General features: G+C 38.5%; 4 protein-coding genes across 11 annotated transcripts; 2 read left to right on the forward strand and 2 right to left on the reverse strand.

Moving 5' to 3' along the window:
• Nucleotides 1-14481: 14481 nt before the first annotated feature.
• On the forward strand, nt 14482-30652 carry entpd3 (ectonucleoside triphosphate diphosphohydrolase 3). Its single transcript, XM_041989024.1, has 10 exons — nt 14482-14643; nt 21406-21543; nt 22910-23027; nt 23246-23405; nt 24293-24452; nt 24558-24785; nt 25431-25694; nt 25768-25878; nt 27063-27200; nt 27929-30652. Exons 2-10 carry the CDS (start codon nt 21409-21411, stop codon nt 28115-28117), a joined length of 1503 nt encoding a protein of 500 aa, XP_041844958.1. The 5' UTR covers nt 14482-14643; nt 21406-21408; the 3' UTR covers nt 28118-30652.
• Nucleotides 30653-31329: 677 nt separating this feature from the next.
• Nucleotides 31330-207196, reverse strand: LOC121641929 (RNA-binding motif, single-stranded-interacting protein 3-like). 6 transcript variants are annotated; one of them, XM_041988322.1, is made up of 15 exons: nt 207180-207196; nt 173387-173707; nt 127530-127708; nt 115886-115944; nt 106507-106598; nt 70822-70979; nt 69878-69957; nt 54349-54455; nt 51310-51353; nt 43225-43321; nt 40985-41035; nt 35251-35367; nt 34772-34858; nt 34407-34531; nt 31330-33273 (listed from the first exon to the last, which is right to left on the reverse strand). In XM_041988322.1, the coding sequence occupies exons 2-15, from the start codon at nt 173459-173461 to the stop codon at nt 33270-33272; spliced, it is 1275 nt and encodes a 424-aa protein (XP_041844256.1). In that variant the 5' UTR covers nt 173462-173707; nt 207180-207196; the 3' UTR covers nt 31330-33269. The 6 variants fall into 6 exon arrangements, with proteins under 6 accessions (XP_041844256.1, XP_041844255.1, XP_041844253.1 ...); XM_041988321.1 differs by lacking the exon at nt 207180-207196 and adding an exon at nt 174412-174643; XM_041988319.1 differs by lacking the exon at nt 207180-207196 and adding an exon at nt 174412-174643 and having other exon boundaries at nt 173387-174321.
• Nucleotides 207197-242540: 35344 nt separating this feature from the next.
• azi2 (5-azacytidine induced 2) lies at nt 242541-253751 on the forward strand. 3 transcript variants are annotated; one of them, XM_041987508.1, is made up of 8 exons: nt 242541-242819; nt 244113-244363; nt 244611-244727; nt 245604-245709; nt 246470-246603; nt 246949-247013; nt 248552-248676; nt 251143-253751. In XM_041987508.1, the coding sequence occupies exons 2-8, from the start codon at nt 244148-244150 to the stop codon at nt 251583-251585; spliced, it is 1206 nt and encodes a 401-aa protein (XP_041843442.1). In that variant the 5' UTR covers nt 242541-242819; nt 244113-244147; the 3' UTR covers nt 251586-253751. The 3 variants fall into 3 exon arrangements, with proteins under 3 accessions (XP_041843442.1, XP_041843443.1, XP_041843444.1); XM_041987509.1 differs by having other exon boundaries at nt 244131-244363; XM_041987510.1 differs by having other exon boundaries at nt 242543-242819; nt 245604-245703.
• A 1060-nt stretch (nt 253752-254811) lies between these two features.
• Nucleotides 254812-260589, reverse strand: cmc1 (C-x(9)-C motif containing 1). The gene is made up of 4 exons (XM_041987512.1): nt 260448-260589; nt 259996-260088; nt 255774-255864; nt 254812-255561 (listed from the first exon to the last, which is right to left on the reverse strand). The coding sequence occupies exons 1-4, from the start codon at nt 260464-260466 to the stop codon at nt 255441-255443; spliced, it is 324 nt and encodes a 107-aa protein (XP_041843446.1). The 5' UTR covers nt 260467-260589; the 3' UTR covers nt 254812-255440.
• Between the last annotated feature and the right edge of the window lie 27769 nt (nt 260590-288358).

The following is a 288358-nucleotide window of genomic DNA, read 5'->3' on the forward strand; positions in this document are numbered from 1 at the left end:
ATGAACACAGATTATGCTGGGTTCAGCCTCATGTCGATGATCTGGAGACATACAAAAATGGCTTTTCTCTTGGAGATTTTGGAAACCTAAAGTCAATGATATGCCAGAAAATCAGAATGATCTCATTAAACTTGTATGTTTTTAGAAACGCTGTGTCCACCATTAAAAACAGCCCTACAATAAATAGAAAAGATTATGCTAGGCAAATAATAACAATAAAAATTAAAACAATGCTTATTAATAAAATGGTCTTTTTGTATTTTTTTCTCATTTCATCTTCAGCCTATCAGGGTTTAATTGTGAACTCATGGTTTGCAGAGGGAGTGAAATTCTTTTTTTTTTTTCTAGAAATATCAGTTTGCATGTACGAAAAAGCTTTTGTACACTGTGTTTACATCTTATATGCATTTGAAATCTGCTTTGAAAAATGATTATTTGAACTCATAAGTTTTCATTCAAGTCACATTGATAGAATCCAGTTTACTTCAAGTTGGCATTGCTTAGTCCACTCTAGGCAGCATTGTTGAGGTTATTTACTAAATACTTGCCCAAGAACTTTTTTACTCAGGAGGCATGACATGGAAAAACACTACAATAGCAGGCATCAGAACATAACTGAATCTGAAGTCACAACTACACTTGAGACCTCGGAGATCACATTACACGACCAGAGTTTAATGCCTTGCGTTAAACTGCACACTAATTGCAATTTTTCAATAATACTGATAATTGTGTTTGGATGGGTTTCCTTTTTGATAATTCAATTCCAGAGCAGTGAGTGTTTAATAGTTTTTATCGCAACTTGCCTGATGATGTCAGGGGGAGAATCTTCTGCATGCCACTGATGCTTAAAATAAAGACAATTCCCCACAGCAGCAACTACAGAGAGACAGCCATGTTGAATCAGATGGGGGTGAGAGGATCATAGCTCAAAGTGAAATGGAGGGGGTTGGATTTAAAGTGCACCAGCCCACACATTAGAAACCCACACATTAGAGGCTTAAGGGGTAATTTTCTGTCAATTTGACACAGCAAAATGCTCCCATTATGTACTGTGCATGTCCATATACTGTATGTACTGTATGTATTTGTCAAGATTGTTTTCCATTAATGCACGAACCTTATGACTCAAATGTTGAAACTGGTAAGAAAAAAAACATCATCTTCAAGCTTGTGTGACTGAAGGTGTTTTTCATCGCTAATATGGCTAAAAAACAAACAAACAAACAAAAAAACAAACAAAAAGTAAACAAGAAAAACTTTGGTAGATTTTGGTAGGGATAAAAGTTGTTATTGAGTCCACTGGAAGTGTTTTGTCACACTTATGCTGGATGTTTATGTGTAACATCTTTTAATTGAGTGGCTAGGACATCTGAACAAGCAGAAGTTTACAATGCAAAATATTTTATTTAGCGATTAAAAATAAGGTTTACATTTTTTTTTATAACTAAACTGACTACAGGATTAATTTACTAAATTATTTCTGTGATTGTACGATTTGAAGATATCTCTTAGTATATTTGTTTGACATTAATTTTGTTCAGACCAGAAATGTACTTTAATTACAAAATACAAAAAATCCACCACTTATATTTGGCAACTTAATGAACCCTTGAGGGAAAATATGCTTATAAACAGAACTGCAAACACAGGGATAAGTCATTCAGTTCAGTGTGCTATATTATGTCTTTGATTAAAATGAATTTAATAATAGAGACCAAGTTACATCTTTGAGAACTACAACACCTGTCTCAGCTTCAGTCTGCCCATCCTCCTGCCCCTCTTCTTTCCTCAGCATGTCTTCCTGACATCTCTGACCTACATTTATTCTGTCACCTGACAAAATATCTCACTGAGTCAAACTAAGGAAGCAAGTTTTGTTTTTTTTAAATTAGTGGCTATTATCCTAATTATAAATAACTCTAAAGCACTTGGAAAATAATTTCTCTTACTGGTATTTCCTTTTATGTAAAACAGTCAGCAAAAAAAAAAAAAAAAAAAAAGAAGAAAAAAAAGAGAGAATATAGAAAAAGAGAAATAGCTTTTAACGGTATATAAAAACAAACAAACAAGAAAGCCATTTACAGTGTCAGAGAAGAGAGGAAGAGAGAAAGAGAGGGAGGGTAACAAAAGGGATGCATTTCGAAGAAATCTTGACAACTATCTGGGAAACCATATGTCTCTCTGTGGAATTAAAATCTGTTGTATTATTTTTATAGCCACAACACGAGCACAACAATTTCTGCTCATATGTAAAATAATTGAATGATCAAGATATCTTGAAATGAGAAACTCAGACATTTCTACAATTAGTGAGAACATTTGTAGGAAGCATACATCCAAAAATTCTTAAATTATTGGTTGTCTGGATATAACCTTAGTAGTGACAAAACACTTCAGTCTGGATATAAAATGTGGGTTAAAATTCAACAGTTTCTGTTGTACTATAAGATGATTTGTATTGTTAAAAGCCGTGTCGACATTAAGTTAGTTAAAAAAAGTGTCTACAAACCTGATGAGAGTAGCTCAACTTTAGATGAAACTATGTACATCCCATGATACAGTGGTTTGTCAAACCATCAGATCAGTCATTTAAATGAATCTGTGTACTCTTATATTTGCCTTCATGTTAAAATAAAAAAAGAACTGAAATTGTGAGCTCATTAAAGAAAGTATGCAAGTGCAGAACTTGATCCTGGAGAAAATAAAACATGCAAGAAAATGGGGATGATTTTATTTTCATATAACATGAGCTAAAATAGATGCAACAATTACTAACAAAAAGGAGAGAGAGAGAAAAAAATATAATAATAATAAGAAAACAAGACATCAGACTCTTTCTGAACACCGATCAGCCCATCTAGTTCTTTCTGTGTTGTATTGTACAGTAAATGTACTGAAACCAGATGAGGTGTTGTAGTTTGTACAGTGTTTTTCAGGATTCACTTATTCTCATCTCAGCAGCTGGTTGGAATTTCTCCTGATTAATTCATTCAAATACTAATATATATATAAAATATCCTGGTCATCATCAAAAGATTAAAAATTATAAACATGGAAAAGATAGATTTCATGAAAAGAAGCTATTAGAAATGTAAATAAATACAAGAAAACCACATCACTAAGTTGATTGTGTGTCTGTAGTTTTCAGAACATGGTTTCGATAGAAGTACAAATATTACAGGAAAATAAGAAACCTAAACACTAATTTGTGTGTAAAATGAGTTAATGTTATTTTGGTCTTATTTAGAGTGTCAGTCCTTCAACTGATAATTTTCTGTCATAATCTCAAGATCGCTAATTACTGCATTATGTTGACACAACAGAACTTGCTTTCATGTGATAAGTTACTATTTTTATAAGATAACTGCATACTGTAACTGGCTATAAGCTTTGTCATCAAGGTGAGCTTAAAAATGAGTGGTTAGCACCTAATTAATTGGTATCTGGTCAGAATCTATAACAAGCTGTGGCAAACGTGTTTTTCTGCTTGCCTTCTGGCAATGGTTTGCTTGAAGCTTTAAAACAAGACCTCTTTGTTTTAGAATATTTTTTTTCTTTTTTTTTTAAATAATGACACAGTTATCTCAAGATAACAAGATAGTTATTCTTAATCTAGAAATAATGTGACCAAAAAAAGTAAAAAAAAAAAAAAAAAAAAAAAAAAAAAAGAGAGATGATGTTACTATGTGCTAACTTCACTTGCCTGTATTGTAGTGGAGTGATCAGAGCCAGCAGCTGTTCTGGGTAACCCCGTCGAGCCAGCTGAAGCAGGAGGTTGCCAGGTTACACCCATGGCATTAGTATACTTTGGGAGCAGTATTTACCAATCATACATGCTAAAAGCTACTTTTATTAAATAACAGGAAGTTTAAAAGAACACAAGACAGTTTGGTTACTTGTATAGAAATTGCTTCTGAACTCCTATTATATCAATAGGAGAAAGTAAGGACAGGGTTTATTTTTTTTTAATTTTTTTTTTATGCATCCCTCCTGCTGTCAAGTTTCAAGAAGAAAATTGCTTGTGTCATCTTATGGCATATGGCCCTCCTGGCAACTATCATCTGTTGTCTGTTAGTGTTGCAGGGCATCAGTCGATTTTTCCCTCATAAATTCTCTCGAAGTACCACAGTAACAAGGCCAAGTAAATTATATGTAATCTGTAGACAGCAGGCTTCTATTTCCTCTCTTGGCGAAAATCTAATTTTTAAGGTGCTGCTTTCCAGTTCATTCCAAGAAGTAGGTTTCAGGTCTCACGTTAGGCATCTAAAAATGCTCTGTATAATGTTCATTTACTGCCTGCTGAATTACATATGTAATTCACTTTGACATCACTGTGTTGCTTTTAGATAGTCGAAAGACCAGAAGTCCACCCATGCAGATATATTATGTATTAAATACTTATAGAATCACAAAATGATTACAGTGATACAAAGACATGTGGCAACTTTAAAAGTGAAGAGAAGGCAACTAAAGAGAAATTCAAGACTATGATGTGATGACAGCATTTTCATTTTAATGCCAAATATTGTCATTCAAAGAACTGAAATATTGCTTTACATCTCTTAAAGTGGAACTACACCAGTGGTTACCATGATTTTCTGTAGGTTCCCTTTTCATCAACAAAAAGACTCGGCCAAGCAACGGCTTAGCCCCCCCAAGGATGTAATGAAATTGATTATACGAAAAAATAATTATTAGGGCTGGCATATGATTAAAAATTTTATTCAGATTAATCACAGCTTTCAATTTGATCATGATTAATCACAGCTTACAAATTAATCATGATTAATCACCATTTGCGACAATGCCTGAAATTCACCTGTTTTTACTGTATTGTATTAACAGAATGAGCCGATGCTTACAAATGTTAACTGACCTTCCCTTGGGTAAACATCAGCTGTCTGTTGGTTAGTAAATGCAGCATGTACTTCTATATACGTTGCTCTAAATCATCTCTACCATGTTCTGGATCATAATTCATATTTCATCATCTCACCAACCGTCTCCATGATGAAAATTTCTATCATAAAACCACCAGATGTGTCAAGTGAAGTTAAACAGCCAACATTGATTGATACAAGTCCTACAGCAGCATCACACAAAGTAAACAACTGTTAATAAAATAGATCATTGGCTGCTTTACAAGTTTTTTTTCTCTTTTTTTTACATCAGATGATAATTTTAGTTGTAATAATCAGTTCAATATTTCATAAAAGTTTTACCTAAAAAAGGTCTCATTTGTGTCCCCCTTTTCCTGGTCAGTGTTCCTGTCTGGTCCCCCATCAAAGCTTTTCTAGACCCTGCCCTGCATCGATGAAGTACAAACCCAGTCTACCACTAACTACTGTGCAAGAGAAGGGTCCTGCCAAAAATAACACTTAGGGGTAAATATGTGACTATGTGAACCATGAACCCCTAGTTTCCTCCTTCTCAGCTGAATGATTAACAAATGCAACAAAAGAGAAAAGACGATCAGCTGATCACCGACAGCTGTCATGATTCATGGAAAAACTTGAGAGGAGAGAGAAGAAGCAGCTATGCTGCACAAACAGAGATAACCAGTAAGCCACTAAAACAGATATGTTTGTGCAAAATGCAGGATAAGTTTTAAAAAGAAAAAAATGTGGTAAAAGTGCAGGCGTTGTTCATCTTTTTTCTCTACATCCTACCGTCAAAACAGAGAAATGATAGATGCATGGTGTCAAGCCCGGCTTGTGAGGGCTTGACAAGAAGGAAGAGGGACAACAAAGGATGCCAATAAAAGTATAATTTATTTAAAGAAAGTGCCCAAATTAAATAAACGGAGATTAACAGTGTATCCTATGTGTATAATCTGTAGCATTAGTAGTGTATGAGAGTGTTGGTTGTAGGAAGGTGTTGTGTGTGAAAGTGAAAGTGGATAAACTAATGAGTGCACAAATAAAGGGAAAGGAGTGCTGCAGGTGAGCAGGCTGGCACGAGCAGAGAGCACGCAGGTGTCAAAGGCCTGGTATTTAATCCCAAGCGGGCCACGCCCCTGCCAGGTAGCGCGGGAGGACTGGAGCAGCAGACTGGCCACCTGAGAAGAGGAGGACAGAGGCGTAGAGAGGAGGAGGCAGAGCAGGAGACAGAGCTGGAAGCAAAAGTTAAAGCCCCCAGAGATGGACAAAATACAGCCTGCTCTGGGGTTGTCACAATGGGGTTTGTCATGCTGCGCATGCGTTAATTGCATTAAGTTCTTAGATACACCTTACAGTGCCCCTCGACACATCACCAATGATGTAACCTGGGATCAAAGGGGGTTTCGGGTCTTTCAACAACTAGACCCCCTCCACCAGGCGACCCAACAAGGGTTGATCAGGCCCCAGCTTGTGTACAGGTAGCGCTACCCTACTTGCCACACCTATTCCCCTCTTGATCCACAACCACCTTGACGCCACTTCTGCTGCATCAGTGGCCAACTTGATGCCCCTTCGTTGACTGGCTTCTGTGATGCCCAGCATCTTGTAGGCCCTGCAGAGGATTTGGCCCACAAATCCTTGGCATCCCACTTCGATTGGTTGGCATCATGACCGCCAACCATTGTTCCGGCATTCTTCCGCTAGTTCTGAGTACTTTGTCCTCTGTATCTAATGGGCCTTCTCCATCCGGTCCTCCCACAGCACAGTGAGCTCCGACAGAATTGCCTGCTTGGTTGCTGCTGAAGTGAGGACAATGTCTGGCCTTGATGTTGTCTTGGCGACCGCTTCTGGGAGCTTCAGCTGCTTGCCCAGGTCAGCTTTCAGCTCCCGTTGCCAACAGGCCAGGGAAGGTATTTCAGGCAGCCGCTGCAGGCTTCTCCCCCAGCTCTGACAAAAGTGATGGTGTTCATAACTGGCCAAGGCTCTTGCTGTGGCTGATCCCACTGCAGATAGCATCCGCTAATACCTTCAAGACCTGGTCGTGTCTCCAGTGGTAGTGCCCTTCACCCAGGGCTCTCGGACAGCAGCTGAGGATGTGCTCCGAGGTTCCTCTTTTCTGGCAGAGGGGGCAAGCTTGTGCCAAAGGATCCAAGGGAAGATACCATGCTGGTAAATCCAGGCTTTGAACTTGCCAGAGAGGCCAGACTTGTCCACTGCAGCTAGCCAGGTCTCCAGCGCTTGGCTTGTTGCTTGTGTGGAGGCTACGTCCCTCAGGCGAAAAAAAAGTGTGGACGAAAACCACACTTCTCCCTCTCAATCCGAGGTTCAAATATGTGATGGACCTTCCACTCCAGGACCCCTGAATAGACCTTGCCAGGTATGCTGAGGAGTGTGATCCCCCTGTAGGTGGAGCACACCCTTTTTGAAGAGGGTGACTACCACCCCAGTCTGCCAGTCCAGAGGCACTCTCTCCTTTTCCCACACGATGCTGCAGAGCTGTGTTAACCAAGACAGTTCTACAGCATTCAGAGGTCCTGTGCAACCATTTGGTAGATCACACTTTGAGTCACAATTTCTTATTGAATGATGCCCTGGGCTCAACTCAACATGAATGAACCATCTCTGCCACTTGGTTTAGTTGTGCTATGCTCAAAAAATCCACTAGATGGCACTGCATCTTTGAGCAGGACCCTGTTTCAGTATTGATTCATACTGGAAGTGAGACAGTCAACATTTACTCTTCACATGCAGACAGATTTTGGTAGAATTTCTGAAGGTAAGAATATTTCTTTGACATAATGTCTCGTTAGAGGTGTCAGTGAACAGATTTAGGTAATTTAATGCTACATCTTTGTTCTACCAAACGGTTGCATTGTCACTTTATGGTAAAGGTAGAGAAGCTAACTAATGCTTACTGTTTAAGTTCCAATGAAGTAGAAATAACTTCTGATCAATATTTGTTTGAAAAATTACTCATGTAATAACATTTAATTAAATGCATGTATAAATTATTTCATAATTGTATACTTTTTTACTTTCTAAAAACACATCATGACTAAACTGTATCTTGTAGCAATAAAGCAAGAGATCCCAAGAGTCTTTTCAAAAACACTATGATTCACTGTTACTAACTTAATTAATGTTATCCTGTTACATATTTGATTAAACATATTTCATGGATATAAAGCTTTTACCAATTCTGAGGCATTTTATGTGAGCTATGTATGTTAAAGATGAAGAACAAATTGGTCAAATAAAGATTCTGGTGTTCTTACTAATTTTAAAATTACAACAGTATAGACAATGTTTGTGTATGTTTGTGTATTACGACATCACTAGCACTTAGTATAGTAATATTATATGATTTTTAACACAGATTCATATTTTTTATTATTTTTTCTTTTTTATATATGAGAGATCGATGCAAAAGACCCTACACTTTTCAGGCCCTTGTGCCAGAAAATCCTCACAACTCATATGCAGGTCTTAGTGATGATGATGGCTCTAGGTGATCCAGATTATCTGCCCATACCAGGAGAAGAGAGTGAGGACACTTTGTTTTTTCGGATGAGGAAGACATTGCCTCAACAAGTTCATCCTTTAAAATGCCATCTAAAAAGAATGGGGAAATAGTGTGGAAAAAAAAACCCTTCAAAATGTTTTTTGGCAGAGCCACAGGACACACCTTAACCCGTATCACCCCCAGGTGAAAAAAAAAAAGGCCGAAGAAGATTGTGGCTGCATGAATACATTGAGGCATTTCAGGTTCCAGACTCTTTAACCTTTTCAGTATTTAAAAATGCTCTTTTCTGATGAGATAGTTAGACATATTGCTGAGCAATCTTTACTCTGCCCTGGAGTTAGGTGATCCAATCAGGAACAGCCCTAAAGAGATTGCAAAATTACTGGCAATGCTACTCTTCATGGGTGTTTTTAGCTTCCCAGCCATTGTCACGGTTCAATAGGACTGCCAATTGTATGCCAAGAGGGAGATTCAAGCTGATATGGTGGTTCATTCTATGATAATCAACTGTGTAGAATAAAAAGAATAAAAAGTAAAAAAGAATCACGGCATACTACATTGGTGCGTCTGATTGGTCTGCAGAAACTGGCACCCTCCCACCAATAAAAAGATTGGTGTTTGTCAGTTTTCACCTTCACTAATTGTCGATCGATTAAAAATATCAGTAGTCAAGTTTTATTTTCAACATGAGAGCTAATTAACTAATCAACACGAGAGTGGAGATGGAACATCAGAGAGACAGAGGAACGTGGTGCTGGTAGCCTACTAATGGACTAAAAGGAATAAAATAGGAATAAAAAGGAAAGGGGGAGCAGAAAGACAACTTATGTATAAAAAAAAAGTCGCTTGAAGAGGAGATGGGAAATGCCTCCAAATCCTCCACCAGCAGTAGTGTCCAGTCACCCACGACGTCACGCAAGTTACCCGCAAACTTTTATCTGAAAATAACATGATGATCACTGGTTGATATTCTCCATGAGCCCTTTTATGTAGTTGTAATAATCAGCTGGAAGGCTACTACCTCCTGTCTAAACTTCATTCTATTGTAAATGTTGCACTGGTTTGTTGTTTTGTTATTAAACCTCACATCAGCCCAAACACAGAACTACAAATAAACATTTCATTAGTCCAGGTTAAATGCTGATGAGGGAACTTTTGATTTAATTTGTTTATCATTGTGTTTATCTGGTTTTACAGTAAATTATATGATTGCAACTTTTTTATCATTGCTGTTTGATCACTGAGGTTTATGTTCACAAATCCATATGAAATATGTGTTTGTATGTGTGTGTGTGTGTGTGTGTGTGTGTGTGTGTGTGTGTGTGTGTGTGTGTGTGTGTGTGTGTGTGTGTGTGTGTGCTGCAAATCTGGATATAATACAGGTGCTTCAGAGGGAGGACACTCCACTAGTAGTAAAGAGGAACCGGCAGGAGGTACAGAGCAACAGCAGGACCATTAATGAGTCAAGAATGAGTGATGAATGTGTAAGATTTACAGGAACCTAAACCTAAACAATTAAACATGAACAGAACACAAATATTTGGTGGAACCATTGATAAGGTTGGACAGTGTCTTATCATTTTAAGGTGAGTCAACTTTTTCATTTTCTATTAAATTTATAAAAGCAATCTGCATAGAAAAAAATTAACAGAAAAATAAAACAGTTATGTTGTTTAGCTCATCAGTACAGGAATCCTGTTGTGCTGAACATTTTGATGAGTGGGGGAGTGAAAAGCACTGAACTGGTGGCTTTTAGTTTCGTTTTCATGGCTGTTAAATATAAATTTGAGTTGAAATAGAATAATGGGCAATTTCTTACACATATGTGGATGCAGGGATTTGTGGTTGTGCACTCATAGGTGTGAACATATGTGTGCAGTTAATGAGTAGGGGTAAGTGAATGTCTCCCGGTCTGACTTTTTGTCCCAGCCTGGCCCTGTAACAGCCACAACTTTTAGTTGTATTCTGTGACAACTATTTCACCAGCATCGAGTTGGCGAACCTGCATGAGAACCTTGGCCTCAGGTGCACTGGCACAGTCCAAAAAACCACATGGGTGGAGCAACCTTAAAGACTGACAAAGAGCTGATGAAAGAAGGCTGTGGAGCCTTTGGCTACAGGTGTGCTGAAGAGCTGATCGTGATAAAATTGTTTGACAGCAAATGTGTGAACCCTCTTAGTAATGCCTGTGGGACTGTACCTCTTTCTTCTGCCAAACTGTGGAGCAAAGAAGCTAGCACAATGATTGCCATCCCATGCCCATCAGTCATCCCTGTCTACAATATGCATATGGGAGGGATTGATCTCTCTGACATGCTGGTGCACATGTATAAGTCAGAGGTCAAATCAAGGTGATGGTAACCTTCCCCTGTTTGGATACATTCTTGACCTGACCATCTGAAATGCCTGGCTAATTTACAAGAGGGACTGCAGCCTTCTCAAAGAAACACTGATGCCGCTCAAAAGGTTCTGCCTGGCAGCTGCACACACTTTGGCACAAGTCAACAAGATGCAACTTCTATCCGAAGGGAGTGTTGAGATGGAAATGCAGAAATGTAATATTTTCCTGTATTTGAATGCAAAGCAGTAATGCTTCACAGCATACCATCAGAAATAGAATGCATCTAATGGCCAACAACATAGATGACCAAACAAGAAGTGCTGTGGCACCACCAAAGAACTGTTGTGCTGTTGCACCATTCTATTCTATTCTATTCTATTCTATTCTATTCTATTCTATTCTATTCTACAGCCATTTGGCAGACGCTTTTCTCCAAAGCGACTTACATCTGAGAATAAGAACAATTAAAGCCGCAAGCGGCATCCATCGGGTCCGAGCCTCCTGGCCCCCGCCACCCGTCTCATACACCTTTTGCTAGCATGTTAGCTAACGTGCTAACATGCTATGTAACATGGTAAAATGTCTAGCTGAGAATCTGAAATTTTGATATACCTAGTTAGCATTTTTTCTAGCATGCTAATATGCTAGCTAACAGGCTATGTTGCCATGGCAGCAGGTGTTGTAATGTGTTAAGGACCCAACAAGTATGTATAATGTCAACTTTGGTTCAGAGCCCATGTATTTCTATGCAGATATGAGCAAACCATGTTTCATGGCGAGAAAGCTTTTTTCCGTCGGTTGCCACGGTAACATGCTTTGTCCTATTAGAAAGATTTGAATAGCGTTTGGTCCCCAACTTCTCAGGAAGCTTCCCACCAACTTTGGAGTCACTCGCACGAATCCCCTCAAACTAGTTTGTTCAAATACGATGCGTATAAAATGAAAAAAATGGGGAAAAAAATGGACATAAACTCCAAGATGGCGGGCACTCTGTTGCCATGGCAACAGGTGTTTGATTAACTTTTTTGCTCGACTTGGGGTGTTACATGTGTGTGCTGAATTTCATCTTCATATGTCGAAGTAGACTTTCGAGACCCCATTCATTTCGGGATTTTTTTTGTGTCTAGGTGGCGCTGTTGAGCCATTTTTTTAATTGAAGTTTATGCAGACCTTAGAATATCGATATTTTCGCAATTTGTTCTGAAAATCCAGGTTTGGTTTGAATGGGGGTTAATGGGATAAAAAGCAGATTTTCTGACACGTGGAGCAACGTAGCTCAAATTCTGTATGTCCCAGCTCTTTCATACTCAAGGTTAATTTGTGTATTTACAGGGAAAATTGTGGGCAAGTGACACACTTGTTTGAGAAATTTTAAAAATGTTCTCTTTTGGGCCAGATTTAGACTTCAAAGGTATTTTGGCCAGTTTCCGTAATTTTCCTAATACAGAAACTGTAACTGTGTCAAACCCGTAAAAGATATAAAGATAGTCTTTCAGTCAGTTAAAATTGTATCTTTTGTGACACGTTTAAACTTTGAATGATGTCTCTAGGTAAAAGTAGGCCTGAGTGGTAAGTTTCCAAAGTAAGCTAAGATTTTGGCTCATTTCGGCCAAACCCCATTGATTCCTATGGGACAAAAAGTCGCAGTTTTTTGCGAATTATGTAAACACCATAAGACTTTTGTACAGCAGAAAGCATAGCAAACTATTGCAGACTGAGACACACGTTTTGATATAACTTTAGTGGGGATAGAGTTGAAGCTGCGGGTGGAATTAGATGATGAAAGTCATGACAAAGCAATAGTAATATGGGTGCCTTAATGCTTTCAGCACTGGTACCTATAATAAGAGAGACAGGAAATGCAGACAGAGTGAAGGTGATAACATGCACTAAACTGGTAAACTAAAACAAAGTGATAATCATATGTGTGACTTAATGCTTTCAGCACTGGCACCCATAATGAGAGAGGCAGGAAATGCAGACAAAGTGAAGGCGGTAACATGCACTAAACTGGTAAACTAAGACTTTAAGGACTCTTAGCTTCCATTTGTGGAGCAAAACAAGTTGGGGTACCTTTCCAAGACATATTCTTGTCTTTGCACCAAATTTTAATGTTTTGAAGTTTTCTGTCTGTGTCAAGACACAAAAAGACACAAACAAAAGACATAAAAAGGTTGGTTCTTACAGTATTTTACACAATATTGCAGAACTATAAGAAACAAATTGTTGCTAGTCAAAAGCAAAAAGCATAGCAAAGTGACTACTATAATGAAATAATACATGGGAAAATTAATGAATGAATGTGTGCAGCTTTTTTTTACTCATTCATTTAAGTTTAACTGCACCCCCTACTTTTTGTGTAACTCCACCCACTGCCAAATTTCGAAAAACGCCAGAAACTGCAACGGTTAGGGAACGAGATGTGGGGTGATCAGGGAGCAGAGAGCTGGTCGGGAGTACACAGGCAAAAATGATTGAATGACAGACAGCAGCTCAGCGGCCACTAGCAAAATGAAAAGCAAGATTTATAAAGCACCTACGCCACAGAGCGGTCTTTGAGGTGGAACACTTTTCTTCTCCAGAATCTCCTCAGCTACACATGAACTAGGTGGTCTTGAACCGTATATGTTTCAGCCGTTTCAGCACTGTTACGCTGACCTGTCAGTAGCTCCAGCAGCTCTGGAAAGCTGTGGAGACTCACGGCAGGTTGTGTCAGCTGCAGGAAGTACTGCTGTAAGTTTCCACTGCTACGATTTGAGCTGCTGTCTGTCACCAAATGAGGATCAGCAGGTAAAGAATAAAGTCCGATGTTACTTTAGCACCCCTCAAAATCCAAAATCCATCCCATTGCAGGAATATTTAATTAGAAACTTATAGAATAGAAGTCTGAAACTAGAAAATCTACATTATATAAGTTCACATCCATTCACATGTGTTGGCGGGCGTGGTTTTCTATGCCTGCAAGACAAGAACCCGTCTATCTGGAGCTTAATTTCATCAACAATATGGGTGGTTTTAAATCACAGTTAAGTAATTCTGTGTTGTTTACAGCTCAAAAAACACATTTTAGAGCCCACATCCCCTTTAAGTGATATCACAAGCAGACAGGCAAATGCAAGCTCTTCTCATGTTTCAAGAAAAGTACACACACAAAAATGCTTCAGGCAATTAAAAGCATGCTTTCAGCACTTTTCTATTTGCCTCAAAAGCTTAACAAACATAGTAGAGTTTAGTATAGTGCAATATTTTTGTTGCAGCTTGCCAGCTTTTTGTCTGCTATAATAATGACTCATGGGATCCACTGTATGAACTTGAAACATGAAAGGGGGATATTGCAAGTATTAACATGTCCTTCATTGCTGGTACAGTGTCAGAGTCTTTGCTTTTTTCCCTTCATTTGTAATTTAATTCAGGTCTATTGAGAGCTGACTTCGTGATAACCCATGCAGCAGATACTCAAACACACACTGCACTTTATCTTATTGATTGCATCAATTAACTCCCCCACTGCTCCACTTCAGCTTCTTCTCCTTGTTTCATTCATACTCACAAATACTTGTATTGTACTTAATCAGCAGACACAGACAGTGGATGAGGGACAGCCTTGCATTATTCTCTGGCTGTGCTGTTGCATTGGTGTTTGGGGGAGTGGTGAAAACTGTAGTGTGTACACACAGCTCCTCCCATGTCTCCTCTCACCCTCATTCCCACTTAGCATACACTGTTGGTGTTGCTGTTGGCCAGTCACTCTTGCGATCAACATCCTCCCTGAGCCTCTGGCTCCCTCCCTTTGCTGCTCCCTTGTTTCTTGTTCTGTTTTCTTCATCCTTCTTTCAGAGCTATTTTATTCCAACTTTCAACACTCCCAACAGTGATCTACAAACCAGCTCTTCAAGGTAAGATGCAAATTAACTTCACCACATGCATTTCTTTGCTTAAGCAAGCTTTTTACCAACCTAAAAATGAATATGCTTAAAAAAGTTTGATAAATACTGTCCCCCCCCCCCCTACATTTCAGTACTCTGTCTACTGTCTGATCTACCAAACTCCAAAGTCTGTCATACTCCACCTTCTACCTTGACAAGAACCAGTTTCTACAAGCAGAAGCGGCATGCACAAAAATGCACGAGTTATTTGAGCCCCAATTTGACATTTCTTTCTTCACAGAGATACAAGTGTTTTCACTCGACTGCTTATAAGCAAACTATATTTTAAAACTTGTTTCTTCTGGTTGATCCAGAACCAGTTAGATTTTGTTGGACCATATATTTTGTTAATAGTTTTTATTTTGTGATTGATATTAGTGTTTTTAGTAATTCATACATGTCTTTAAGAATTCAGCCCCAATTAACAAATCCTTCCATTGTGAATACATGAAAAGATCATGTTCGATTCTTCTTTTTCCAAATGAACTGCATAATTTCAAACAGTTAGTAAACTTAACAAAGAGTAAAGATGATTATGGATTAGCAGAAACTTTGCAGACCTTGTTAGTTTTATGGACTTATTATTATTTCTATGCACATTTCTGACATCAGATACTCTTAACTTAATTGCTTATTGGATTTAAGCATTTTTTGGTGATTTAGTTGTGTAGTGGTAGAGGATGTTGCAGTTGTAGGACAGGTGCCAGCAAGGTGAATGAGAAGTATTGGTGTTTGCTGCTTTAGTTATGAGTTGGACCTTTTCAGGTTGACACAATATTTTGATTTAGGTTCAAATTAATAATTGTTTTATTTCTCATGTGCAGGCTACAGTCAATGCAATCGGATTTTATTGCAAAAAGAACCAATCAAGTCAATATTCACAATGACAAAAACCAAAATAAACAATAAATGCAAAATATGAAAAAAAGCTAAATACTTTCAGAGTATTTAGAAAGCATATAAGCATGAAGATGAATATATTTGTTGATATACATGTGCAGGGTCCAGAGTCTGACACAGCCTGATGGTGAAGTATTTGAATCTTTTGATACGTGCAATCAGACTCCTGTACCATCTGCCAGATAGCAGCAGGGAGGAAAGTCTGGGTCCTGGGTGCTTGGTGGCTGTGGTCTAATGTGCAATGACAAGAAACTTCAACCCGGTGTGTTGCAGTTGGAAAACATCTAATACCTGCAAGATAGTGGGCCTTGAGGACCAGGGTTAGGGATCGCAGCTTTAAGCCATGTTAAAGGTTCTTGCACTATTCCAGATTAACTGAATTTTTGCACAAGATACACTCACTGCCAGGCCAAAAATAAGTCACCAGCAAAAAAAAAAACAAAACAAAAAAAAAAAACAAAACAAAACAAACAAACAAGCAAAAAAAAGAAAATAAATAAAAAAAAATAATAATAATAATAAAAAAAAAATAATAAACACACTAATAACCTGGGGTCCGCCTTTAGCTTGATTATGACAGCATTTGCTGTGGCATCATTACAAAAGGCTTCTGCAATTTAACAATTTTTTTCCATCCATTAATTTTTCTCAAAGACCTTGTATTGATGGTGAGACAGTTTGACCACTAGGCAAAGCTTTTTACTGCAAATCTCGAAGATTCTTAACGGGTTAAAGTCTGGACTCTGTGGTGGCCAGTCTATGTGTGAAAATGATGTCTCATGCTCCCTGAACCACTCTCTCACTATTTGAGACCAGTGAATCCTAGCATTGTTATCTTGGAATATAGTCTTGCCATCAGGGAAGAAAAAAAATCCATTGATGGAATAACCTGGTCATTCAGTAATCAGCTGGCCTCATTCTTTGGACACATAATGTTGCTGAACCTAGACCTGACCGACTGCAGCAACCCTAGATCATAGACTGCCCCCACAGGCCTTAGATTAGGCACTAGGCATGATGGCTGCCTCAATTGATTTGCTTCTCTTCTTACCCTGATGCTTCCATCAATCTGGAACAGGATAAATCTGGATTCATTAGACTAAATGACCTTCTTCTATTCCTCCAGAGTTCAGTCTTTATGCTTCCTAGCACATTGAAGCCTTTTTCTCTGGCTAGCCTCACTAATTAGTGGTTTTCTTGAGGCTACACAGCTGTTCAGTCCCAATCCCTTGAGTTCCCTTTACACTGTGTGTGTGAAAATGCTCGTACTTTCACTATCAAACAGTTTTCTGTAATCTTCTTGGATGTCTCTCTGTTTGATGCATGTCATGCATGCATGCATGATTTGACCCTTCACAGACTAACATCTTTTCCACAACCACCAGATGTGTCTTTCCACATGGTTGTTTAAGAAAGAGAAGCTACTCATTGCATTGGTTGGAGTTAAATAACTTGTTGCGACTAAAAGATGATCACCCTGCAGGAATTATCCAATAAGAGGCTTGTACCTATTTGCTTGGTTAAATCCAGATGGCATCTTTCTTTTTTGGCCAGGCAGTGTACGACTTTGCACAATTCTACTGCACAGCACTAACTTGACATATCACATTTGATATCATGTGATACATTAGAATTGCAAGAAATTTAACTAATTAACGTTTTACTGGACCCAGCACTTTTAAAAAGAAACATTTTAAGTAAATTAAATTGGTTGAGAGCACTGCAAAAAGTGTCTATTTCAAAGATTTTACAGCACACAGCAGCCCACTAAGACACCTCCTTGTCTGTTTGTTTCCTTAGGAGAAAAATGTGTGGGTTTTTTTCTTAAATCAGTTTTAATAGTTACTGAAAAAAATCATTTATCTTGCAACAGACACCAAATAGAATCCATCAAAAACCATGTTTTTTAATTCAAATGGAACAAAGTCTTGAATGAAGAAAATCCAGCATAATTTTAAAACCTGAAATTTTCAGTTTTTACACAGATCAAAGTCAGAATCTCTTAGAAAGGATAAGTATTACTATTTTTTTTTCTTTTTCATGTCCCAGTGTTGTCATGACACCTTGAAAAATAGCCCTGACTCATGTTTTTACAGACATTCCTGTGGTAACTTTAAATACCGTCCTTTAAAAGCATAACAAACATTGTTACAGCAGTGTTGTGTTAGTCTGCTGATAATAGTGTGGTATGATTTTTATGGTAAAAGAAAAAAACAACAAACTTAAACGTCAGAAAACTAAAGTGAGAGGTTTGACAGTCTGATAAGATTACTTTAACAAGTCTAAGGCAGCAGCTACCTGCACATGGCTGTAATTATTGTCATGCAGTCACAGAAAAATAACATGAAATCATTATGCTGTTTTGCACTCAGTTTCATGACTTAATTGTCAAAAATACTGTTCTTGTAGTTGTCAAAGCAACAATTTTATATTTCAACAGAGATTTCAATCTTTTACTATTTTGAAATTATATAAAAGATAAAGGGATAAATTTTGGGTGCAATTTATAGGTAATTTCTAACACTTTTTTTGTGTGTGTACAACAGCAAGTAAATATTTTGTTCCTTCGTGCAGCTAGCTTTTCCTCTCTTTTTTCCCCCTCATTCTTCCTCTTAACAAGCTTCTTGAGCTGTCCTGCATGCACTGTCCCTTTGAAGTCAGTCCCCACATCTGCAGGTTAGGGGGTTGTGAGGGCCATGACAAAACCTTCGACCTTTGTGCCTTTTGATTTAACTCCACTTTTGATGGGCATGTTTAGGAGAGTTATCCTCATGTAAAAGTTGAGTTTTTTGTGTTAATCTTGTTTTCTTTACATGTTCAACACTCCTCAAGTCACTGACATGAGCCCACAGCATGATCAAGCTATTCCTGTGCTTAACAGCTGGATTTTGCATTGAGGAATCTGCTATAAAGGTCATATTGGTGCTCATGATGCTGCACAGCAGAATAGTGCATCAGTGCTCCAGAGTATACAAGCAAACATCTCTAAAACTTTTTTCTGTCTTCCAGACCTCAGTTTGTCTTCCAATTTAACTGTAAAGAAAATTGATATTTCATAATTGCATCTCTTCTAAAATGATAAAGCAACTATCCGAACACCCTTTGCTATATTCTCCCAGCTCTCTCCTGCTTTAAAATTGCATTAATTTTCAGAGTGCAAGGCAGCTGCTTACTGCAGAGATCTAAGTGGCTCCTAGCCTCTCAGCTTTCTTAGTTGATTGTTAAAACATGATTTAAAAGGTCTGAGATCTTGGCAAAAGTCAACCGAGCAATCGACTGACCTCAGGTTCTCTTTTCTTTTTTGAAAATCTTGCATTTTTTTTTTTTCTTTTTGCATTTTGGAGATCAGTTCATTCTGCACAAACATAATAAACCTTTCTGAGATTATCTGAGTTTTGTGACATGGTGCATTATCTTACAGAAAGTAGCCATCAGAAGATGGGTACACTGTTATAAGGAGATTGACATGATTAGCAACAATACTTAGGTAGGCAATGGCATTTTAATAATGCTGAGTTGGGCCTAAAGGGGGGGCAAGAAAATATCTATCACACCATTACACCACCATCTGCAGCCTTAATCACTGACAGAAGGGATGATAGATCCATGCTTTCAGGTTTTTAACCTCAAATTTTGACCCTACCCTCTGAATGTCGCAGCTGAAATCAAGACTCATCACACCTGGCAATGTGTTTCTAATTGTGCTTTGGCTGTAATGGCTGTGGTTTATTGGATATTTTTCGAACTTTGTCTGTAAACTTTATTAATGGCTGTGTTTGAAAATCCCAGCACATCAGCAGTTTATGAAATACTAGCCTGCCTGGCACCAGCAACCATGTCATATCCAAAGTGACTTAAATCCCCTTCCTTCCTCATTCTTATGCTCAATTTGAACTTCAAAAAGTTATCTCGACCATGTCTACATGTGATTGTATATGTTCACTATTTTTAAGCTGATGGGATAATAAGATGTATAGTCAATAAGCCTTTCTGCATCTGGCTGCTCTGTCTGAGCAAGATTAAATAACTTTAGCACTGAAACGATTTTGATGTTCAAAGATGTTCAAACCAAAATATCACTCTAGTACTTCTGAGAGGGAGTCTCTTGTTTTTGCAACAATTCCCCAAAATGATTTCTTGCAAATATATGAAAAATTTATCAGGAAAGTTGCTGACCACATTTCCAGTTTAGTTTTGTTTTCCACAACAGATTTAGTTTGTATTTAACGCGAGATATGTATTGCTGATAACACATAAGATGTCACACTGCTATAAACTTGTGAAAATTTTACAAAAATAAAGAGGTCTGGCTTCAGCTGGAAGGTGCATTTTATAAGTTTTATGCCTGGACAGGAGGCCAGTCCATCATGCAAAGAGCCAAGCTGTTTGCACATGAGACAGCCCCTGTATTGCTGCACAAAACATCATTTATACGCATGGATAAGGAGAATTACGTCATTTGGCCAAGTTTGAAGTACTGAATGTGAGGGCAGCTCTGACAAAGGAATCATATCTTCCACAATGTCCTCATGGTACAGGTACTCTTGAGTGACTGTGCAAAAATAATAAAGAAAGAAAGAAAGAAAGAAAGAGAGAAAGAAAGAGAGAAAGAAAGAAAGAAAGAAAGAAAGAAAGAAAGAAAGAAAGAAAGAAACACAAAACAATGTACAGATTCAAGGACAGAGTGCAAATGTATCAGATATTATCAATGTCATGTCATGTCACCACAGAATAGCATCCCTAACATAATCCTAACACAAATGATTTCAACTTAAAAAGACATATTATCTGCTCCTCTGGTCCTGTAGGGTGATTCCACACACAGCTAAACCACACATAAACATTTGACATCATCTGCTTCATGGATCTGGGAGAAAACACTGCCTTCTGTCACGTATGTCACGTATAAACAGCTTTAATCAGACGAATTTCAAACATATCATACACATCAGAAGTCAATTCTCTTCTGTTGTCAGCATTTTGGCTTTAAATACCACAGAGAAACACAGAACATGTGTGGCAGGTTATCCTGCTCAGCAAGGCTTTGTGCTGTACTGGAACAAGATGGATAATATGTTTTGGATGTTGTAATCTTACTCTGAATCTAGCAGCCTACAGTCCTTCCATAAGGTTCAAACTGGGTCAGCCATTCAGTGTTGTGTTGAGTTTGTGAATTGTTCCCTACTGAGGTTATGATGGCATGAAATTGTATTTTAAATTCATGTTGCAATTCAATTAAGAGATTACTAAGGATTTTTGGTGAACACAAAAAAAAAAAAACATTCCCACAGTGTCTTAAAAGACATTTAAATTCTCCACTCGCACCCTTAAAGGAGTTTAATCTACAACGAGATGTGAAACATAAAATTAGACTAAACCCAACAACACATCCAAATTCACAAAAAACATTAAGAAACTTGACTCAGTCATGGCCTTGGTAAGTGTTGTGTGAGCCAGAAGTGGACCAGATGTCAATTTCCAGCCGGGCTTGCGTTATGGCTTGTGTCCTGTGGGCCACATGTGATCCAGATGTGAGTTGCAGGCCTGGACGTAGATTATTTATTTGTGGGCTACATGTGGTGGTCATGTTTTCGCAGTTACGTTCGCATTTATTCAACGCCACAACCCAAGGCTAAATTTGGGCACAAACATTTTTTGCTATCTGGGATGAAAAGCAAAAAATGTTTAAAAATAGTGTAAATAATGGTAATAATTACTGTTCATAGTCACTTTTCAGACCTATCCAAAAGTCATCACTTTAAGAGCTAAGAGGCATTTGATGAAAGTCAAGCTACTAATTTTCTTTTTATTAATTTATTGTCTTGCCAACAGAAAATGACTTCCAAGAAGAGAGTGGGCTACAAATGTCGCATAGCAGGAGTGCTGCTTCTCCTGTTGTCCAGTATTGCTGCCCTTGTTGCTGTTGCTGTCATCCAGGACATCTGGAAGTACAAGGAGTACAACTTGGAGGTGGACATAAACACACATAAATCCAGCTCGTATGCAAGTTTTAGTTGTAGATTTGGTTTAGATTTTTTGGAGTAGTGCAAATATTCCTAAAGCGTTTTAAGCCTTACAGAGTTAAATACTCTGCCAGAAGCAAGAACCTTTTTCATGTTCTTGAGGCTACAAGAACAAAATGACTTCATTTTTTTAACTCGCTGCCCTGGGGCCTAATTTAACAAGCTGATGTAGTATGCCAAATATAGTCAACTTTTGGGATTAATGAAAAACAAACTTGACGGGAAAATGTTCCTACCTCCACACAACTCTGATCCAGGCATACGCACATAATCTGGAAAAACTGGAAATGGCAACGCCGACAGTACAGACTAAAATCAAGGAAATTATGTGAAATGTGAGACATTTGTGCACAATCCAATATTACCTTTCACACCACGTGTTATATATTAAAGCTGTTTGCACACTTGGGGAAAAAAAATCAGGATTTTCAAGAAAAAGGGAGATGATATTAATAAGAACCTCAACCACTAAAATATGTTCTGTCATTGTGAAACAAAACTTCCATGTTATAAATACCTCCAGCTAAAAAGGTGGACAGTCTGCTGCCAGCATGTACTGGTCAGTGTAAAATGTAAGCTTTGGTCATTCCAGCAGCGGGGATGCAGACTGGAGCGTCTAGAAGTGATGCAACACTAACGAAACACACACGAGGTGCTTGGCTCGCTTCTCTTTTCACTATACACCTCCTCACTCGGTGCAGTCATTGCGTCGTGAACGCGCTCAGAAGGCGCATTTGGACGCACGTTTCTGGCTAAAACGGCTTTCGAGAAAAACAAACCATTGACTAAAATGGCCGCGAATAGCAGCGCAGCCGCAACGTGCCGCCCTCGCACTTGGTATAATTCCGCCTTTAGAGATGATTCTGATTTATAAACGGAAACAGGCGTAGGACGTGGGTTTCGCAGGCTTTTATAAACCTGAAATTCTTTGTGTGCCGCATTTCTCTTTTACCCTACCTACGCCACCTGTAGTTTGCTTTGCTACGCACAGTTTGACAAATGAGGCCCCTGGTTTGGGAATTCTTGTAACTTGTCTACACATCAGCTGAGCAAGACTTTCTTCTCGTGGGGCTCCGAGAAGTATTGTGTGATTGGTCGGAGATTTGAGGTGGGCGTGGTTTACGTGGTAATTGAGGTTAAACGGAAAGTTCCTCGTGCAACTGGACGAAAAATATTTTTTTTCATGTTCTTGTGGCCTCAAGAACAAAGTTCTGGCTTCTCGCCGAATATTTAACCTTAGCTTTTGTCAGATACACAACCAGATAGATGTAACAAAAATGGGTTTTGTGATGTGAATTATTTTTTTGTTTCAGTATGGCATAGTGATAGATTCAGGTTCGTCTCGTTCCAATGTGTACCTGTATGAATGGCCCGGGGAGAAGGAGAATGACACAGGAGTGGTGACTGAAAAAATGAACTGTAAAGTTTCTGGTAAGTCACGTTCTTCATAAAATAGAAAACAAACAAATAAACAATTTCATGAAAAGCTAGTGGAGCTACTGGAATGCTAATGAAAAATGAAAACATATGCTAAAACATTTTTAAAATCAGCAGTGCACCATAAACCTCTATTTAACTGATCAAGATGAGAATATTAAAAACACGTATTTAGGTAAGAATGTCATTTTAGCCAAGCTTTGCTCCTACAGGTGTTGCCATCTCAGAGATGAAAGTTGACCCACAGAAAGATGCAGAGACATGGAAAGGATTCAAAATCTGCATGGATCTCATCACCAGCGCCATTCCCGCTGAAAAGCAACACTCAACAACGCTCTTTCTGGGAGCGACGGCTGGCATGCGACTGCTTCAGTAAGAAAGAAAACTTAACTCTAACAATTTTGAGTTTCGAGTTGGAGTTTCGTAATTTGTAGTGACAGCAAACCAAAGTTTTGTGTTTCATTTTCAATAGTTTCACCTCACAAAAAATAGAAAGTGAATAATAGAATACATATTTAATTGATATTTTTAATACAATTAATTAGTTGTGCAAAGCCATTAATTGTAAATTGATCTTATTAAGGCCTATCAAAAATCTTAGATATATTAAGATGCATAAAGAAACAGTGGCAGTTGATATCCTGCTTGTGCTGTATTGACTGTGTAACTGAAGCAAACAGAAACACCATAAAGGAGTTGGGCCTCTGAGGGTCAGGGGACATGGGCAACTGTGCACTTTTCCTGGTTGGTAATCCAGCCTTGGATTTTTACTAAATCCTACTGAGTCACCAGGAAGTCCAAGTTATAAAAACAAGTTTAGACAGCTGGCTGGGGCAAAACTCATGAGCTCATTTGATAGAACAGCAATGCTGAAAAGTCCAAATGTTGGGTAGTAGCTGGTACATGGGGATTGTTGAGCTTAAGGGTTGTAACATTACACATTTAGCTTTCGAACTACTTGTGCTAATTAAGGGGAACAGAGGAATACCTAGTTTAATTTTATTTAAAGTACATCTGTATCTGCATAAAAACCAGTGTCATGTCTCAGATGAATATAAAGCTAGAAGATTGTTACTTCAAGTCAGCTTGGATCGGATATGGATTGAAAAGCAACAATTGAATTTGTGAGCAATATTTCAGCCATATTGCTTGTTTTAGCCTCATATACAGACATAAATGGTATCAGTTTTTTTTTAATCTCTTATTTGTCAGTTTCCAGTATTCTGTCTAACCCTAATCATTTTCTCTGCTTTGTGAAGCGAGAAAGATGAACAAAGGTCCAATGAAGTCATGGAAAGTCTCAGAAAATACCTGAGTTCACTGCCCTTCAACTTCCAGAATGCTTCCATCATCACTGGTCAAGAAGAAGGGCTGTATGGGTGGATCACAGTCAACTACTTGATGGGAAATTTCCTGGAAGTAAGAGACTTGATTTATGAACACACACTTGTCCAGGTTAATACATAGAATCAGCAAAACTATACATGTTTTATTTTAAATGACTCTTCCCTGTCATATTTGCAGAAAAACCTTTGGAACGCTTATGTGCGCCCACAGGGGGCAAAAACAGTGGGTTCCATGGATCTTGGCGGAGCCTCAACACAGATTGCCTTTGCTATCCAGGAACAACGTAACGGGTCTGACTACATGCATGTCAAATTATATGGGTACCCCTACAATGTCTACACACACAGTTTCCTCTGCTATGGCAAGAATGAAGCTGAGAAGAGGGTTCTGGACAAAGTGATCCAGGTAAACAATTTTCTTTGTTTTGATTTGTTTTCCATCTGTGTGCAGAGATAAAGACTTATCTTGGACAATTATGTCTCATTTATGTCTTGAATGCAAAAATCATACAGAAGAAGACTGGAAAAAAAAATAAATAAAAGAACCAATTGGGACCAGAGCAGATGAGATAACTGGCAAGCCAAACGGACTCCTGGAGAATGGAAAAATACTAAACAAAAGAACAAATTGACAAACTGAAACAACTAAGTTCATAACCATAGAGCTTCCTGAACATCCTCATGAAAAGAATCACGGTGCATTCAAAGCAAAATCCATTAATGGCCGTTAAGAATTGATTAGTGAATGCTGCTGTCCTTAACAGGCAAAAAGAGACCAGTCAAGAATGCATTATGTCATTAAGAATATTGATTGAACCATGAATGTCATCACACTAGCCTGCATGAAATGCATTATTTCTGGTAACTCACAGCTACGGTCTTGAGACTAATGGTAATACCAGAGGGAGAAATAAGCTTTGCTGTTAGACTGCAGTGTGTGTAAAGTTGCTGCCGGTTCTTGAAATAAAATGTTAACTTTAACATTTACAGGACAGTAATGATACAGTTAATTTTTTTTGTTTTCTGACATGTTTTTCCTTAAATGTTCCAGGAATCATCTAGCAAGTCTTACATAATAAACCCCTGCTTTCCAGAGGGTTTCAATACTTCTGTGAAAGCTTCGACCGTTTACGACACAGAGTGCACAAAGAAACCAAAAAACTACAATCCAGATCAAAAGTTCTTCATGGTTGGAGGCGCAAACTCAGAAAACTGTGGAAGATTAGTGAAGTCCATATTTGATTTCAAAACCTGCTCCTCATCCCAGTGCTCCTTCGACGGGGTCGAGCAGCCACCAGTCACTGGAGAATTCATGGTAACACACTTTGCAGATGTAACAGGTCCACACAAACAGGTGAAGATGAAAATAAACTAAATGTGTGTTTCAGGCATATGCTGGATTCTACTACACTGCCAGAGCTCTGCTGCTCAACGGCACATCAGATCTTGATCAGTTCAATGCCTCAGTAGGGAACTTCTGCCACACACACTGGACGTTGGTAAGTCCTCAAAACTAATACAAAGTTACAATAATAAGAAATAAAGAGTCATGACAAAAATCCTGTTATTATGCAAAACACATCACACAGACTATATTGATGTAAGCCTATATTTTATAAACTTGTGATGCTGCCATTCCTTCTCATAACTCCTAAATAACACTGAACATTCACTACACTGAAGATACCAAATGATAAAAGCTTTTGGGTGTCCTTTCATTCCATATGTCCTGCAAACCCTATGGTCTTATTGTTTGAATTTTTTATTTCAGAATTTTCCACACATTCTGTTTTGTGTAGGTCATCACTCGTGCCTCTTTCCTCTGCAGCTGTAGACTTTTAATGTGTGCAGAATGAGGTTTAAATGTCCTATTAAAAATTAGGAAAAAGTTGGGATGGACATGCCTGGAATTTTGTTGCCTTGAAGTCAGCATATATTTCTCAAAAATCTTAATACAGGTTTCTGCAGGGTAAATGATTCTGTAATGTAAATAAGTTTGTGAAAGGACACTGGTTTAACAATATATCATCAGAGAGCCTGGTCTTTGGACTGTCCTTTCTTGCTGTTAACAGTCTGGAGGGTCCTTCTCATCTTTTGTCCAGAAGAAAAAAAAGACAAGATCTTGAATAATCACTATTTTGACCATAGTACATGTTGCCTTGTCTCTTTGAGGAACAGAGTCCTCAAAGATACTGTTTTTTTCAGTACCAAATCATGATAAAATCCCTTGTTGACATCAACTGTTTGAATTTTTTTTTAAATCTCATTAGTAGCACTAAAACAAAAAGAAAAACAAAATAAAACAAACAAACAAATAAAAACTTAGCTTTGTTTATACTGTAGATTCTAAATTCATTTTCCATACTGTTGCTGATTTGGGATTGCACATTTAACTGAACCTAAGACATGCATTAAACATACATTTATTAACTGCAGTTTATAAGGAAGAAAAGTCTGAAACAATACCTTTTTAAAGGACATTTGTTCTTTAGACACACACCAGTGGGTCCTTCAGTGGTCAGTCTCATTTCAGTTGGGCCTCAAACATGTTACTTGAGGAAGGTGTCTTTGTTTTTTTTCAATCATGTTTTTTTTTTATCCTTTTGAGTTTTTTTAAATGAAATTGCATGATTATTGTGGTGTATTAAAGTTAAATTCTGAACTTTGTTTCTCTTCATTTAAGCTGAAAAAACAAAAGGACTGGATCTCTGAAAAATACCTGAAGACTTTCTGTTACGCAGCTCACTATGTCCTCACACTCCTGGCGGATGGATACAAGTTTGATGAAGACACCTGGAAAAGCATTTACTTTGAAAAAGAGGTTAGTGGAAGAGAAAAAAAAACAGCTCTGCCATGGAGATCAGCTTCTCCTTTGCCTGCAGATGACAACAAAGTTGCTGCACAACAGACAGATAATGCTCAGCTTATAGCTGTTGCAGAATACAACCAACTGTGTCTGGAAAAGGAACTTTTTTTTATTGAGCTGTCATGACTGTAGCTACTCTTTGCAGAGACAGACAGATATTTACCAGCTTTCATAGCATACATAAGGCCACCCACTGAGGCCAAAGATAGATGAAGATACAAATCATCATCTGTCATAAAAGGCACGCAATGTACAGTAGATTCCCACAAGGGAACTCTCTCACCAGAGGGGATTCCTGGTCTGTGACACACAGTTAACAGTTATGAGTCATAAAGAAAGATAAGTCGGCAGTTTCCAAATTACATGAATGTTGGCCTTCAAGCACAAGACAAGACTAGTTCTCAACAGCTTCAGTGCTTTCAGTTTTGAACAAGGACTTTCTGTACTGCTTAAAGCCTTCAGGGTGTGAGGGAGTGTTTAAGTTGGTCGGTCCTCATGGAGGAAGTTCCAAAACTGACACACTTGGATTTATTTACAAGGATCTCCTTTTATTGCCATGACTCATACTTTGCCTTCAAACTATCACTGTGCAACTTCATGAGAGAGCTGTTTGATTTGTGACACTTCTCTGGACACGCTAAGTAACTTACTGATGTGCATAAATTCTTTTCTATCCTCTTCAGGTTAAGACAACAAGCATCGGCTGGAGTTTGGGCTACATGCTGAGCATGTCCAATATGATCCCGTCTGATGTGAAAGAAATCTTTCCAATGACAAACCCTGTCTTTGCTGGCCTGATCTTTTTATTTTCAGCGTTAGTCATTGTAACTTTTGTCATAGTTTTTATATTCCTGGTTCGTACTTGCTACTGAGAATGTAAATCACTAAGAGAATCCCTGAAAGCCTTGTGGGGCAGCTGCAATGATCTAGTTTGCTACAGTTGCATGTGCCGAGGTGTGTGTAGTGAAAGTTATCCATCAAAATGTTTTATTTTTCAGTTCGAGTCACTGAATCAGGATTCATAGTGTGTGTGCCTGAAATTTAGGATTGTAGCTGAAGTTGAACTCTCAACTTTTCAAGATGAAGTAACTGATCACCCTTCAGTAGCATGCAATGTCACTAATTTAAAGTTATTGGGAAGTGAAGGTGTGAATCAAGCATATTTTCCTTCCATTTCAAAAGCTCTATCATGTATTGTGGTAGTGTCTTTCAGTCTTTGAACAACATTCACATGTAAGCTGGTAAAGAGCAGCAAGAAGTGAGATGGGCAGGAAACACCAAATTATTTCAGTACTGAGTAACTATAAACCTTTCATATCATCCAGCTCAACTTTCAAAGAAATGTAATTAGAACATAGTTCATCTGTCCAGCAGATTTAGTTTGCTAAGCTGATGGGAGCAGGACTCAGACGCCAAACGAAGCAACCCGATATTACAGTATGTCTTTAATGCAAGCCGTAATGTTTTTAAACATTATCCAAGTAGTTTTAAATCAGAGCAAAATAAAACGGAATGAATCTGAAAATGATATTTCAAAGTGAAGTTACTTTATAACAGCAGTATTTGGGCCGAGAGTGGAACTGGTTTACTTGGCTTAATGGTGGTGTGTGTAGCTCTGACCTTCCAACCTCCATGTTGCCTGTTAATGAGACGCAACAGTGGTGTTGTGACTATTTTTGCAGTGACACAGTTTTCCTCTGTGTGACTATTCTGGTCTAGCACAGTGTGAAAGAAAAGAGAAAATTGAATTTTTGAACATGCATCAATCATTTTTTTCATGTATATTTTAACTTTTTTGGTAAAAACAGCTTACAAGGACAGTTCACGCTGCACCTCAGGGAATCTTTCAAAGATTTAAGTAACAATATAATTGAATTTATTAGACTTTTGACTCAGCAAAGGCCTTATGAGCATGATGAATGATGAATGAAAGGACACCCTGAGATGTCCATGTACTTTTTCTTGTTGCACACTGTATAATCTCAAGATTTTCTTCATCTCAAAATGAGATTCTATATGCTTAAAACGTGGGTGTTCAAATGAAACTTTAAGCCAGAGCATGAACTATTTACTCACTTGTTGGTTGTGTTTGCTCCTCTAGAATATGTGTAAGTGCACTGAATACAGCTACTTTATGTACAACAGAACGGCCACATTTGGTGTAATGTAGTGTTTTAAACTGTGGATTCGTTCACTGAAAACATACTTTAGGTGCCTAACAAAGTACTAGTCTTTTGAATGAAAATATACCCGATAGAAAATGCACTGAATGTGCAATGTGCCATTCTTTGATTGTGATTTTGCAACTAAGTTGGTGCATGTTATGAAAATACCATTAGGTACATTCTGTTCTACTTAGATTTGACCACAGGATGGCATTTCTATTCTCAAACTGTAGGATCAGGCTCTAAAATAATACATGAATCCATTTTTAATCATCAAAAACAAATGTTTAACAGTCTTCTTTTTTTGTTCTGTCTTGTTTTTTTCCCACAAGATTTGACCACTTTTAGTCAAACTAAACAAAAACTAACAAACCAGGTAAGACAAGCTGTGAATAGAGGTAATGGGAGTTCATTCTTTTAATGATGCTCCCATCCCGACATTCATCGTGGTGTGATGTATCTTTACATTCTTTATAGTGATCCTGTAGTAATAGTTTTTTTTTTTTTTTATGGTTTATTTCAGGTAAAGGTATATTTCTATAGAAGTATATGTTTATAATAACTATATGTTGTTCCATTACTGAAGATTTTAATTTGTTTGGATTACTTATGCACAACTGATTAATCCTTTTTATTCTAGTGACACATTATCCAGAATGTTTTAAGGGAAATCTCCAGTAGAAACAGTGTTATTGTTGTAATATGAAGATGTGTAGCCTTAGATGAAAGACTTACTTTCATCCCCACACACTGGTTTATGTTAATAGATTTCTTCTTTCCCCTACTGATTCCATTTGATCAGTTTTAGAACTGAGCCTTATTGATACAGTAAAAAAAATTATTAACCAACAGGGAACTGGAAAGAAAATAATACTGCCACAGTTGTGTGTAAAACACATGTTATAGTCCATTCAAACTATGTTAATAAAAGTGTTTTTTTTTTTTAAATAAAATTTCTTCATGAGATGATAATGAAAAGGAGGGGACAACAACAACAACAACAAAAAAAACATTCCACTAAACCACAAAAGAAGGAGATTGGCTCATGGAGCTAACCAACATATTTTTGTTAAACATTTAACATTTTGAAAATATCAAGTTTTACTTGCTAATATTCAAGGAATGTCATGACACTGGAGAAGGTTTTGCATGATTTCATTTGATGCACTGCCATGACTGTTTTGGCAATGCTTTGATGATTATGTCTTCATCAGTACATAATAAACAACTCTACTAACTGCATTGTTTTGTGGCTTTCTGATAGAGTTCGCTGAGGTACGCTCAAGCTTGACACTTCATCAATCTTCTCACAAAAATCTTATCAGGTAGAAGAAGCAAGATCAAAGTGCAAGTATCCTTGTTTATGCCCTTTTGTTGTGTCTTTATCAGCTGCAGGTCAACTTTAAATGGTTACTACCTGAATCCATACACACATAAACAGCCTTTTAAACCTTTGCTTTACACAGAAGACAATGGCGACATCTAGTGGTAATAAATGGCAACTGCAGGACGTAGGCCAAGTATTAAGAGTTTGATATTTTTCTTTTTTTATTGAAAGTTTGTTTAAAAAGAAAACAAAGAAAACAAACAGAAGGACACATCTGAAACTACATCAATATCCACTGGTTCTACAGACACTCTCAAAATCACAACTTGAAAGACATGGGAGGCGTGTGATCGAGCAAATAAAAAAATAGCATCATCAAAGTTATTTCTGTTGCATCTTCTTTTACACACCTGTACAAAACAAGATCTCATAAATATTACTTTTGTTCCTGCATTCTTCTGTCTCTCTATTTCTTTTCTCTTCCGTCGATAATTTATTTTCCACAAGAGGTTTGTATCTGCTTCATTTTGGTTGAACCACTTTTTCTTCATCTGTTTCAGCGTTTCCATCTGTTTCCTTTCATTCTTGGGCCGTGGCCTTAGAGCCAGTGTGAGCCAAAGTCCACATATTGCTCACTTTTTTTTTTTTCTTTAGTTTTTTTTTGCTTTTGTTCCCATCTGAAGTTGCAACCCAAGTCTTCACTCTAGCTTCAAATGGTTCATTACTGTCATTCTTGAGGCGCAACTCTTTCATAGACACCTAATACAAGACAGCCCCAGTCCCCAATACTGAAAACTATTTAGCAGCTCCAACATTATTAAATCTAAAATAAAATAAAATAAAATTTTTTTCGTCTTTTTGGGAATATAAATAGGCAAAAATGATTTCGTTAAACAAAAACACCCTTTACTCCTTCAGAGATCTTTTGCACTCAGTATTTTCATGGGCTGACATTTGGCAGGTCGGTGGCATGAAACTATTTCTTTTGAGTATAAACATAAAATTATAGTAATCTAATTTGAGATATTTTTGGGAAGCATTACATCTGAAAAGTCAGGCTGAGGCAAATATGGATAGAAGTAAGTTTAAGAAGCACTTACCAACACTCCACACGTGAGTGGATCTCTTCTTAGATGTTACACATCAAAGCATCGTAACATTTGATTGCATGAAAAACAAATGGTCTCTTCTAGGTGAGACAGTTGTGTTAAAGACCTACTGCACGTTTTCATTCATCAATAGATTTATCTAACATTTCAACAGCATGACAAGTAGGAAAACATTTTAGTTTCAAAGGTGAAAAAAAAGAAAAATGCAACGCAAGGAAGAGCTCTTCACTTCATAGTTTCTTCATCTTTGGTATAAAATATGCCACCTGCAGGCTTCGTTTGTCCAACAGTTAAGATTCAAGAAACTGTCAACAGTTTTACTAAAACTATTGCTTTTTGCACATTTAAAAAAAAAATCCTAGCTTTTTTTTTTATTTTATTTTTGACAAAGTCAGAAATTCTCCCTTTTCTTCTTTATTTATGCAGTGAAACAAGCAAAGCACGCAAAGTAAAAATCTTTTGGAAAAACTGCAATCAAAAACCAAAAACAAAACAAAAATGATGTATAAAATGTGGTGGAGACACACAGCTTTTAACCCACAAATAAATCAAACTGCATTTTCCAGGAAGCAGTGGCTTGATCCTTCCCCACAAGTCACATTAAAGATTTTTTCATCTAATCAACCGACACCACCTGCACTGCACCACATAATTCAAAATCATCTTCTTACAAATACATACTATGTGTTGAAATCCTGTACAGATAGCTTTGTAGATTTCATCTCTGAGGCCCTCAGAAAACCCAAGAACATCTTAAATCATTCAACCATATAGTCTTCTTTTTTTGTCTAAAGAACCCAACACTTTGGAACTTTTTTTCCCCAAAGTTTGAGAAAATTAAGGCCATAAAGATTTACGAAAACACTGATATTCTAGAAAACTACTCAAATAAAAAGAATGAAAATAATGTAGCTTGATATCAAAGGAAGACAGCCCAATATCTCCTAGACTTAGCTTCCTTCTTCTTTTCTCTTTTTTAATAAAAAAAGTCTGAAAATCTACCTGCACATTCAAATGTCCTTTTTTTTTCTGTACAGTTGGTTGAGTTTTGATTTCAGTCTCATCCTTTGTGTTTCCTTTGGAGGCAAAATCCAGTCTCAAGGTGAAAAATGATCAAATCATGGTTGAGGACTGCAATTGATTTCATCCACCTCTAGTTCAGCAAACTATTTTTTTTTATTTGTCTTTTTCTGGGTCCAACCAGGAATGAAGGATAATTGATTTTTTTCCTCATTTAGTCTTTTATTTGTGGCCTGTGCACAGTGGAAGCATTCTCCTCTCTGTGTTGTCCATTTCACTTCTGTAGTTTCTTTTTTTTTTTTTTTTTTTTTGTCGTCCTCTAATTTCGATCCTCACTGTGTCCCCAGCGCTTCATCGTGCAGTCCTTCTAAAGGCAATGCAGCAATGAGTCCTGCCAATCTCGTTATCTGAAGGAGACAGAAAAGTCAGTGAAAACAAAAAGGAATGACCACATTCAGAAACTGCACAGAAACCGTGCAGCGTGTGAGCTTCTAAAGCAGGCAAAGTAAATTCACTGTGCACCCACAATGCGTAAAGGAAACCATCAGAAGGCCATCTAGGACATAGAAAAACAAGATAAAAACCAAAAAACAAGAAAAGTAAGAAGGGAAAGTATGATTATTATAACCAAACATCCGTGATTTCTTGCACCTTAAACCATTTGACATGGTTTAAAATATGCAATTATTACCAGAAATATTTAGAATGGCCCAGTTTTTTTTTATTTTGGTTTTCTTGCACCGCAATAGACTTAAAGCAAGTAAAGATTTTAACTTCTATTTTTTTTTCTTTTCATCATTTGAGATAGCTTGCTAGCCTTAACTGCATCCTGCTTCAGTCGGTGTGCCTGCAGTTTTATCTTTCAAAGGAGAAAGGCAGCTAGTTTCAGATCAGGTCATTTACTTAAGTATAGCAAACTCATCCATTTCTATCATGTGAGACTAAGCTGACTCTACTTTTGTACTTTTGAACACGTATCACTTATTGATAAGTCTTAAATTAGATAAGCAGATTAGCTGCTACGAAAATCCAAGCCTAAAAAGATTTGGAGAAGGTCATCCATCTATTCATTATGTCCCTGTGTAACTACCTTTATCATAGCTTGGATCAGTTGGCTCTTCATCTCCTGCAGTTTCAAGATTCATGCGTTGTCTTTAGATTTTTTTTTATTGACACTCTAATGATTCATTCAAGCTTGGTTTTTGTTAAACAACGTCACAGTGTAATATCTCATAAGTTGTTGTTTAACTCAGGTAGGTATTTACTTCATTTTAAGATAGTAAGGAACAGGTAAATTTTTATTACTACAGAAAGATCTGCAAAACTGAATTTATTTGTAATAGTTGGATTATTTGGATACAGTCTAACTATTTAGATTTGGATACCCTCAAATTAAAGACTCTGTACTTACTACAATAGTCATAACAAAACAGCTTAAACTACAGAAATAGTTGTCAGTGTTTAAATATATGTGGACCTACACTAGAATGTTAAAAAAAGATAAGAAAAAGAAAACATACTTTTTCTTTATGATACTCACTTAGTCTGCTGGTAGGAGTAGGCTGTAGCATGATCTCCTGTACTCTCCACTGGTAAAGGCTGCTGCCCGCTGGCATCCTGTGAGGAGGGGGCAGTTGTCTGTGGAGATGGATCTGTCACCACACCCTGACCACAAACACAGTGGAAGAAAGAAAGTCTGCTGTGAAATTTTATATTCAAAGGGTAAACTGGCTAAATTCAACCTTGAAAACTGAGATAAAGTGAAGTATTGATACTGTTACTCCACACTGAGCTAAAATACAGTTTACAAAGGCCAAAAACTAACATTATATTGTTAACTGCTTTGGGGAGACTCAATTTAATTCATGCTGTTAATTTTAGTCACCAAACAACTTTTGTCCTTACATCCACTGTGATGGCAGAGGCAGGCACTGCAGTGTACTGGGGAATGTAGGTTCCTTGCATAGGAGCAGCCGCTGCAGCAGACATGTACTGCAGAGACAATGAGCAAAGACAAGGATATAATCCTGGCACAAGCAATATGTCCTTGAAAGTCTTTGGATGAAAAATACTTCCTACTAGAAGTGCAACGTCACCACTTCATCAGCCACCTTGGTTTTTAAATTTTGAAAAACAAATGTGAAACGTTCAACTGGACATCACTTGTCTGCCTGTGGAATCTACAAAGTGTTTTAAAACATGAAGACTGTGTTTGACACTTTACATTGTTTGGCAAAATGAAGGCCATTTTCTCACCCTACTATGTGGACACAAGCTTTTGGAATGTCACAGAAATTTCTTTTGGGTAACTTAATCAAATACAGTACAAGGAAAAAGATGAACATATATTCAGGCAGCTGGAAGATTATTAAGGAGAGACTTACGGCGCCTGTGGGGCCCAGAGAGAGGTGGTTCATCTGCTGGGTGAGAGGAGCCATTACACTGGAGGGGTGAAGAGACAAACTGGGCTCAATGGATGCGGCTGGGGTGATCACAGCACCCTAAAACAGGAGCGGAGAAAACACAACCAGTCACATTCCTTCTATTAAAGCAGTTTTGTAACAACAACAAACATCAGTTGAATAAAAAGAAGAAAGAAAAAATGGCTAATAATATCAAAATGTTAAAGAAGATGCTAACTATCATGGGAGGTATGATATAACCTGTACATACTCACCCTGTCAGACCATATACTGTACATATTATTACTTATTGTATGAGTGTGTGATTTTTTTTTTTATTTCACCTGTGTGCTTCCACTTACTGCATCTTTACTGCTGCAACAAAGCAATATCCTCAATGAGGGACTAATAAAGGTTTCTTATTCTATTTCTAAACATAGGAGGGAAGACTGAAGTGGAAGAAATTTTGCAAGTAAACCCTGAGCTGAAGGTAAAGGGAACAAGAGGAATCCAAACAGGGCTGTGGTTGACATTTGGAGAATAAAATTTTGCTTTTTTGCTGAGATTTGAAATGAGAAAACTGGTTTCAGCTGCATGTTTTAAATATGAAAAACAACAGCAATGGGTAGTTTAACCTAGCTTAATAAAAAGACTTTCAACAAACAAAAAGAAAATCCAACTAGCTTTTGTTTTTAGAGGTAACAAACTTAAACACAAACTCAATAATATCTAATGAGTTTATGAAAATGTGGAATATTTTTGTCTTTTTTTCCAACTTGTGGTTTTTTTTTAGCTAGTTTCTTTGCTAAACTAACAAGGCTAATCCAGCTTCTAGGTAAATATGACAACTACAAACAGTTTAACTTTTGGACTTGGAAATGAAAGCTGGCTCACCTGGCAGGGTTGAAACAATGCTTGTGAACAGAGCAGCAATGTTTTTCCAGTAAAACTATGTGAAGGGCTTTGATGCTTTGAGCTGTACTTCAACAGCTCTGTGAACATTTAATAGGAGAATCCTTACAGTGTGTGTTGACATGCCTGACAAAATCCCCGCAGAGGTTCATTTGTGATAGCTGTTTAACTACACTTCCCATGAGCACAGACAGCATCAGTGGAAATGTGCCAACACTGCTCCACGGAGCAGTCAACGCCTCCTCTGATGCATGTTGAGGCTTGGTTTTAGAAGTAAATGTTTCAAAGTTTGGCATTCGCACAGTCACAGCACTATGGCGTGACAGCTGCTCTAACAAACCACACAAATACACACCTCTGACAGTTTTGACTGGACTACCTTTATAAAAGCATTTACAGTTTTTCAGTATAGCCCAAGGGTGAGGATCTGTTAGTAAGGATCCTTATGTCTGTCAACTTTACATGCAGACACACAGACAATACAAAGACTGTTAGAGCTGCTAACAATGGTGCAATGCAATACACAGCAACATGGCTACTGAAAATGCTCTGCAGTCCCTGTCCTTAGCTTCTCAAAGAAACGACACATACAAACACACACACAAAAGAAAACTAACAGATCCATCAACAGATGTACCCACAAAACCCTTCAAAGCTTTGGCTCAGTCAGGTAAATTTACCAGCCGGAGAAAAGCTGAAATCTGAGCTTTTCGTCCATCTTTACAACGCATTTTCTCTTTTAATAACTTCTCATCCTCTCTTTCTTCATTCAGTGTCACAGCAGGTGTCCACACAGGCAGAAGGCAGCAGAAAGAAAAAGGAAGCCTATAATGACTAACCACCTGCTATGATTTAAAGCTCTACATGTGTTTAACTGGATATCTGCATGTGTCTGAATGTGGATATTATGCATTAGCTAGAGTTTGATGAGTGTAATTATACATGGTAAGGCATGTGTATTTCTTAATGTTTCACTTGCATCAGATGTTGTTCCTGAAGGAAAAAAAAAAAAAATAAATAAAAAATCTGTTTAACTAATTTCACTCATTTGCCCCTCTTGCACACCACCCTGTCTTTCTTAGTAATTTTTCTTTTAAAGAACTGAAGCAGAGTGACTTGCCCTATTCAAAGGTTATCTGCTTAATGCTGCAGGCACTGTGCAGCATCAAATAAGCAGTGTTAGGCACAATAATATCTATTTATTGAGAAAACCACTAGCTGCAGCTTTTCTGCAGATTTCCCTGCGTGTGAACATGCAAACGACCTGCATTATGTGTCCCCTCTCAAATGGTTTTCATTGAAGTGCAGATGTTTGCATTATTCTTTTCAAATGTCCTTTTCTACATTGAAAACACATCTTCTCTGTCTGTCTTTTCAACACACTAAAGCACAGGGGATTTTTGCAGACCTATATAAAGCAAAAAATTGCCTGGCTGCAGTGTGTACATGCACCTGCAGGCATCCATGGCTGACGGCTCTGTCCACACATGAGCTCAGAAAACAGAGAGACAAAGACATTATTGTGCATCATTTGAAGGCTTAGGTATGAACTGAACTGCGCTTTCTTTGACATATTCATCATACACACCCTTTTGTCCACTTAAAAGGTTTAACATGGCAATTCAACTCAGGAAGAGCTGAAATCCTAATTCTTTGGATGTCTTATTACAGCCCTTCAATAAGCTGTCTTTTTTGTCTTTCTTTCTATGCATGGTTAGGGTAATACATTCATTTCCTGTAAGGGGATTTGTGAGTAATTATGCACAAAGACATCCTCTTACTAATTAAGATGTAAAGACAGGCAGTTCAAGTAATCTGGGCATTCAACCAAGGCTCAGAAACACATCATCCTTAAGGCTCTCTTTAAGTGTATGTAGGTGTGTGTAATGTCTGTGTCTCTAACTTAATCTTAGAGAGTGTGTCTTTAAGCTTATATCTAAGCCATTAAAAATGGACAATACTCTTTTTTCTTTTTGCCATTGATACATTCTACAAGCTTCCAGTTTTGGGCCCACAAGTGTGTAAAAATCTTATAAAAACTAAATGAGGGAGTGTTTATCAGGTGTCAAAGATGATCACAAGTGTGTCAACCTAAATGTGTCAAGAAGCACACATCATCAATCAAAGTTAGTGATTATTAACTGCAGCGCAGCAGTGAGGAAGCCTCAGCTGCCATAGGAACTGAATTAAGCTGCTGTGTTTTTCTCAGTCTCCCTCCCCGATGCAGCTTTAATTTGCCAAGCTCCTCTGTATCCAGGAAATACAATGACTAGCCTTCGCCTTTGTTGTCTAACAGAGATTTTGACTATGCATAGACAAGGCTGGGGAGCAAACCACACAGCCCAGGCATGCTTTTGCAGCAGTTGTTTCCTTCTCTTTGTTCTCGATTTATTCTTTGTAATCCCTTCTTTCCTCTGCTGTCCCTGCGCCTGATTCTCTCCTCCGTCCTCCCTCTGTCAAATCCACAGAATTTTTTATTTGTTTGTTTTCTCTTCCTATCTTTCCCTGTCTTCTCTCGAGTCTTAGGCTGTCATATCAAGCTGCTTGCCAAATAATTAGATGGGACATTTATTTGAAAACACATTTACAGATGGGTATTATCCATTCTCATGGACTTAATTTTAATCAGACATGACAACTGAATGTGTTTAGGATTTGCCAGATAGACACAAAGAGGAAGGCAGATAGGAAGAGAGGACAGAAGTCAACATGTTTGACTACTGTGTAAAACAGTATTAGTCAGACTTCCTCTGTATATAACTGATACACCAGATCTGTGCTGCTTCTCTCGTCAACAACAGCTACAGCTGACAGTTTCAGTAAAGTCTAACTGACGTACTCAGGTATAAACTGTCAATAACAGGAAAACAACAAAAAATATGATAAAAGAAATATCTCCACGATAGCATGACAAGCCTGTCAAACTGTAAATTTCTTCATTGCAAAAACACTGAGGAGGACAGTGTAATTATGGGATATCACAGAAGTCCAGATACATTTTGAAACTGCCTTTAGCCAGTCGCTTTGGACACGATCACTTGTCTTACACTTATCTTTAACTCTTTTACTTCTTTACTAACAGAATGGGACTCTTTCGGAGCTGATGTGTACTTAAAGTCTTTGGGTGTTAAACTCAAGCATGACCAATAGAAGTGTGAACTAGTGGTGATTATGTCATCGCTTGGGGAGTCATTCAACCTAGTTAGTTCACTGGTTCAGTTCCACCAGAGACTCTCTCTGAACTTGTTAATAATTTCCCTCTTGTCTGTTTAGTCTTTTAATGTTTTTTTTCCAGCTGATTCTGCCAGAGTTTGCATGTTTCTCCAAGTCCAAAATCATGCGTGCTAGGCTAATTGGTGTTTCTAAATTCTTCCTAGAAGTGAATGTGAGTATGAGTGGTTGTTTGTCTGCTTGTGTTGGCCCTGTGATGGACTGGTGACCTGTCCAGGGTGTACCTTGCCTCTCATCAGAAAGCAGCTGGGATAAGCACCAGCTCTCACAACCCTGCATTAAAATAAGCAGGTATAGACAATGGATGTACAATGGATTCTATCAGTTTCTACTCACTCATTTAAGCAAGACAATACTGTGACATACTCCTTTTTCTAATTAAATGTCCTTTGATTTCTAATTCTGTCCTTTGATTGAATGAAAGCACAGACATTTTATAAGGTGTGTTGATGTAGTAACATAATGCCAGGCTTTGCACTGTGCTCAGAGTAAAGCCTGTGTGGGCTCAATCGCTTGTAACTCAGCTTATCACAACAGTTATGTTGTTAAACACCATGAGAACAGAAGAAAGAACTGGTAGGTGAGTGTAGGTGTACAGTCTTTATTGACTGTACACCTACTCTTAAAGTCAATATATGTGACTGTACATGTGAATATACAGAAAGTGCGGGTGTGTTTGGACACATCTTTTTGTTTCATAGTAATAAACAAATGTTTGTGTGAGAAGAAAGTATGAGTTTTGTGTGTCTGTGTAATTTTGTATAAACAGTTAGAGCTAAAAAAAAAAAAAGTACAACTTCTTTAAACTAACACACAAGTGATTAGTGAGGCTCTCCAGCCAAGCATAAACCTTTGTACTTTGCATTAGAGTTTCTTATAAATGCAGTATATAGTCTAGGGCATTGATATTTTCAGCTATAAATTCACTTAAAAAACAGAGTATGTATTAAAACTGCATTTTTTTTGTATGTACAGTACCAGTCAAAGGTTTTGACACATGGGTATATGTCCAAATTTTTGACTGGTAGTGTACATGCAGTTTCATTTCAGTCCAGCAGAGAGCAATCTTCTCTAATAGATTTCAGTCTGAGCCATGTCAGCTGCTTTAAAGAAGTGATTTAGACTCTGAGTCAGCAGTGAACGAGCTACAGATTTGTCAGTGACTTTTTGTCATTAGTAGTAATTTCATTCCTGAATCACTGGAGAATAATTTGAGGAAAATTTAAACAACAGCTTAATAAAGTTGTTACAGAAAGCATTAAAGACCAATTTAGTCTATGCAAAATTAAACATTTGATTCTTTTCTTTTATGCAATAAGTTCTGCTTTTGGAGTTAAAATCAGCCATGAAGCTGCTGAAAGAAGAAGAAGAAGAAAAAAAACACATTTTCTTTTATAAGTTTTGAAATCATTAGGCTAATGAGTACATGAGACTGAGATGGGTACATGCTTGTGCTCAGGAAAGATATTTTAAAAACATCAGTGTAAGGGACTGAAGGATTAGAAAATGACTCCACTGGGACATGCAAAGACATGACGCAAAAGACGAAAGAAAGGCGTCTTCAAAGACTTACTGTAGGTTGCATAACATACTGTTGATGAGGCATCCAAGAGGTACTCTGGACCTATGTAGAAATAAGAGAAGAGAAGAGAAGAGAAGAGAAGAGAAGAGAAGAGAAGAGAAGAGAAGAGAAGCCGGAGGAGATGACGACAATGAGATCAGATATGATGAAGGAAATAGAAAGAGGAAGGATGGAGAGTAGGACAAAATGAAGGACACAAAAAATAAAGTAATTAATAAAGGAGAGGATAAGCATGAGTAGAAGGATACAGTAGGGAGGTCAGGAAGAGATGAGGCGAAAAGATCAAAAAGAAGATTGTTATAAGCGGGTACAAAATTGAGGAAGAGAAAACACAAAGAGGCACAATTGCAATAAAGAATGACAGGAAGAGAGTGAAAATGAGAAAACCAAAGAAGAGAAGAAAGAAAATGAATAATTAGCTCAAGTCTTTACTAGCTCTTTTCAGAGCCTCAGTCCCTGCGGCAGTGTGTCTTAAAGTACATCGAAGCAGCAATGGAGGGTCCACTATACCACACGTTATGTTGTAATTATGAGAGGTTACAAAGAGCACAGAGAGCAAAACAGTGGAACAGTTACCGCTTCACAGTGAGGGTTACATCATCAAAGCTTGTCTTGGCCACATATCGCTACTTTCATCTTGTCCCACATCCCAAAACCCACCCCCAATGTAGGAAACAAGTCCCCGAAGGACACTTTGCAACATGTAGGATATCATACAGTGTGTATAGATATATAACATATTCAGGTGTATATGTGTAGGCTTGCTTACCTACCTACAGTGTTTCTATCTATGGAGACTTAAACTGATGCAAGGTAGTAGATTTCTGCTTGTGTTTTCTTCAAAAAGCAGGATATGACTGTGAATTTTGCACTGCTGAAGGTGTGTCTTTGCATTTGTGTCTCTCATTTACAGGACCCTCTCGTGTTATTCAGAGTCGGTGGGAAAAGTTTGGGGTCTGTTTTAAAATCTGTGTTTGTCAAACTAAGGATCAAGAACTGACTTAAGCTTTCAAAGAGCCACAGCTCCACATCCATCCAGTGTTAACATGACTTTGTTTGGTTTCTGTGTATGGAGGAAAGAGACACATGGGTAGAGAGCGATTAAAGGAGCATTTGTGCCTATGAATGAAAGATCAATGGAGGAGTGTGGCAGCGCAAGCCTGTGTTATCACTGCTTAACAAAAAACAAAACAGTAATGAATGGAAGGAGTCAATAACCAAACTTCTGTGTTTAAGGCTTTGTTGGTGGAAGAGTTACCTCTGTCTGCTTGTTCAATGTCTCCTGGGAATACTTTAAGGCAATAGCAAAAATAATTTATTTCAACTCAATTTCGATGTGCAGGCAATTTAAAAGTGTCATTCAATATTTCAAAAGTCCTGATCCCATGTAAGATTATTGCTGGTTCAGTCACTCAGTGTAATTTAGCTTTCACTTCTTCTAGTTTTCTGTTTTACTGCATTAATGAACTCTTTATTACCTGCATTTGTATGGATACAAGCATACCAGTTTTAGAGCTTAGAATTCAGGTGAAACACAGAGAAATCTGGTCATTTTTGTAGTTATGTACACATGGTAAATTCTAGTTTAGTGATTTCTAAACGTGGGCATCTGCAATGTTAATAAACAAAAATTGGTCCTTGTCATGTGACCACCGGTGGCTGAAGTGTCCCTGGCCGTTTTGATACCAACCGCCACCGGTAGTTCTGCTCTTATTGTGGAATTTGTGTGGACTCTGGCATGACAACATGCATTTGAAAGCGCAAAATCTCTGCTGGTGCATGATCAGGTTCTCGCTGCACCAGATCTGACCTTTAGCTGCACTGTTCTATTGGACTTTAGCTGTTGACCTGACTTGCTATACCATACATGTTGGAAAACCTTTGATAACCCATTCAGTTCTGGACTTGTATGGGTCAGCATTTCTCTAGTCTAAATGACAAAGAATAACTCTTTCATTAGAAAAAACTCATTTTGGTGAATCATATAGTGTAGAATCACAGCCACTAACATACAGCAGTGGGAGTTTGGACCTCTGTAAAGTTGTGTGCAGACACCAAGGCTAAGCTAGCTGCTACACTTGTTAAACAACAATGTCTTATTTGCAGTCGTTTAACCATCAGCTGACACAGCTGGGCTGAGTAACAGTGTAATGAGTAATTGATTACTGTTTTCCTTGACATGTCCTTAAGGCTTAGTCAAATCCATCATGCTCCTGAGAGAATCCACCCACCTGATATGTGGAGACAGGAGAGGCAGCGATGAAGGGTGTGATTGATGTCTGAGCAATCATCCGATTGGTGGAGATGCTGTACGGCGAAGAGTAGAACCTATAATGCAAACACAAAAGCATTTTGATCATCTATATGAAACAAGCTTAGGAAAGTGAGGCACATCTGAACAAAGAGTGTGCTAAAAGAGGATTTTGTATGGAAAAACTTTATTGTCGGTGTCATACCACAGTTTTTGCTCTCCATATGTTGCCACATGCAAAGGTGAAAATAAGCTCCTGTTTGTTTCTGACTGCACAGAGCACTTCTAGTCAACGTGGACAAAACAGATCACATATCATCAAAGCTGTCATGGAAACAATGAATATTGCAGCTTCACTCTGTGCTAAACCATCAAAGATGTCTTCAGATGGAACTTGACACTGCATTTGCGTTTGCATCATTTTACAAAGAACTCTGCTTTGATGCTATGCATGATAATGAATTATCACCTTAATGTGTGAGTGGGTGAAATATTTCAATTCTGCCCTTTACATTCCCACCTACGCATATAGAGAAGGCTGCATTTGTGACATCTGCATTTCATACTATTTACTTCTCTGCCTAAACCTCTGTTTGCCCTTGTGATTTTGCTCCATCTCTTTTTTTTTTTCCTTTTCACCCCCTCAACCCTGCAGCGGTAGAATGCTGTGGCTCGCAGAGCTTTATTTATCATTGTGTACCTAGAGAGGACATGTTTCATCCGCCAGGCCGTGTTGCTGTGCCCGATCGATCCCAAAGTGTCTGTTTACTGAATAATGGAGCAAGGGAGGGAAGGCAAAGAGAGGAAAGGGGGGGCAGAGGGAGAAAGAGAAGCCCTTCTCTATCTCTAACACAGCCATGATTGTATAAAGAGCTACTTGCTACAAATCAAGTCTTTCGTAATTAGGGGAGAGATTAACTTACTTTTAATTTTCTTTTAGAAAAAAAAAGTTATCAAAATAATACTGACATGTATAATTTGTTTCTTGTTTTAATTCTTTAAGATATGATTGAGATGCAATGCAATACGCAGTCTATGGAGATAATAGCTGGGTTCTGCAATCTCCAGCAACAAGAGGACACATCTCAATTCAAGGGTAAAATGGCTCTCTGAGGAATCAGTGTTGTGTTATTTCACTGTTTCACATATTTGTCCAGTCAGAACCAGCCTTGCACCTCAGCTGCAAAACCTCAGATTTAGTCAAAGTATTGCAGGCCGGGCTGTCTGATTTCCAGCTGCCTGGAATAAGTTTGACTGTCTCACTCAGACAGTTAAGTTTCCTTTTGGATTGTTTTGCTCTGATGGTTGTACTATGTGTTGTATTAATACAAAACCATAGAGTATGTTTTTAAGGTATTGCCAAGTATGACTGAATTTAATCATGTAGACTACAGATAAATCGAGAAATGTTTGGACATTGACACAACTTTTGTTTAGCACAGAACATATTCCTTTGACGTTATACCGAATATTTCCATTGAGCAAACTATGTGCATGGTCATAAAGCATAATGTTTGATGTGATGTTCATTTGTCCTCGGCATGATTTGAGCATCTATTGATGATCAGAATTAGTCTGATAAGCCAACTCATAGACGACCACTGACATCTGGAACTAGTTTGGAAAAGACATCCTGACTGATCAGAAACTGGATGTCCATTGGCTGCCAGATTTAGTTAAGAAAAGACCAATCCATAATCTCAATGACCAGAGATGACCAAGAGAAAATGAGAAGTTACACTGAAAGAAAGGAAACATGACAAGTGAGGCATCAAAACTTGTGCAATGGCTAAATAAATGGAGATAAGATGGATTTATTAACTTAGGCTGTCACACATTCCTTATTTCATGTGCCTTGCTCAATGTATATTTGTATTTTGTATCTCCCAAGGCCATCTTAGACGGTGACTTATTATTGCTTTATATCTGAAATAATTCTGGAGGTTTTGCTGTCGTGCTGCGTCTTTATTATTTCAGTCCTTTGGATTTCTTTTCACAGGAATAAAGTGTCTAAGTAACAAAAAGTCAACAAGCATGGGACCAGCATGCTGAGCTGCAGAGAGCAGCAAGTCTGAGGAAGAATGAAGAAAAAGCTTGTTCAGGAAAAGTACATCTATCAGAATTCAATAAGTTTTGAGAGTGGATAAAAAAATTGGAGACAGAAAAGAAATTTATGGAAAGCTAAAACAATGTTTCAGATGAGGAGGATGGATGCAGAAAGGGTAAAATGAAGGCTGACTTGGTGAAGGCAAGCGACCAAAAGCTTAACGGAAAGAGAACATTGACAAAGAAAGGTTGAAGAACTTGAAAAGGAAAGAGGAGAAGTTTGAACAGGGAAACAATTTGGAAGAGGAAAAGAAGATCAGGGAAGATGAAAAGAAAAAAAGACAAAAAAAAAAACAAAAAAAAAAAACAAAGAGACAACAAGGACAGGTGTGGCTAAAATTCCTAAAAGGACTAAAATGGGGGAACAAATCAAGAAAGTAAAAGTAAGAAAAACAGAATTTCAGAGAAGAAAGATAATACTGCTTAAAGGAGAAAAGATCTGTAGCAGGAAAATCTGCAGCTGGAGGAGAACACTAGCCTAGAAAGAATGTTCAGTAGCAAATGAGAAACCTGTCACAAAGCCAGCACTGCTTATTATACATCACTGATATAGGTCAACATGAACAACTAAGTGTCATAGCTCGTTCGAGATATTCCTTTAACTCTCAGCTATGATGACTTTATGAGTGTCTTCACAAATAAAAATAGTTTTTATTTGAAAAAAAAAAAAAAAAGACATCCACAACATCCTTCCCCCTACTGATGATATCTCAAGTGCATCATCCCTATAAACATTTGCAGAACCTGATTTTCGTTTGGATCGTTTCTCTCCTGTTGAGTTCTCTGAGCTAACCAAAAAAAATCTACCGCATCTAAACCATCAGCCTGCATTTACTTTGCAATTAATTCTATGAATTGTCTCATATGAACAGTTATTATAAAATGGAATAATCTGTATTGTTTAATGGATTTTTTAAAAATTGGATTATAATTGGACTACAATGAATTGGACTGTATCTTTGAAAATGTCTTGAGACGACTTTGTTGTGAATTGACACCGGAACTGAATTAAATATTGTATGAGAGACTTGGAATTCAAAGAGGGTGTAATTTGATTTTCACATGACTCTATAAAGACAATTCCATTAGCCCCAAGGGAAAAAAAAATTATACATACACACACACACACACACACACACATATATATACACATGGATACACACATTATATACACACACACACACATACATACATACATATATATAGACACACACATACAGTGAGGAAAATAAGTATTAAACCTGAGAAAATCAATGTTAATATTTGGTACAGTACCCTTGTTTGCAATTACAGAGCTCAAACGTTTCCTGTAGTTTTTCCACCAGGGTTGCACACACTGCAGGAGGGATTTTGGCCCACTCCTCCACACAGATCTTCTTTAGATCAGTCAGGTTTCTGGGCTGTCGCTGAGAAACACTGAGTTTGAACTCCCTCCAAAGATTTTCTATTGGGGTTAGGTCATGAGACTGGCTAGGCCACTCTAAAACCTATGATATGCTTCATGTTGGAAGACCCAGCCACGACCCATCTTCAGTGCTCTAACTGAGGGAAGGAGTTTGTTCCCCAAAATCTCGCAATACATGGCCCCGGTCATCCTCTCCTTAATACAGTGCAGTCGCCCTGTCCCATGTGCAGAAAAACACCCCAAAGCATGATGCTACCACCCCCATGCTTCACAGTAGGAATGGTGTTCTTGGGATGGTACTTATCATTCTTCTTCCTCCAAACACAGTGAGTGGAATTAAGACCAAAAAGTTCTATTTTGGTCTCATCTGACCACATGACTTTCTCCCATGACTCCTCTGGATCATCCAAATGGTCATTGGCAAACTTAAGACGGGCCTTGACATGTGTTGGTTAAGCAGCGGAACCTTCCGTGCCATGCATGATTTGAAACCATGACGTCTTAGTGTTTTACCAACAGTAACCTTGGAAACGGTGGTCCCAGCTCTTTTCAGGTCATTGACCAGCTCCTCCCGTGTAGTTCTGGGCCGATTCCTCACCTTTCTTAGGATCATTGAGACCCCATGAGGAGAGATCTTGCATGGAGCCCCAGTCCGAGGGAGATTGACAGTCCTGTTTAGCTTCTTCCATTTTCTAATGATTGCTCCGACAGTGGATCTTTTTTCACCAAGCTGCTTAGCAATTGCCCCGTAATATATGTATATAAAATGCTATAAAGCAAAACCAGTTATTAAACAGGATTCTTGGAACTCAGACAAAACTGTACCAGTATGACAAAAAAATACAATTTATGATCCAAAGCAATGAACATCATAAGTAAAACACATGGAGGAAGTGTGATGGAATGGGCAAGCAGAGCTTTCAATGACCCTATTTCACTTATTGATTATGTGACCAAAGACAAAGGTAATTATCCTATTGTCTGCTCACACAACCAAATAGCAAAGTTGATTACACTTTACAGTAGAGGTGGAGAATCACCTATGACATGTTGAGGATGTAAATAAATGTCTTCCAAAGGTTAAGAAATTAAATATTCTACAGTAGCTGACTCGGTCACCTGGTCCCAACCTGACTTTTATTTGAAGAAGATAATATTAAATAAAAATGAAAGATGGCCCCTTTTTTAATCATGTATTTAGGTTTCAGAAATTCAATGTGTAAAATATTTATATATATATATATATATATATATATATATATATATATATATATATATATATATATATATATATATATATATATATATATATATATATACATACATACATACATACATACATACACATACATAAGTATGTATGTATGAATAAAGTAAGTATGAAAGTATGAATTTCTTACTATGGGTACTGTGAAAAGATTGAAGGTGGGGAAAAACACACATGGACCTAGAGTAAAACTTAAATGTGCTTGTACTGACTATAAAAAAACAAAACTAAAAAAAACAACCTTTACTGATAATGTAGTGGTATAGATCCATCTTTTTGGCAATGAAGTTAATATATGACTTACATTAGAGATACTGTATTACTGTCATTGATGAATACAAATAAGGGAAAGCAGCAGGGTGATTCAATACGGTTGTCTGATTGTGTTTATTGTATTTTTCATTAGACTGATGTGTATTGAGAGAGAGAAGTAGTAGGCAGAGGGCAGATCCAAGGTTATTGATGGAGGCTATTAGCCCTGAGCAGCAAACTGTCAATGGGGACTCCAGCACAGCCGTTTAAACAATGCACTAAACATGTAATTGCAAAGAGAACATTACTACAGGATTGAATTTAACCTCTGCTGTGATCTAGGTGCTCTGTCAGGACTTTGCCCTAAAAAATTGTTGAATGATTTAGTGCTGACCTTAGAGAAAAAAGCATGAGTTTGCAAAGGACAGCAGAGGTGTCTCAGTAAATTTTAGAAAAATGAAGAAAGAAGGACACAATCAATGCTTTATCTTAATAAAAGAAAGGACATGATTCAAGCCACAGCAGCTTGGCCAGTAAGAACATATGTTTGCAATAATATTATGGCATTAGACCCTACAAACCAGCTGTACTAAAGTTCAGAGAGACTAGCAAGTCTGTAATTGATTCGTACCCTTCTCCTCTCCTTGGGCTGACTTTAGTTTTGCCTTTGCACTCCTCTTGACCCCGTTCAGCCCTCCATTTTTATTCAAATCCCTACCCTCCTTGCTTTTTGCCTCTCTAATTAGCTACATTAGCATTTCACAGTCATTTAGCTCTCTGCCGGAAGGAGCTTGGATGACCTCGGAAGAGAGGTCGGAAAGGGCTTAAACACCACAAGCGCACAGATGCTAGTGTGTAAGCATACATTTATGCATGTGCAAACATACACACAAAAAAGACACCAGTGATGACCGAAACTAAGTGGCTGCTGAGAAACAGAACGCAAGAATGAGCAGAAGGCAGGGATAAATTTAAACAGTGAAAAAAATGTCAAAAAATAGTTGACGCCAAGCAAGGAAAAGAAGCCTGATTTTTATTTTAAGATGAAGAATGTAAAGGAAAGCAAAACAGAGATCCAACTGTGATAATTGGAGAAAGTAGGGATGAAAAAGGCTCGAGGACTGAACTGACTAGAGGAGGAAAAGAGGAACACAGTGCTGTAGGGAATCATCTCCTGGGATCGCATCACCAGAAGCATTCCTGACAGACAGGACCAATCTCCAATTTCCTCCTGAAACAGCCAGTCCCACTGCTCTCTGCATTAAGCTGGGGAGCACCACAGAGAGCCATGGCTGATGAAAGTCTTACAGTGGCACTGCAACATCACCCATCTTCTTTGTCTGTAATTAAAACCAACATGTCTGACAGCTTGTATGCATAGGTGCATAAATAAATGATCCATCTGCATCAGTTGGAGAAAGACAAAGTAAATGTGTATGAGTGTTAACAACTACTGTGTTCTTTGTCAGTTTGATTGCATTTTCAGTACAGTGAGTATGGCCTCATTTGGATTCAAGTGCTTCTGCAACAATTTACTACCCTGTTGATGGTTGGCTGATGAATGTTTTCAATGAAGGCTTATAATGAAGTATAACTTTGTGCCTGTTTATAGAATAGTACTGGTACCCCACCAAAGACTGGGCACCAAAAGACAAAACATGTACAAACTGAATTTCCAGAGAACTTTTGGATTTTTTAAAATGCAGAAAGAAATTTTCATTGATTTGAACTTTAGCAGACACAAGTACAAAGGAAATGATTTTTCAGCAACTTTCAAAAAAAGTCTTTCTATTTAGAAAGTCAAAACAAATCTAGCCATCAAAGCTATGAAAATACTTGAAAAAAGTGGTGAGTGTGACAAAGAGAAAAACATTTTCATTAAAAATAGAAAAAAGAAAATGCTCTGGTGGATTATTCACTGTGCAGAATAATTAGTGATATGTGAGGGTGTCACGACTGAGTATAAAAGAAACATGACAGTACTAATAGTTTAGGACTTTTTGTTTCAAATGCAGTTGAAGAATTCATTCAGTTAAAGTCAGTTAAAAAAACAAATTTGAAATCAGCCATTATTTAAAATCTGCCCCTGGTAGTGGATACTGTCATTGACCCGCCCCCACGGCTCACTGAGCCTGCCCTCTAAATTCACAGAGTGGGGGCCAACAAAAGCCAGATCCTCTCCCAGAGAGGGGTGTGAACGGGCACCACTCACGAACATTTAAAGGTTCAGACACTGAAACAGCCCGTTCTCATTAGAGCTCACTAGAACCACATTTCTAATGGCTGAAATTAAGGACCAAGGCTGAATTTGAGGTAATACACTTTGAAAGCAATGTTGTTGGACCACTGACACCCATATGAAATTGTTGAAAAAATGTATAATATGGGACTTTTAAATAAACAAATATAATCCTCTATTATTGTATATTTTTTACTAATGTATATAACAAATACATAACAAAACAATCAAGACAAAAGTTACATGAGAACAACACTAAGAAATAACATCAAATTACAGTGAGGAAATTAAATTAAAGCATTTCCCTATGGCCTAGTCTTTTTTTCCCCATCTTGTTTTAATTTAGCTGTTGTAGAGTCAAAGGGTCGCAAACCACCAAGCTGGGAAGCATCAGTTAAGAAGCCACAAGTGATTAGGGGTAAGTAAAAACAAACAAAAACCCTTGAAAAATACATATAAAATGATTTTTTTCTCTGGATTTCTTTTCACTAGACTGTTCGCTACTCATTCATTGATTCATATGTTGAGTTGCTGTTTTTGTGATCAATGCAAAAATGCATGAAGGATTAGGAAGTATAAAATCATACGGTGATGGCAGGAACTGCCTATTCACCAAGAATGGATACAGATTCTGAAAGACATGCCTTCAATCACCAAATGTTTAAGATAAAGAGAGGGCAATGTCTTTCTAATTTAACTGTATCTAATTCTAGCTTTGTTTATATTTTATAAACTTAGTTGATCAATGGTATTTAAATGAGTGCTAAAGAAATAACACATTAAATTCTCCACCTACCCATTCTGCATCGCTGTGGGATCATACGTTAGTGCCATACCACTCTGTTTAGAAGAAAGAAAGAGAGAAACAGACATTGAAATATAAGTAGCTGAAAATAATATTTAATTAATTTGTGTGTTTTTTTTAAAATTATTTTTATTGTTTTATTTTTACATGTTAATTAATAAAATCTAATTTAGTCATAGGTGGATTATAAAAACTATGGGCAACAACATGTAAAATGCCCCGCACTCATTTTATGGAGTACAAAGACACAAAACAACCACAAATAATTGAGACACAATTTGTACCCATTTATATTTCTGCAAATTTCTTTTTGCACTTTTTGAGTCTTTATTGTGATTTACACAACTCTTCTATTTACCTTGGTTCATAGACCTTTCTGATCATGCCCACTGTTTACAGTATTTCAGTATAGTACACCAGGGTCCCCTGGTAGAGTAAACCTTGTAGACCTTTGATTAATTCAGAATCACCAATAAACCTAACATGCATATTTTGAACTGTGGGGGGAGCTGAAATACTGAAATCCACACTGGCAGATGGCGAACATGCAAACTCCACACTGAGAATCAACTTCTTGCTGTGAAACCACTATGCAAGCTACCAGATCTCAAATTAATACCTGGTAATCTAAAAATAAATGTAGTAAAATTGTAATGTTTACATGCATTTGATTTAAATAGAAAGTAAACTGCAATAAGCATTTGAAGGGCAAGACAACCAAACTTAAACTTAATTTGTTGTATTCACAGTTATACAGTTGGTGAATACATGAAAGAGCAGAAACAAGACAAAGTGGAGAGAAATAAAGGATTTTAAAGTTTGTATATAGCAATCAATTATTCATTTAGATATCGCCAAAAGTCCAAAAACTACTTAACCAAATTAGATTAAAATGAGCCCAAACTTAATTTAACTGAATAAGTTCCTCAAAAAACTAACTAACTAAATAATAATAATAATTAATAATTAATAATCTATTTAATATGTATACTGTTTTCTGTTTGTGATTCATTACTATCTCAAATGTAAGATGGCTTGCTCATGAAACAGTAAGTGGACATAACATTGGAGGTTTTCAGTGTCAATATTCAGGACACGGAGTTAAATTATTATTACTCCAGTCAGTGTACATCAAATGGATAAGGTATGGCTACACAACTCCCTTCTCTTCCCTTCTCTTAGTATGCTCTGAGACAGACTCATCTCTGCTATTTAAATATGAGACTGTGTGTCATTTTTTTTTAAAAGTTTGATTAAGATCTTTAAGCATCTGACCACTTCTTGGCAATTTTGCAACAAACTTATAAAAACAACAGTGTCTTAGTGCTCTCATCTTTAATTTTCTCCACATCTCTCTCTTCCTCTCTGTGTTTTTACTCCTCACTTCCACAGTCTTCATTTATAAGTTGCTCCGTACTCCACACAGGGCGTTACTCTTCGAACTAGTGCATGGTTTGACAGGATGCCCTGATGCTGAACTCTACTGCATAGTTGGGCTTTTCCTCAAACACTCCTTCCAAAAAAGGGGGTGACTGACTGAAGAAGCAATACACCGTTAACAACATTAAATGTTAGGAATTAATGTAACCCTTGTGGATTCACTTATATTTCAGCTCTAAACAACTGACAGAAAGCACGAAAAACTACATTAACCATGCCTAAGAATTCTACATTTTAACATTCCTCAGCTGCTGTACAGCTGCAAGGGTACCCTATGTGTGGCTCTCTGCACAAATGCATGTGTGAGGGACTGTGTGTGTGATATGTGCTCATGTCAATTTCCCAAGGCCAGACTCATTTAGGAGTGAGGGACTCTGGGAGATTAGGATCGGCTGACTGAGTGTGAGGGCGCAGTGAAGCACCACAAACCAGCTCCACGGCCAGATGTCTCTATTAGTCAGCCTGGACTCTGAGACCTGGCTCGGACAAAATGTGTAAACCTCTGACAAGATGTTTCAGAGCCAAGTGAGGCTCGTCAGGACTTGGATCACTGACAAATGTGTGGGGAATCTCAGTGAAATCACCGATCATTTATTTCACATTAAAAACCATAGCAAATGTTGACAACAGGACATTGACTAAGAAGAGCTAACACCAAGAGATCTGCTGTAAAGTGAAGGAAGTCCTGGAATGAAGCGTCACTGTTTTCTCTCATAAATAAAAACTAAAGCTGCAATCTGTGCCTGCTTCAGGCAGACACCCACGAAGGTCAAACACAAACACGGCACGTCTTGTTGTTGTTGTGGTGGCTCTTGTTGCAGCACAGTCACAGTCTGGTGCCATTTCATTCGCCACCCTGCTCTTTCCCAACCTCCATGTAATGTGAGCATTAGGAAAACTGCTCTCCATGTGTGGGTGTTGACATTATTATTCACTTTCCTTTGTTCTGTAAATTGAAGCTTTGGTATCGACACTAAAAATCTGAACTCAATCATTGCGCAACAGTCGGTCTAGTTTCAATCTTCTTTGCAAGGTTTTATTTCTGCTGAAGATGACAGTCTGGAGGTGGAAGCTTCAACAAAGATAAAAAACAACTTGGCGTTGATGTCTATTGAAACCTTATATTTCAGTTGTATATATGTCAGCTTTCATTGTCAGCAGCATCTCTAATTTGACTTGGAGCATTTGAATGAATGCTGATAATAGCCCTGGAGGGAGGCTGTCTCACTGTTCTGATTATAAACTCTTTTTTGCTAAATTCTTTTAGTACAAAAGAGTTTAGTTTACTACAGAATGGTTACTGATTTGTTAACATTACTGTTATTTTTAGGCTCCAAAGCTAACCACAACATGGTGTAAAAAAAGGTTTGTGAATATATTGTTGTCCTTCTGCAGCTCATTTAGAATAACAGAATTTATTTGGTTTATTTAACTCTACAATTTTCTCCTCAGTGAACCTTATTTGCTCATTCAGATGAAGAAAACGGGAGAAAGACTTATGGATTACAACTGAATAAACCTCTGTGACCAACGAAGGGAATCTTTTCTGGCAAGCTCTTTTTAAAGATTTGATAAACTTCTAAGCCTTACCTCTCCTTCTCGTGTCCATGGTCGACCATTCTGAGGATATTTGACCTGGGTCTGCCTTTTCTTCTGGCCTCCATCAGCAAACTTGCACAGTAAAGGCTCTGCAGGAGCTACAGAGTGAGTCATTCAGAAAGGGAGGGAGGCAAGGACAAGCAAATAGGTGGATTAATCATCTTAATAGCAAGCAACAAAAAATAGGTATGCATGCTACAAAGATTAGATTAAGGGAAAAAATATTACATAAATAGGCTGGACCTTCAAAATGCATTTAGTTCTTAGATTTATCGCCTCCAGCTTTATCAAAACATCTAAACAACAGCATTATCGCACCATCTCTACAACTCCAACAACCACGCTTTCTCAAAAGCAGCTTTGACGTAGAAACAAAGCCACAGGCTAATCATCAAAGCATTGTGAGCATGGTTCAAATAACAAAGAAAACAGGCATACTCAGTACGCTAAAAAACTCAACAGAATTTGACCTCGGGGCGATAGATGCCGATTGTAATCACTCCAAAGAAAATACAGCCCTTTTCTGGAGCACAGAAAGCAGAGGCTTGATTACAATTAGGATTAACTGAGTGTGACCTCTCATAAAAAAGTTTGCCAAACTCTAACTTCAAGCAAAAGAGGGAAGTAGCCCGACATGGGCCTTATTATCCTGAAGAGAAAAGGCTAAATTGTATATTGATTTCATCTATTTAAGGACATATTTTTGGAAAGTGTTAGAAAAATAGTCAGTGTGACTAATGGCTTCCATTTTGGAAAATACTTTAGGGAAAGCGTGACTCAGCAAACACTACAAAAAGTATAATTCTAACAGGACACTGGTGAGACTTTCATAGCTTGAAGTCTATAGTCAACCGTGGTCAAATCATATAACCCTTCCCACTCCATCTGTGGTAATAATGCTTTCAAAAGCTTATCTGCCTTTTCAAAAAGACAGTGTCACAAATAAATGTATAATGAAGCAAGTGGGACACATACACACAAACGATTCTTTATTGATGTTTTTCCTATGTGCTGAATTGATTGCCCCGATATTTTACTGTTCTTTTACAACACATCTACTCATTTACTGTATTTACAGTTTATTACTGAGTATTGGATGACAGTATATGTGAGGATAAAAGTAGGCTTTTTGTAATTTCAATGTATTGCGCCACACAAAAAATGGCAAAGTGCAACAACAAAAAACAACCAACAAAAAAGCGCTCCAATTATCTTACCTACTTTAAATAAAAAGTGTTTCTCCATAGGTGTTCACCACAATATAAGAATACATTTCTCAGCTGTGTGAGCTTGAATCTTGAAGATTGGGATGAAAGTAGCTTGTAATGCCCGGGGCTCAGAGGGGTACTCCAAAGGTAAGCAGAAGTAGAGACACAGTGCCATGTGATTACATTGCATTTAGGAACACTGCACTTTGTCCCTAAAGTGTTTAACTAGTTTCTTTTTTTAATCTGAATAACAGGTCACACTGTTAGTCTCTGTCATCATCATTTGCCTTTGCCATTCATCTTTAACAATCACTCCCTTTTCAGCCCTGCATCTTTTGAATCCAGGAATGCTCTGTGCATTCACATATACATGTGCATGCCCGTATTGCCACAAAATTCCCTGCCTCAGGAAACACAAAACATTATTTATATATCACACTTCTTTTTGAAGACTGAACTTACATTCAAAATTCTAACATTTTTTATCCAAATGTTTTTTGGACCTATGGAGCCACTAGGAAGAAAAAAAAAAATCAGTTACCAAGTGTCAGTCTTAAGCATTCTTACTCATGTTCACCCCATCAAAGTAATGGAAAAGTTTAGACAAATTATTTTCATAATAATAGTATGTTTTAAACTCAATTTCCATAGGCAAGGACAGGTGGAATGAAAGAGTTGTTCTTTATTTTTTTCCAGCCAGAATCTAATTAAATTTATTCTCCTCCCTATTGACACACACAAGAGCATGCTTACACCATCTCTCTGACTTACAAAGACAGTTAAACTTTTCATTGTTCAAATGTTCACACTTTATTTTATCAGTGCAGTTACACTGTACAGCTGCAAAGCTTGTTTGACCAGTTCGTGGTTCTATGTCAGTTGGTCAGATGTTACCCAAGATGGGGGTCTAATCCACAAAATTAGTTTATGAAACATTAAAGAACCACAGTTTCTTTAAAGAACTGGTGAGGTTCTGGAGTATCAGAAAAAGTCCCAGTGCCATTTTAATATGGTCCAGCCATGGACAAAGGCCAACACAGTCTTTTATAATACATCACAGTGGCACAAAATGGGATGAAATTCTGAACCAGTCAGTCAGTTAACAGCTCAGTAAAAGTGAAAACACAAATCGTTTTAATTGGTTCATTTGATAGAAAAATACACAAAAATCCATATTTAGCTGCAGAAAATAATGAAGATACTATCAAATAAATTAAATACCCTTTACAGGGTGAATATTATATTCTCAAGCATCAAAAGACAATGGATGAAAAGAGAAAAATAGTAAAGTCTGACCCCCCCTTACACACACACACACACACACACACACACACACACACACACACACACACACACACACACACACACACACACACACACACACACACACACTTTTTCACCTATGTGAATGTAACATCATGATTTTTTCATATGTCAGCAGTTCCTGCATGATAAAGGCATTGAGGCATTGATGCTATGGACTGGTGCTTGATTGGGTTCACCAGATTGGGTTCACCAGACCTGAACCCAATCAAGCACCTCTGGGACATCCATCCACGTTCCATTCACAACCACCACGTCGCACCATAGACTGTCCAGGGGTTGACTGATACCTGTAATCCAGGTTTGGGAGGAGATCCCTGAGGAGAACGTCTCTTATCTAATTAGGAACATGCCCAGACATGTACACAGACACATGGAGGCCACACACATCAGTGAAACTCATTTTGAATTGTTTTGAGGAATTTACACAGAAGTTGGGTCTGTCTGGGATCTGATCTTTTCACTTTTATTTTGTGTATGTTTCCAAACCTCCAGGCGTTAATGATTTTAATTTCTATTGTTCATTCTTATGTTATTTAGTTCTCAAAACATACCACTATGTAATGAATAAAAGATTTTCAACTGGAATATTTAGTTCATGAAGATCTAAGATCTGTTTATGTGTTCTCTTTATTTTTTTGAGCAGTATACATGATAAAATGTTTAAACTTCTGGATTATAATTAGAATGAACCTACAGTGACAGATAATTCAAAATGTAAAAGATTTATAGATTCAGATTGCTGTAAGATAAATTTGAGATGAACACAGCCAGATATACCCTGTATACCCACATGTATGTGTTGGTATGCAGTATATCCACACATAAATTAAATGGGAAACGTTCTTGTTAGTTTTTAAATGTGAGCTTGAAAATGGTCTCGGACATTAAACTCTAGCCAAGTGCTACAGGCCAGAGTTTACATGCGCAAACACGCCCACACAGACACGTATATCAACAGTGCTAGAATGTGTCGGATGCATTGGTGCGTTTCCAGCTGTCTCACAAAGAGACAGGAGTTTATACTCTTCAGTCAGGAAGGGTTTCATTTATCTAAATGAAATTCATTCTTTCTGTAATGTTTGCCACATTATTGTCTGACCTGTAGCATGTACAGTCAAAATACCTAAGATATGAGAATTAAATATTTTAAATGAAACAACTTTTTTGTTAGCATGTAGGTTGTGCACATTTATGATTTCATTGCTGTTTGTGAATTTCTCCATTTTACTGAAGAGGGATAAAGCCAATGATCAGTCTCTCCAGAACTGTATGTGCCAGCAATTCAGCTCAAAAGCAGACTGAAGAATAAAGAAGTCTCCAACAACAGCAAAGTTTCATCAAAGGAATGTGCTGGAATCTTTTGCAGATGTTTCCAAAGCGAGTTGCAACAACCAGGCAAAGATTGCATGAATTTGACCTGCAAGGAGGGTGTAGGAGGAAATAGCATTTGCTGCAAAAGCACATCAGAGCAAAACCACAGCATGACAGTCAACACAGAAAAAGGCATCACATTGGACATATGTAGACAAAAGGTGTTTTCTTCAGGAAAGAACCTGGTGTTGTGGAAGAAATGGTTTGGGTTGCTTTGCTGCCTCGGAAATAAGACAGGTCGTTATCATTGGGTACATTTCAATAAGATATCAAAAAGTGCTTGACGGCAATCTACTTAATGTTAAAGTTAATGTAAAAATGTTACTTTTAGGAAAAGTTCATGGACAATAAATGAATGTTATGGAATAACCAAGTCTAAGCACTATTTTAAAAAGGTACTGAAATGTCAGAGTTTTGAAATGGGCAGCATATTCAACAAAACATCTCAAACATCTTTAAACTTTGCTTCAAAGTGGGGTCACAAATTTCACCACTCTAATGTCAGAAACTTGAGAAAAATCTGGACAAACAAAACAACAATAGAAGTTCTTTAATGATGCAGGTACTGTTGCAAAAATATCTCATATCTGCTCAGTGAAATGTATATATATAAAAAAAAGCTCACTAAATATGTTGTCTGTTGAGAGATTTGTATTCCTCGTACATTCCTCCTGGCCTGCAGAAATGTCCCCCCCCGTGCAAATGAAGCACTAACAGTCAAGATCTGCCATTGGATATGAATCAACCAGTATTGGTTATTACTAAAAACTTCAAACATTATAAAATGCACCAGTTTAAAAAAAAAAGTTGTTTTTACTGAGACATTCCTGTCCTGTTGTCAATTAATTAAGGGTGAAGCATCAAAAACAGTACAAAAAAACCCCACACAGTACAAGTACTCTAGTGTGTAGTGTTACATCACAAATTCAAAAGGATGGGGACTTTAGGCAACTTTATTCACATCTCAACAAAAAAGAAAAAAAGAGACAAAAATACCACTTAATTCAGTTTATTTGAATTAAAACTTCCCTGAAAAGTCATAAAAGCGCGCATTGTTTCCACACAGTGATAGGTCAGTAATAATAAGAGTGTATAATAAGACCACCTGGAAAAAGCGGCTAATATCGGTGCATCAAACATTTTCAGCCTACTTTCACAACTATGTTGCTTTTTTTGTAGAAAGACATTTTCAATAGTCACTTTGACCTCTGCTAGTCTCACTCTTCAGGCTTTGTAACACAAAGCATTTGTGATTAATTTGGGTGCAGCAGTGTCTGCTCTGTTACATTTATCACTACTTATATCCATGTCAAGTTAATTAAAACTGTTCAGAACAAATATTGTTGCACAAGCAAAAGGTTTATAATCCTGTCCAAATAAGAAAAAATAATTGCTAATCACAGAAATGAAGCAGCGAGTATAAACACAGTGTTACACACAGTGTCATGAAAAAAGGATCTACTGAGTTATTTATGCATGTAAATATCATAACATACTTTAAGTATAAAATTAGAAAAGCTTAAGATACACAGTAAGCTATATCTTGTGTGTATATTCATTGTTAAGGCATTTCTTGTTTTACTGTTAACATTTTTTAGCAGTTTCCCACTCTAGATTTTCAGTACTGATCTAAAATCATTATCGCCTGTGGGATAACAACAGCAACCTCAGCCCTTACATTAGACCATTATTAGTAGACCTACTATGCTGCATTAGCTTTCAAATAGCAACTATAGCTAGCTAACTATCCCACATGGAACCGTGCAAGAAATGTTGCACTTCAGGAGCAAACAGACCAGACAGAAAGAGAAGGAAAATAGTTGTTGCTGCTGTGGGCGCTGTGTTTAGTTCACCTGACCAAAAAATAAAGCGAAGGTTCAGTCATGCCTCCCTGACCACTTTCCCATCTACTTCAAGTCAAAGGCAAATCAAATTTATTCATGAGTACATAAGCATATATATGGCCCACCATTAAGCTGGTCAGAAAAAATTTGGCCCAAGACCAAATCTTGTCGCGGACCCCTGTATTGTTGTATCTGGGAAGATGTATGTGTGAATTTAGTCATACACAACTTCCCCAGGCCTGTTATGATGCCATGCTATATAGATGGGTGAGGGCTCAAAGTACCCCTCGTACAAGTGACGTCCTATCAAAAAAATTCTTGAACTGTGAGCACTAGAAGGGTTGGAGGAATGCCTGGATGTAATTTATTTTACCCTAAAACATACTTTTAACAACACATGAGAACTGTGTTTTGGTCTGAGAATCCATGTTTGTTTTGAATGGGGGTTAATGGGAGAAAAGAAATCTTTCTGACACTCCGAGCAATATGGTTAAAAAATAGTCTAAGGTTCAGTTGAAGCCGACTTAAATTGCTCCTTTTGATATGTAATTTGTGTATGTACAAGGAACTCTGGGTATTAAACATGCTTGTTTGAGAAATTCTCTGAATAATTCTTGTGGGCTGGAGGGATTTTCAGCAATTTTCTTTATAAAACGTAACCGTTGATTGTGTCAAATCTGTAAAAGATGTACAGATTTCTTTTTACTCATTTACAACTTTATCTTTTGTGACCTGTTTAACATTTGAATCAAGTGTCTGGGTGAAAGTAAGCCTGAGCTAAAAGTTTCCAAAGTGTGCTGGGTTTTGGCTCATTTTGGCCAAATCCCATTCATTCCTGTGGGACCAAAGTCAGTTTTTTACAAATTACATCACTGTAAGACTTTTGTACAACAAAAGTGATAACACACTATTCCCAAGTGGTAGTAATGTGTGTACCAAATATATTGTGAGGGGTGTATTTGAAATGCAACACCTCCACAGCAACACACCAGCAGAGCCAGCAGCCAATCAAAGAAATTTAAGGAACAGCTACTGAGAGAAACTAAGTTTGGGGAGTTACTCTAGTCAGTGGATTAATTTTGGTTAAAGCTGCATTGGTAGATTTCAGAACCTCTACCAACATGTACTGATGAACTGATACACAGACTAGGTTTCTTGGTCCTCCTGATAGCATGTTCACATTGCACAAATGCAAGCCAAATGAATCCTTGCAGGACATACCTATCATGAGAAAATAGGTTTTACACTTTAACAATCTTGGTTACTTAGTCCACAGGTAACAAAACTTTTTAAATCTGCAGTGTGGTTTGGGATTCCACTTGCAAGCAGTTCACTTTTGTTCAAATAAACTTTACTTTATTTGCCCTGTGTGTTTTGTTTGGACTGACCGATCTCAGTCAGTGTTCGCACCCCCAGTGTTGGATACAGGCCCAGTGTCTCAAAGTAGAGGTAACTGTTTTTTAACTCTGAGACCCAATTTAATTATTTGATGATTAGTATTTGTACTTTACTCAGACTTGAAGCTTAATCATTGTTTAGCTAAAGCTATGACGCACCCACACACTGTCAATAATGTACCATATATGAAATGTGTAATATTACTACTACATGGACTAAGTGTTACTAAAGAGAGGAGGGCATTGTCGAGACCTGCATGATAAGCTCAGTTAATGAAATAAAAAGACAAAAGCATTGTACTAAATAAATCAGTGTGCCTTCACATTGGGGGCAATTTGCAGTTTTAGTGTTTTCTTTTCATTATCTGGGTAGAAAGAACATATTATGAACTTATATCAGTACAACAAAAAGGTAACAAAAAAGTGTTATATATTGTAAATCACAATGTGTACTATGAGATTGATCATTGCATGCCTGAATGGCTACAGGTAAATGCAATCGTCAGTCTGTGACATTTTATGTTTAAATGACATAACATGTTTATTGGTAGCAGGGTGGGTGGCTGGTACTGTGAAGAGATCACATGCTGTTACCGGTTACTGGAGCAGTGGGATAAGAAAACTCCAGCAGAGCAAGCAAACATTTTTATTTTAGGTCTGATGAAAGAGACACAGGAGAAGAAAAAAGAGGGAAAGAAATATGGGGGAGAATGAAACCTTTTTCTCTGGTTGCGGCTGGTTACACTGTAAATAACTGCTGTGAATTCAGGATGGATTTGCAGCAGTAGGTTTTCGTTATAACAGTATTAGGTTACAGTTAAATTTCAAAATCATTACATGCAAATGGCAAATGGACTTGTACTTATATAGTCAGCTTGACCACTCAAAGCACTTTATACTGCATGTCATATTCACCCATTCACACACACACTCATACTCCGATAGACACAGTGGGAGGCAATGCAGGGTCTTGCCCAAGAACACTTAGGCATGCAGTCAGGGGCAGTCTGGAATCAATCCACTGACCTTCTGGTTGGAAGACAACTGCTTTTCCTCTCGAGCTACAGCTGCCCTCGAGCCGCCCATACGCAAACAATAAATTGTGTTCACAAATAACAGTTTATAACTGTAACTTATCAGCGTAAAATCCCACATTCCTTTACTGGCAGCGTGGGCCACATTTACGGATGGTCGGCAATTACTGGAAACCCCAGTTCAGCATTAAAAGCTGAAAGACTTAATGAATCAATGGCATGCTTCAATGTTTTTAAACTGAAGAGTGAAGTCTTTGAGACTCCGGGAGGAGTTTATCAAAGTAAATCTCAAAGTGTATTTTAAATATTTTACTTTAACAAGTAATCATGTTGGTAATTTTAAATGCTCCTGATTATCATCAGGACTGCTTGATTGCAACTTCATGCTAATTTGTGTTGCTCCTATTGAACAGGTAGACAAGTGTAGTGAAACTGATTATGACCACATAAATTAATATATATTAACTGGTAATTTGCCCTTAAGGAAATTTGGGGTTAAAACCAGAAATTACATGTTGTTCAAACATGATTCTTCAAAAAGGTACTACCAATAACTTGAAAAATGAAAAGATAATATTATAGAGAGCTCAGTAATTATTTAATAATAATTAATTATATTAATGAATTGGAAATGTGGTTATTATATGACAGTAATGATAGTAAATTGTTATATTTAATATATTACCCTAAAATAAGGATCTAATTTTGTATTTTTTTCATCTGTAGGGGCAAAAAAAAAAAAAAAAAAAAAAAAAAAAAAAAAAAAAAAACACAACCAAACAAAAAAAACCTAACAAACAAAACAAATAAACATGTAATGCCTTTTTTAAATAAACAGTAACATGTAATTACATTTCATAAGGTACTGTAATGCAAAATACAATATTATGCTATCAAATTATTCTAGTAAATATACTGTAAAATTATTCTAGTAAATGCTTTGTAAAATAACAGTAAAAGATGTGTTTCTCTGAGTCTGATATTTTGCTTGCATTTTATAATTAATTGTGTGTATGGCTGTGTATATACAGTAAATATTGGCTTCGGTGCTTTAAAGCAATCACCAATCTGTGGCTGTTAAAGACAGGACTAACATACAATATACAGTGTAATTTAAGATAAAATCCAATCCATTAGCAAACAACTTGGGGAATCATTCAGCTAAAGAAATAGGATCCAATCTGCAAAAGTGACTAAATGGGGAATCAGGGAACTGGGCTGTATGGAATTCAATCCACTTTCCCTATTTTAGACATCAAGCATCAAAGAGCCCTAAGTCTTAGGAGATAACATGCACTCAAGATAGACATTTGTTCAAGCATTACTCATGAAAAAAAAAAAACAAAACAAAACAAAAAAACCAATAATAACTATTTGTTCCCAAAATTAAAAGAAAATTTCATGTTCAAAAATATGTGATCATGTATTACTGAACACACACAGTTGGGAAGCTTGAGTTACTTATGACCATTAACAGGATGAACCAAGTGGGGCTACTTGGTTCACGACATTTTTACAACAATGAAAATGTAATGCATATATTCACTCCAACAACAGTATGGACTAGAGGCTGAGCTGGAAAACTTGATCAGATTTTAATAGTATTTACACTTGAGATTTCTCAGAAAGCTGAGATGCTTCCAGTTGGTTGACATTGACAAATCACTTTCCAAAGTGTCCCCTGAGTCCAGCTGCAGGGTCAGGAAGCTCACTGAACCACATTTTCTCACAACAGACCAAAACACTAAAATATCGTAGCCTTGTGTGAAGTCGACCAACGGTATGATTTTTATCTATTTAAGCATTTAATACCCAAAATAAAATGTTCAAGACTTAATATCACTTTGGTTTTGCTGACACCTTCAAATTTCACCTCTAAGCTAATATAAAACTTGATAGGGAGGTGTTGATAAATAATTAAAGGCCATTTTCTCACTGCATTGCCATTATCAGGGAAATTAAAATAAAAATTACTTCCAAATTAAGCAAGTATTGAACCACTTTTGATGTCAATAGGGACATAATGCCTCATGATCATACCAGATGTAAGGTACCATACATTTTTAAAATCCTCTTTGTTTTTGTTTAAATTAGTGAGAATAATGGGGCACTTTGAAATCTGGACATAGCAGGAAGGAGAAAGGGGAAAGAAAACAGCTTAAAAAAAAAGGAGAGGATGGAAAAAGAAAGAGTTGTATTTAGGAATGAAGATATGTCATGGGACAAGAAAAGAAAAAGGAAGAGAAATTAAAATATAAGAGATTCTATGTGGGGAGACGGACGGAAAAAAAAACAAAAAAAACAACAAACCATAAAATAAAGAGAACAATAATAAGAGAAAAACTAATGAGTTTCAATGAAACGTCAAACCCTCCTGACTGGGAGACGAATCAAGTTCTCCTTCCCTCATGCTAGTTTATAAAATCAAAGGAAATTAAGAATCATTACACTATCATCATGATTAACAGATTTATTTTAACATGCTTTGACATTAAGTTCATGGAGAAATTGTGCAGCATATGTGCTCTTTATGTTTGTATAGAAACGGTTTCCCACTGGCACTGACTTTTACGCTCGCAGTATGAAGGCAGAATGGCAAATACTGAGGAAAGTTCTACAGCACAGTGCAAATACGTAACCCTTGATTCCCCGATTTCTATTGAAAACTGAAATGTCAAATTTGCAGATCAGCTCTGCTTGTTAAAAGCATTGACACATTTGAAGCTATAGAGGTGTTTCTAACATGTATTTTTCTCTGGAGATTGGAAACTGCAAAGCCTTTCAGATTTCCAGATCTTTACTCTCTGCATGTCCCGGACATGTTGACAGGATAACTGCAATCAAAATAATTTGGATTTGCAGAAGCTAATCAATTAAATTTCTGTCTGAATTAAATGTTAATAAAAAGTCTGAACCAGATACTCTATCCCTATTAATAAAACCACTTGGAGCACTTGTGTTAACGGCAGATACACTGTAAAATTGAACTAGTTGGCTTAACTTAAAAACTATACGTAAACTTGTTGCCCCCCCACCAAAAAAAAAGGTTTTATTTATTTGAGTGATTGAGTACAATTAACTAAAATGGTTGTAGTTTGTCAAACTTTTGCGAACTTGATCAATTTGATTTTGCTGTAAGTATATGAGGTTTTGGAAGAGACTTGTTTTGATCAATTTCACACAAATTAGAAGAGATGCTTCACAAAATGTTGGTTTCATTTTCAACACACAGTGATTTCAAGCCCACCTTACTTAAAGTGAATGATGTTCTTGCTTTGCAGCAGGAACTTGGTATGGGCGGGTTTCAGCTCAAACTGTTGTCAGACCACAGATGTCTTTGTGACATTGCAGCAGCTGCCTGGATAACTGGTTTTAAATAAGAGGATGAAGAGGAACTGGAGAGCAGAACATGTTGTCTATACACTAAAACTATGGTGAAATGTGGATTATTGCTGATATGTGGTCAGTATGGAGACCAGAACATGTTATCCTGTCTGCGATGGTGAATTTACCTTCCTCTATTAATTTAAATAGATTATCAAGTTTAGTTCCCTATGATTCAGAAATCTTTTTTTCATTCTCTTGAACATTGATTAAATAACAGTTAAATTAATTTAAAATTTCTCACTATTTTACACTGATTTGCCATAAGAATTTAGGTCGAACACCATATTTACTTTCTTCTGTTCGTGTTTCTTTATTTTTCACCTTTTCTTATCTTGTAAATATTCATATTTTAAATCATGTGGTCGTAGTTTAGTTAATAAGACGATTTCCTAAAAGTTGGGAAACTGTAGTCATGCTACTGGCCTGTTACCAATTAACATAATTACTTGTCCAATGCTCATCCAGTTGATTTAGATTTTTTCAATTATTTTTACCAGTCTGTTTTTGTCTCTATTCCAATTTGCCAACGTGTTGCTGCCATCAAATAATAATAAAGAAAAATTAATATTTTTCCAAAAAATGGTTAAATATCTCAGTGTTGGGATATTCTGTGTATTTTCTATTTGGAATAAAATATTGGTTTATGAGATTTGCATTTCGGTTTTACATTTTACAAAGTGTGCCAACTTTTTTTGTAATTGGGGCTGCAGAAGAATTAGCACAATGTGTGTGTGTGTGTGTGTGTGTGTGTGTGTGTGTGTGTGTGTGTGTGTGTGTGTGTGTGTGTGTGTGTGTGTATTTAGAAGATCGGTGCAGAAAGTGCAGGATTTTATTGACTTGTATCAGTTCACAACCACACATAACCATAGAAGAAGAAGAAAAAAAAAAACAAACATTAAAGAGATTAAGTGAATACCGCTGGCAAAGACAAGCATTGCGTCTCTTTTAATGTGGATGTTCACTCTGACGAGGCTGTGTTCTGATCTGCAAATAGTCAGACCAACAAATCGTAATCGTAAAAAAAGTTATGTATCAATAACATCAACATATGTTTGTACTTGTCTCCAGACTTGCTTTGACTTCATAGAGTTTAGACATATCGTACAGGCAGAGCTTGCCACTGCGAACATGGTACCAGAACTGACAGCCTGCTACAGAGAGAGCAGTCAACAAGCTCAACAAACTCAGCACGCACTTCACAACTGAGAAGCAGACTCCACACTAGACACTAGCTGTTGCTTTCCAGAGGGGCAATAAACCTCAGCAGACAACGCAAGGGCTAAATGGATAAGAGAAAAGTTTCTCCATTTCATCAAAAAACAAACAAATGAAACAACAACAAACAAAAACAATAAACCACAGTTTGATCTGGATAATGTTGGGGTTTACAGCCTTTTGGAAAACATCAAACCAAGACAGGCTTTATTTTTACACCAAGAAAATGTAAAGACAGTTGTAGCCTAATTAGCAAAACAACTGTCATTACAGTTAAAATGTTAAAAGTTTTAAAAGATGACAAAGCTATATTTATTTTGTAATGTGATTATTTAAAAAGGTTAAATAGAATTTCACTGTAGAGTTGGGTGCAACACATTCTTTCATGCATGCATCATCCCTCTCTTCACACTCCATACTTCCCTCACATAGAATGGCTCACTGAATAACAGTTGGATAAAAAATATTCATGTTGTTCTGCTCCTCTGCTTCTTCGCTTCATTTTTTTTCCTTTCTTAACACAAGATTGACTATACACAGACATGCACATGTGTTAATTTAGTTTAATGGCTTTCTCTTCTTATGTACATGCTTGGATGCAGCTCAGTCAACAGGAATTAGTCTTTTATTCTACTTTTTTGTATGAAGCATACATATTGGAGTGCAGTAGTGTAAGTTTGCTGTTCTGTAATATTATATTCTAAAAAAGCTTTGACTTAAAGCAAAATTCTGAGATTTTCATTCAATGTGACAGCATTACATAGACTTTTTTCCTTACTGCCTGCTCTAAATGACTTCCTGTGTCCCTGATGCATAGTTAATCTTCTCTTTACAGTAACATATTTTCAGGCTGCATGTGGTTACAAATGGACTCAGTGAATGACAAAATTTAAGTTACCGAAACAGTAACTAATCCCTGATTTCCACCGGGTGCATGTGTGGCACGTTACAGCTGTACCACGGTTTTGATCTGAACTCCGTGGCGTGGCAATCTACACAGCGCCTGTGAGTGCAGTCCACCTAGCAGGATCCGTGAGATCACGAAATCACAGGAGAGTTGGAGAATCTTGTGATTCTCCACTTCCAGGATAAATGTCTCATCGTCCATGATCATTAACTAAAATAGCTGCGAATAGCAGCGGAGGCCGCAACGTTGCCATAACATGCCACGCACGCACCCGGTGGAAATCAGGGGTAAGAATTAGCTTTAAGACTTTTAACCTGAATTGAATAAAAGTTTTGGCCAGTCCCTGGATAAGGCTGTCAGCTGCAGTGAGGTCAGGACTCCCACTGATTCCATGAAGAGTTTTTATTCACTTAACAAAATGATGTGATGTTTGTATATATCAGACAGTTTTTAAATGTTATGACGTATAAATATTGCTACAGTAATTCACAAGTACCTCTACTGATGCACATCTGTGTTATGGTGTTGCACATCTGTTCTTCCTTCAACCCTATTACCATCCATTTACCAAACCCTTCTCTTCTTTCTTTGAGCCAGTGTGTTACAAAAGCAACACGTTTTTGTTGTTTACTTGCAGGACAATCAGAGACAGATTGTTTGCTTTAGGGGACGTCTGCCTGTGTATGGGCATGTGCCTCGTATATGAGTCTGCCTCAATCTGCATCATGTGCAGAGAAAGACTTAATCACACAGATCTTCCTACTAAATCATCTTAAGGAGCCCTGAAGAGTGGGAGGGAAGGATAGAACGAGAGAGTGCAGAGATGATGAGGTATTATTAATGGTACTTGTGCTGCTTTGGCCTCAGACAGATGTACCAACAAAAGATGAAGATAAGCAACAGAAAACACACAACTAAAAAAAAAAAAAGAGACTGCTGCAAAAGTAAATGTCCATATAAAAGTAATAAAAGGACATGGCTGGGAGATGTGTTTTTTGAAAAAAAAAAAAAAAAAAAAAAAAAAAAAACAACTGTAGTGTGTGAGGGAGAGGCAGGCACCCCTAAGCAAGTGCTCAGTTTCATGTTACACACATTCAAACTTGTGCATACACCCTGATGCCATTTATTTGTGTTTCATTGTTTTTGGTGATGTACTGATCTGGAAAAGATGGATCCTATTTAGTTGGTTAATACATTCTCTCTTTCTTTCGCTCTCTCTCTCTCTCTCTCTCTCACTCTCTGAGGTGATTTTGAAGATCAGCACGATCATGGAGGCCTGCCCATGAATGTTGCTGAGAAGGGACTGGTGTGCTTAATTAGTTTGGCTAGCACCAACCAAGTGGCCTGAGGAGAGGGGGGAAATTGGGGAAGAAGTAGTTAGTTTGTTGCTTTTTTTTTTTTTTTGTATTGGTTGTTTTAATGGTTTAAGTAAATGATTAAGGTGTGATGTAATTTAGTATTTTTTGTGTAGTGTTTAGAGCTAGTTTATATTAAATGTTTTTAAGTGTCACAGTTTTAAATACTCTCCTGTGTTGGGAACTGAATGGTTGTGGCCATAGACTACATATACTTGGTGAGGAATGTGGATCCTAAGAGAAACAAATCCAAGCCAAGACGTAATGAGTAAAAACCAGACCTCTGCCAATATTGGAGTCACGTGCTTCTTTCTTTTTTTTCTTTGGTTGTGCACCTCAGTGGACGTTGCCATTCTACATTACATAGTGATTTACAGTTGCATAGCATTTTGTTTTAGTATGGACTAAAGACTGATTTCTCCACCACATTCATTAAACAGCAAATCCTTACAAAAATGAAATCTCTTGACACCTACCCGTCATGCCTGGAGGGGTTTTCAAAAATTTCCCATTGAAATTTTGAATCACTACATCGCACTTCTCTGTTGACTCCATCCTGTGGCAAAGAAAAAGAAAAGCTGGACTTTAGAAAAATAATCTCTTCATGGTAGAATTAAATAAGCACAGAAGGTTTTATGGCTCTTTGTGTGTGTGTAAAAATCTATGCTTTGTCTGCAGATGTGAACACTGACCGAAGTGTCCTATATTTCCGTCAGTTTTCTCCATATAAGAGCATCAGTGCTTGGCCTTCAACGTATGCCTGTGAAAAATGCCTTGAGTGGGCTTGTGCATGTCTTTGTGTTTGTGTGTCTGTGTTTTCTATGGGGTTTCCTCTCCTTTGTCCCAGTTTAAAAGCTCCATTCAGTCTGATCTGTTGCGTGTCAAGTCCTCTTTGTCTGCCCCTATTCAGTTCTGCTCACCCAATCACAGCTCAATGACTAATTGCCTGCTTGGCAAGCAAAAGCCAGTGTGTCACTGTGTACGTGTGCATGCCTGTATGTGTGCAGAGAAAAACGGTTAGTGAGGGGAGATGTGTGTGTGTGTGTGTTTGGAATGTGAGCATGTCTCTGACTGGGTTTCAAATTTTTCCTCATATAGTCAGTGACCCAGAATGTATCACTGACTGCATTCTAATCACTGGCACACTCTACGATGTAACTGAGAAGACCACACACACTCGCACTGAGGGTGAGGAGGCCAAGGGTGCAGTTATGTGGAGTTGCATCATTGAAACTAAAAGTCCTTGGGTTGTAAACGGCAGTGCGTAATATTAGTATGATATTGCTTACAGCATTTATCTGCAATAGGCGAATGCTTATCTTAGACAAGTGTGAAAACTAGTTGGATGCAGCACTGCATGAAAAGCATGAGGTGGAAGGTAGATAATCTTGTAACTCTCTGGGTGGAATTGTGCGTATACCTGGCAAAGCCGACTCCTCTACTCAGGCCATTGGCGTCCCTCAGTATCCGTGTGGAAATGACATGACCAAAGGGCTTTAGCATGTTCTCCAGCTCCTGCTCATCCATTGACACTGGCAGGTTGGATATGTAAAGGTTTGTGGGGTCCTGTTCCTGTTGCTGTGGAAAAATGAAGATGAGGGAGTGGTTACCATCAGCTTCAATAGCAGCTGTAAAGCAGAAGCTGAAAACGTAATCATTTCAGCAGGAGTTAAACTCTAACTTAAAATAAGGGGTGCTAGGGGGCTGTAATAAATGCTGGTTCTCCTCAAGGAAAAATGGAAAAAAAAAAAGATATGTAGAAACAATTAATTCTACTTATTAATGATAATTATCTTTAATGATTAAAGTACATAAAACATTAATATCTCATGTAAAATGAACTGATGATGGCTTAAGGATCAAGACTTTACACTGTTGTTCTATATATAAAATAGTACAATAGTATTTCCAAGCTTAAAGTTAGCTTGGCAGCTGTAAATGCGTTGAAGATTGTGCTATTTTTTTCTTCTTCCAATATTTCAGTGTAAACTTTCTGAACAGAACAAGAGGCAAATGCTTGAACATTTCTTTGAAAAAGCATTACACTTGCTACATGCTCAGAAACCCCATCCTTTTCATGTTTCTAAATAAGTACAACTCCCTTTAAATGAACCTCTGCAGGAGACCAAAGTGTGCTTGTAGTGCTTGCAAACTGGATGCAGGTAATGGCTTGATGGAGGGTAATCTATTTTACAGGACCTGCGACAGAGGAAGAAGTACAATACCTGCATGTTTTATAAAGCTCAGTGACACCAATTCAAGCTATTACTTCATAATTTTGCAAAAGCCATTCAGATACACAGCCCCCTAGAAGGCTTCTATTGCTGTAAATAGTTCTATGATGTTTCATAATAGTTCATGGCTGTGTTGACTATTTTTTCCTGCCTGTATACTAATGATGCCTAGATATTTATGAGAAGCTTGGCATTTAATAACTTTGCAAATCTTGATGGTAGCTTGAATGCATGACTGCGGCTTGTATGAGACTTTTTGAAAATGCCACACACTTGAATTTGTAAATGGTAAATTCTATCATCAGTGCCCAGAAACCCAACATTTTATCCAGCAGCTCCTGTTTACTGTTCATACATTTGGTCCCACTGCTGAAAACGTACAAATGTATATACATCCTGTTGTAAGCTGTATACATAAGATGCTAAATTTGATTATAGTAGTAGGGCAAACAATAAGTGTGTATCTGTGTACGTGTGTGTGTGTGTGTTTAACTCTTTCCAGATGAATACTTGTCTCTGTAATGTAAAGCTGCCCCGTGGGACTCATTTTGAACGTAAATACTTCATTTATCCACAGTTGATTTCTTTTCCTTCCACCAGAACTGTTTAAAGAGAGGAAGATTAAGTCCTGGATCAAAGTGACCAAAGTTGTCTTTATAATATGCAACTCAAAATAGAAAGAAGGGTTCAACTGAAGAATGCTGAAATATCTTACTTTTCCCAATGGATTCTGAATATCTCCCTGCACCAGTAAGAATCTTTTTCTTTGTCAGTGTCCAGACAACTACGCCAGCATAGTTGTCTTTCCACAAGAGGCAACTGGCCCGTGGATATTATCTTTAACACTTGTGTGCGTGTTTGTGTGTGCTCACATTTATGAAGGCGGTAACAGATAAAAGCAGAAACACCAAAGCCAAATAACGTAACAGCTGTGGAATCTGTCATTGGTCTTAAATTTATCTCCATGAAAGAGCTTTGTCATTGGTACACTTGCTTCATACCTGGGTAAAGTAAGTTTCACCACTTGTCAGAGAGACCTCATTGAAATGTTTTGGAGGGTTTGGAATAAACGTTTAATCTGAGTCAGGTATCAGATGGACAATAAAAGTGCTTTTGCTGACTGTATTTGTTCATTTTGTTCAAACAAAACATATTTCTTAATATTTGCTCAGTGATTAGCATGAAAAAATGAAACATCCCAAAGTGCCATTGCTTCTTTTCTGCAGCTCAGCATAAAAAAAAAAATAAAAAAAAATCTGAGAAAAACTAAGTAAAACTGACAGTGGCTTACTTGTTTTGACAGTTTGAGATTGCAAATAGTCAAAATCAAAATCAGCTACAAAAAGAGCTTCTAGTAACATCTTTTAGGGAATTGTCAAAAATCCACAGGGCTGTGGATTCTTTCCCTTCGTAATCGTAATGGGAGCATATTAGGAAAGGACAATGTCAAGCATGAACAGAAAAAAATGGCTCACTATAATATAAGCAAAACCTGCTTCAGATTTCATTTAGTTACATGAAAAATAGATTTAAAAAACTGAACCTATCCCTAAATTACTGTGAGCGGTGCTATTTTGTCAACACACTTCTTACTCGTCAAGAATTCTCTTATTATCAGAGCCTACAGACATGTGTCTGACAATACAGTCGGCTTCCTACTTCGCTCAAACAATTGTTCCATGGGACTCATATTTATGCCTTGTGACAAGCCGCAGCACAGTGCTCCAGAAATAATGGGCAACAACACTGCGTTAAATCCTTAGCTGACACACTGTGAATTTATATATAACAGCGAGAAAGCTATTACAATAGAAAGACGATGTAAATACAAATGAGAAGATTCCGTGAAATAGTCTAAAGCTAATAAGGCTAAAGTAAGAATAGGTACTGCTGCACACCCAATTTACAGGAATTCACCTGAAATCCCGAGTGTATCTCAAACACATCAACTTGCCATGTCCCACAGTTGAAAGTATTTTAGCTGCAAATTAGCTCCAGACTGAATGCTGCGCATTACACTCTCACTGTGGCAAGAGTGATAAAATCCTGATCCCTTTGTTACAAAATAACGAAATGGTGAAACTGGAGATTTCCCATCCCTGTGGTCTGTGTGGTTAAAAGCTAATTTCATCCAAAAACAATGTACTTTGAACAAAATCTCACAGTGATTTGTTCAATTTCAGCAAAAGAGGTTCAGCTGTTTCCCCACATACAGTAACATTTTCTCGACTGTTCTACTGTAACAAGGGGAACTGATGTAAATTTGTACAAATAAGGGGATGCCATAACCTTTCTATTGCCTTTCCAGATGCTGACAGCAATGGATGCCAGTACTGTGTATTTTTCTGCCTAAAAATCCTTAATTTTCACCATTATTCAAGATGATGAGTAGAAAAACACCAGAGGCATAGTGAGGAATTGTTGAAATCCCTTCGCATATTACCCAACCATCTTTAGACACAGTTCAATATAAAACTAATTTATCTGCAGTACACATGGGATGTGAACTTTAGTGCTCTAGAGTGTCCAGATGTGAATGAACTCTGCTTGACTTTGCTTAAAGTTACTGTTTGCTCGAAGTTACCTCACAGTGATATCTCACTCTGCATGTTGCAAATGACTCAGCTGTCTGTCTTTCTCTGCCCCTTTGTCACTCTGTGCCTCTCTTCCTAACATCTGTCATGAGGTGGAAACAGCTTCACACCAACTGTGCCCGCCTGCCAGCCAGTCAGCTTGTGTTTTCAGCCCCATTAAACCACACTGCTGCATCATTACAGCAGGTCTGTGCCTCTTATCCTGTATACTTCCTGGTTACTCTGCAATGCAACAACACCTGCTGAAGATACAGAGGGTAAAGTGAGGGCAAAGCATTGGTTAATACCAGTGGAATATGCCAGCTTTGTCTGTAAACTAGCATGCATGGTTATGGGACAGTACTTGAATGTCACAGTTCTTTGCATTCAGTTCACATCTCAAATAGAAACGCTTCACATCAAAAATGGTCCATTGCAGCATCTCACTGTTCTGACAGGAATGAACAGGTATTCAAAATGGATGGAAAAACGTAGAAAAGTAATGTAAATACACTAATAGTGAAATACTTTGAAGAGAATCTCAGAGCACTTTAATAAAGATGCAGGATATGATTAAGAAAAGCAGTTCTTTTATGTTTCCAACTTAATAAAAGCCTGCTCATTTCCTCCTTTAATACATCTTCGCTTACCTATCCTTTGGCCTCCATTTGCCCACCTCTTTTATACATTCTCTTTCCCCAATCTTATATTCACCCATCTCCTCCATCCTTTCCTCTTTTCCCTACTTGTCATTCATGCCTTGTCTCTGTAAGATTAAAACCTAATCTCCTTTAATGGCAGCATTGCTGTCTAAAACACTTCCTGAATGCTTAGTTAATATTTAAAGAGTGGAACTTTTCCTTTCCTACTTTCTCATTTTCTTCCTAACCTTCATATCTCCTTCCTCTTCTCCTTCCTGCACATCTTCATACTACCCTCATCTTTATTTTCCTTTATTTCCATTCATCACTCAGAGTTACCTCTTTCTCTCTCTGTCTTTCATCCTTCCTGTATCTTTTTCTTCCTCCTCAAGCTAAGATCTAATCTTTCATAATGATTGTCTGGGTGTCTAAACGCTCTCTAACGGCTTAATCAATACTTAATGAACATATCATAAATACTTTATGAACCCTAAACCTTGAAATCCCCAGGGTTTCATTAACCATGGAGATATATGCTTTATCCCCATCTTCACAATGACTGGAGGGCTGAGGAAATCAACACTAGATACTGATTACCTTATCATTCTATCTTTGGTCAGTTCATATTATCGAGGAGGTAGTGGTGTTAGGCTGCTGCTACTGATTCATATTGTACATGTGTGTCCAGCCCTGTCATGACAAATTGTGAAACAGGCAACAAAGGGAAATCCCTTCACTTGCAATGAACTGATATTAGGCACATTTTTTGTGACATCGAGCAAGGCACCACGCTTATGTCTTTAAAAGCCTGCTGATTGAAAAAAATATTTTTCTAGCTTACCAATCAGTCAAACCAATCAGTTTTTATTTAAAAAAGTTTAAAATCAACATGAAACATGTTTGATACACTTCACAATTAAATGGAAACAGAAGTAAACATACACAAGGAAAAACATAAAACAATAAAAAACAACAAGCAACAGCAATGGTTAGAGTCCAGTAGAACAATCAAAACATCCCAGTTCCTCCCTGAGTTTTAAGGCTCTCTTGAATACACCAAGTGCGTCTGCCCCCCACACTAAGCTGGAAGACGATTCCGTAGGAAAGGAGCCTGATGGCAAAAGGATCTATCTCCCATTTTGCTTCTAAAGACTTGCAACCACTAATAGCCTGGGTTCTGGGAGTGCAGTGCTCTGGAGGGGCAATAACGTACTATGAGCTCTTTAAGATAAGCTGGTGCCTGACCATTAAGGGCTTTATAGGTTAGGGGGGGGAGTTTTAAACTCTGTTCTAAATTTTACAGGAAGCCAGTGCTGGAAAACCAATACAGGAGGTATATGGTCTCTTTTCCTGGTTCCTGTTAATACATGCGCAGCATTATTTTGAATCAGCTGGAAAATCTTTAGGGACTTGTTGAGGCAGCCTAATAAGGAATTGCAATTCTCCAGTCTGGAAGAAACAAAAGCATGGACCAGCTTTTCTGCATCATTTTGGCAGAAGATGTGTCTGATGTTTACAATGTTTCATAAATGAAAGAAGGCAGTCCTAGAGATTTGTTTATTATGGGAGTTGAAGGACAGATCCTGATCGAAGAGGTCGCCCAGGTTCCTTACTTTGGTGCTGTGGGCCAGGGCAATGTCATCCAGGGCAGCTATATTATTAGATAATCTCTGAGGAGATAGTCTCTGAGGTGTTTAGAGCCAAACATGATGACTTCAGTTTTGTGTGTGTTTAATTAAAGAAAGCTGCAGATCATCCAGATATTTAAGTCATTAAGACATGCTTAAAGGCTAACCAACTGATTCGTTTCATCTTGTTTCATTGACAAAAACAGTGTCATCAGCATAAAAATGAAAGTTGATGAGTGTTTCCCAGTCACATTGCCTAACGGTAGCCTATGCAAAGTGAAAAGATTTGGTCCAAGCACACAACCTTGTGGGACCCCATATCTAACTTTTTTAATGTAAAGAGCTTTCCCGATTAACATGTAAAAACTTAAATCTATTGGATAAATAGGATTTATACGAACTTAATGTGGTTCCTTTAATTCCAATTAAATGTTCTAATTTCTGTCACAGAATCTGGTGGTCGACAGTGTCAAAGGCAGCACTAAAGTCTAACAAGACTTGGACAGAGGCTATGTCCACACGGCACCAAAGTTGATTCAGGTGTGAAAATGGTAGCGAAAACGAGGAGAAAGACTACAAAACATACTACAAGGCTGTGTTCATCACACTAACATCATATCCTACAGTTGTGGGATTACGCTGTCCTCACAATACCACAGACGATAAAGGTTTCAAACCTATCCACCTTGGTACCTGGTACCTGGTTTCAGATATGTTCGGATTTATGGAGGCTAATCCCTGGTTTTGTGGGGATGAAAGGGTGGATTGCTAAAATACTTTTGTGGTTTTACTGCAGTTCAGTATCGTGGGGACTGCCCCAGAGAGGAGACCTTTGTGTGACACCATTAAGAGGTCATTTGTAACTTTCACCAGTGCTGTTTCTGTGCTATGATGCACTCTAAACACTGATCTATGTACTCGATGTGAAACAATCCATTTTTCATAACATTGTGTGGAACTACAAACAGAAAACCCGTCACCTCACTCAGCTTTTCCAGGTGCGCAGGGAAACCTACAGTAGCCACAAAGAAATCAAAAGATCTGCCCAAGAATCAGTGTTTAGTTAGTCTTTTCTGAGCTACTGTACTATTACAGCAGCTCAATATGGCAAAAGTTTTACAAAAGGAGATTTGTGATGTTTAGGAGTGTGTTTATAGGAATTTTTGGCCATTCCTCCAGAAGGACATTTGTGGAAAGGGCCTTTCCCAAACTCTTTCCCAAAATGTTGGGAGCATGGAATTGTCCAAAATCTCTAGGTATGCTGAAGCATTCAGAGTTCTTTTCACTGGAACTAAAGGGCCAAGCCTGGGTCCTGAAAAGCAACCCCAAACCATAATCATACCACCACCAAATTATACTTGGCACAATGCAGTCAGACAAGTACGATGCCCAGACTCCATCAGATTGGCAGATGGTAAAGTACAATCCATCACTCCAGATAACATGTAATGAAACAGAAGCGAGGAAATTTTACAACTGGACTCATTGCACAGGTGGCATCCTATCACAGTACCACGCTGGAATGCACTGAGCTCCTGAGAGCGACCTATTCCTTCACAAATGTTTGTAGAAACAGTCTGCATGCCTCAGTGCATTTTTATACATGTGTGGCCATGCAAGTGATTGAAACATCTGATTTCAACTATTTGGAAGGGTGAGTCAATACTTTTTGTCAACAAATTGTGTATATTTAATTACTCTAAACAAGATGCTAGAAGTTGAGCAACTGGCTCAAATGTCTAAACCTAACAAAAAGTGAAAGTGAAAAGAAAGATAGTAGGAACAAAACTAAAATCTAAAACTTTTGAAATGCACAGAGTTGGACAGTTGTCAATTTCTTGGATTCTGTTTGTGCATAAATCTACTGCCACACCCTCCAGCCTCTTTAAACTTTGATTTCCTCTTATAAAAAAAGAAAACACTCTGTTAGAGTGAGATGTGAGGCTGCACTCCACTCCAAGAGGTGTTTTTTTTTTTTTGCGTCCATTTACATGAATAAAAGATCAACTGAGTGTCCAAAGATATGAAATTTGTGACAGCCTCATGAAGCTGCTGAGACTGCTTTTAGTACAGACAGAATATGAAGTAGATGACTTTCCAGAATGCCATTTTAATTACCTGTACAGGAAGTGGATGTTCTCAAAGTCATAAACATTTCATCACCATCACTCAACATTGTACTAATCTGTTTATTATTATTATTATTATTATTATTATTATTATTATTATTATTATTATTATTATTATTATTATTATTACTACTACACTGGAACTATAGCGTATTTTCTCCATGCGTAAGTAGGGAAACCCAGACTGCCCCCTCCCCGGCCACATTTACCAGCTCATCCGGGGGGATCCCGAGGCGTTCCCAGCAGCCCCGAGATGTAGTCTGTCCAGGGTGTCCTGGGTCTTCCCCGGGGCCTCTTTCCAGTGGGACATGCCCGGAACACCTCACCAGGGAGGCGTCCAAGAGGCATCCTGACCAGATGCCCGAGCCCCCTCATCTGGCTCCTCTCAATGCAGAGGAGCGGTGATTCTACTCCGAGCCCCTCCCGGATCACCGAGCTTCTCACCCTATCTCCAAGAGACAGCCCGGCCACGCCGCAGAGAAAACTCATTTCGGCTGCTTGTATTCACGATCTTGTTCTTTCTGTCACTACCCACAGCTCGTGACCATAGGTGAGGGAAGGAACATAGATCGGTAAATCGAGAACCTTGCCTTTTGGCTCAGTTCCCTCTTCACCACGACAGACCGATGCAAAGTCCACATCACTGCAGACGCCGTACAGATCCGGAAGCCTTGGCCAAGCTCTGACACCGGTCATACAAGGGGGTCCGGCACTCCATACTCCTGGAGTACCCCCCACAGGAGTCCCCACGGTCGAACGCCTTCTGCAAGTCCACAAAGCACATGTAGACTGGTCCAGCGAACTCCCATGCGCCCTCCAAGACCCCGAAGAGAGTGTAGAGCTGGTCCACTGTTCAACGACTGGGATGAAAACCACACTGCTCCTCCTCAATCCAAGGTTCAACTATCCGATGGACCCTCCTCTCCAGCACCCCTGAATAGACCTTACCAGGGAGGCTGAGGAGTGTGATCCCCCTGTAGTTGGAGCACACCCTCCGGTCCCCCTTTTTGAAGAGGGGGACCACCACCCCAGTCTGCCAGTCAAGGGGAACTGTCCCCGATGTCCAGGTGATGCTGCAGAGGTGTGTCATTTTCTCCATGTGTTTGTGTGTTTGTTATCTCCAGATTTTAGGATGCAAAAACTCTGTGCAGTCATTAGCTATCGTGGCTTCTCCTACCACTGCTATTCAGATGACACTCAGCTTTTCCTTTCCTTCCCACCTGACGACACAACCGTCTTAATGCAAATGTCAGCAAGCCTTGCTGATATCTCCGCATGTATGAAGGATCGCCACCTTCAGCTAAATCTGTCCAAGACCGAGCTCACTGTCTGTCCAGCCAATCCTTCCTTACCACCAAAGATAAACGTGCAGCCTGACTAGCAAGCTTGTGCCTACGTCTCCTACCAGGAAATTTTAATGGTTAATTTGATTTCAAGACCTGGTGTGAATTTTCGTTTCACCTTAAGAATTCAAACACAGCATCTTCACACAATACAAGGTTCATTTGAAGCCATAAGAGTAATTTCTACATAATCTTGACTAAATAGACGGTTGCATATGCTGTTTAGACCACAAAAAAAAAAAAAAAAAAAAAAAAAAAAAAAAAAAACCACCCCAGGAAATATGTTTATTTAACTTTAACAGTGCTTTCTTCAGTCTTCTCACGCAATTGCATTTTCAACATGTTTTCTTCCTTTCTCATCTTTCACTCACACTGTCTCTAATGTGCATTAAAAGGCAGTAATTCATCAGAGTCTGAACAGAGAGCAATGCTTGCTGCATATCAGTCTGCATGCTGCTTGTCTTCCAGTCGTCCAGAGCTGGAATCAATCACCCAATCTTGAGATGCCAAAAACATCCACAAGGGTCAGCCATAGAAAAGTGAGAGTGAAAGACATGCACATTGAGAAAGAAAGAAAGGGTAGAGGAGGACATGCCAATAAAGAGAGAAGGTCTGGTTAAATTCAGAAAACATTTCCTTGACTGAATACAGTTCAAAAGGGTCTCAAAAGTTGAGCAATTCAGCCTCCCTTGAGTGTAATTTGGAATGAAAAAGTAAGTGTTGTGAAATGTTATTTAGTGTTAGTGCTGATAGATGCACAGAACAAACAACACACCCTGGCCTGATCTTCATGTTACATGTCATGGTGTTGATGTAGTTGTTTATTCTTCAAAGAGGCCACACAAATGTAACAAGCTAAGCAGCAGTGGTGTCATTTCCCATGACCATGTGGTTGCTGTTTCATCTTAATAGCTTCATAATGAATCTCTTTCTATTTTAGACTATGATATGGAATTCAGACTGACTGAAAAACTGTGACAACTATTTTGTAAAGTTCCTTTATATTCCAGTTTTGGCCAGATAGAAGAAAATCAGACATTTTAACTATTAGAGACAAGTAATCAAAAAGTACATTTTGGAAACTATAGGATTCAAAATATATATAAAAATATGCCTTTGTTAGATGACAGTTTATTTTTTTTAAAAAAAAGTCTCAGTCAGCTAAAAGTCTCATGTCACACAAAGCAAAAAAAAAAAAGAAAAAAAAAAAGGCCTCAACAGAGAACCTTTTGCTCAATGTCTGAAAGCTTGTGGGATCTTGATTATGTAACTTGATTGCACAGCATGCAGAAATCTAGCCAAAAGAGCCAAATATTTGTTTGCAAAAAACCAGACAAACCAAATAGTTAAAAATGGTCTGTCCCAAGATATCTATTAGATTCCAACTCTGAGAAAGGGGGAAGGCAGTAAAATCCCTAAAGGTCTGAATATCTCTGAACTATCTTTTTAACAAAATCATATACACGCAAGCTTTTCTGCATGATGATGCATGAGGATTAAACTGTTAAAGACCCAATTCAAGGCAATATTTAAGCCATACAGCCATGCATAGACAAGCCAATCACAAACACGCCTTCAAAAAAGGATGTAGTGTCTTAAAACATCCGTTTATCCAGCACTGTAATCCTCACCCAAGTTCTCTTTCGTTTCTTTCAATTCTCCTCTGTAGTCCTGAATGCTGTAATCAAAGCTAATGGGACTCAGCTGTTGGCCAGTCTAATTACCTGGAATGCAGACAGATGATCTTTAAAGACAGGCCTCCATACACAGACAGTTGTTTTGATCATCTCAGGGAACATTACACTTGCTTGGACACATTTCCTTGAGACTTATCAAAGCACATATTGGAACCACTACATATCTGCACCAAACCCAACATTACACAAAGTTATTTTATGATCTAAAAATTTACTTTATGGCCTTGCTTTTTGTGCCCAAATACGAGGCAGACCCCCCCACAATGCCTGTGTCAAAGTACACACACACACACACACACACACACATTATAGCTTTTCTGTTCATTCACCTGCAGCACAAAAAGTGTGAGGAAGCACGAGTCTGTTGTTTCTTTGGGTTAACACAATAAACTATATGTATTTGTAAAAGGAAAATAAAGCTTAGATATATTTAATGTACCTTCTCAAGCTCAGAAAGTCGAGTTTAAGAAGCAAAGCAGAGCAGGTTTTAAAATTTATGCTAATTTTCACCAGTCTTTTTTTTTTTTTTTTTTTTTTTTTTTTAAAAATCAGCCTGCTTCAATCCATTTTTCCCCCCATACTGCCCATATTTTCCCTGTCACTTCCGGTCAACTTGTGTGCTTTTAATAAAATTTTAAAGGAGATGGACAAAGATTAACTTTCTTAAGAAGGTTAAAGAAATCATTAAAACATTTGGAACACAAGGTGAAAAAAAGAAATTCACATTTAAATGAAAAAAAAAAAAAAAAAAAAAAAAAAAAAATTTTATTTTCAAGTGATAGTATATTATTAATGGCAAGGGAATACAAAAATAAAGGATTCACATAAAGTTCCCCAAAATCCCCATATAATGCAATATGCAGTAGGAGGATCAACAACTTGTACCTTTTTAGAGTACAGATGGGACAGAGGGAAGTGCTGCCCGGAATATAAAACATTCAACAACACAGACTGCTGGTTTTACAAGATAATAACAGAGCCAACCATTCACAGATCCGATCTGTAGATGTTAAAGAATAATAGAAAAAAATGTTTAGACTTGAAGGTTCATGAAAAAGGTTTTTGAAACAAATCTTTTGTAAGTCTGATAAATGTGTCTCTATGTCATTCGAGGCCACATCAGTCTGATGTCACAGAGTCTGCCTGAGGAGACAGACAGCTTCAGGGGAATGTGGTACTAAATGATTTATGGGATCTGGAGCCAACGAGGGGAGTTGTCTGTGACACTGCAGGTACACACCCTGTTAACGCCTTTGAAGGAGAGCTGTGTGTGTGTGTGTGTGTGTGTGTGTGTGTGTGTGTGTGTGTGTGTGTGTGTGTGTGTGTACAGGCCTGTGGATGTCAGTCAGCATTTTAAGCTGCACCATCGCTGTGAGGAGTGTTTTATTCCAGTTCAGAAAGGCTCATTGATAATGGCAGCTACACTAATACATGGTTTACAAGTGTTCTTTTTTTTAAAAAAAGTACAATAAAAACACACTCTTAGAGGTGTCATGTTGTCTGATGGGGATCACTGCTGGAGTCATGGAGGAGGAAGCGATGGATAAACAGGAATTAGTGTGATGAGGAAAAAAGGAAATTATGAAGAGAACATTTGATTTTTCAACAGCAGTAAACATGCAGCATTATGTAGGTTAAACCAAACGTCATGCAATAGGGATTCCATACACACACACACACACACACACACACACACTTTTTCATGCTGTAATATGGTGAGTTATAGAATTGACACATTTTCATGTCTTGTATTAAAAACAAAACAAAAAAAAAAAAAAAAAAAAAAAAACTTATGATCTAAAGACAAAAGAAAAGCTTAGTATTAAGAATACTTAGTTTTTGCATCTTGTAATATTGTTGAAGCTTAGAAAGAGGATTGCAAAAGTTCAAACGACATGATAGAATTACATGCACTAAGGCTGTTCACGTCAAATGGGTTTTTATCCATGTGGGATACTCTTATAGATGGCCAGATTTAAGGAAGATATAAAGCGTATAATCAGCATTAAAAAGATAAAATTGACTATATCTCACTTGCAGGGACAGTAGTAGAATGACAAGTGTAGCATACAATCACACACACAAAAAAGAAGGAGGAAAAAAAAAAAAAAAAAAAAAAAATCAGCCTTCATGTTCAACTCAACCCTCATGATTTATCAAAATCACCCAGAAATTGCATGTTTTCACTCTAAAACGTGAAAGTGAAAAACCAACTGCCCTGAAAAAAAAGAAAGACCAGGTGATGACATCTTTAAGCCTGCTTTAGAAAAGGTTGATGATTTATAGTAAAGTATTATCTTGATGAATGTATAACGAATTAAAAGACAGGGTATGATTTAGGGTTATTAGGGCTATTTCTTGATCACCAAGCTGCTACTTCAAGGAGCTGAGTCGTTTTAGTGATCCACAGACAAATCAATTGCTCACTTGTACTGTCCAGTTTATAAAACCGAGATGGAAACAGCCAAAAAAGAACCCAAAACAAAAGAACACACACACACGAAAAAAAAAAAAAAAAAAAGGCCAGTACTAAAAAATAGAGGGTGTGACCACAGTAAATACATCTTTTACCAACATTCCACCTGAAAACAAAGATGCTGAGAACCTGCAGTCATAGGAGCATGGGTGCAGTCTTAAATTTGACCAGTACAGCCTGAGCTTTCCTGGACGGGAACAGCTTTCATCATCCTCGTTTTTTAAGGAAACGTACAAAACTGTAAACACAAGGTAGCAATCCATGCCAGCCATTTCATAGGAACCACAATGTCAGCTGGCTTTTTCAAATAATATGGACAGCGAGTATTACAAGTGCAGGTGATGCTACTATTAATAATCATAGGGGTTATTGTTATCACAAACAACTAAACTGAAACAAGTATCTGATCTTTTTGCATTTCTGGCTCAACTTGACTATGTGGAGATATATCTTTCCCTCCAATATCAAACCTAAATCATTAAGTTAAAATGTTGCTATACTGGACTCTATGATGTAAGGAATATCCTGTGATACAGGGAAGAGTAATGATGATAAAGAGCCAGTTTGCCAGACTCAGACACTGAAGTCATGGTTTACATCTACCACAATGACATTTGTTACTGTTGGAAAACCAACATACTGAAGTACAGTTTCTAAATTAACTCACACTATCTCCTTCATCCCTTCCTACCTCCCTGCTTCACTGAAGTGCTCACTCATTGTCTGTCTGTATGACAACATTTCATTAGACAAATGCAATAAAACAGAGGGCCTGCTGGATTACTGTATTATCATTGAGGAAATTCTTTCCTGGAGAAACTAAATAAAAATTAATAGTTTTTTGATGAACAAACTGAATGCATTTTTTCCCCCTCTGCTACTGGTATGTGGCTTGTTCTCAGAAAAATCTTTGGGGAATTAAGTAAAGAGCCACTGCCAGAGACAACAAATTAAAAGGGAGCTGCAAAAAGGAAAAAAAAATTCTTAAAATGTGAAGAGGAGGAGAAATTGTCTGCCTCAGACACAAGGATCATATCAAGTGGAAAGGAAGGAAAAAGCTTAGTTCTGAGCAAAGTTCTACATAGTCATGTTAAAGTCCAAAACAAGCATGACAAGACATTTAAGAAGCTGCATTTAGGTTACAGCAATGACCATTTCTAATTCAAATTTCATGAATGATCTTGGTGATGATTCCTAAAGTCACATCATGCATCTACTGAATGTTTATGCTAGAAAGAGAGAGAGAGAAAAAAAAAAAAAAAGTCCCTTGAGAACATTTAGGCTAATAAAAATCAGTGTGAACGAGTAAATGAGGGGCTTTCATGCTTGGGAGTATTTTCAACTGAACTTCACTGCAGTAAAAGTTAAAAATTAAGCTGTCATATCATCCGAGGGTGTATAAAATTTGGAGCACTTGTAAAAGTGATCAAAAATTACTAGCTGGTAGACACGCTGTATAAGAGAGAGTTAAACTCCCTGTTCACACACACACACACACACACACACACACACACACACACACACACACACACACACACACACACACACACACACACACACACACACACGCACACCTCTCTGCTTGACTAACCCATAAAGTCCTGGAGAACGAAATACTGGTTTACACTTCTAAGACCCTTTTCATCAACTGCTGCTCTCACTACATCGGTGTCTCGGCTATCAAACACCAAGGTCAAGTATGACTGTGTGTGCTGTGAGATAGCAAGTCTAACCCCAAATGTAATCAAAACGAAGTGATATAAAACATTGCTTAAATTACTACCACGACTTTGGAGCAATTTAATCAGAGTGCCTAAAAATGAATGTGCAAAGACCAATGAGTGCTGAGCTGGAGATTACACTTATCCAAGGATGGTGTACTCAGTTAAAGTTATATATCTCCGCACAGTTTTCCAGGGATGGCAAAGCAGTGAACTACCAAGTCCAAATCAGAATCTCATACTTAGCCATTAAAATAAAATGGTAAAGTTTTCTTTATCTGTAACACATTGCTCATGCTTCTCCTGGTTGGTTTTCATCATTTAAAAACATCCTTTTACAGGTATTTGTCATTTATAGCAACACATCGATTTAAAAATTGCCCCTATATGTACACTTGGTTGATTTTAATACAGTGTAACATGAATGACTGAGCGGCCAAGTCAGGGTTAGTGGATTCTCTGCCTCCAATACAAACACACACAAACGTGTAAACACCAATGCCTGTTGTGTGTTTTGTGCCTTCACCTGACACTATTTCATTCTGATCAATGCCTTTGTCCGACAGAGCCAAAGCTTGAAAGCTGTGGCCTGTTGCCATGGTTATCTGTATTTGAAACCAGAGGGATTAACCTCTGGGGGATAGCTTGGGATACTGAGACACACAGAGATAGATAAAGAGTGAGTGAGTGGAGCAAAACAGCAGAGAAAAGTGAGGAAGAATCAAGTTTGGAGGGAAAAAAAAAAAATAATAATAAAAAAAAAAAAAATAAAAAAAATACACAAAGAAGTCACATTTTGTGCCCCTGGGAAATATTAATATTCAAACTGCTGTTCACCTTTTTCTTCAGTAAAGACTGAGTTTTCTAGATCTTCTAATTTTTTTTTTTTCACATTTACAAAGGGAAAAATAAAATGTAGGCCTAACTAAAACATTCCTTTAACAAAAGGAGCGCAGACCCTTCACTTTTTAATAGCAAATTCCGTTCAATGCATATTTGGTAACAACAGCAGCCTGAAGTTTTCCTGAACACAGAGACTTTTATTTAAAAAAAAAAAAAAAAAAAAAAAAAAAAAAAAACGGACAAATCATCCAGGTTGGAAGCGGACATCATTGCACAGACATTTTCAGGTTCCATCACAGATGCTCTGCTGGGTTCAGATCCAATTCCGTCCGTTATTCAAAAACCTAAGCAATTCCTGTGAAGTTGGGGTGGTTTTCTTCAGGTCATTGTATTGCTGAAATGTCATAGTAACAACACGCATGATCAAGATCTTTTGTGAGTGATTACTCGGTCTGGCAGCCAAGTTCATTAGCATTTCTAATTTTCTTCCATTATAGAATGATGAAGGTCTGCTGTGCTTAAGGACACTTTTACCTTTAGATCTACACCATGACAAATTTCTTTCTCAAATATGGCAACTTCTCTTGACTTTAAAGCTTGGTACTATCTCTGGTATCTCTGGAGCGGGCCTTGGCTTTTATCTTAAAGACCACTGACTTGCACAAAAAGTGACATTACCCACAGAACAACAAACAAAAATGCTTGTTACAGCTTCGATTTTTTCTTTTTTGCTGCGCAACTGTATGACAGAATCAAAATTCTTCCATTTTTTTATTGCTCACAGCACAACTTTTCATTGACAGACACTAGAACAAAGATTACTCAGTAATTGAATCAGACAGTATAAGTTCACCTAAAATTAGTTTCTGGAATTTTGCATCTTTTCTATGCAACTTGACTTAGATCTTGCATTGAGCTTTACATTTTGTTCCATAAAACATAACTTGTACAATACAAACTTGCAATGTAATGCCAAGCATTTTCACTGTCTATTATAATGAGATTACAGTTTTTAGGATTGATAAAACCTAGTTCCTTCTCTGTCCCTAAGGGTGGCATTTATTGACTTTTGTGTAGAAACCCTCCAGACTGTACAGATCAGTGGAGCAGATATAAAAACAGATGGGGAGATTTAAAAGGATTGATGGAGAATTTTTTTTATCTCAACATATTTAAAGTAGTACAAAGTAAACGTGAAGAAAAGGTTGTAATGTCCTAGTAGTTCACACTCATGTATAACACAGTAGCTCTCAAAAAAAAAAAAAAAAAAAAAAAAAAAAAAAAAAAAAGCCATTTCAGTGGACATTAGTGAGTCATCCAACACTGAAGAATAGACATACATTATGTCATTTGATATATACACATTGTAATTACCAAATTTACCTCACTAACAGGGTCAGAAAGAGGATACAGCTATTTTATATAGAATAACTTTATCTGCAAGTGGAGATAAAACTATAACAGCAGTGACTGCAGTAGAAGGGGCTTTTGAAGGTACAACTTATTTGTGTTTAATGTGCTTAGGGTCTTGGCTGCTGTGGTCTTCAGGTGAGACCCCCCCCCCTCCCCCCCCCCATCTTTACATGTCAGCGTGAGGACACAGACAGGCCAGCTGACAGCTTGTTGGACCAAGGTTATTTACTTTTACAAAGAGAAACCAGCCTAAGTCAGCAGCTACATGTTGGATCTGTGTACACAGTCTAATACCCATTCTCTAGCCAACACCACACATACACCAGCAAGAGTTTAAATGGTCTTAAAACTAAAACTGCACTAAGAAAAGATCGTCCTAGTGACCATTACATCTTCTGCCAAGGATGCCTCATGACGCCACACTGACATTTTACTACCAAACCACTTCAAACTGATAAGGTTTAATGCCCTCCTGAAACAGAGCTTTGCTAAAGTAGCAACAAAGAAGCAACTTCTACAAACTGGCCATTTTCCATTTTGGCTCCCAGCAATGACACATGCCAAAATTTTGTGCCTTCATAGGATAGCCATGAAACAACTTCAAACCAGCCATCTATTTAAATTTTGACCTCATCACTAACATGACCAAAGCACAAACAAGTAACCACACACACACACACACACACCACAATTACAGTGGCTTAAATAGAAGCATAAACACAAGAGCCTTATAAATATTTAATATTCATGTGTATAGCCAGTTAGTTTTATCCACTCGAAGAGACAGTCTGTCATCTCTTTCCAGAATGTGATTATGTCTAGAAAGGGGCCACCAGTGGCAGTCATCTAGATTTTCTGTGTCCTTGAAACAATTCCACCCCCCCCCCCCCCCTTCACTTTTCACTGCATGCATTAAATATTTCAGTTTGCATCCTTTATATGTGTATTCTACAAAATAGAATCTAAAAGTAAAGGTTGAGATTCCAGTACAATCTCAGTATGATCACCGAGTAAAAACCTGTTTAATTAAAGGCCACGTGAAAACAGTTAAAAAAAAAAAAAAAAAAAAAAAACAACACACACACACAAACACAAACTGACCTTCTTTGAAACAATATGGGTAAACAGGAGACAACCCTGTTGGCACATCCACCTTCACTGCTCAGTATAAGGCGGAAGACACTGCGGTGGACACCACTGCATTTTCAGTGTCAACATGTGACACAAGAAACGCTTATTCGGCTGTCGGGGAAAGCTACATTTGTTCAAATTCCCAAAGGAAACAACGGTTAGGCAGCAATGCATGGGGTTTGTTTTTGGGAGCCAGTCACAGAGTTGTGCCAATGTTTGTATTTGGGACTGGCACTTCAAAGACTGCTGGATAAATAAGGGCTGGAACAACTTTGCAACCAGGCTTTGGCTAAAAGGAGTAAGACTGAATATGTTGACCGTTTTGTTTTGGTAGTTAGTGTGTGAGCAACGGTCAAACTAAAGAAATTAGCTCACACTTTACCTGATCGCTACCAGCAGGTAACACCCACATAATGATGGCCAGAAAGATAGTGATCAACACAAACGGAATGCTACAAATGTAACAACCAGGCTAAAAACACCCACCTGATTAGCCATGTAAACAATATATGTACATGGAGTGGTTAGAAATAGAGCTAACTATAGTGTAACAATGTATGAAAATGTTAACAAATAGCATCATTACCTTTTCTTGGCTGTAGATGTTTTCAACCTCTGTTGGCATTGTGGTACATTTGACACATGTACACTATTAACAGGGGCATGTACAAATATATAAGATGATTGAAGGACGGCAAACATTATATTGGACTGTGGCAAGCGAGTGGGGGGGATGTGACAACGCTACCTGGGGACTTCACCCCCGGAAGTATTAAAGAAAATCGCAAGTTCTTTCAAGCACTAGGACAGATGGAGTTACCTAAAACTGATTAAACTTAAAATCTGGACACAATAAAATAAAAGCTGCTATCAATACCCCCTTGGCTGTCACAGGGACAGAACAACCTGTTAAAAAAAAAATAAATAAATAAAAAGAACACAACACATTCTAACCAAAAGTCCAAAGCAATTCAAAAACAACTAAATCAAACTGTGCAAGTCCATTAAAACAGGTTGTGGTCCAGATCACTTGCCAGCCAGACGTGGTCCAGATGAGGTGGAACTCAGCAGGAAAGATGTTTTCAATGAGCAGGTGGCACTTACTAAAATGGACCTGGACAAGGCAGCAGAGCATCCAGGGATGCCGGAGCAAAATCCGGCTCACAGCGCCCAGCCAACCTAAGTGTCTACAAACTAAATGAGTTTCATATTAAAAACCATATAAAACTATGGGTTAGATGCTCTACCCATGAACGAAGCCTCCCCTGCCCGAAGGAGGAAGGGAAAAGCAGCCAAGACACCGAACTGACGGTGGAGAAGGCAGCCTGGACCGACGCCAAGCAACTGCAGCAGCCGAGATAGAGGGAAAGAGACAGCCACCTGACAAAAGGCAGAACCTATACAGGCTGCCCCAATCACGGCCAGAAAACTGCCACAGTGCAAACAAAATTGAGCAGCTATCACAGGAAACCTTTGCTACCCACAAGCAACACTGATGACACTTACGGTGGAACAATGATCAGGGTCTCCTGGCAAGACCAGCCGCACCCACTGCCAACCAGCCCCAAACGGGAAGAAACCACACATTGAGAAGCAGACACCAAGCCAGCTATAAAGCTGCCTGATCTGCTCTCCAATTAACCAGATGGGTTGCGCCTGTTGGGAGCAAATTGGAGGGAAAGGGTGGAAGTCTTTCCCACCACAGGACTATAGCTGGTAAGCAGAGTGTTTACCAAAGAGACACATCCTGCTGGATTCCTATCTGCGGGTTGCTGGGTTGTTCACTCTCATTTTCTAGGTCTGATTTGGGCTTGAATATGTACAGCTGTATGTTTTGTGTTGACATTGTTTACTGAGTATTTATATAACTTTTGTTTGTTTATGAGTTCTGTCGGTGTTTCTATGATGGAAACAGTGTGCGCTCCCAACAACTACCCCTGGCAGTTGACCAATCAGAGGCAGCCCGCATCAGGGGGAGGCGGGGCTCAGGGCGGAAGAATCTCATTCTCCTTGTTTCTGGCAGAGGCTGATCTTAGAGGATCGATATAAAACAAATAAAGGGGTGTGTGAAAAATGCTGGATTGATTCCTGCCCTTGTGGATTCACATATTAAAATAAATTAGCCTGAAATGAGCATAATAGAGCCACTTTAAGTTTATCAGTTAAAGCACATTTTTACACCTAACTTTGGTTGTGTGTGAAATTACATGAGATAAAAAAAAACAAAAAACAAATCATAAAACCAACGTGAGGGGGTAGTGGCTGAGGAAATAAACTCAATGCATTTCATGCACCCTGGTGCCATTTACTGGAGCCACTTTGATCAGCATAAAAGCTGCAAGCAACAACAGGCATTGTCTACATCACAACTGTCCGTTTTTACCAAATCAGCCCAAAGTGTCTGAGTAAACAGAGTTGTCAAGAGAAACAGTAGAAATGGAGATATGTGATAGAAAAAAGGAGATAAATAAAAGAATGACAAGTGAAGAGGTAGATCTGCCAAACTGAAAGGCACAGCAAGACAAAAGCCTCATTGGTTTTCAGTGGGCATGTGCAGACTCAAACATACTAAAAGGTTACAGCATTTGATTTGTGATATTCTACTTTAAAGGCTCTTTCTCTGTCTGGAGGAGCAGTTTGGCCACTGCTGTCCACAAAGTTTGATTGATGGTTGAATTATGCCATCCGAATGTGAATCGAGCCGACTCTGCTGTCTGCCAAATGACAAACAGCAAACATGCCTAGCCACCAATAACAATGAGAGATGTTAGTACATAACAGCCAATCAGAAAATAGATGTAATAGTGTCCCCATAAAATAGGGAAATTTCTGTCTGCCTCTCTCTCTACCATTATTATACTTCACTTGTACGGTATGTATGTCTCTTGAGTCTGTGGTAAGGTTTTAAATGCAGCACTACCATTTCCTTCTTCAAACCTTCATTTAAGTCAGTCTTTTTCTTTCTTTCCTGTACTCCCTCCTTCTCCTTGATCACTCTGCATTTCTCCCTCTCAGACTTCAGGTTGCCGACTCCATGTACACTCCATCTCTCTCCATCCTCTCATATGACAGTTTGGGCTTCCCACTCCCTCTCTCCATCAATCTCTTTGTGCTCCCTCCCTTTCTCCGGCAGCCCACTCAAAGGCATATTCCACAGAGGTTGAGAGAAAGTGAGGATAGGCATTTTATAGTGTTTTCCAGTTATCTCTGTCCTTATAACACTGTTCTGAATCAAACCAAGCACCACCCCCACTCTCCTGCAGCATATTCCATCCCTCCTCTGTTCATGGTTATATTTTTCTCATTTCTCTCTGGAGTCCCCTCTTTACCACTCTATAGGGGAAAACTTGCCCCCAACTCAACTTTTTAAGACTTTTAAATGTTGCTGCCATCAAATTCCTGATGAGCTAATATTTAAATAAAATCATGTTTTCAACATACATTTTCTATGTTCCACTGTGAATGAAATAGTCTCTGTATTCTTTTTTTTATTTGCATTTTACAGTGTTTCAGCTCTTGTTGGATTGTGAGCGCATGTGATTAGAATTAATTCACAGCTGGGTTTGCATGATACAAAATATGGGTTTTGATGGTTACAAAATATCATACATCTTTTATTGTTGATGGGTCACCATTACCATTAAGTCACATGAACTCTGCCCAACATACAATAACAGACTGGGGACAGAGGTGGTTTTAGTAATTGGCAAAGTGGGCAAGCACCCAGGGTGCTATCTGTAGGTGCATGAGCAAAAGAAGGACAAAAACTTATAGCTTTTGCAATACATGGACAAATGTGTGGAAGTACCAAGATCAAGATCAAGAGATTTGAGCTATCAAAAAAAAAAAAAAAAATCTTGCCCTGGGTATGACCAGATATGGTACTGGTCAATGGTGGGTAATGAAGAGAGACCACAGCATGTTGTATGTCTCAAAATATCAGCATCTGACAGTATGAAGCCAAACTAGTTATAACACTTGTTGACACTCTTATAGTGAGTGAAATGGGGCCCTGCAGAGTAAGTTTGGGAACAACTGCTGTAGAATTGGGGTTTACCCCGGTGGATGAGTGGTTAGCTTCCCTCCACGTTTGGGTGGGGGGGATGGGTCCTGACTGTTGTTTGTGCTTATGCACCTTATGCATGTATTGGTCTGATTTACATGATGCCATGTCGTAGCCTTTTTCTGTGTCCATGGTGGAGTTCCACCTTGATGCCACACATATAGACACATGCATGCACACACAGGTGATCACACTTCCGCCAGCCGATATGTAGCGCTGATCTCTAAACATCTCAATCAACTGGATCACATAAAATTTGGGAGTTTTTTTTTTGTTGTTTAACTTTCCCAGGGAGGTGAAGATAAAAACTCTCACACTCCAGTGAGCAGCTGGAGTATTTCTCCTTCTCTGGTGTTACACCAAGAACTTCATGTCCATTGCAGAAATGCACACAGCTGAAAAAGTTGTATCCATTCATTGTAGTAGTTTCTTAGTTGCATTACGACTCAGATGGATCCTGTATTGTTTATAGGTTTTATTAACATCAATACGTTGTCTGAGATCTGAACTCTAAGAAAATTTACAGCGACTCAACTGAATGACTTGGTCTTCATTGAGACATTTAAAAAGTTAAACTGTTGTCTGTGCAGAGTGTTTATTTTGTTGTTCTTTTTAATTATTACCTTTCAGTCATTTATGGAAAATTGGTTTGCGATGAAGTACGGAAATGTGATGTGACTTCACAGCTGGGTCTAGTTGTCACATGATGTTTAAATAAGGCTATTTTGTCATTATGATGTGCCACACTCTCACTGTAACGATTTAACAGACAAGTTACCTGTTACAGCTACAGAGTTCATGATAGACTGAGCAGGGCTGATTTTAAAGTTGAGATTTACACCCCGTTCATTAAGCCTGTATCTAAGTTACACATATGAAGCTAAAGAGTCACAACAGACTAATTGTTTTGTGTTGATGTGGGTCAGTTGTCCGTTTCCTCCTCAGAGCTGTTAATTTGGGGAAAACCCTGAAAATCACATGAAAACAGCTTGTTTTCCTTCCTGAAAAATGACAGAACTAGAAAATAAACTGATATTGAGCTTTAGCTTTTTGTTGCTAAAGTTGAAGCTCAAATAAGTGATAATATTTTCCCGTTAGTAGTGCACATTAATCACTAAAACACCTACTGAATGTTCCTCCTTGTTTCCATCTCTCTCACACACACTCTATTCATCCTATCCTGTCTGTCCCTTCCTTTTCTTCTCTTGCTTATCCACTTAAATCCTCCATTTTTCTCTCTCCCATCATCCTCCATACACACTAACAAAAAAAGACAAATGCACACACGTATACACAAGACAGGTCTGGTAATGCAGGGTTAATACGATTGGAGAGCAGCTGATGGTTGTGCACATTCAGGCCAGATTAGATTTAATTCGTTTGGGTTCCACTCACTAAAGTCCCTCTAGAACTCCTCTTTCCATTGCTGTCCTTCTCCTTATTGTCCTCCCCATGCTTTTGTTGACTGAAAGGAGATGAGGCTGCATAAAAAGAAACAGTTTGTGCAGAGGGGTACAGAATGACCAGACATGCATGTTATTTTAGATTTATAATGAATACATGTGCACAGAGGTCCTAAGCTATACTCAGTTGTCCTACATTTTTAAATGAAACATGATTTATTATCTGAATTGTACAATGTCACCTCTACCCTGATTTAGACACAAGGATGGAGATATGGGAACAGGAACATTATAATCACTTAAATGTCTTAAAAAGTGTAAATATTTTACAATGAAGCAGATTGATATTTTCATGAATGTGTTCGTGCAAAATTATTGAGAACAGTATGGCTGAAATGAAAAATGTGGTAATGCAAAATACTTGGGATTTTTTCCTACAAAAGATACATCAGTATTTAGGATAGTCACTTTAATCATTTTAAAGGAACACTTTAAATCCAACTTAAATTTAAATAAATTCATGTCTCTTTATAACAAGGATTTCTAGACAATAATTCATGCAATTCATGTAATGAAATGTAATTAAAATGAAATTAAAAGTTTCATCCAGGAAAAAATATAGTGTTGAACTATTTTTTAAAAAAAGTCATTAATAGTTATCATTACTAACAGAGGAATATTTAAATTGATAAACTGTAAAAAGAGAAAAGTTGAACCAACTTAAATGAATAATTTCAGTTGGTAACAAATGATTGGATTAAGTTTGTCCAACTTAAGTTTGTTCAACAATTATGAGCTAGACTCACTCAAATAACTTAGTTTCTTTCATATAAAGAATAAGAACCATTCACTCAAATTCATGGAAAGTCAGCTTAAATGTTCAAGTCAGTCCAAATTAAATATTTGATTTATCCCAAAGTAGCGTAATATTCACATTATACTTGATAATTTAGCATGAAAAGAAAGTATTTGAATTATATACTTTTACATTAAATCTTAGCTTTTTAAATCGGTGTATTTTATGGCAGTAAAAAAATACAGAAATAAAACAATAGCACTACATGCCAGACAGCAGCTTTATTTTTGGTATTGGAATAGTTCAATCACCACTACAGGTGGTGGTGGGTGTCACTCCCTGTACTGCCCTTCACAGTCATGATGCTAACGTTCAAATAGAATTCCAACCAAATTTTCTAAATGTAAACGTAACACAGACAGTAAAGCACATAACGCAAATTTAAAGGACAGCAATCATAAAAGATACAATTTCAGCTGAATATCCATTTTCCATGAGTCTTTGCACAAGTGGTACAAAGTTATTGAGCAGGTCTCACTGACGAGTTGAACTAACTTAATAAAAGAACTTAGATAAATTTAATTTAATCAATTGTTCCAAATGGTTCATCTTTTTTCTTAATTTCAAGTTAAATAAATTGACAAAAGTAAGTTATCACTAACTTAAAAAAGCATGTTTGCACAAGATACATGTCTTTAGCATGTATCTTGTGCATAAAGAATCATCATTTTGCATAAATGCTACTTCTCACAGGTATGTTTTATTCAGTAGTGGGTCTTTAAAACATGCTGCTGTTGAAAAAAAAATTCCAACCAATCTGAAAATCTTCACATTCAACACTATAATTCAGTGTAACATAATCCCGAGCGACACATGTGATAGTGGTGAGAGACGTCCTAAGAATTGCTGTCACCAAAAATGACAAACACACACACATGAAGCCGTGGACTGCGTCTTTATATCATGATGTGGGAGCAAACTCAGTGTGAGCTGAAAAAGAACAAAACACAAGATAAAATCTCTTGGGTGTCACTGCTTTATGTAAAGGAGCAGGAGTAATTATCCTTAACTGACTGAGTGGAAGTCAATCAGTTTGGTTGTTAGCTTCCACTTTCTGTTTTGAATAACAAAGTGAAAGAACAAGCTTGAGCTCATCCCGAGTCTAAAATGTTGACAGCCTTAGCTGCTAACGACTGTCAGCCAGTGATGAGTGGTTTTGTTTAAGAGTAATAAAACATCTTGTATCAACAGTTTTACCTTCTGCGGAGAAACATTCACAGACAACATTCAATGCAACATTCATGGCATTTACTCAGAGTACTGTTCTGAAAATAATAATAATAATAATTAAAAATCATCACCATCAGCTAAAATATTTGACATTATATAATAAACAAGTTTGTCAACAGCACAACAGACGTAGAGCTTTAAATGGTCTCTTGTTTGTTATGACTATGTAATAAAGTCCCCATATGTAGTATTTAAGATGATCTGTCAGTAGAATGGAAGTCAAACACTCATAACTCTTTTCTTAATGTGTTTAGACATTAAATTCAAATTTGTTGTGCTTTCATAACCTTAGAATGAGCAACTTATATCCAAAGATGCCACAGGCGGCATTTCTGTTGCACTGCAATGTCACTAAGTACACAGTTTTGGAGTTAGAAGTTGGTATTTAGTTGGTTGTAATTGGCAAACTATGCCTCTAGTCATTAAATTCTACATACAGGACTTTTAATTTCAGAAGGATCTGATATCAGAAACAGAACATTAAAGAAGTACCACTACTGCCGTATTTCTACACGTCCTCCCACCTACATGAAGAGCTCTTCTCTCAGTTTGTCTTAGAAAACAGAGCACTTTGTAAATAATGTATTATCTATGGTGGCTTGTGTGAGGATTGAAGAGTTTTTGTAAAATGCGTCTGTCTTAGAAAGACAGAGATAAAAGAGCAACAAAAAGATCAATAAAAAACAAAAAGAAAAAAATACATTCAAACCTCTGAGTGAAAGAAGAAAATGAAGAGAGTTGTAAAACGACAACAGTTTACCAAAGGAAACAGATGAGAGAATGATGACAGGGTTGCAGAGTCAGAGACAGAAATGCTCTCTTCATCTTGCTTCTTATCTGCACTCATTTTTATTTCATGCTTCAGTTGATGCTTTTGTCTCCTTCATTACCTCCTAACCTCAGCTTTGGCACGCACATCCTCCTACACTAATCTTAACCATCATAACTAAAACCTATTTCTAACTCTGACCTGAAAACTACTACTATCACCTTGTTTACAGAAAGTTCCCATAAGATGGTGTGCAGTCAGATTTCTGTCCTCATCTCCAAAGCTCAGACACATGCATACAAGGTTGAAAGATCACAAACATGGTTTACATGAATAAAGGAAGGAAGAAAGGAAGAAAGACAGACTTCACTTTGGGAGACACCAGAGTACAACACTATTATTTATGTCTTTTCTCAGCCAAAAGAGCTCAGACCCTCTCCATCTTTGTCAAAGTTTAGCTTTGTGATTTGGGAGCAGACTGTATCTTATGCCAGACCATGAAGTTTTCCACTTTTGCTGCTTAAATTTCACTAAACAAAAAGTAAGGAAGAAGAAAACCTTCATGAGACTCACATGTAAGACTACCCTAGATCTCCCTGATGAAAATTTGGTGATTTAAACCACTGACACCCATCCAACCTCCAAGTCCAGACTTGTTTGCCTTGGCCACATCCATAAAGATATTTGGTTGAGCTCTGCTTCAGTTCAAATATTTAAATGTATAAATGCTTTGTAAGAAAGCAAAACACACATGTTGGTTTCTTTCAACCCAAGGCACAGTCTTTTTTGCTTTGGATTAAAAAACATAATAAAATACTTGTTCTAATAAAGCAAGAGTCCTAAAAAAATGGGACACCATACATTGACGCAAAATTTTATTTTACACAGGAATGTGAGTTTAAAAGAACTGATGTGTTTCGAAAACTCAAGAAATTGGCAGCAGTACACAAACAACCAATCTTAATTTCTTCTTGATGCTCAGGGACCATAATCCAAATTCTCTGTAAGCTGCTCATCCACCACCAGTGTATAGACTCCAATAGGAGTCCTACCCTATCCTTCCCTGTATGTCACCACTCCACTGGTGACATACAGGGAGGGATAAGGTGATCAGTGTTTAATTGCCATTCAAAACTGTCTCAGCCTTTTAACCAGTCTCCCTTTACTGAATTGTCCTGGCCTGTGGATTTATGGCCTTAGCATAGCAGCACAAAAACTAGTTTCCTGGTTAGATGTTGGGATGGCCCTCAAGCTTTAAGAGCATACAAAAAAGAATTGCTGTCACCAGCTTCAGTCCAAGACACAAGAATTAGAGATGAAATTCTCAATAATTATGCAGCCAAAGGGACTACCACAAGACTGACTTGGCATTCCTGCAGGTAGGAAGAACTGCGGAAAGACTTGGCTCTGCTAGCTGGTTTATAATGACTCAGTTTCCAATATGAATTAAATGTTTAGCAGATCAAGTAGTTATGAATAAAAATGAAAAATGCACACTTTGTGATTATTGTTGATGTTGCACATGGAAAAAATGGTTTTGCTGGAAGTAAAGCCAAAAAAAGAAAGAAAAAAAAAAAGCATCTGAAGAACCTGATGTCATGGTGTAATTGTATTTTCAGTTCATTATTAAACTAGATCTAAAAGTAATTTTCAGGTTTGTGCCTAAATTAAAACACACCTATACTGAACTGTAAATTCATTAAATACGCTGTTTCTCCTTTTTTTTTTTTAAAGAACAAAGCACAAGAGGTAATTACATTAATTATGATAAACTCAACCTTCATTTCCATGCTCTCCGGCTGACATCGCTTGAAACCGAGTTCATCGGTTCCACAGTTCAACCCGATCCTCGGGGAAATCTCCACAAACAAAAAATGAAAGAAAGTAAAAAGTAATAAATACAGGCTGGGCTCAGCATCATCATGACTGTAAGGCATCAACACTCGACGCTGCTGCGCTTTATGAGTGTGTGTTCTCATCACACACTCCTCACTGAACCCACACAGACCCCCCCCCACACACACACACACACACACACACCTCCTTCCCTCTACCCATCACTCTGTGTCTTCACTCAAGCCTGTAACTAATGACTCTGAAGGAGGCATTGCAGCATCTGCTTCAGAAACACACACACGCGCGCACACACACACACACACGCGCACACACACACGTACACACACACCTACACACACACACGCACACACACACACACACACACACACACACACACACACACACACACACACACATCTATATAAAGAAGGTGAAGGGAAAATGAAGGGAGGTTGCAGGGTGGGGGGTCAGACAAACTAGGCCAGAAAAAAGCGGAAGTTGGGGGGGCTAAAAGAAAAAAGGTGCAGAGAAGTGGAGAGACAAACAGAAGGCGCCAAGGACAAAATGGAGGGGAGAAGAAGACAGGGAGACAACAAGGGAGGGAGGTGTGAAGTGTCACTGCCAGTGCTACCATCTCTCTAATTAACATAGTGACCTTGGTCCTGTGGCACTATTATTGTACACACGCTCCCTCTCTCGCACACACACACACACACACACACACAGAGGGCTGTACTGTAGGGATGATGCTTTTGTGTTTTCAAGTTGTTTGTGTGTTAAATTCAAATCATTGAATTTAACACTCAATGATTTGAATTTAACACACAATATTTTTACACTGCTGAGTATTTCACCCATATTTGTTTTACAAGGCTTCGCATTCATTTCACATAAACTCAAACACATTCCCTGTTTTGTTCTTTGACAAAGCCCAGCGTAAAAGCCAAGAGAAGCATTGAGAACAGACAGAATTAGTTTAATTTAACATGGTGTGCATTGACAGAGTATCAAGAGAAGCTGTTGCGTTCTCTGAGTGGAAGGAGTTTAAGTCTACAAATGGTTGAAATGTTAAACAGGGATCTGGCAGACACATATGCTTACAAAGAAAGAAAATGAAAAGGAGGCAGGGAGACAGAATAACTACATGCGAGCTGGCAAAAGAGAGGAGTACAGCTGTAGCTGTAATCATCTCAGGTCAACTGTAATTACCAAAAAGATTGAGGAAGTGAGGATGGGAAGACCATGCTCATGCGGTCCACAGTTGTCTTCTTCTTTCATCTTTTCCTACTTGTTTTTTTCTCATCTCATTTACTTCACAACAAAAATCACACATCTGCCACAAATAAGTTGTCAGCACACGCTGCAGCATTTAATGGATGAAGGTGTCTCACCCCAAACGCTCTTACATACACACCAGCAGTGTAATCCTGCTTCAGCTCAGCTCTAATTAATTCCTGGCTGATGTCAGGAAGTTACTCTAATCATGGTTAACTCAGAGGCTGACAGATGAATTTTCAGCCTGCTTAGAATGTGAGCTAAACATCCCTTTATTTAGCCTCTCAGACAGCGCTGATCTCCCACATACCCCGCGTGATGGCTGCATCTGGTTCTGCCACTGCATCAGAAATCCTTGTAAGGCATGAATCCTGAATTTCTGTTTAACTTAAATCTCTCTTGTGTTTCTGATTTGTCTTTGAACAGCAGCTGGCTCCTTCTTCCTGACTCATCTTCTGACATCTGGACACTTTCAGTCTTGACTAAAACCATTACTGATTGGGATTTTCAACAGTTAAGTATGGCAGTGTTTCAAGATGTGGTGTCTTTATGGTCCTAGCACCTTCACTAAGAGGTCTAAATACTTTTGAAGTTTGTGTTTATGTGTATGATGTTTTTGTCTTTTAAATAAAGGTACACAAATTCCCCTTTTTCCAGACTAATTTTAACTACATATTAACCAAATTAATCAAATACATCTCGCTTGGTAAATTCAGTTTTTTTTTTCTTTTTTTTTTCTCAAGTGATTTATCCCATTTTGAGAAAAAGTTACACAAATGAAAGATTCTGGCTCTTATCTGTGGATTGGTTACATTCCTTCAGTCTTTTTTTAAGTGTAAAAAAAATGTATGTAAGCGCACCTCTCATAGTAAGCCAAGTAAAAGAAAATGAGAAAGCCAAGTGAAATTTACTGTTTCATCGTCTAAACCATGCTGTGGTGGAATTTGTGCCCTTGTTTTCCAACCTATGCTCACAAATCAGCAGTCTTTGCCTTCAGTTGCACCTCATAAACTCACAAATCTACTTTCCACTGTAATGTTCACAAAGCTGTTTAAATAGGAAAAGTTTATTTTGCCTATTTCCTGTGTTTGAAGTACAACAACCCATCCATTTCAGATAAATGTTATTTATCACTGTCTGTAAAACCTAAGGCACACCATTATACTGTAACTGCTAAGGGGTATACACCACGTATGGAGGCCTGCCAGACCCACTCCGGCTCTATCAACCCCACCCGTTCCTTCCCACCCTGTTTTCCTTTCACTATTATTGCTGCCATTGCAATTATGCCAAAAGTCTTTTATCAACAAACTCTCTGTTGGCCTACTTAAATACTAAACAATATTCTATATTTTTGGCATAAAAAACCTGTATAAAATTCCAGCTTTTAAGCAACGGTTTATCAAATATTTATGCACTAAACCATAAACTATATTGCAAAAGGTCACAGAAAACAAACCAAGAATAGTGTTAATAAATTTAAATGAATTTACATTAGATAATAAAAACTGCCTTTTCTTTCATTTGTGCCTATACACAGATATATTTACTTTCTGTAGGAGATTAATATATGTTGTACATTTGGAAAGTTTCAAGTTTTTCCTATTTTATTTTATATACAATATCCCCCAAAAGTAAAAAGCAATACTAAATTTTCTAGTAATCTTTTATATAGAAATTTTCCATTGTCTTTGTCCAGACTGAGAGTCACAACCTGAATTAGTTTGCAAGGGTATTGGCACTTGAATGACTAAGAGGCAATAACAAGCGAAATATTCAGATCTGATCAAATATTTCCATATCTACCATTTAAACAAATATGCATGCATGAAGACAACCACTGATTAAATGAATACCACCCCTAGTTGAACCCTTTTGCTTAAAGCAAAAAATGAATAGATCTTTCTCTTTTGTGTTTTTCAACATGGAAAACCAAAAGGTAACTTAAGTAAATTCTGAAAATCCTGGTGTAACCCAACTAAACTTAAATGACTTTGCACTGATATTTTGGGCAGCTGTAGCCCAACCCCACATTGCCTCCCTTCATATCGGAGTATAAATGTGTGTAATAGAGCAAAAGCACTTAGTATGTAACAGCAGAAGTGCTGTATGAGTGTGTGCATAAATGTGACAAAGTGTAAAGCTCTTTGAGTGGTTAACATGACCAGAAAAGTGCTATAGAAGTACAGTCCATTTACCATTTACTGATGTTTTGTGTTTCATCCAACCAAACTGGGTTTGAAAGCTCCTGCCAAGACACTCCTGAAGGAAATTTGTGCCAGAGTAAATCCAGTCCAGCTGCAGAGGAGTTTAAACCAAACAGTATGCCAAGTGTATGGATGCTTTAGTAAATGTTATTTGGTCTTTTTCACATTTTTCTTTTTTATTAATTAATCAATTCTGTTGAAAACAAGAGTTAATCACGTATCTCATTTATGTCCTCTTTGTTGGTCTCTAAGAAAGAAACAAAGTAAATGCATTTTCATAGTCTGTAGTATTATCACATTAAATCAAAACAAAAAGACTGAACCATATACTCCACCATTTATTGGCTATAAAAGTTGTAAAAGTTTTGTTTTGCACCTTTTATTTGTTCATGTATGTTTCCTGTCTGTAAACAGAAAAAATGTGGAAACCACATTTTGCTGCAGCATGCAGGAAATTTCTGATTCTGTTCTCATATTTATCATGTTTGAACTTTTCATACATCGTATTTCCCCATCTCAAAGGCTGATCTCTTAGTTCCCTCTCCCTGCTGCCACATCACTGCTGTCTGTAGTCAAAAAGCTTCCAACCTCCATAGATTATATAAATAAACAAAATATTTTTATCCGAGCAAACATAATCTCAGTATATATAGATGAAGGAAAAGTATGTTTTTGGTTCTCTTAAATAAATGATCTCAGTTTAATTAAAACCAACTCTGAACAAGCTGCTTATCTAATTAAAAATTAAATGCTCAAGTTGCAGATCCTATTAGTGTTTTTGAAAATGTCTTACACATAAAACTGATTCTGTGGAGTTAGGTGAAGCAGCTCTCTGCATAATTAATTCATGACACAGTTAAGAGCATGTGTAATTTCATTTGGAATTGACTCCTTGCCCCCTATTCCATATCTCTGGAAAACTCAATCTTCAAGGAGTCGAGGGTTTTTCCCTCCATAATACCAACTGCTAATTTCTCCGCCGCCAAGCTGTTAGGAACAAAATAAGAGATGGAGGCCTAATGAAGAGAGGTTTAATAGAAGAGCAAGGCAAAGGTTGCTCAGAGGCCTGCTTCTGTTTAATTCAATGGGCTGCTCCTGGTGTCTGAAAACTGGCCTATTTTAATTGCACTTCCCTCTCATTTATAAAAGGAAATATGCAGTGATTCAGCTTTAATGAATCACAAAACAAGGCAGGTTATTCCATGTCATTCCGTCTATGTCTCACAGGCATGTAGAAGGATAATGTGATGGTGTTAGTTAGGCCCACATCATTTGGGAAAGAAATGTTGCCCACAAATGCAGGCTTGAACACACACACACACACACACACACACACACATTCCACAGTTAACTACTTTCTCTAAAGTCTCTTTCACAATTGCCAACACCATTAATATCCACTAACATCTGGATTTTTATATGCTTATGATCAAATTTATTCACAGACAATAGTAACAGATAATTACTGCTAAAAGTTCTGGTCAAAAGTGGTAGAAACATGACCCCCTTGCTGGATATACTAACCATGTCCTCTTTTCCAACATGTTGCTACCAACAGCACTCTCTATCATAGAGACAGTGAAGGCTTGTCACTTCTGTTACAACTCTTTGTTGTCTCAGCCACAAAATCCACCCAAATTCATTCAGTCAGCTTTTAAAGAGACTGAAGCAAAATGTGCAAAAAAATGATGTAAAAAATTTAATAACAAATTATCCTGTTTTAATCTGGGAAAGAAAAATTGTAGCAGCAAACCTCTTCTGCAGTAAACACTAAAGAAGTTAAAGTATAACGGAAAAGAAAGACAAGTATATTCACGAGGGATACACATCTATCTTAACCACCTTTAAATCTTTGCTGAAGAGCATTTGCTTACCTTGGCCTTGAGGTTTTAATGTTATACTTTTGCATGTTGTCCCTGTGTTTTCTTATTTTTTGGCTGTATAAATGTGCTATAGAAATAAACTTGACATTAACATTAATCAAATATCGGCATTTGCAGAAATATTTATCTGTTGGGTTCTGATTGCTTCACTTTGACTTTGTCCTGAAACCGACTAGACTTATTTATATTTAGTTTTGTTGAGGCCGAAAATAGGGTATGTTGGGCCATATAATCTGACAAGTTATTGAGAAGTAGTGGTTTAAAAGGCTAAAAAGTTCTTTAAAATAGGTTTTTATTTTTACACAAATGTAAAAAGAATTCAGTGATAGTGTGTGACGGCCTAGACCTCATGGGCCTCTGTGGGTCTTGTTTTGTTTATTTGTGTCAACTGCTTTGATTTTGTGTTGCAGGTACTGGTTTTGATGGCAGATTGAAGACCAGGGTCTCCATGTGCCATAAAAGGGCCGTCCTTTCCAGGGTGGGCCCCAGTCCAGCTAAACTTTAGGACCAGGTATTTTGTTTGGGTCTTTTTTGGTTTGGTTAAGATTTAGGTTGTTTCAGTTCAGTAATAAAATATGTTTTTTGTAAATACCCTTGCGTCCTTCTTCAGTTGCTATGGTTCACGAGCCGACCAACACAAGTGTGATAAGGGGCTGGGATACATTAAAACTGCTCTTTTTTAATACTACAAATTAAATTCTTTCCCTGGTAAAAAGAGAATTTAAATGACAGAAACTAATGGTATCAACCATCAGCCAAATTATTATCATTAACATTAGAAGTGCCCAGAAACTCAAAAACGGTGCAGCCGTAGTGTATACAGCTCTATGCACTTTTCAGTGATGTCATGCATGCTAAAGGGGACTAAAGATGGAAATTAGCTTTGCTATAACCTTGCATGTTTGCATTTTATATTTTTTAATATGCACTGTCCCTTGTTAAAAATGAAATATACTGAAGTATAATAGTATAACAATGTGTTGGATGAAACAAAAGAAATCTTTTTTTTAAATATCACAAATACAGCTTTTGAAAAGGGTGCTGGTGTATTTGTTCACAATGATCCTGTCCTCCACCTGTATCCTTAATACCTCTTAGTTGTGTTTGGACTTCAAATCTTTTGGGGTTTGAATAACTGCATACCTAGTAAGACCTTATACTGTATAAGAGAGAAGAATACAGCTACCATGACATCAAACATTGGATTATGATCTGCTGTTTTACAGCCTTAAGCTCCATATTTAGTTGTAGTCCTATATATTCTAAAAACCAAAAGGGCCTATTTGAACAAGGTGGCTTGGAATTCATTTAAAGTCTGAAACTTAGGCCTGGTATCTAGCATATTTTTTAAAATGGTCAGTGGCATAATAAACATAAGGAGTCAATCTTGCTAAAGAAACTATAATGGCCTTTGGGGAAAGTGTATTGATTCAGAATGTCTTTAGAGAAGTGAAACTTTTTTAAGTGGGAGTCTCTTAGAGGGATGTTTTAGAGCCAACACCTACCAGAACCCAGTAGTTTTTAATTTCAAGGCACTTTGGACCATTTTTTTTTGTTGCAACTGTAATTCTGTGCACTAACACTGATATACAGTGAATCCAGTAGCCATTATAATAACTATGATCAAATTGTTGTCAATGTGATGACAAAAAATATATCTATAGTATCCTCAGCCAACTTTTCTCAGGATTGATAAAACTACCAGAAAGCCAAATACCACACAACAGCAACATATTAACCAGGATGAAGCTTACCTTCGCCATCTGTGCCTGGACTCCACTGGCTTTGAGCGAGGCCACGGCCTTCTGGGCTGCTGCAGGGCTGTCAAAGTCTACAAAGCCGTAGCCTGTACACACAAAAACACACAATAGAGGTAACTCAGGAGGGGAAATAATGATGTGGAAAAAGGAGAAGGGCAAAGAAAGTTCTATTTTGTTGTTGTGTTTCTTTTTTAAAGACCAAAAAGGGAGAAAAAAAAAAGTCACAATAGGGCAATATTCTGAATTTTGTTAGCCAGTGCAATGGTAATTTCTGTCAGAAACCTGAACCTGTGTTTTGTTTGCAGCACCGCATAAACCTAATAAATGGGTCAAAATCAAGTCAGGTCACGTATTTCATGAAAGCTGCTAGCTCCCCCAATAAAATGTGTTTTGGCACAGGGAATTTAAAGAACTGGTGTTATAACAGTAACGTTTTTCTATCTTGTTTATGATACAAGTTGTTTTGACAGAAATGTGTTCATGTTTTGTAATAAAGTCCCTGCATTTCTTTATGGTCCTGCAACAAAAATAGAATGCATGCACACCATGCATTCCTAACGCAGTCGACTCAGCGCTGAAGAATCTGGTTTTAAATATGAGATCTACTGCCTTCTAACTGACCACCATTAAATACTCAACAGTGTTGCATGTGAGGTCATTTTCTCCCTGTGCTACACTAAATGTCTAAGTACATAAGATACATCTTAGGTATTACTCAACCCTAAATGCCTCTGCAAAAGTGACATCAAGAAAAAAATCTCTACATTTAATACAGCCATTCAAGTGACTCGGAGTCTTGTTTAAAGAAATAAAGGGACAACAAGAATGAGCTTCATTCATTTTTATTGCAATAAATTCAGCATTAATTTGTTCAAATGTGTATGTGTAGGCGATGTATCAGACTACTGAGGCTCTTGGGATATGGGCTGGGCTCTACAGGAAGAAGCAGAGGACAAAAGGTCTGAGTACACACACATTAATCTCTACCTTCCTTCAGAAATACTCTGTCCTAAATTTACTGGGTCACATTGGGTGGAGCTGAACAGAGATGTCTGATGGCAAAATGTCTGTTTTCAGTCCTGGCTACAGTGTGAATGAGATATGAACAAAACAGAAATGTGTGAGACTGTGTATGAGAAGCACTGATGCAGTTTTAAGAGGCCATGAAGCTTTGACAAACCAAAATATGTTTGAGTGACTGAGTGTAAATGCAGTGAAATGAGCCACATTACAAAAGTCACACCACATGCAAATTCCAACGTAAACTTGTTCAGAAGGGAGGGATAGGTATTTCTCTTACACACTTTACATTTAACATCTGTTTTTGTCTGTCTGTCTGTATTTTCCAGAAAATTTGAGTCATGCTCTGTTTTGCTGATAAGCAGATGATTTTTTCAGTTGTTCAAAGGCAGCAAGTTGCTATCACCCTGCCCTCACAAATATTTATACTCTTGCTAATGAGAAACCCCTAATTCAGCCAAAATAGGGCTACACAAACACACATGCAAGCTATTGCTGTGGTACATATACATAATGTCGACACATTATTTTCTGTGACAAACACAGATCTAGAAAAACTGATAAACAGATACACAGTGAGAACAGTCTCCTAAATGTATGCAAGAATGCACATACACACTCCACATAAAGCATGCACTGGCATTTGTTCTTGCTCTATATTCATCTAATCAGAGCCACATCAAAACAGTTCCAGTTATTGAGAATGTACATACAGTATTCATCAGCAGCTTGGTGACACACTTTCATTTTATTCCAGATTCATTCAAAGAGTTCTATAACTCATATCTTAGATTCAAACTTTTGGGTAACCAAGTATCCACACAAAAAAAAAAAAAAAAAAGAAATATATTATATAACTAACATATATAACTAATATATATAAATAAATAAAGATGTGAGGAAAAAGAAAACTTGTTCAGTTTGTGTAGTTTATGCAAAATTATACTGGGGCTTTTAACAAATCTGGCAACGTCATAGTATTTTTACATTTAAAATCATACAAAATATCCCAGTGACCATATTTCATTCATCCACTGCTTCCCAGCTGCCAGAGACAGGACTCTGGACACTGGTCAAAGTCTACGACAGGGCCAGCAACCGTAATAGTTTGATCAAATTTAACATTATGATGTTGACACTGATTCATTACATAAAGAAAAACAACAACAAAAAACTTTGAAAAACCTGAAATGAATAGGAACTCAACGTATTACACACAGTAGTGTCAGGAGCATAGAGCACACATTCAAATTTAAGTTTGACTTTTTCATGTAACTAAAGTCATCATGGAGCATGCATGCTTTCTTTCTTTTCAGAAAAGAGACCCTCTTGCCACTTTGTGGATGATTTCTTTTAAAATAAATTCTGAGAAAGGATTTGAAGGTCTTTTTAGCTACCTTTTAGTGACATTATATTGTCCTGAAAGCTTCTTGTTGATAGTATACAGTGTATTTGTGCACTGTTCACCACATCCACTTTGGACTGCACCTTTAACAAAAGTAATGTGATTTCTCTTAAACACTGACAACTGAACAAATTAAAATCATTTGTGCAAATTGCATATTAGTTTCAGATGGCAAATATCAATGAGAGGCAACTGATCCCTTGATTAATACTCACATGTAGAAGATTTTCTCCAAATAATCTAAGTATCTAGTCTTAAGTCAAATTACTATTACACGGTGCTTTACAAGCCAATAGTAAAGACATTTTACTAAAAAGCGTTTAAGCATTGGCTGGCTCTGGCATTTATGATAATGATTTAGCTACAGTTTTATATAAAGGCCTTAAATAAGCTTGAAGTTACTTCATTATGCAGAAGTGACAGTATTAATAAAATTAAAGCCCTGTAGACAGTCCGGACTCTTCTAGATGTGGTGAAAGTTGTTTCCTGTTTAGTGGAGGTTTTTCCTCTCCACTGTCACCCACCAGTCCATGCATAGTCAGGGTGAGGGATTGAGTCAAAGAAAGGATTCAGTGGGATCCACTGGTTTCCATAACTAGGCAGGTTTTTTTTTTTTTTTCAGTTGGCTTTATATGAACACTCATAATGATTTAGACTAATACAGATTATAATAGTTTTGATTTAATTGGATATACAGTGAATTGAAGTTAACTGTATCTTTAAATGTAAACAATTAATTTAGCTGAATTAAACTACATATAATGGATGGTTTTAACTATATACTTTAAACAGTTTTAGAAAGGGGACACAAAGTAATGTTCCTGGGTTCAGAAAAGATTTGAAATGAACAAAGATTGAAATCACTGTATCATTCAGAAGCAACAAGTCAGCTTCAGAGACTAAAGGTTTGTATGCCTGTTATTCAATGGATCCTTGTCATCAACACCGAACAAAAACTCAACATATTTAATAAACTGTACAAGTGTCCACAGCCAGCACGCGATCCATTATCAATGGAAATAAACGGAGGAGCTTGTTGGAGATTCTACAGTGAAAACACAGCCCAGGTGTAATCTTTTGATTACATGAGTTTATCGCTATCAAACTAGAGGATTGAGATTTAATGTGCAATGTCACCAAGAGCCACTTCTGGGAGCTGCTGTGTTTACAGTGATATACCGATCAAATGCGTCCGCTGTGTTACAGTACCAGAAAATTGAATCCATGTCTCAGGAGCCTTGTACATGCTCACTAAATAAAATATTGAATCACTGAAGATTTTGGCATGTAATCTAGCTTTGCCCAGCACATTTAAGTTAGTCTAAAGACATCTGAGACTTGCTGTATATTTTACACCTCTAGCACAGATGAGTTTTGTTTTAGTTAGTAAAAGATGACGCCTATCACTAACATTCTAAATGTTAGTGATAGGTGATCGGGATGAGAATCTGTCTCCAAATGCAGTCTGAAAAAAAAAAAAAAAGGTTTGGTGAGATGAAACACCAATTTTAAAGAGACAGTGGTGAGACTTTTCACCACTCCAGAGGATATTTATGTTTTCTGAAAATGTTATTCATCACTTTCTCTACAGAGGTCAGGGGTCGGGTATAAACTATAGAAAAGACTCCAGGAACTGGTAGGTTCTTCGTCAAGGACACTGAAGCAAGGTAGATGCTTGTTGAGTTGGTGAACCATCAGTGATGGATGGCTTTCCACATCACTGCTCAACTTCTGCTCAACAAGGAATTTGTGCATGTTAGATTAACCCTTTTATAGTTCAATAAGAATTCCCATCTTATGTAAATGTAAATGACAGCTTGAAAATCATATTTCCAAATTATTTCATTCTTCGCATCTGCACCCTGTCCTTTCCATCTGTGGCCTTACAACAGCCCAGAAATTAAATTAATCTTACTCACTCGGGCCTGACAAATTATATATATATAATCATATGAAGCAGATGTGTAAACACATGCAGATTGAAGCAAAGATAAGCACACTCATGCACACATCACAAGAACCCATCCAATCTCCTGAGCTTCTAGAGTTTCTGGCCTTGGGCCATTACAACAGGCTAACTGAGTGGAGAAAGAGGGAAACAGTTAGAGTGCAAGAGGGGTGGGGGCAGAAGAGAGCAGGACACACTGAGAGGAAGAGAGCTTGTCTTTGGGAAATAGAAATCCTTTACAATCTAAAGTGGTTTCCTCTGCCTTCCTCCACCCTGTGCTTTATGTGCTCTCCCTCCTTCAAAGCTCCCCGATGCTAACTAGAAAACTGTCGGCATGAGCTCACTGCAAAACAGAGTTTAACAAGATCTTTAAAGGAAAAAAAAATTGTTTACTTCTATTTTAAATTTTAAAAAAGCTCATTTTGTGAGCACCATTAATTTATTTACATTGTTCCAGCAGGTTCATGAATGATTCAGGGACAGACATGAAATAAAAACATCACAAAAACTGGGCTCACAAAAGTTTTCACATGACAATAAAAACATGCAACTAGATCAACAGCTCAGCGAGACAACTCTGTGTCGACAGCTTTGCACCTCTTTCTCTCTTTCTTCTCTGACCAGTCTTCCTGAAAAGAAGAGGCTGTCTGCTGAATCATCAGTTTTAAAGGGTCCTCTTCCTTTTCTGTCAGCCCCAGGTTATTTTTACCCCTTTGCCTCCACCTCTCTGTGCATCCACCCATCCATCCCTCTCTTTGCAAGAAGACTCTGTGCCAATTTGCACTCTCTTAGTCACGCTAAGTACTTATCTATTCCCGCTGAACGCCTTTGCAATCAAACCAACACTTATCCGGTTGTACGGCAGTCTAATGGCCGACTGATAATGAAACTGCTTCATTGTGAGCTAACTGGCTGAGAGATGCATGAAGACTACATCACTAGCAGAGAAATTACTGATGAAAGTTTAGCCTGTTAATGTTGCCTGTGCTGCTGCAGCTGTTGCATTCTGGGTGCATTTTAAAAGTAGGCTTTCAATTTACAGCTGTATGTAGGTGAGATTTTGAAAGAGTTCAATGCATATTACAACATTAGAGGAGGTCAATTTACAATTTACTCACTAATAATTTATTTAGTGATGCTTCAGAAAAGAAGTCAAAGACCATTTATGATGTGCTGTCAGACTAATCTTAGTTCTCAGTAAAAAATGTTAAAAGGTGATTATCACTGGGGTTTCCATTTGTTACTGTAACAAATTTAAGGTGGTATTTTTTTAAAGAAGAGATGAAAATAAGACATGCAGGGGCTGAAGCAAAAAATTATGCCAAGCCTGAACTTTTATTTTGCAAATAGGCCTTATATGCATTTTTTTTAATAAGGTTTTTCAAATCAGGAACTGTTTCAATTAATTGATCAGCTATGTAGAATAATTTTCAGTTTTCAGTAGGCCCTGGTCTAATGTGCTCTGGATGCCAATAAATAACTAAATAAATAAATAAGCATAAAAGTAGCTCTTATTTGCATTTTTACAAACAAAATAAAGGTTTCACAAATCATAAACTGATCTGTGCGTTAACGAATTGTCATGCTTTGTAGTCTGTAGGATAATTCAGTCCATATTTGAACATCCAAAGTCTTGTAGTTTTTCAGTAGGACCTGGTCTAAAGTGGCCAAAATCCCCAAAAAGTAGTGGATTCACCCCTTTTAATCACACATCCGAAGCTCCCTGCAGCTAGTCAGGCTGCGTATCTGAACATTTCTTCATCCACGTTCAACACTGTTGTTTAAAAACTAATCAGCTGATGTTCCATCCACTCATTTTCTATACCATTTAGTCCAGTTCAGGGTCTCGAAGGAAACTGGTGTCTATCCCAGCAATTAGCAGGCGAGAGGCAGGGTACATCCTGTACCCACCTATCACCAGTCCATCGCAGGGGCAGCTTGATGTTATTTACCTTATTTCAGTGATGGTATGTTGTTTCTGACTCTACAAGGTTGTACGTTCACAATGCTCCTCCACCCCACAGATTTTGGCGCAACACCAGAATACTTTAAGCCCTGGACATGTTTCAATACACTTAAACTAAGGAAACTACACTGTGCAGTGACACCAGAGGGGGCAGTGTACGGTACACTGTAAGAAAAGTATGTGTTCTAACTGACAACCTTTGGGAAAGAATCTAAAACTGCAGGGGACATCCACACGAGGAAAATAGAGAAAACTCTTGCTGAGGACTTCATTTCATCTCTAGGAATATTTGGAATATTAAATCATATCTGGGAAGAGGCTAGTCTTTTACAAAGATTTGTTTTCCAGCTCAGACTGCAAACAGTTGGTAAGTCGTTTTAATCTCTGCAAGGTCTAATAATGCATATCAAGTCTACTCTGAGACTGGAAAAACAAACAAAAAACAAAACACTACAAAAGGCAAGAGTGGCAAAGCTTGAAAATTTTTAATTTAAAAATAATGACATTACATTTTTATCTCGATAATGATGAAAAAATGTTTCAACAAAGGATAGTTTTGTATGTAAAAAGCCATTGTTAGGAAGCAGAAACAATACCATGCATGCCATAACTTACTATCATCAATTCTGACCAAAATGATCAATTGAAATAAAATAAATGTAATTGGTAGATAAATTAGGTCAATTTTAAACTCGCCTTGAATGATCATCTCATGGTCTCGAGAACACAAAACTCAACTTGTGATAGAAAGTTATCTTAAGAAAAGAAAAGTCTGATTTCTTGAAATAAGAAAAATGACCACATGTAAAGGAATTTTATGATCTCAAGAATGATTAAATTAAATAGTTGAAAACAAGGCATCCCAATAACACCTCAAGCAAGCAGATTTTTTTTTTGAAGATAGGTGGAAGTTTTTTTTCTGATTCACACCATTTACATTGACTTTTTCTCCTAAATATACATTAAAAGAAAAAAAACGACAATTGTAAATCCTCATTACAGTTTCATCTACAACATATTTGTTTGTTTATAGGACGAATATAAATATTGCAGAATAGGAACAAACTACTATTTCCCCACAAATGTCAACAGTGTACAAAACACATTTTGAGAATGGTAATTAAAGAAAATGAGAAAATACAGCTAGAATGAAGGGATATAACATTAATCCACCTTTATCTGACCAAAATAATTTTAAACTTCACCATGTGAATGATCATTAACTGCCCGAATGCAAGGTAGAAATAAGCCACACTGTTCGAAGACTCTGCCAAACTATGCTGTCCCTAACAATCATCTGTCAGATTAGAAATAACATTCTGTAAAAAAGAAATGAAAAAAACAACTGATTGTGTAGCAACTAGTGGCAGATAGTGAGGGATCAGGGTGGCAGGAATACAACTGAAATTTGCTTTATTAGGCTGAAAGAACAGCAAGGTGTCATAAGGTTCACATTCTGTCACCAATTTAACTGCTCTCATTTACAACTAATGGTTTTAGCTGAAGTTTTAAGACATTTATGTCCAACTCTCAGTCTTCAAAAAAATTACTGAGATGCTATGAGGACAAGTTGTGACACAGCCAAGCTGTGTGGCAGCACAAAGATTTGTTAAAGGCAGTTGGCCATTTAGTGATGGAAGGATAACAGGACCTCTGTCATTGATATATTTTAGAATAAATTGTTTGGTTGTGTTCATCTGTGAGGAACAGATACATTGTGATGAAAAACAGATATTCCCTTCATTTGTAAGCCAAACTACAAGAAAGCATGAAGCAATAATTGGCAAACATAAAAATCAAGACGTGGAACACTGAGACTGTAGTAAGTCAAGTTTGAAAGCCTTTCAAGAAACAGCACTGAAAAAAATATAATAATGATTTGAGAAAATGGGGAATAACTGAAATTTATCTGTGAGCCTCTAGAATTCTCTGCGCTCCCTTTGGGTAATCTGTAATGATGTCAGGAAAGGCATTTCAATATGTGTTCAAAGCTCATAGGCCATATTTGATTATGTGATTCTGAAGTTAAAAGAACTGAAGTAAAAGAAGTTCAATGAGAACTTTAATGAAATTCTGTTTTCTCATTATGAGGTTACGACAATCAGGAGTGTGATCATTTCCACAAAATATTTTATCTCAACTAATCAGTGCAGACAAAGTCTCAGAATTTACATTTGGATCACCACCATCTGAATGATTTAGACTGGGATTTCCTTCACTCATAATGTTGAAAAGTCAGATGTTGATTACAGGGCATTTGTGCTGTTATCCTGAACCCTGTTGGTATACCTTTGAGTACAGTCCTGGCAAATGAGCAGCAATCATGCTGAGCACATGAGCTCATGTTTCTGTTCAGAAGCAGATGACAACAATCACACTGATTAGTTTTGTTCAGACCACTCCAACAATCAAGCAAGCCCTTCTCAAAAGACACTCGAATGAGCCTCACTCACCATCGAAACAATTCAAAACACATTGTGACCATTGAACATTCGTCATTTTGATCAGCGTGTGGCAACAGTGTCACAACTCTGAGTATCATTAGGGTGCAGTCCTAAAATTACCATCATGAAAGCATAAGTCAAATTAAAGATAGTCTTGTAGTGCGTCGTTCAGATAGATTAAAGGATGACATTGACTTAATGGCAGTCAGTACTTAAAATAAATTAAAACAAAACAACTATTTTTACATTACAAACACATGGACTTGATTTTAAGTCACATTTGTTGGCATTTTAGTAAAAACTTTTGTCCATTGATTAAGTGGGGATATATATATATATATATATATGTGTGTGTGTGTGTGTGTGTGTGTGTGTGTGTTTGTGTGTGTATGTATAAAAGGAAGAAATTTATTACATTAAAACCATTCCCAGCAGCCCACACTGATTTACTTTGGCAGCTTAAAGGCAGACCAATCAATTTGTAATTGATGTTTTCCAGACTCAAATCCAATATCAGCTTTTGAGTTTGTGAGGTATTTTTACAAGGCTGCAAAGAACCACAGAGGAGGAGTCAGCTGATGCAAACTCACCTTTGCACTGATTGGTGTTTTTGTCCAAGATGGCCTTTGTTGACACAATCTTCCCATATCTGCAAAAAAAAGTACACATTCGGATTAGTTCTGATTAACATCTGGAGCAAAATCAACTTTTCTTTGGTTCCTCTACAAATGTTTAGCAAAGCATAGCTGTAGGAAATTAAGCTTCTTTGAGCCACAACTTTGTTCGAGACTAAAATATACAAAAAAAAGAGACTATTATGGTTTTTTTCAGATATTCATGGAGTCTAGAGAATGATGCTCATAACAACTATAATTTTCATCTATTTCTACAATGGAAACCTGATTTTGGTTAAATAAATTGAGCAAGCAGGACCACTTAAGCACATTCTATGTTGGTGGTACGAAAGGTGTTGATATTGCCTGTTAGCACAGTGGTAACAGTAAGCCAGTATGTCACAATATGTGAAGCACACACAAATAAAGATAAGTATCCTTTTCTGGGGACAGGCTCTTAAGTGTGAACAATTAATCATTTTAAAATTAAAACCACAATTTAAGAGGTTGCAATTAGCAAATGATTAATTTACTTGTTATACAGCACTTGATCCAATTTTCAAACCTGCAGCATCCACGGTTTTATAAATTCACTCACTTCAGATGTATTTCCTTTCATCTTTGTTTTGCTACAGTATGGTCCTCTTTTTGAGAGTTAAAAAAATGCATCTGGCCATGATTCTGCTCTATCTGAACCTCAAATATGTTTATATTAAATTTGCGTTGCATTTCATTCCCTGCACCCTCTTTCTATTATCCACTGTCTCACAGCCGGTGAAAAGAGGCAGCTGCAGAGCAGATAGCACATAGAGGGCAAAATAACGGTGTGTCTGTGCAAAACTGTGGAGAAAGTGCGAGTTACATTCACTCCTCAAATTCTCAGATGGGCTTTGCACTCGTACAAGATTTGAAGCCCATCAAATGCTTCCCGGTGAGAGGGTTCAACACTTTAATAAAACGAGGCGAAGACGAGGTAAGTTACTTGTTTAAAATAAACGTCACATGACAGTTATACTCAGCTGTGCAGTTGCATTTTTAAACCTCATCACAGATTGATTTTCCATAATGACTAAAACACTGAGACAAAAATCACAGAGGACACAAATCAGTCCTAAAATGTCCTGATGAAGTGAATAAAGACGGTTTTACTGAGTGGAGTTGCTCCAAATATGCTTTGAGTTCAGATCTGAGATAACATGTTGACGTTAATAAAAACTACAAACAATTTTGGATCCATTTAAAGCAATAATATGATTTAGAAATTATTACAATGAAGGCAGATTCAGCTTGTTAAAAAATAAAACAAAACAAAACAGGATTTCTGTCTGATTTTTAGGTGGTTGAAGCCACATATCTGCGTATGTGTAGGTGTGTGTAGGTGTGTGTGTGTGTGGCATAGGGGTGAAACCACTGTGTGCAGTATAGAAATCATGTAGAGAGAAATAAGGTGCTGTGGTGTAAATAACATAAGTAAGAGACTTTAGTGTTTACTACAAGGACAAAGTATAAACATATTCTAAAGGAAATGTAACCTTCAAGCTTCAGTGTTTTGGCCACAGCTTGCATCTTGCAGTTGGTAAGCCAAGCCGTTCATATCTTAACTTTGCGTCCTTGTTAGAACATAGAGCACTTGATATTTTTCATGTCATGTGATAATCCTCCATCTCATATAGAAAATATATTTCTGTATGAATGCTGAACAGAAGCTGCAACTTAAAAGATTAAATCACAAACCAAATTGCAATAGTGTTCAGAAAAAAATGCACTTAGATTTTGTTCCTTAAATTGTTCAGGCCTACAGGTTATTGTCACCAAGAAGTTGGTGCAGTCCTGGGAGGAATCACTCCACTTCTCTATTGGCTAGTTGTTTATTAGGCTGTTTTTTTTGGGGAGGGGGGGAGGGGGGGGGGGGGGGGGGGGGGGGGGGGGGGGGGTTGATGTATATTTTTTTTTCAAGGAAACTTTTTGCTTGCAATCTTTATTTGTTTAGATTAAGGAAAAGTTGACTTGGCTAGGTTTAGGTACCAGAAAAACTCTTGTGGTTAGTGAAATATTAAGTTAGACATTAGGTAGGATTTACACAGACATTTTTGCTGACCTGCCATTTGGAATTTCAGAAACACTTAGTCATGAAATCAATCAGGTGATTTGTTGGGTTGTAATGTTTGAAATTTGAACTGCCAGCTATGCTAGCAAAGTAAAGCAGTAGACAGAGCAATACCACCGGAAATCGCAAAGGGCAGTGCTGAGCAGAATAGCTGATGTGACCAATTAAAGAAACAAACCAGAGAAGAAGACGATCAGGAACTGAAACTGATGTCGGCTCGCACAATTGAAGTCTGGACTTAGCATTGCCCGCTAGTGGAGGAGATGACTTAGCAACCATGATAACGCAAAAGATGCATGGAAGTATGAGGATGGCAACATGTGACATGGATATTAGGGTTTGAAAGGGATGTTGCTATTAATGTACTTAAGGGAGCATAAATGGGCCTTCACTAGGGAAAAAAAATCTGGTCCTCCTAAGAATGAACAAATCATCACAGCCAAGCAAACTGACCTTAGAAAGAAATATATGAAGTCAGAGCTGCATCTTCACATCATTCTACATGGTGACCAACATACTATTACATGCCTCCACCACACAATACTTTCTCCACATAATTCTTATGGTTTATTACTTTGAAAATTAGTGAAGTCATTTATGTTTACTTCAGAATAAACTATATTTTGCTAACTTAATTGAAATCACATCGCACCATCATCACATAAAAATTTAGTTTATGAAGTACAGCGATATCTGCATGAGTCAAATTTTAATCAGCCTCAATGTAAAACTAATTAAAGAATATAACATGGTAAAATACAAAACTAATACATTTGAATATGGTAAAGGTAATATCAGTTTAGCATGAACAAATTAGCACCAAGGATTCCACAGTCTTATCAATCTATGCTGCTATCTATCCATTCTGTCCTTATCTGTCTCAGATCTGTCCCACAGGCCTCAGAACATAGACAGCATTGCCTCATAAATGATGATAACCAGGCATTTCTATGGCACCCAATCCTGCTAGAGGGGCCAACAAGAGAGACAGACAACCTCTTTACCTCTTTCTGTCTGTTCCCTCTGCCAACTTTTAATGTCTCCTGTCTGTTTCACTACTTTGCTCTCTTTGTTTAACACCCCCGGCTCTCTCTTTGTCTCCTTCCCTTATTTTCTCCATCATCCTACCTCTATTCTCAAGTTCTCTGTTCTCAGGTTCTCAGAAAGAAGTTAATAATGTTTCTTATCAGACAATTCTTTCAGCGCTCCTCGAAAGAGAGTAGACAGGGAGAAAAATGCAGAGGGAGGCTGAACAGGTATGAACAGAGGGGATAACGGAGACAAAAAGGAGGGCTGAGTCAAGAAAATACAAAGACAGAATGTTTGGATCACTGAGATCAGCCTGGATCATTGTCTGGATTTGTGGATGAGACCTTATTAATGTGTTCACACTGCTGCACAATGATTGACTGGCTGCCTGAGCAGTTGTCAAACAGATTGACAGACAGTCAGTACCCTGACAAGTTCCCTGACTGGCTGATGGCTCTAGGTAGGAATTGAGGTATATTCCCTCTTCTCTGTAAGAGAATAAAAAATGGAGAGACAAAAAGGGGAGAAAGGCAGAAAATATTCAATAAGCAGGAGTGTCTGAACAGAGGGGGTGAGAAAAGCAGAGAAAAGAGGGAAAGGAATGAAAAATGGAGAGAAGAGGGAGGGCAGTCAGTCAAAAAACAAAAGAATGACACTGAAGGCGAGGAGGAAGCGCAGTAGTCAGTGGGAGATGGAGAGATAGTAAGAGGTGTTTAATAAAGAAGAGATCATTTAGTTGTCACCACCAAGAGAGTCTCTGTCAGACAACTGCTTCTGTCAGTGAGAGGAAGAATTTAGACAAGCTCGGCTGACAGCCTCACATCAAACTCTATTGGGACAAGAGGCTTAAGAAGTAAAGGAAGAAAAAAGGCTCTAAGAGCCTGTTATCACACATAACATGACAGATGAGCAGCCTATGATCTCAAAATTGGTAGTCAGAAAAATCACTCAATTCAAAACATCAGAGCAATTTTCATTTTTTACTCATTTTCTTTTCCTGCTGTTTCAGATATTTTTGGGATTGTGGCAGGCTGAAAGAACCAGACTTTAAAATAAAAAGTCCTGTAAGTAGTAATCATGGATTGATACAATGACTGCAGATGCAGAAAATCCCCTTAAAAATGCTGACAAATATTCCCAATAACAAACACATAAGCAAAAGCACACATAATAATCACATAATCACATATGTTATGTACACACCCAAGGTGGCAATACCAAGACCAGCTTTGTGCCGACTTCTGCTTCAGTGTGATTCAACCTTGGTGTGTTTGTCACAGTTCTGAGTAAACACCTACAGTACAAGTGTGAGTCTGTGTGCCTGAACACATTTGAGCCGACAAATACTTGTGTGTTTGTGTGTGGATATGTGTGTAGTTTGAATGCATGACAAAGATCCTATGCACCCCTCAGTGTTTTGGCAGGTTGTTTATCCCGGCAGAAAAGTGAGACGCAGTTTGTTCGTTGTCACAATTGCATGTGAGACAGATAACAGAGAAAGTGAGCGAGAGGCAGGTAGCTGCCTAGATGCAATGTGAATCCAGGAGAAAAGAAATGCAGTTTATACTGGTCTGTTTTTACAAAGTGCAAAATAATTAATGTATGGTTGTCTTTGTTTGTGATATGGTTTGATCAATGTGTGTGACAAAGAACAAACCCAAGTGTTTCCACTCAAGTTACACAATTTAGCTAAACTGAAAAAGCAGAGAGAGAGCGAGAGAGAAAGAGAGATAGATAGATAGAGTGAGAGAGAGAGAGAGAAAGAGAGAGAGAGAGAGAGAGAGAACAGGAGAAAAGAGGAAAAGGGAATGTCTCCACGGCCTTGGGGAAATGTCAAATTACAACAACACTGCACCATCCAATATGATGTCTCATTCTGGGTTTGATTCAGCTGTGATGTTCCATTTGATCCCAACAGCAGCAACAATCTGCTGTTGTGGAAAAGAAATGGAATCAAGTATTGATAACAGATCAGATGATGAAGTAAGGAGACTAAAGAGATCATGGAATAAGAGGCGAGGAGAGTGCAGAATGTCCTGTTCCAGACCCAACTGGAACCTTCTCCTTGATTCCTGCAGATGCTTGAAGTGAGTTCAAATAACATCAACCTGCAGTTCACCTAAAGGCATTGACACATGAGACACTCATAAAAACTACTGGAATACTTAAAACATACCACCAAAATATTACAGGGAGCCAGATGGTTGGGGTCAGCTTGACTTTATTTCAATACTTTCCATTATAACAAATAGTAGCAAATGTAATAGGTCTGAAACTGGTGTATTTTTCTTTTCATTGGATAACCGTCCACAGTGGGAGTAGAGTATGAAGCAACAGTGTAGAGATATTTCACAAACATGGAAAAAGGGACATGACTCCTAGCAAAAAAGAAGAAGAAGAAGAAAAAAAAAACTCACAGAAGAAAAAACCTAACAGCTGAAAGAGCGTACTGACTTTCATTTTCAATATTTATGTATCTGCTGTTGTTCTGTTGCGCTAAATGTACAGTGTCACCTTCTGCCACTAAGAGTCTAGGATCATGTGAGTTGTTGTTTTGATCACCACTGCCAATGTAAATCAAACAGGCAAAGAAGTAATGTATTACCCAAGTCCACTTTTTCATTTAATGTAACCACACATTACTGTAAGTAGTCATACAAATGTTTGCACATCATTTCCAACTACAATACTACTACAACTAAACTTTTTGATGCAGAAACTTTACATTTTATATGATACATTGAACTGGTGACCTGTCCAGTGTGACCCTGCATTGGAATAAGCAGGGATAGACAAACTGATGGATGGTTTATGAATTGATTGGCTATGATTTTGAGAGGAAATCAAACAATATACCAGCTTTGGTGAGTTATACTGTAATAAAATGTTTTTGTTTTATTTCTGTTCTACAAACCTCATTGTGGTATGTCAGAAGTACCTCTCTTCCTGGACGTTGCCTTTGTATTATGAGGTATTAACTATGTGACAGGAGTTACCGGCCACCTTAGATTTATGTATTTTCTGTGACTTCACTGAGATGCTTCAAAAATCTACCAAACAGCACTAAGCCAGAGAAGAATGTTTTTAGTAGGAGGGGGCCATGGTTGACACTGAATTTAGGCATGACAATCCTTTAGGAGTTACGACTCCTCCTCAAGTCATGAAAACTCTTTAGAATCAGTGGCAAAATTAAAGTTTTGATTCCTTCTTGTGTGATTCAAAGAGATAGGTATACTGCTAAACTGATAGGATCTTTAGACTGCCAAAAATTAAGAAGTAATGTCAATTCAAAACTCAGTTTACTTAGTTTTGTCAGGCTTGATGAAATCTGTGTTTACCCTGCCTCTACATGAGTAAAGTGTTAATGACTCTTCTCGGAGAGCCTTCCCAGTTTTAGATCAATACACTCTTTCCCTTATGGGACAACACCATCCTATAGCTGCACACTGTTTAATATCCTCGGAGCTAAAGTTCCCACACACAGGCAAACAAACACAAGCTTCGCTTCTATATCTCTACAAGATGTCTAATGTCTATAAGTGTGTGTGTGTGTATATATATATATATATATATATATATATATATATATAAATATATACATATACATATATACATATATACTAAATGTATGCAAATCATGTGTATTTGTGAACTGTGTATGTTCTTTCTTAGACTTCTATGTTTACTTATGTGAATCAACATCCATGCAGGTTGGTCTCTGTGTGTGGTAGCTCCTAATTGGGGATCCAATACAGCTGTCTTCTCTCTTGCATTTCCCTCATTTTTCCACCTCTCTGCCAGTTAGACTCAAACAGACAAACAAAGAGGGAGGATGGAGAGAGTGTAGTGCCCCAGAAGTGTTAGAATCAATTCCTCCTCTGCAGTTTAACATCTTCATGTGCTATAAAGAAATAAAACCTTGGACTATTTCCAGGATAAGAGGGCATTGTCGGTGAATTTAAAAGATAGTTTAATGTCACTGGAACATTAAGTTTAGCTGCCAAAAGGGATTTCCATAAAACTTAAATCATAAGCTTCAAGGTCACTGGTTAGTGGTGCATTTCAAATTTGGCATTGCAAAAGAATAATGTGTGGTCATTACAATGTAAACATCCACAGGAGAAAAAAAAAAAAAGGACAGAGAGAGAGAGCTGTATTTTTTTCAAAGGGCTACTAAACAAATGAGTCAGTTATTTACAGGGATTTACTGAAATGTTTGGACACAATGCCCTCATATTGGATGTTTGGAAATGTTGCATCCAGTGACTAAATAGCTAAAAAATTTTTATTTGTTAATACTCCTGCTAGACAAAGTAAAATGTACCAAAACGGGCACAAAAAGTGAGTTCATGACAGACATCCAGTGGACCTTTTTACCAGCAGCTGGAAAAGCTTAAGAGAGTCAATTTCCTAAACGATGGCTCCTTCTCATTGACTGAGCATGACAGAAAACCAGACTGCATAAAGAACTGTAGAGCTTACTTTAACTCATCTAATTAGAATGCAGACATTCAATATTACCACTTTTTTACTGAAATGTGACAATGTAAAATGTTTGCAATCAAAAAATGATGACAGATGTTCAAAATTGACATTTGATATGTATAATATGGACAACAAGTGTAAATCAGTAGTACATAGGAATTACTGATTTATACTTTCAGGTGATTCAAACCCCAAGGGGATAGAATAGGCAGCTGGTGACATACGGTATCTCAGACACTACTTGAACACAGCAGTGCTACCTAATTGCCTAGCCTACTGGTTGTGTTCCAGAATTACACATACGTAACAAGTATATGTGTCAACACAAAAAATAAAAGAAAACAACAGTTTGTAAACAACTCTTTTTAGTGCCACAGTAGACCAACTATGTAAACATGGCTTCATGGCCGAAAGATGTTTGGAAAGCGTCATTTGCTCACCGGGCTTTCTCAGTGGGTTAGAAAATAACAATTGCGAGCTGCAAATGTTAGTTGGTGCAGCACTTAAAGAGTTTGGACTGCTCCATAGTGATGAAAAGTTGCAGTTGGTCTTGAATCAGCACTGCAAAATGGCTAACTCACCACTGGGGTATATAGAGAATGGATAGCCTTAGTGTTACTGAACCTGCTAAGGTGCACGGCAAAGAACAGCACTGAGTGTACAATATGGATTGGTGTTGGAATCTATAAAATCTAATATGACTGACACTTGTAGCAGAAATCTCAAGGACAGAATTATATATCAACTCTATCAATCAATTACTTAAAGCATCACCTGCTGATTAATCATTTTAAGCTCATAGCTAGCTAGCCAGCTAGCAAGCTAGCCAGCCAGATAGATAGATAGATAGATAGATAGATAGATAGATAGATAGATAGATAGATAGATAGATAGATAGATAGATAGATAGATAGATAGATAGACAGACAGACAGACAGATAGATAGATAAGAGTAGTGAATCTGTGACAAGTGTGTAAGAGGGACAAGTGTGAGTTACAGCTGGGGAGTGTGAGAGAAAATTGCCCTTGTGCTCAGCTTTAGATTCTGCTCACGTTCTCCTCTGTCCCCAGACGTTAAAAGTGTGTCCATAGTTTGGGCGACCAGGGGAGTGATTGGAAATGTCAGCTGACAACAGCACTTTTCACTGACACTCTGAGAACTGGCACAGAGGCAGCGAGAGGGGGAGAGAAAGAGAGAGAGAGAGTGGTGGGGGGCGTGCTGGAAGAATGAATGAAAGTGGTGTATAGGAACACAAACAAGCCAAGCTTGGTAATGATAAGCATGAGGATGACATTGAGTTGAAAGAATGTATGTGTGTGTGTCAGTGGTATCAGACTGTTTTTTTGTCTTTGTACCTGTGTGCATGAATGAGATGCCTGTGTGGGTGTTTTGTCATACACATGTGTACAGATGATGGTGGTGAATGACATAAAAGTGACACTGTGTTTATTTCTGAAAGCCAGAGAGACTGAAAACCCCAACTCTGTGACAGCTGCCCAAGAGCACCCACAGACCACCCGCTCCCCCCAGTGACCTTTGCCAAATGTTACTGGCCACTTGGCACACTGACGGGGCCCCTAATGAAACTTTTATTGGACCCCATTTTTCACCCTGTTTCTCCAGGATGCCTCCAGGGTTACGCTGAAATACACCCAGCTTGAAATACAGCTGACAAACAGAAGGGCAGGTTCTGCGTGTATATGAGTATAGATGTATTTTTCTTTCAAAATCATCTGGTTAAATTAAATGTACTGATTACCTCATTTGTAGTCTATATTAATTTTCTTAAATTATCATTTTTATAAATAAAAAGGATATATATAATTTATCAATTTAAAATTATGTAAAAACTGTCCATGGGAAGTGGGGATCAAAATATTTAGCAGGTGATTCAATCTGTATTATTTTTCATCCAGTGAATTTCAACTAAGTATAGCAACAAAGCTGAACAAATTGAACTAATTAGTGAAAAGCAGTTGCCACTGGTGACTGTTGCACCTACAACTTGCCACTAACCACCAGTATTGGAGTCTGATATATACAAAGCTTTGTGTTTCAGTCACAATTATGTAGGTTGAAGTATTCAACCCTCTTTATCATGATCCGGAATATATCTGGTTTACAAGTTGACTTTGCCTCCACAATCAGCTAATTTTGCACTGAATTAGCAAAAAAATGTAACAGTTTTTATTATTAGGTTACAAAAGCTTACTTTATTGACAGCTGGGATTATTCGCTTCCTCTGCCATGGTTGTCCTCTCTGATTTTGATAAATGAGTAGAGTAAAGATATAACCAATCATGATGATGATCAATTTGTTTTATCTTACAGGTGGGACAATGGTGAATTTAATTTAATTTCTATTATATATATATATATATATATACATATATATGTATACAGCAAAAATGGCAGCCTGTGGATATAGACACAGGGGCGGCAGTGGCTCAGGCGGTAGAGCAGGTCGTCCAATGATCGGAAGGTCGGCGGTTCGATTCCCGCTCCCGCAGTCTGTCGTTGTGTCCTTGGGCAAGACACTTAACCCTCCTTGCCTCCAGTGTTGGCATCGCTGGTGTATGAATGTGTGGATGAATGTTCGGTGATGGTCGGAGAGGCCGTAGGCGCAGACTGGCAGCCACGTTTCCGTCAGCTTGCCCCAGGGCAGCTGTGGCTACACACGTAGCTTACCATCACCAGGTATGAGTGAGGAGTGGATGAATAATGGATTCACAATGTAAAGCGCTTTGGGTGCCTTGAAAAGCGCTATATAAATCTAATCCATTATTATTATTATTATTACTAAATTCCAGCTTATGAGGAAGATAAAAGGCCCATTTATTCTCCCTTACATACTTAAACTGGGACATCGGTTTCAAACGTTGTCATATGTCATGTCATACTTTCTGTCAGTTCTTCCACTAGTGAGCAGTTCTAAGTTCAGAGTTTACTCCCGCAAGCTGATGGCAGTTTCAGACACCGTTTGGCAACGATAATGCTTCGCTATAAAGTATTTTCTAACTGCCCAACACACCCTAAACACTTGCATATCTTTTCTTCAAAATCACGTTTAATTTCTGCAGTTGATGTCTCTTCTTCTCTGGTTTGTTTCTTTCGCTGTCAGCTATTCTGCTCAGCACTGCCAGTCTGACTTCTGGTGGTATTGCTCTGTTTTCTGCATCAAGCAGATAGCTAAGCTCCCTGAAAACAGACCAAATTACGTGCTTAACCAATGCAGAAGATGGACGAAACTTTCCATCTGTCTGCGTATCCATCTTCTGCATTGAGTATAAATGGGCCTTAAGTGTGAGCAGCTCTACTAATTGTTTCTTATGATGTCATTATTTTTTCCTGTTGCTGCCTTCATGTCCAGAAGGAATTTTTAATGTTAAAAAAAATAAAAGTGTAATTGTGTTAATCCTACCAAAGATTTTACTTGGATATAAAGTGGCTGATATACTGAATAATTATTAAAATAAAATAAAATAAAAACACTTTTATCTGTTTTAATCTTGCAGTCCAGTTTAGATATAAATTTAACTCAAAGTTGAGATACTTGGAAATTACAGTAACACCCTTATAGTTTAATTAAATACTTAACAGCCAGTTCACTTACATGCTTAATATCATGACATTTATCATTACATGTGATGCTACCTGCCTATCTGTCATTACACACAACAAAAATGTCCAAAAAAGCTTTTAAAACCTGTTGATCACTGAGAGATGGATTTGTCTGTCTTTGTGTGAGTAGATGACGCAGTGCGGGAGGGAGCGGATGGGTTAGGCCCAGCTGGGTTGTGTTTTTTCCTCTGAGGAAGCAGAGTGGGAGAACACAGAGGTCAAGAGCAAACTGTTGATACTCATTTGAAGCTGCTGTTAGACTCACGCAACACTAATTACCACATGCTGAACTGAAATGAACTCAGCTGCACTGGCAGGCGCTGTTCAGTGCATCTGCAGAGCAAGAATAGAATAGAATAGAATAGAATAGAACTCACGGCTGGCAGAGTTTGATGAGGTCCTGGTCAGTGGTAGCAGGTGGCAGGCCTCTTATATACAGGTTGGTCTTACTGAGTTGCTCCACTAACCCTCCTCCTTGACCTCCACCTCCACCTCCTCCTCCTGTAGTGCTGGGGCTGGGTGGAGCCATGGGTGGAGGGGGAGGAGCATATGACTGCTGCAAAAACAGAAACAACAAAATATTAGAGGTCACTTAAATTACAGTTAATATGATTAAATAAATAAAAAAGAACATTTTATTTGCAGTGAAGCATATATGGGATTTTTTTATACATATAAAAAATAACTTATTTTCAGTTTTCTTCCTTTAATCCCAATTAAAACATTCTCATCTACCAAATTCCCATCCTGCTCAGTTGTCTGTTCCGTTCCCACACCAATTTCTTGATTCAGCAGGAAGCACATTAAATTAATGAAACCGGATATGAGAAAACTGCTGAACTTCGTAATTACTTTGTAATGGCAACAAGTTTTACCACTGAGACTTGCATCAGTAACAATAACAAGGATCTAAGCAAAAGTTTCTACACTTAGTTGACACTGAAGAAATATTTTCATAATATAATAATGCATTGTTTTTAATCCCTGTTGTCTTTGATGGTTAAGAAGCCTGTAAAGGTTGTGGTTGTGAGTGTTGCTGATGATTTATGTGTCAGTGAGAATCACAAAAATATTCTCTGTATTAGTAATAACCAAAAGCTGTTCAATGGAAAGTCTGAATATTCAAAGATATTTTAAAAAATCGATAATTTATCCAGCTCTGGTTACATAGAATAGGCCATTCGGAGTTTAATCCTGGCCTGAGTGCTAAATCACCCTCTAACTTACTAAAACATCTCATATTGGCCTCTACTGTCCAATTACACAGCTCAATACTGCCTAAATGGCTTAATAAGATGACCGTTTCTGGCAGGGAGAAAGAGCAGTGTGAAAATTAATGAGTGTCTGGCACTGATGGAACACCCACCCTCATTTTGCCTAAGGCAAACCATTAGGTTAAGTTTGCAGGAAGTAAACAAGCTTGATGGCTGCTAGGACAACAGTGTTGAAAACACTGACTTGATGTTTGGAGGAAAGCAACCACACTGTCTCGATGAAGAGGTCATGTCTCAGCAGTGGTCCCACAGTGGGAAAGTAGAAGGAACGAGTTCCAAACGAGGGGAATGGTGAACAGAAGAGAGAGAAACAGATGAGACAGAACGAGGGCTTGAATGCTGGATGTGGAAGTACGTGTGAATTAGTATACTCAATTGTAAGCTGACAAATGTGATCCGGTGTGTGTGAGTCGGTGTTTGCGATAATAACAGGCTGTCATTGCTGAGCGATGTGGAGCCTGAGCCAGCTCTGATATTAATCCATTACCTGTATGTCACTCAACTAGCACGCCAACTCTCCACTTGCACGCAAAGATACACATACACACACACACACACAAGCCTGCTGGCAGCTCAGAAAGACAGCGTTTATAGGATTCAGCAAATGTACAATAATAGATATGCAGCTGGAAATAAGACAATGTCTGTGCTTCACACTAACCAGCCCAGACTCACGGAATAGAGTAGGAAGTATTTTTCTGTTTAAAATATAGATATATTACAATAAACTGCTAACAATTGTGAGATGGTCAGTTTTCCCTTGCCTGTAATTTTGTTCGGGGAAACCTTCAGGTGACATTTTACAAATCTGTAACAATATAAAGCATTTATTAATGTTTAAGTTGAATCTTAAAATTCATACAAAATTATTTTTCAAGATCAGAGTCCTTCTGACTTAAACAAAAAGGGCCATCTAGCTTGTCCGGCAAAAAAAAAAAAAAAGCCTGCATTCCTTAATGGTATGGATGTGGCAGTAGAGCAGGTCGTCCAATGATCGGAAGGTCGGCGGTACGATTCCCACTCCCGCAGTCATCTGTCGTTGTGTCCTTGGGCAAGACACTTAACCCTCCTTGCCTCCAGTGTTGGCATCGCTGGTGTATGAATGTGTGGATGAATGTTCGGTGATGGTCGGAGAGGCCGTAGGCGCAGACTGGCATTTCCGTCAGCTTGCCCCAGGGCAGCTGTGGCTACACACGTAGCTTACCATCACCAGGTATGAGTGAGGAGTGGATGAATAATGGAATCACAATGTAAAGCGCTTTGGGTGCCTTGAAAAGCACTATATAAATCTAATCCATTATTATTATTATTATTATTATAACTCATATACATCCAAAAAGGCACCATTAATGCTAAAAGGTAAATACAGGTATTCAGGGCCGGAATGGGACAAAATGTCAAACTGGAGACATTCACTCACTCAGGCTGCCCCTACTAATATACTACAAACATATGCTCACATATACCACAAATCCACGCACCCACATATGGGTGAGTAATCGTCAAAAGCCCATTTTTCAAATTCAAATCAAATTTATATTTAACAGCCATGAGCACAAAACTAAAAGCCACCAGTTTTTTTACTCCCCCCACTCATCCAAGGTTCAGTACAACAGCACAGCAGGATTCCTGATGAGCTAAACAACATCACTTTTATTTTTCTCTTCATTTTTTCTGTGCCAGATTACTATAATAGATTTAATAGAAAATAAAAAGGTTGACTCAACGTAAAAAGATAAGACAATGTCCAACCTTATCAAGGGTTTCTAAACTTTTCAGCCCACCTGTAGAGCCATGTTTGCTTCAGCAGAACCCACCAAATGATTCATGACTTAAAACAAGCAATTTCTTAACAGTGTGAAGAGTAATGTGAATATTTGTTTGTAATCATCCCCGTACACCTTTTAAGTTCTTTAAATATACAGTTTAATGATCAAATGAGACAAGTCAATGCCACTTAACCTCATGCAAAGTTTAGTGAGATTTTAAACAATGAAAAATAATTTCCACAAATTTGCACATATTTTTGACTGAGAAGGTTAACAGGTGACATATTTCAGGTACGGAAGTAAACAAGCAACTGGTAATATTAAAAATAAAGTGCTTGTATGTAAAATTAAATATACATAGTTTAACTACACTTGGATCTGGTTCAGGAGGTCAAGAAGGTGTTGAATTTCAGCTATATAAATATACATGCCATGAATGAAACAGAAAATAAAATGCTGAAATCTGTATTTTCAATTAAATAGATGCAGCTTTACTAAACTTATATATAAGTAGTATAATGTGGACAGACTGTTACAGCCAAGCAGCCAAGTATTAAAATATCCACCTATCAGTTTAATACAACACAAATAATTAATAAAACAAACCAGTGCAACATTTCCAATAGAATGAAGTTCAGACAGGAGGTAGCAGCCTACCAGCTCATCATTACAGCTACATAAAAGGCTCATGGAGAATCTCAACCAGTGACCATTATGTTATATTCAGATAAAAGTTTGCCCCCCCCCCCGCAACTGACATTCATTCAACATTAACTCATGTGACGTCGCGGGTGAATGGACATCACTGCTGGTGGAGGATCTGAAAATATCAGACGTTTTCTGGCATTTCCAGCCTCCTCTTCAAGCGCCTTCTTTTTTTAATAAGCTCTCTTTCTGCTCCCCCTTTCCTCATTTTGTTCCATTATTTGGTGAAGGTGAAAACTGACGAATACAAATTATTTTATTGGTGGATGTGTGCCAGGTTCAGCTGCACCAATGTAGTTCGCCTTGATTCTTCTTCTTCTTTTTTTTTTTTTTTTTTTTTTTTACGTTAAGAGCTTAGGCCACTGGGAACAGTCCCGCTGCTCCCGACGGCCAGTCCGGGCAGGTACGTGTGATTCAACTCTGACAGCTTTTCAGAGAAGACCTTGCATTTTTCAGCAAGACAGTGTTAAACCAGTCACTGAATCTACTGCAACAGCACAGCTTATTTATAGCGGAGAACAGTTGCTGGACTGACCTGCTTGTAGCTTAGATGTTTCACCAACTGCAACCATTTTGAGTATCATGAAATGCAAAATACAGTCAAGAAAACCCAGGACTGTTGGGCTGCTAGAATCCTGTATCAGGCAGAAATGGGACATTCCTTCCCCAAGTGTTTTAGCAACAAGTCTAATCAGTTTCAGATGTTCACAGACTTTTGTTAAAAGAAAAGGGGACAATACACAGTGGTAAACATGACCTGCTACAAACTTTTTTAAGATGCATTCCTGCCATGAAATTCATGATAAAAATATTTTCATAAAAAAGTAATATGTTTATTTTAAGCATTCTTTTGTGCTGTTGATATGATATCTGCAAACCATTGCCTATTGCCATTTATTTAACATTTTAACAACTGTTTTGCTATTAGGGTTTTAGAATTAGGAAAGAAAAATTAAACATTTAATTATTTTGGGGGCCTTGAAAAAAATAGTTAACTTACTATTTTTGTACATATATCACAGCTTCAAATAATGCAAATTGCAAACATATAATGATTTTGTAGCCTGGAAACACCAGTAATTTTACAATGTTTAACATTTTATTGATTTTTCTCTCTCTCTTTTGTTTTTTTTTGTTTTTTTTCGCACTGTGGATCAACATATCTATAACAGATTCTACTTTGAGACTGTGCTTAAATAAAAAGAAGGAAAAACAAAAAAGTGATGAAGTACAGCATGAAATTAAATAAAGAAACTGGTAATACTTTGTTTTAATATTGAAAGCATCTCTTATTAGTTTGTTTTTTACAGAATAATTCACAAGTCAGAGCTCACCCTGACATTACTGCATCTGGGGTTGAAAATTACAGAAAATATTGGACTGAAAACTATAATCAACTTATTAAAATAATCATTATTATAGACATTGGGCTTTGTCTTATGTACATGAAACACCTGATCTCTGCTGGACAGTCTCTGAAGAGCGTCAAGCAAATCCTCAACGTAATATGAGGGACTTAAAAGTCTCTGCAGATAGGTAAATATGTTTTTGCATATGATGTCTGTGATTGTAAGAATGAAAACCTCACCGCTTCAAAGCTTGATCTGATAACATGAATGCATGGCTGATGGAAAGTGTCAGACCCAAATAAAAGACCCCAGGCTGAAATCTGAAAGAGAGATATCACTGGAATGAAAGCTATAAAACATATGCGGCACACATTTCATGCTTACAAGCACAGTGACAGCTCGTGCAATACACACACAAATGCACACACACAAACGAACACTTAGCCTTATCTTTGAACATTCATTTCATTCCAGCAGGATCTGGAGCAGAAAAGACATATTTCTCACTTGCAAACGCAAAAGTCCAGGTATGCACAAATGTACAAAATCTGTCTCCTTTCTTCCATCTCGCTGACAGAACACACACACACACCCCCTGACACACACACACACACCCGATCAAAGGCCTTGCCCAGGGAACCTCTTTCAGCCAATTTGTGCAGCTGTCAGGGTCGGGCTGATAGTGAGCTGTGTGTGTAATGCGTCAAAGGCTGTGATATGGGAAATCCTTTGAAACATTAAAATCTCTCTCTAGCATCCTCACTGCCTCCCATCTTCTTCCTCTGTCACTCACTGTCAGTTTTGACTCCATCATCCCTCAGTATTGTGCTTTCTTCACCTCTGCTCCTACACTTCCAATATATTCTCTATACATCTTCGCTTTCATCCTCCTCTGCTCTTTCTCCCAGTTTCACTCTTGCAGGATTAGTCTGCTCTCACGTGTGTGGACTGAAGGCTGCCTCTCAGCTGGTGTTGTTGACATACTAAGAACAGTGGAGCAGCTTTCACAGTGGGGAAAGTGACACAAACTGTCACACAAAACAAACACAGCTACTGGGATGGTGGATTTTATGCACGACTGAGCCGTGAAACTGCATCACATCACTGTGTCAAGTATGTGAATGCTGTTGACAACCTGGTGAGCACAGATTTGACTTTTCTAGTCATGAACAGAGAAAAATACTGTTGACTTATTGAAGAATTTGTTGAAATAAAACTACAATAAACTAAAGAACTGCTACAAAAGCATCATTTATGTCACCTAACAGAAAAATATTCAACAAAATATAATAATTATCATATCAGATATGGGGAAAAGTAAAATACCATCTAGTTTCTGTTGGAAAATGTGACATAAAGCACAAATATTTTTCTTCTAAACTGCAGCAGGTTTCTTATATTACCCGGTACGTGTATAGAGTTGAATGCAGTGTATTATATTACAGCATGATAAGAGTTTACATAATAGTAGTTATTACAACTATGAGTGAGACTTGATGTCTGTAGTGAGGTGGGGGAGATAAATTCATTTGGAGATTTGCAACAGGCTGAAATAAGCTGAAAAAATATAAATCCAATATTGTACATACAGGGTATTTTTAACCACACTCATAAAGGTTCTGACCTGTAACAGCAAACTAGACCATATGGTAGAAATAATAAGGGAGACAGTAGAGAGCAAAAATGTACTTCCTCTTTTCATTTCACTCCAGTTTCACAGATGACCAGTTTCACTAAACAGTTTCACAAAACTGTTTTGTTTCAGTTTAGAAACTAACCATCTATTTTTCTCTAACCACATTATCCTGTTCAGATTAGTTGAAGGGTGGAGTCACTCCCAACTACCATGAGACCCTGAACAGGTTCTAATGCATCCAGTGGTGCACATAAACAACAAGATGCACAATTTATGGGCAAGGTGGACACTGAAAGGGCACGTTAATTTTCCCCTTAACTTAATCCAGCAAAAATGTAATTTCTCTTCTGAGGAGCAGTCTATACTACAAAGAGGCACAGGAAAATTTCACCATGTATCTGAAAAGAAATACAGTTTTATAGACTTCTCCTCTTTTAACTTATCTTGCTTTTAATCATTTTAATGTAATTTATTATTTTATTGTGATTATTTGTTGATGCCTGTTACTATTTGTAAATATCTGTAATGCCTTTGTTTTATGTAAAGCACTTTGAATTGTCCTGTACATGAAATGTGCTATGCAAATAAACTGCCTTGCCTTGCCTCCTGTGACTACTTTATGTACTAGTTGGTGAGATCCCCACAGAAATCAGAATAGGAGCTTTAAAAGAGTTACTAAATAGAAAGTAAGTCTCAGAATAAATGAGCGCGGACAGCAAGATATGCCTGAAAATAGTAGATGAGCGCAGCACAGCAATGACAGATTCCTCAATATTGGACTTCATTTTACTGATGGTCAGTCCCTTCAGGCATCAACATAAAGACGACCAATGTCAAAAGACAGGAAGTTCACCAAGTTAAACATCTAATACACACAAAAAAATCTAGATTTTGCTGATTTTTATTGTCAAGCCATCAGTCAGTCTCATTCACCCTGCCCAATTGGTTTCCTTAGGGACAACAAGTAAAATATTCACACAAAAAAGTCTGGAAATAAAACCTATGTATGTATACATTCATGATTACAGTCCATAGATTGTCCTGAGAGGGGCGGGAAGACTAATGTGATATGAATGTAAAGATGTGGCTGAAAGTGTTGCGCTGTAACTCGGAGCGGTGAACTTTGGATGACAGGCTGGAAAAAATTGGGAAGAACCTGAAAAAAAGAGTGAAAATGAATGGCTAATGAAGAAAATTATGTAGGAAAAGGTAACGAGAAAGAGGAGGGTACAAGTCAAAATTTATTTGTATAGCACATTTAAAAAATACAACCCATGTTGACCAAGGTGCTTAACAGTTGAAAGAAGTGAAAGATTATATATATATCTAGATAGATAGATAGATAGATAGATAGATAGATAGATAGATAGATAGATAGATAGATAGATAGATAGATAGATAGATAGATAGATAGATAGATAGATAGATAGAGTAAAAGTGATAAGAAAAAAAATTATAAAAAAATTACACAGAGAAAGAGGAGGGCTGATGGGAGAAAGGAAGGAGGGGGGGCATTGGAGAGAGAGAGGACTGTTCCAGCCTCTTCCGATGCTTCCTGAAACAGAGGAAGGAATGTGGGCTATTTTTGGGTCCAGCACTGAGATTCTCTCTTACTGCGCTTTAAACACAGCAGCGGAAGGGTTGAACGAAGAGCTTATGAAAACATCAGAAAACACCATCCATTTGGAGATTATACAAGCAGTTAAATTAAGTCATGACTGTCACTTGTCAGAAACTTTGAGGAGATAAAAAAATCATCTTTTCAGGAATTTATAAATAACTTGCTCGTCAAACTATTATGTTCATGCTTTATTCCAGTGGTTGATGCACTTTACGGGTGTTGCACACACACACACAAAATAAAATTAAGGAAAAAAAAAGACATCTTGGTTAAAGAAAAAAGCCAATAAATAAATAAATAAAAGCATAGTTATGTTCGGGATGCAGGTTCCCAAGTGTCAAGCTGAGGAATGTGTTAGCTAGACATCCAGCCTATCCTGAGATTAATCTGGAAAGAAAATGATATGTCTGGAAAAATCTCCCCCCAGGGTCATTTAATGAGATCATTTTTAAGTTCAATTCCATAAAGAACTTCACATTCCTGGAAAAAGGATGTAAAGTCCTTTGTCCTTCCATGAGGTGTAAGCATAATCTATCTTAAGGGGCCTATTCAGGTGTTTTATTAGAAAATAGGCTCTTCAAATAAATGCCAAATGTAGGCCTAATGACACTAAAATCTGTCCTCACACACATGTTTAAAAGAAAATTAATATATTATGTATAAACATGGTGGGCTCTTTTTCATCAGTTCTTTTGTAAAGCTTTATAATATCAGCATCAGCATAAGACAAGAGTAAAGCCATCTAACTCTGGCTCATAAGTCCTTTAATTCCAGTTGTGGATTTAATGTAAATTAGCTTCCAGATATTGCTTTCAAATTCTGTTTGCAAACAAAAGTAGAAACATACAGTAAAATCTAAGGACCGCTCTGAGTGTCACCAGTTAAAACTCTGGATTAGATCATGCTATCATTGTCAAATGAAAGGACTGAACTGGTTAAATAGATTCTCACTCACTCTGAGATATTAACACAGAAGGTTTTAATCAGTAGAAATGGGAACATTTGAAGCTATTTCAACATCATACAACATTTCCTGTGCAAGAAAATTAACTTTTTGATTTTATTTTGTCTGTTGATATTCATACAAAATGCAGAAATGACAGCACATATTATCTGACATCTTCAGAAACAGGAGAAGATGGTAAAAATGACCTGCAGCTCATTTAGTGTCTGAGGCTGTTTCTCAAACTAAATGCCATGTTGCTTCAAAACACTGATTAGCTGTGATGCACACATATAGAAATGGCTTCCAGCTGAAAAAGGCCAAAACAGATAAACGTACAACAGGTGTGGGCATCTCACTCATATTTTAACCTCTGTTCACTGGCCTCACAGTTAAAGAACTGATTTTAAACGTCTTCTTTGTTTATAAAGCTATGCATGACCTTTCCTTCTCCTACATTGTTGAAATGCTTGCTGAAGAGACTCCTGAGAGACCCTTAACATCATCAAGTAAAGGTTTCCTCACCACACAGAGAATAAATTCTGTATTGGCTTGTGATACATTCAGCCGTAATGATCCTGTTCTCTTGAACTCTCTGCCACAAGAACTCAGTTCAACTATAACAGCGAGTTGTTTTAAAAGTGCTTTTTTCAAACCACATTTAGTTCATGTCTGATGTGAGTGTGCTATATAAATAACATGCAGAGACCTGCAGCAGTGGACTGAGCTATTAGTCTGAGAAGAAAACATGTAATATGCACATGTGTCCACTTTCTTCAATATATAGTAAAGTCAGAATCCATGCGTGTAAATTGTGAGATGGCTGGACAGTGGATTTAATCCTATAGGAAAATGTTAGCTTGCTGACACATCGAAGCTTAAGTTGCATCAGTGTTGGGAATAGAGTAAGAAAAACATAGTAATTGTCTATTTGTTAGTCTTCATGGTGAAACTGTAATGTTGTGCATTGTGGATAAGAAGGCTGCTTTGAGATTCGGATCCCACAGGGTCCTGCAGAACCCAACAGGAGTGGGCATACATATTGCCGCTAGCTAGAGTGGGCCCCTTTAAAACTAACATCAGTTAAGAAACAATAACAAGTCTGTGAAACATTAAGGGCTTCCTTGTTGTGCTAATTAGAAGTTAAAGGCTTTGTGAGAAGCTTTTTGTTGGAGCAGTGGTATTGCCACTGTGCCATGATTATGTGTGTCTCACGACACGAACCAAACAAACCACTAAATTTCATAAGTGCAATAGTAGATTTAATCATACCCTTAAGCAAAAATAGCATAATTATTGTAATTCAATCCCTTTTCCCTTCAGACACGCTGCAGTTCGTGAGTCAGAAAAGACAGATATTAGGTTTGTCCAGGCCGACTGGGAATTTCAGCAGCCTAGATTCAATATTGCTGAGCGGTCAATTAGAATAAAATAATAACAATAATATTTTTTAATTAAAATTACATATTTGAATGTGGCCTCAGTAACATATTAATTATGTCATTAAATAACAGTGCCCACGTTTACATTCTAAATGGCCATTCCGAATTAAACCTAAACCTGAAATAAGTGTCTGGTTTGTTCTGATTTTAAATCCGACTTGAATAATTCTTTGATCATGTATTTGTTTATTTTTCTTTAAACTCATTTCTGCACATGCTCGTTCCCTTGTCCTGTCACATTGATGGTTTTTCTACTCTATCTCCCTTCTCCTCCTCAGCTGACGGAAGTGAAGCAGTATGCTAGTGTCGAGCTGCTGCTTCAAAACTATAATCAAAATCAAAGCAAAAATGGTTCTTAATATGTGGTCTTCCATATTTTAGCCAAAGAGAAAAGAAGCAGGAACTGGAGTTTATTTTCTTCCTGTAGATGTAAATACGTCACGCCCTATGTCCAATCAGAACCTCCCAACCCCCAGATCTTAAGCGGAATTGAATAAAGGCAACTGAATTTGTTTTCTATGTAAACCTCAATTCCGAATTTAAACTTCCATGTAAACGCAAAGGAGAATACTTTAATTCCAAATGATTTAATTCAGAATTATTAATTCTGAATTGAAAAACACCATGTAACCGTGGCCAGTGTACACGGAGATCAGTGTATTTGTAACAATATTAAAATCATATTAAAAGGTGTAATGTAAACCAGTTTGTCTCATATAAAAAATCTTCACCTCTTACACAAACGTTTCTATTGTTTTAAACAAAACAAACCCCCATTATGTCAGTGGTGAGCTGCTCCTCAGACGAAGCCTTTGTTCCTGCATTTAACTATTTTTGCAAGACTGCAAATAGCAATGCTGAAGTGGCATTTTTAGTTTTCTCATGCTTTCTGTTCATCTCTCCACCATTATAAGTCATTTCACTCTTGCTGCTCTCTTGTTTAGCTCTCACCTCTCCCCTGATTTCCTCTCCTCCTTCATCAGTGTCCCAGCCTCCTTCCCATACGAGTCCTTCCCCATTTCCCCTCCGCAGATCAGGTCAGCTACACTGCTTCCCAGTGGAACAGCTTGTTCCAGCCTTCCACCCCTCTATCGCTGTTGTTAACATCAGCTGCACCAGCATCAACACACACTTGGGCTGTCATAAACAAGTTGCACAAACATCCCCAGAGGACATCCAGTTTAGACTTGGTGCTCAGTGACCTGGTGAGAGATAAGAAGGTGATAGAGAGTGACTGTGGTAGGTTGCAGAACTCTCTGTGAATTCTTGTGGCTTTTTATTTTTGAGGTCAGTAAGGGGTGAGGGGTAGGCTGTATGTGAGTTTGGGCAAGATGTTAACTTGATTGATTTGAATTTTAATTAGCCTGGTCACCTATTGAATTTGGGATCAAGGCTTAAATGAGTGTTTGTGTTTGAAGTTAAGGGTTACACCAAAGCCAGCCTGTGCAACAACATGCGGTATTTGGTCACAGTCTGTGTGTACAGTTTATGTGGGCGCATAATGCGACTGCATAGCTTGAATTGAAAAATGATGCTATCACAATTCATCCTTATTTATTTACATCTTGAGTCAAACAGCAGTTCACTTATGCATTCCAATAGGGCTTGAAGGCCAGCTTTTGGAGTTTTCTATGCCATGCCAAGTGACCTCCAACAGATAATGAATGCAGGACAGGAAAAAAAAACAAAAACAAAAGAAAAAAAAAAAACAATATATGCCTCAGCATTAACCCGATGTCTAACTTTTACCTAAAAAGTGGCTGAAACATGGATTCATTTGGCCATAAGGCTCCTAAGCCCATGTGGCTGTACTGGAAGTATGTGGCATGGTTGTTTAGTTTATGTACATCCAGTGGTTTTTGGCTTTAGACTTTATGAACTTATAGCCCTTTCACATCAGCAGAGCTCTGTGCTGGTGCCATTTCCCAAACCTAATTGTGAACCAACTAGTGTGTTCAGATCAAAAAGAAGTTGACTCGGAAACTGAAAAGTTAGTTCTCAACTGGAACCTAAAAATAGTGGTTCTTCTTGGGGAACTATGATGTCATCAGTGGGCACAGGCACAAATGCTGTATTACGCTCTGTTTCAATAAAGTAAAAAGAAAATATTAATACTAGAAGAAACACTGCAGCAATAAAACAACTTAGGCAAAAGTTGAGTTGTGGTGCTACATGTCCATCTTTCATGCTGCTAGAAAGCATGATGGGTCATCAACCAGCAAAGTAGATAACTGGGAGCTCGCTCGCTCTTAACATCGTTTTAATGGTGCATGCACTATAAATAACCAGAACTTGCTCAATTTTATAGTGATTGTTTTTGGGTTTGGTTTGTTATAAATGCCAGAGATGTAGCTATGATAGTGCAAACTTATGAATAATTCTTCTCTTCTTGTTCATCTTCTACTTCTCTGGTTTCTTCCTTTCGCTGGTTGCATGTTAACTATTCTGCTCAACACTGCCCCCGTGGTTTCCTGCGGTATTGCTCCATTTGCTGGGTCAAGCGACAGCTCCACAAGACCCCAGAAAACACATTAATTACATGCGTAAACGACGCATTGTCTTCTGAATCAAGCATAAATGGGCCTTTAGATTTATACCAACCATTTGAATTATTTCACAATATTATGCACTGTAGATTCGGAACAACCAAACTTACAGTTGTTCTCTGAGCAATATTCCATGTAAACTGATCAATAGTTGACTCCATGTGTCCTTATTTACAAAGTCTAAGATTTTGGTTGATGGTACTTTTATACTCTGAAACCCTTAAAGTGTCATTTATTAATACACTGGCTGTAGACTCTACTAAAATCACACTATATTCTATTAACTGTTTTGTCTTTATCTGCTTCACTCCCAACTTTGTTGTAGTGTATCACTGGAATCAAATCACATTTATTTGTGAGTTAAGGCACTGAAATTAATGTCCCCCTTGTAATTGTGTCTAAAATGACAGATTTAAGATTTTATTCCACTTAAGAAAACTCCCCTGATTAGTTGCGCCAAATGCACATTTATTGTAGGAAAATTTAATATTCAAACATTAGCTCAGGTTCAAGATCCGTCATGTCTGTGCATATACTTGCAAAAATCACAATAAATAACAAATCAAGTGGTTGACTTTGCATGCTATTCTGAAAGAAGTTGCTTCCTGTCCAAGAAAAACATTCCACTACATTACAAAACCCACCCAGGTGATTTTATCTTAACTTGTCTGTTTAAAAAGAAAAAAAAAGGTCTTATGCTACATTCCTACTTGTAAACTGCATGACCTCTAGCTTGCATGGTACAAGGGAAGGGTGTGTGTGTGTGTGTGTGTGTGTGTTGGGGGGGGTTGAAGAGGAGCATTGCACAAAGCTCTTTTATTATGTATATTTATGTAAATTCAACATTAGTTTATTCAAGGAAGCCTCTGTCGCTCCTCCTCCCATTGCCCCCTGGTCAGTGTTTCAACCCAGAAGTATGTGCATGCGCAGCAGTGGTGAATGGTGCACCTGAATCATGATTGGTCTACTAAAGACCTTTAGAAGAAGGAAAATTGCAGAGGTTTCATTGTTCTCCAGTGACCCCTCTGTCAAAAATTCAAAATTAAGCCTTAATAAAATATTCTTTGTCACAGTTAATGAACTCTGGAGGTCTCCTCATAAGGTGTACTGTAAATCCCTATCTGCCGCTTATCATCCAGCAGCACTTCTATCCTCCTTCATCTTATCGTTTCCTCCTTGCATATTAATAATTTCTTTCTATCCCATGTCCCTCACCTATTCACTGTTCTTGTTAGACATTTGGCTTTTCTCCTCCTCCTACATAACTTAATTTCCTCATCTCTGGTATTTAACTTTCTCCTCCTCCTCTCCATTCCTCAGCTGCCGACACTATTTCCAACACTACTGCCGACACTATTGGCCCCTCTCCCATTTTCCTTGTCCATCATCTCTTTTCCTTGCGTCTCATCTCCACCTCGTACCCGCACTCCTCGTATCTTCTTTTCCCTCAAACACCATACAAGAGATTAAAATATGAGGAAACAATCAAGCTCCGGCTGATTAGCATATGAACAGGAGGCGACAGGCAACTGCAGACACGACAACAGAACCCTGGAAATTCACCGCCGAGCTTCTTTTTTTTCCCTCCCCTTAATCCCAGAAATGACTTTTTACCATATTTTGTTGAATGAGGCAGAACAATCCTCCGGCAGTCCTTTCAGGCAGTCGAATTACCATCAGAATAAGGGGGCATAAGAAAAAGGGAGAATGCTTATATAGCGTCAGGTCAAAGAATGGAGACTACAGAATAAGTGTGCAGACAGAATAATGTTTTTCCACAGCAACAATGAGAAGCTGAAAAGATAGGATTTAGTTCGTGTGTTGGTGCGTGTGGATGCGCTGACTTATGTATGTTGGGTTTATCTTCCCACAAAAATAAGAAACTGAACAATAGCAAATGGCATATGTTTATGCCTTTATGATTGTATATTGGCTACTCTAATGAATCAATTAGAATAACTCTAATAGCAACATAACAAATCAATTTATTAAATATATTATATGAGAAAATATTGCATGACAATGGCATTTATGTCATTACTGGAAGCTATGCCAACATATCCAGTTTTAAGAAAAAACCCACAGTAGTCAATGAGACTCCATATTAGCCCCCATTATTGTCTTATTTGACTTTATTTAAATAAACCACCATATTTTGAAGACATTTTAACAAAACATGCACTTGCTCACAAACAAAATAAATGCAATCTTTCAATATGGATGGTTATTGTTTGATAAAAATTGGGGTCTTTGACTACATATCAGCTCTAATCTCTATAGTTAAACAAAGGTTTCTGCATTTCAACAATATTATAAAATGAGAAACTAGCAGATCAAAATCAACTTCAAATCTCTGCAATTTGAGAATTGTGTGAGCAATAGTGACCAAGATTACTTTAATCTTACTGATTTGGCAGCCAAAGTTTAAACACTTCTGTTTAAAACAAGTTAAATCAGCTAACTTTGACTAAGGCACCATTGAAGCAACTCAGAACAAATTTAAAGTCATAGCTTAATGCACACTGAACTGATTCACACTTTGATCCAAATTATCTGGTGCAGCTTGCCCAGTAGTTCTTTGACTCTCATACAGCAGAGCATGTAAAGCCGGCAATCAAAGCAATGCTAAACACAGGGGAGATAGCCAAGCAATGTGTTCACATCATTATGCATAATGATGCAAGAAATATTAAAAAGAAGTGATGGATGATATTGTGGTTGAAATGCACACACATCAGCTGGTGGTGTACAAGGGACAGCAGTGCAGAGAATGGTTAATGTGACAAAACGTAGCACTGATAATATTGTAAGTATTGAACTGAGATTCTGTATTAATAGAAAGTCTTAAATTGCTCATATTAGTCTTGAGGATTTAAAAATAAATAAGAAAATCCTGTCAGGAGGACTGTGGAATAAAAAAGCAAACCAGTGTCCAGTTCCAAGCTACTTACTTTAGCTAAATAAATAGACTCCTTATTGACTTTTCATTTGTTGGCAGAATTAATCTAAAGATACTCTTTAATTTTCTGATTATAAAAAATAATCTCTAATCCTTATCCTGTTTAGTGTGTTGATAAAAAATAAACTACAGATAATAAATTCTAGCCTTAATCATTAATTCTTCTCGCCTACTTGAAAGGTATTCTAGTATGCTAAACACATAGTTCAAACTGTAAGGATGGTCAAATATGGCAATGAAAAGCATAACCTTGAAATTGCAGAAATGTAACTAATTTAAATGTAACTAATTTGGCTCACCGTGAGACTTTAGTACAATGCAAAACTGGGCAGGTCTGCATTTTAACAGGCTTTCAGAAACATGTAGCTTTTTTATAAAACTGCTACATTTTACATCATGGATCAATATGATTTTTACACTTTTTGGAGTGACACTTCATTGAAATTGGCTGGAAAACTCTAGAAAAACTAATAAACCAGTGGCTTTCATGACTATATGAGTCTGGTGATCATTTGATATGCAGCAAATGAATAACACAACTTCTGTCAATCTAAAGTGTTCATGTTTTAGCAATTCACAGACATTTTGCACTAAGAATTTAAAAAATTGACAACAACACACCAATCGCCCTGAAACAGTAGGATGTATTGTATGAAACAGAGCTGTGCTATAAACAAACCCTCAGTTCATATACTTCACTCTGCATTTGCTGTTAATGGAAGTCATATGAAAAGCAGTAAACAAGAACTCTTGAAAAAGATCATCTTGCATAGGGAGGAAACTGAATGTGAAATTGAAGGACGTGATTCCTTGCACGGACCTCTCTTCCTATATGATTCCGCATGGGCGCTGCAGGATTTAATGGTAATTTCCCAAGTAAGTGAAGCAGTGTTACAGCATCAATGCACCACGTAATCTATACAGCCTTTGCTAATGTAGTTACAAGGTTCAATACGCCTCTCTCCTTCAGACTGACCCGATCTGATTTAAACACAGTTATCTTTACCTTGTCTGCTCTTAGAGTCACTGACCATTCATTATTACTCTGCCTCCTTCCTTAACTCTGGTCCTCGCTTTCCCTGCTTCCTTCTCCACTCTAATTAAATTCCTTCATCAAATCTGAGAGGGGCAAATATTCAGGGAATGAGAAAAGAAGAGGGAGAGCTGGAAGGAGAGAGGGTAAGAGGGAGGGAGGAATAGAAGAAGGGAGGAAGAGATCAGAGTGTAAGAACATATTGAGTGGAATCCAAGCCCGCTGACTGAGATCAGATGATGACCTGAAGATATCTAGGGGGAAAATCAATAAAAGGGTATCAGAACAAAGGTAGAACTCAGTCAAATCGTTATAGTTTTTATTTCTCAGTCGGGAGATTAGACAGAAACATGTAAAAAGAATAGAGCAAGGAGAAATCCATAACTCCGCTGACCAGGCTAGTATCCAATGCACATGGTTGGATTGAAGTCAAATAATTTACACATGGGACTTTAATCCAGAATTAAACTCAAGTTCATACATTTTACTCCTGAAATTAAGCTCTTTTTTCAAAAATCTTTATTCTGTAACCCAAACCTGGATTTTGTGTCATGCCACAGACCACACAGTGGTGTTAAAAGATTATTTATTTCTAAACCGTTTTAACTCTCACCTGCTTTGTTCGTGCCAGAGATGAAACCCTCCAGAACTTAACGGTTCATCAAATGAGAAAGAGACGCGATTCACCCATTTAAAACACAGCTGGACAGTGAGAGCAACAGTCAATGTATTCACTGATCATAACCCAGACACCGTGCTTGGATTGATTTAAAAGCCTGATCAAATTACCTGGAAAAGGTTAAAAGTATCCATTACTGACTAACATGCTTTTGCTATTGAACAGAGGGAGAAAAAGGAGAATGCAGCTGGGCTGCATGAAGCAACAGTCAAGCCCAACTGTATCCTGGAGGCATCAATACACCAAAAGATTCAAGGAAGAAAAGCATGTCTTGGAAAGAAATAAGGCAGGAGGAGGCGAGGGAGTAAAATAAAAGACAGTAATCTTTCTCAAATACACTTTTCTGATCAAACATAATCCTTTATCCCATCACTGCTTTGTAAAAGGATGGAAGTTAACATTATTAGTTGCATCTTTGAAGAAACAGAAAACATGCAACAAGGCTTTTAATATGTTAAACCAAAATATTCTTTATGTTTTAAGTTTTACAATGATGCATTGTGGTGGTAAAGTGGTAAGCAGTGAAAGAAAGGGATCTTCAAAGAAACAATAAAAAGACAGGCCAAGAAACAGAAAATAAAGGGTGCACAAGTTTGGCAAAGTAGGATGAAGGTTGGACAGAAGAAGATAAGACAAGTGAATAGCTAAGGAGGGGAGAAAGACCACTAGAGAGGTCACTTCTGCTTCTAATAATTTATCCTTTAAAAACCAGTATGAAGCTTTAATTGGTGCTGCAGCTAATCCTGAAGCACACATACACACACCTCAGGGAGCCTCGTAGCAGCTGTGCTCCAGCTAAATTGGCTACAGCGCAGCGGCGACAGCAGTGAGCTCCCTCCAGGTATAACACAGTCAGCCAAAACAGCAATATCAGGCCTGCCAAGCCCATCTCATGAATCTGGGCATGACACTTCTCACTGTCTCACGCTTTCTGTCACGCTCTCAAAAGAAATCTTACGGCAAATCAGAACGACAAGACATTAGTCCCCTGGTACGGTTGTTAGTGAGATAAACACTTGGCTCACTTCATTTGTAATCTGCATTTAGCCGATGCTGAAGATGTTCTGCTTAGCATTGGAGGTTTTGTGCTATAAAGCCATTTATTTGATGATTCAAAGCTTGACTTAGCGCTGACAAAAATGTCAGCTTGTGAATCAAATTAGCCTTTTCGAGGCCCTAAGCTTTTATGCAGTTTGAATTTGAAAGAAATAATTTGAGGAGTCAGTCATTGTTGTCATGTAATAACCACAGAATTACAATTTGTTCTTATTCTGCATCAAAGTGCCTTCCTCCAGACAGCCAATAGAAGTTATCTAACACCACCTCACCGTTTAAAATCCACACAATCATTTCCTAAAAGATATTTCTTCAATTAAAGTTGTTTTCTCAAACATTGTGCTCACAAAAGCTGTGCATCAAGTAAAATCAGAGTAGCTACATTTACAGCTAACACTTTCTCTTCTGAGCTGTGTGTTATGAAACAACATGAAATAAGAAAATACCTCTACGAGTTTAAATTACTGCATGTAAAATGAGCTGCTACATGTAAATGATCTCACTCTGTAAGGTGCTGGCACCTCAAACAGTACAGCACAGAGATTATTTAGAGCTTCAGCGTGCTCAATCATCAGATGAAAAGTATGAGGAAACTGTATAATTGAGGGCAAGAACCTTTCCAAGTATATTAAACATCCTTCAGACTCAAACTAATCCACAATCAATGTCATACAAAGTATTTATTATTTATCAATTCTAATAATATTGCCAAATTACCACTTTGCTGTGCCATGGCTGAAGAATAGGCTGACCTTTGAGGGTGTCAGTATAGCTAATGTTAATACAATACAGTTCACTTGTAAAGATATAATCTGTACAAAACTGCTGTTGGAAAAAAATATTTAAAAAATTATTATTATTATTATTATTATTATTATTATTATTATTATTATTATTATTTATTTATTTATTTATTTATTTATTTATTTATTTATTTCATCCATTCAGGTAAAGAATCTAGCAGATCTCTCTTTATTCGCTGATCCAAATTTTTATGAATATCTGCCATTTTCAACATATTGCTGCCTACAAGGAATATGAACATCATTAATAGTATAAAACAGGGCTACTCAGTTTGGTCCTACGAGGGCCGCAATCCAGCAGGTTTTTCCATGTATCCCTGCACCAACACACCTGAGTCAAATTAGGTGGCTCTAACAGCCAATCGGGTTCTACACAATAACTCATTAATTTGACTTAGGTGTGTTGGTACAGGAATACATGGAAAACCTGCTGGATTGCGGCCCTCGTAGGACCAAACTGAGTAGCCCTGTATAAAATGAGTATTCTGCTGCAAATTAGCATCAGAAACCATGTTGCAGCAGCAACAAATCCTCTAATTTAAACCATCATGTCATTTGTTAAAGCAGCACTACTGAACTTTGACAGCTTCACACTTTGGTGTCACATACCAAAAACAAATTCAGCATCCATCTTGCATCTGGTCTCTTCTCTGAGCTCTCTCCAGCCAGTAAAAATCATTCCAATGTTGACTCTTGCTCTGTAATTTTTTCTCAGTCCTTACTTCCTCTGATAATGTCCCTGTGGTCTTTTATTTTCTGAATCAGCCATGGTGTCATTTGTATTAATATCCAGTTGCTGGTGTTTCATGCGGTGTGTGAAGTGTGGTTTCTCAGTTTCATGGCACTGCAGGTCAAATTAATTGTAACATGGAATTTGAGGTCAGAAATGCATCTAGTTTTGCTTTAATCCCCTTAGATACCACTGTTAATGCATCCTGTAAATTACTGCCCCCTAAAAGTGGCAGGAATGAAATACAACTTGTGTCACAATGAAACTTTTTACTTCCTGGTTCGGTCTAGCCAAAAACCTCTTTAGGTAGGTGCAAGAAAAGAAAACCGCTTTGTTAGGGTTAGAAAAGCCCAATTTACAGTACGACCACTGCTTACATGGATGCAGTTTATACTGGTACTTGCATAACCACATGAGATCACATAACTTTAAACATCAATATACAGTGTTTTGGCCTTCATGAACAAATGCCATATGAGGGTGTATTTGTAAGGAGCCTAGTAGTTGGCATTCTGTGAGTTAGACTGTGATTCTGTATGTGCCTACAGTTTGATAACCACATTTAAAGCCCACGTTTCCTTCCATAACACAAGAGCTCTGTAGGTGAGATAAGCACTATAGCTATAAGTACACCTGAAACTCTATGGATTGTCCCTTTATCTAAAATTTTGATCACATAAGCAGATGGAAAATTACATTAAAAAAACTCTCTACTAAAGAGGAAAAAGACTTAGAAAAAATGTTCTCAGCTGTAGATATGCCCTGTCATTAGGTTGTTTCACAATTAGCTCAAGGTCCTCTTTTTTCCCTCCTGAATATGTTGAACTGTACCTCACCCTATTCTTTGTCAGATATATATAATCTTGCGATCAAACTTCCTCTCTAAACTAGACTGAAATATGTTCAAAAGCTTCAGGAACATGTTGTGTAAGTGTCACCATTGAACTAGGTCAAAAGGTTTGCATTGTTTTGAAGTGACTGGTGTGTTCTGTGCCATTTTTATCAAATGCAGAAGAAACACAACATGAGAGACTAGAGCAGCCCTCCTTCAGGTCACCGTATCATTTCATCTCCTGAATCACATTGCAGGAAAGAACCTACAATTTACTTTACACTTTCTCAAATATTACACATTTTTCAAAGCACTCTAACAAAGAAAAGATGATTCGGTACTGGAGTGTGTCAAAGCTGCACCCCTCAATAAGGATAATGATTTCAATGCTTGTCACCTGCGCCGCCACTCAGAAAAACATTATTCTGTCACAGCAGTTGATGCCACATTAAATCTGTGAATTTGAGGTTATCAAAGACGTGTTTCTTAATCGTAGACTGTGTGTGACAGCATGCAGTGGCTATGGTTTACACCCCGCCCCCAATTTCTCACCTCAGAATCTGTATTTCTTGGAATTGCATTTCTACCTTGAGAATTTGATTTCTAAAGTCAGATAAAAACTAGTCCGAGATCTGATGTAGTCTAAAGTCACCCAGACAGTGAGGTTATCTTCCAGACTCTGACACCATAAGAATACATAGTGTTTCCCAAATCCTATTGCAGCATGAACTGTCACAGCATATTAGCTACATGAGGGATTACCCTTCCTTGAAAGTTAAAAAAAAAAAGAAAAAAAGGGAGGCATGGGGCGATTGAAGGGAGAGACAGAAGAAAGAGTTTCATGCATTTAAGATGGGAATGTTCATGCAAATTCATGTTAGTGCATCCAAGGCAGTAAGGTGAATATCCTCAAAAGTCAGTTTAAACACTTTCCCCCAAATTCTTTTACTAATACAGACACTCTTCCTCCTCTTCCATCCTTGCTTTCTATTCCATTCCTCTCTCTCTCTCTCTCTCTCTCTCCCCCACTTGGTATTTTTTATCCCACTGCTTTAGATAATCTCTAGATCTTGATTTGGCCATGCTTATGAATTATGCACACTCACACAAGCACATACACACATGCAAAAAGCTTATCTATGGCAGGAAAGTTGAGCTAGGTTGGCAGATTGTGACCAACAGCTTGTGGCTGTGCTTTGGAAGAAAACAAAAGTCTGTCTCCGCTGCTTTGTCTCTGTTTCGCCACTCCGCACTTTTGTCAGCTCCATTTCCCTTCTGTCTGGGTTTGTCACTCAATCTGTAGTTCATCTGGACTCCATGCCTCAGCTCAGCTCTTGTAAAGTCCAGATTCAGTGTTTTTTTTTTTTTTTCTTTACTCTTTGGGACTGTCATTCAACTTTCCATCTGACATGCTGACTTGGAAAAGAAGAAGCCACTTCAGGGTCTCAGCAGTATACCTTTGCCAATGTATGTTTTAGGGAAAAGGTACTATTTGAGACTGAATACTGCAGAGATAGGAAAGTAAAAGTTTTCAATGCACAAAAGAAATTGACTCCACTGGTCCCGCATGAATGAGGAAAGTATTCTTGTGATCCAAACAACTCTCCTCTTATAAGATTATTTTATAAGCTCCTCATATTTTCTCCTGCCCCTTTTTCTTCCCCTCTCTGCGTTATCTTTGCCTTTGTCCTCCCTCATTTTGATCTATTTTTTGGATTATTTGCTCCACTTTCCCACTTCTGTTATATTTTTTAACCAGTTTTTATTCACATGTATAAACCACCCAACACCTACTGTAAAACCACTGTGGCCCTCGTCACATGGGAGTCTTTGAAGAAAAAAAAGAGATAGTCTTTAGGCTACAGCAAGAATACCATTATGTAATGTGCATTATGCTCTGAAAGCAAAGCCCACAGCACCTGTGAGACCAATACAGTTACATGTATGTTAATGAAGTGCAGTATGTTACTTTCATCTATGCTGTACTGGATTTCTTCTGCTACACAATTTTCACACCCTCAGGAGCAGATTCATTTCATGCATATACAGTCACAGTCACAGTACCCCATAAGAGGAGATATCCATTACTGGAATACATTGACTTCAAAAAGTCCTTTGGATCACCTCACTACAGTGCAACAAGAAGATGGGTTGTAGTTCAGTCTCTGCCTCCTTTGTATTGAATTGCATTCTGGTGCTTAACTGCAAGTCTAAAATTCATGAGCATGATCATTTTTTGCAGAAAGCACACAAAACTATTACAGAGAATGGCTGGTGCCAGAAGCCCCAAATATAAAGGAGTATTTATAAAGATTGAAAAGATTATCATCGGGTTACAGAAGAATCGTCATTTCACATCCAAAGCAAAAAATGATCTGCAGTTATTGGATGCCATATATGCAGTGTTGGCTGAGTGGCCCACACATCAATGATTTTTTTCTTGAGAGATACAGGGAGGACTCAGAGAGAACTCTGTTGAGAGGATAATTCTAGGGGTGATATTGGTGAGCGGGCTACAGTTAGTATTTTCTGTCACTGAGGTGCACTGAATGCTCCCCCTGTTGAGAGTTTCCACTGCATCTAATACAGCAGCTGACAGATGATCTTTCAGTGTGTGTATGGGAGAATTTGCACTACTGACTTTCTAAAGACCAGTTTGAGTATTAAATCTGCAGACTGCGGACACTCCTTCCAGTCAAGACTTTTTACATGCCCGTTTAGTCAGTCATTAAGGGTTAAGATTTATTTTTACATTCAGTTACAATCAGATAGAAGACAGGTTTAGGCCATGTATCCAATAGCAGTAAAACACTGACAGAGCAAAGGTAGATACATCATCACAGTGCCCTGTCATATAAGATGCTTCTCCTTCTCACATTAGTGTTGCTTCTACAAGCTTACCCCATGTATGATGATTAAAGCAAAACACTCACCAGCAAAACTATTGATCTAATCCTACAAATAGGCTTTTCTGTCACTGTTGGGACAATTTCTGTCTGATATAATGTAGCATATGAGCTAAACTGGAGATGGACAGATGCAGCCAGAACCACTTTGCCTCCATTTACTTGGTAACTACAGTGACAGCTTCTGCTGATAAAATTTGCATCCATCAGTTTTCAGTACCAGCTATACCATTACAAGGTTAAAATGGGCTGAATCCCAGCCTGCAGCTGCAGGTCGCCAGTCCATTGCTGGACCAACACAGAGAGATGGACAACCACTTATGCTCACACTCTCACTCTGAAGGAGAGAATTTAAAGGTAGTAGTGTTAAGGTTAGTGTTAAGGTGCACGTAAAAGGACTGCATTAGTCACACAGCTCTGTGTTTGTCAGGGCTGGGTGATACTGTAAATTTTGGTATCAATCCAATAGTAAGTAAATCCAGAACAAAGTATCTGTGATACCGATACTGATACCAATACTTTTTGCTTGGAATTTCACAACCATTTAATGATTTTGTCCTTAATAATTGATTATTATTATTATAATAATCAATCACAGTATAGAGTATTGTCAAATAATAGTGAATAGCAGAACAGATTTTTTTAAGCTTTTTATTTTTGTAAAACAATATAAAATAACATCATCATTGTAAAAATATGATAAAATAACTCTTATTCCCTTTTATTACACAATTGTTTGAGAAAAATAAATAAGAGTCTAAATTAGCTAAACAAAAGCAAAACTTACTATTGGTTCGCTCTCATTCTTTGTCTTTTTGTCCCCAAAGAACTTCTGATCTCATCACTCTGGTACTGATCAATACCGATACTAGCCCTGGTATCGAGATGGACAGATGGATGGATGCATGGATGGATGGATGGATGGATGGATGGATGGATGGATGGATAGATACTTTTATAGATCCCAAATCTGGGAAATTGGGGGTTGCAGTGGCATGCATTGGTGCAAAAGATAACAAACAAAAATAAAGTACCAAAACAAACATACAAATCTATATACCAGATAATAACCAAAATATATAAATATGTGTACAACAGAGCAAGAGAGAATAAGTAAGAAGAATAGACTATAGAAGTATATAAATTAAATAAAGATCTGCTAAACCAAATGCAAGAAAAACACTGTGCAAATCAAAATAGAATTTAAAAAGTACAATAAAATGGCAAGTGAATAAAAGCAGCAGGTAAAGCCTAATGAAACAGGCTCTTCCCCATCTGCCAGAGGTGACTTATTGAACAGAGTGATGGAATGTGGCAGGAAAGATTTCCTGGATCTCTCTGTACAACAGTGGAGCGTCTCAGTCTGTTAGGGAAGGAGCTCCGCTGTCTGACCAGTGTGTGACGGAGAGGGTGGTTGGGGTTATCCATAGTGGACACCAGTTTCTTCATTGACCTCCTTTCCATCAAAATTGTCCAGTTTGTACCCAGTGATGGAACCAGCCTCCTTTATAAGTTTGTTTAGTCTGTTGATGTTGCTGGCTCCAATGCAGCTTCCTCAGCACACAGCCACAGAGAAAAGCACACTGGAGGCAACAGACTGATAAAAGATCGTCAACATTTTGTTGCAGACATTGAAGGATCTTAGGTCGTCTCAAGAAGTAGAGCCTGCTCATCCGCTTCCTGTACACAGCATCTGTGTTGGATTTCCAGTCCAGTCTGTGGTCGATGGTCACTCCGAGGTACTTAAAGGTCTCAACAATCTCCACATCATGCTCCATGACCTTCAGTGGAGTTAGAGAAGTCTTCTTCCTCCAGATGTCTACCACCGTCTCTCTGGTCTTGGTAGCATGCAGATGCAGGTGATTCCTGCCAGTCCACTCTACAAACCCGTCCACCAGCGCTCTGTACCCCTCCTCCTCTTCCTCTCCTATACACCCAGCAACAGCTGAGTCATCAGAGCATTTCTGAAAGTGGCAGGATACAGTGTTGTACTGAAAGTCAGTGGTGAATAAGGTGAAGAGGAAAGGAGACAGCACAGTCCGCTGAGGAGCTCCTAAATCACTGACCACCATGTTGAACAGGACGCTGCACAGATGGACAAACTGTGGCCTGCCTGTTAGGTAGTCAGTAATCCAGGAGACCACAGAGTCATCGACACCCATCCCCTGCAGCAGTTTCTTTGGCCAAGACCAGCCTTTCCAGCACATTCATCACATGCAATGTGAGGTTTGAAGGTCTCCATTTCTTAAGGGCAGGAACCAAGTAAGGGAGACATGGAACTCTCTCCTGACTCAGACTCTGATTGACTAAGTGCTGCAAAATAGGAGACAGCTGGGTGGCCCAGGTCTTCAGGATCCTGGGGCATGTGCTATCTGGGCCTAATATCGATATTTGGATTGATCTGCCCAGCCCTATTGTTTGTGATTAATGTTGCTTGTCATTACATACAACATGCTGGTTTTCATGTTTCTTACTGCTGTCTGTGTACATGTTTTATCCTGAGATTTTATTGTACACATGAAATTAAATTTTTTTTTTTTTTTTTTTTTTTTTTTTTTTTGCAATTGTCAAAGGAACAAATTGTCAAAAAAAGGACTCTTTTAAAAATGTAAACCGATAGGGAATTATTTACAGAAATAAATTCTAACTAATGAAAGAAGTAGACTGGCTTCAACAGCGCCTTGAACACGATGGAGTAGGCCTGAAGATGAGTTTGTCACTGTAAAAACAAGCTGCATAACAGAATTAATACAATTATAATCCAATCAAGCCAAAACAGCTATAAAACTTATATTAGATAACATGAATTTAATATAAACCTGCATTTCTCTGCTACAACGCGGCCATGATCTTATGCTAAGGTTTGGTTTTTATTTTCTAAAATTCTGTATGACCAGTTTCCTCAAAATATGTTTTTGGAATAAAACCCACACAAAAAACAATAGGAAAGGTAGATAGAGAGAGCTTTATACATTAAGACTCAGACTTGGACCACTTTATTGTCCGTTTCAGTCTTGAAATAGAAATTTGTCTTTGGCTCTGGAGAAAGGACAACTGTACAACACAGGACAACATAAAACAATATAATAAGATCAATAAAAACACAAATAACAATAAATAAAAAGCAAAACCAGTGAGGTAACACATCTCACTGAGTTAAATAAAGCAGCAAAGCAGAAATATAACATGTTTTAAAATACATATATATATATATATATATATATATATATATATATATATATATATATATATATATATATACATACAAGTGGATATATACATAAAAACATAAGTGCCAAAAGCCGCGGGCATATCTGTGCACTAGGACAGATCCTATAAAACCTAAAAAAAATTTATTTATTTATGAAGGACATTTTGTAACCTTCTTTCTTGGCTAGTGGAACTATTAGCCTGCACTCTGATGGCAGCAGATGAAATGCAGAATGTAGAGGATGAGTGGGGTCTCGATAAAACTGGATTGCATTGCAAGATAGATGGATGAAGCAGACAGTGATATAGTGCAGCTAAGTTTGAAAGTGTTGGAATGAGTCAGTCAAGGGAAGTCATAGGTCAATACTAAAATAGCGCAAATGGCAGCAGGAACCCTTAGAAACACCCACAGACACAACTATGTAGAGTCTTAAGCAATGTCAAGGCTTAATTTGAAAGACTCTTCTTAATGCGCTGTAGCACCTCTGAATGCCTTTTAATGCATTCTCCATTAAAAGCATCCACTTAATGTACCAAGTACATGTTAATGAAACTTGGGATACCGTCCACAAGGACAGACGCATGCACATACATACCAACTAAGCCTGTAAATGCATACATCAGCTATGCACTGCATACAGAACAAGACAATTGAGTATGTGCATACAAAGATGCAAACAAGCACATATATAAGCTGCCTCCTAGGATCTTAATTATTCATACAGGAAGCTAAATCAATGAAAAATGCAGATTGTTGCTGTACCGCATGTGGCAGACAAATGAGTCTGTCCCCCCCAAATGGTTCTGTGCAAATGACATGCTTGCAGTTTATCGTGCATTTAGTTTAGTTTCATAAATGAATTGTTATAAACTATATCCAGAAACAAGAACCGAGCCTACACTTGTTCAACTGTATTTTTAACACCAGTTTTTTAACAGTAAAAGCTAAATGATTGTTAAACCTTTCATTGCCAGTGTAAAGATTGCTGCTGCAGCACCTAAAACCATGCATGCAGAACAATGGAGTAGATGTACAATTTTTTTAAAAAATAAGATGGTAGCCATCTTTGCAAGCAGTGTTACCCCTTTTAAAGTTGTTATGTTGTCTGTTCAAGTTAAATCAAATACATCTCAAGCATTTAAATCCACACTCAACTTCCAGGTTCCTACACACTGAGATGCTAACATGGAAAGACAGTTCTGCAAGCGACTTTAGCCAGTGAACTATTATTGTTGGAGAGTGCTTTGACTTTCAGTAGAGGGATTTTTTGGGAGGGGAGATTGAAGATATAGTAATTTAGCCTCCTACTTGCAGGAACTGATAAGGTATGGATGAAAACAGCTGCAGTGGTTGTAATCAACTTCCCGTGTCCTTCAGTGATATAAAGTTGCTGATGATACTGTTAAACCAACTTCCCCCTTATGCTAGCTCTTCATAGTGGTAACTACACTATGTGTATACTGCTATAATTTCATTACAGTGAATGGTCTTTTAAATGGTGGTGTAGTAAAATAGTTGTGGTGTATCTGCTAATCTACTGTTTTACTGTGTGGCTGCACCATGATCAGTGGAGTAACTGCATCCAACAGCTGCACACAAACCCATTTTAAACTTTGTCAAAAACACACACACATACACCCTGAAAAGGTAGTACACACACCTCTGTGCTGTGTTCCAGCCTAAACTATTCAGGCTTTTAATATGATCTTCTCCGTCTACCTCCACTTAAATCAGCACTTCACTGAGCCCTGCAGAGCTAATTTGCACCTTGTGCATGCATGTACACATAAAACTCATGGATGAATTTTGTTGTGATCTTCTGTTTACTCTTACAGTGATGTTCAAAGGTTTTTAATGTAGTGAGTCCTTAGAGCCCACAGGTAGCAATTTGAGTGGATCCCTGGAAAATTCAGTGGGTCCCCAATTAAAAAAACATTATTTCGTTGTATTTCTTGTGTTTTTGTGTTTCTTAAATTGTGGTGTTAAACTCATTGATGGTGGTACAGTATGACATGGTTATAATTGATTGACATAATAATGTATGCACAACAGCAACAACAACAACAAAATCAAATCTGAAAAGGTCACATACCAATAACAAATACAGCTGTAACCAGTGTTTTATTATTAAGGCAAATCAATCATACCTTGTACCAATTCTGAATATCACTCTTCTTGTAACTGTTGTCAATTTTGTTTTGTTTGTTTTTCACCACACCATAAACAACAAAAAAATATGATTTACCAATATGTACATCTGTTAAGTGTAAATCTATTAAATGTGTCATTCCAGCATTTTATTATATTTCATTGTCTCCTCCTCCACTCAACTCCCCTGCTTCCTCTACCTCATCTATGTCACGCTGTTCTGCACCTAACCTTATAAATGTATGTATAAAAAATATTTGGGAATACTATAAATAAATAAATTAAAGAATAAACCTGAGCACTCATTTCAAATTCTAGTAAATGTTTTGAATAAAACTCGCAGTATTTGTTTCCAAACAAAGCTTTCTGCCCATAGATGCTTCACATGAGTGGAGCGTGTTGGACATCAGACTCCAGTTATGGCGTAAATGTGACAAAGGCAGTGTGGAAAATTTGTATAAAAAAAGAATAACTCACAAGTGAACGGCTCACAACTGCGACTCAGTTCCCATCATTTATTTAAAAGAGCAGATAAAAAAAATCCATTCGCTCATGAACGTCATACCCCTACAAGTGCACCCCTTTTGAAACTAAAGGCAGATTTATACGGAGTGTGCGTCACTACCGTAGGCGCCGCGTAGGTCCGAAGAGGTTCGACACGCACCTCTTCTAGACCTGACGTGCACCCCTGACATTGCAGACGGTTACGTGGAGGTACTCCCTTGTAAATTGGTCAGTTTGGGATCACATGTTGCTGGATACCTGGATCTTCTCGCTGAATTTGTGTGATAACCACAGTTTTTAAAACAATAACCTGTTGATGAGAGGCTGATCGAATTATTTCTTCCACAAGCTAATAAAGACACTGAACCATACTGGACGCCATTGTTGTTTTAAAACAGAAAATACCTACAGGAACTGAAGTGAACCATCAAAAGAACTCTGATCTGTGAGTTTACTGGCTCATACCACCCCTGCTGTCATCTTCAGATTAGGAGAAGAAACTGCAACACGACACCAAAATGACGTGTACCCCCTAGCTCTAGTGTGAGAGCAAACTCACCAGCGTCAGCTACGTCATGGCCGATCGCACTCAGACGCTGCACGACTATAAATCCCCCTTAAAGAAACCATCAACATATCTATGAAAGAAACACCATAGCAGTTTGCATGCTGCATTCAAGTACAGAGTAGATGTCTGACTTCTGGCTTCTGTAAGGCAGCGGTGCAGGTTCAATGAAGAAATATTGACGTTCATGAGAAACAATTTAATTCTCTGTATTTTGAAAGTGTGGCGCCAACAAAACAGCCGAGGTGGCCTGCCACGGCTCAGTCAATGTAGGGGAAACACTGAACTTTTTGCCAGTTGCTGTGATTTTAAACACAAGTTGTTCCTCACAATGTATCGTTTTTCATGGGAAAAATGGGGTTTGTCCCCAGGACGCATCAATACTGCGTCCTTTACAGATTTTTATGCATCAGGGACACAGGACGTGCACCTAGTGACATCACTGACTTACTGACTCACTAGCCTTAAGTGTTTTTGTATAAGCAGGAATATCCATCTCACACATATAAAAGCTCACACACCAAATCTCGAACACACTCCAACAGAGCTCTGTAAAAGACTGGGAGTCTCTGAGGAGATGCAGTAGTGTAAATGAATAAAAGCTGCAAGCAGCTTAAAAAATCTGGACCTAGTCAGCTGAGTTGGCCACTGCCAAGGCTGAGAGTTGGTTCCACTGTAAATAATCACCCACTGAACAAAAGTAGACCGTACACTGACTGCAGCTCAAGAAACAAGCCTATAGCACTGTTTTCTTTCGGTGCTCTTGTCTTTATTCATAAATGTAAAGCTTAAATGTCCAAAACATCCAACCAGTCTGTCAGCAGACAACAGACCACAGTGATTTTGTCTTATACTAACTTTAGAGAATCACAAGCATCAGATTAGACACTCACATGCACACAAAAATAATGAGAAATAAGAACAGCTTCTTCAAGTGCCATCAATGACTGTTCACTATGCATTAGCTCCCTGCAATTAGCAGCAGCCTATGTTTGGACCTATACAACACATACCATCCCACCCACACACACGCATTATACAGTATGCACACACAGTATGTGGGGACAGCTTTGATAAAAGCAATAGTACTCCAAAAAGTCATTTGACTGAGGTCCAACAAAAGAAGTGTTTTCACAGGATAATCCCTGGCTGGGATTGCAGGGGTTCTCAGTGTGTGTGTTTGTGTGTGTGTGTGTGTGTGTGTGTGTGTGTGTGTGTGTGTGTGTGTGTGTGTGTGTGTGTGAGAGAGAGAGAGCCCTGAAGAGTGGGTGTCTGTATTTTTGTCTGTTTGTACTTCTACAATTGTGTGTGACAGACTGTGTGTGTTTGTGGAGGATCAAGCTGAGTAGGGAGGATTTTATTCAGGATTTCATTAGCAGGGAATAGGAGATGTTTGGCCTGGCCAGCCACCTCTGGCTCAAGGACAAGAGTGTGTCTGTAACCGAGCTAAACTGTGTGCAAGGGAAAACACTGTGGCAGTTTGATGGAGTTTAACTGCTTTTCTTCTTGTATTTTTCTTTCAGAGGGAGAAAGACAGTTTGCAGGGGTCAAGCTCCAGAGTCTTCTCTCCCTGGGATTTGTCCCACTGTGCCTCTGGTCACAAAAAAATAAATAAATAAATAAATGTTTCCTGTGTACTCACAAATACTCTAAAGTGACACAGATGTAAACTGTCAGTGAATAGCCATCTTTAAAACGAGACACTGGGAGGGAGTGGGTACTTTTTATGATCAGAAATTTGCAGAAATTAATTATTATTTTATGGAGAAACTTGGATTTTTCTCTCATTTTCATTGGCAAGACTTTATTTTGAGTATAACATTTAATGAAAATATAAAAATGAAATATTAATACTAGAACACTTTCATGTAAGAAGAGATGGAGGAGACTGAATGCCAAGCACACAGGTTGTTTATCATCTGTTTTTTGGCAAATCATATTCTCACTTTGCTCATGGCCAAGTAGTTCTACCAACAACATGATGAATATCTGAGCTCAGATTAAATAATCAATGTGTGGCCTTCCTTCAGCACATACTCGTCAGCACCCCCAAATCCATACACTTAGAAAGTTATATGATCCAGAACAGACTCTACCAAGATGTTAGTTAGTGGACTCTAACCTTGATTTGTACTTTAAAGTTTGCCACATATCTTCGCCCAGAACACGACTGATACATAAGGATAAGCTGTCAGACAATACTTCAGACTGTGCAGCCCAAATCTAACTTATCCTATGCTGGATTTGTAGTTGATGCAAGGTTTTAGCAGGCATCTCATTTTTGATGCCTTGTTAGTGTTGTACTTTAGAAGCAGGCAATCTCTTTGACTATAGCATAAGGTTGTGTAAAACATAAAGTACAACCTCTTTCAATTTTTATTTTTTTACATATTTGGACAATCATTTGTTTCCTATCAGGTTGTAAAATTGATGTTGGTTGTAACTACAGACAAGCAACAATGCATCACATATTACACCATATTTATATATTTTTTCAACAACTAAGACAAAATGTAGAAGCTTCCATAGGACATAAAAGTGTAGATAGTAATCAAGGGTCTACTAGCTACACTTTATGTTGTCTGGTCCTACATTAATGTTTACCTACACACTAATTATAATACACTTGATTAATTGATCATCAGTAAGTTTGAGCACTTCTGTGAATGCAGAAGTTTTGGCAGTTTGTTGGTTTAAACCATTCAGGTGTGTGTGAACACAACACCAAGAACAAAACTTGTCAACATTGGTCTTAGAGAAGGACATTTTGATGCACATCAGTCTTGGAAGGGTTATAAGGTAATGTCCAAACAATTTCCATCATTTAACAATGAAAAAGATTATTCATAATTGGAAACATGTTAAATAGCTGTCAGTTTCCCCATTCCTGGGAAGATTGACAACTATTGGTAGTTCCCAGTCTCTGTGAGTTTTTCCCAAGGTCAAAGCATACAGAGCTCAGAGAAATTTTAAGAAGGCCAAGAGCTACATACCAGGCTTTACAGGAGTGGGTGAGCATGATAAATAGTAAAGTTCTTGACAGTAAAATTAGAAAGATACCTAACAAAAAGGTCTTGTTTGGAAGGATTACAAGGGGAAAGTCTCTTGTCTTTAAATTGAGCATGGCAGCACAGCTTAGGGTTGGGGGAGGATTTGGGCTTGAGTCAACCATGAACTCGTATACAAAAAAAAGTTAAAGTCAAATGTCAAATCTGTCTCACAGCTAAAGCTGTCCATCTGGCAGCATCTGTCCATCTCAACAGCAGCAAATCTACAACAGATTGGCTGAAAAAGAAAAGAATCAAAGTGTTGCAATGATCCAGTCAAAGTTCATAACTCAACCTGACTGAAATGCTGAGGTCAGGTTGACATCAAGTGCACAGGTGATGAGAGAAGCTCTCACAAGCGGGTTGAGAAATTCTTCCATGACACTGAAGGTCTTTAAACTTTTCTCAGCTTAGAAATCATTCTGCTCATTCCAGCTCAGAATATTATTACTCTTTTCTCAACATAAATACCTGATTTAATGCATTCTGTAAAGCAAATGACAAGGTGTTCTGCAAAGTAGAAAGACAGTAGCGAGGGAGAAAAGGGTACATTTTTAATTTACCAAAATACACTGAACACCACAAATCATTTTACACCGGCCGCTTAGATATTCATCTGTGGAATTTCCCTTTAACCTGCCCGACCTGTGCTGCCTTGAGACAGTAAGAGATATAAAAAGACCAGTAAAAAGAAGAGAACAGACAGGGTGGCATACAGAAGCAACACCTATGAGGAACAACATGTAGGGAAAAATTCCTCAGGCCATTCTTTCAATTATCTCTGTAGTCCCTGGCGTAGGGATCGCTCACCCACCGATGCACAGACCCTCCCAACCCACCCCGTCATGCTCCCATCAGGGAGTTCACACAATGAATGAAAAATGAGAAACGAGAAACACGCTGACAATTGAAATCCCAAAGCTGATAGCAATAATGACATCACATATTTAATGCACGGCATGTGTGCGAATAATATTTTCGGGTAATAGATTCAAATGTTCAATTATAGAAATTTATTAAGGCCATGAACAGAAAATATTATAATTCTTCACTTAAATCCAAACAACAACAACAACAACAATAATAATAATAATAATAATAATAACAACACACAATAAATATTGTATTTATATGCATTGGGCCACTTTAAAGTGGGACAAATTGAGATTCAGCATCAGTAATGTTATTGAAAGTGTACTGACAGCATGTAGGTGTATATAATTTCTAATTAAAACTCGATTTCCATACTTATATTTTAGAAAAACAAACAATACAGGGACGTCATGGGTCAGCAGATCTTATCACAAAAGACTCCCACACATGTCAACTTACGATGTTAGTTACAGAAAACGACAAGAATCACATCAGCAATTCTTTTAAAGCCATAAACAAAGATAATGGAGTGAATCAGACTAAACACCAGGATAGATGATAATTAGAGCTGCATTGCTACAGTACTTAAATCCAGTAAAAGCACATAACAAGACAGTGTTTGCTTCACTAACTTATGCTTTAATTTGAGCCTAACAAGAAAATAACCAGAGGAAATGTGCTGTTTGACTGTAATGTTGGATGAAAAGATGTCAGTGAAAATAAACTGTTAAAAGCTGGAAATGTATAAACTTCTGATTACCAGCGGCTCTTCACTGACACCTGGGTAAACTGTAACATGAAGAAAGAAGTATTTGACTAACACTGTACCTTTTGAACTTTTTCTCATTCTCTCACCGATCTCTAAAATCTTATTCTCCTCTCACAGATGGGAAGTTGAGCATCTAGACGTATTTATAAAAATTATATGCACTCAGTTTCATTAAAAATCAAAGCTTCTCCACAAGAGGACAAACAATACATTTCTTTAATCATCTTTCAGAGTGTGATATTTGTATAGTGTGTCAGCTCCAGCTGGTGCTTACGGAAATACACACACAGCGAGACATTTTATTTGGAGCAATGTGAAGTATTTAATTATAAAAAATTTCAGTTTTGTTCCATGTTTTTAAAAATGGTCTTATCTGAATGGACATAAAGGTTTAAAGTGCTGGATTTGAAGACTACAGTAAAGCTAAGCCCCTTTCAGACAAGACCTTCCACATATCAGTCTCATGGCATCTGAATGTCTCTGCTTCATGTGTGAATGAGCACTTTGGGTTTGTTTTATGTATTTATTTATTTATTCTTTATTTATTTATTTATTTTTTGGGCTTGAACGTTAAGTCACTCAGATCCAGTGATTGTTTGCTTTTGGCTGTCCCGAATATTGGCTGGCTCATGAAAGAGAATGTATTGTCTTAAAACATATGAATGTCTTGATTTTTAATTCCATTTATAAATTATAGCTTTTAATAATTTTATTGATATATATATATAATTTATTTTAATTGTATTGCAATTCTTGGTTTCTTCATTTGCTATTTTTGTGCTGATGAAATTTCTTAGTAGTTATGTGTAGCACTTTGGTCAACAGCAGTTGTTTTAAATGTGCTTCATAAATAAACTTTACTATCTTCAGAAACTACATTAGCCTCATGGTCAGGGGCATTGCCCTCAATATTGAATTATACACACACAAACATGTGAATAGCTAAAGGTTGTGGTCTTTTTGATCCCACCTATAAAGTCTTGGTCATGCACTTAACATTGGGCTTTAAAAGGCAGCAAGCTGATGTCCAAAGAATTGTGAATTACTTGTAAGCCTAAGACATTCTCAAAGTGCTCAGTATTTCTTTGCCACTTCCTTTCAATAAATGTATTTTAAATTTAACTCTGAACAGGATTTGCCAATGCGTCTTTGTACCAACTGAAGTTACGGCAGCTGCCAGACAATATTAAGTTGTTGGACATTCGATGAGGAAGTGTTGGTGACTGCTGGAGCTCCCAGTAATTTCCGTGGTATAAATGTTTGAGGTTGAGGGCTCTGACAGGAGCTTTTAAGAGGCAGAGAATCCATTAGACAAGGGTTGCTACAAAGTGGCCAACGATTAAAAATGCAGCAGTACCATTATTCCCTGACCCAGCCTCCAACTTCAGTCTTCCTCACTGCATCACTCTTTATTTCCCTTTGGACCATTGTCTCTCTTTCTTTTCCTTGGAATTCTGTTTTGCTACAGCCATCTGTTCTTTTTTTATATTTATTACTCCATATTTCCCTTCTCATCCCTTTTCCTTCTTTCTCTTCCTTTCTCTCTTTTACCAAATATTTTTCTATTACCAAACTGGCAGGTGGGAGCTTCGCTCACCCCTCTGTGCACGTGTTGACCTGCTGAAGCTTTTTCACTCCTATTCGGAAAAGTGAGGCAATGGTCAGCATCCGCTACTGTACTGGGACGAGAATAGAACAGCCCACGGAGAATAATAAATGGACATATATGGGTGGTTAGGAGAGTCCCTTTTAAGCAGTAAAAACTACGGGCAATGTGAACAGATGGTGGGAGAGAAGGAGAGAGAGCCCAGAACACAGTGGGAGAGAGGCAGGAAAGGGGCAGAGAGAAAAAAAAAAGCAGGGAGACTGTTGAGAGGGCATTAAAAGAAGGCAACATAAGGACATTCTCTCTTGTCTGCACTGGCACACAATGCTATCAAGATCAGAGCTGAGTTCCAAACAGAGTAGTTGGGTCTTTAAACAACATGCACATGCCAATGTTGTCGGCTATAAAACTACAACTGATGCAGCGAGGCAGATGTATGAGGAGAAAGAGGGCATGAGCAGAATGCACACTGGGCCATAAACCCTATATCCCTGTTTACTTTACACACTAAACACACACTATTTTGTGTCTGTATGTGTGCGAGATGAGTGCTGCATAATTTATGGTCACTGTTTCTGCTAAGGCCAAGTACTTTATGTTTGACAAGAGGTGGAACAGAGACTTGAAAGAAGACAAAGAATGAAATGGATGATTAGACGATTAGTGAATCAATTTCTTGACGCTGTCCTTGTGTTTAAAGATTTGCATTTCCATGTTGTGTGTGTTCCTCTTTTTCTCCTGCCTTTATGTTTGCTCATCACAGCTAAGTCAAACACCGACCACATTTATTTAGTGCATAATGGAGAGTAATTGAATGTGAAAAGCTCATTTTTGAAGGGATGCAGTATTCTGTTTGGATGTCCAGGCGTGTCCACATGTGTCATTACTTTGATATCAGCTGAATGCTGTTTCTCATTACCTTAATTAAAGCTCCTTGTGTGCCGCTGAGCATATTAGCACACTGATCTGCGGCAAACTAATGATCTGCTGGTTGATAATGCAACTTTGTTCCCCTCTGTTAGCATTTCTTATCGTGCTCTTAGTGATTATCATCAAAGATTTGCATTTCCAACCAGCCATCATCAGAGACTAAAAAGATTTAAAAACTTGAATAGCGATACTAAATTCAGAGGTGATCCTTGCATGCTTTCACAGATGAAAGTTCAGACACACACATAAACAGACAGAAAATCCTAATCTGAAAGTAGAGCAAAACATGAAGATGATCAGAGAAATACAGACATGAAGGAAGATGAGATAAATACTGCCGGAAAGATTCTTAACATTTTAAAAACCATGTAAAGCTAACTCAGAGATCTGCTTCTACTCTCTTTTTTTCTCATTAGAAAATAATAGCTGAATGTAAAATATATACTAGTGAACTGTATAGTTATCTGCAGAACATCCCTGGCTCCTAACTGAGATTTTCCAAATAAGGATGATGGAGAAAGGAATGATAAGAGAAGGATTAGATTTAATGAAGGCTAAAGTTGATGGGCATATCCTATGGGTTTTCAGAGGGTTTAAAAATGTGTCCAAAGAACTGGAGCAACTGGAGTAATTACAAACAGACTGATTTAGAAAAAAAAAACATAGATGAAGAGTTGAGGAACATTTGTAACATGAAGTACTCATTGTGAAACGAGAATTGTAATATGTAGTTTTAAACCTAGCCAAGGGGAATAGGTGTCTGCATTTAGAGCAGAACAGTAAGAACAGTGACATGTACAACTTCACCCTCTCGCCTCCAAATAGAGGCCTCGTTACTTATAAAAATTGCAAACACTATTTCTCTTTACATCTTGTCAGGTATGTTTAATATTTGCTGAAACTGAGTAAAATGTTTAACAACATTTCACAAGGTTATTCGTGCAGTGTATGCATAAATGTAGAAATACAGATCTTGAAAGTCAAGATTATCACATAGCCTCAGTGCAAATGGGACACAAAATTACCCAATGGTGTGGCATTAATATCACTCTATCTACCATTCTTTGACAAGCCTAAAGACTAAGTAAGAGAGGTTGATGAACACAGGTCAGTGTTTTGAAGTACATTGCCCTCTGTTATGCACACTCCCAAGCCTTAAGCTGGCGTGGAGTGCCCAGGAGTTGAGATACTTCATCTCACAACTTTGCTTTCCAGCCTGACACAATACTGTCTTCCTCAGCCTTATGATATGACAACACACTACTAACTACATTACAACACATTTTTGCCAATACAAATGAAGAAAAATAAATAGATAAATAATAAATGAATAAATACATAGAATTAATTACATGAAAAGTGTTTTTGATAATGGCTGTATCATTACAAACTAGAAACACGCAGAGAACGCCGACTTCCACCAAACCATATATATATATATATATATATACTTTATTTATTTATTGAGTTATTTTTGCCAGTGATTGTAGGTATTTTTTATTAGTTAGAAGCTCCTGTTGCAAAATTATCCATAACTCCCCATAATACAGAATCCTTTAAAAAATTCCTGGATCCAGTATCCAGATCACCCCCAAAACTAATCACTTCTTCCTTATTCCATTTCAGAGATTTTCTGAAGATTTTATCAAAATCTGTCTCTATATCTTTTTAAGTTATGTTGCTAACAGACAGCAAACAGACAAACCAACCAACGCTGCCGAAAACATGAAAACATGACCTCCGCCTTGGCAGAGGTAATAAGGTTTTGAAACAGTAAAAAAAAAAAAAAAAAAAAAAAGAAAGAAGTAAAAAAAAGAAAAGAATATCTGTGGCCATAAAAAATTACATTCTGAACAAAAATCTGCAACCCACAGGAGCAATAATACTCAGCAATAATAACGGAAACCAACCCTTTTAGTCATCTTAAATAATACTTATTCTGAAGAAAAACAGTTTTAAGGACAGATCTTCTCCCTATAGCTACAGCATGATCCCTGAAAGAATCACACAGAAAATACAGCAATATCCACCCTGATCTCCTTCTACCCTCTAATGGACCTAATTAAGAACCACTAGGTTTACATAAGAAGGCTTGCTGCTGCTCCTCCACATCCCCTGCTAGTGTACACCAACAGAACCTATAGCCCATTATGGAGGCAGAGCAAGAGCAAATCTGTGTTTAACAACCACAAATCTACACACACTCTGTCATCTGGCTGGCTTATCATTGTTAGTTTAAGCTAGTTTTTTATAACCGCCTTCGTGTGAAGGTGCTTTGTGTGCATGAGTGTGAGGAAGTCTGTGGCTGTTAAAAGATATTGTTAGGTAGTGAGCTAGTCTGCATATATGTACTGTGCAAAAGTCTTGAGCCACACTTCTTTTTTTAAATAGTGTAATGAAAGCAGGAAAAAGGTTCAATGATTTATCGAAATGTGCAAACACAAGTGGAAATAGATTATATAAGGCTAAACCATTTCTTTAATAGAACTGTGGCATGTTTTCGTATGTTTTCTGGTTTATCTGCAGTGTTAAAACAATCTATTACCCCCCCCCCCCCCCCCCCCCCTCCTCCTTTTGGTGCCTTGTTCAACCATTTGGTACAGCAAATCTAATCACTACATCTCATTAAAAATCTGTGGAAGTTACCTGTACTGAACCATCCCTACCTCTACCTGTTTGGGTAAATATAAATGTGTCAGTGATGGACAGATGTGAACGTGAAAGTGCAACAATAAGTGTTATTAATTACTACATGAATTTAAAAAAAATGCCTGAAGATAAAGCTTTAAGGTTTGTTCTGAGAGTGGTCAACAAAGGATTAAATATCACCCAAAACTTTAAAAAGATGACTATGTATGCATGTTTTAGTATTTTTGTGCTAAAGGAATTGGGTCTGTTCAGTTGTCTCAAACTGTTGCTTACCAGACAGTTCCTGTATTTTCTTATATGGTCAAGTTCTCCAATCAGCGTAATCCAGCTAGATCATGCATTTAGTACAATGTGACTGTTTTAAAAGCAAATGTTTTTGCACTTAAAGGAACAAGTGATTCACCAATAACTCTCAGAGCACAGTGCTTAGGTTTTGTTTCAGAGATGCGCCCAAGAAAGTGGGTTTCTGGTTGGAAGGACAAGTTGCCCTTTTTTTTAAGTTATGGGAGGCAACAATATTTTCTATTAATACATTTATTCACTGGGCAACCAAAAGTATCTTTTTGTTGCTTTTACATCCACTGAGAAGCCAAGCCAACTTATATACACAAGCAGAGTAGTTAGCATCTACTAACATGCACTTCACAGATTGTGTACAAAGAAAAGCCATTAGCAACTTAGCCATGGGTAACAATGAAGAGGTGTGTAACATTCAAAGGGTTGTAGGGGTGAAAAACTGAGCAAAGGTTATTAAATTTGGAAAAAAATAAGAATAATAAATTTTGTAAAACTACAGCTGATGAGATTATTTACCAGATGTGTCCTTCTGTAATCTTTGTCATGGTGGTTCCACCACATATTGAAATAATGCCTCTGATTCTGAGTCAAACACATATCGTAGGGTTTGAGGTGTTGTCATTTTCAGAAATAGCATCTATCTCCAAATTTTTCATTAATTACAAGTTTCAGTGCCCAGCTGATCAGCGACAGGAGCAGTGCATGGTCACGAATCACCTCCATCTTTTCCCCTGCCCCTCAGTACAGGAATTCAACAACTAAGAAAAGACTTTCCCCAAATCCTCCCATCCTCTGGAGGACACCTCCCCCAAGCAGAACGCTCTCACACAACATGAAATAATTAAACTATTTGGAGTTATGACAGGTGCAAAGCTAATCTCAAAGTACCAAGATTGATAATGAAATGATTGGAAGTTATCACACCACATCCAGTTCAAGCAGTCTCCAGGAATAGTTGGCTGACAAGTGGTTTCACACTACCCCATTTATATTGAGGTCCATCCTTTGGGGAGGATTCAACATTCCATAAAACCTGCTGCCATTCATTTTCAGTCCAGTTTTGGCTTACAACTTTTTCTCTGCTACTCCATTTGTCCAGTTTATTTATATATTTTCAGGACACACTTCACACCATGCATGCCAAGTTCTCAGCTAACAGAAGGAATTACCTTCCTGGTGCAGAAATGCATGTTTTTTTTTTTGTTTTGTTTTTATGTCTATCAAGCTTGGCATTTATTATAGAGGCAAGAAACAAAAAAAAAAAAAAAAAAAAAAGAAAAACAATAACAAAGAGCCTTAAGATACAACTTAGTATTCTTTGCTTAGTTGCAGGGCTCGAATTACACCAAGGTTTTGGGGGTGCCTTATTTTCAGGTGCGCACCAGAACTTTGCAAGTCACGTGCATAAATATTAGAGCATGTAGTAAAGTCAAAACTTTGGTTACTACCAAAAGAAACCCTCTGCTTCTACTGTATGCAACTTGTTTAATCAGAGACGGGGACAGAAAGTTCTTTTAACAACCACAAAAGGAAGCATATCAAGTGTTTGTTATATGGACGCTCACAGCACACAAAGAGCAAACAATGCTGCTGTCCACGGTGCTGACGGAATCAGAACGGATCACCTGCGTCGTTTGGAGGACTTATTTAATTAGATTAAAAAAACGACTAAACACATAATGCTGACAAATTATTGCTATTAAGGAAACAACAGGAACCTTATTGAAAAATTAAATGTAACCTGAAAGTGGACTGTTTAGGGCTCCCCCTTAAAGGATCAGCAGAATGTCTTTAGGGGAGATCTGCCTTTCAGAGGAGCCAAGCTCCTCTGAGCGCCCCTGAAATTCAAACCCTGCTTAGTTGTTTGTTTTGTACAGACACAACACTGATTCATCTGTTTGCCATGAAGGGGCTCAACAAAGAGAACACAAATGACTGGAAAGGAAGCTAAATGTTAAAACTAAAAAACAAAAAAACTTCATTAACTAGTTCAAATCCACTGTAAGATATGACAAGAAAGTTTGACACCTTGGAAGCATTAAATAAAATCAAGGGGTGGTTCAAGACTTGTATGGTGCTGGACAAATACTTTAATTTTCACAGAAAGAAAACCCTCATGCGATCCCATAATATTAATGAGATCTCAATCAGACCAGTAAGCAAGAGAAGAAATATGTTTAGTAATATGAGCTACAGACAGATCAATAAGTACAAGGGCTTTAGTTTTTGTCTTTTTTGTGTTTTGTACATAAAGAAAAGGAGTCTGAGCACTACCTGCATGCTCCACTTACACCCACACACACCCTCCTATATGTGAGAGCAAAACAGGCAGATCAAACTATAGGCCATTGTCAAGGTCCACATAGATGTATAACTGAGGCCTTTTAAGGGGCCTTAGATCCACACCAACATACACACGCACACACACACACACACACACAAACCATTCTTTTGGGACTCAGAGAGCTTTGTAAAGGGGTCAGGCAGAGGGGGATTCACTGTTCAGACACACACTCTCAGTACTCACGTAAAACACTTCTGCACTTTATCCACACAAAAGTGAGCAAATATATTCATCTCGCACACAAATTGACAGACAAAGTTGCAGGTTAACATGCAGTCACGGCCACAAAACTGACATACGGATGCATGTTTTATTCGTCCATGAATGCATTTGTGAACACACACACATACTCATAGTGTAACTGCAGCTAAGAGTGTAAGCTCTGTGTAGGTAGGATCCAATTTGATTTGACCTTGACAGCAGAGAGAGGGGCTGGTGGGAAGAGGGGGATGGAGGGATGGAGGGAGTGTAAGGAATGAAGTGATGGTCTGGGCCAGATGCCTGTTGCAGATACTTGAGAGAAATGAGATGACCTTGAACTGATGGAGATAAATCATGGAAGAAGAGAGCAGTGCGACACTGAGACATCTGTACGCATAAAACTGGGTGACAGACATGCCTCACACGTTAAGTTAATCTAACCTACATGAGCTTCCACAGCAATATCTTGCGCAATAAACCTACAAATCCTTAAATGAATTGCTAAATTTCCTGATGTTGCTTTAATTAATTACAAAATGATAAAATTAGTTTCTTATTTCACGTCATCCTGTTATAGAATTAATTTTACTAACAGATATTCAACATCTATGTATAAAGTTTTTGGAAATGGAAATTTAGCAGAGAGAACAATGTGCACTTCCCAGTCTTCCATATTAGCAAATGAAAAGCATGCTCATTGTTGGAGATAGTGTTCATTGCAACCAAATCACAGATGAGCATTAAGAAATGCTTCCCGCCCTCCGTTTATTCATCTTGAGCACATTCTTAAAACCAGCAGACAGCTCCCACATGTAAATGTGAACAACTCTGAGATCAGCAGATAAGTGGCTGATGCTCACATGCCACAAATACAAAGATGCAAATGTCTCTGGCAGCTAATTTCTGCAGTTAATTGGGAACATTTATTCCATTGTCTAAACTAAAGTCAAAGAATTGCAAGATTAAATGTGTTTAAACCAAGTACTGAAATATGTTTTAAAGCCAAACTAGTGTTGGTATATTCAAAATGTGGCTTATCACTTCTTCTCAAATCCACCCACCAATTAAAGAGTGATACATCGATTGTATAAAAGGTTTATACATATTTTGACTGGAGAGTATTAGCTGTATTACCACTTAATTGCTGATTTGGACTCAACCAACCCTGCATCTTTGTAGCAACTGTTATACACTGACATTATCTGAAACTCATGGCAGTGAAACAGTCGTGTTCAGTGGAAAAACTAGTAAGCACTGAACATATCGTAACATTTTAGATAAAAAAAAAATGAATGGTCCATATAATCCACATTAAACCTATAGTGAAAATACACCTGTCAGCCTATCAAATTTAATATCTTCAGAAGCTTTAACCATTTGAATAACTTTGCAATACTTTTGGCACTAATACACTTATTTTAAACAAAAAAAACAAAAACATGTAAAAAAAAAAAAAAAAAAAAGTTTGGATGCATTTTCACCAAAATTTTACCAGACTTGTAGGATTTTATTTAATTAATTTACTTAATTTGTTATTGCAAAAAATGAATGGTAATTCAATTAACAATCCAAATTTAAATGACTCTTTTGTTTCTGGTGCAACTAATAGTATCCTGGTCACCACTTAACTATGCTGATACTGATCTAAAATGTGTGTGGATTGCATTTTAACATACTTTTAACAGTCAAGCAATAATTTTCTTACCTGCTCTTCCCACACTGTGTCCACTCAATAGCGTGATCTCTCTATTCTCATAGCATCCCACTCCTACACTCTTTCTGTGAGTCTCTCTCCATCTCTCACTGACACATGCACATTTACTAGATATTGCAGTAAAGCTGCCAACTCCTCACATTTACTATCACACATCCAAAAAAAGAAAAGAAAAAAAAACAGATGAATCACAGCAGACAAAGGGAATGGCGGCTGATATGATGCAGGAGCAATCGATCAGGCCTTCATAATCCATTTTCTTCCACTTGGTGGTAGAAGAATCAGAGTATGTCAGCGTATGTGTTTTTGAAATGAATTTATCAAGATACTTGGTTTATGCATTCTACATGTAAAAAAGAGAAAGTGGTTTAACGCTGCAAGAAACAAGAAAAAACTGGCAGTTTTCTGCATACTGAGTAATCCGAGAGGTATATCAGGTTCAATCAATCATTTCTACAACATGCTATCATATGATGGCCAGTGAAGGGAGGGGTGCTGCGGGAGAGGGTGATGGAGTGGGAGAGGGACAAAATAGGGGAGAAAACAAGGGCTGAGGGAAGGATGGGCCCCCTGCCCTGAACTTGAACTTAGAGCTGGTGGGAGCTGGTAGGGTCGGAGAGAGGAGGGAAGGGTCAAGTGCTAAGAGAAGATGGCCAAGAAAAAATCCCGCTGAGTGACATCAATATCTCTCTGCTAGAAGACAGGTGGGGGACATTGTTCTGTTTCAGAAGGTCTTCCAGCATTTATCTTGACGCCTTTTTTAAATAATAGAGTGAATTTTGGCTTCTACTAATACTCAGACCAGGATGTGCTCTTCAGACAGCTTCAATCAGACCCTTTTGAAGTCATGTTTTATATTTTAAGGAACATCATACTCAGAGTAGATTCACCAAGGAGAACTCTGCTAATGACCCCTGGCAAACTTAATTTTTTCCTTACGTGGTACTGATTGGGCTTAAGACTTCAAGAGATTTCATTTAGTTGCAGGATAAGTTTGTGCTATTTACAAGATATAACATGAATATGCACTGGCAAGACTCAAGCACCTTTGAAGTAGAGGGGTAAAATAGGTCAACCTTGAGGACTATCTTACCTTCGTCTGGAAATAGTGGGGGTAGTAGTAGGTGTAGTGGGGGTACATTGGCTGCTGCTCCAAACGTTTTCCCATGTAGCTGGAATCCAACTGAAGAGTCCTGAAAGCTGGAGGTAGAAGCTCACAGGTGGGGCGCAATCACTTCCAGCTGCTGGCTTGGATCCTTCAGAGGGCTTTTTCCAAAAGTAGAAGATGCAGAGAGAAAGCTCTCCTCTCGCAGGTGAAGGTGTTAAATGCACAGAAGGGACGGACAGTAGGACAGATACTACGTGGGATTTCAGTCTGTCTACTTGTCCTCACAAAGCCTGCCTTCTCCTGGGTCTAGAAAGAGAGATGCCGAAGTAGCAGCAGAGAGAGGTTGGGGAAGACAGAGGTGTGGGGTGAGGAGAGGAAGATGTGGAAGGATAGTAGCAATACAGGAAACAATAGATGGAACTGAAGAGGAGGACGCTGAGTGGGTAAAAGAAGAGGGAGGAGGAGGAGGAGAGGGGATAAATGGTTGGGTTTCGCTTGCCGGTTGTTTGCGCTCTCCGCTCTAGAAATTAGACTCACTCTTCTTTTCTGCTGCCCTGAACATGCCCCTAAATTTGCTTTCCAGAGTCTCTCTATAGCCCTTTCTCTCTTCCTGTGTATCCGTTTCCCCGTCTCCCCTTTTCCACTCTCTCCCACACCAGACGAGACTCTGATCCCAATGAGAGCCCAGCTGTATCCTGGAGAACACACGCTGTCCTCTGCTCTATCCTCAAAAGACAGTGAAATCAGCGATGAACTCACACATGGATGTGGAGCTGGGGAGAGAACAGGAGGAGGAGGAAGAGGAGGAGGAGGAGGAGAAAGGGTGGTCTGGAGCTGAAGCTGTGACTGCTTTTTTTTTTTTCTCACTCCCTCCCTCTTTTGTTAAGCTCCGGGGATAGATAGGTAGATATCGCTGGAGCCTGGCGTGGAAGATGAGCAAAAAGAAAAAGCCTTGGTAAACTCTTCTTGCTGAAGAAGAAGCAGACAGCCTTATCCAAACGTGCACTCACACAGAGGAAAATCCCTTCAGATCCACAAGGTGCCCCTCCAACTCTCTTCTCTTTTCTTCTCTTCCCCTCGGCGATCCCTCTCTTTCTTCTCAAGCTCTCTCCCTGACGGCTTGCTTCCCACTGAGCCTGGCAGCCGTCACTGTGTCTGAGTGTGTGTGTACGTGTGTGTGTGTGAGTGGAGGCAGTGGCGGCAGGGGTGGTGGTGTGTGCATGCGGTATGTGTGTGACTGTGCATGTAGCTGAGAGGGGAGTGTGTTTGTGTGGTTGTTGGCGTCTGCTCCACTCTGCGTGCTGAGGGATGGAGGGGCTCGGCTTCAGCGCAGCTACGCTCCTCCCTCAATCCCTCTCTTCCTCTCCTCGTCTCTGTCTCTCTCACTCTGTGTTTATCATGGAACTAGAGGACAGTGGGAGTGGCTGGTCCTACCCTCCTTCAAGTCTGTGTGTGTGTTTGCTTTCAAAAGAAACTGAGATAGACAGACATGGGCTGTCCTGCTGGTAAAGCAGAGGTGGGAGGGAGAATAGAGAGCAGCAGCTGGGCAACAGGCTGAGAAGATACTTACAGTAAGGGGCATAATTTGGAAACAGAGAGACCCCCCCTACTGGTATTCTATAGATGCAGCAGTGCTTTAACTGGGGAGCATACATCTATTTTTTTTTTTAATTCGTTACAATATACATTATTATAATTATCTGGAATAAGTGCTGTACATGTGTATGAACACATATGAGCAACCAGGCTTAACCTGTTTTAAAACTTTTGACCCTGCAAAATGCCCATGATGATGCATCATTCACATACAATGAGTAAAAGGACCAACATGGAGTGTGTGCATAGCTGTGTGGATGTGTGTGGCACAGTGACCCACTGACACAGTGCTGCCTGTTATATGATGTAACCCGGTTTAAGTAGTGCTCTTACATAAGCACAGTGAGCCATGCATGAAAAGACTGCACTGCCCTCTCACTACAGCTCTGTGCGTGCGTGCGTGCGTATCTGTGTGTGTGTGTGTAAAATAGAGAGAGAGAGAGAGAGAGAGAGAGAGAGAGAGAGAGAGAGAGAAAGAGAGAGAAGGTTGGCAGACAATGAAAGTTCAATGCAGTGGAAACAAGGGCCACAAGAACAGAATGCAAACAAAAAAACCTCATCTAAGATAAGGACTTCATTTCATGTGGGTAATTAAACTAGACGACAGCCAGTGATGCAAAAACACGTTGCTGTCTTTCTACCATTGTATGCGTGTCTCAGAGGAGTTTTTCCTTTTTTTTATCATTACGTTCCTCTTTCACATACTGTGCAAGACATCATAATAATAGGTTTGGCTCAGACATGAACTGAAACATCTTTAAAAGCAGCAAATAGTTAAAGGAAAGTGGAAGGTGTGTAAAATTAAAATCAACAGCACACATTGCAAGATGCTGCAATACCTACAGTTTCATGTACATTAGGCCTGTAATGATAGCGGTTTTTGTTTGGATGAAATTCTTTTTGCAGCCTCTGAGGTTGAAACATAAAGGCAATGCTAAAAACAAAGTAGGGGTTAGCTGTAGCAAATATATCTCATCATGAAAAAAAGTACAGGTGGGAGATTTATTTTTTTAATAAGTTGAATTTTATTAAATTTAAAAAATGATGAGATGGGCAGAGGAGCTTTGAGTGACAGCTGAATTACCTAATGGAAATGAAGAGCATCCTCTGGCTCTTGTTCAGATCTATTCCCTGCTTTTCAGTTCTTGGTGGTGGCAGAGGAGCAAGTTTAGCTCAATGTGCAATTAAAATTTTAAAAGTGTCACATTAACTCTGTCTACTCAAAAAAGAGTCACAAGTAATAATAACTATGTATACTGTAGCAAGTACACCAAGAACCTATGCTTTTACTGAATCAAGTTGTGTCTCTCTAATGATCTGGCAACTCTGTGAGGTGAAAAATAAAGACACAATTATGCTTCTTTTAAAATATTATAATAAAAGTTGTGGGTCTTGCAAATTACTTGGAGAAAAATAAAGCAAGATGGGACTGGCAGACTGCCTTCAAATATAGAAGAAACATGGTAGAAATGCTATTATTAGCTGTTATTGCTGGTGCTGCTGGACAAAAAAGTCAGGAACAATGTGTGTTAGCACTTTTGACTCGTTCATTTGGCTTATGTTGGGTTTTTCAACTTGTGATGGAGATAAAAAAAAAACCTGCTGTTTATCCTTGCATTATGTTGGTCACATTTCTGAGTAACTACCCATAATGAGTAATACTGGGTAAATCAGTACTCTATCTGGTTGATGATAATACAAATTAAAATACAATGAGTGATGTATTTATCATAACCTGAGTCAAAAAACTCAGTGTTCCTCCAAAAGAAAAAAAAGATTACTTTTTTTAACACTCCCTGAAATTACATTCAATGTGTTTTATGTAAATAAGGACAGTAATAAAACCTACACCAGACGCCTCACACAATGCCAATCACTGTAATTTAATGCCTGAGGTTATGAACATGAATTGTACTCCAGATTTGACAGGTGGGTAAACAGCATTTACAATAGCTGTGTGCTCTGTTTTAACTGGGACTTTGGTGGATCGATGGAATTTTTTTCCAAATCTTGTGTTTTCTTGTGTTTTCAATGCACTGATGTGTGAAGGCAGTTCTGAATCAAAACCTGTAGATTAGCACAACATGCCTGGAGGCGAGTCTGGATTGAGCTGAAAAACTTATACTTTTATTTTCTGCATTGCCTTGTTAAACATGTGACAAATTGAGCATATTTATTCCACTTCAGGAAACAAGTGTGTCTCTGCACCACATAATGCCATTTAATTAAATTCTGTAATTAATACACACTTAGATCAATGTTTATGAAACAACTGTATTTTGCTGACATGCATTTTCCAGAGTTTATGGCTGTAATCTAAAGAAACCTCATGATAACTGTTAACAATATGGTATAAATCTCATAAATAGCATAATAGTTCTCTGCTGGAAGGATGTTTGCCATCGGGTAAATAGATGCTCAGTTTACACTCGTAAGACTAAAGAGAACAGTCAACATGTGCCTGGGACAACATAGCCAGACTGAAGCTGTCATCTGACGAGTAGTCAAGTTAAGCCATTAAATATGACTTAATAGTAGAAGTGACGCAGGTTTCTGCGTTAGCGGAACACACATCCATCAAATAAAAAGCTGTTTCTGAGTGCAGATCAGTTGCATTTATGGGAACGAGTGAGAACGAGAAATGAGAGGCTGCTCTTTGATAAGACGCATGCCGGCTGCTCCGCGAGGCTGTAATTAAATGCAGTGCTGCTTTGAGTTTAAATGCCATCCTGTCCACAGTGACAAATTTAACATAGACTTATTTAGCATCTATAAAAGTAACTGTGTTAACCATCATAGTTTATTTACTGGCACGCATTTGTTCATTACCACTGAACATCAATTACAGCTGTTAGACATATCTGCAGTTTTGCCGGGATTTGGTCTTGTTACGAATAACAATTTGGACTTGATTGTAGTGCTAAGTCAAAAGTAGAATTGCTCAATTTATTCCTGTTTGTTGATTTTATATAGTTTTGTATTATTAATAATCTTCTTCTCTATAATAAGATACATCATCAAAAAGAAACCAGGATCCTTTTGTTTTATTGATATGGCATCGCTGTCCCGACTCTGGAAAAATAAATGTAACAAACACATAATATATATACATAATGTGTGTTTCAGCTGAAGTTAGCTTGGGAAGCAGACCTAGCTGATAACACACGCACAAACAATGTTACTATAAGAATAGCAACACTCAACAGCTATGAGAATACACTCCTTTACAGAGTGTAAACAAACATGTAAAAATGTTGTCAGCACCTCCCACTGATGACACATGTGTGGTGAGGCCATCTTGAAAACATCCTGTTGTGACGACATAAACTGACTCAGCAGATGATTTATTGTAAAAGGCGGGGGTTGGAAGGGTTGTTTTTGGAAGGTTATAAGATAACCCATGCGCAAAAATACATTATCCATTTTCCATTGAAGAAATATTCCCCTGTTTTGATGCGAAGACTGGTGCATGTATGCATAGTATGAAGCTAGGCTGATTGTTTTACAATCCAAAGAATTTCACGCTCAACACTGCTGTTCCTCCCATCTTCAATACGGCCACTAGGTGTGAAGTAAATTGGATGAACTGTTAAAATGCAGTAGAACTCAGACTTAAGAAGTCAAAGAACTCCCTAAGCTGGGGGACAGGCCTATCTGTATCTAATTTCATTGTCTTTTTTTTTTTTTCACAAAAGCTGGGACATTTAACTCAAGGCATAAAAGGAAAAGTCAAAGATAGTGACGGCTTCCTCTTGTAACCATGAACCTTTCACAAAATTTTCTCTGTGACCCATTTAACATTTAGAATATTTCAATCTGGATCAAAGCAGGTGACAAACAGGGTGGGGTGAGACAGAGATTATACTTAATGAGACCCAAGCAAAGATAAGAAACATGCATTTTTAGCAGACTACAGTACAGATGCTAATTTTGAATGTAACGAGTGGAGCAGGTGACGTGGCTTTCCATCATTACACAGTACGTTTACAGGTACAGTTTCAGTTATCCCTGAACTAGAGCATTTAATTGAACTGTTGCTTTTTTCTTAGTATATAAGCATGGGAGGGGAATTGATTTATTAACAGCAGTGTGTCTGACCCTACTTCACTAAGTGATGTTTAGCCCTTTTTGAGCCTGTTAGTTTAGTTTGGTTTTATGGTTGCCCTATTAGCAATGAACTTAGCTGAGTGATAAACTGTACATTTCATACATGTTGTATACTTTTATTTATTTAATGCTGTTGTTGTGTGCTGTTACCATGGTTAGAATTTGGGGGCTAAGGGGAGCTCAGATCTCCTTAACAGCAGATGTGTTGAAAAAACTCACCTGAGACACCAAGGGGAGCTCTAAATAATAGTCCATTTTCAGGTTATATTTGGTTTTATTTTCCATAAGGTTCCAGGTCTTTTTTTTAAATAAACAAATAAAATAGCATTCATTTGAGTGTTTATTTATATTATTGGATTACATTTCCCAAACATATTTCTTTACTATTTGAGATGATTTTGCATTAATATCCTCTGTGGCCATGCATGCACACTGGTGCTGCACTTTACTATATTTACATAGCCATTTATACTACCTAGAAAACTATAAGAGATTTTACAGCCCAGGCCACTGCGGCCGCTACTTACCTAAGGATAATATACAAGACTGATGACTGACTGATGATGTAAATGTGTTTCTGAACTAAGATCCTCCAAAAGCCTGGCTGTTACCTTTTTCTCTTATTCTATTGCTTCCAGGTCAAAGCCTGGAGCAGGAACCACAGCACACGTACAGAGCACCTAAGCCAGCTTTAATCCAGGTGAATGTAGACATGTATGGGTAGTTTAACCCCCAACTGCACTATTTGGGTGTATTAATCTACCTTTAAGACATTAGATTTAGATTTCAGCTGAACTAGAACTTTTACATGTATTATAAAACTCAGGTTTGTATTCAGGCTGAATTACAGATTTTCTAGCGTCATTTTAACACTGACGAGTAATGCTTAAATCAGTTCCGCTGAGTTTATGAAGTAATTTAAGTAAAAACAAGCAAAAAAAAAAAAAAAAAACTACTTTATTATACTGTAACATGGCACATGGTACAGTTTACTTTATTTACACACTTCTAGATGGTAGAAAAAATTACCATATGAGCTCATCGGGCATTTGTTGAAGTGTTAAATTTAAACTGAAATGTTTAAGCAAGTTGTGTGGAGGGAGTTCTGCAAGCAAAGCAGACTTTATTGCCTTTATGTTTAAGGGGTCTGCATTTCTGAATCTTTGTAGTGGTGTTCCAAGCACATGAAGAAAGGTTATACTTTCATACAAGGGCTCCGTGTGTGGAATACCAAACGAGGAAATCCAGGGATGTGGGTGTATTTTATATGAGTAACGCATGAGCCAAAATTTTCATTGGAATCTTAAGAGTCTGCTGACAGAGCAGTTTGGAAATATCCAAAGAGAGAGAATTGATTCTTCCAACTGCACAGTACAGTGCTTTTGAGAGAGGCACAATCTTTGCATTTGTCTCCATACACTGCCACAGTAAAGCTCCCTAATTACCTTATCTACTGACAGGACAGATGTAATTGTGCTGGTAAATACACACTGGTTAATTGCCTTCATTTCAATTTCAAATAGACTTCTATTACATCTTAAGCATGATCATTTTGTCTTAAGGACAAGTTAATTACCTACTAGCTTCTAAGGAGCCCATGTCTGTCTGCTGCATCTGAAGTTCTTTGCAGAAAAGACCCTTTTCTAGAGAGGGACAGATTCTCTACTCCAGTGTTTGACAAATAGCAGACAAGACCTGACAGCTGGAGCAAAATATCAAAGCCTTTCCATTGACACTGCGTGTTTGTAAAGCTCCCAGTCATCAAAGCACTTTTCAAATGGAGCAGGAAAGGCCACGCTGTGTCTCAGGGATGTGTTCCTCTCATCACTGACCACCAGATGTACAACAAACACAGAACCAGAAAAAAAGACAAGTAAAAAAGCTTCACATCTCAGCTCAGATACAGCTGGGAAAACAGTAGAGGTCATAACAACTATAGCTCTCTTCCACAGAAGCTGCTCTGGTTGGTTTTCAGGGAAAACGCTTGCTAGGATATAATCATAGATACATACACACACACACTGGTATTTCCTCATAGCAGATTTAAACTGGTAAATGGACTATTACCTCCAATTGCCACACACAGCATGATGGAATTTGTCTCTTTGTGAGATACAAGTACAGGGACTGGTGCTGCAGAGACTGCAGAATAAACAGTTTAAGGTTTCCTTAATTCAGGAAATCAAATAAGAAACATATAAACAACAACTAATTTCTCATTAGTGTATATATTAACTTAATATAGGAATGCCAGTTGCATATTTAAGTTTTTTTCACACAAGTTGATTCATTTCATTTCATGTGTCTGACTGAAATCAATCTAATCAGCGACTCTAGCTGAGATGTTTACATGGACTCTAGATAAAGTAATCCAATCAGCTGTATTTACATGATGGACAGATTTAATACAATCGTAATGCTTTTGACATGCACAATACTTACGAAAAGTTTTGAACATTTTGACCATCAAAATGCTCAATAATCCTTTACTCTTTCAGTTCATAACATAAACGCTGTATCTGCCACAGTCCTGTTCTGTTTTGCTGCCGCCTTCTTCCAAGAAACTCCTTACACCACGTAACCCCCACATGGTTCAAGCATGCACAGAAACAACATACACCATAAAATGATCAGAATGACTGTATACATGTTTTTTTTTTTTGTTTGTTTGTTTTTGTTTTGTTTTTTTTTTCCTGCTGATCCGATCGTGAAAAGGTTTCACCCAGATTTGGATCATAAGAGCTCCATGTAAATGCAGGGAGTGTCCTTTCTTCTGAAATTGAATGACTGAGTGATTTAGCAAACTCATGAAGACTGATGGATGGATGTTTTTTCAGTAAATGTTAAAGACCAGCTGCTACTGAATCAGAACTTTGCTGAAGAAGCCCAAAAGCAAAGAGCATTATTCTCATTTGTATCCTTAAACTGGCTGATCTGATTTTTGTATTTATTTTTTGTCACCATCATCAGTATATTGCTTATTCAATATGAAAACATTTGCAAGTCACCAATAAATTGCTTGGAATTGATATAATCTGTACAATCAAATTTATTTAATTCATCAGAGGCACATTAAAATATTGACATATTCATACGAGGTGATTGTTTTTTAAAGGCAGTTCCAGGTCCTTGTCAAAGGATTGATATGATCATAGTGACAAATGCTGTTGTCCTTCTGGCAGGCAAGCAGCATCTTACCTTGCTTTTGTACTTCAGCGGTTCCTTGGGGGAACTTCATGAATTCGCTTTTTGGTTTGAAAGGAACATCAAAGAGCAGTTTTCCCTCAATGTCCCACAGCTTCCATATCTCTTCTTAGTCATCTCATGTAGGAGTGCAAGGGAAGTAAAGAGGTTGTCATAGTAAAATTTATAACCTTGAGGCACCTCATCTTGCTTTGCATGAAGCTATATGTGTGCCTGATGACTCTATATTATGTATGTTCCCACTGGATGAGGCCAAGCTCTATCTTTATTTTTGATCACGTCTGGTTATGTTAATAACCTTTCTTATCGGCCCTTCTGATGGCTAAAAAAGTGCTAGCTCTATGAGAGCTAGATGGCTTTGCAGGTTGTTTAGACTTATCTACTTACTGTATATGGTGGCTAGAGGACCTTGAATGTTCCCCAGACTGGCTACCTTGATAGCTAGATGACCTTGGTATTTCTTTGGACTTGTTCCTCAGGAGGCCAGAGGACCTTGGAAGTTCCTCAGAATGGCCTCTCTGGTGGTTGGAGGACCACAGCTCTTCAATAGTTGAGGGTGGTGAAGAAGTAGTGGTGGGAAGGTCATCAGCGTATAAACTGTGCAGGTGGTAAGGGAGGGTTAGTGGATTAAGGGAGGGGAGTGTTAATAGCAATATTGTTCCTCTCATCACAAGTCCATAAAGCCCTGTTTCCACCAATGTGTCAGGTTCACTAGAGTACAGGTCGTAAGCATTTCTTTGCGTTACTACAAGGAAAATCTGGGAAGGGTACCAGAATATCCGACCCAAACCATCCTAATTTTTTGGGTTGGGATACCAAACTTACTGATCCAGCACAAAAATATGGAGCCTAACACACTATAGTCTGTTGATTGGTCCAGAGAGTCATCCCTTCCTGTGCAACTTGGTACTAAGAACAAAGCAGCAGCGTGATGTATAAATATGCAATGATTTTTTTTGTTGTTGGTTAAAACCACATACCAAAGAGAAAGAATACAAACTACTTTATGTCCACCATTCTCCCTTGTTTTTGTGTCGCATTCTTCTCTGTTATAACTAAAAGCAAGGTGTTATGCTATGACATCATGCTACTACGTAGCTGACGTATCTGTCACTAAGCAGCTGATAGACCGCCTACTGGGTGAAGGTATGGTTAACTGTGGAAACACAAAAGAGATCAGGGTTTACCAAACAAACTGACCCAGACCCAGTGATGGCAATGCTGCTTTAGTTTAGGGTGTGAAAATTATTTATTTCCCCCTCAAAGTCTTCATTCTGAAGAATAGCTCGTTGTTACATGCCTTATCTGGGCTATCACTTGCAACAACCTCACTCAGAGCGAATATGAAAAAAAAGAAACTAGAAAGTTTGTCACAGCAAAAGTTTTGTCTGTAATGATGTTAACATTATGACCACTAACATGTTTACTCGTGTTTACGCAAACTCAACAAAAAAATTTGAGTAAATTCAAAGACTAAGTGTACCAAAAGTCCTCGGTTCAACATACGTTACTAATCTGTTCTTTAGAAGGTTTGAGGCAGCCAGCATCTTCTCAAGGTACAACCAGGAAGTAAACAGCAACTTTCTTATGTTTTCATACTAAACAGTTATTTTTTTAAGTGATGTTTGAACCTCCACAACTAAAATCCAAAAGGAGGTTTTAATATAATTTCATAAATGGTTCAAAAGAATAGCATATTGTTTTTATGTAACTATTCAGACCCTTTACTTTATTTAAGAAACTTTGGCAGTACTAGCAGTTTTAGTTCTTCTTGGTAATGATCCCAAAAAAGTGGCACACCTTTCTTTTGGACTTTCTCTCAGTTTTCTTTGCAAGATGGGGAGCAACTTTAAGTTCTCTTTTAAATTTAGGTCTAGACTCTGGCTGACATGCAATGCCTTTAAGAGTTTTCCTAAAACCCTTCCTTCTATCATCTTGGTTTGAAATATTATTAGTTTTTTAATGTAAGCCTTTTACCTCAGCCTGAGATCCTGAAATATCTAGAGGATGTTTTTACTGATTATTATTTTCTATGACAAATCTTTTTGTTTCTGTTGTAGAAAAAGGGAAAAATACACCACATCATGATGCTGCCATCGCCATGCCAAACAGTAATAGTATCAAATAGGTGATGATTATTTCCTGGTTTCTACCAGGCAAATAGTAGGAAGTTTATTTAATCAAATCAAATGATTTTGTATTTTATAGTGTAGGAATCATATAAAGTTACCTTTTGTCATATTCTACCGGGTTGTAATGTGCCTTTGAAGAATAGTTTCTCTCTAGCCAAGTAACCATGAATGTCAAACTGGTACAGTACTGCACTGATGGTTATCTCTGTAAGAGTATCCCATCTTTCAGCAATTTATTATGACTAATGGCTGGTTGGTTACATGTCTGACCAAGGGTTTCCATCCCCATTTCTTCAGTCTGGCAGTCAGTCAGTCTGTTGGAGTTTCCAAACTTCTGTCATTTTAGAATGATGAAGGCTGTTATGCTTTTGGGTACTTTGGATATTAAATGCTGTGAACATGTTTCTGTATCTCAATACACTCTGTGTCAAAGCATAACACTGTAGAAGTTGATTTCAAAGAAATTGAAAAAGAATCACAGACCAAATTAAAATGCATCAGAGTTCTGTTGTGTGTAATGAACACTGAATAGTATATTTCAGTCTTCTGTTACTAATAAATTAATTGTGTCATTCATAAATACATTTGTGAATCTTGCAGAGTTATAAGAAATAAATTAATTGGATAAATTTTAAGATGAGTTTGAAGCACAACAAGATCAAAACATCAGTGATAACAGTCTATAATAGCAGCTTGTGAGCCAGTAAAAATCCACACAAATAAGCATGCTAGCTTCCCTTTAAACATCAGCCAACGCTGTAGATTGTAAATACTTTTTTTCACAAACCTTTTGTCAAAGACAGCAATAGTGATATCACGTGGAGTAAAAGGCAAGAGGATCTTTTGGATAAAAGGTTACTGATTCATTGAAAATTCCTACAACAGAGAGGTATTCAGATAAAAATTTCACAAGGGCAGAGGTTGGTTCAAGAAAACTGGTAGCTCTGTCAGTACAGTATCTATAAATTCTGTGCTAGTCTTTGGAAAGAAATGTATGGATAAAATACAAGAAAGATGAGCACATAATTTGGGAGTAGATGATACACTTAGACCATGTTTCAATAATCACCAGGCATTTATAAACCATTTACTGTACAATGTGTGGATGAGGATGTCAGGTGTCTGTGGCAATATTTAACTAATCTAAAATGGGATGCAAAGAGTTGGCAATGGACACTGTAATGCATAGATTAAAGGCTGAGGGAACAAGCTGATGTCTCAGTCAATGAGACAGACAGACAAGACAAGGGAGATATTAGGTTACACAAAATGAGGAACACATTAGAAACCATCTCCACTGTCATGAGGCCGTATGAAATATCACTTCAAGCCAATAACCCCTTGTACAACAGTGTGTGCTTCATTACATGACTGAATCAAACTGGTGACAAATCACCTTAGGCCCTTTGCAAATCCCACTCCTCCAATTCTGTCTTCCCATCCACCCTCCTCCTCCCACTGTCTCCTCTCAGCAGCATGCTGCGGCTCACTTCAACACAAATCATCACTTTATTAAAACAGAAAAAAAGAACAGCGCATCAGTGGATTCATTTGAACAATTATGCAAATTAGACAGGAGATGAAGCTTTTATTAATGTTAGAAAAGTGTTGCATCAGATACTGCTGAAGTTCATTAAGTTATTCTAGCTGCAGATGAACACATTCTGATTAACTTGATGTCACCATGGTCTGTATCACATTATTTTCTTGGGGCTGTGTCAGCGCAAAGCTCTCAGTCGATCGTGTGCCCAGGGTAAATATGGGGAAGGACTGTTTCACAGCTTAAAATGTGAAAGTTTAATTTATTTTGTTTTTCTCGAGTCTATTTGTCATGTATTGGACTTATATTGCTTTCTCAAAACTTGGGGGACAGTTGGTGCTAATACTTTTTTACGGTAATAGAAAAATATACCATCACCTAAAAGGAGGTTACACTCAATTTTTACCTATCGCTGTCTTGCAAATCAGATACAGTGTTGGAAAAATGTCATTCTAGTTGTCCGTCCACTGCTACCCTCCATGCACCCCTTGCCTCTCTGTCTCTCTGCAGGTACAGGGCCAGTGAGGTGTTGGACCGTGACTGACTGACTGGAGCCCATGCTTGCTGCGGCTCAGAGGGGTAATTAATTTCAGCAAACGACCGCCACGTCTGTCGGCTTTTATAAACGAGCGTTTACGTGCTATGGACAATTTAACCACTCCACTGAGCCCGCCTTGACAGAGATGAGTAAAGATGTGTGTGTGTGTATGTGTGTGTGTGTGTGTGTGTGTGTGTGTGTGTGTGTAGAGGTAGAGAGAGGGGAAGGGACTGCTTGGTGACTGATGGAAGATTTAATCAATAGAGTAAGCACATTTACTCCCATGATGCCCACTCAACATTCATATTCATAGAATTAATTCTCTCAACGCCTCCGCTGTTGCTCACCACAAAAATTATAATGCATGAATGATTTTACTACATCTCATCAGGCCTCATCAAAGGCTAACATCATTGCTGCTAATTATGTGTGGCATCATGAACTCAACATCATCACAGAACTCTATTCAAACGACATGACTGTAGATCTGAACTTAATTTGATAACGAAAAAGAAAATCTTCCACCAGATTTTGGCACAAATACCTGAGCAAGCCAGGTATTGTCTGGCTAAGGTCATTGGCTATATTAGACAAATCACATCCAGGAAAATATTAGCTGTATTAGTATTTCCTAAATTGTTTAGATCAGGTGTGTTTAGACAGTGACAGTACTTGGTCTAATGGTCTGGTAAAGGTTTACTGTAGCTACTTGTCTTCAGGTATTCAATCACATCTTTTGAGGCGTGTAAACGCTCTGTTTATTTTCACCCAAACTATCAGCTACACCAACTCAGACAAGACATCTCAATCTGTCTCAAAGTAGCAGACTGTTGCCCTAAGCAGATGAATATCAGAGGTACACTAGACGTAGAGGTACATATTTTAGAGGGCAGCCTAGTCCTGAGCCACAACAATAGCTGTGTAAGACAATTTTTGTTCATATTTCCAACTAAAGCTGCTGCTGTGCATCCCATCTCTTCTGAGATGAAAAAAAATCAAACTGTCGATATGAACATATCACACAGTCGGTTGACATTTGAATCTGTGAAGCCTGACTTTGAGCACTGAGCTTTGAATAAATTAAACATGCTCATTACTTTCCAGACAAAAGATTACTTCTGAACGAAACACTATTACTGGTTAATTATTTCTATGCACATTTTCCAACCCAAAATCAGATGCTTTGTGAGTCCAATCATCATCATATGATATGTATTTCTGTAATGAGGGAGGGTGTGGCCTTAAGTTACTAATACTTTATATGAAGGAATGTGAAACTGTTACATGGCCTCATTACTTAAGATGGGTTAGAAAACAGATTTATGTGAAACTAAAAAGGGGGGGGGGGGGGGATACCTTACCTTGCAGGTGGATTTAGCAGTGTTGAAATGGATAAATTATCAGTCTGTGATCCACAGCTAAACACTGTAAACATATAACACAATAAAAGAAAATGTTTGGAGAAGAAAAGGCACACATTATGTTTACTTTCACAGTACCAACAATCCATTATCCTCTGTAGTATTCCTGAACTGCAACATATCTGGGGTGTCAAGAAGTACAACATAAAATCTTCATAGACCAAGACACAGAAGGCTTAAACACAAATGGCACTAAATAAGATAACCAAATGAAAGATGCCAAAAGAACTCTTGAAAATGTTTTTTTTTAAAGGGTTTAATTTTTTAAGGGTTTGCAATTTTGTTGCACTTGTTGCAATAACAAATAAAGTTCTATTCTTTGATCAAGACATCACAGTGACTTTTGAGTGAATAAATAAAGCACTTAACTGGATGGAGGACTGGTACTGATATGGGCTTCTGTTATTGTTTGATATTGTAGGATTTAGAAACTCACAAACTTGCCTTCAGTTTTTGGAAGATCCTTTCTTCAAACAGTGGTAAATGTTTGTACAGTAAAGCCTTGATCTTGTGCCATGACATACATCTGAGAGCTCCATTTCTTGACTTGCCAAAAAAGCTTTTCAAGGCAACATTTAAGGCCTACATAATGCATTGCCACTCTAAAACTTCCCACACACTATTTGCTAGTCAACCTCTCTCCATCACTTCTGAGAAAGAAAGAAGAAGAAGAAGAAAAAAAAAAAGAAAATAAAGCTTAGTTTCTCAGTAAATGAGTCATTAGAACTCAACACCATGTAACATGGAGACTCTCATCCCTCAGAATTTCCAGAGCTGAAGAAGTGCAGAGCCACACCGCAGTCACTGGGCACTCTGTAAGCAGAGTCCTGTGAAAACCATTCTGTTTGCTTCTACCACTATCAGGTTGCCAGACTTTAGAGCTGCAGCCCAACTCGGCTTTGTTCCCCCTGCCAAAGCAAGTTACACGGCTTGCCTCAATGTCAGTGTTTTCACAGCTAGACATACATTACTGTGTGACATCAAGCCCGGGGGCTTATAGAGCGGTTGGATTATATGACAGGGTCCTTTCGGGGTTTTGTAGGAATGTATGACAGCAGTATGCCTGCCTCAGTTCTTGGCAGGGATAACTGTAGTATACCACAGTGCAGAACAGACTAGTGTAGCCACATGAGGGGCCCAGGGTAGCAAACGTTTCCATAGCTACAGTGGGCATAAGGGATTGTTTACGTTCCAAGATGGAGAGTATGAAATGAGTAATTCTTTGCTTCTATTTTCATTGATTATCTTTGCACCTACTTTACGTGTTTAAGATTTCCCTCTTCAGTAGAGGGAGTGGACTCTTCGTGGTACTCAAGTGTGAATCCCAATGCTCCAACTTTAACAATATTTACTTTGTTCACACATTCAAACACATATGGGCATTCTGTCATGAAAAACAAGACCTTAAAACACATTCATACAGTACGCTTCACCAAGCCAGTGTAATCAGGGCTGCATAATGTGTTTACCTCTCTGAGGTACAAGAGTTTGATTAAGAAGGAGCCATCTGGCAGCAGAGAGGAAAGGAGAGGGGAGGTGTAATCTCTTCTTTTTTATACACAACAAATCCTGCCACTGTAGTCATCATGGCCACACTGACAAGCCCAGAGAATTGCACCTCAACCTCTAAAACAAACTATATCAGGCATAAATCTGACTATTACAAGCAACAACACCTTTCTAATGGTGTCAGGGCCAATTATCATCAGTTGGCGCTTTTCTTCAATCTTCCAACAATTAGTCACTTCAGGCTTTAAAATCAACAAGTTTAAATCTTTGGGCTTCATTAAGACTAATAAATTTAAATTACAAAGCCATTGCAATGATGAGCAGCTGAGATTTATTAGCTTAATAAAAATATTTAGTTTAATTGGTTAAACCTTTGCTTTAACTATTCCCAAGTATTCTCTCCTAGTTGCAGAAGTGGAATATTCTACAGTATCCTCAGCTGAGTCAAAGCCAAAACAATTTAAGTGTAGTACTTAAAGTAAAAAAATGAATAGATGCCTGCGGTAAAATGATAGTCGGATCTTGCAGGATGTAACCTTCTTCTCTTGTCCCTGTGGTACCTGATAGGCCTGTAGCTAAGCTCAGCCTCAGCCATTACTTCTACTGTAGCCTTCCTGCTCCATTAAACCCAACAAGCTAAACTCAATGGCTTTCATTCCTCACAGCAATTGCTTTTGCTTCATACCCTTTTGGCTTTTAACAGGAGAGGGGCGATTTGCGTATAGGGGAGGGAGACACTTCCCTTGTTAACACAAAATATGTCAAGCTTTGCCCTTGTTAACTTTAAAAGAAAAATCCGTGAAAAACAGTATCTTTGCCTTCGCCGCTTTGCTGGCCGCTGAATATAAAGATATTGCTCACCGGGGGCCATAGCAAGGATTTAACATCTGTAGTAAAAAAGAAGCCATTAAGTTATACTGTCCTTGTCATGCAGTGGTATTTAATCACCCAGCTTTAAAATGCAACAAGGAAACCATATCCCTCTTACAGTCTGGTGTAGTGCAGGATTACACAATGAGTCAGCAATTATTGATTATGGGAAATTGAGACATAATCTGCTTTTTAACGTTGCCCTGAGTCTTACTGTAGGAAAGAAAAATCCTTAAGCTGAATAAGTAAGTAACAGGATGTGCTGCCAGCACCCTTGAATTACAAAGTGGTTATTGTTTTCTTTTTTATGTCTGATCAAAGTACATGTGCGACTATGATGATGATACAAGTCTGATGTGTGATGCAGTAGTTTTAAGCTAAAGAAAAGCTTTCTTAAGGGCCATTAAAGCATATTTCATCTATCTTTTTCTATGTTTATTTTAAAAAAATCAAAGGAAGCATGAGGGGGGATATTCTTTGACAGCACTAGAGAAAAATAAAAGCTGAATTTTCAGTAACAAGTAACTGCAAAATATGCAAAACATAAGAAAATAGCAACTAAAAAAAAAAGATCTGAGGCGATTTGTGTTGTGAAGGCAGAGGTTTGATAGACACTCTGAGTATCTGTCATGTACTAAGGTGAAGTGAAACGCAGAGAGTGTATATATGGAATATAATAAATGTTTCATAGTATGTCATGAATGGGTTCTTTGTTTAATTAGACTTGGAGAGCTGTCCCCTTCAGCCACTTCTGTCACGTTAGCATGACTAAATGCAATTCCTCCCATGTAATTATAAAAGTTCTCCAGGCCAGTACGCTTTGTTATTATTCACCTATCGTGACTGTAAGTAAAAAACTAAAAACAAAAAAGAAAAGATTAAAAAATATAAAAATAAAACTGTCAGAAAGGAAGGGTCTAAATCTCAAATGAGTACAGTAGAGCCGGCTGTGGGGATTTGACAGTGAAACCATCTCAAAGGAAAGTAACTATATCATAATTAAGCTTTGTTAAAATGCCATTAGAAAAATTTATGCAAACTTACATTGGAATTGTTTGGATCATATTTACCTCAATCCAATGTAATTAAAACATTATGTTTTCTTTTTAAGTTAATTAAATCAGACTCAAGGTTAGAAATGTATATATACATACATATACAGTCATGGACAAAATTGTTGGTACCCTTCGGTTAATGAAAGAAAATATCACAATGGTCACAGAAATAACTTGAATCTCACAAAAGTAATAATAAATAAAAATTCTATGAAATTTAACCAATGAAAGTCAGACATTGCTTTTCAACCATGTTTCAACAGAATTATTTAAAAAAATAAACTCATGAAACAGGCCTGGACAAAAATGATGGTACCCCTACAAAAGACTGAAAATAATGTGACCAAAGGGACGTGTTAATCCACGGTGTGTCCACTAATTAGCATTACAGGTGTCTACAATCTTGTAACCAGTCAATGGGCCTATATATAAGCTACAGGTAGTCACTGTGCTGTTTGGTGACATGGTGTGTACCACACTCAATATGGACCAGAGGAAGCAAAGGAAAGAGTTGTCTCAGGAGATTAGAAAGAAAAATTATAGATAAGCATGTTAAAGGTAAAGGCTATAAGACCATCTCCAAGCAGCTTGATGTTCCCGTGACTACAGTTGCACATATTATTCAGAAATTTAAGATCCATGGGACTGTAGCCAACCTCCCTGGACGTGGCCGCAGGAGGAAAACTGATGACAAATCAAACAGACGGATAATACGAACGGTAACAAAAGAGCCCAGAAAAACTTTTAAAGAGAATAAAGGTCAACTTCAAGCTCAAGGAACATCAGTGTCAGATCGCACCATCCGTCGTCGTTTGAGCCAAAGTGGACTTAATGGGAGACGACCAAGGAGGACACCATTGTTGAAAACAAATCATAAAAAAGCCAAACTACATGTTGACAAGCCACAAAACTTCTGGGAGAATGTCCTATGGACAGATGAGACAAAAATGGAACTTTTTGCCAAGGCTCATCAGCTCTATGTTTACAGATGGAAAAATGAAGCATATGAAGAAAAGAACACCGTCCCTACTTTGAAACATGGAGGAGGCTCTGTTATGTTCTGGGGCTGCTTTGCTGCATCTGGCACAGGGTGTCTTGAATCTGTGCTGGTACAATGAAATCTCAAGACTATCAAGAGATTCTAGAGAGAAATGTGCTGGCCAGTGTCAGAAAGCTTGGTCTCAGTCGCAGGTTATGGGTCTTGCAACAGGACAATGACCCAAAACACAGCTAAAAACACCCAGGAATGGCTAAGAACGAAACATTGGACTATTCTAAAGTGGCCTTCTATGAGCCCTGACCTAAATCGTATTGAGCATCTTTGGGAGGAGCTGAAACATGCCGTCTGGAAAAGGCTTCCTTCAAACCTGAGACAACTGGAGCAGTTTGCTTATGAGGAGTGGACCAAAATACCTGCTGAGAGGTGCAGAAGTCTCACTGACAGTTACAGGAATTGTTTGATTGCAGTGATTGCCTCAAAAGGTTGTGCAACAAAATATTAAGTTAAGGGTACCATCATTTTTGTCCAGGCCTGTTTCATGAGTTTATTTTTTTAAATAATTCTGTTGAAACATGGTTGAAAAGCAGTGCCTGATTTTCATTGGTTAAATTTCATAGAATTTTTATTTATTATTACTTTTGTGAGATTCAAGTTATTTCTGTGACCATTGTGATATTTTCTTTCATTAACCGAAGGGTACCAACAATTTTGTCCATGACTGTATATATATATATATATATATATATATATATATATAAAACATTAAAAGTCTGAAACTATAATATTTCACAAAAACAAAAAAAAAATCATTTTAAATTTGATGGCAACAATAGATCTCAAAAGTTGGAATGGGGGCAACAAAGACTCAGTAAACCTACTGGGACCCTCAATAATAAAGACTGTTAGAAAGTCCTTAATCTCTGAAATGTATATATATATATATTGTAGAGCAATCATTCCAATCTAATCCAACTTTAATTATGAAGCACTTTAAAACAACCACAGTAGACCAATGTGCTGGTCTGTTTGCCAAGACCAGACTGCAAACCAGACTTGAATCTCTTTTTACGTACTTTACCTTCTACAGTTTGTAAGTCAGTTTGGACCTGCTGTGTCCAAACACATCCAGCATCCTTTTAAGATGGGGTGCACCGATGAAGTGAGTGGTGCATCTACTGCAACTTCTAGTGAGTTTGAAGGTTGGTCCGTGGTGTTAGCAACCAGGCGGCCAGGGCATTACCTTGATCTTCTAATTAAACTAATCATTTTAATAAAAAGCCACTGTTGTAGTAAATTTTAATTATCAAAGACCACATTCAGCTGGTAGATCTGGGAGTCACTGGTGACTTAAACATTTATGGAGAGATATTTCTTGTGGTTGAGGGAAGGTATTTGGTGAGAGTGCTTTAGTGCTTTAGTCTATTGCTCCGATGGTGTTAAGAAGACCAGAAATAGAATTAAATTCCCTCATGACTGTGACTTGTTCTGAAATTAATGAAAAATTGTTTAATTTTCCCCTGAGGGAAATTATACTACTAGCAGACGGTCTGCAATTAATATCCTACTAATTTTTTAACTAACAAAATTCTTTGTGTTATGTCCCTAGAGCAGGTCTAGGGGGAAAAGGGAGTAACACAACTCGCAAAAGTGTAAATGATGGTCTTAGTTTTACCGTTAATTTTATGCGAACATGACTGAGTAAAAAACACAGGAAGGCACAAACATAAGGCCAACATAACAAACAAAACATCCATAGCTGGAAATAAGAAGAACAATTTTATGTATCTATAAAAAAAAGTAGGGCTAAAGAACAAATTCTTTCCTCAACATAAAGGTTTGGATGCCTGTGATTTTCAAGCCCTCAGGCAGCCCTGCATAAGAAAAATAGGCATGGTGCTTTCATGAAAATCCCTGCATAGACCTTGGAACACATATAGAAATCATGGTTTGTGGATATATGCAGGTCAAAGCACCATCGGCCAGAGAATAAGTGATCTTAAACCATAATCCATGAACAATGCCTTCTTCTTTGGCTTTTAAATGCTCAACAGGGGAACAATTGTTCTGTAGTCAGACAAATTAAAATAATGTTCTTTTAAGAAATCATAGATGATGAGGAAACTGGACTGAAGAAGAAAGGGATCCTCCAGCTTGTTATCGGCTAAGTTCAAAAGCTTGCATCTCTGATGGTATGAGGGTGCATTAGTGTCGCTGGAACCAGTAATTTGCACATATGGAAAAACACCATCAAAGCTGAAAGGCTTATACAGGTTTTATAGAAACATATGCCCCCAATCAGACAATGTCGTTATCAAGGAAAGCTATGCATATCAGCAGGACAATGTTAAGCTGCATATTGCATCTATAAACAACAGAATGGCTTTTTAGTGGATGAAATCAAGTGTTGGACTGGCCTGCCTGCAGTCCAGACCTTTTACCATTTGAAAGCATTTTGCTCATAATGAAATGCAAAGAAAAACCAGGTCTGTTAGCAGCTAGAATCCTGTATTAGACAAGTATTGGATATTGATATTCCTCTCCCAAAAGCCAAGCAGCTGGTCTCCTAATTTCTTAGATATTTACAGACTTTCGTTTAAAGAATGCTGCTCAGTTCATTTACATTGCAGTTTTAGGCTAAAATCATTTAAATAAATTATGGTTTTATTGTAAGATAAGTGAAGTACCACTGTGGGTTTTCAAAGGCCGTCACTCAGTCACTTAAAGCACCTTAGGCATAAATCACAACCTGAAGTTGTCTTTAATGCATCATGCTCTGCACACATGGATTAAAGGATTTTCAGCCATTCTTCTCTGCACATCCTCTCAAGCTTTGTCACATTGGTTGGAAATCATCTGTGGAGAGCCATTTTCAGGTTTTACTTGACTGGGTTCAAGTCAGACTTCTGGCTGAGTCACTGAGAGACAATCACAGACCTTACTTTAAGCCACTCTAGTGTTGTGTTGTCTGTCTCCTCAGGATCTTTGTTCCTGGGATCCTGAGTCATTAAAGTAATTTTTGTACTTCACTTCGTTTAGCAGTCCATCTAGCTTTACCTTGTCCCCCTCCAGCTGCTGAAAAATCATCCTGTGGCCTGATGCTGCCATCATCACACCATTCACCATTGGGATGTTACTTGTGAGTGCCTGGTTTGCTCAGGATTTTATGCTTAGAATTGACATTAAAATGTAGATTTAGCTTAATCAGACCAAAGAATATTGTTTCTCACAATCTGTGTTTCATGAAGGTGTTTTTTAAAACTCCAACCAGCTGGTGACACTTGTATATAGCTGCTCTGTTATAAGTACCTGAAGCAGAGAGGGCTGTGGTAATAGTTGTTTTTTTTTCCCATTCACCTACAGGATCTGTGGACCTCACTGTGACTTTTGGGTTACTGGTCACCTCTCTCCTTTTTATTTTAGTTTTTTTGGTGTGTGTATCATTCCCCAGATCTGTCCCATGACTGAGCCATTTTATAATCTCTAGAGACAGTTCTTTAACTTCTCAAACTGGCTTCTGTTCCAATATGACAACTATTGTATGCCTTTCAGGTAATTTCCAATCAATTGCACAGTACAAGTACACTCTATATAAGGTACAAACACATTTCATAAACATCAAGAGAAATAGGCAATAGACAAGCTAAATATCAAGAAGCAGATTTACTGTCTCAGGCATATTTAGACTGTAGGCATACAAATCCTAAATAGCAGCCATAGGTGTGTCCAGCTTTAGGGGCCAGGACCCAAAACCGCACTGATTTACAAACAGAGGCACAACCAGCTCTTTTCAATAATGACCAAAGGCTTGTAACAATAGTAACACAAGTCAGCGTACATACAACACCGACACAGCTCTTTATGTAAAACTACATTTAAATATTTTTGTTAGGTTGATTCACAGTTTATACAAAAAAAAGAATGAAAAAAAACTGTTATGTGTACTATGTGTATAAAGTGCACATAACTGAGGAAGACTGTTTAAAGCCTTACATGAAACTAAATGACAAAAAGTACCAGTACAACTGACCTAACATGCAACGATCTCCTCAACATTCTGTCCACCCCTCAGATATCTGCACATCGCTATTATTTCAGATGATGAAGGTATTTTAATAGAAACCGCAAGGATGCATAATAGCATCCTTGCCATTTGGAAATGTTCTATTCCTCTGCACTCATGCACACATAGGTAAATCTGAAAGATGACATCCGAGCTACAGAAATTGTGGTGCATCCATTAAAACAAAACAAAGAGAAATTAATCAATGAACAAAACAAGAAGGGCTTCAAAAAGGGCACTAGTGGCTGCAAGGTGACGTTTTAGATCAATGGTTCCCAACCTGTTTTCCTTGAGGACCCCCCTTCAGGCAAATACTTTAAAGCCATGGACCCCCTGACCCTCCATATGATGAAACCATGCTTGGTTTAATGCTTCAAAAGTGAGATTCTCCCAATAAATACTGAGTCCTGTCCTTTGATGAAGCCGAAGTTAAACAAACAACATATAGCCTTACTTTTTTCCTTTAAAATAGGGACAATTTGCGGACATTAATCACAATGGCACTTAATGTCCAAAGCTTCAGGGACCCCCATGCTCTTTGGGGGACCCTCTTTGGGTGTCCCAGACCCCAAGTTGGGAACCACTGTTTTAGATAATCCAAGTCATCTTAGAGTTTCTCCAGTCAGTTTATGTAAAAAGAAGTGGCTTCTCAGTCATTTCGACAGGGCCATCTTACGAGGTTTTTAACTAATTTTGACACGAATGGAGAACCTCTTGCACATACCCTCTCCTCTCGCTGAGGTTGTGCAATACCTGCGAGTCTTCCAGCAGCAATAAGCAATGTTAAGCATTATAGTTAAAACGGCTATTTTAAGCAGATAATAATGGCACAGCTGGTTCTGAATTGTGGGCACATAATGTGACTTAAATGGAATTCATTAAAATGCTCTCCTGTCTAAATTCAGAAAACTTCACAGGCAGTAAATTAACACTGTGCCACAACAGTAAATGCTGACAATGTGACACCATTGTGCGTTCACACTGACCTTGCAGTGACAGTAATAGTAATAATAATAGTGCTTTGACCCGTCGAAGGGTATGATTGTTCCAACTTTATCTGTGAAGATTAGATTATAACCTTTTGTGTGTGTGTGTGTGTGTGTGTGTGTGTGTGTGTGTGTGTGTGTGTGTGTGTGTGTGTGTGTGTTTTCAGGCTGTTACATTTTGGTCAATTTTTTTCCCTTCATCTGATAAAATTTTACAGTTTGAGTAATATTTTGAGTAACAGATAAACAGCAGTCTACACATTCATTTAGCAAAATTTAAAGCAACTTCTGCATGTCAAAAAATATATCTAAATATATATAAAAGTAGATTCTCATTTACATCAATGAAATAACAATAGAAATGCTACATGTAGCAACACTACCAAAGAAACACTACCTTTTCCACCATGAAAATGCATATATTCTCACTTTATCTAAAAGGAAAAAAAGCTCTGTCTTCACTACTTGTCCTCAAGTAATAAATTAAATATGTCAAAATGGTCAGAACCACTTCTACATGTTGGAGGGAAGAAAATGTTTAAACAATATAAAGAAATGTGCGCATTATCTTTATTTTAAGTCCCCTGTCCAGTCCCTAAGCCTCTTTATTTTTTTTCTTCAGCCAGCTCATCCCTGACTTAGTACCAAGTCAGTTGAAGCTATAATTCTATTATTCCATTCACATAATCTAACAGAATAACAAATAAATGAGCAACAAAAAGGTTGTGTGTTAGTCAAATGTCATAACTTTTAAGTACCTTCACAAATCTGCCCTGAAGCATGTTTTCTGGTAACATGTGTGAACAACAGTTATTTATCTCAAACCATGGTGTGTTTTCTTAATCGCAAATGTTATTGGAAAAATAACCTTTTGCTCTTCTTACACATCCTGCTGCCATCTGCTGTGCAAAAGGCTACACAAGTTACTAGTGCTGTAGTCATAGAAGTAATTATTTTACATGACTGAAGGCACGTTCAATAAGTTAGCACACAAAGCCAAATTCTTTCTTTTCTTTTTTTTTTTTTTTTTTTTTTTTTGGTTTTGTTACATGTTTTGGGAAGTCAGTTATTTCTCCATACAAACATCACATACCCAATATACCCAGTGGAGCATTACTAAGAGCAACACTGTGTGTGCTTGGTGCTGAATGGTGACAGCTGGTGTTTTTTGCACACATCCTCAGTAAAAGGAGAAAAATATCCATTACCAAAAGCAGAACTGACACTGTCTGAGGTAATCAGTACCTATTAGTATTAGTATTAGTATTAGTACTACAACTGGTTGAGGGACTGCTATCAATACAGTTCAAAAGTAATGTAAGGTTTTTGTTAAAAGTAAATATTTTGTTATTATCTAACCAATTAAATATGCACAGCTTAGAAAATGAATTAAGGCCTTGCTGTTCTCCAAAGGTTGTTGGGTTAGCTGGTTAACATCCACTGGGGTCTGCAGGTAAAATGATCATTTGATTTACATAAAAGGCAGAATCACATGTTCATGTGTGCCAGCCCATAGCTACCTTTAAATATGTTTTTTCCAGTGGGGTTTCATCTAGTACAATTTCTACACTGTACCAATGCAATTTTCTTACTAGTGACTTCTAGTGCTGAGGATGAAGACTGCAATGAGTCCAGCATGCATTGAGCACTGGTTAAATGACCAGTGCAGCAAGCATGACAATGGGTTTAATCAGCTTATCAGGCTCAAACAACTGCAGATTCCAATTGTTTGCTGGCTAAAATGAATCAGTTGATTAATTTTTGAGCCAGGTGTAAAGCCATGGTAAGTCTGGATCCTTGTCTCATAAAAAATGATCTATTTCTGTCACTCTATCTAAAACTGTTATCAAATGAATGCATAATCATACATAAAGTTGATATGGACTACATTAGAAATTCAATGTTTGTATAGATTTTATTGGCCTTCATTACAACCTTCTCAATATAAACTTATCTTTAAAAAAAAGAAAAAGAAAAGTTTTTTGCTTTGATATTGTTGTTTAAGGGAGCTTATGAAACTTTTCTGCTTTGTGTTGTTAGTTTTTGACAGAGATTTCATTGTGAAAGCTTGTGAAGCTACAGTGCAACACTCCAGGGACGAAACAGCGGACACAGCTGTAATGTCTTTCATCTTTTCAGTTTGAGAACTTCCTGTGTTTTCAATGGACACACTAATTTCACGGCTACAAACATGCACTGAGCCCAAACCAAAATGTGAGCAGATGCATAGTAGCACACACATCTGCACAAACACAGGCATTAATGCACACACATATGCAATTACAGAACAGACATAGAGTGAAATGGCAGACCTAACTAATTTTCACCACACCAGGTCTTTTGTGCACGTCTTCAAGGAGCAGAATGCCACCACTTTCACTCCGCTTTTACATAATATTTTCCTTTCTTTGAAGTGGTACAGCTAAATGAGTTTTTAAATCTCAGTAGGTTTCACTACCACAGAGAAATACAACCACAGTTGATGGGCACCACTTACATTCAATTATCTTTGTTCTTCTCAAATACACACACACACACACACAGACACGTCAGTTATTTCTGTGACTCTCATTACCAGCCCGTTCTGAACACTGCGGTTCTGCTTCAGAGCCCTCTATCTAAAATTATGCAGATACAGTGCTGCACTTCACATACATCCAGTAAAAAAAAGAAACAGTGAAATCCTCTAGGGGTGTAAAACAATAAAGGAAATTAAATGTGTCATTAAGCATTAGCTATGCCTTTTGTTTTGTCACAAATTTGATGAATTTGGAGCTTCTGTTAAACTTCCATTGTCTCAATGAGAAATTATTTGCATAAAATAGTCCACATTACTTATTTTATGATTAGTATGAGAATGGTAATGAAATGACAAGAATAAAACAAATGGATAACTGTTCAGTGATTATATATGGACCATGGGGGTGATTTATTATTAGGCTTGACATAAAGTTAAATTATGATATTTTCTACATTTTCTATATTACTCAGCAGGGTCAATCTTTCTCTATGTGTCCAGCCTCCTTATGTTATACCAGACAGAATTCAGTTTTTCTTATCAATAAAACTGCTGTGCTATGACTCATTTTCATGCTACATTATACATTTGGGACTGATCAAAATAATTTGTTTTCGGTTGTACAGCGTCACAAACACAAGCTAAAAATATAAAGTGTATGAAACATTTTCACAGCATATTTTCAAGATCCCATGAAACAGCAAACTCATTTATCTCAAAAGCTGAATTTGTTTCTTTTAAAGTTTCTGCTGCCACTCATATTCACATGGATCTTGGCACAGACTGGAAAACTTGACTGCAGTTCTTGGATTTTGGACAGCACTTCATCACATTTGTGCGGCTCAGCCTCTTGTGGCAGCTCAGAGGGGGACACATCGATAAATCTAGCCGTCACATTGTGGGGAAATTAAGCTGGCAGAAAGATGGACGGGAGAGGGGTAGAGACGATGAGAACAAACGATACAAGCACTAATGATCTAAGTGATCACACATGGTGGAGGATGTATCACCACTCCAAGTGCACTCTAAATTCTAAATCTCTCTCTGCAAACACAATCTCTATCAGTCCCTTTATAAATAAAAAAGAAAAAAACTTGTATTTTCTTTCCATCCTCCCTTCTTTTCACCTCAGCTTCAAGAACAACTTCCACAGAAATAATTCAAATCTGAATCTGAAAATTGAGTCAGTAAGTGCAATCATCATCCCTGATGGGAGGAGTGACTCATGTTGAGTCTTTGCGATGCATCTGTGCACTTTGCACAGTTGCCAGTTAATGTCAACCCACTGACTCATTTTGTTCTCTACCCACCCAGCAAAACACACACCAAGTTAACAGCTGTTTCCATTTCTCGTATTAAATCAAACCTCTCCCAGGACAACTTGTACAAAACTATCCACAAAGCAAAATGGTTCTGTTGAGCAAGAAACACACTGACCAAGTGTTTTTGTTTTAATGTGTGTTATATATGTGCATGTGAGAATACACACATATCCCACTCATTGTGTAAATGCTTTGACCTAAGGTTTGTTTTCGGGGTCTGCAGGTGTCCTCTGAGGGACTAGATCTCGTAGGCACTGCTTCTTCGCATTCTGTAGACTAATTGCTGGGGTGTAGTTGCTGTTAGCGGCATGTCTGCGTAGATATTGTGGCTGCCACGCGTTCCTAATGTTCATTTGACACATAGGCCGCTCACGTTGATGCGAGGTAACATGTTTCGTGCACAAGTTGTGATATCGACTTGAACACCAGTGGCGCTCATGTGAACAAGAGCATGAACACGATAGGTCAGAAGTAAACACAATGGCGGAAAGTTTTGAAGACTGTCTCTCTGTCTGTGACTACTGACATCTGTATGATTTTTCCTACGCACGTCACAGTGACAAACATTTGTGTCTTAATAGTTGGCAAGAAATTGAAAGCGTTTTCAGGGTTGATGCCCCAGAAATACAATGGCAATGGTAGATTGACCTTTCACTATTCTAAAGTCCAAGTGCTGTGTACTCCACCTTCTTATGAATATAAATAAATAAACTAAAGAAGTTTATGTAAAAATGGAAGAACAAGGTGTGAAAGACAACCTGACGGACTAACTCAAAAAAATATGCGAGGAATATGGAAAAAGATGAAGGTAATGACGGGAAGTTAGAGACACAGGAGGAACGCAATGTAGAACGTGTGATGGATGGACCTGATGGGGAAGGTGGAGAGAAGGGAGATAGATGCACCCTCCACCAGCTACCTCACTGTCAGGTACTCAGCTGTGCTGCTGGAGTAGGCAGTTGGTAAGAGCTGTGTGTGTATGCGTTCTACACAGCATTTGTGTGTCTGCCGCATGTTCCCCGAGTCTGGGGACCAGTGGGGGGTTGACAGATTATCTGTCGAGGAGCAGGCTGGAGGGTTCCCTCTCTCTCTCATTTTTCCCTCAGTCACTCGCTGGCTCGTTTCATCCTGTGCTGCTCAAGGTCACTGCAACACTGCAAAAGTTTGGATGGTACATGATACCAGAAGCTTAGGGGTGATTCAGCACTTTTCCACTCCTCTGCTTGTCTTTAGCTGCCAGACTGGCATGAGAACAAGTGAATCTCCTGTTACCTGTCTAATATATTGCTATTGCACAACCCTGCTCATGGACTTCTGGATAATGACTTCTTTGTTAATGAAATGTAGAACGTGTTGGTGCATCATGTCTGTACAGATGCTTCTGCTTGTTCAGTTATGTAATAACCTTGATATTCATCGTATCCAGTTGTTTCCAGCTCAAGAAGGATTTCTGGTTTCAATAAAATTAAATCTATGCTGTTCTATGTATCATAAAATAGCTGTTTTATGATCCACAGTTACAGTAAAAGCTTACTCATGATTTGAGCCTGTCTTAGCTTTCCATTCAAGTCCTACGTTGTAGTGGAAAACGGAAATGTATGACTTTAAAAATAAAAAGGAAAATGCTTTGTTGAGTACTTTCGTGAAGTTGTAAGTTGGATTAAATGGATAAAAATGAGATATTCACAAAACTGATTATAAATCAGTGGGTAGATGTTCAGCCAGCAAGGCTATGTTTCAAAACTGGGGTTGTGCTGCTTTTCAGCTGCACGTTTTATTTCCTTCCAGCTGCGTCTGCCCAATAACAGAGGAGATGCATTATATTGGACTCAATCTGATCCCAGGCCTGTTTCTGGATGTCTTCAGCTTGGCAGGACAACAGACAAAAGCTGCAATGTCAGTCCCAATTATAGAGCAGCGCCAAGGAGAAAAAAAGAGAAGACAAACATGCTGGATATTTAATATTTGAGGTCAAATTTTCAAATTAGTTGTAGTATTGTTGTACAGTGACCTCGAGTGTTTGCTTAGAGATGGACAGTAATGGCTGAGCAATGGTATTAGTGTTGCTGGTGTTCCACAAACCTTTGTTTTATAAGAAAGTCCTCTTACACAGCAAGGTAGAGGTTATTTTGCATAATAGCAAATCATGAAAGCTGTAAATGCACTGGAAGAGCTGCACTCCTTTCCTACTTTGTCATAAACCAGTCCTATTATTATAACACAAGACTGTATAGAGAAAGACAGCATATGCCAAACAATATAGCTTCATTAATAAAATGCAAAAAGGACGGTGGTATACAGTATGAACTCTTCATACCAATGTAATCAAATGCTGCCTGTGCCCCACTCACGCCTGTCTATCTGTATTTGTCAGCAATATGCTGAGCTACATTTGTTTTTTGTTTGTTTGGGGGTTTTTTTAAGACAAAGCGCCGCCCTTACACTTTTTGGACAAATATCATCCTTGTTCAGAAGCAGTGTCAATTTAACACAAATAGTCAACACTTAAATATCTGTCATGAACTACGCACAGTTGTGTTTTTTACTAAATAGCCGAATGAATTTCTGTGACACACAGAACTCCATGAAAAGCATCTATTTAGCCCTGCAAACATACCCACACCAGATCAAAATGAACCACTGGAGGAATGCTGCTGTTATTGAGTTTTGGTATTAAACTTTTTTACCTGCACCTTTCTGCCTCCTGCCTCGTCTGCCTGCATTTAGGTCCTCACCTCTGCCACATGTGACAGAAAGGTCTGACCACACATGGACCCAGCAGGCCACCCCCACCTAACCCCTGCAGAGTTGGTGAACTGGCTTCAGTGGCGTGCCTCTCTTTCAGAAGATTCTCATGAGAAGTTGCCATTCTGGGGGTTAAGACTGGTGATATGGACAGTGCTGTTTGGGAGCTGCACGTCTCAGTGGTCTGCATGGACCCCGGCTGTGGCCAGAAGGAGGCAAGGTTCCAGACGATCTTGCTTGCACCATCACCTTCAGCTCCAAGGCCCACGTCTCCAGTGTCACCACCAGCTTCACGGTCCATGCCTCCAGTGTCTCCAGCAGCTCACATTTCCAGTATCGCCACCAGCTCTGCAGCATGCCATGGTGGCACCCAGGTCCCATCCAGCGCTTCAGCGTCCGACACCAGCGCCCAGGTCCCATCCAGCACTTCAGCGTCCGACTCCGGCTCCCTGGTCCATGCTGCCTCCTGAAGTTCCTGTCTCTGAGGGGTTCCCGGAAAGGAATGTTCCTCCTCTGGTTCCCGTTCCCGAGGGGGTCCTATGTTGGTACGCTCCTCCTATGGCTAGTGTTCCCAAGGGGGTCCCGCGTCGAGATGCTCTTCTGCTTCTGGTTCCTGTTCCTGTGGGGGTCCCGAGTCGAGACATCCCTCCTCTGGTTCCTGTCTCTGAGGGGGTCCTGAGTCGAGACACTCCTCCTCTGGCTCCTGTTCCTGAGGGGGTCCCGGGTCGAGATGCTCCTCCTCTGCTTCTGGTTCCTGTTCCCAAGGACGTTGCACCTCCTTTGCCTCCTGTGGTTCCTACCTCCTCGGAGGTCGCACCTCCTCCACCTCCTGTGGTCTATGTCACCGAGGAAGTTACTCCTCCTCTGGCTCCTGCCTCCAAGGAGGTTGCTCCTATTCTGCCGTTGGATGCTGCTGAACCCTCCAGAGATCCAGCTGCTGCAGTCACAGCCTCCGGGCTGCCCTCTGGAGGCAAGTCTGCTGTCGTTTCAGCCTCCGGGCCACTCTCCTCAACTCTGTCACCTGAACTTGGGCCTGGCCTGGTTTAAGTCATTCAACATCCTGCGTTGCTATGGGAAATTCTCGCCTGCTAGGTAGGCTGTTCCACTGTATGAACATTAAGCAAACTTCGTAGTGTGTAGACTATGTAGGACACTCCGTAGCCTATGTAGTGTGCACACTCCATAGTGTGTAGACCTTGAATTGAGACACCACTCCTGAATTGGGACGCAGCTGTTGAATCATTAATTTAACATCGTTTTAAACCCTGTCATCATGCTCCGCTATTCCAGCCTTTGTAGTGTAGCCTGGCTGAAGGAGTGAGAATTGAATGGATCTATTGGTCAAATGGCGCAACGACATCATTCTGCATGACTGACGCTTGACATTTACCTTTTTGAGAAATTAAGAATATATCAGCATTTAATCTGCAAAAATCCAGCCAATTATGATTGTTTTGACAAGGGCTATTATCGGTCGATTTAATTAATCAATCGGTCGGGCTCTACTTTTTTCCCGAGATACATATATATTAATTCACATAATTAAAGACATTTGTAGAGTTGATACACATCTGAAAGAATGTTCATTGATATTAAGAATGAAATTTTTATTGGTTGTTAATCTTTCATGTATTTGTGTCAATTAGGAACAATAAAGGGAAAATCATGATTTGTCAAATCATTCCCAAAAAAAGGTCAAGATAATTCATTTTCTGTAATAAGAAAATTGAATTAACTGCTCTGATGACACATTACCAAGAATACCTTTCTCATTTTCTTTTACTGGATTTCTACATTTTTTTTACTCACATTTGCTTCCTGTGCTTCCCTCAGTTTCACTGTGTGTACATAGTCCAGCTAACCACTGTGGCTTTTCTTGAATTTCTGTAGCTGAGTCACCTTGTACTCCACACTGTATCATTCATAATATCATCTTGCCAAAAGTTTCCCCGGAGTCGGATGTAACTGGCTTAGCATGAAAGAGGACTGTGAGTGTTTGTGTTGCAGTATGTGTATTTGTGAAAGAGAGAGAGAAAGAAGAAGGAGGACGGCCCTCTTTACATTTAAGCCTCACTGGAAACAGCCAAAATAGCATCAAATGACCCTCATTCCAATCCTACAGTAACCCACCAGACCAATTTTCCAACAAGCCAGTTAACTGTGCTTTCACATGGTCCAATGCTTTCCAGCCTCTTTTGTTTTCCAGCTTATCTATAATCCATCTATCTACTCAGAACAGTTTCAATGATAGCAGACATTTTTAGACAACAGCCTCTCACTGCAGCTCCAAAAGATGGAAGAAAAAAGAAAAAACAGCTCTGTGTCCACAAACCTCAGTTCATGGACCCTAAACCAGCTCCAGATTTATGTCTCACCACATTCTCCACATCACAGAAATACAAGCCTTTTCCTCAACTATTGTATCCACCTAATTCTTAGTCTCACTAACACCAAATCCCTCTATGAAAATATTGACTTAGCATTAAAGTGATTTATTGTATAAAAGTACATTTGGTGTTTCATTTATGGCTTGGGTCAGAAATACCCAAAGCAGCTACAAAACTACATTCTTTTGTTGAAGCAGAGCTGTAGTTTTACTGAAGTTGCAACAACTTTTGTCCCAGACTTAACCCTAGTTTCTCAACACTCATTGCGCCCTTCTGACATCCACCCCTTCCTATCCTCAATTACCCGAGCCTGAACTCTCAGCTCCAGTCTGTCTTGTTTCCCAGCCCCACACCCTTACCCCTATCTCACCCCACCTCTTGTTCCTCATTCAGAACCCCTAGCCAACATCTCCACCACCCCACCCCAGAACTTAAATCCTTAATCCCTGTCTATCTGTAGTCATTCACTTCCAGCCAAGACCACAAATGTTTCAGCAGGCTGCTCTCAATCTCTCACAGTTTGGGTCAAGAAGGCAAATCTTTTGACAGGAGGGTTCCTTTAAAAGACAGACTTGGGCTGTCAGCAACTATATGTGAAAAGCTGAAATATAAGCTGTCTATAATGAATTGTTAGAATAAATCAGACAAAAATTTGTGGTATTGAATAAACTGAAATATTCACACTTCACTGCTGCGAATTTTCACCAACCAGGTTTTACAGAAAGTAAAGCAGAAAGCCTTTACAAATCAGCAAGCAGGAGAGAAATATTAGAAAAGAAACCACTGACCTTTGCTAAAGCTGGGCCGTCTGCCACCCACATTGTCAGAAAACAGCCACCTGGTTTAAGAAAAAAGAAAAAACAGACAGGTTCCCCTCTTTATTTTTCCATTGAACCTGTTACTGCATTCTTCTTTTTGTGAGGTGGCTCTTGACTCGTGAAGAGGTCGGGTTATAGGAAGTTAGTCATAATAACACCAGCAGACAGAGGATTTCAGCTGGCCTACTCACCATAGCTCAGTCTCAACACAGCTGCAGGCCTTTCAGTGTACTCAGGGTGCACTTTCTAAATCCTTCACAAAAGAGATTCCACCACGGGATCCTTAGAGGGAATTCAGTTTTATTCAAGAAGTTATTTCTTCCAAGCTCCATCATAACCTGTAGCCTATGTGTTTCTGAGTTGCTACAGGGAGAAATATCAGTCACAGATGTGAGGTATTACTATAAGCAGCAGCTGGCTTAATGGTTTCATGTTATTTGTTTAAGTTTTTATGTGGCCTTACAGATCACAAGACAGAAATCATGAATACAAACCTGTCTTGAAGGAAAGCTGACTTTTTTCCTGACTTCCTAACCTACAAATAGGTTTGTAATTTTAGAGTTTAGTCCGATTAAAGTAAATGTCAGCAATAGACTAGTGCTACATCTCTGAACATGTGACACATGTATGTAATCAGGATGTATGTGAATAATCTGGGAACACCAGATAGACTGACAGCAGCAGACAAATTATGCTCTGTAGTATCTGGACAGAGCTCATTTCTGCTGTAGAAGGCTTCGATCAGGAGCAACTGTTTATTCTGGTCGGAACACCTTCATGGAGCCCATTAGCAAGAACATTTAGTTTATTTTTAAGAGCCTACAATTTTACGTGCATTTGTCAAAGCATTGCTAACGCTGCGCTGTGAAATGCGCCCGTCATGCTCAACAAGCTGCAGGTATGAGCAAAACAATCCAAGATGGATTCCTTCACCTTCTTCGTGCAAGTCGCATTGTCACGCATGATTTCAGCATTTTAACTACAAGACTTTTTCAGCATTTTTCACAACAGATATGGACTTAATGGCTAAAATAATTACTTTTCTGTGGACTGATCCCTTCAGTTTTCACAGTGTCTGCTGGAAGTTTAAAGCTCTGCTGGAACACTTCAGCCAGTGTCTAAAATATTTTCTCGTCCTTTCTTACTCAAATAATTTTTTCCCTGGAGACTTTGGCCATACACACATTGTGAGTTGCCATCTTGCTTTTTTACATTTCCAGCGTAGGTGTCGCCAGACCCAACGCCAGAGTGGTGCGGATTCTCGGTGGGCCGAATAACTTTTGGGTCAGTGTGCCGGTCAAAAGATAAATAAATAAATAAAAATAAGTGTGTATGTAAGAACAGGCCTATGCTTTGATCTAAGTAGTTATATGAGAAGAATAATTAGAAGCGATGTGCAGATTAATACTGAAATATCTATTCCTCCTATATCAGCATTTACACAGTTTGATGTGTGTGTGAAGACCACAAACCTCCTTAAACGTCTGAGAATCAACTACAACACAGAAGCAGAGGTGAAGAGATTATAATGATGTGATATAAAGAGGAGAGGAGTTGGAAAGGTGCTTCAAGGACAGAGACAGACCTTACTCCAAGTCCTTTGGTACTGCAGGCATGTGCTGTCAGGTACTATCAAGGGAGAAAATGTGGAGCTGCTGGCTATGTGTAGCAATGTCACTGTTTTTTAGAGAAGTGGTTTACATCTCTCTGCTGTAGGTTTAAGTTTTTGAGTTGAAGGAACAACGGAGTCAACAAAAGAATTAAGCCTTCTTCTTTTGTTCAAATGTTGAGTAATACATACGGTTATGAAGTAAGTACACGTTACAATAAATAACTGCATGCATTCAGCTTGGAGTAATACATCCCCGAGAGCTCCTTAATATAACAGGCATATTCAGTAAGGTGAGATTACCTGCAGAGTACTTACTGGAAATAAAACTGTGAGCTTTTAAAGAAAAATAATAAAAAAAAATTTAATAAATAAGATGGAGAAAAGCATCCATAAGTCTTAATTGTTTTCATTGATTATTAAACTGAATATTTTTAAATGTAGTAATAAATAAATAGATGAGGTGTATGACCCTGTGTTTTTCAGAACAAACTAACCTGACTGGTCCCAGTCCACCCAGTGTCGCTACTGACCACAGATACATGTTTAGTTATTCGAGAGGCATCTATGAACTCTATTTAATGTCACAGAAAACAATAGAATTACAGCCTCTCTGTAGTAGATGTGTGTATTTTTGAATAATCAGCTTTTCTTTTTATTTGTGTACCTAATAAAAAACATTTCAGGGTCAACTCTGAAATGAACTCAGACAAAGAAAAACTAAGGAAGGTGTAGAAAACTTTTTTAATAAATACCTTTGATGCCCTGTGGCAGAAGAGACATGTGAGGAGACAAAAAGCACAGACAGAAGAAGACAGCAAAAATGTGAGGAGAAAGTAGATGGAGGGCAGAGACAAGAGGAGAAAGGAGGAGTGGTTTGTATGAAACATAAGTCGCTCCTATTTTAAGATAAACTGTGGTCTTTGTTTTGGTCTCTTGAGATGTGTGAGTGATAACAGACTTTCTCTATTGCTCCGCGTGTTTAGCTTCTACACCTGCTGCAAGTTATGACCTTTCATAAAGGGACATATGAAAGCATGAAAACACATTTCTTTAGTCAATGTTTTTGTCATCTGAAGCATTAATCCAGGAAATTAGTCTTTTAATGTCTTTATTTTCACAATAAAAACTACAGGATTGTAAATACTGGACAGGTGTTTCATTTATACGGTTTACGTCACATCAGAGGTGGCCTGTTCTTAAAAATAAAACTTTCATGCTGAAAATTGGTTTCACTCCGAGCCAGGCCAGACCTCTTCATGAGTCTGAACATTTAACAATTATTATGCTGGTTTTTATAAAGCTAACCTCCAAATTCCAGTTAGATCAAAATGACATCATCTGACAGCGTTTATCACAACCAGCTTGATTCTATATAAATTCAAACACCTGATAATATTATAAATTCTCTGTCTGTATGTTTTATTTTTACCATATTAGTTATATTATTTTGTGTATCAGTTTCAGCAGCTGTTATATGGAAGCAGCAGTGAGTTGGCTTAGTAAAGGACAAGTAAAATGAACAAAACGTTGTCTATTTTAAAAACATGGCAGGTCTGAGTGGAGGGCCTGTGCCCCAGTAGAGCCGTATGTCTAGCAATGCCCATGATTTTTAAGATTAAAATATATCCATCGTAGTGATATGTTAAATTAGTACAGGCGGCTCACTATGAGACTTGTATATTTCATTCATGAGCTGATTCTGCATCAACATATTTCGGTAGGCTTAAGCCTGAATAATACTTATAATTTGTGAACACAGGGCCATGATAGGCTCCTTGGTGGATCAAGAAATTCAGCCAATATCTCCATCAGTCAATATCGGAGCTCAGTATCGATATGGGATCAGATCTGTTCCAGCTCTGGAAATCAGTTTGTTTTGAAGTGCTATTAGTTAACAGGTCTTAATTGAAGACTTGTAAACAGTTATTTTCTAAGAGAGATGCTAGAGAGAAATCAGTTGGGTACTATAGTGGGCAGACTGGATGTGCACTTAAATGTCAGTAAAATTAAGTATAGCAGAGAAACTCTGCTTTTAGAACATATGAGTTTAAAAGTAATCATCTTTAAATAGTGAACAAAGAGGCTGTACACTGAAGATGTTATCAACCTCTCATTGAGGGTCTGGTGTTCACTTTAAAGTTGTGTTTGTGAAGTATGTGGTGTCATAATGCCTACATATGAAGTGTTCCCCAAGGCCTTCAAAAGAACAACTGTGAGCACTAATGAATCTGACATGGGATTTTAAAAAGATCTTCAAATTGTGTGAGGAAAAAAATCTCACTGTGAGAAAATTCATTTGGAACTGGTCACTGTCCCAGACCTCATGAAAATTCAGAGCAAAAGTAAAAGATAAATAAATAAAAGCAATCTTAGAAACCTTTTTACAAGATCTGCAGGTTACTGTTGCAGCTGTTGGTCTCAGAGTACATACATCCAAAATCAGGAAAAATATTTAAGTTGCATGAGTGAAGTGCTGTCAGAAAGCTTACTGTCATCGACTCATCTATGAATTCTACATCACATCAAAGACTAAAAACAATGTGAGGCCATCTGTCAAAAAGCTGAAGCTGACCTGGGAGTGGAATTTCTAATAGGTTAAAGCTCAAAAGCATTCAGGTAAGTAAGTCAAGGTTGTGGAAAGGCCGAGTCAAGCCCTGGATTTGAATGCAACTGAAATGTCATAGGGTGATTTAAAATGCGACAAAACCTTCACAAGTCTTGTAATTTCAGAGACAGAAAACTGAAAAAGTGAGTTAGTGAGCTATGTCAGGAACTGGTAGACAGGACTGAAAAACTGCTACAAGTGCCAATTTCTGCTAAAGGCGACACAATTATCCTCTAAAGCAAAAGGGAGTACTTTACATCCTCGTAGAGACATTCCATTATTTTTTTTTAATTTCAAAATAAATAAGTAAATTTTAAAAAAAAATGAAGGAAGGAAGAAAAAAATGAAATTCTACTCTGATGGACTGGTAACAGGACAAGGTCCAGATCTGTCACTTCTGCACTGATATAAGTTTGTTTTTAACACCACAGTAGGAAAAAGTGATGTTGTATTTCACCAATCAATGACCTGCTCAAAACTTTAGCTATGTATCCATCTTTTTGGTCATTACAGCATGGGTTCTGTCAAGATAATTTATTAGGACAAGTTAAACAGCTGAACAGGACTCTGGCTTTCGATTTAAGGGCACAGTAACGATGCTGGCTGCTGTATCTCTTTGCAAACTCAAAAGCTAAAGTACTAGAGCGAAACTAAAAGAAAAAATGTTCTGTAATAAAATTGAAATACAACTGAGTAGTTTTATTCCCCATTACTTTTTCTGTTTTATAAATAACCCACTGCTCTTAAATGAAAGCTGACAGCGAAGAAGTGAGAAAGAATGAGAGGCACAGAGGAGGAAAGAGAAAGAGAAAGAGACCTGCTGAGAAGAAAGAGATATGGAGCAAATGCAAATGTGAGAAGGAGGAGAAGTGAGAAGAAATGAAATCAATAATGAACGGCTCCATAACAGGAACTTAATCAGAACAGCAGGTCCCTATATTGCTCCTGACTAGCACACGCATCACCGCCGTCGATTCAATTTACTCCCCAAACCCTGAAAAAATAAATAAAACATGGAAAATAAATTGAGACGCTCATTCAAATTCATTAGAACCCGTCCCTGTGTGCCTACAGTACATAATATTCCTTGAAGAAGTAGAAGAAGTAAAATTGAAAAAAAAAAAATATGCCAACAGCTCAGTATTGCTTTCTCGGAGAGAATGAAGACGAGGGCACCAAGTCACAACAGCCTCCTCAAACACAACTTGCATACCCACACATGCACTCATTACTGTATATCAGTAGGCATACTGTACATTATTACAATTTTTTTTTATGAAAATGTGTGTGAATACTGTGTGATTAAGTACACAAATTTGCAGATAAATAAAGATGCTTATGGCCACATGTGCTTAAGCAGCAAAGGTTTAAATGAAGATGCTTTTAAAAAAAGAAACTAATGCAGAGAGCTTGGCAGGTAGGTTGGATTAAGTATCTTGGAGAACTTGCCACAGTTCTTTGGATTTAGTCTGCCTCGGTGTCAGCTCTACTGTCTCAAAAAAACATTTCCACCTTTTTTTGTCGTGCTGTATGAAATACTTATAAGTAGTCAAAGTCTTAACTGCAGCAGTCAGCGGTCAGAGTGCTGCCAGGTTGGAGAATCAAAAGATATTCTGTTTGCTGGATATGAGTTTGTGCTTGTTGTCTTAATTAATTTGAGATCAGTCAGGTACCTTGTTGAAAGTTTTGCAACTTTATTTCCAAACTTCTTAAGATTTTTGTAGAATTCTACATAAGCAAGGGCCTTTCAACCCACACATGCTGCACCAATCCAATTATATGACTAAGGCACTCAGAAAAAAACAATCAGAATCATAACATTGAGCTACAAAAGAAGAAAAAAAATCAAATAATTGAAAGGCAATGTTGCATAAAAAACACCAAGCAGGATCACGCGGGGAGCCCTGCTATGGGTGGTTGCCCAGGCAGGGGTGTTTTGCTCTGATGGATGCTCAGGACTGATGTTTTAATAGTTGGATCTGCTCCTTCAGCCATATGTTTCATCCCCACACATACTGTACATAACTCCACATTTTCCTTTCTCACTACTTTCCCACTCTGTCTTTTGATAAACGTCTTTCTATCGCCACCTCTCCCACTAATGCCATAACTCACTCTCATCTTTTTTTTTTTTTCTTCCCTTGTTCTTTCCATCGCTACTTTGCTCCCAGTCTTCCAGACAGCTTCATAATGGCTGGCACCTCCTCAACACTGGCTCTAATTGAAAGATGAACGAGTTTATTTGGGCTTAATCCATCACCCTGTCACCTGAGGAGGGGAAGAAACTCCTTGACGCAGAGGAGAGGAAAGTAGATGAGAGGACAGGAGGCGAGAGAAGGGGAGAAGCCCAGAGGAGGGTAGCAGAAGCTCTTCTGAGAGAAGATCTATTAAGTGGCAATGACCAATAATATCAAATAACTAAACAATGCATGCACTACTTACCTTTGAAAATGGGAATGTAATGCAAACTAGCAAAAACAAGAACAGGATAAGAGTTAACGAAACTAAAAGGCTGAGTGGAACAAAAAGGTGAAAAGATGTGCATACCTCAGGCTAATGCAGCAAACCCTGTTGTGGTTTGCTTGAGCCAATCTGTGTTCCTGTGTTTAAAATGAAAGGTTCCAATGGGAGTATAATTCTGAACCTTGACACGAGCAGAGGCATTCCTCTTCTGCTTAGTTACACAAGATAACAAACTGCTTCTTCGAGGAGAGGCAGCCACAGAATCTGCCTACCCTGCATACTTACTGCATCATTACTATAAAAGCCAAGCCAAGAATTCTTTTATAAGAGCTGTAACGCAGTGGTAAACTGGCATTTGCAGCACCGACTTGGTGTCTCAGATGACACAAGTTACGCCATGCATGCCTTGCAGATTCTCTTCCCTGATGGCATTTAAAGGAGGATGAAAACTTTTAAGTATTTAGAAGATCATTTCCTTGAGGAGAAAAAAAAGTAAATAAATATTTGAAAGTAGCAAGTTATCCATGTGTCATCAAGGCTGGATCTGTCTCTGGGTCTGCGCCAAAAGTTTAAGCATGATTTTTTACTGTATGTCACAAAAGCAGCTCTGACCTGTTTAAGACATGGACATGGGGGTGGAAGTGGAACACTGGCAACAGTATCCTTTGGACAACGTGGGTCGAAAGTTGAAGTCTTCATAAATCTGGCTTGTTATGGTGAACTTCACAGACAATCAGATTTACATGTGGGCAGATGAGGGCTGGGTCAATGCATCTTTTTTATAAACTATAATAGAACATTTGGTGTTGCTATGAGAAGCTTCTGTTGTCAGAGTCTCCTGAACCAATCACAAGTCTACAAATCACCTTTTTCAATATCTTGCTCTGTCAAGCATCGGGCCTTGGGTGCAAGCCACTATTTCTGAGAGACTTTCTATATGAGGGTATTATTTTGCTCTCTGGCCCCCTATGAAATGGGTATGGCACAGGGAACAGTCAAGCTTGGATGATTTTGTAACAACCAGTCAGAACTGCTCTGATGACAAGTTTGAGGAGACTAATGTGGCACACGGTGGACTTTTTCTCCAGGCGTAAGTCATAAACAACATCTTCCATTTGTTTTGTGACCATAAATGATTCCCATAAAGACCCTTGAGGAATTTGGAAGTGAAACAGAGGTCAACACAAGCACTTCAAACACTGATGAAATGTGTTGCAGTGACCATCTCTGTAACAAAGATGCTGTTCATACCATTTTGCCTGAAGGAATTTCTCCTTTGCCATTTTGACCTTGTGAATGGAGTTTCCCTCACTTGAATGTACTGCATCATATTATTTTTATCAGTGGTTGATCTGGCATTCAAACTCTCTTGAAACAGAATGAGCATGCATCTTTTTATGTTCCCATATTTGGTTTTAGTCCATAAAGCAAGTACAAAAGGCTCCTCCAGCATGTCAACTAACTATCTAGCAGGTCTTTCAGTATGTTCATCATCATGCTGATTTGCGCTGTTTTAATGGGTATATTGATGATTCCTTTCTGTATATATGAATCTAAAACTTCCACCAAGATGCTTGTCAGGTGATCTTAGCAGAGCCCACAGCCTCCTCTTGCTAAATCTTTCTGTCTGAATTAGATAACTATGACCGTCTCGATAGCTGTATAACTGTTAATGTCAATTGAGGGAGTTTTTGCAAGTGAAGCCAAACAGTTACAACACTTCCTACCAATTATTAAAGCACCACATTACATGTCCTGCAACAGATTATCATAAAACAGTTTAAAAAATAAATAAATAAATAATTATATATATACATATGTATGTATGTATGTATATATATATATATATATATATATATATATATATATATATATATATATATAACAATTGCAAAAGTTCTGTTTTAATTTAATAGTCAAAATACCTAAACATAAAAAAATCTTGCAAACCTATAACATATATTACATAAAGACTAATGTGCATGCAAATATGTACAAAGAAGCAACACTTATTTACTATATTTTAAATCGTAAGCACAACACAGAATATGAGCAAATAACCTTGTTTTTTTTTTGTTTGTTTTTTTTTTTTTTAGTGTAGTTTAATGCATCAGAAAAGCTACAACTGCATAACATTTTAAATTGGAGATAAACATTCTCTTTACTTTTTTTTCTACTGATGACAGCAGTTTTACTCTCAGCTCATCATATAATTTACTTGTCCCTTTGCATCAGTTTTCAATGCACGGCACATCCCTTCACTTTTAATGCACAGGAAACAGCTCTGAAGCTGCATAGCCACAGCTATCAATCTGCAGTGGTTAGTGATGTGCAGGCACACAGACAGGAAATCAACATTCTACAGTGCTTGCTTATAAATATGTAATACAGACCATGTAAAATGTAATTTACAAAAGCTTTTCTTGACCTCGAGAATGGCAGGGGCATTACAAAATTGATCACAATACCTGGTGTCATTTCAACTGGTTGTGAAATATTAGCGTGTGATGATTTGTGAGTTTGAGTGAATGTGTAGTTTCTTCCAAGAACAAGCTACCATCTTTTTAGCAACTGTGAGACAAGCAGGCAATAAATGTTTATCATTTTTTACTTAACTCAATGGAGGTCAGTTACTGTGACCTCCCTGGATCTTTCTCAATTATACTAAACATAACACTGTAGACATTTTTTACAGAACATCTGACCTCTGGGCACTGCCAAACCATACGATTAAAGTTTAAAATCATGTATGCCTTGCTAACCCACTCTGGGAAACCAATCTGTTTACCATAAATTGGCAAAGTAATACTGAAAAATTAGAGACAGGAAAAAGTAATTAATCACAACTTTTAAAACACAAGCAAAAGGGCAACTCCAATAGGGAAAACTGCAAATTTTTACAACAGATATTAAGGGTTACCACTATCGCAGAGATAATTTGTAAATGAATACTTAGATTGTTGGGAAAGGATATTGATTCAAACTTGTGTGTTGAAATGCAGGACATTGATAGCACAACTCAAATCAAAAGCATTTTCAGCAGCTAGTGGTAGATCATTTCAGATTAGGCATGTGGCGGCTGCTCCACTGCTCAGCTACACAATTTTACCTTCAACAATTCCAGGTGTCAACTAAATCACATCTTCTAACTGAAGCACAGAGGCACTGTGAATATCCACTGCGGGTATGGCATGAGAGTGGAGCATTAACGAAGCACACAGGACCAGAAATAGTTAGCAGGCTTGCAGCCAATTTTAAGTATGTCCAGGTGTACCTCCAGAGTAATGGATGTCCATCTGCTAATGGGAAAAATGAACATATGGGTCTTCTTTAGCACTGTGGCTGCAAATAGTATATAGAGATGGAGGAACTAGTCACCAAAAAATGCTTTCTAAAAGGTTAACCACAAGCATTTTCCCACAAAAAGCCTGGAAATCCACAGTTATAATCACTATATGTGACAGAAAGGGGACAAGAAGACAGCATCCTCACAGGAGGTGCCATGAAACCAGCAGCTCATCCAACACTGGCTACCTCAGACCACAAGAAAGCCAAGAAAAGTCATACTGTGAGCCATGCCTCACTGGTGAAATAAGGAGCCAGAGCATTCATTTGTTCTTCTGCTGTGTGAATATTTTGGCCAAGGCTACAAGAACTTTGAACACAGTCTTGGGATAATCCTCCAGAGTTATCCACTTCAGTGTGGAGAAAATGATAGGTTGGTGAAAATGTCCTGCTTAGCAAAAAGGCAGTGAAGTCTGCGGTGCACTCCCAGAGTACAGATTCAAGGATTTCTAAGCTGCTATTGTGGGTTACAGTAGCTTTTTCTTAGATTTAAGCAACGTTTTGTCAGTTTAGGTAGCTTGACTGTTCTGTCATAGGACATGATACATACTTTTAGCTTTAGGCACTGTTGGATACAGCTGCTGATTTTCCACCAAAAGGTTGTATGCAAACTCAAAATTCTGTTTTACTCAAGATATTTGTAAATAATGTCATATTAATTTATATTGATCTGGCAGTTTAAACTCTTTGGATCGTAGTTGCCTCTGCCTTCTGCATGATTATTGATACTATTTTGTCTACAATCAGTTCTTTTTGGAGTGGAAAAAAGAAAAACAAATCCATATGTAGGTTAATCAAGTAGAGTCATTTGCTAAAATACTTTGCAAGAGCAGCTGGGCTCACATGTTTTTTAACACCGTTTTCTCGTAATATCACGATACGTTATCTTGTTATCTTGAGAAAACAAAGTATCTTTTCTTGAGATAATGGATTATTCAAATGTAGACTTGCAAGGGGGCTGGAGCTGCTCCTGGTCCATCACAGAACCAACATAGAGAGACAAACACTTGCAGTCACCCCTAGCGAGAATTATAAATGATATATAAGAATTGTAAAAATAAGAAATATTAAGTATGTACATGAATACATTATATTGGACTTTACTGAGTGTGTTTGTGGTCTACTGGGAGAATCACAGACCTCCTCCAAGAGCTCCTTCACACTTTGGATGCTGCAGTCTGGTTCTGAAGGAGCTCTGCAGGGGAACGGTGCTGGTTCTGTACTGCGAGCCTCAGTAGAGCAACAGACGCAAGCTGATGTCAGATCAAGAAACATCCGTCACTGATCAATATGTCCGATTATACTTTTATCAAGTCTAACGAAGGCTAAAATTGGGACGTGTCTGACTGATTTTTACCAATGACTCATTCACATAATTACACATATACACCATGACTATAGCCCCTCCCATCAGTTGTCATGGGATCTGTTTTGATCAATGAAATCAGGTGTCACACAATTACTTTTGTGCCCACATTAATCATCTTGTTATCTCGAAAAAACAAACTTTGTTTCCTCGAGATAACAAGATAAATTATCCTGTTATCACAAGAAAAAGGTCCTCGTTATCTCAAGATAACATTAAAAGAAGAATAATAGCCACTCTTGGCTTCTGTCCAAGGATGCCACAGACTAAGGATAAAAATATTACTGGGATGGAATACTCATCGCAAACATCCACACACACACACACACACACAAACAAACCAAAAAAGGAAAAAAGAAGTAAAGCAAATGGTAAATGAGCTGTACTTATATGGTGCTTTTCTAGTCATGTTGACCATTCAAAGTGCTTTCACACTAGATGACACATACACACAAACTCATACAACACTTCTATTGTTGCAAACTGAGTGCATTTTTCATCTGTCACACACATTCATACCCGTCCTACATTGGGAGGCAACTTGGGGTTCATTGCCCAAGGACACTTTGGCATATAGTCAGGGGAAGCCTGGAATTGATCCACAACTTTCTGGTCGGTAGTCATAAACTCTCAACAACACTGCAGTCCATTGTCTCTAGCAAATGAGGGGGAAGAAGAACCACCGTTACCAACACCACCACCACCACCCTCTGCTTCCACAGGGCCAACCCTACCAACCCTGCAACACAGTGAAACAAGAGTTACAACAACTCATACAATGATATAACAAATGAAATCCTCTCATGGAAAATGTATCAAAAGTATTCAAACAAAATTAATAAAAGCAAACATCAAGACAAAACAGCAGTGGCTCAGGTATCTCACAACAGCAGATGGATATAGACTAATCCAGGCAAACAACAAAAGCAGACCCGCTGATGAGGTGACATTTATGTGCATGTCAGAGAACAGAAGAGAATTAGACTATTTTCTTAACAATAGCTATGTTTACATGGAACACTTTTAATCCGATCACACGTTCAATCAGAATAAAAAGATGGGCCAATTAGAAAGAATTTTTAGTCCGATCGAAAGGTGTGGTTTAAACCTTTCTGAGATCAGATCAGCAGGAAAAAATAAGCATGTAAACACTCATTCCGATCGTTTTGTGGTGTATGTTGCTTCTGTGCATGCTTGAACCATGTGGCGGTTACGTGATGTAATGAGTTTCAAGGAAGACCTGAAAAATGGCAGCAGCAGCACAAAATGACACAAGTTAGGGCTTATTGAGCATTTTGATGGAAAAAAGGTTCAAAATAAAAAGAAAACACTTCTTGCAAACTAGCAGTCACTGCACATGGTAAATGCGATACAATCATATTAAATCTGTCATGTAAATACAGCTGATCGAATCACTTTATCCAGCATCCATGTAAACAAGTCAGCTGGAATCCGATCAGATTTATTTAAATTGGATAGATGAAATATTTGTCGATGCAAACGAAGCTAATGTCAAGATAATCTGAAAAGGACTTATGAGGCTCTTGGCTGTTCAACTAGCAGAGGAAAACGTGGTCGTTAAAAGGTGAATGTGAAGAATATGGACCTTTACTTCATGAAGATTGCTGCTGTTTGTGCCTGTCTGTGTGACATGGAGTAGGGCATAGGTTGGCACTTTGTCCTCTGATGGGATATATATTCGCATCGGAGAGGAACACCAGACATACAGCCAGAAACTATACAGAAACGACATGAGGAATCAATGGATTTTATTTCCAACAATAAAACCCAATACTTTTTGGTGAACACTTTTCAGTTAAACTTAATTGTACGTATCCATGTTGTTGTTCAGCTGAATGAGACTCAATGGGTAACATTTACAATGCTAGTTAATGTTAATGTACTAGAGACAAAGGGGCAGAGTTGCTGAGAGTAAATGACAAATTTGGGAGATGTTGTTTGCGCTTTTCAGGGCAACCTTGTGACCAGTAAATAAAAGTATTTAGTTTTTAAAAGAGACAGATCAAGTACACGGTGCCCTGAAGCCTAAACTAGTTCTGACAAAACTATATCTTTGAATTTACAGCCTTTACAAAAGTTTGAAGCTATTTCTTTTGCAACGTTTGATAACTTCTAAAGTGATTTGTGTTTTGTATTCTGGTGTGGCTTGACGGTTATTGAAATCAGTTTCTGTCAGATGGTAGATTACATTAATGCCTTGATGTAGAACTAATATGAAAAACAGAATAACTTTGAGTTCCCCAGATAAGATAGCCATATCAGTACCCATGAAACACTTTCTAACATCATCAGTCCAGATATCCATGTTGCTATCCACATCAGCAGGCTGTGGCCTCCTCAGTCATGGCGGCTACGTAAGACACACAAACACCAACCATAAATTTTATGAGGCCAGATCAGTCTCAATAAGAATGAACTCACGCCAGGTGTTTCACAAATGCACACGCTCTGGTTTGCATTTGTATGTCAGAATCGGAAATGCACACAATCTGTTTCACAAATGCACACGCTCTGGTTTGCATTTGTATTTCAGAATCGGAAATGCACACAATGTGTTTCACAAATGCACACGCTGTGGTTAACAAATATAATTTTGAGGCACACTTGTAAGATTATACGAATTGCTGAACGTGCATTTACGAACTGCTTCTCATTTGTGAACATCTCTGCATTCGTGAGAGAATTCTCTGCGGTGGATTTTGAGACTCCCCTGACGTCGCAGGGTAACGAATCTCACCATTGGTTGACTAATCTGTCAATCAAATTTCCGAGTGTGATTGACAGATTCATCAGTCAATCAGGTGTGTTTGCATTCAGCCAATCATACTGCTCCTTACATTTTCTCCACACTTTTAGACCTGTCGCAGAGCTAATACTGCTATTTGAGCATGGTAGTTAAAGTCCAACTAGCGGGCAGACATGGAGGAGACGCAACAATCACAACCTGTAAGTAACACATTTATCTTACATTCCCTCGTTGTAGATCATGTAATGTTATCGAATTAACTGATTGACTGATGAATCTGTCAATCACACTCGGAAATTTGATTGACAGATTAGTCAACCAATGGTGAGATTCGTTACACTGCGGCGTCAGGGGAGTCTCAAAATCCACCGCAGAGAATTCTCTCACGAATGCAGAGATGTTCACAAATGAGAAGCAGTTCGTAAATGCACGTTCAGCAATTCGTATAATCTTACAAGTGTGCCTCAAAATTATATTTGTGAACCACAGCGTGTGCATTTCCGATTCTGAAATACAAATGCAAACCAGAGCGTGTGCATTTGTGAAACAGATTGTGTGCATTTCCGATTCTGAAATACGAATGCAAACCAGAGCGTGTGCATTTGTGAAACACCTGGCGTGAGTTCATTCTTATTGAGACTGATCTGGCCTCATAATAAATGCATCCATGCAGATCTGTAGGTGCTGGCAAACACACAAAAAGCTGCATTTTGCCTCCCCTTTGCATTTTATTTGGCTCCCAGGGTTTTACTTTAATTTGATGAAATATTGTTAGTTGAGTGTGATAGTTTGAAGACATGGTGAAGCTGCATAATCAGGAGTGTAAACGACAAAACTACAGGCTGACTACCCAGAGCTTTTTCCAAAGTCCCCTTACCTCTCTCCGTCATAATATTCATAACTCCTTCAGGACACTTGGTTTGACTGAAAACACCAAGGGCAGAAGATGGTATGTTAGTATTTTTTTTCTCAGTTGTATATATTATGAGAAATTATAAATCTCAAGTGTTTCTAGGTGCATTTCCATTACCTCTAGAATTGCGTAAAAGCTAAATATCGCAATAAAAAAAAAACAGTAATAGAAACACCTACATTTAGAAAATACTCCCAAATATTGCTAAAACGTTTTTATGCTCTCATGAGGTGTTTTTTTTTTAAGACGGTTCAATATAGAAGTATATCGCAAAAGTGTAATGGAAACACTTTTCTTTCGTTTACGCTTCACCGGATGTGACGTAGCGGGTCACGTGACTAGTTCATTTAAAATAGAGATGGCGCAGTCTGAGTAGACGGGAGACGGGAATCTTTTTATAATAATATAATAATTAAAGAAAAAAAATATAATCTTCATCCTTCATAGCAAACAACAGCGAAATGCAAGAGTTTTACAACGATTTAGAAATCTCTGTCCTCCTAAAAATGGAGTCTCGCGGGATGAGATTTTACAAGAAAAAAAGATTTTACGTGCTAAACACCATTTAATAGAAACACCTGCAAATTACAATTGCACTTTATCAAAATTTTAGAAATATCACTTTTATTTTGTGAAATACTGTAATGGAAACACAGCTGCTGAGAGGGTGGAAAACTGTGTCAATTAAATCTGAAGGTTGTCTTGAGGAAGGAAGCTGCCGTCCTAATTTTTCCTCTCAGAATTCTTGCAAACAGCAAGCAATCCCAAGCAAATGTCTAAATGAGTTCCACTGCTTATTTTATTTTACTTTTAGTAAAAGCTCTGCCTCGTTTAATCTCTGCAGCTTATTATTAGAGATTTTCAATTAAGATTTATATAGTTTCCCATGGTATGCCACCCATGAAGAACAATAATTACAGCAAAACAACCCCCAGCCTCTTCAGAGGTGAAGTGATTCATGTCACTATAATGGGAACAGAAAGAATACTGACATTTTACTGAATAAAGGTGCAAATACAGCCAACACAAACAAACCAATGTCAGACTGAGCGTTAGAGAATTTAAACACATTGTTTCAAACGCGGCTCAGCTGGGGAAAGGGAGTGGCAAGATTAAAGACAAGGACATATACTTCAAAGATAAAGTGGTTTATTAAACAACACAATTAAAAGGAAATTAAAAGGTAAAATAACACAATATGAAAACAAAAGACAAAGAAAACCCAAATCCTACAAAACGGCTATACTAGTGCTTACTTACAATCAAATCTAAAGCCTACAGCCATTCACAAAAACAACAAAGATCAAACACCCAAATCAGCCCACCTAAAGCTTTTCACAACCTTCACAAAACAGATCAACCTAGTTCAGAGTTCAAACCGTGTCCCAACTCAGGGTTTACACACTTTGGAGTGCTCAGGCTACAGCATGTCCTACATAGTCTATGCACCGTCCAGATGGGGCTTGTGTTGCTTCAATTTTACATTGAAAAGCCCTCAAACAAACTTTATTTAATGACTCTGTTATTGTGGTTAACTACTGAAAATGAAAACATCATTTTATAATTTCACTACTTGATCCCTCACACAGCGACATAAAAATCACCTGCTCCCAAAAGATCTGAGTCAGGTTCTGTAGATGCAATAGAAACCCAATGCAATGCAGTCTTTCTCTCCTAGAGGCTGATGCACAGCTTAATCTAGTGAAAAATTACTGAAAGATCACAACTGCAATAGATGTGTGAGTGTGTTGATAAATATTAAACTGTCCAGACTGAAGTTTTCTTCAATCAAAACCAGAATAATTCACGTTCTGCTGATGGAAGAGGTAAGAATCTTCTCTGCTCAATGAGAACCATATTAAGGAGAAATACTACAATGTCTCACAACAAGGGGGTTCTTGGTTTAATTTCATTATGATCAAGTGTCATACAACTACATACATACAGCATACACATACAACTCCATATTTTTTCTCTGCTTATGGTTATTTTATTATTTTTTCCCCTACTGTCCAAAAACATATATGTTAGGTTAATTAATAAAGTACGTCTGATTCTGATACTTCTGAATTGGTGATTCTAAATTGATCATAGGTCTGAGAGTAAACATGTAGGGCTTTATCTCCATGTTAGCATGGTGGTCCTGCCTCTCCTACAATGGCAGCTGGGATAGACTCTTACTACCTCTTGACCCTGAACACTGATGGATTTTAAGTATAAACAGTTAATTGGCTGCACTTGTTTGAGACAATACGTTAACTGAATGGTGAAACCATTATTTCCATGTTCCTTCTTTACTAAAATGCTATGGAAATGAGAGAAATGTCTCTTAACAATAACTTTCACTCTCCTTAAACAGCCATGGGAGCGCTTAACACCCACACAGAACACAGGCTGATCCAGCAACAAATTACAGGCTGCACCTGCAATGAAGAAGAACATGGTGTGTTTGTACAAATGCTAAACAAGTGACCAAATTCATGTGAATGTCCTTTTAACAGCTGTTAGTAATATCCATATGTCCCTAACTATAAACATTAACATTTAATGGGGCTTCATGAGCATTATTATTATTATTTCCCACTTCTCTATGGAAAATCCCATTTCTGCTTTTAGAACTTGATTAAAAAAGCCCCAACAGATGAAAACCAAAACATTTCAAAGTGACAGTAAGTCTGTCAGCAGTAAACATATTCTTTTGCTTGAACTTCTTTATTTAGGATGGGGATGTGTCTGGTCTACTGTCCAGTTGTGCCAAGTTCTCGGCAGTGTTACTGGCAAAGAGTGAAATGTGTTCCAACAAATGGGATAATGTACAGCATAACGATGAGTTGGCCCCAAATACTCTTTGTCTAAGCCCCTTTTTTATAAGTAAAAAAAAAAAATGTTTTTCACACACCATAAATCCACTGATCCTCAGTGCATGGTTAAATGAGAAAAACTGTATGTGTGTGTGTGTGTGTGTGTATGTGTGACGTTCATGGCAGCCACAATAACTGAAATCCCAGCTGAATTGGTTGCATCAGCTCCAATCCTAGAAGATGAATTATAAAAAATGACGCTGCTGTCATCATTTTATGTTATGCACCAGACATGAGCATGGTGTGTCTGGAAGTGTGGGTCACCATTTGCCTTGTTCCGGCTCATTTGTACTTACTCAAATGCAGCCGTGTAATTGTTGTCAAAGGGAAATGTAGCAGTTATGCATCAGATGTGTCTCTATGCTAGCTAAGTATGCACACAATAATTAGGTCAGTGATACACACTCTTTCTCTTGTGTAACTTATTGCTTATTTCAGCATCTTAGTGGAAAAAACAAAGAAAATGTTTTTACCCAAGCGATACTAAGACAGTATCTAATTTTGGCATTGTCATTTCAGAGATACATATGCTGCCAATGTTCTGTTTCAATACACAGTGGATAAAAAACTGCTATGATACTCTGAAAGGCTTTTATGAGAAATCTCCTGACAAGCTTTAAATAGACTTTCATCCACATGTCAGGTGACATTTATACAGCCATGTAACTGCAGCAAAATCATTTAATAAATGAAGGAGGTCATTTCTGCAGACTCGAATGCCTCCTCAGGGTTTTGGAGACTGAGTGGTGCTTCAGCATGAGCTCAGTCTGCCATTTATCTCGTCAAGCCTTCAACTAATGCAGTCCCTAACTGTGGCGGCTCTTTTTGTCTCTTTTAAAGCCCCGGACTCCCCTGATAGCCTTTTCTACATGTTTTTCTCTGCTGATTTAGAAGCATTTAGCATAAAGGAAGTGAAAGTAATTTGTTAGTCTTTTTTTCTTAACTCCTTCTCATTGATACTTTTTAAACACTACAACCATAGAAGCATTTGAATCTACCGGAAAGGAGTCTGCAGCATATTTTGAGTTTGCCGCTGTTGAGATATGAAGCTTAGGGTTGTCCCATGAGTTGCTTAGTTTGTCAAATTCAATTCAACATACAACTACAACATTTTTGAACAGGTTTAGAAAGATTTATAATGAATTATGAGAGATGACATGGTGCTTTAGTTATCTCAAAATACATCAAAATACACGATGAATGTAGAATGTTTGGGCCTATATGAAGAATTGTGTATGTAATTGTGAATGTATGATTTGTGCCACGTTTATGTGTTCATTAGATTCCAGTGATTAATAACCAGATCATGTGAATAATTAATGTGATTTTATGTTATATTGCCTCAATTCCTCTGTCTTAAATATATTCTTTGCTTTGGCTCCTATGTGCTGCACTTTCACAATCTGGAGCAACAAAGAAAAGAACTACACAGCATTTTTTATAGAACAACAGTGGTCTGGCAAATGCTTTTTCTCTTTGTAATTAAACTTGTCTAGATTGTTAAGTGCCTTTATGTCTTGTAAAACTGTAATTTTATTTATTTTGAGATAAAAGAATAATTAAGTTAATCACTTGTCTATTTCTGTTTAATCTTCAAGTATGAATATAACATTCCAACTCATAGTAATTCGTTGTACATGAAGATGTAAAATATACAAAATTTCAGAGAATGACTGCATAAGAAAAACTTTGGCAGAAACACAATCATAACACAGTTTGTAAGTGTGTTTTCATTTGTTCAGTGTGGTTTAAATAATGTTTTTATTACCCTAAACTAAGCAGTTTGCATTCAATGACTGATAACCCTCCTTAACCATTCACCATGCTGCACCATCATGTTACTACAGGCTGATCACGTATTTGATATGGTGTCTGTGTTTTCATTAGCTGACCGCTGCGTACAGAATGTACTAATGACAACAACAAACCAGGCCAAATTATTGCTGTAATTAAGTTCATGAGCAGAAAGCGCAGGGAGTGGGAGGAAAGGAGGGTGGGTGATGATTTGGCTGCAAATCTTGTCTGCGCTACTTGAAGTGACCTGGAGTGTGAGTCTGAATAGTCCACAGCCCAATTCTTCTTAATCCTCCTCTTCATTAAAAAAAGAAAAGAAAAAAATCCCCATAATATTTCTTATGAATTTTATCCTTGCCTTTTATCTTTTATCTTACATTGTTTTACTTTTCTAGTACCCACTCAGCTTCTACTTCTTTATTCCCATGCTCAATTTTTTTTCTCCTTCTGTCTAATTGGCTGTATTACTGTTGCTCCACACACTTATACCATTTTCCCCAACGCATGTAATTTTGTTTTGTCCGTTATACTATTATGGTCCAATTTCAGTAAGGCGCCAAAAGTATAGTATTTACCAGGACAAACACAAAATCATTGCTCATCCAATGCAAACAAAATATTCATGCAGATCTGCAAATGAAGCTGGCTCACACCCTGCAAATGAGTTTAGTGAGAGCTGGGGAAAAAAAACATGCATACACATTTGCACACACACACACACACACACTCAAATAAAAAATACAAAGAAAAACATGCTTTGCATCAATTCCATCAAATACAGTTTTTTTTAACTCCATCAATATATCAATATACATTATAATTGTGAATTGTCTGACACTTGAGCCCCTTGTTTTTGTGTAGGTCTGCTGGTTTTATTTCAGCCATTATCCTCCTCATTCATTATCTGCATGGCACAATTTTAAAAGTCTCTTTCCTAATTTCAAAACCAGAACCTGCACACTGAGAATGGCGGGTTTTATAAAAAGACTGTATAATAAGAATGTCTGATATATAGATCAAAAGCTCTTCAGCCACATCAGTTCTATTTTCAGCACATTGTTAATAATGCTGTACTCCATCAATCCATCCCACTTTCTATTTTGCCTTCATTTCTAAACAAAGTCACAGACTATTCATTTGTTCGGGGCAGGAAGTCACTGAAAACCTAAAGGAAGCATTTCCCATCAGCGAATCGTTGATTTAAATTTGGAGGGAGTGATTATATTTCAGATCATTTCACATTTCATTGCAAAAACTGCAGTGCATCCCCAGTACACTTCCTGTCTTCATCATTTTGATGAAGAACTTGTCTATTAATGTCACAAACAAGAGAAAGCCTCGACTCACTGTAGCCATCCTGGTGCCATGTATTTTCAACCCAATTCAGCAATTCTGCACAGGTAAGGACCTTGTCCACTGCTCCAAAAATGTCCAGAAAGTCTCCTGTATTGTCTTGAGGTTGATAGCCTCTTTCACAGAAAATCATAGCTGGCAAATGCTAACAAACTGTATTTGTTATGGTTAACTGGAGGGTCTTCGTTCACATCAGCTCCCTGCTATGTTCCCTTAAACCATCCCCCATTTCCCCTTTTCTGGAAAAATTTCACCCAAGCCTCCTTGCTAAACTCACTGTTGCGCTCTCTGAATGTAACAGTCAATACTTCATTAATTCTTCAGCTTCAGTGTTGTGAAACCAAAACATCCATGGAGGCCTGGGGAGAATAAAATGTGCCTGTTTAGTGTCTTTCCAGCTGGGCTGATCTGAAGCGACAGAAATTCAACCAACAGCCTGAGAGTCTCTCAGGAGACAAAAGGCTTCAGATGACGGCATTACCCCCATCGCTGCAGCTGTTAAAATTATCTGGATGAAAATGACGCTAATCTGCTACCCTTCATGGGGACTTCACACCGATTTGGAGACATAAAAGGAAACAACATGGATAGAAAGTATGAACACTGAGGGAGGTATATGAGAACAAGTATAATAGCATAATCTCACATGCGGCTCTCTAAAAGGCAATCTGATTTCCAAAAATTACTATATTGTTAGTGTTCCACCTGACATGTGCTTGTACTTGCGGAAAAATGCAGCTGTGCAAACACACTCTCAGCATTTAGTCCAAGATGCACTTTTTGGAGTTTTCGAGCACTCTCTCTTGGGAAAGACTGTCAACTAAATCATTTTTCTCATCATCTAAAACTGATTTTGCAGGCTTATGTGTAAGCTGATGTAGCAAATTTCCCCTCTAAGTAGGACACAAAGCGGAAGCCTGAACTCAATTCTTGATGTTTTATAACTCCAACAATCACAGGAGTGTGATTACACACTAGATCATTTTTCATAATTATGGTGGAGGTGCAATATAAATCTTACTATATTATTCCCTGTGGCTCCTTACTTTCCTTGACCTAAACAATATGGTTTTATATCTCATTATAACAGCTCAGTGTCACGGTTCATCACTTTGTCAAGGTGCAGTAATTTCCTCACAAATAACTGAAACCGAGGATGATATGACAGCAAGCCTTGCCACAAACATCAATAAATGCCAAGCATCACACATTTATGAATATTATTTAATCTCTCTAAACTCTGGAGCTATGTGGTGCATTATTGCAAAATGTCATCTTGCTTTTCAATAGCTCATCAGACTGAATGGAGGAAGAGTGTCATCATGTATGCTTTCAACAGCTTTTTCCCAGAAGACCACAGATCTCCTTCTCTCTTTCTGTCTCTTTTGCTCTCAGGCTGGCTGACATTTAGAAAGGAGTGAAGGCAGATGGAATATAGGAAGTTACAGAAAGGATTGTCCCTCGGAAAGGGACAGAATGAGCCTTTACTTCTCTCCAAGGGCTTGACCCGGCCACCCGCGTCTGAAATCAAAATGGGCCAAGCTGCTCAGTCACTCACAGAGGGGAGCATTTTAAACCAGTGGAGAAGCAATAGCTTTTTGTTACATAGAGCAGAAATATTCTACATAAATTGGTCATTGGGTGCTCTTTTGGTAAAGGCTGCGATTTATACAAATATTGGCACAATGAACTAGAACTTAGAACAGGGATCATATAAAAAGCAGTGGAAAATGTACAATAGATGAAGTGACAGGTACAGTCATTTACTATTATTCATTTTATTTTATTTTATTTTTATCAAAACATCACAATTAAAAATAACATCTTTGATAAGCCTAGTTTGCATGGACACATTGTGCATTGAAAAGATGGTTAAAAAATAACACTAAATAAATCCTAAAATGTGCTTTTTAAATCTTTCTGATGTTTATCAGAAAACCCACAACGGGTCAGAGAGAAAACAAGATATCAGCCTCCCACAGGCACAAAAGAGTACGCATGAAAAAGAAGCATGGTGTGGAAGCTTCCAGCTGTAAACATTCTCACATGATATCAACCTACAAGAAGATATCTATCAGATAAACAGAGGCATAGTTTACAACAGATTCATGGATGTAGGCATGCCCTGAGGTAACTTGAGGGTGAGACATCATAAACACCCAACTCACACAAACTGATAATACATGTTGGTACAAGTGCTAAAATCAGTTATTCACTGGGAGTTGCCAGAGACAGTAATAACAGCATACTGCCCCAAATGTAATTACCATGCAGTCACAGAATACCAAATCTTCCTGATTAAGATATAAAAGTTTAGTCTTTTACTGGATGATTCAGCACAACTGCTTCTCTTTTTTTCCATCCATCCATCCATCCATCCATCCATCCATCCATCCATCCATCTCTCTTCTTTACCCCCTGTAATCTCACCTGCTCTTCAACACCCTTTATCAATCCTCTAGTGTCCTCCCTCAGTCTCACTACGGCACACATCCTGCGCCTCATAACTCTTCATTAAAGCCTTTGCAGGGACAGTATAGCAATGCAAAGTCCAACTGCAATCAGAAATGGAAAAAAAACGAAACCCAGGGGACAATTCACTCATCCTGAAAAATAACATCATAATGTGTGTGGGTACAAGCAAGACAGCAGAAGCTGGTTTTGATTACAGGCAAACATCCAACACTGAAGTGCCGGAGGCACAGACGGTATGATGGCAGAAAATCAGCATAAGAATTTGCCTATAAGCATTATGTGTTTGTAACTGACTTATTTTTTAACACAGCACATCTATCACTCTGCAATATACAGGCATGTCTGAGCTTAAATGACCAAAACATAAAGACATGAAAGATTTTAAAGAACACTGATTAACAGCAGGTTCTCCTTTAATACAACTTCATTTTATCATTGTAGAGTATGTATGTATAAGAACAATGCTTGTGCATGCCTGTGATCCAACAGCAAGGCTTTGACCAAAGAGCAGAAAGAGACCAATAACTGTCAGTTTGACAAGCTCGGTGTTGTGTTTATGAGTGTTTAGTGTGCTTGGAAGCATCAGGTATCCAAAAGGGTAATTCCACTCATAGAAATACAAGGACCAGGGAAATTCCACTGAAATACATTTCATAAGCACAACAGCATACACACCAAAACTGATCAGTTTGTTATTTTCAGAGTGTTGACATGACCCCTCCCTGGGTTTCCCCTCTACACAGTTATAAGGGCTTCTTTTGTCACCAAAGGTTATATGCGATCAAGTCTGTCATTTACACAAAGTCAAGGTCATGTTATACTGTCATCATTATCTGTGTCTGCACTTCCTCTTATTCCATTGGATTCATGTGTCTGCCAGCTGCTTTACTGTACAAACATCACTTGAATTAGTCCATACCTTCCCAGATAACACACATTTTCAGTTACTCTGCCTCTAACTGTACGTTTTTATTTCCTTATGAAAGCTACATGTCTGTGTAGGTTACCATTGTTGTTTTGATCTGAACTAACACAAGCTGAAGCTGGTTTTGAGATCCATCTTCCTCTGAAGCCAGAGTTGGAAACAGCTGAGCAGAAATAAACCACAGTGCAATAAAGTGCAACTACAACTAATAAAAACAACCTTAATGAAGAATGAGTTGAAGAAACGAATGGGATGTGGCAGTGCTGTTAGATTTATAATACCTGTGCTTTATAGCTCTACATCCTCCTTTCACTAAAAAAAAAAAAAACTTTCTACCATCACCAACTGCTTCATTTAAAACAGTTGCTGCTTAATTCAGTCTTCCAAGTGGAAAGTCACCTTGTCCTTGTGAAAGTGAGGTATATCTACATGTGTGAACCAACATCATCGCTCAGAATACATTCTAATTGGTTGAGTTTGTGGTGCTAGTGATTACAATATTCAGGATTTGAAAGAAATGTGCTTTAGGAAATATTGAAACATCTTTAAAGTACACACTGGTCCATAAAAAAATGATCATCCACAATGGATGAAGCAGAAACATTAATCATCTCATTACAATGCAATAATTTGCAGGGAAACTTTGAGTCCTGGCATTCAGGTAGGTGTTACTTACATGTACGATCGTAAAAATGTAGCACAGCCCACCTGGCAACTAAACTCTGGACATCAGTGGTACAGACAATTTATCACAACCCAACATAAACGGCTCATGAGTGGCTAGAGGGATGTGACAAAGAGCCCAATAGGCTGACCTGGCCAAATATCTCTGCTATGCTCTGACATCTTCCTCACTTCTGAACACGCTAAAACGGCCCCTTGCCATGCTAACAGTTTAAAGCCATCTTATCAGCACAAGGACAACTCTCGCAATGTCAGACAAATCTTTCGATGTTTCAGAAAGCACATGCTTATTCTTTGATACTATAATCTGTCCACATTATTCCATTGAAGTCTTACAGCTGGGGAAAAAACAAAAACCTTATAAAGGTAAAGAAGTATAAATACAACATCTACATAAATAAAATTCTAGTTTTCTGTTTTAAGAGTCATTTCACTGAATATAACAAGTACTAGTACTCTAACAAGTACATTTTGGAATAATTTTATAACAACTATATATATATAGATATATATATATGTATATATATATCTCTATATATATAGAGATATATATATATTCCTGACTACACAGAAAAAAAACAATAAACACACATACACGCACAGAGAAAACAGTGTTGCAAAGACAGACGTGTCACTCCTGCTGACACCACCACACAAAACTGACGATGTCTCTGTGGCACTATCACACTGTCAAACTGTCGAGAAGAGACAGAGGAAGATGGACAGGCAGAAGAAGAGATCAAGAGTGCTCACAGAGTAAGAGGGAATAGCCATGACCTCGTCCTGAGACAAAAATGTTACAGTGTGTGACCTTCTGAGAGCAGCTGAGTTATGTCCACTGTTTGATGTTTTGCATGCTCTAAAATAACGCAAGGTGTCATAAAATATGTAGAATGAAGAACAGTCCTACTGCTGAAGACAAATCATCTGCTTTTCAGTGTGTCGAAAACGTTACGCATGTAAACCTTCAAGACTAAGGATAAAAAAAATAATAATAAAAATCATGTATCAACAGTACAATCAGGTTTTCCTCCTGCTTCTCTAAGAAAATCTTCATAAAAATGAATGTACATTTTTAAATCTGACTTACCTGCATCCCTTCTCTTTCACCCCACAGTTTCATTAGAGCCAGCCCTTTAATGGGTCTATCCAGTGCACCCATCATGATTCCTGGTTCTGATCTTTAGCTATTCTCAACATCCTTCAAATTCTGAACAGCAAGCCTGCATCTAGATTCCATCAGGGCAAATTTTCTTGCACTGCTCAGGGCATGACTACTGTAATAAAAATGATAATGTCACACGCAAACCTAGTATGAGTTCAATGGTTAATGTGGAAAACCCAACATTCCAGATTCAATCCCAGCTGGGATCCTGTGCTACAAATCATATCACACTCACCTCTGTACAGCTATCCAATAAAAGTGAAAATTGCAATATACTGGGATTAAATATATTTGAAATTTAACTGCACAGTGAAATCATGGAAGACTCAACAAATGTGCACAAAATATCAAATATAGTCTCTACTGATTTAAATACTATGGACCAGAATGCCTTCTAAAATATCAAACAAGGAAAATTAAATCTGACTCACACACCTTACAAACCTTTCCTGTTGAAAATGTTTTGACTATGTATTTCAAAACAATTTCCAGTGTTGGGTGGATGTAAATTTCAAGTTGCATAATGCCCAGTTGAGCAAACCTGTTGTTTTTTTCTGATGCACATACTCAAAAAAAGTCCAAAGATACACCTTTCTGACATCTTATAGATGTCTGTATATGTATCAAATGTACCAATTCCACTCACTTCTGCTAAATAAAACCCGGGAATAGCAATATGAGAAGAAAAGCAGATGCATGTAGTGTGTAAATTTAGCTAAAACTAAATAGCATAATGAAGAAGTAAAACTTTTTTTTAATTAAGCATTTAATGAGAGAAGACACGCAACTGGTCAGTTAAGATATCCGCCACCCTTTCCTCTGATCTAAAAAGGAAAATTTAGCTTCAGCAAACAGTGTTCCATTGCATATCATTTTGCAGCATTTACACCTAAAATTATAGTAGATTGCAATCAGTTGTCCTCAGCGTTTCAGAGGTGAGGTTAAGGCCCCCGGCAGTGCCTCTGCAACCTGCAAGGGCAGTCTTAATGAATAGCGAGATACATGATAAATGTGTCCATATGGTGGAGCCGGCTGGCCAAGACAGGGGTGCTAGCAAGCTCTGTTAAACAGCCACACACACACAAACACATCCCTATACCTCTCCCTCATTTCACTCCTCTGCATAAGAAGACGAGTCATCAAATTCTGCATAACTCAACAGCAGCAGGTAGGGGTTAATGACCTCCAGGTCCTTTAGATGAAGTGTAAATGGCCAACTGTGAAATCAAAACTCCACTTCCTGTCTCAAAGTTTAATAGAAATTCAAACAAGGGCTTTAAATAATTCTAGTCAAGCTGAACTGCCACTCTTAAGTAGGGCCTTTCTAATTCCAAGCATTGCATGTGTGCGCTCGTAAGTGTTGAAAGATTTCCAAATTTATATTTATCCCAGTGGTGATCTGTGTGTGTGTATGTGTGAAACTTCACTGAATCCCAGCAAAGGAAGCCATATGCTGGCTGTCATTTTCTTTTCTTCTTTTCTTGCTGTAGACAATGCTCCCATCTCTTATTACTATTCAACAAACATACTCCACATGCTTACATTCTGTCACTACAGAAACACACACACATTCAATATCCCTAACTAGCCTAAAGACACACCCACACAAACTTTATGCCTATTTACACACAAAAAGTCGTGGACTAAAGCACACAGCAAACAAGCCATTGTTCTCCTTTCACGGCAGATGCTATCTTTCTCTAATTGGCTCAGCAAAAACAAAGGAAGGGCATGGATGCCTGCTGCATCTCTGCTCTTTCAGTCTACAGGGATGCCCTCTGCTGTACCGACACGCATAAAGGGTCCTTGGATATAGCTGACCTCTGTGCTGTATAAAGAAGGCCAAATCTTGATTACATGGCAGAGTTTCAGGGTCTGTAATGAATCAGTAAGCAGCGAGTCCACATCAGTTATGTACAGTTTTCAAGCACAACATATTAAAAAAAAAATCTGCCCTGTGGGTTGCCATGAACAATCCAACCAGTGGAGCTCCTCTGAACTCTGCATGCAAATAATGTTTTGAGGCTAAGCATCTCACACGAGGAATAACGATGCGCGTTCAAGCTATTTTCTCATCAAATGTTTTAAATTCAGCCTTGCTCACACCTTCTCATGACACCATTCCTCCTAGTGCGCCTTCACACGCAGCGGACAGGCAATAAGCCTTCACTGCATGCGATTCGCAGCTGTCAAACTTCCCGGTGCTTTCAAAGTGAGAGTGAGAAATACTGGGGTTATGTCTACTCTAGGTGTAATTTGTGTTGGTGCAGTTTAGTTCAGCAGTGTGAAACAACTCAGAGACAGCAGTGTGATATATGACCGTACCACTAGCATCATTGATCTTAACTTTAACTGCAGTAGTGCAGTGCTACTTGATGGGGTGTTATATTGCAGAGAAAGGGATCGTGGAGGGGATACAATGACCTCACCATTCATGCTGTCTGACTGATGATTAATAACAGGTAAAAAAAAAAAAAAAGGGGGAGCGGGGAGAGTAGAGAAAAAGGTGAATATTTTCTGTATTACTCTGTTGCCTGCTAATTCTTTAATAATTAAATATTTAAAAAGCTGTAAAAGAAAACTAGTAAATGGTTCAGCTCTCTCAGCCACCATAAGCCTCCAAGTGCCTCATTGTCATCTGTTGTCACTTGAACACTTCATGCAGCACTGCTAAGGACAAAATGAAATGATAAGAAACAGCATCCTCTTCTGGAAGGACATGGTAATAACAAGCAGCTGCTGATGGTTTCGATCTGTTCCATTATCACAGATTCATTTGCAGTAGATGTTTATATCAAAAACAAACAAGATGCTTGCATGATCAAGAAACCAAAACAGCAATCAAACAGAAAGATACCCCTTAGTGTGTTAAATAGGTTGATGCTGCGATCAAATCAGTAGCCTGAACATTTTGAAGTGACTGATTAGAGCTCAATTTTTCCTGGTCTGGTCTTTTCCCACCAACCACTAATTGTATGGGCTAAAATATAAATAATTCATGCTTCAGTCTGCAACCTCATTGTTAATTCAGCATCTGATTGCTTTACTAACAATTTTTCTCCCACTCACTCTGATAATGTTTCGCTTGCCATTTGTGTGCATGCTATGACTCTGTACCTTCAAGATGTGTCCAAACAATTCATTATTAAATCCTTCCCACTCTTCCTATAAATATTAGGGGGATTCATCTCCATGGTTTTGAGTGGTTACTAATTCTGATTCAAGCTGTCTTTAGGTTCCAGTGACTACTGTAGTTTGCAGCTTAATGTAAAACTAATTAGATTTTTCAAGTGACCATTATTTCTGTAATATGTTGTCATAGAGCTGACGACTGCAAACATATCCCGAGTGCCCCAAACAAGCACTTAATTTGGGCACTGAACTAGCACATGCATAATAATAGATTCATTTGCATATATTATGTCAGTCTGTTTAGTATGTTAATGCATGGTAAGTTCTGGTTTTAATCATTCCTCTGATGTTCTAATTGGGAGTTTGTTAATTGGTTACACTGATGCTCTGACACTTGTTTATACACTTGCAGGTCTCATTCATTCATTCAGAACCAAACCGCCCCGAGTACTTTCAAACATAAAAAAGGTCAATTCACAGCAAAGACTGATTGTTGTTATTGTTTACCTGTGTTTTTATTTTCAAAATCACATGTTCCATCTTTAATTTCTTGTCAGGAAAAAACTGTTGCAGCTTGTGTGCGAAGGTATCAAACTGATTGCGATTATACCACAATCCTCTACAAGAGAATGGCAGAATAGGAATGGCTCTTGTGACTTAAGTTTTTTTCTGTTTGTTTGTTTGTTGTAGATTTGTAATTTTCTTTCTGCCTGCCACAGAGACTACAGATGGAAATTAGCGAGAATGCTAGCGACAAATAAACCAAATAAAAGAAAAAAAATGGCTGAATCATTACATTGTGTATGGCATTGGATTTGATTCTTAATACATCCTTAAAAGACATAAAAACGCCTTAGTTTAAACTTAAAATTTATCTGCCCTGAGCTACGGTAAAACTAAATGGGAAATAGGAAATGACTTATTTTAAGAAATATCCCACACACCACTTTTCACTTCAGAGCTTAGACAGCAATATCACAATACGTAAATATTACAGCATATACATATATAATGAAGGCAACACCACAAGTTCAGAAATAAATTACAAATTTTTGTAAAATAGTAATGTCACCTAATAAGTGACTTTAGCACAGCAACAGCAACCCATTTAATAAAATTCTCAAGTGTAATGAGACTTTTTAATTAATGCAAAAAAATCTTGTCTCTAGGTTGTTGTTTTTAGTCAAGCCAATGGCATTAGGAAGCAGAGAGAAATATGACAGTGCACTACGTTATATAATACTCTGCAACTGCCCTGCATAGTGTGTTGTCATATAAAGGACACTATAATTAAATATGGAGTCATTCTTCCATTTACACTGCTACCACTGCAAAATAAACTCCTCTGGGTTGGAAGACAAATAAAAAAATAAATCAACAGTGCAGACTTTTTTTATTTAATAAACAAATAGTAATTAGAAATAACATCATCATACACAATCATGCATATGCTTGTATTTTGACTTAGAAGAAAGTCGAAACGTGGTCATTTAAAACTGAACCCACACTGAAATAACTAATGTAATACGTAGAAACATTTTGAACATTTACCTAAAAGAAATTAAGAATTTTAACATATTGCTCTACTTTTTGTAGGAAGACACACATGACAATCAGAAATCTTATTTCCATCTTCATGCCAGTTGTTGCCAGCTTGCATGCCATTATCACCTTTCTCAGTCATCTGATCCTGATGATCATGTGTATTCAACCCACTTAGTCACTGGCCATGTGCCTCCTTGGCATCATCCCACTCCAGCATGTGAACTCAGCCTCCTCAGGTTCTCTCTGTTTGCTGCACTCTCAAACCTGAAGCCCTCTATGACCAAGGTCCCGCTGTCCACTTCAGTAGTGGCTGGACTATCTGGCAGACTCTGTCACAACACCAACAACATGCATATTATGCCTTAGCACATCAAAAGATAACAAGGTCATGTCTATATCAGTAGTTCTGATGCACTGCATGCACAATAGAGAACAATATTCATATGAATCTGTGTGTCTGCAGAGTGTGTTGGAGTGTGCATGTGCAGATGGGTATGTGTGTTACTGTATGCTTTCAGTGGGAAAAAACAATTTATCGCTGCAACACCCAGGTCTCAAAGTTTGTTGAGATTAAAGGCCTTCTACAGATTCCCACTTTTCTAGTTGGACAAAGAACCAAGAAATTGTTACTTTATCACGTGAACGTGAGACTGGAAACAGTATTTACAAGGGCCACAGCCAGAAACTAATGATATACAGTAATAAGCAGAAATAAAGCTGATGCAGCTGTCAAGGATGTTGTAAACCAACTAACTGCCATAACAACGATCTCCTAAAACAGCAGAGTACTCATTAAAATGCACTAGAAGCCTCAGAGCAAATTTCTGTTTTTACTAAAACAATTCTCATATATGTATATATTTTGGCCCCCTGTGACTCTTGAGAACATTAGTCAAGAGGATTTAAGACTTCAACAGTTTTTTTCATAATCACTTTGATGGAAGCAATCTGAAAATATGTTGAAAGGCTTAGCTTCAAGTGGACAGTGACATTTAAACTATAACACTGTTAAGCAGCTATTGTGTCAGCTATAATTTATGTTAATTACAGTTCCGTTTACAGATACATATTGTCATGTACTGCATCTGAGAGGGCAAATTAACTTTGTTGCTATGCAACTGTAGAGAACTTGTGTAACCTGAAGACTTCTGACCTCACTATAGAGCAAATGTAATAACCATATCTGCTCCATTATGAGTCATAAAGCAACAGTGTCAGTAGGGGTAAAAGAAAGACAAACGGAGGACAAAAATGACAAGCGTGGTGCAGTTACTTAAGTTCCCAGAGGCCAGTATTATTGAGATTTAACAGAAATACATGATCAGGGTTTGAGAGTTAAGAGTTAATCATCATATTTATCACAAGTATGTGGTTATGTGAGGTTTGTCCAAGTATTTGCCTTCCTGCAAATAAGCATACCATTCCATGCCATCTCAGCCTGGAGAGGTCAGTTGTAGCAAAGCAGTTGAGCATCTCCTCTATTTCTCTCATTAGCGACTGAGCCTCTGACAACACTGCAACAACAGTGACACAGCCATCACATAGCAGTACCCGCCGCTATCTGCCATCCACAGTGCACTGGGTATTTTCCAACACATCTACTTCTGAAATGTTTCAGCCATTTAACAGGCATGTAAACTGCTCAGCTGTAATGCACAGAAAGACCCTGTCAATTCAGATTCTTTTAAAACAGTGAATACCTAAAAAAAAAAAAAAAAGAATGAATGAATGAATGAACACTTTGAGCTGTATTAACATGCCACTGGTGAAGTTTATGTGATTTGTGCAAGAATTGTGCTTACAATGACGAGCCTTGAAGACACAGGTCTTTGGTTCCTCTTCGCCTGACATGTTGCTGGTCTTTGCAGCCTCTTGGAAAGCAAAAAGATTAAAGACATTAGTATCAACAAATGCTCATATAGTGATTCATATCAAAAACATATCTTAATAACAGCAATTATGAATGAATGAAAAAAAATAATCAAACTGTAGAATATAATAAATAATGAGAAGCTTTCATAAAATGCCTCTGAAATGGGGAAATGTCACACAGATATAACATTATTCAGATTTCACAAGCACATATACTGTACTCGTTTTAATAGCCTGTCTAGAACAACCACTGTCTGCTGATTAATATCACATTCTTGAACAGCTAGATAGTATTTTACTCCAATTTACCAAATTACAGTTACAGAGTGATGTGATTAATGTCTACCATCACAACTACATAATGTTTTTGTCACTTATTACAGCTATGTTAACATTTGATCTCATTTGCTTAAAAAAAGAAAGAAAACAACTAAAATTTTACATCACTGATCAGTGGCCCAAAGAATTCTATGACAATATGCTAAAGCATTATTAGGCTGAAAATGTTAGGTCTAATATATATAAACGGTAACCCCGAAGAAGCCACAAGCAAAGCTGCCAAAACCAAATATCTGCAGCGAGTAAGGCAAGTCCTGAGAAGTTAGCCCTTTGGCAAGAGCAAGACCTGGGCAAATAACAACTATGACCTGCCAGTGATCAGATTCCCGGCTAGGATAATAAGCTGGCCAAAGGCGGAAGTTTGGACCACAGATGTTAAAACACGGAAGCTGTTCACCATGCATGGAGGGTTCCACTCCAAATCCAGTGTCCAGAGGCTATCGGGGCCGCTATCCAAGATGAAGCATTGAAGCTCCATGAATACAACAGGAAGATGGCCCCAGGGGATGAAGCACTGAGTGAAATCCTCAGGCAATAGAACATGGAAAAGAATGAAATGGAGGAACCATCATGGGAAGACAAGCCCCTGCATGGGATGTACCACCGACAGATAGCTGAAGTGGCGGAAATGAACATGTCCTACCAATGGCTAGAGAGGGCTGAACTGAAGGACAGCACAGAAGCACTCAAGGCAGCACAGGAGCCATCCTTGAGTAGCAGGGCAATGAGGCCCAGATCTATCACACCAGGCAGAACCCTAGGTGCAGGCTGTGCAAAGACGCCCCTGAAACAATCCAGCTCCTCACAGCAGGGTGCAAGATACTGACAGGCAAAGAATACATGGAATGTCATAACCAAGTAGCTGGCATAGTGTCCAGAAACATCTGTGCAGAATATGGAATAGAGACCCCAAGGTCACAATGGGCAACACCTCCCAAGGTGGTGGAGAATGAGAGGGCTAAGATGCTGTGGGTCTTCCAGATACAGACCAACAAAATGGTTGTGGCAGACCAACCAGACATTGTGACCATGGACAAGAAGCAAAGCAAAGACGTACTGATCGATGTAGCCATCCCCAGCAATGTAAATATCTGGCCAAAGGAACACAAGAAATTGGAGAAATACCAAGGCCTTAAGGAATAGCTGGAAAAAGCCTGGAAGGTGATGGCAACAGTAGTGCCAGTGGTAATCAGAGCACTGAGGGGTGTGACCCCCACACTGGAGAAATGGCTCCAACAGATATCTCCATCCAGAGAAGTGCAGTCCTAAGAACAGGTAAGATACTATGAAGGTCAGCCACCTCGATTAGCCACGAGAGAGGGGAGGGTGGGTGAGGGATACCTATCGACACACGCCTGCTATTGCTGTTTTGTCAAAGTTTACCGATATTTATCAAATATGTTATATGTATACAATGTAAATGTTGTTTGTTTGTTTGTTTTTCAACATTAGGACAAAAGCTCAGCGACTAAATTCATATGACAAAAAAGCACCAATATTTTACTTTGATGATCTGTGCTAGTTAGCAGCTAACTAGCTACGTTTAACTCATCTTTTACCTCTTCTCAAAAACAAAATATTACCTAAATTGTGTTTTGTCAGTTAAAAAAGTTTTAAAAAAAAATATATATATATATTATTACTTTTTCGACTGTAAAATACACTTACCACCAGGCCTGAGACCTCCTGGTCCAGAATTGCAGTAGCAGCAGGGGGCACTGTCGCAAAGACATGAGATGTCTGGAAATGCGGTTTCGGTTTGGACTTTCTTTACGGAAATATATTGCACTTCAGAAATAAATTATTATTATTATTATTATTATTATTATTATTATTATTATTATTATTATTATTATCATCATCGTTATTATTAATAATAATAATAATAATTAATAGTAGTTGTAGCAGCAGTACTAGTATGTCTAAAATGTCTCCTTAGTTCAGAAAGGTTTTTTTCTTTTCTTTTTTCTTTTTTTTAAGTGACGCCACATGTTTCCGCATTTAAACTGAAAGGAATTTCCAGGAAATTGTTTCATTTATTAATTATCTTAATCTTTGTTTTCATTTATCGAGCTAGTTTGGGTTAAGCTGTGAAAGTAAAGTATAGAGAATATCAGTTTGAGAATGTTCTAGGAGAAATTGGTTACTTTTCGCTAATGTTTCTTAAAAATTGAAGGAACATTTCACTTGCCCACATTTTTACTTTGAAAAGAAGACAGTCTCGTGTCTCCCGGAAGTTTTTGTTTTCTCACCTGTCAGCCCGGACCAGAAACTGTGCCAGTGTCAGCTTAGTCTCTTTGTTTCATCCAAGAAACACGTCTTCTTTTTATTCCACCTTTTAATGGTGATTCTATGTGGCCACCTGATCCCTAATTAAGGACAGCATCCAACACGGTTAGTGGAAACCAGGAGAAAAAAATAATCGACTCTTGTTTCCGTTACCTAGCCTGAAGACGTTAGCCAACCTTTGCTAGCTGTTATCATCATAACAGATCGATCATTTTGATCACCTTTGTCAGAGATGTGTATAATTGTTTTTTGTGGGTCATTATTTATTGATTGTATTATTCACCATATCATTCACGCTGCATGCTACTGTAAAATTGTCCATGAGTTTGTACCGTGTTCAGTGGTCATGTAAGCTAACATCTTAGTGTTAGCATTGCACACAGACGAGATTGATTGATTATAACAGTTTTTTGTTTGTTTGTTTGTTTTTTTTCTTTCATTGCCCCTGTGGAGTACAAGGTCTCGTCCTTCCCTTAAAAACCCTGCTAGCCATTAGCTAACCTGTGTCAATGAAGGAAGTCTGACAAATGACGCCCCCTTCTCATAATATCGTAGTCACGTTTACTTTCGTTTTTAATAGTTGGTTGGGTTTGCTTTTGATCTCTCGCTTGGTTTCGTATTTTTAAGTGAGTACCCTTAAGGTTGTGGTTTTTCTTGGCATGTTTCCACGTCATGGCTTTAACATCCTGGCGATTACTTTTTTGAAGGCATTATTTCTCCGAAAGCATTGGCCCTTCAGCGTGAAACTTGGCCCCTTTGTGTTTGCTGCATCATCGTATGCTGACATCATCAACTAGCATTAGCTCCATGCTCTGCTGCCGAGCTACTCTAAACAAAAGAAGTCCAGGAGGTTGTGGGATGTAATCTCCTTTATTTTAACTTGGTCAGTTTCTTATAGCAATGAGCCAGCACCCAGGTCAGTGTAAGGTCATTTTTGTATGTTAATGGATCCAAGGCCACAGTGCTAAACCTAAGTTTACATTTATTATTACTTTCTCATGTACTTCTTTATTTATATTCTAAAGAAATGGCAACACCTATTTAAATTAAATGTAATATTCATTCAGGATTTATGATTAAGGGTTTGCATAACTTTACAGCCAGCTTTATTAATTCCATTTGTGCATATAATCAAAAATCTTCTATTTATGTCTTCTGTAAAAGGGAGATTTATGTGGAAAAAAAACTTTCTGTATATGTGTATCGGTATAGGAAAGTCAAAACTAGAAATTATAAAAATGAAGTTATTATGGTACTTGGTGTTTTATTACAGGATAGGAAGAATTATTATTAATCATTTGTTGTTGTTTTTATTGTTGTCATAGTTTTTCCCCTCTCTCTCATTTTTAAGGTCCAGCTCTATAAAAATGAATCAGAACTTTTTATGTATATATTTAGGTCTTCTCTTTGCTACAGATTAGGCCTGTGCAGGCATGGAACCCCTTTTGGATGATGACATTTGCATCCTCAAACACGAGACAGCCTACACAGCCGCCGGTGAAAGCCCTGTATCGGTGTGTGCCGGTGACGAATCTGTTGCTTCCCACTTTGCTCTGGTCACGGCCTATGAGGACATCAAGAAGAGGCTCAGAGACACGGAGCGAGAGAATACCTTGCTTAGGAAGAGGGTTAAGCAGCTGGAGGACAAGGTATGGATGTCAGTAAAAAGAAATTAAATTGTGGAAGTTAAAGTTACAAGAAGGTGATTGGTTAAGTTAATAGAGGTTTTATTGTTTTCACTTTACAACATATCAAGTGTACAGCACATGTTTGATGTCTCTCTTTTTTTCTTTTTTTTCTTTTTTTTTATCTGCTGCATCTTTTAGCCAACCAAGAGAATACCACGTACATCTAAATTAAACCAAATTGATCACTTTCTTTCTTTCTTCAATGTAGCTCTTTAGGCCAGAGGCTCCTCCATCAGAAGGCCCCCATTACGTGAATAAAGCCTTTAGTGCTTACAGAGGAATCTATATAGAGAAGGAGGACCTGCAGATGGAGCTTAATAAACTGGTGAGTTTTCATATTCAACTAAATTAAATGTGAATATTATTACAAGCTTAATGTCCAGAATATAAATAAAATATGCATAGAATAAAGAAAAATGCAAAGAAAACTAAAACATATAACTTCTACCACAGTATGAAAACTAAACCAACATCTCCACAGCTAAGATAGTTATCATATATTACTAATCCATGCTTTAGGTGATTCTAAAATAATTAAATTTTTTGAGAGATCGAGGTGATAAATAAGTTTGCATCTTACATTTTCCAAAACAGTCTTAAAATGAGGACATTTGAAATGCATGGTGCCTTTGCAATCTCCTATGACTCCATTTAATTTGCATGGTCTGCAAGGTATGTTAGAAAGCCAGATTTTTTTTTTTTTATAATAAGTTACTTCACAAATAGCTTTCATGGTTAACTTGATCAAAGGCTTTAGAGACATGGATAAAACCTAGAAAACAGGTTAGTTTTTACTTCTGTATTTATTTATCATTTTTATAGGTCATACATATACAACTCAGTTTCTTTTTTGGCCTTAATACTAAATCTGTTTTCTTTAGTTAACAGATAATCTTATAATAAACTCTTTTTATTCATTCAGAAATATTCTTTGAAGTACCTTTGAAAGGATGCTGGCTACTAAGCGTATTGATTTTAACCTTCCTCTAACTAATTATACATCCAAAGACCACAAGCACTGCTTATTTTTATTAAGTTTATATGTAATAAAGGGTGTCCTCCTCCGAGTAAAACATCTGTTTTAGTAAAGATTCAAATACTATAAAAACACAGAACAAAAAACACAACTCTGATGCACTGATTTGACTTGAAACTTAGACCTCGTTTGACCTCCTTTTCCTCCCCCTCTATCATTTGTCAGAAAAAGGAGAAGAGTGAGAGTGAGAGGCTGCTGACGGAGCAGCTTCAAACCAAAGAGTTGGAGCTGCTTCAGCTGAGAACAGAGATGGAGACCAGCCAAGGTACAGGTAGAGCACACAGACCTATTTTCTAAACTGTTTTAACCACTGAAAAGACCTCACAATTCTGTAGGAACAGTGCACATTGTTGTATGCACTAACAAATTACATATTGCACTTATATATATTTATTTAATTTGTTTTTATATGTTTGCCTTTAGAAATAATAAAAACCTTTAGATATGTGAAAGGAAGCAAAAGGAAAAAAGTAATTTTGCTGAAATGAAACATGACCTATGTACTGAATTTTTTTTGGATCACTGAAGCAAACCACCTCAGTTCGTTCCAAAGATCACAACAAGATTGATGTCAAGAGAGCCACATTATCTGCAGTTAGAAAAGCAAGTCTGAACTCTCCAAAATGGACACATTGCTCCTCCTACTAACTACATGAAAGTAGTAAACTACATTTACTAAAGCACTTACTTTTAAAGTACACGGAGAACTTTGTAAATGACTTTGACCACATTCATGCATCAGTGGAAATAATCAGCAGTAGGGATGTGATCTGTAGCACTCTGAAGCTACATTAGAAGCATTAGAAGTGTTTCGCTTAGAATATTTGAAGCTCATTTAACTGCTAACATAGTATGTTTACTCTTGTTAAAATAGTATGCAGGTATACTTACCTGGATACCTCAAATCACGTTTTAATGGCTTTTAGTGAAGTGATAACAATGCTGCATTTTGTCCTAAACATTTCTAAGAACAGCACTTAATGTCATTTTAATTTAATTGCATTTTTCTGTGTGTGTGTGTCTGTGCCCAGTGATGAAGAGCCTGAACAGCCCGCAGGACTACTGGCAGGTGGAGAGGGTCAACACCGAGGTACAGATCCACAAACTGCAGGAGGAGCTAGAGAAGGTGACGCTGGAGAACAACCGACTGCTGGAGAGAAGCATGGTGAGTGAGGGTGTGATGAAAGCAATAGGGGAAGAAGGAGAAATCATATAACAGAACACCATAAAAAAAAGTCTAAGAGTAAGTCGATATTATACAAAGAGAGGACAAGATAGAGGGATGTTAGGGTAGAGTGAGAAAAGGTAGAGCTGGGAAGGACATGCTGATGATGATGATGATAAAGACAGGGTGGGTTTGTTTGAAAGGCTGAAAGACAGCGGTAGAGAGGAGAATGAGTCTGAGTCAACATTTAACCAGAGGAGAAAAGTTTTGTTATAATCCAGAATGGAAAAATAGAACTTAAGAAAGAAAGCACCTCCACTATGTTTTGCATAACGTCTGTTTTAGGAGGAACCCCTTGGCCTTAACGGACCCAACTTGGACCAGACCTGCGATGCAAAGTTTGATGCAAGGTAAAGAGTTTAATGAATATTATTAAAGAATTGCTGACAGCTCGGTATCTACACATCCCAAAGTGGCAACTAAAATATATTTAGTGTTGAAAATATTTCTTAAAGTACAGTACTTACACGGAAGCTTGGGATGTTAATGCTCTTATGATCACATGGACACCTCATCAGTCTATGTGAATTACCTTTTCTTTTTTTTTTCTTTCTTTTAGAAACAAAGTATTTGAGCTGGAGTGTCTGCTCCTTGTCCGACTATATATCAGCATTTATTAGCTTGATATGAGTTTTTATGGCCAAATGACACATGAGAAAACTGTAACTCTTGAAGAACTAGCAGAGTTTTGTGTGACACTGCATCTTTTCTTCTGACAAACAGCAGTGACAGTGGATTGTTTTCCTGGAGGGGAAAAAAGGCCTCATGTTTTTCGTGGAGCTTTACAATTCCAGTTTAAATCCCACAAGTAAAGCACCAGGTGTTGAATAGGTGCAGAAAAGCTTCAGCCCACAGCTGCTGAGTTCAAAATGCCACCTTGACTTGGCATGCTAAAATTATGAGATTGTAAGTCTATAAAGGTTGTTTTATTACAGCTTCCTTTGTGCACTGTGCAACTGAACTTGTTTTAATTACTAGGTTGAATAGTTGAAACACATTCATCAGCCAGCTCTAGCTAAAACCAGAATGTTTTTTTGTTTTTTTTTTATTTATTGTACTTGCTCTATTTGGCCACTAGAGGAGGGTGCAGCTTAACACAACTGCATCACAGGCTTCACAAGTCTCTGATGCAGATAAGCTCAGAAGCAACAGTCATTAGTTTGAATCAGTTCTGTAGTACTTAGAGCAAATTGTCTCAAATTTCAGTCCTATGTTTAACATTTTTCTCATTTGCTTAGTTCCCTGTAAATTTGCATATCCTTGTATTGAATTATTATATTTTTATTTGTAGTTAATTGCAGTTATTTAATTTTGGCATCAGAAAAAGCTAAATTTTGCACTTTTGCATGAGATGTTTATATTAGAGTTGCAGTCCTCATAGCATCATAATTTGTACTAGTTATTTAAAGCTTTATTGGTTTTTTCATACATTATTTAAAATTAAATAACACTTAGGAAACGGCATCATTGTTAGAGTGGAGTTAGTTTAGCTTTATCTCTGATCGTCTCTGAAATGAAGTCACATTGCACCTTGATAATGTGAACTTATGCTGTGAAGTGATTACTCAACATTAGCTCAGTCAGTGATGGTGCTAAATGTGTCAGCAAAGGAACAAGACATTTAGCAGAAACAGCTATCACAAAGAGCAGCAGGCCTTTCCAAGAATATGTCAAGTGGATTTGGATTTGATTACTTATTCTAAGAAATGTCATGTAAGGTGTTATTTAAACTCTTGTTTTTATCACACAGGTTAAAAAGAATGAAAGAAAATGGGTATTTTGTTTACAGAAAACAAGACTTGTTAATTTTCATGCATGATCCTGTATGACATCTGGATGTTTCTTTCACAGCAGTCTGGTTTAAAGGAAATGTTCTGTTTGTGTGTAGGGAGAGGAGCATGCAGCAGACATACAAGGCTTTGTGCTGTGAGGTTACCCGTCTCCATTCAGAGCTGAAGCACCAAACAGGCCTGATTAGGAAACTCAGACCACTGGTCAGCGAGACGAGACCAGGTGAGACCAAACAAATGAGTCTGAGCGCAGGATCGTATCACAGTGCATTTTCAATCAAACCATCCCATGCTTTCTGAGTATGTGATGTTCATGCAGGTTACCAAGAAATCAGCATCAGATTATATTTCCAATTACATGGCAGATTATTTGATTTATGCTTTAACTGTTAATTTAAAATGTTTTGTAATTTTTTGTTTGTTTTTCATTGTTGCCCTATGTTTTTATTGTAAACTTTCAAATTTCGCTTTCAGTTAAGCTCCTTGTGCATTAAACTCACTGTATGCTTCCCAAATATTTTTCATCAAATACTCAAAACACACAAATAGAGACACACACAAATTGCAGCTTATGACAGCAGTGACAAGAAATAATAAGAATTAAGTTAATGTTCTACAATTATGTCAAAGCCGTTAAAGGGACATATTTTTTATAGCCAAGCTAAAGAAGTAAAATGCATCAACCATCTTAACTGATCTGACGTTGTAAAATGTGTTTCTTTAACCTGGCTGTCAAGTGATGTCAGATTTCTGATCTTACCTCACAGAAATCTAACATCTGGACGTTGTGTATTCTGCACTGGAACTAATGCAACTACTGCCTTTACCCAGTTAAGGGTTTGAGTTCTACTTACTATAAAAAAAAAATGCCTCCTGCTGCTCCTTGTTGCAGTTTGTATTAGTGTCAGAGGACTGTGGATATTACAACTACTCAAACACTTTGATACAGGGCATCATAAAATGGTTTATCCCTCCATTCCCTTCCTTCTGCGCTGATGTACGATGCTAGTTGTGATTACCTCTGTTGTCGAGTGTCAGAAGAGGAGGCCATGAGGTGAAAATTAGAACGAAATACGGCAAGAAAATAAATCTTGGCCTATTTATTCCGCTGAATAAGAAAGTAATCCTGTGGCTCAGATGAGGCAGATAGAGTGAAATAAGGAAAGAGGGGGAGGAGAGTGTGCTGTCTTATTTACTCAGTCATTCTGTGCATCTGTATTCTTCTAATGTCCTTCCTTTGAAATCACTTTTATTCAAATTCTAGACTCAGGAGACCATCTCATGGAAGCATAGCGAGGAAGGATGGATGGATAAATGATGTGTGGATGGAGAGGTATGGTTAAAAAAAGTGGTAGAATAGAGTCAAATTTAAACTTTTAATATTCCCCCAAGATGGGGATTTGATAGCAAAGCAATGATGTGTGTGTGAGATTATGACATCTGGCTGTTGCATGGATATGCTCTCTGAAAAAAGAGTGGCTTTGTTTATGCTGGGAGGTTTTTAGTTTGGATATTAACTGATTCACATGCAGATATTTACATGGTGCAGTTTTCATTCTGCAATATGCGGCTCTCTTGTCAGGCTTTACTCCACTGCACAGTTTTTACACACTTAGGTCAAAAGGCTCGCTGTGTTATTAAGTACAGAGCTGCTATAACAGAAGCAAATAAAAAAACCTTTTCTAGCTTTGAGAAAAAAGAAAAAGTAGGTGGTTTTATGCATGCTAGAATTGTATCATTGAAATTACACTTATCAATGTGTTTTAATACATGTGTTGTTCCAACTCTGAATGAAAACATAATCTTAAAAAGACTATCTCCTCCCAAGAACAGTAATATAAAAATAAGGTTTTACAAAGCCAAAAAAAAAAAATCTAGTCTTGATGTGACTTTAAGGTGAGTAACAAAACAACATATTACAGTGGCATTTTATAAACAAAACATGAGTCAAAATGCAGAGGCGATGTGTGGAAAAACTAAATACATACATATTGCTTTCTTAAGAATGAAGAGGATTAGAAGCAACAAGATGTCGCTAATCAATATTGAAGTATTCTACCTTTAAATGTCAAGCCATCTGTCAGACAGCTGAAATCTATCAGTACATTAAAAAAGCATGTTTGATATAGAAAAGAATCAAGGTTTTGCAGTGGTCCACTTAAGTCTAGATTACAGTCTAACTGACATGGTGTAGCAGAGCCTTAAGAGAGCTGTGCATAAACTAATGATCACAAACCTCAATGAACTAAATCATCACTTAAAAGAAGGGGGAGTAGACCAAAATTCCTCCAAAACAATGTGAGCGACTGATAACATGATATAGAAACAATTAGTTAATCCTGCAAAAAGTGGATCTACAATAAGCCAAGTCATTATCTTTACTTAGTATTTCACATTTCTTCTGCATTTTGGTCTTAATTTAACGCTATAAACAAATTTGTAGCTTCGACTTACCAGATATGCAGTATGTTTGACTGAAAGCTTTATTTTTGCAGTGGCAGAACTGTATCATTACAATGACATATGTAGCTCAAATATGTGTAGCTCGAACTAGTGGTCAAAATGTTTAAGGCCTGTGGAACCAGTGCTGGAACTGATTACAGGTATTTGTAAATCCACTTCCATTTTTGATCATCTTTAACTCTGATCTCAACTTCTGTCCTCTCCCCACCTCTCTGTCTGCTTCCAGCTGCCTCCACTGTTCCTGTTCAGTGTCTGGACGACGTGGAAAAGAACAACAACCTTCCAGTTCCTCGGGCATCAGTGCCTCGTCCCCCTAGTGCCCCCCCACTCCCCTCATGCTCTGGCCGCCCCTGCCCCCCAGTCAGTGGTCCATTAGGCACCTTGCTGCCAGACAGCCTGAGGGAGGACTGCTGGTACAACGGACCCTGGCCCTCTCAGAGCTGCACAGGAGAGGTGCTTCTCGGGAGTGATACCTGCTCCGTTGTGCTGCCCCCACCTCCCCTCAACCAGGCCTCTCTGGATGACAGCTCACGCTCCTTCCCCAGCCCCCCGAAGCCCAGCGATGCCATGTTCTGGGAGGGACACTCCACTGCATCCAACTCCTCATCCTCAATGGGAAACTGCAGTCCCAGGAGCCCTCCTAATGCAGAATGGGTCAGGCCTTATTAAGATAAAGTTGAATGAGAGAAGCAATGAGTAATAACTGGGTGGAAAAGTAACCAATGGAGGAATGGATGAACTCTCCAACTCTGCCACATAGCTACCACCTAACCTGCCTTAAGCTGTCCACTCAAAGTGGACTAGACCGGACCTGCTAGTTGTGGGAACTGATCAAGGCCAGAAAAGGCCTAGTCGAGGTAAAGACCATCAACTCATTTATTTATCCTCTCTGCACACCGCATCGGTGAACATATATGACTTTGCAGAGGCTGGGATATACTTGCTGTGAATGCAAACATACAGGTCAGCGTTCTGCTATGTTTGTATATATACTCGCTACAAACAACGGAAGCATGACGCAGCCAAAATGCTCAAGACTGGACATCGCTGCAAGGGGCAGTGCACAGTACTTGGTCTCTGAAATTGTAAAAGGTGAATCTACTGGTCACCTTGTATTGCTGGGGCATCAACCCCCAACACGCTTCCAGTTTGTTGCCAACTGTTACGGCACAAGTGTTTATTACTTTGCAGTGGGGAGGAAAAATCATACAGATTTCGGTAGGTCTTCAAAACTATCTGCCATTGTGTTTACTTTGGACCTTTCGTGCTCATGCTCTTGCTTGCAGGAGCGCCTCTGGCGTTCCAGTCAATAATGCAACTAGCGCAAGCGACAAGTTACCTCACGTCAACGTGAGCGGCCTACGTGCCAAACAATTGCTAGGAATGCATGGCAGCCACGATACGTACACGGATGCGTCGCTAACAGCAAGTATAACCCAGCCCTAATGACAAACCCTCAGCAGAATAAATCATCTCTCCATGTGTATGTGCCCTTGTATGCACATGCATAAGTGTGTACAAGCATGCATACAAGCAGATTATTTCGATGTGTGACTGTATGTATTATCAAACAGTGTGCCTGTGTATGCAGATCAGTGTGTGGGCCTCTTTCTCCTGCCTGTATCTGCATCTCATCTTAATAAACCTAAGAGGGCTCAAAGAGGCCTCCTTCTCCATGTACTGTGGCCACTGATCACTAAGAGGCACAGCATTGTAGTGGAATTTGTATAACTGTACCTCCTTAATGCAAGTCTCTTTACATTGGATCAGTGTAAAGTATAACGAGTATGTAGCCCCATGTTTGTCCCATGATCATGTGCTGAAGATGTCTACGTCTGAGGACTTGATATGGTTTTAGACTTTGATGGAGACAGACAACATCTGGATAATTGTATACTTTTATTCCAGATTTCAACAACTACTACGTTACATCAAAGTTCTTTTCCCCATAAAATTTTTTGTGATGAACCCCTTACCGCATCACCTTGGAGATTTTTATTTTATTTAATTGAAGCAAATATAACAATCTAAAAATGTATTCCTCTTTGGAAAATCTTGGGCCTTTTTAATCAATTCCATGACTCAAACGAGCTTCCTAAAACCTGCCTGTTCTCACATATTCCGATTTCTGAGACCTACAGTTGTCTGTTGTGTTCTTTTCTCAGCTTTGCATGGTTGGATACTTACTTGGACATCTAAATCGGAAGCGCTTATGGAACAGAACCCATACACTCCCCTTTTTCTTTTAAACTTGACTAAGTTGGGATGAGATTTGTGGATATTTTCAGAAATAGTGTACCTAAACTCAACTGTGCTGGTGTTTATCTTGCTGTAAACTGAAGAAAGAAGTTTGAGGTGTTTTCATTTGGTTGTCAAATAAAGGATGTACAAATGCATATATGTGGGAATATAAGAGAAACAGAATGTTCATATCTGTATAAATGTATATGGCGGGCTTCAGTACTTCATCCAGTGTGGTTTTGCACTTTTTTTTTTTCCTCTTTGCTCCACTGACACCTGAACTTCTGATGGAGCCATCTGTGATGGTAAGACAATAATGTTCTCCTTTTAAGAAATGTGATTTGAAAAATTGGTGCACAAAGCACAAAAGCCCATGGTTGTTTTAAAATATTTTTTTTAATCTTTTGCAATTTTCTTTATTTGATTTCATAGCCTTTATTTCTTAATCTTTAAAAATGTTATTTTACAGCAGTGGTTTCATACTTCTGTAAACAATTTGCAAACCAAAATGCAATGTACAGTAGATATGGATTATATTTTAGACTTACTGCACTTCAGACTGTTTGTAAATATGAAATAAATGACTGAAATGTACCAACTGTGTGCAGCCTTGGGTCTAATCCTCTCTGCAGGCACTAGCATGTCCATCACAAGGCTGGAACAATGCATTTATTAATAAGTTCATTATAAAACTCTAATTTCTGGTTTGAGTAATTGAAAATGCTTCCAATGTCACGCTTCGGTTTCTCTTTGACCACAAAGATTTACCTCTTGACAACAATGGGGGCCAGGAAAACAGCTAAAGGAAGGTTGCGGTGAGAATTGAGGGGTGGAGGTGTTGGGTCAGAGGAACGACACAAATAGCCACCCTTCCTCTGTAGGCAGTGGAAGAGGCAACTATGTGATGTCAATGTGGGTGATACAACATTTTAGGTGATGGATGAGGTGGTGCGATTTCCTCTGACCGCAACTGACTCTTTTCCATTTAGTGTTTTTCTCCTAATTTGGTTTCAGCTGTATATTTGTGTTTCTTAACCCTTTTTGCACTTTATATTTTTCAGAGATTCTTGGCATAAAACTCAGAAAAATTAAAACTTTATTTTGTCAGCCTATTATCTTCACACAAGTCATCGAAGTGATTTTGGGTGCAGGATCAGCAGAAGCCATCTCTGAGGCTTGTTTATATGGGGGATCACAGCACATGAATTTGGTTTTCAGGCCTGTCTGATGCATACTGATTCTTCACAATCCCTAATTCATTTTAATAGTAGACGTACTGTAGATAACAGAGGAATTGCTCTCAACTTCATACAGGGGGTTGTTTTCTTGTTGAATTGAAGAAACTACTCCACACAGTCTTCCACAAAGTGATGCACCCCCCCACTACCCCCACTTTAAAAGGCCCGAACTTCTCAGCAACTTCTCTTTTTATATTAAATCGTGTTACTGACTGATGCCAATTTAAGCAAGCCGTTGCAGGGCGTTCCACCAGTTTTTCAGCATTTTAGTAGTGTTGGTTCAACGAGAAAGGGGGAAAAAGAACAAGGTAAGAAATGCTCATAATGTCATGTGAAATTGAAGATATTGTCCTGTTGGTATGGTCTGAGTTTAAAGCTTCCTACCAAAGGTCAAACACCAAAGAAGGCAACTAATGTGGAAAAAGCTTAATAATTTAATCTATTTTCTGAAATAATCTGCAGCAGTTCTGATATAATTAATTAAATAAAATACAGTTAGAACCTTTATTGTGTTTTTATTCTTTAACAGCTACTAAACTAGTCACACAGTCGTTTCCTGGGTAGAAAATCAGATGCATCATTTCTAAATCTTTCTCAAATTTGCATTAAGTCTATGGGGAAAAACATCATAGTGACTTCTTTCAGCTGCACGTGCTCTCATTGCAAACACAAAAACCACATGAAAAAGTTGTTCCTCAATTTAACTCTGCACAACATCAAAACCAAGGTGCTCACCTCTTCTGAAGAAGCTTCAGGAATGGCAATCAGTCCTGCTATGACTACACTGCTGATTCAGTAAAGTAAGGGGAAATCATTTTGATACAACACCTATGGCAGGTTGATGTTTTGCACATGGACTCAACATTAAAAGGGCATTGTTTTGATTATTGATCACTTCTGTGTATCAAAATGCAGTCATGCCTTTCACATTTTTAAATAAAACATACAGACTTGATGCTTTATGAGTAATAAATGTGGCAAAAGTGCCATTATGTATTTTGATGAGCTGCACACCCTAAAAGACACTAGGTTATGATGTTGCTTATTACATGCTGGTCGGAAGTTTCTGTTTCCTGTTCTTGGCCGGGATCCCTGTCTTCTCGAATTCCAGTTTCTCTTGAATGTATTGCTTCTTACACTCTTCAAAAAACAAAGGATCCTGGTAGCTGGTAAAAACAGAAAGTAAAGTATCATCACTCTGACAGCAGTTGTATTGATGTGAGATGACTGAGACTTGACAAACAACAGTTATGGAGTGCAAGCAATAATGGAAGAGAGTAGGCAAACCCAAATAAAAGCTATTGGTGGAGTAGCATATGGTGTAATAACACCTTGTCGTGCATGTGCTGTGTTGCAGCAACACGTGCAAAATACTCACTGTTGCGTCAGACATTCCTTCAGGGCTGAATTTTCCTCTCGACACTTAAATGGCATTAAAAAACCTGATTCCTTACAGCAGTGGGTGAAAGCTGAACAAAGAGAGGATGAGAGAGGAGTAAGCCAAAAAGAAGGTTAGACTCACACATTAATAAAGAAGTAGTGATCAATGCGATGCTTGAATAAAGGTGCAAGCACATGCTACAATCAAAACAGAACAGGCGTCATCACAAGAAGAAACTTAGTCATGTTAGGCTGTCTCTCAGAGTAAAACCCATATTTTCAATCCTCTCCAGTAGGTTAGCAAACACCTTGTCTTTACAAAATCATTTCTGTTCCATTTCACTATGTCTGTATGTATGGGAGGCATTTAGCCAATACATTTTACCGATAAAAAAAATAAAAACATCCTGCGTGACTGTCCTGTTTCGTGCATTGTAGTTCTATGTAATAAATTGGAGCACAACTTTGAGAAATTGAGGTAGACACTAAACATGGTGACTGTAGCTTCAGACATGGAAGTAAAGCACCTCTGCAAAGATGCATCAGCAACCCTGTCACAGCTAGTGACGTACACCATGTTAAATGTGTGAGGTCCTCATTGCAAACAAGGTGCTGAAAACCGAGTCTTCACCTTGTTAGCAAGTTCTTTCTCGAGGCTTTAATTAAAACCACTGCAGTCATATGTCCTCTCAAAACAGCTGATATAATTACCTTTATGAGTGCCATTAGTATGGTTATCACACAGACACTGTCATCAAGATGCAGATGTCAAGAAAAGTTACGGCAAAACCAATTTAGAGAAGCAGAGGAGTGCAACTAATCTAATCAACCAGCGCCTCATCCCGGTCCCATGGTGCCAATAGAGGTTGCAGAGGGCTGGATCACACAGCAGCAGCTCCAGCAGGGAAAATGTGAGATTCGTTTAATGGCAGAAGTGGCTGCTCCAACGTTAAGTGTGATGCCACTTTGACTTGAGGCTGTTTGGTGTGCCATTTCAGATGAATAAGTGTAACGTGGCAGTTAGTGTAAAGCAGAAGCAAGAGGCCTGACTATTTAGGGAGATATGCAACTTAAGAGGTGAAAAAAAAAAAATATAAAACCACTTATTTATCATATAAAGTTGGAGATTTTAAGAGGGATTTCTAAATTTCTAAAAAAATATCCTACATTGACTTTAAATAAGAAAAATTAAATTTGCCGCAAAATTAACTTTTTACCCCCTTAATAGACTGCATTTTGCAATTCATAAATTAGTATAACTAATTATATATATATATATATATATGCTAAGATCTCGCTCTCGCCAAGCGTAGGGCCATGTTACAGGAAAATGGGAACATACAAAAAAAAAAAAAAAATCGATCTCCAAGTTTTATTAATCAATATTGAATTTATTTAATTTGAAATCGATTTTTTTTTAACCAGGCTCAAACTGGTTGTGAAAAGTGTAAATATGAAAGAAGTGGTTAATCATGCATGCAGGTCGTTTTGTCTCTGGAAGGAGAGCTGACATGAATCACTACTGTAATTGGAAAATTATCTCAAGTAAAACTACAAAGACGATTTGTTCAAGTTGGCTGCACTTGTCTGAACAACAAAGCTCTCCATACACAACTTTGGGGTGCGTACAGGCTTATGTGCAGCAACATAACACAGGAAAACATACTTGATTGTGTTTTTCACTTTTCTTTGTAAAACTAGCCAAGACACACATGTATGGGCCCAGTGCAGACAAAAACATGAGAGGGCGGAGGATGTAGGTGTGAAAATGAGTGGGACGAGAAGCTTGTTATGTGAGGGGGGTTTCCACTATGCGCACAGCCACTGTCTGTCCCATCACCTCAGGTTGCATGTGCACTGTCTCCTCAAGTGAGCAGCACACAGGCTGCCATCAGATTTCTAAAAACCACATGACTTAGTCACTATCTGGCTGTTGCGTCGCTGCAGTCGAGAGGGCACATGATAGCAAACCTGTGGCGACTGTTCCCAGGCAGATCAAGTGGCAACTGCTCTAAATTCAAAGAATATAAGAGGACTTGGGAGGCAGGTGCAGACAACACAAAAAATGTTAAAAGTTCAACAAACAACAAAAAGAAAGAATATTTTATAGAAGGGAAAGATCACAAGCTAAACTGCTGGAGTGATGAAATATAACAGCATCATACTGTGTGAAGCTATAATTTCTCAAATGCCCATAAAACTTTGCTTCAGTGTTTCCAAAAAAAAGGGAAAAAAAAGACATTTCTGAGCTTTATTACTAAGTTAAAATTTCCCATTTTCTGTTTGATTGTCTGGGTTAAATATTCAATTGTGGAGGCTCAAACAAAATGAGGATTAACAGATTATTAAAAGTTTTTAAGCATAATTCTAGTGGACCGAGCCTGACTGAGAGAACAAATCATACACAAAATAACCTTTAGAAACTTTAGACCAGGGGTGTCCTAAGTCAGCCCTCAAGAGCCGCTGCCCTGCAGGTTTTGGATGTCATTTGTTCCAGCACACCTGAATCAGATTAACTGGTCAACAGGGTTGGGCAGCACATGACAGCAAACCATTGAGGAGAGCTATTTCATTTGAATCAGGTGTGATGGGGCAGGGAAACATCTCAAACCTGCAGGACTGTGGACCTCAAGGGCCAGAGCTAAACAAAACGTAACAAAAAAAAACAAAACATTTTTTTGGGGGGGTATCTACCATTTATTACCATGTGATTTATTAAAAATGTTAAAAAACAGGATTTTGAGCCAAGTTTATACCATAAATTGAAGCAAAATGTCTCAGAAACTGTATGTAACAAATATGTCACGTCAGGCTCTTATGGGTTAAACATGTCAGTTTCACATGATCATAAAACCAAATAGATATGGTGGTTGGCAATATTTTCAAGTGAATCTTGACTGTTATCACAACTGAATATTCAGAGGTAAAAATATCTAAATTGATCAAAGTGGGGGACTTAAATTATTACATCACACTTCAGTGTCATGTTAACAGACAGACTCAATCACAGTTTGTTTGTCCCCTTTTCCTTTCATTAAAAAGTCATATTTATGGAAATGCAAGGAACAGATTTTTATATTTATATATTTTCTGGGATGAATATGGCAAATATAAATTTCTAATAGAAAAAAAAAACACAATTGGAGTAAACATGTCCATAAAGTATGCCGTTTTAACAGAAAACAATTAACCTGCTGGAATAACTGCAGCTGTGCTCTTTCAAGAATTTGTTAATTTCTTGTAGTTCTATTAATTATGTAAGCAATTGTCCACGTTACACCCTACATACAGTACCTCTGCATAACAGTAGTGTTTGATGTGCTTCCTCCTCACAGATTTTTTTTGCATTTTATTAAATGTATTGTAAATAGTAATTTGGACAAGCTCTGAGGTATGAAAACCAACTCCTAGTTGGGAAGCACTGGTGTATGACAGCTTTTATATGAGGAGACAGCAAACAATGACATTAATTAACTTTTTTGTACATCTAACCAACACGGTTTTGTTTTTTGTTTCAACCAGTGTTTTTACTGTCTAATCTTTCTCATGATGAATGACACTGATGTTGGAAAAATGAGAGAACTGTAGAAAATAATGGATCAAGATGGGGCATTAACTTGTTTCCAGTCACAGTCCGACTATGATTCCACTGGTCTTCCCGTCCTCCAGTCAGATCTTGTGGCTAGTAGACTCACATCTCTATAAATCAAGTTGGAAGACTTCTGCAGGTGGATATGAACAGGCCCCTGATCATCACTAAACCATCCACAATCTAGAGCACATATGTCAAACTGGTCCAGCAAAGGGCCGTGTGGCTGCAGGTTTTTGTTCCAACCAAGCAGCAGCACACCAGATTTGACTGATTCAATCAACTGATCTCAGTCTTCAGACAGCTGATTGGTCAAACTGTGTGCTCTTGGCTGGCTGGAACAAAAACCTGCAGCCACACGGCCCTTTGCTGGACCAGTTTGACATGCCTGATCTAGAGGATCCTACAAACAGACTTCTAAAGGTTATGGTAGTGCAGACTTAAAAAGAACTTCAGTGCTTATAAGAAGTGGGAAAAAGTTCCTTCACCCAGAATGCACATGATGCCACATGTATTTTTTCATGTGCCAAATGTTTGAGTGAAAAACATCATACCAATGAAGATTAATTTTTAAATTTGACTTAGTAGAGACTGGGTACAGATAACAGGTTAGTCTCACACTCACACATACCTTCAACTTTGTCTGCACAGCGCTCCTTAGCTTTCTCCCTCATCATCTTAGGAATCAATACATCCTTCTCCACATGCCTCAGATAACTTTCCTCTGGTGTTAGATAGAAAAAGGAAAAACAAACACACCTCCATCATGGTTAGCTTTTCAGCTCACTTTAAGCCACGAGAGAGACAAGCAGTGACTTGATATTGAATTCATCCATGAAGCCAGCTCAACATAATTAGAGTAAAACTATCAAATTAATATTGGAGCATACTTTAATGTTTTCGACACTTTATTCGTTTATGAATAATTACTCCCAAGATAAAAACAAACATTACTCAGCTAATGTTGACATGGCTACACGAAATTTCCCATATACAGAGCAACCTAACGTGTACCGTATACATAACAAAAATTAGCATTCTAAAGAAGGCTAGGCATTAATATGAGTAGAAATGTATTAATACCTGTGTTTGTCGCTTCCATTGTGATGTAGCTTCTTAAAACATTACAAAATTAAACCAATGTGACCTAGCTCACGAACACTCAAAACACTTCCGCTGACGTAGTGATATGGCTTTAAAAACTACAAATCCCACAGGCACACGAAGCACAGCCCGTGACTGATTACACAGGCTTGGCCCAGTGGTCCCAAACCGCCCCCTACACACTACCCCCTCTCTCCACAGTGTCGCTCCCAATGGAGTCGTACTCACAGCTGTGGAGGGCACTTAAATTGGAGGGGGAGGGCATAAATAAGATGGGCAGAAATGGGATGCCCTCTTTCCCACTCCCGGGAAAGCACTCGTCGCCATGGCAACACAAAGACGCCCCGAATTTCTTTTTTATTGAAACGGCCAAAGTATAAATTGCGGAGTCAGGGGCCTCGTTTTCCCTAAAAAGTCATAAATTAAGCAACCATTACAACGACAGAGTCTACATTATACTTCAAATACTTTAATGATTCCACAAGTCTTTCAATCTTTCTATTGTTATTCTGAATTATAACTTATTTTATTTTCATTATTTCGCAGTTTTCTTGATTAAATTTATCTATCGCACCAATATATATGTTTTGCTTTTTGTTTTTGTTTGTTTTGATTCATGAATCCCCAATGTTGTATTTTTGCACTTTTAACGCTGTATTTAACTTTCACCTGTATTATTATTATTATTATTAGGGTCCGAACCATACGAAGTATGGAAGGACCCTATTTTTCCTGAAATTTTTATTATTAGGGTCCGAGCCATACGAAGTATGGCAAGGCCCTATTGTTCCTGAAATGTTTATTCTCCTTCTCCTCCTCCTAAGCGCTTCGACCCCAAATTTGACCCCCTAAACACCCATGAAAAGTTGTGAAACTTGGCACACACATCAAGCCCCGTGAAAATCGCGATATTCTACGGTCTGCATACACTTCAATGCAAAATTGGCTCAACAGCGCCCCCTACACACCCCAAAAATCCCCAAATGAATGGGGTCCCGAACGTCTACTTCAACGTAGGAAGACGAAACTCGGCACACACGTCTAACACACCAAGCTGACCAAAAAAGTCAATTGAACACCTGTTGCCATGGCAACGGTGTGCCCGCCATCTTGGCGTGTGTTTCTATTTTTTGGCCTTTTTTTGCACTTTACACACATCATATTTGAACGAACTAGTCTGAGGGGATTTGTGCGATTGACTCCAAACTTGGTGGGAAGCTTCCTGCCAAGTTGGGGACCAAACGCTATTCAAATCTTTCTAATAGCAGAAAGCATGTCACCGTGGCAACCGACCGAAAAACGCCTTCTCGCCATGAAACACGCTTTGGTCATATCTCCATAGAAATAGATGGGATCTTCACCAAAGTTCACAGTATTCATACCTGTCACACCCCAAGTCCAGCAAAGAAGTCAATCGAACTGCTGTTGCCATGACAACGGCGTGCCCGCCATCTTGGATTTCACTGCTATTTGAACGAACTAGTCGGAGGCGATTCGTGTCACCGACTCCATACTTGGTGGGAACCTTCCTGACAAGTTGGGGACCAAACGCTATTCAAATCTTTCTAATAGGAGAAAGCGTGTTACCGTGGCAACCGACGGAAAATGACCTCGCCAAGAAACACGGTTTGCTCATATCTCCATAGGAATACATGGGAACTGCACCAAACTTGACAGGATTCCTACAGGTTGGGTCCTTAACGCATTACACCACCTGTTGCCATGGCAACCGACGGAAAATGACCTTCTCGCCATGAAACACGGTTTGCTCATATCTCCATAGGAATACACGGTAACTGCACCAGACTTGACAGGATTCCTACAGCTTGGATCCTTAACGCATTACACCACCTGTTGCTATGGCAACCGACGGAAAATGACCTCGCCATGACACACGGTTTGCTCATATCTCCATAGAAATACATGGGACCTGCACCAAAGTTCACAGTATTCATACCTGTGACAACCCAACACCAGCAAAGAAGTCAATCGAACACCTGTTGCCATGGCAACGGGATGCCCGCCATCTTGGAATTCATTGCCTTTTGAACGAACTAGTCTCTGGGGATTTGTGCTACCGACTCCAAACTTGGTGAGAAGCTTCCTGACAAGTTGGGGACCAAACGCTATTCAAATCTTTCTAATAGCAGAAAGCATGTTACCGTGGCAACCAACGGAAAAACGCCTTCTCGCCATGAAACACGGTTTGCTCATATCTCCGTAGGAATACATGGGAACTGCACCAAACTTCACAGGAGTCATACAGGTTGGGTCCTTAACGCATTACACCACCTGTTGTCATGGCGACATCGGGTGGCGGGGTCCAGGCCGCTCGGACCCGATGGATGCCGCTTGCGGCTTTAATTAGGGTCCGAGCCATACGAAGTATGGCAGGGCCCTATTGTTCCTGAAATGTTTATTCTTCTAAGCGTTTCGACGCCAAATTTGACCCCCTAAACCCCCATGAAAAGTTGTGAAACTTGGCACACACGTCAAGCCCGGCGTAACTCGGATATTATAAGGTCCGCATACTTTTCAATGCAAAATTGGCTCAACAGCGCCACCTAGACTCCCCAAAAATACCCCAATGAATGGGTTCCCGAACATCTACTTCGACGTAGGAAGACGAAACTCGGCACACATGTGTAACACCCCGAGTCGAGCAAAAAAGTCAATCTAACACCTGTTGCCATGGCAACGGGGTGCCCGCCATCTTGGCGTGTGCTGCCATTTTTTTGCCATTTTTCCCACTTTACACACATCGTATTTGAACGAACTAGTCTGAGGGGATTCGTGCGATTGACTCCAAACTTGGTGGGAAGCTTCCTGACAAGTTGGGGACCAAACGCTCCTCAAATCTTTCTAATAGCAGAAAGCGTGTTACCGTGGCAACCGACGGAAAAACGCCTTCTCGCCATGAAACACAGTTTGCTCATATCGCCATGGAAATACGTGGGATCTGCACCAAACTTGACAGGATTCATACTTGTTAGTTCCTTAACGCATTACAGCACCTGTTGTCATGGCAAGATCGGGTGGCGGGGTCCAGGACGCTCGGACCCGATGGATGCCGCTTGCGGCTTTAATTAGGGTCCGAGCCATACGAAGTATGGAAGGACCCTATTGTGGTTGTAATGTTTATTAGGGTCCGAGCCATACGAAGTATGGCAAGGCCCTATTGTTCCTGAAATGTTTATTTTTCTCGTTCTAAGCACATCGACGCCAAATTTGACCCCCTAAACGCCCATGAAAAGTTGTGAAACTTGGCACACACGTCAAGCCCGGCGAAAATTTCGATATTCTAAGGTCCGCATACACTTCAATTAGAAAGTGGCTCAACAGCGCCACCTAGACACCCCAAAAATACCCCAATCAATGGGGTCCAAAAAGTCTACTTCGACGTAGGAAGACAAAACTCGGCACACACGTGTAACACCCCGAGTCAAGCAAAAAAGTCAATCTAACACCTGTTGCCATGACAACGGGGTGCCCGCCATCTTGGCGTGTGCGGCCATTTTTTTCCCATTTTTTGCACTTTACACACATCGTATTTGAACGAACTAGTCTGAGGGGATTCGTGCGACTGACTCCAAACTTGGTGGGAAGCTTCCTGACAAGTTGGGGACCAAACGCTCCTCAAATCTTTCTAATAGCAGGAAACGTGTTACCGTGGCAACCGACGGAAAAACGCCTTCTCGCCATGAAACACGGTTTGCTCATATCTCCATAGAAATACGTGGGATCCGCACCAAACTTGACAGTATTCATACTTGTGACAACCCAAGTCCAGCATTGATGTCAATACAACACCTGTTGCCATGGCAACGCACTGCCCGCCATCTTGGATTTCATTGCCATTTTAACGAACTAGTCTGAGGGGATTTGTGCGACTGACTCCAAACTTGGTGGGAAGCTTCCTGACAAGTTGGGGACCAAACGCTCCTCAAATCTTTCTAATAGGTAAAAGCGTGTTACCGTGGCAACCCACGGAAAAAGCCTTCTCGCCATGAAACACGGTTTGCTCAAATCTCCATAGAAATACGTGGGATCTGCACCAAACTTCACAGGATTCATACGTGTTACACCCCAAGTCCAGCAAAGAAGTCAATTGAACACCTGTTGCTATGGCAACGGAGTGGCCGCCATCTTGGATTTCACTGCCAGTTGAATGAACTAGTCTGAGGGGATTCGTGCGATTGACTCCAAACTTGGTGGGAAGCTTCCTTACAAGTTGGGGATCAAACGCTCCTCAAATCTTTCTAATAGGAAGAAGCGTGTAACCGTGGCAACCGACGGAAGAATGCCCTCGCCATGAAACACGGTTTGCTTATATCTCCATAGGAATATGTGGGATCTGCACCAAACTTGACAGGATTCATACTTGTGACACCCCAAGTCCAGCATTGATGTCAATAGAACACCTGTTGCCATGGCAACGGACTGCCCGCCATCTTGGATTTCACTGTCATTTGAACGAACTAGTCTGAGTGGATTCGTGCGACTGACTCCAAACTTGGTGGGAACCTTCCTGACAAGTTGGGGACCAAATGCTCCTCAAATCTTTCTAATAGGAGAAAGCGTGTAACCGTGGCAACCGACGGAAAAAGCCTTCTCGCCATGAAACACGGTTTGCTCATATCTCCACAGGAATAAATGGGAACTGCACCAAACTTGGCAGGATTCATACACCTTGGGTCCTGAACGCGTTACACCACCTGTTGTCATGGCGACATCGGGTGGCGGGGTCCAGGCCGCTCGGACCCGATGGATGCCGCTTGCGGCTTTATTCTCCTTCTCCTCCTAAGCATTTCGACGCCAAATTTGACCCCCTAAACACCCATGAAAAGTTGTGAAACTTGGCACACACGTCAAGCCCGGCGAAAATCGGATATTATAAGGTCCGCATACTATTCAATGCAAAATTGGCTCAACAGCGCCACCTACAGTCAACAAAAATCACCACATGAATGGGGCCCAGGAAGTCTACTTCAACGTAGGAAGACGAAACTCGGCACACACGTGTACCACCCCGTGTTGACCAAAAAACTCAATGTAACACCTGTCGCCATGGCAACGGGGTGCCCGCCATCTTGGCGTGTGCGGCCATTTTTTTGCCATTTTTCCCACTTTACACACATCGTATTTGAACGAACTAGTCTGAGGGGATTCGTGCGATTGACTCCAAACTTGGTGGGAAGCTTCCTGACAAGTTGGGGACCAAACGTTCCTCAAATCTTTCTAATAGCAGAAAGCGTGTTACCGTGGCAACCGACGGCATATGACCTTCTCGCCATGAAACACGGTTTGGTCATATCTCCACAGAAATACATGGGATCTCCACCAAACTTGACAGTATTCATACGTGTGACACCCCAAGTCCAGCAAAGAAGTCAATCAAACACCTGTTGCCATGGCAACGGGGTGGCCGCCATCTTGGATCTCATTGCCATTTGAACGAACTAGTCTGAGGGGAATGGTCCGACTGACTCCAAACTCGGTGGGGACCTTCCTGACAAGTTGGGGACCAAACGCTCCTCAAATCTTTCTAATAGCAGAAAGGGTGTTACCGTGGCAACCGATGGAAAAAGACCTCGCCATTAAACACGGTTTGCTCATATCTCCACAGAAATAGATGGGATCTGCACCAAAGTTCACAGTATTCATACCTGTGACACCCCAAGTCCAGCAAAGAAGTCAATCGAACACCTGTTGCCATGGCAACAGGGAGGCCGCCATCTTGGATTTCATTTCCATTTGAACGAACTAGTCTGAGGGGATTCGTGCGACTGACTCCAAACTTGGTGGGGACCTTCCTGACAAGTTGGAGACCAAACGCTCCTCAAATCTCTCTAATAGGAAAAAGCGTGTTACCGTGGCAACCCACGGAAAAAGCCTTCTCGCCATGAAACACAGTTTGCTTATATCTCCATAGAAATACATGAGATCTGCACCAAACTTGCCAGTATTCATACGTGTGACACCCCAAGTCCAGCAAAGAAGTCATTCGAACACCTGTTGCCATGGCAACCTACGGAAGATGACCTTCTCGCCATGAAACACGGTTTGCTCATATCTCCATAGAAATACATGGGATCTGCACCAAACTTGACAGTATTCATACGTGTCACACCCCAAGTCCAGCAAAGAAGTCAATCAAACACCTGTTGCCATGGCAACGGGGTGGCCACCATCTTGGATTTCACTGCCATTTGAACGATCTAGTCTGAGGGGATTCGTGCGACAGACTCCAAACTTGGTGGGAAGCTTCCTGACAAGTTGGGGACCAAACGCTCCTCAAATCTTTCTAATAGCAGAAAGGGTGTTACCGTGGAAACGGATGGAAAAAGACCTCGCCATTAAACACGATTTGCTCATATCTCCACAGAAATAGATGGGATCTGCACCAAACTTGACAGTATTCATACCTGTGACACCCCAAGTCCAGCAAAGAAGTCAATCAAACACCTCTTGCCATGGCAACAGGGAGGCCGCCATCTTGGATTTCATTTCCATTTGAACGAACTAGTCCGAGGGGATTCGTGCGACTGACTCCAAACTTGGTGGGGACCTTCCTGACAAGTTGGAGACCAAACGCTCCTCAAATCTCTCTAATAGGAAAAAGCGTGTTACCGTGGCAACCCACGGAAAAAGCCTTCTCGCCACGAAACACGGTTTGCTTATATCTCCATAGAAATACATGAGATCTGCACCAAACTTGCCAGTATTCATACGTGTGACACCCCAAGTCCAGCAAAGAAGTCATTCGAACACCTGTTGCCATGGCAACCTACGGAAGATGACCTTCTCGCCATGAAACACGGTTTGCTCATATCTCCATAGAAATACATGGGATCTGCACCAAACTTGACAGTATTCATACGTGTCACACCCCAAGTCCAGCAAAGAAGTCAATCAAACACCTGTTGCCATGGAAACGGGGTGGCCACCATCTTGGATTTCACTGCCATTTGAATGAACTAGTCTGAGGGGATTCGTGCGACAGACTCCAAACTTGGTGGGAAGCTTCCTGACAAGTTGGGGACCAAATGCTCCTCAAATCTTTCTAATAGCAGAAAGCGTGTTCCCGTGGCAACCGACGGAATATGACCTTCTCGCCATGAAACACGGTTTGCTCATATCTCCACAGGAATAAATGGGAACTGCACCAAACTTGACAGGATTCATATACGTTGGGTCCTTAAAGCATTACACCACCTGTTGTCATGGCGACATCGGGTGGCGGGGTCCAGGCAGCTCGGACCCGATGGATGCCGCTTGCGGCTTTAATTGTTATTATTATTATTATAATTATATATTATTATTATTATCATTATTATTATTATTATAAAGCTGGAAGATGTGGCTTTTGGAAGGCTCCATACGATACTGTTGTCTAGATAAATGCCGTCCATAATCAGACTGAAACTCATAAACCTCAACATATTTGAGGTTACGAGTTATTTGAGGTAAATTCAGTAAATATTTACTGTAGGATGAATTAAAGGAGAACAGCGCTTGCTTGGGGAGCTATTAAACCTCTGATTTTTACTACTGACATGAGAAGAGTCTAATTAAAGGGAGAAAGCTGTAAAAAGTAGGACCGCAGCTTAATCATTCGGTAGCTGGTAGACAGGAGCTCCTCGGAAGCTTAAAAAGGATTTTTTTTAGATCATTTGTGTGATAGAAGAGATATACATCTTCAGTAGAAGAGTATTATCATGACTGTGTGAAAAACTTAATAGCTTTCTGCCTCGCTGTCTTTTTTGACAATTAACTGAATAAAACGATCTATGAAGAAAATCCTCTGTGACTGAACTTCAGCACTATGCACGCCTGGATGCAGAGTTCACCAGCCCTAGCAGCGTTGCTTTATGTCCCTGCCATCTGTTGCTCTCGTACTCGCTGCTTCTGAGACGTCTTCAGCTCATTCATGATGTGTTTGGAGGAATCGTGTCAGGTGTCTGAAAGCACCTGACAGAAGTGCTACTGTTCTTTTTAGAATAGAATAGAATAGAATAGATAAAGAGATTTTCAGGGCAGTTTTGCTTTAGAATTCTTCAGATATTGACTGAAACATCTGAGCTTCTGTAGAGACAGTGGGCTCCAGGTCTTGTTGCAAAATGGGCGCGGAAACTTAAAAAAGTACTAAATTATCAGTTAAGTGTTGTCAGAAATCTGTAGAGCCTTGGAAAGGGCATGTAGCAGAAAAAATAGAGTTTGAGGTCATGTTTTAATTCACAGAGCTCATTTCCACGGTCTGGTTAGGATGTGCTTCTGCTCTGTGAGTCCGCCATGTCGACTCACCTTAAACAGATCTGGTCCCGCTCAGTGAACTAAGACATTGATTTGTGGAGGGTTGAAATATTTTGTGTAGTGATTGTGGACCCGAGTCAGCACGGGTCAGAAGCAAGTGTATGCAGTTCAATGCAGAGAGGACTGCAACAAGCTCTGCGGACTGATGATTCAGCACAGGACAGCCAACTCATCAGGCCAGGGCTGGAGATAACTTTATTAATACAGGTGTGCAGAATTATTAGGCAAGTTGTATTTTGAGGATTAATTTTATTTTAAGAACAACAACTATGTTCGCAATGAACACAAAAGACTCATAAATATCAAAGCTGAATATTTTTGGAAGTTGGAGTGGGGCTTTTTTAGTTTTAGTATCTTAGGAGGATATCTGTGTGTAGGTGACTATTACTGTGCATAATTATTAGGCAACTTAACAAAAACCAAATATATACCCATTTCACTTATTTATTTTCACCAGGGAAACTAATATAACAACTCAAAATTTACAAATATACATTTCTGGCATTCAAAAACAAAAACAAATCAGTGACCAATATAACCACCTTTCTTTGCGAGGACACTCAAAAGCCTGCCATCCATAGATTCTGTCAGTATCTTGATCTGTTCACGATCAACATTGCGTGCAGCAGCAACCACAGCCTCCCAGACACTGTTCAGAGAGGTGTACTGTTTTCCCTCCCTGTATATCTCACATTTGATGAGGGACCACAGGTTCTCTATGGGGTTAAGATCAGGTGAACAAGGAGGCCATGTCATTATTTTTTCGTCTTTTAGACCTTTTCTGGCCAGCCACGCAGTGGAGTACTTGGATGCGTGTGATGGAGCATTGTCCTGCATGAAAATCATGTTTTTCTTGAACGATGCTGACTTCTTCCTGTACCACTGCTTGAAGAAGGTGTCTTCCAGAAACTGGCAGTAGGACTGGGAGTTGAGCTTGACTCCATCCTCAACCCGAAAAGGTCCCACAAGCTTGATGATACCAGCCCATACCAGTATCCCACCTCCACCTTGCTGGTGTCTGAGTCGGAGTGGAGCTCTCTGCCCTGTACTGATCCAGCCACGGGCCCATCCATCTGGTCCATCAAGACTCACTCTCATTTCATCAGTCCATAAAATCTTAGAAAACTCAGTCTTATATTTCTTGGCCCAGTCTTGACGTTTTATCTTGTGTGTCTTGTTCAGTGGTGGTCGTTTTTCAGCCTTCCTTATCTTGGCCATGTCCCTGAGTATTGCACACCTTGTGCTTCTTAGCACTCCAGTGATGTTGCAGCTCTGAAATATGGCAAAACTGGTGGCCAATCGCATCTTGGCAGCTTCACGCTTGATTTTCCTCAGTTCATGGGCAGTTACTGTAGATGTATGCATGGTTTTTGTATTTTTATGCAGAAAGAACTTATTTTATTCAGTTGTCTCTAACTCTGTCTTGTATGCCTAACTTCTCCAGGCAGTACACCCAAAATAGAGCGTGCATGTTATTCACTTCATAGCCGTTTTATGAGCAGAAATTTTGCACTTGACTGTTGCAGGGTGGAACTGTACAGCTGTTTAGCAGGTGGTGTGAAGAAGCACACAAATGAATGAATGTATTGGTGGACAGCTGGGGACACTTATCAGCTGGGAAGAGCTAAAGCTAGCAGTTAACCAACGGGACTGGCGCTAGCTGGAATTCACATGGAAAAGGCAAAATGCGACACCAGTAGCCAGTGGCGTTCAGGCCAACGAGCTTCCTCACTCTGCTCAGTCCAGGCAGACAACAGCCCCTCCCATCTGATAGCTACTTCCAGCAGGATAATGTCACAAAGCTCAGATCATCTCCACCTGCTTTCTAGAACATGACGATGAGTCCACTGGACTCCAACGGCCTCCACAGCCACCAGATCTCAGTCCAGTAGAGCAGCTTTGGGATGTGGTGGAACGGGAGATTCTCATCATGGATGCAGCCAACAAACCTGCAGCAACTGTGTGATGCTGTCATGTCAATATGGAGAAAACCTCTGAGGAAGGTTTCCACCACCTGCTTCCTTCTATCACACCAGGATTAAAAAGGTCCGACCCGGTACTAGAAGGGGGTCTTGGTGAACTGGTCAGTGAGTTTAAATTTACAGTGTAAAAACATGGCACTCTACACTGTGGTGGCGAAACCCAAATTGAACATTTTGTTTTTATAACCACCAATCATTTGCAGTTACTTAAATCCACCCACTCCATGAAAACCAATGCCGGCTGCACCGACTGCTGTGCTGTTTGGACAGTTCCCTAGGGTGTAGAGGGAAATAGGAGCCAATGTGATTATTCCTCCAGACGACGGATTAAACTGAGCCAACGCAACATTAAAAACTTGCTGTTTATCCTAAAATACTCGTAGATGTGATGAGTGTGAGACTATTCATCAGTAACAAGGGACAACAGAGGCGTGCTGCTTCTTTTATGAATTATGAACAAATGCAGACCTGAAGTTGACCTCAGACTTATATCTGCTAAGCTCCTTGTATACAGAACATATTGTGGATGATAAAACCACTGCAAAGGCCTGACTCATGCACTGTGCAGAAAAAGTGCCAGTGCAGCAGCTAGGCCGCGTCCTCTGCAACCCTTAATTTACTTTTCCACGCATATAAAATCAGCGACACACACACCAGAACCAGGAGCATGAGTGGACTGCTGTATGTGATCGCAGACCTGAGGCCATGTCCCTCTGCAGTTCAGCATCTTGCATTCAATGATCAAATGTATTAAAACAAGAACTTTCAGCATCAACAACATACTGGTGGTGAGGTCACATGACCACATGTTCCTGTAAGGTTTTGGATCACTATGTGTCATCACCAGTAAAGGTCTAGTAAAAGTGGGGTTTTATAGTCTCATAGAAAAGTTCCCTTAATATTTGACCATATCAGCAGGCGAGTACTGAGCAGTCCCCAGAGGTGGTGCTCTCACTTGATATGACCTACTCTTACTTTTAGCTGAAGATTGTACTGGTAAAGCACACGTAGGAAGCACATGAAATGTGCTGTAAAAATAAACAGGCCTTGCCAGCGTAAGCTTTTCGGCCTGGTTATTTCATGCTTGCTGAGAACCCATTGCAGAGCGGAGTTTAGCGTGGGCTGGTGTCTTGCGATCTCCACCCGATGCATGCCACAGTGACATCACTGAACAGGTCCAGCAACAGATTCTCCATCCACAGTCTCTGAAGGAGAGACATCGCAGGTCATGCCTTCTACCTGCTGCAGACTGGACAATCATCTCTGATACCAGCAGTACCATCACTTTCACACCTGTCAGTAATTAACATGTGCACCAGCTGGTCGGAGGATCCATCAGAGAAACAGAGAATACCATACAGTCAATAAAAATGTACAATGTTCTTTTATTCCTTATTATTACTGCTTTTATTACTGTTATTACCATTACTGTTATAATCAATATTAATGTCATTATGTACATGTTGTACAGCTTTCATCAGTTACTGGTGGGCAGAGGGCATTTACTTTAAAAACTGTATTTTTTTTTTGTTTTTGTTTTTTTTGTTTGTTTGTTTTTTTCAGTGCATTGTGTTCAGTGTCTATAATACTGGACTTATTTTTCTATGAAGGTTTGAACTTTGTGGGTGTTTAAACAAGAGAGAAAAGTGTGAAAATGGTAATGCCTGTCTAGGTATCTCTATTGTTCAATTTTGTCTTGTTGCTTTGGTTGGCTACCGTGCTGCTATATCTATTGATATATTCATTTTTCATGTTTGAGTTACGTGTTATTGTTTGAGTTACGCAGGCAGAGACTGAATTGCAGCTGTTGCCAGGCAACATCCAACAGGTCTTCTAATATCTCTCCACCCCTCTTCTGAGGGTGGAGACCAATTTGGTGTTGTCTAGCAACCGTTATAGAATGTAGTTAGCTGAAGGGCGGAGCCTAAGTTTGCTTTGATGATTGTGACATCATTGTTTATATAATACCCCCTCGCTTTTGTCATCAAGTCAGTACATTTTGAGACGCATCTCAGTACACATCTCTTCACGCATCCCGATTCCAGTTTAGGAGAAAGGAAATACAAATCAATTGTTTTGAAAATGGCAGTAGATGGAAAAGATCAAGCCCACAGTGGACAAACCGAGACGGTCATGAGACCTACATCTCTGAAGTCGAACTGTGATGTTCAAAAAAGTAACCAGAGTAAGGGCAACGTTTCAAAGAAACGTAAGGACGTCAAGAAAATTACGTTTGGACTGGTTCTAGGGAACAGTTCTATGGAGCCTGTCCGCGATCGACAATCGCAACCCATGAACAAAAAACATCAGGATAATCCTGAGAAAGTCCCTCAGCTACCAAAGGTGGTTAAAGATCCACCAAAAGTCCAGGACAAAGGTAAGGTGAGTTACTCTGGTGCATTGCTGAACAATCTGCAGACAAAAACATCTGAAGATCACAAAAACAGATCTGAGACTGTTTCATCTGCAGAGCCTCCCGTCAGAAAAGATGAACAAGATTTAGCTGCGACGGTAACTGAAAGTGTTGTTCCAACATCTCTCGCAGACCAGGTTCCTCCATCTGGAGAAACTCTTTCAGAACAAGGAGCTGGAGCCAAAATTTTCTACGGGGTCCCTGCTGAACTGTATTATGAGAGACCAGTTGCAACAGGAGATCAACAAAAGAAGAAACGGCGCAAGAAAAAGAATTATTCATCTACGGAGGTTAACTGGACAGCGATGTATGAAACGATAAATGAAACCTATGAAGACTATATTGAGGGATTTCCTCTCAATGCAAAGTTGCCTAAAGGCCCATCAACCTTACAGGAGAAAGGTGAGTCTAACTCTGGTGTTTTGTTGAATAGTCAGGAATTCCCTGCACTGCAGACAAATACATCTGAAGATCAGGAGAGTAAGAGAGACAACACCACAGCTGATGTTTGCAAAGAATCTGAGAAGATGGAAAATCCCCAGAAAATAACAGTGGGAGGCCCGGGATCTGAAATCCCAGCTGAACGTCTTGCAAAAATAAACCAGCCCCGTCAACAGACAGGGAAACAAACAACTGAAGATACCAAAGAAGAGATTCAGAGAGATGCCACAGATGTTTGCAAGAAATCTGAAAAGCCGGAGAATCTCCAGAAAATAACGTTTGGAGGCCCAGGATCAGAAATCCCGTCTGAACTCCTTACAAACACAAACCAGCCCAGCAAGGCTGAGAAACATCTTAAAATCAAAGGAGGACTTCAAGGAGATCAAAGGAAAATTAAGCAAGGTAAAGTCAGGAGACGTAAACCTTTGGAACCAATCTTTGAGGTGCCCTCTCCTCAGGGATCAAAAGTTGCTGAAATTTCAGCGAAATCTGGAAGCCTGAACCCCCCGATAACATTCGGAGGCCCAGGATGTGAAATCCCAGCTGAACTCATTGCAGAACCTTTGGTTCTAAAAAAACCAAAACAAGTTCAGCGTAAGGAAATCTCCAGTCATCCACCATCAGAGACTAAAGTTGCTGATGCTCTGCCTGAAAACTTGAATCAGTCCTGTCCTCAGGCAGAGAGACAAACACCTGAACATCCGACAGACAGGAGACAGAAAGACAGCACCAAGGCTGAGCTGGAAAGTCTTAAGAAGGTTTCATTTGCAGAGCCTCTCGTCAGAGAACCTGAAAAAGATTCATCTGTACTGAAGACCAGCAGTGTTGTGAGTTTGTCTGTTGCAGACCAGGTTCCTCCATCTAGAGAAACTCTTTCAGAGCAAAAAGCTGGAACCAAAATTTTCTACGGGGTCCCTGCTGAACTGTATTATGAGAGACCAGTTGCAACAGGAGATCAACAAAAAAAGAAACGGCGCAAGAAAAAGAATTATTCATCTACGGAGGTTAACTGGACAGCGATGTATGAAACGATAAATGAAACCTATGAAGACTATATTGAGGGATTTCCTCTCAATGCAAAGTTGCCTAAAGGCCCATCATCCTTAAACGGGAAAGGTGAGTCTAACACTGGATTTTTGTTGAACAGTGAGGATTTCCCTGCACTGCAGACAAAGACCTCTGAAGATCAGGAGAGTAAGAGAGACAACACCACAGCTGATGTTTGCAAAGAATCTAAGAAGATGGAAAATCCCCAGAAAATAACATTGGGAGGACCGGGATCAGAAATAACTACTGAACTCATTGCAGAACCTTTGGTTCTAAGCAAAGATACAAAATCCAGTCATCCACCATCAGAGACTAAAGTTGCTGATGCTCTGCCTGAAAATCTAAATCAGTCCTGTCCTCAGGCAGAGAGTCAAACACCTGAACATCCAATAGACAGGAGACAGAAAGACAGCACAAAGGCTGAGCTGGAAAGTCTTGAGACGGTTTCACCTGCAGAGCCTCCCGTCAGAGAAACTGAAAAAGATTTAGCTGCGACCGTAGCTGAAAGCGTTGTTCTAACATCTCTCGCAGACCAGGTTCCTCCATCTGGAGAAACTCTGTCAGAGCAAGGAGCTGGAACCAAAATTTTCTACGGGGTCCCTGCTGAACTGTATTATGAGAGACCAGTTGCAACAGGAGATCAACAAAAAAAGAAACGGCGCAAGAAAAAGAAGTATTCATCTACGGAGGTTAACTGGACAGCGATGTATGAAACGATAAATGAAACCTATGAAGACTATATTGAGGGATTTCCTCTCAATGCAAAGTTGCCTAAAGGCCCATCAACCTTACAGGAGAAAGGTGAGTCTAACTCTGGTGTTTTGTTGAACAGTGAGGAATTCCCTGCACTGCAGACAAATACATCTGAAGATCAGGAGAGTAAGAGAGACAACACCACAGCTGATGTTTGCAAAGAATCTGAGAAGATGGAAAATCTCCAGAAAATAACATTGGGAGGCCCGGGATCAGAAATAACTACTGAACTCATTGCAGAACCTTTGGTTCTAAGCAAAGATACAAAATCCAGTCATCCACCATCAGAGACTAAAGTTGCTGATGCTCTGCCTGAAAACTTAAATCAGTCCTGTCCTCAGGCAGAGAGTCAAACACCTGAACATCCAATAGACAGAAGACAGGAAGACAGCACAAAGGCTGAGCTGGAAAGTCTTGAGACGGTTTCACCTGCAGAGCCTCCCGTCAGAGAAGCTGAAAAAGATTCATCTGCACTGGAAACCAACAGTGTTGTCAGTGTGTCTGTTGCAGACCAGGTTTCCCAACCTGGAGCAAGCCTTTCTGAGCAAGCACCAGCAGAACAACAAAGTAAAAGAAAACGGCGCAAGAAAGGTAAGAAGAATATCATTTTGGCTCCTGTCTTCAATCAACCATTGGAATCCAAGGACAAAAACCATCAGGATAACCTTGAGGAAGTCCCTCAGCTACCAAAGTTGGTTGAAGATGCATCAAATGTCCAGGACAAAGATGAGTCTTACTCTGGTGCATTGGACATTCAGGCAGAGAGTCAAACATGTGAACATCACATAAACAAGAACCAGGAAGACCTTGAGATTCCTGAAAACCTGGAGAATCCCCAAATAACATCTGGAGACCCAGGATCAGAAACCCCTGTTGGGGTCCCTTCAGAATCTGTGGTTCTTTTACCACCAACAGAACCAGAGCCTGAGCCGATCCCTTCATTGCCAGCACCTCCAGCCGCAGATCCACATCCAATCCTCAAACTTCTGCTGGTCAACAAACCAACAAACGACCAGTCTGTCAACACAAATCATGTTGATGAACAGAACATCCCTCACAGCTCCGGTCTCCTGATGATCCCAGAGCTCCAGTTCCATCAGACCTTGGCTGTAAAGGATGAAAAGATCGCAGAGTTACAGAAACAACACGAGGAGATGCGGAATCAGCTAATGGAACTGCAAAATCAGGTCAACAACAGTAACACCATGCAGTCATTAGCATCTAAGCAGGTGCAGAAACTGGAGGCAGAACTCCAGGAGGAGAAAAAGAAAAGAGAACTGGCTGAAACTTCGTTATCTGAGCTGCAACGTGAAGCGGACAAAGCCAAAACCGAACTGAGCCAGATTCACATTCAGCTCCAGGATCAACAACGGGAGACCAGTGACAAGAAAACAGCTCTCATGACTGAGCTGGAGAGGCTGAAACAACAACTGAACTCTCAAAAATCTGTCTCTGAGAAAGAAAAAGCCATCCTGTACGCTGAACTGAAGAAAGAACATCAGCAGCATGCAGACATCTCCAGCAGAGTGGTCCAGCTAGAAGCAGCTCTCACTGCTGAGAAGACCAGAGCATCAAGAGCTGAGACCTGCTTGGCCCAGGAGGTGGAGGAGAGCTCCAGAATAAAGTCTGCTCTGGTGAAAACCCAGCAAGAACTGGATGAGCAGAAACACCAATGGGAGCAGCACAAGAACCTTCTCCTGGTTGAGCAGGAAGAAACTGAAATCTCCACAGAAAGATCCGCGATGGAGTCTGAGAGAGAACTGGAAGACCAGAAGCAGCCACAAGGCGAAAAGTCAGAGCTTCAAGAAGCAATATCCTCTCTGAAAAAGTTTCAAGAAGAGAAAGCACGAGAGGGAAAATGCTTCAGAGAGAGCTTACTGAAAAGAGTTCAGACCCTAGAAGCTCTGATGGCAATCGAAGAACAAGCCTAAAGAACATCAGTGAGCCAGAAAAACCTCGGAGGACTTTCTGGCAAAAAAAAAAAAAACAAAAAAAAACCTGCCCTATTATTTTATTTTTGCTTTAAATATGCTTATTTTCTCCCTCTATCTCTGTCCTTTCACCCCCCACTGAACACAATTTGACGGAAAAGAAGTCACAAAGACATCTAAATTTATTTTAGGATTTCTGTCATTGTTTATACTTTCAGAAAATAAATACTTTATTGTACCTTCAGGGGTTAAATGGGTTGTCACTGGGGCGGTACCCTCAAGGGTGCTGCTGTTCCCTCAACAGTGCAGTTTTTACCTTATTAAGACCAGACGGCCCCCAGAGGAACAGTATTGGTCTTTATTAGGTATAAACTGTCCTGTAGAGGGTTCAGCTGTACCTTTAAGGGTTCTACCTCAGTGATAATCCTTTGTACCCTTAATGGTATAATTAGGTATTCATTCCCTGAAAGTGTAGCTGTATAGTTCAACAGAAATTTTACAGCCACACAATGACAGAGATGATTGTAGCTGAGAAACAGCCAGTCATCAAAAAAGAAAACAATTTTCAACCAAACTTCTGTGTCTCGTGCTCAGTGGGTCTTTACTCTTAACCGTTTAACCCCACCTCTTTTTTCACTTTCCTCCTTTCCTATCCCCTCTAAAAAAAAAAAAAAAAAAAAAAAAAAAAAAATTTAAATAAAGAAAAAAATTTAAATAAAAAAAAAAACTATTGTTTATGTTCAATCCTTTTTTAAATTGTTTCTGTGAATCTAAAAATGTAAAACATGACATGAAATGTTGTAAAAAATTAAGGTTAGGAATTTAACAAAGATCATTCATCATTATATTATTAAAATTATCATTATCTGACTGCTTATTAATACTGCTTAAACAATAAAACAAAAACAAAACAAATAAACATAAAAAACAAATAAACAAATAAAAACAAACAAAACACCAAACAAAACCATCATCTGAGGCCAGTTCCAGAAAGCAGGTTCAACAAAATCTAATTTAAAACTCTTTAAGTCAGATCAGCTGATTTTATTTACTTCAGTCGAATTTTTACCCAGAATCTGACGTGTTTATGGATCACAATAAAAAAATCACCATCAGTCGGGCTCCGATCCCTGGGGTCTGTTCCAGGAAGCAGCTTATGTAGAAACTCTGAGTGTGTCAACCTCAAATTTAAGGAAGCTGGGTTTTACCCCTGAGTCTGTTACCATGGTAACTGACTCCATAGTAAAATTCTCTAGTCATGCATATCCAACATCACACACGCTGAACGTTCAGTGACATCACAGCAAATAAATTACTCAACTGTCATAAATAACAGATTTTTTTTTTTTTTTTAACTAAAGCTGCATCCTTCTTGTCAGATGCTCAACTCACTCCATATGAAGTGGTGAGCAGAGTTTTCTGGTTTAAAAAGTCTCAAACTATAGTTAGGATAATTGATAAAACAAAAATACACTAGGTGTTAAAGGGTTAAATCGTGCTTTCTGGTGTTGGTACATACCTGTATGTATGTGAGACCCAGTTCATCGGCAGGAGGCAGTTTATGGACAAGCTGATAGGTCTCAGTATTACTGTTATGTATCTAAAATGATACACTAGGTGTTAAAGGGTTAAATCCTGTTTTCTTTTGCTGCCAGTTTTGATTTGCAACATGGTGAAGTGATGGTAAACTTTATAATATGCAATATTAAAGGTTTGGTAAACATGCATGAGCTCACAGATACATGCCTCAGGTACATATGTGAGACCCAGTTCCAGGGACACTCCTGGGATTTTGGACCCCATAAAAAGAACTGAAGTGCCTCCTCTGAACATTTTGATACATGTCAAACATAAAATTAGCAATTTTAATGATATTTTGACCATCATACCTATATTTGTGAAATGAAAAACATGACAGGCTGCTTGGTAGGGGAAGCACTAAAAGTACAGTTTAGATTTAATTATTTGCTTTTTAAAATATTTAAACATGAAAATGAAATGCATTTACAATCTGTGGAGAAACAAATCAAATCTCAGCTAAAACTCCATCAAAAACAAAATGGCCGCTCGTTTTTTAGGATTTATTGTATTGTGAGCGTTACCATTGAACATTGTTGTCATAAGCAAATGGTAAAATAAATTAGGTAGGCTCAAAAAAAAAATAGCGGGACCTCACATGGTTTATTGTATTATATGAAATGAATGTAATAAGGTCACAAGCAAACCACTGTGGAGATTTACAACCAAATAATCGCTGGAAGCCGTCTTTAATTAAATAATCACATTTTAAAAGGTAGAACTTTGTGTAATAAGATATCAAGGAGTGGTAACGGTACACTATTGCTGAGTCATGCTCTTGCAGCCATACGAAGTATGGCAGGGCCCTATTGTTCCTGAAATGTTTATTCTTCTAAGCGTTTCGACGCCAAATTTGACCCCCTAAACCCCCATGAAAAGTTGTGAAACTTGGCACACACGTCAAGCCCGGCGTAACTTGAATATTATAAGGTCCGCATACTTTTCAATGCAAAATTGGCTCAACAGCGCCACCTAGACTCCCCAAAAATACCCCAATGAATGGGGTCCAGAACATCTACTTTGACGTAGGAAGACAAAACTCGGCACACACGTGTAACACCCCGAGTCGAGCAAAAAAGTCAATCTAACACCTGTTGCCATGGCAACGGGGTGCCCGCCATCTTGGCGTGTGCTGCCATTTTTTTGCCATTTTTTGCACTTTACACACATCGTATTTGAACGAACTAGTCTGAGGGGATTCGTGCGATTGACTCCAAACTTGGTGGGAAGCTTCCTGACAAGTTGGGGACCAAACGCTCCTCAAATCTTTCTAATAGCAGAAAGCGTGTTACCGTGGCAACCGATGGAAAAACGCCTTCTCGCCATGAAACACAGTTTGCTCATATCGCCATGGAAATACGTGGGATCTGCACCAAACTTGACAGTATTCATACGTGTCACACCCCAAGTCCAGCAAAGAAGTCAATCGAACACCTGTTGCCATAGCAACAGGGTGCCCGCCATCTTGGATTTCACTGCCATTTGAACGAACTAGTCTGAGGGGATTCGTGCGACTGACGCCAAACTTGGTGGGAAGCTTCCTGACAAGTTGGGGACCAAACGCTCCTCAAATCTTTCTAATAGCAGAAAGCGTGTTACCGTGGCAACCGACGGAAAAACGCCTTCTCACCATGAAACACGTTTGCTCATATCTCCACAGGAATACATGGGAATTGCACCAAAGTTCACAGTATTCGTACGTGTAACAACCCAAGTCCAGCAAAGAAGTCAATTGAACACCTGTTGCCATGGCAACGGGGTGCCCGCCATCTTGGATTTCACTGCCATTTGTTCCACCTTATACGCATCGTATTTGAACAAACTAGTTTGAGGGGATTCGTGCGACTGACTCCAAACTTGGTGGAAAGCTTCCTGACAAGTTGGGGACCAAACGCTATTCAAATCTTTCTAATAGGAAAAAGCTCGTAACCGTGGCAACCGACGGAAAAAGCCTTCTCGCCATGAAACACGGTTTGCTCATATCTCCACAGGAATACATGGGAACTGCACCAAACTTGACAGGATTCATTGTTCTTGGGTCCTTAACGCATTACAGCACCTGTTGTCATGGCAAAATCGGGTGGCGGGGTCCAGGACGCTCGGACCCGATGGATGCCGCATGCGGCTTTAATTATTATTATTATTATTATTATTATATTATTATTATTATTATTATTATTAGTGTCTTTGAGACTTTGTATTTTCATTTGCTCAAAAAATAAAAGAAAAAAATAAAAACAGAACCAACCTTAGGAGTTTTCTGCACTTTTTAAACAGTGTAGGATTTAAATTCAAATTCAGAAACATAAGTCTTTCAACCCCATCACCATTTGACATTTTTAGGCAAATGAGTGAATGCTGCAAATGTCAGTTTAGTGTAAGACTTGCTAGTTTCATTTTATCTTCCTAAAGCTTTTGTGATTTTGTCAGTGTGACAAATATGCACAAAATTATTTAATATGGAATAACAAGGAAACTCTGTACAAAAGAAAATCTCTTTTTCTGGATTATTGGTTTGATAATAATATTGTTTTGGTTGATCAGTTGTTCAACACAGACAGTCTGTTGTTTTCCTATGAAGATTTTCTATTAGAAAATAATATTGCAGTCACTCCAGGAGATTATGTGTTTGGTGCAATTCCTTCTGGAGCTTGTATGTTATTTAGGTATCAGCCAAGAGTTCATACCCAACATTTGTCCTCATTTTCTCCATTACACACTCCCATTGGTAAAATATGCTTTTGTGGATTTTCTAAAAGCAATAACAAAGATATTAGAGCCTTGTTTAAAAAAAATAAAATAAAATCACTCTTGGTAATGATCTCATTACCAAGAGTAATTTCTTTTTGGAACCATTTTGTGGAGGACATAATATGGAAAGACACTTGGCGGCTACCTAATCAATCACCAACAACGTAAAGGAAATTTCTTTAAAAGCTCATTCATAGAATTTATCCAGCCAAAAACTATCTCAAAGAAAAGTTTAAGATATATGTGAATTGTAGTTTTTGTAAGACACTTCCAGAATCTGTTGTACATTTATTTTGGTACATTTATTTTGGTATTGCCCTGACGTTTAAACATTTTGGCAAAACCTCTGTGATTGTATTGCAGACAACACTGATCAGGGTGCGAACCACAGGGGAGCTGGGGGAGCTATAGCTCCCCTTAATGAAACATGAGCTCCCCTAGAAACAGGATTTATGAAATGTTGGGGGAGCTATATAATACTGACAATAAAATGTATGCTGATTGCTCACAAATTCACTGTAGCCTAAAGTATGACTATGGATGCTATAATTATTGTGACCACTGAAGCGTGGCGGCGCTCCAAGTTAAACTTCCTGTAGATCTACGTTAAATACAAAATAAAAGAAGTAAATGCGTAAAAGGTAAGGTAAGACCTGCTTTAACTATTTACAATATGGGAAACTATCATTGCTCATTATATTGTGTATGGCAAGCATCGCTGTGTACGTGTGTGATATGTGGGGAATATTAACTATGTAAGTTGATCTTCGCAAAAGTAGTGGTAAAATTTTTTTTTGCAAGGGACATTTGCACCTGTTATGTATTATTGTTGCATAAGAGTTGTTAACCATTATGTATTGGTATGCTTATGTTCTGTGGGGCAAGCTGTAATATCAGCTGGCATCATGTTCTTACTTGCCGAAAAAAGATAGGAAATGCAAAAAAGTGGCTCCCCCCTAAGCCCACGGTATGGTTCCCACTCTGACACTGATGACAGTTTTGTACTACTTTGGAAAGATATATTATTGGAATTCAAAATTACCAAAGACAAGTGAATACTATGAACAAATATACAATCAACCTTATTATACTACGGGCAAGGTTTCCAAGAAGGCAGCCATTTTTTTCTTGCATTTATTCAGGAATTCAGACAGTACATTCACTCACTTAAGGAGTATAAAAATCTAAAAGCTATTAATACCTTTTCAGGTTTTATACTACTTTAAACAGAATGACCTATTAAATCCTCTTCCCCTAGCGTTTTATATATGTTTTTTTTTTAAAAAAAGAATGTTTACATCATTGAATGCAGTTGCTCTACAACTGACTTATCACCGTGTTCTTTGTCATGTTTATATTTTGTATTGAAATACTTCGTTCAATTAAAAAAAGTGTGATAAACACACAGGAAACATGCGGAACTCATATTTGAAGGCTGTTTCCTCCATTTCACTGTTGCACCAGCTGCAAACTTTGTTGTGAGTGTGGAGGGTGGCAGACTATTTGAGGGCTGATCGTCCACTTGCTCCCACGTGGTTTGGGATGACCCTTAATATGGCGGAGCCTCCTCGAGAGCGCGGAAACAGAGGGTTTGTGTAGGAGGCGGGTTGCGATTGTTGATACTTTTTTTTTGTGATCAGCCATCTATAAATCAGCCATTTATCTATAAATACTCATTAAATTATATTTAAATAAAATTTTTAATTGATCACTGTAACATAAAGCACAGTCACAGGAAATTAAATTAATGCAGGTAAATCCACTCAGAAATTTAGGTTGAACATTTTACTGTAATAATAGAGCCATAGAGTTATCTATTGCCTGTGGAATAAAACTGTGGAAGTACCTTAAGTAATTCATTTGTGGGCATCACACAGTGTCTCTGCTGTTTAAGTGGTGCAAGACTGAATTAATGAATGCTTTAGTGAAGTATTAGTAATGATTGTTTAATTGTTACACATTTCTAATGCAAATGGGTGCAGAGGTGAAACACATCTGTAATTTGGGCCACCTGGCAAGAATTAAATCGTATGATGGTGAAATGGTAGTAAAATACTCCTTAAAGTATTTCAACATTCAGCCACAAGCCTGAACCACAGACTGCATGAAGAGCACAATAAGCCTGACCACAGTCAGCTGTGTGACAGACCTCCTGTCTAGATCCCATACGAGGCTGCTCCACCTGTTCAATCAAAGAGACAGGTACACACTCAGACACAGGCACCTTGAAGCATAAGTCTTCTCACATTTAGCAATATAGATTATAGACTACACTGAGAAACAGGTGTAAACTACCCACCTTCCCATCCAAACCACACACACACAGTTTGCCTTGACTATTCACACTCACCCACATACACCACCACCAGAAGGGATGTTGCAAATCTCTTGCTCGTCTGCCTGAAGTTCTCACAGTTCTCTGACCTTACAGTGCGAAAGCTGCTACTCTCTTCTGTAGAGGAACATGTTCCTTTCATCTACAAATCAAAAAGCAGACACAGCAAAACTATGACATGAAAACAAAGAATCCTTTAACAGAGACCACAAGCCATCACCTGTATGTACTGCATGCACATTTATTGACCCTTTTTGTCTTTATTTACCCAAGACTTAGACACATAGACAGACGCTTCTCCAGGTCCAGGCAGCACACAGTACTGTCCCCAAGCCTCCTGACACCAGGTGGGCATCTGCAGATATTAATATCAATATATTAATATCAATACATCTCTCCAATATGCAGAATTTGCCAAATTTTCTCAACAGGGCCAAATGGAGCTCACACGAATGATTGCACAGCCAGTGAACCAAATCGGATGAAAATGATATTTTAATGTGCCTTAAATGCTTGATCTTTATTGATATGTTTCATCCTGAAAATAGAATGTAAATAAATAAATGTGACAACTCAATAGAGCTCTGACAGCTCGCATATTATATATAGTAAAAAACAACAGATTGAACAGAAGGAAAGCATGAGTGTGTGTGAATTTTGCAGATCTGTGTGGTCATTTTATAGTAGTTTCATAATCATTATAAAACTGCTGTGTTGCGTAGTGTGAGCCAGCAGCTAATTATTATTTGTCTCACAAGCAGAGTGCCCTAACTCATCCTCTTTATTATTTACTGCAAAGTCTTTGTTTCTCCTTTTCATCATACTGCTTTTTTTTTTTTTTTTTTTTTTTTTACTTTTGTTGCTCTTGAGAACGCTTTAAACCGATATTCTAATTTAGAAGTAACATTACAACATCACCATGTTAGAAGAATTCAAGAAAAGGGGGAGAGTGCAGAAAATTAACTGTCACCTCAGCTATAGTTGGCTCTATAGTGGAAAGAGCTCACTAGCCCAGGTAGCATTCTGGCTCATATCGCAGGGGCATGGGCTCCCAACACTGATCCAATATTACCCAAGCAGCAGGGTCCCATGAACCTGGCAGAAGGAGGTTAGCAAAGTTAAACCCTCTTACTACATGCCTCACTGCTCAGGGCCAACCACCAGCTCCTCCAACTGTCCACTTAAAGCCACAAAACAAGGCCCCTATCAGAGAATGTTAAAGGGTAACACCTTTTCCACATGTGAGTCTCCTGAAAAACAAATAACTCATGTTTGATTTATTGACTTATTTATCATAGAGAATCCACTGTTTGTAGAATGTGTGTTTTCCTGGAGTCTCCTCTTGGCTGCAGCAAAGGGCCCAGGCGAGGAGGAGGGACCATCTTCTTATTTCCTCGTCTGCTCTCTGTGTCTTCCAAGACATTGCTCAGCCAGCAGATGGGGTGTGGAGATGAGATTGTAGAGAGTGTTTAAGCCCAAGCCACAGGGAGCCTCTTCAGGGTCGATGGAGAGCAGATAATCCGAGGGCACGGGTGAGGGGATTACAAACCTTACAGGCAGACCTCTGCTGTTGAGTCTTGCTGTGGGGCACCTTCCACAAGTCACCCCTGTGACATTTGGCTGTGGTGATTACTGTCAATGTCAACTAAGTGTTTGACATGATATCAGTGAGAATTGAAACTTAATGGCTTCACCTTTACCCTTGGATGTGTGCAAACTGGTATTAGTTTGACTCAAGACTCTAAATATATATCTACTGAAATAGATGTGAGATTAGACTAAATCAGACATTTTTACATTATCAGCAATCTTTGACACAAAAAAGTGACAAATGATTAATTGCAGAATGAAAATGTATATAAAGAACACTTTTCAGACATTTTATCCACATTCAATTTTTAAATGTCTTCAATTATTTATTTATTTATTTGTTTTTTTGCTTCCTCTGGCTCTGGACTTGTTGGCACCACCTGAGCAATGTCAGGATGCATTTCCTCTCAAGCAAGTGAAGGGATCTGCCACTGTGCCACAATCTGTACCCGCTTCTCAGGCAGGCTAAACCCTTTGACACCACAGTTTTTAATTAAAATTACATTAGAAGTAATCAGCCGGAAGAGTTGGGGGTGGAGGTCAGAGGCATTGAGGAAGGGGCGGGTGAGGAAAAGAAGGGTTTAGACTTGAACCCTGAACTTGTGGACTCTGCTGTCACATTAATGAAGATGTTCCAGCCCATTGTGGTGTTTTAGTATTTATAATTTCCTTTTTTTTTATTTAATACACATTTACAAATAAAATAAGCATAAAAAAGCCAATTCAAAGCTGTTAAAAAGAAGAAAAAAGAGTTTGAAAGCTCTTCCTAGTTGTGTTCAACTTCAGTCCCGTGTAATTCCAAAAATACGTTTGTAAAATTAAGTTGTGAAAAGTTTTTTTTTTTTTTTCATCTTCTCCTTCTTAAGAAGAGGCTCATCTGGCTTTCTCACTGCATCTGTAAAAAGAAGAGCAAATGTTAATATAACTTCCTTTTTTCCAGGAAAGGACTGAAGAGAGGAGGGTACAAAGACCCTATTCGTTCTCACTTGAGGGGCTCTCACCAAGATAATTATAAGCTTTATAAAAGTACACAGCAAAAAGTATAAGAAACCCACCAAAAGAATGGATAGACAGGAGAGGGAAAATTACTTTTCCCCTCTGCTTTCGCTTTATGCCCCTTTTAACAAGAGATGAGACAGCAATGGATGGAGGAGGCCTTCTTCAGGAGGCATCCTGTGGCTTTTTGCAGCACAGCAAAGAGAAACGAGGGACAGCCCTTCTTGTGTTTCTTCCATTCATTAAGGCAGAACACCTTTGACCATTGTACAATGACCAGTGTTTCCTCATTACATGGTCCATCTTGATGAAAAGATGAGGAGGACAGAGATGAGGACAAGAAGGAGAGGGGAAAAAAAAGAGAAGACGGCACAATTTGAATAGGAGTTTGGTATAGAATCCACTAGCACTAAACAACACCAAAGAGTACATCTTGTCTTTTGATCAAGTTCTTTCTCCATCTCTTTTCCCTTTCTCTCTCCTTTTTACAAGAATATGATCCTCTCTCGGCTTCTGTACTCCCGTCGCCTGCACCGCGCTGAGTGTCTGAATGCAGTTGATTATCTAAAAAGAAAAGTTTGTACCTGTTGAAAAGCTATCCTTGGTTTCTTAGCTCGTTAATGCCAACAAAAAGCAGCCATAGCAGATGGTCAGAGGACACCACATGCTGCGGAGAGGCTTTCAGACATGTCCCTAATAAGAATGCAGTGGTGAGAGCTCCTCTGAATGCATGCAGGAGAGAGGAAGATAGATAGGAAGAAGAAAAGAAAAGAAAGGGGAAAAAACATCTTTTACCTCTCCATCCATAATTACTCCAAATGAAGAATAGGAGGCAGAAATGGCTGGGGAGATTTTCCATTATGACAGAAAAAAGGCCGTTAAGGAGAAAAGGCAAAGCACAAGATCGATATTTTTTTAATGGATGAAAAGAAAGAAGTTTTTTGTAACATCTCAGAAGTAATGTGTATTTACTTCCATGTGACTGTATGTGTTTGCTCTACTAAAATCAAATTAATGGTTTCTAAACCCGTAAAAGCACAGTCCATGTGCATGTATATAGATTGTTTATACATATGTCTATATATCATAATTCAACCTTTCCCATACTCCAATGTACTTTTAATATTTTCTGCTGCTTTTACTTTTCACTTTAAATTTGATTTTCTCAACTTTGCTCACGGTCAGCATCAGAGAGAGATGTTTTTTGTCTGCTGGACTGAGGGCGATCTGTGAGCTGTAACCTGGGAGGAAGTATCAGCTTGTGCTGTAAATGGGTTGCAAATATTTTCACACTTTCACAGCGAGAGTCATGTGTGGTAAAGCTTTGGGAGAGGTCAAACTTGGCCCACAGCGTTTATCTTGTCATTGAGCCCTTCACACCTTAAAATATTACACAAATTTACACAGCAGGGACATGCAGAAGACAAAGTGTACACATAGGGAAAATACATGTGTAATGGGGTTGCAGGGGTTGGGTTGTATGTTCCTGTAATCATCTGAAAAATTAAAGAAAAAAAAAAGTTTTTAACAGCAGCAAAAATAAGGTACAAAATCTAAATACAAACTGTAACCCTTAAACAAACATTTGGATCGTATGCTTAGTTTGGTAAGTTAATCTAATTACAAAAAAAAAAAAAAAAGAAAAGCAAATAAGACGAATTTACGTTAAATAAATGCTGATTTATTTAACATAACCATTCCAAAAAATAAAAGGCATTACCCAAAGATCTTTAACTGAGCATCTTTGAAGAGTTTGTAAA

This window comes from Melanotaenia boesemani, chromosome 6 (assembly GCF_017639745.1).
Source record: "Melanotaenia boesemani isolate fMelBoe1 chromosome 6, fMelBoe1.pri, whole genome shotgun sequence".
Classification (NCBI taxonomy): Eukaryota; Metazoa; Chordata; class Actinopteri; order Atheriniformes; family Melanotaeniidae; genus Melanotaenia; species Melanotaenia boesemani.

Coding starts and splice junctions, on each gene's coding strand:
- entpd3 (XM_041989024.1), top strand. CDS start 21,409: ATGACTTCCAAGAAGAGAGTGGGCTACAAATGTCGCATAGCAGGAGTG. Junction 21,544..22,909: donor ACAAGGAGTACAACTTGGAG/GTGGACATAAAC, acceptor TTTTTGTTTCAG/TATGGCATAGTGATAGATTC. Junction 24,453..24,557: donor TGATGGGAAATTTCCTGGAA/GTAAGAGACTTG, acceptor TCATATTTGCAG/AAAAACCTTTGGAACGCTTA.
- LOC121641929 (XM_041988322.1), bottom strand. CDS start 173,461: ATGGGAAAACGTTTGGAGCAGCAGCCAATGTACCCCCACTACACCTAC. Junction 106,599..115,885: donor AAACACCAATCAGTGCAAAG/GTGAGTTTGCAT, acceptor TTGTGTGTACAG/GCTACGGCTTTGTAGACTTT. Junction 51,354..54,348: donor CATGGACACGAGAAGGAGAG/GTAAGGCTTAGA, acceptor TCTTCTAAACAG/AGTGGTATGGCACTAACGTA.
- azi2 (XM_041987508.1), top strand. CDS start 244,148: ATGGAACCCCTTTTGGATGATGACATTTGCATCCTCAAACACGAGACA. Junction 244,728..245,603: donor AGATGGAGCTTAATAAACTG/GTGAGTTTTCAT, acceptor ATCATTTGTCAG/AAAAAGGAGAAGAGTGAGAG. Junction 247,014..248,551: donor GATGCAAAGTTTGATGCAAG/GTAAAGAGTTTA, acceptor GTTTGTGTGTAG/GGAGAGGAGCATGCAGCAGA.
- cmc1 (XM_041987512.1), bottom strand. Junction 255,865..259,995: donor CTGTGCAGACAAAGTTGAAG/GTATGTGTGAGT, acceptor CTCTTTGTTCAG/CTTTCACCCACTGCTGTAAG. Junction 255,562..255,773: donor AAGGAATGTCTGACGCAACA/GTGAGTATTTTG, acceptor TGTTTTTACCAG/CTACCAGGATCCTTTGTTTT.